Raw genomic sequence first — 237,223 nt, 5'->3', positions numbered from 1 at the left:
TAAAGAATCATAACAATAAAGCCAGCTGTCCCAGCATTCCGGAGGCTGAGACAGGAGGATCGCGGTTCATGGGCAGCCTCAGCAACTTAGTGAGGCCCTTTGCAACTCAGTGAGACCCTGTTTCAAAATAAAGAATAAAAGCCGGGCGTGGTGGTGCACACTTGTAATCCCCGCGCTTGGGAGGCAGAGACAGGAGGATCGCGCAGGTTCGAAGCCAGCCGCGCACGCTGGCTTAGGAGACCGTTTCCAAATAAAAAAATGTAAAAATAGGTCTGGGAGTGTAGCCCGGAGGTAGAAGGGCTTCCAGAAACCCCAGTACCACCAAAAAAATAAAAATAGAAAGAAAGAAAGAAAGAAAGAAAGAAAGAAAGAAAGAATAAAAAAATAGGGCAGAGGGTATAGCTCAGAGGTAGAATGCTTCTGGGTTCCATCCCCAGACCCACAAAATAAATAAATAAATAAATAAATAAATAAATAAATAAATAAATACATACATACATACATACATACATACATACATAAATAAATACATAAATAAATAAGTAAATGTAAAAGACCTTTGGGCTCCCTCTATTTTCTTGCTAATCACCCTTGGTGCAGGGAACTTTGCAGGGTCCCTTCCCTGGCTGAGTGCCTGCCTTCACCCAAGCTCTGGCTTTCTAGTACCAAAGTTATTTTTTTTTTTTTTTCAGGTCTGGGGATAGAACCCAGGGGCATTTGACCTCCGAGCTACACCCCTTGCCCTATTTTTTCTTTATTTTGAAACCAAGTCTCACTGAGTTGCAGAGGGCCTCACTATGTAGCTGAGGCTGTCCGTGAACCGCAATCCTCCAGGTCTCAGCCTACAGAATGCTGGGATTACAAGCGTGCGCCACCACGCCCAGCCCAAAGTTATTCTCAAATACATTTGAACCCATTTCCCAATACCGGCACAACAGTGAACATGCCTAACCTTCAGTGACCTCTGGCAACATCTAAGTCCTGGATTGACACTTCTTTTTTTATTGGTACTGGGGATTGAATGCAGGGACATTCTATTCGATCCCTAAGCTACATCCCCAGCTTGACTTCATTTCATTTATTTTTTTATTTGTTTGTTTATTTGTTTATTTTTGTGATACTGGGAATTGAACTCAGGGACATTCTATCTCCAAGCGACATCTCCAGCCTGATTATTATTATTATTATTATTATTATTATTATTATTATTTTGGGTCTGGGGATGGAACCCAGGGGCATTCGACCGCCGAGCTACACCCCCTGCCCTATTTTTTATTCTTTATTTTGAAACCGGGTCTCACTGAGTTGAGTAGGGCCTCACTAAGTAGCTGAGGCTGTCCGCGAACCGCGATCCTCCGATCTCAGCCTCCCGAATGCTGGGATTATAAGCGTGCGCCACCGCGCCCGGCTTCCCAGCCTGATTTTTTATTTCTTTATTTATTTTTCCGGTACTGGAGATGGAACCCAGGGGCATTCTACGTCTGAGTTACAACACCCAGCCCTATTTTTTATTCTTTATTTTGAAACAGGGTCTCACTAAGTTGCAAAGGGCCTTAGTAAGTAGTTGAGGCTGTATTTGAACCGTGATCCTCCTGTCTCAGCCTCCCGAATGCTGGGGTTACAAGGATGTGCCACCATGCCTGGCTTTGATTTTTCATCCCTTTTTTTTTTTTTTTTCCCCCACTACTGGGGATGGAACTCAGGGGCATTCTACCTCTGAATGACACCCCCAGCCCTATTTTTTATTTTTTTTTATTTTGAAACAGGGTCTCACTGAATTGCAAAGGGCCTCACTAAGTAGCTGAGGCTGGCTGTGAACCGCAACCCTCCTGTCTCAGCCTCCCGAATGCTGGCATTACAAGCATGCGCCACCAAACTCGGCTTGGTTTTTTTTTTTTATCATTAATTTACTTATTTTTGCAATACTGGGGATGGAACCCGGGGGCATTCTACCTCCGATTTACACTCCCAGCCCTATTTTTATTCTTTTATTTTGAAACAGGGTCTCATTGAATTGCATAGAGTCTGAATAGTAGCTAAGGCTGTCCTCAAACTGGGACCCTCCTGTCTCAGCCTCCCAAATGCTGGTATTACAAGTGTGAGCCACCACACACAGTTCTTTTTTTTTTTTTTTTTTTTTTTAGTACTAACTGGGGATGGAACTCAGGAGCATTCAACCTCCAAGCTACACCCCTGCCCTGTTTTTTAGTCTTTATTTTGAAACAGGGTCTCACTAAGTTGCGGAGGACCTCACTAAGTAGCCAAGGCTGGCCATACACCTGAAATCCTCCTGTCTCGGCCTCCCAAGTACTGGGATGACAAGTGTGTGCCACAAAGCCCGGTTCTATTTTATTTATTTTATTTTATTTTTTATGTTTTTCAGTACTGAGAATTGAACCCAAGGGTATTCTACCTCCAATCTACACTCCCCAGCCTTATGTTTTTATTCTTTATTTTGAAACAGGGCCTTGCTAAATTATGGAGGGCCTAAGTAGCTGAGGCTGGCCCTGAACCTGTAATCCTTCTGTCTCAGCCTCTCAAGTACTGGGATTACAGGAGTGTGCCACCATGCCTGGCTCCAATTTTAGTGTTTATTTCACAACAAGGTTTCACTAAGTAGTGAAGGCTGGCCTGGCCTCAAACCTGCAGTCTTCCTGTCTCAGCCTCCCAAGTACTGGGATTATAAGCATGTGCCACTATTCCTGGCTCTGATTTCAGTGTTTTTTTGTTTTGTTTTGTTTTTGTTTTTTGCAGGGTCTCAGTAAATTGCTCAGATAAGCCTCAGGCTCAAACCTGTTTCAGCCCCCTAAGTACAGGGATTACAGGCTTGCTTCACATCCAGCCTGAATTGACACTTTTTTTTTTTTTTGGTGGTACTGGGGGTGGAACCTAGGGACTTTCTACCTCCGGGCTACACTCCCAGACCTATTTTATATTTATTTGGAAACAGGGTCTCACTAAGTTGCTGAGAACCTCACTAAGTAGCTGAGACTGGCTTTGAACCTGTGCGATCCTCTTGTCTCAACTTCCCAAGCAGGAGGATTACAAGCATGCGCCACCACGCCTGGCTTGGATTGACACTTTAAAAAAAATTATTTATTGCTGGGCATGGTGGCACATGTCTGTAATCCCAGTATTTGGGAGGCTGAGAAAAGAGGATCACAGATTTGAGGCCAACCTCACCAACTTAGTGAGACTCAGCAACCTAGAGAGACTTTTTTATTTTATTTTATTTTTTGCGGTACTGGAGATGAAACCCAGGGTCTCACTGAATTGCAGAGGGCCTCACTAAGTAGCTCAAGCTGTCTTCAAACCACAATCTTCCTGTCTCTGCCTCCCAAATGCTGGGATTACAAGAGTGTGCCATCATGCCCAGCTTGAGAGAAAGTTTAAATATAAAACATATGCCGGGCATGGTGGCGCACGCTTGTAATCCCCGCGCTTGGGAGGCGGAGACAAGAGGATCGCGCAGGTTCAAAGCCAGCGGTGCTGGCTTAAGAGACCCTGTTTCCAAATAAAAAAAAGTATAAATAGGTCTGGGAGCGTAGCCCGAAGGTAGAAGGGTTTCCAGGAACCCCAGCATCACCATAAATAAATAAATAAATAAATAATAAATAAATAGGCGTAGTGGCGCATGCTTGTAATCCCAGCATTTGGGGGGCTGAGACAGGAAGATCATGGTTCAAAGACAGCCTCAGCTACTTAGTGAGGCTCTCAGCTACTTAGTGAGGCTCTCAACAACTTAGTAAAACTTAGTTTCAAAATAAAATATAAAATAGGTCTGGGGGTATAGCTCAGAAGTAGAAGGCCTCTGGGTTCCATCTCCAGTATCACACACACACAAAAAAAAGGCTGAGGATGTAGCTTAAAGGTCTAATACTCTTCAGTTCAATCTCCCCCTAAAAAAAAAAAAAAAAAAAAAAAAAAAAAAAATTCCCTCAGCTCCAGAGGCCAGGAGCTTTACTCCATCCCGAGGTCATACCTGGAGAGTGTTTGCCTTTGCCGGGGGTGTTGGCACACATACCTGTAATCCCAGTACATGGGGGTCTGAGACAGGAGGATTCCAAGTTTCTGAGGACAGCCTCAGCTACTTAGTGATGCCCTCTGCAACTTAGTAAGACCCTTTTCCAAATAAAAAATAGGCTGGGCATGGTTGCACACTCTTGTAATCCTAGTATTTGGGAGGCTGAGACAGGAGGATCTCAGGTTCAAAGCCAACCTCAGCTACTCAGTGAGAGTCGCATCAATTTAGCAAGACCCTGTTTCTAAAGAATAATAAAATTAGGATCCAGGTGTGGTGACACACGCTTGTAATCCCTGTGCTTGGGAGGTGACGACAGAAGGATCACGTAGGTTCGAAGCCACCCTCTCTAGTTTAAGAGATTCTGTTTCCAAATAAAAATATAAAATAGGTCTGGGAGTGTAGCCTGGAGAAGGGTTCCATCCCCAGAACCACCAAAAAACAAACAAACAAACAAACAAAAAACAATAATAAAATAGGGTTGGGTGTATGTAGCTTGGAGGTAGAATGCACCAGGGGTTCAATCTCTAGCAACACACACACACACAAACACACACACGTGCTGGAATTGTGGCTCAGAAGTAGAATGCTCATTCCCAGTATTGTGCCAGTATTGGAAAATTGCTTTGGTATTAATTTCCTAAATGTACAAAGTAGTCAGGGCCTGGGTGCTGCGCAGGCCCCCGGGCAGGGAGGGGGCGGCAGCTGTTACGATGCAGAGCTCCCCTCTAGGTCTTTGCCCTTTGTTCTAATGATTAACCTATAGTAAAAGCCTCAGAGTCAGTGGAAGCCTTTAGCCCTAAAAAAATATGGAGGCATCAGCGCCTCTGTCTCCCTCCTCTCCTCTGTGGCCTGGCTAGGTGTAGGAAAGGTAAGCTCCGTGTGCGGCTTCGAAGCTCCCATAGTTGATGAGCAACCAATACTGCCCGATACGATAGAGGCGAAGGCCAGGCAGAGCCTTGACCCCGCACTCAGTAAGTGCGCTGTCCAGAGACAAAGAGGACCACCTGCCTAAGGAATAAGTTACCAGCCCACTGCCTTGGGAACGCTGATAAGAGACCAATACAAAAGCTACTAAAAGGCTGGGGACTGAAGGGGGGTCAGAGTTCCATTTGCAGGCTCTCCAGCATGCCTGCCAGCACGTTTCTTTTTCCTTCTCTTCTCTCTTTCCTACTGATTTTGTAATAAAAATTTGTTAAAGCTGCACCAAGATGCCAATTAGTTTTAATTTTTATATTCAACAAACTTTAGTTGAATAATAATAATAATAAAAAAAGAGCCATGGGCACCATTTTTTTTTTTTATTGTTGGTACTGGGGGTGGAACCCAGAGGCTTTCTTCCTCCGGGCTATACTCCCAGACCTTTTTTATGTTTTATTTGGAAACAGGGTCTCACTAAGTTGCTGAGAGCCTCACTAAGTAGCTGAGGCTGGCTTCGAACCTGTGCGATCCTCCTGTCTCAGCCTCCCAAGCGTGGGGATTACAAGCGTGCGCCACCACGCCTGGCTGACGGGCACCATTTAAACCGTAACAGTACCGCAGAATAAAATTAAATAAACAGGGCTGGGCGTGGTGGCACATGCCTGTGATCCCTGTACTTGGGAGGTTGAGAGAAGAGGATCACAGAATGGAGGCCAGACTCAGAAACTTAGTGCTGGGGTCCAGCCTCGGCCAGACCAGTGTCCTGAAGGAGGCGTAGGGTCGGCGAAATTGAAGAATGAGAGACATCATGCTTAGTGGCAGGGGGAAGACATCTCTGCCTATGCCCTAGAATATACTTTATTTATACATGAATCTGACAAATTACAGCAAGCCACCTCATACGTATTTTGTTTTTTCATTTAGTTTTTTCAAAACCATATTACAGGGGAGTGGTGAATTGGCCGGGGCCACCCTCCCCCCTCATGCCATTTTGGCATGGGGCTGTAACTATTTTCTATATTTCTATTTTCTTTTTTTTTTTTTTTGGTGGTACTGGGGGTGGAACCCAGAGGCTTTCTACTTCCGGGCTATACTCCCAGACCTTTTTTTCTATTTTATTTGGAAGCAGGGTCTCGCTAAGTTGCTGAGAGCCTCACTAAGTAGCTGAGGCTGGCTTCGAACCCGTGCGATCCTCCTGTCTCAGCCTCCCAAGCGCAGGGATTATAAGCGTGCGCCACCACGCCCGGCTACTGTATTTCTATTTTCTGTATTTGTATCTTTTTAATAAACTTCTTTAAATCTTAAAAAAAAAAAACCCCATTACATCGCACGTACATTGTTTTTCATCTAGTTTTTCATTAACCTGAATTCTACATGCAGGCACACCTCAAAGCCACCTGTTTTTTTCTGTTTTTGTTTTTTATTAATTTATAATGAGTTGACCTATAAAACGTATTATTACTCTACATCACACATAATAAACATTAACTGAACTTATCCTATCCTCTATCTTAACTACTAAATATTAGACTTACTATATCTACTTCTAAAATTAACTGCTAATTTTATCTGCTATTTTGGCCACTAGGTATATTATAACTTATTCTGACCCAACCACCAAACCCCCACTGAATTTATTCTACTTCTTTAACATACAATGCCTACACCTAATTTTTTTTAAGTTTTTCTTTTTTTTAAATTTATTATTAGCCGGGCGTGGTGGCGCATGCTTGTAATCCCCGCACTTGGGAGGCAGAGACAGGAGGATTGTGCAGGTTCGAAGCCAGCTGCGCGCGCTGGCTTAGGAGACCCTGTTTCCAAAAAAAAACAAACCTAAAAATAGGTCTGGGAGTGTAGCCCAGAGGTAGAAGGGCTTCCAGGAATCCCAGTGCCACCAAAAAAAATAAATTAATTAATTAAAAAATAAATTTATAAGCCGGGCATGGTGGCGCACGCTTGTTATCCCTGCGCTTGGGAGGCCGAGATAGGAGGATCACACAGGTTCGAAGCCAGCCTCAGCTACTTAATGAGGTTCTCAGCAACTTAGTGAGACCCTGTTTCCAAATAAAATATAAAATAGGTCTGGGAGTATAACCCGGAGGTAGAAAGCCTCTGGGTTCCACCCCCAGTACCACCAAAAAAATAAATAAATAAATTTATTATTATTATTAATTATTATTATTATTATTGGTACTGGGGTTCCTGGAAGCCCTTCTACCTCCGGGCTCCACTCCCAGACCTATTTTATACTTTTTTATTTAGAAACAGGGTCTCTTAAGCCAGCAAGTTTGGCTCCGAACCAGCGTGATCCTCCTGTCTCTGCCTCCCAAGCGCGGGGATTAACAAGCGTGTGCCACTACGCCGGGCTATTTTCTTTCTTTTTTTTTGGTGGTACTGGGGTTCCTGGAAGCTCTTCTACCTCCGGGCTACACTCCCAGACCTATTTTATATTTTTATTTGGAAACAGGGTCTCTTAAGCCAGCAAGGCTGGCTCCGAAACAACGTGACCCTCCCTTCTCTGCCTCCCAAGCGTGGGGATTACAAGCGTGCGCCACCATGCCCGGTTTACACCTAATTTTTAAAAATAATATCTATTAAGTTGTTTACCAAGAAAACTCTTTTGTGCTTTAGTGAGCAGGCACCAAGGAGGTCCCTGCCTGCCCAGCCCTCTGTAGGAATGGCAGAGTCCTGACATCACACCATTTTCCAGTAATATTAACTCTGTGCTTTCCAATCATCATACGCTCCTGTATAGGAAAGTGGGGGATTGGTTGGAGGTGGAAAAGTATTCTGATTTGCATTAACTCCTGAGGGGGATACCACAGTCAACCCCCTAACTTATAAGCAACATAAGGAGGGCCTTGGACAGTAGGTATAATTTGCCTAAAGTTAACTTTTTCCTTTCATGGCTAAAACCTTAAGTGAGTTAGGTGTTGTAAGCAGAGGAGCAAAGAGCTCTTTTCTATGTAGCTTCTTCAAAGTTCTCCCATAGTCATATTCTTTTTTTCTTTTTTGTGGTACTGGGGATAGATTCCAGGGGCTTTCTACCCCTGGGCTACACTCCCGGCCCTTTTTTTTTTTTTTTTTTTTTTTTTGGTTGTACTAGGGATGGAACCCAGGGGCCCTCTACCTCTGGGCTACACTCCCAGACCTATTTTATATTTTATTTGGAAACAGGGTCTCTTAAACCAGCTGAGGCTGGCTTTGAACCTGCGCGATCCTCCTGTCTCAGCCTCCCAGGTACTGAGATTACAAGCGTGTGCCACCACGGCCGGCATGTCAAATTCTTTTTAGTGCTATATTCAGCACAAATCTTAGGGAATTTTCCAGTCATACTCCTATCAATTTTCAGATTATTACAAAGCAGCAATCCTAGAGCCGGGCGTGATGGCGCATGCTTGTAATCCCAGTGAAACGGGGTTTCTTGAGAAGAAACTCAGCGTTTCCTTACAGGATTCTTGTCTGAGGTGAGTGAAGAATGACACCCGCAGACGGCAGGAAGGGAGTAAAAGGTTTATTGGAAGCAGCAGGGAATAGGGAAAAGTGGCTGAACACCCCTAAGGGCTATCAGGGCTCTGGTGTCCAGCAGCTGCCTTCAGGGTAATACTTGAGGGTGGCCCAAGCCAAATGCCTTCAGTTGCAAGCTGCTTTCTCCCAGAGCCCACGCGATCTGCCAGAAAAGAAGTGCAGGTCACCCTTAGGGACCCTGGTCAGCCTTGGTGTCCAGTGGAGACTTTCAGGTCACTACCCGAGTGTAGCCTGGGCCAAGTGCCTTCAATTGCATCCCACTTTCTCTCAAAGCTAATGTGACCTGCGAGAGAGAGAGAGAGAGAGAGAGAGAGAGAGAGAGAGAGAGAAAAGCTTCCCAACGGGGAGGGGGTTCCCAGAGTGGGTAACCATCCTGGTGATTGGTCTAGGGGTTTATGTATATCTGCATGTCTTCTACTACTTGGAGTCAGTTCTTAAAATTTGCATAGGGTATTTGCATGTCCTTTGAGGGGTCTCCTTTCAGTCGAGGTGTCAGACTTGCTCCAGGGATGTCTCCTGGGTTTGTTGATTAGTAAATGGATGGTTTTGTGAAGCTTTGGTCATTCTTATCTCTGAACCTTGGAAGAGCTGGTCTCTTTTATGAGCTTTGGAAGTTAATTAGTATTCCTCGCCCCTCAGAAAATTAAGCTTTTCTACTGAGGCCTCTTCCCTACCTGCCTACTTTTCTTCTACCTCCTCACCAGCATTCGGGAGGCTGAGACCAGAGGATTGTGGTTCACGAACAGCCTCAGCTATTAGTGAGGCCCTTTGTAACTCAGTGAGACCCTGTTTCAAAATAAAGAATAAAAAATAGGGCTGAGGGTACAGCTTGGAGGTAGAATGCCTCTGGGTTTCATCTCTCATACTACAAAATGCATACATACATACATACATACATACATACATACATACATACATAAAAGGCTGAGCTGGGCGTGGTGGCCCATGCTTATGACCCCAGCATTTGGAAGGCTGAGACAGGAGGATCAGAGAGTGTAGCCCAGCTGGGAGGCAGAATGCCCCTGGGTTCCATTGCATGTATAAATTATCTTTTAAAAAGTGTTTGTAAGCCGGGCGTGGTGGCGCACGCTTGTAATCCCAGCATTCGGGAGGCTGAGACCTGGAGGATCGCGGTTCGCGGACAGCCTCAGCTACTTAGTGAGGCCCTCTGCAACTCACTGAGACCCGGTTTCAAACTAAAGAATAAAAAATAGGGCATGGGGTGTAGCTTGGAGGTCAAATGCCCCTGGGTTCCATCCCCAGACCCGCAAAAAAAAAAAAAAAAAAAGTGTGTGTAAGCCGGGCATGGTGGCACACGCTTATAATCCCAGCATTTGGGAGGCTGAGACAGGAGGATAGCATGTTTAGGCCAGCTTTAGCATCTTAGTGAGGCCCTTTGCAACTCAGTGAGACTGTCTTAAATAACAAAGGATAAAAAATAGGCTGGGGGTGTAGCTCAGAGTTAAAATGCCTCTGGATTCCATCCCTAGTACCAGCAAAAAAAAAAAAAAAAAGCATAGGCTATGAAAAGAAAAGCACCAGCCTTGGCAACTTAGTGGGACCCTGTTTCTAAAGAATAAAAATATAGGGCTGGGGTGTGTAACTTATAGGTAGAATGACCCTGGGTTCAGTCCCCAGTACTGAAAAAAAAAAAAGGAAAAGAAAAGAAGAGTCGAGGCTCTGTGGTCTGTGGGAGGCCAGTGCTGGGTCCATGGGTGGAGGGTCCTGGGGGCCTGATGCAGTAGAGGGTGCTCCTGGCCCCCAAAGTTCCATGGGTGGGGCTGTTGGTCTCTGAGGATCCATGGCCGGGATTTCTCCTCATCTGCTTGGCATTAACCTCTATCCAGTCTTTCAACATTCTTGGGGCAGTTTTCACAAGCCCTCAGGCTGGGCAGCTGTGAGCCCAGGAGAAAACAGAGGCCCAGGGAGGGGCTGTGGGCAATGCCCCCGAGTCCTCAGGGCCTGGGAAGAACTGAGACTGCCAAGCCCGCGAGGCGACGGGGAGGAGGGGACCCCAGGGGAACAATCTCTGCTCTGTCCACTTGTTTCCCACGGACTCAAGCCAAACCAAACCACTGCCCAGGCCAGCTCTGCTTCCAACCAATCCGCCTACCATTCCAGGCTCCTCCTTTCTTTCTCAGACCCCCACTCCCCTCAAGACACCAGAGTCCAGGCTCCCATGCTCCTTCTCCTCAAGAACTCAGCAATCTGGACTCTGGACTTCTCCCTAAGACTCAGGAGTCCAGACCCCGAAAGTCTCCTACTCAGGACCTGGAAGTTCAGGTCCCCAGGCCCCTGGGGTCCTTGGTACTTGAAATGGCAGTCCTAGTGGCTTTCTGGTGCCCCCTAGTGGAGGGCAGAGCAGGCCTGTCCTGTGATTCACTTAAAAGAATGACAATTTATTTGGCCCCTTAGTAGACAGGAGCAAGGCTCCCAGAGACCCTGGCTCTGAAGGGCCCTGCATACTGTCACTGTCAAGCCCAGAGCTTCTCAGCTCCAACAGCTTGGGGCCTGCAGTGCACGGCTTGGAGGACACATTATGGCACTATTATTATTTATTTATTTTGCAGTACTGGGGATGGAACCCAGGGGCATGCTACCTCCAAGTAACACCCCCAGCCCTATTATTTATTTATTTATTTGTTTTATTTTTTAACATTCTAAGTAACTCTTTTTTATTATTTTATGTGTGTGTGTATGTGTGTGTGTGTGTGCGTGTATGTGTGTTACTGGGGTTCCTGGGAGCCCTTCTACCTCCAGGCTACACTCCCAGACCTATTTTTTATATTTTTATTTGGAAACAGGGTCTCTTAAGCCAGTGCAGCTGGCTTTGAACCTGTGAGATCCTCCTGTCTCCGCCTCCCAAGCTCGGGGATTATAAGCGTGCACCACCACGCCTGGCTAAGTAAGTCTTTTTAATTTTTTTTTTTTTTTTTTTTTTTTTTTTGTACTAGGGATGGAACCCATGGGCATTCTACCTCCTAGCTATACCCCCAGCCCTATTTTTTATTCTTTATTTTGAAACAGGGTCTCACTAAGTTGCAAAGGGTCTCACTAAGTAGCTGAGGCTGCCCTTCAACCGAGATCCTTCTGATTCAGCCTCCCGAATGCTGGAATTACAAGAGTGTGCCACCATGCCTGGCTCATTTATTTTTAATTTTTTTATTGGTGCATTTTTTTCATGCATCTTGTTTTTTTAAGTACTGGGGACGTAACCCAGGGGCATTTTACCTCCAAGCTACACCCTCAGCCCGATTCTTTATTCTTTATTTTGAAACCAGGTCTCACCAAGTTGCAAGAGGCCTCACTAAGTACCTGGGCTTGGCTGCGAACCATGATCCTCTGGTCTCAGCCTCCCAAATACTGGGATTACAAGCATGCGCCACCATGCCCAGCTTTTTCATACATCTTAATGAGATGCAAGATAGTGGAGAGGTACATGCACATATCACCCATTTAGCCCTTTCGCAGTTCCCACCTCATTACCTCCCTTTCCTTCCTTCTCATGTTTGGCCTAGTACATTGATATGTTTGTTAATTTTTTATGTTCGTTTGTTTTTTGCAGTACCATGGATGGATTCCAGGGACATTCTACCTCCGAGCTACACCACCACCACCAGCCCTATTTTTATTCTTAATTTTGAAACAGGGTCTCACTGAGTTGCAAAGGGCCTAAGTAGCTGAGGCTGTCCTTGAACCACAGTATTCCTGTCTCAGCCTTCCCCAAGCTGGAATTACAAGTATGTGCTGCCATACTCGGCTCATTAAATATTTCTTCTTTTTTTTTTTTTTTTTTTTTGTGGTACTGGGGGTGGAACCTAGAGGCTTTCTACTCCCAGACCTATTTTATATTTTATTTGGAATCGGGGTAAGTTGCTGAGAGCCTCACTAAGTAGCAGAGGCTGGCTTCGAACCTGTGTGATCCTCCTGTCTCAGCCTTCCAAGCGCAGGGATTATAAACATGCCCCACCACGCCTGGCACATTTTTAAATTATTTATATTATTATTATTATTATTATTATTATTATTATTAATGTGTATGTGTGTGTTACTGGAGATGGAACCGTTCTACCTCTGGGGTACACCCCCAGACCTATTTTTTATATTTTATTTGGAAAAAGGGTCTCTTAAACCAGCAAGGCTGGCTTCGAACCTGCGCGATCCTCCTGTCTCTGCCTCCCAAACCTGAAGATTACAAGCGTGGGCCACCAGGCCCGGCTTTATTCTTTACTTTGAAACAGGTCTCACTGAGTTGCAAAGGGCTTCACTAAGTAGCTGAGGCTGTCCGCAAACCATGATCCTTCTGTCTCATCCTCCCAATGTTGAGATATGTGTGTGCCACACTTGAAAAAGGCTCTAACCTTTTTCTTGTTTTAAGTGTTTATTTATTTGTTTATTTATTTTACAAGGTCTTAACAGGCTCCTGCAGTGTTACTTAAAAAATACAGCATTGAACCGGGCGGGCTGTGGCGTCCCTTGTAATCCCAGCGCTTGGGAGGCAGAGACAGGAGGATCGCCCAGTATTTGGGAGGCTGAGAACGAAGGATTGCAGTTCGTGGACAGCTTCAGCTCTTTAGTGAGGCCCTCCGCAACTAAATGAGACCCGGTTTCAAAATAAAGAATAAAACCTAGGGCAGGGGCTGTAGCTCAGAGGTTGAATGCCCCTGGGTTCCATCTCCAGACCCGCAAAAAGAAAAAAAAAAAAAAAAAAAAAAAACAGCATTCATTGCCGAGCATGGTGGCACATGCTTATAATCCCAGTGGTTGGGTGGCTGAGACAGGAGGATTGCACAGGTTTGAAGCCAGCCTCAGCTACTTAGTGAGGCTCTCAGCAACTTAGTGAGACCCTGTTTCCAAATAAAGTATAAAATAGGTCTAGGAGTTTAGCCCGGAGGAAGAAAGCCTTTGGGTTCCACCCCCAGTACCACCAAAAGAAAAAATTTTTTGAAACAGATCTCACTAAATTGAAATGGGCTTTGCTAAGTAGCTGCAATTTAGTGAGACCCTGTTTCAAAATAAAGAATAAAAATAGCGTTGGGGGTGTAGCCTGGAGGTAGAATGCTTCTGTGTTCCATCCCCAGTACCGCAAAATAAACAAATAAAAATAAAAAATAAAAGCCGGGCCTGGTGGCTTACACTTGGGAGGCTGAGACCAGAGGATCGTGGTTTTTGGACAACCTCAGCTACTTGGTGAGGCCCTTTGTAACTCAGTGAGACCGTTTCAAAATAAAGAATAAGAAATATGGCTGAGGCTGTAGCTCGGGGTCCGATTGCCCTGGTTCAATCCCCAGTACCGCAAAATAATAAACAAAACCAAAAAAAGCTTGTGAAGAGGCTGCCGGGGTCCCATTCCTAGGTGCGGCGGCATGAGAATCCCTAGTCTTTAACGTTTTATTTTTCCTGCGGTATTGGGGATTAGAACCCAGGACCTAGCACATGCTAGGGAAGCACGCTACTACAGATCTACATTCCAGCCTGGAGCGGTAACAGTGAGGGCACATAGACCATCATCTCAGCGGGTTCGGTAGAGGACTGGGTACTATAAAGAAGAGGCGCCGGAAGGCGAGGACACCGACCCACCCGCCTTCCGCGCCGCCCGAGCTCGGGGCCGAGGCGCCTTTAAGGCAGGAGGGGCGTGGCTTGAGCGGAGGCGTACGGTGGCCGGAAGAGCTCAAAAAACTGCCATGGAAAGACTCGAAGAATCGGCGGGCCGAAGCGGGCTGGTTTGGAGGCTCGTATAACTGGAAAAGGAGGGTTAAGTCGAGGGGGCGGAATGAATGGACCAGAGAAGGAAGTGTTCCTGAAAAGTGACAGCTCGCCGGCCGCGGGGGCGGGGGCGAGGCGAGGACGACGGCGGGCGGGACCCGCTCCCGGAAGCGGCCCTCCGGAAGGCGTGGCTCAGCGCCCTGGCCGGATACGGTGGCCCGCTGGGGCGGGCGAAGCGTGAAGTCTCGCGCGATCGCGCTGGCGCTGGCGCGGCCGGGGACGGGGCGGGGCTGGCGGCGGGGGCGGGGACCCGGAGCGGGAAGATGGCGGCGGCGCAGGAGGCGGACGGGGCCGGCAGCGCCGTGGTGGCGGCCGGGGGAGGCGGCTCCGGTCAGGTACAGAGGCCGAGAGGGGTCCGAGGGGACTCTTCCCCAGCTGGTGGGGGGGCTCCCACGGGGCGTGCTCCGTCCCCTTTGGCGGAATCTGGTGCATTGGGGGCTCCTTGCCCAGAGGGACCTTGACTATCGGGCCCAGGCGGGGCCGGGCGCCCCGGAGGCCAGACAGTGGTGGGAACCCGGTCCTGTGGCGCGCCGGGTCCTCTGCACGCCGGTGCTGGGCAGCTCGCAAGCACATCGCTCGGTCTGGGAGGCAGTGGCGCGACGGGGCGCAGACCCGCACCCAGGCGTCCTGGGTTCTCCACTCGCGGTTCCAGGCTCCCAGATCATTCCTAGAGTGTCTGGAATCCAGGGTCTCGCTGTTAGAGCCAGTGAGGTGGACAATGGTTGTTGGGAGTTTTCTAGCCCGGGGGATGATTCTGGATAAGGGCACGAGCTGAGCCTGACAGACCCATTTTACAGACGGGAAATCCGAGTAGTAAGTAGACTATAGCATTTGCAGAAGGTCAACCAGGTTAAGTTTGGCTTCCCTTCCGTGTAGAAGCTAGACCTACGGTGATCAGGACTGGGATGGGTGTGCTTTTAGCATAAGCCGGTCCTGTGGGGGAATTGGTCCAATTGCAGGTGACTTCGGACCCATTGCTGTCTAAACTAAACTGAGACTGCAGAGCATACCAGGTCAGGCAGCCACGATCCAGGCATCTGGGAATGGATGGAGTGACAGCAAGGTGCTGTCGACCCACCCACTGGGATGTCGCTGACGTGGGAGGCAGCTCAGGGGAGAGGGAGTGCAGCAGGTTGGGATGGGGAGAATGAAGCTCTCTGCATGACCTTGGGCAAGTTCCTTTCTCTTTTGGGGCCTTCATTTCTCCAGTGGTTAACAGTATTGAACAGGAAGGCTAGCCCTGTGATGAGCCACAACCATGGTTCCAGCCGTGTCCCTCCTGCAGGGGAGTGGGAGAGGAGACTGCCATGTAAATAAAGAGAATCTTGAATGACTAGGGTGGTGACCAGAGTCTGGGGCAAGACCTGGGGGAGCCCAAAGGAATGGCAAATAATATTTGGGCGGCACCAGGAGAAAATTAATGCCCGTCTTAACTGGACTGACTCTTTTCAGCATTTACAACCCGGGCTTGACCTGTGGACAGCTCATAAAATGTTCAGTTTTGCTGGAATGAAAATACATGCCCGGTGTTCAGGGGCTACCCAGTTTTTTCCAAAGTAGGACTTTCCTCCTCTTAAGTTTCTGTTGATTATTGGGTGGAGGGTGACCCCAGAGACCAGGGCCCTGAGCTTCCAGACACCCGAATCTTCTTTTATCCCATCTCTGCTTAAAACCTTTTCTGTAGCCATCCCTTTGCTTTCAGGACAAAGCACATTGCTTTTTGTTTTGTCTTGTTTTTTAGCAGATCAAGGCCTTGCGTGACTTTTCTCTTTAGGATTTCTCAAGCCCAGCATTGATGTTGTAGTTTGGCAGTTCTTTGTTGTGGGGATGTCCTGTGCACCTGAAGATGTTTAGCAGCATCCCCAGCCTCTCCACACTAGATGTTGGTGGTATATACACACCCCTCCCTGATTGTGACAGTTGAGCATGTCTCCTGATGTTGCTCAGTCCCCTCGGGGAGGGCGGACTCACCCCTGCTTGAGAAACACTGGACTAGAGAAGGGTCAACCCCGGCACCTCTTTTATTTCAAGAGCACATGCCTCTGCTTTCTTAACACCTTTGTCCTTGTTTCTCCCTGTTTACCCGAGTGATCTTTATTAGTCCTGCAGATCTCAGATGTCTCCTACCCCAGAAAGCCCTTTCTGATCCTTTGAGGCTGGGGCAGGTGCCCCCTTTGGGCTGCCCACTCTGTATGGTCACTGTCTGGGGACAGGTGTGCATTTGTCTCCTCCGCTGGACCAGGAGCCCGGAGAGGAGAGGTAGGACTGTCTTGTTCACCACGTGTCCTAGCACTGCTCATCTCAGGGCCAACACAGAAGTTTGTGGGATGCATGGGTCTTGAGCCAGAGGCTGCCGGAGGTGAAATTTCCTTATGCCTTTGGTAAATCCAAACAATCTGAGGATATGCTGCAAAGCCCAGCCTCCTCCGGTCCTGTTCAGCCCCTAGCCACAGCTGCTTCCTGGGTACATTATGGATGTTCCTGGAGATCTTGTGTGATACTAGACCTGAGTTCCAAGAGCAGGAGCTGTGTCTCAGTCACTGCCGTGTCCACAGCCCCTGCCACCCTCCCCCAACCCAGAGGCATAGAGCACACAGGCCCTTGCCAATCCCATGCCACAGCCGCCTGCCCCTCTTTTAGCCAGAACTCACAGAGCCCACAGCTCTGCCATTCATTTCTTTAGTTGATGTGGATTTAGTCGGTACTACATGCTGGGGATACAGCTGTGGACAGAACAGAGGCCCTGCCCTCTTGGAACTCAAGTTCCAGTTGAGGGTGGGAAGGAGGGAAATACAGACAGGGACACACAGTAACAAGATAAATAAGGAAAATATACAGGACCTCAAATGCGAGTAAATGCCACGTACAGAAAGGAAGCTAGGCTGGGGATAGGGAGTGTGTGTGGGGTGGATAGAAGGGCTGGAACTTAAAAAGGGGGGTCTGCGAAGGCTTCTCTGAGGCTGAGGGCGGGGAAGCCTCTGGTAAAAGAAACAGGGAGTGTGAAGAAGGCCTTGGGGCACTAGATGCCGGGTGTGGTCGAGAATGGCTGAGTCCTTGTGTCTGCAGGGGTGAGAGAGGGGAGGGTAGTAATCCAGCCAGGCTGGTGAGGGTGGTTAGGACTTTGCCTTTCCCCTGAGGGAGAGGGGAGTCACCAGGGGCTTTATCTAGGTATAACCTAGGTACTGTGACACTCATCAGTCATCAGTGTAGAGCGCAGTGGCCTCTAGTTAGGTGCCCACTGAAGCCAAGGCCACATGTGGCCTGAGAATACAGCTATTCCTTGGTATCCCAGAGGGACTGGTTCCAGGACTCCCCTCCTGGATACTAAAATTTTTTCTTTTTTGTAGTACTGGGGATTAAACTCAGGCATTCTACTTTTGAGCTATTCCCTCAGCCCTGTTTTTTATTTATTTATTTTTGGGTGTGGTATTGGGGATTGAAATGAGGGGCATTCTACCTTCAAGCTATACCCCCAGCCCTATATATATATATATATTTTTATTATTTATCTTGAAACATGGTCTCACGTTGCAAAGGGCCTCACTAAGTAGCTAAGGCTGTCCGCGAACATTGATCTTCCTGTCTCAGCCTCCTGAATGCTGGGATTACAAGTGTGCGCCACCATGCCCGGCTCTATTTCTTGCTTTCTTTTTTTTTTTTTTTCAGTACTGGGGGTGGAACCCAGGGCCATTCAAGTTATACCCACAGCCCTATTTTTTATTCTTTAGTTTTGAAACATGGTCTCACTGACTTGCAAAGGGCCTCATTATGTAGTAGCTGAGGCTGTCTGTGAACTGAGATCCTCCTGTCTCAGTCTCCCAAATGCTGAGATTACAAGCGTGCACCACCATGCCTGGCTCCCTTCCTTATTTTGAAACAGTCTCACTAAATTTTGGAGGGCCTCACCAAGTAGCTAGCTGAGACTGGCTTCGAATCTGTGATCTTCCTGTCTCAGCCTCCCAACATCTGGGATTACAAACTGTGCCACCACACCCAGCTAAATTACTTTTGTTTTGTACTGGGGATTGAACCTTGGGGTATTCTTGTTTTTTCTTTTGGTATGGAGATGGACTCAAGGGCTTTATGCCTCCAGGCTACACTCCCAGACCTATTTTTTTTATTTTTTATTTTTATTATTTTTGCAGGTCTGGGGTTGGAACCCCATTTGACCTCCAAGCTACACCCCCTGCCCAATTTTTTATTCTTTATTTTGAAACCGGGTCTCACTGAGTTGCGGAGGGCCTCATTAAGTAGCTGAGGCTGTCTGCGAACCGCGATCCTCCGGTCTCAGCCTCCCGAATGCTGGTTTACAAGCGTGCACCACCATGCCCAGCATCCAGACCTATTTTATATTTTTATTTGAAAACAGGGTCTCATTGAGGTGCTGAGAGTCTCACTAAGTAGCTGAGGCTGGCTTCGAACCCATGCGATCCTCCTGTCTCAGCCTCTCAAGTACTGGGATTACACAAGTGTACTACCATGCCCGGCCTAACCCTGGGGCATTCTGCCTTCAAGCCACACCCCCCTCCCCTTTTTTATGCGGTACTGGGGATGAAACCCAGGGGCATTGTACCCTCAAACTATACCCCCAGCTCTATTTTTTTTTTTTTTTTGGTGGTACTGGGGATGGAACCCTTCTACCTCCAGGCTACACTCCCAGACCTATTATATATATATATATTTTTTTTTTTTTTTTAATTTGGAAACAGGGTCTCTTAAGCCAGCAAGCCTGGCGTCGAACCTGCGCGATCCTCCTGTTTCTGCCTCCCAAGTGCGGGGATTACAAGCAAGCATCACCACTCCTGGCAGCTCGATTTTTTTTTAACTTTTTTTTTTTTTTTTGGTGGTACTGGGTGTAGAACCCAGGGACTTTTCTACCTCTGAGCTATATTCCTAGACCTGTTTTATACTTTATTTGGAAACAGGGTCTCACTAAGTTGCTGAGAGCTTTACTAAGTACTTATATCCCCAGCCATATACATACATACATACATACATACATACATATATATATACATACATACATATATATATATATATATTTTTTTTTTTGCGGGTCTAGGGATATAACCCAGAGGCATTTGACCTTTGAGCTATACCCCCTGCCCTATTTTTTATTCTTTATTTTGAAACAGGGTCTCACTAAGTTGAGGAGGGCCTCACTAAATAGCTAAGGCTGTCCGTGAACCGTGATCCTCCAGTCTCAGCCTCCCGGATGCGGAGCTTACAAGCATGCGCCACCACGCACGGCTTATTCTTTATTTTTTGAAATAGGGTGTCACTGAGTTGCAAAGGGACCCACTAAGTAGCTGAGGCTGGCTTTGAACCTGTGAGATCCTCCTGTCTCAGACTCCCAAGCACTGGGATTATAAGTGTGCATCACCATGCCTGGCTCTAGCCCTATTTTTTTTTTTTTAATTTTGAAACAGGGTCTCACTGAGTTGTAAAGGGCCTCACTAAGTAGCTGAGGCTGTCTGCAAACCGTGATCCTCCATTCTCAGCCTCCTGAATGCTGGAATTACAAAAGTTCACCAACCCGCCTGGCTTGGCTCTTTTTATTTTGAAACAGGGTATCAGTTGCCCGGGCTGGTCTTGAACTTGTAATCCCTCCTGTTTCAGCTTCTCAAATACTGGTGATCCGGTTACATGGGACATACAGTAATTCACTTATGAAAACTGACTCCTGGGATTACCAGGCCCGACTCTGAATTACTTATAATATTATTGTCATTTTGTGGTACTGGGAATTGTATTTGCTTGCTTGCTTGAGATTGAACCCAGGGGCGTTCTGCCCTTGAGCTATACCTCAGCCCTATTTTATTTTGCAACAAGGTCTCACTAAATTGTGGAGGGCCTCACTGAATTGGACAAGGTTGACTGCGAACCTGTGATTCTCCTGCCTCAGCCTCCAAGGTACTGAGATTAAAAGTGATTCCAAGCATGCTTCCTCATGCTGGGCTGGTACTGGGGAGTGAACCCAGAGACATTCTACCTCAGTATTGTACCCTTAGCCCTTTTTATGTTTGTTTATTTATTTAGTGGTCCTGAAGATTGAACCTATGGGGATTCTATCTTCAAGTTATACTCCCAGCTCTATTTTTTTTTTTTTTTTTTTGAAACAAGGTCTCACTAAGTTACATGGCCTCACCAAGCTGCAGAGGCTGGCTTTGAACCTCTGATCTTCCTGTCTCAGCCTCCCAAGGACTGGGATTACAGGCGTGTGCCACGATACATGACTACCTTTAGCCATTTTTTTTTTTTTTTTTCTCGGTACTGGGGATGGAACCCAGGAGCATTCTATCTCGGAGCTATACCCCTAGACAAGATTTTTGTTGTTGTTGTTGTTCTTTATTTTGAAACAGGGTCTCACTGAGTTTCAGAGGACTTCACTAAGTAGCTGAGGCCGTCCATGAACCGTGATCCTCCTGTCTCAGCTTCCCAAATGCTGGGATTTCAAGTGTCTGCCACCATGCCTGGCCTTAGCCTTTTTTTTTTTTTTTTAATCTTTTATTTTGGAACAGAGTCTCACTAGGTTTCTGAGTCTAGCTACTTACTGAAGCTGTCTTCAAACCTGTGATCCTCTGTTTCTTTCCTAAGTATTTGGATTACAGGCATGTGCTGCCATGCCCAGCTCTCAGCCCTCTTTATTTTGAAACAAGATCTCATTAAATTGCCCAGGATAGCCTCTAACTTGTGGTCCTCCTGCCTCAGCCTCCCATGTACTGGGATTACAGGTGTGCCCCACTGTACCAAGCCATATAATTAATAATATAATTAAGTACTATGTAAATAATTGTTATAGTGTAGAGTTTAGAGAATAGTGACAAGAAACAGACTGTACCTGTTTGGTAGAGGTGCCCATCTTTTTCCTGGTTATTTCTTATTCATCGCAGATTGAATGTTTGACTGTGGAACCCACAGATATTGAGGGCTGAATGTACTTTCATCCTCTTCAAAAGTTCCCTATGGAAGCCGGGCATGGTGGTGCACACTTGTAATCCCAGTTCTTGGGAGGCTGAGACAGGAGGATCACGGTTCAGAGCCAGCCTCAGCTACATAGTGATGCTCTCGGCAACTTAGTGAGACCCTGTTTCCAAATAAAATATGAGAGGTCTGGGCGGGTAGTCCGGAGGTAGAAGGCCCCTGGGTTTCATCCCCAGCACCACACACACACAAAAAGTTCCCTGTGGAGCCAGGTGTGGTGGCCCACGCTTGTAATCCCAGCATTTGGGAGGCTGAAATAGAAGGATCCCGGTACAAGGACAGCCTCAGTGAGACCCTTTGCAACTCAGTGAGACCTTGTTTCAAAATAAAGAATAAAAAATAGGAGCCCGGGGTGGTGGCCCATGCTTGTATTGTATTCCCAGTGCTTGGGAGGCTGAGACAGGATCAAACCTTGAAGCCAGCCTCAGCTGCTTTATGAGGCTCTCAGCCACGTAGTGAGACCCTATTTCACTAAGTGAATATACTTTATGTATACATAAAGTATAAAATAGGTCTGGGACTGTAGCCCATAGCCCAGAGGTAGAAAACCCCCTGGGTTCCACCCTCAGTACCATAAAAAAAAAAAAATAGGGCTGGGGGTGTAGCTCAGAGGTAGAATGCCCCTGGGTTCCATCCCCAGTACTGCAAAAAAAAAAAAGAAAAAATAATTACTTTTTATGGTACTAGGGATGGAACCCAGGGGCATTCTACCTTCAAGTTACACCCTCAGCCTTATTATTATTACTATTATTATTTTTTTTTGGTGGTACTGGGGGTGGAACCCAGAGGCTTTCTACCTCCAGGCTATACTCCCAGACCTATTTTATATTTTATTTGGAAGCAGGGTCTCACTAGGTTGCTGAGAGCCTCACTAAGTAGCTGGGGCTGGCTTCAAACCTGTGCGATCCTCCTGTCTCAGCCTCCCAAGCGTGGGGATTACAAGCGTATGCCACCATGCCCGGCTTCAGCCTTATTTTTTTATTCTTTATTTTGAAACAGGGTCTCACTGAGTTGCAAAGGGCCTTACTAAGTAGCTGAGGCTGTCCTCGAACTGTGATCCTCCTGTCTCAGCCTCCCAAATGCTGGGATTACAAGCGTGAGCCACCACACACCACTTATTATTATTATTATTATTATTATTATTATTATTATTATTATGTGTGGTACTAGGGATGGAACCCAGGGGCATTTTACCTCTGAGCTATACTCCCAACCCTATTTTATTTTTATTTTGAAGCAGGGTCTCACTAAGTTGATAAGAGTCTCGCTGAGGCTGGCCTCCAACATGCAACTTAGCCTTCCAAGTGCTGGTATTACAGGTGTGTGTCACTGTGCCTGGCTAAAAAAGTAGACAACATCCAGCCTTTTGTGTCTGGCTTCTTTTGTTTGATATTTGAGGTTCATGTGGTTCGGCAGTTATTTCTTTTTATTGCGGATCAGTATTCCTTTGATGCATGACAGTTTATTCATTCATTCATGAAGGAATTTTGAGTTGTTTGTAGTTTCTGGCTATTAAAAAATAATGCCAAGCCGGGCGTGGTGGCGCACGCTTGTAATCCCCGCGCTTGGGAGACAGAGACAGGAGGATCGCGCAGGTTCGAAGCCAGCCGCGCGCGCTGGTTTAGGAGACCCTGTTTCCAAATAAAAATGTAAAAATAGGTCTGGGAGTGTAGCCCGGAGGTAGAAGGGCTTCCAGGAACCCCAGTACCACCAAAAAAAAAAAAAAAAAAAAAAATGCCAAGCTGGCCGGGCGTGGTGGTGCATGCTTGTAATCCCTGCGCTTGGGAGGCTGAGACAGGAGGATCGCATGGGTTCGAAGCCAGCCTCAGCTACTCAGTGAGGTTTCCAGCAACTTAGTGAGACCCTGTTTCCAAATAAAATAAAGTAAAATAAAATAAAGGTCTGGGAATATAGCCCGGAGGTAGAAAGCCTCTGGGTTCCACCCCCAGTACCACCAAAAAAATAATGCCAAGCCGGGCGTGGTGGCGCACGCTTGTAATCCCCGCGCTTGGGAGGTGGAGACAGGAGGATCCCGCTGGTTTGGAGCCAGCCTCCCTGGCTTAAGAGACCCTGTTTCCAAATAAATATAAAATAGGTCTGGGAGTGTAGCCTGGAGATAGAAGGGATTCCAGGAACCCCAGTACCCCCCCAAAAAAATGACATTATGGGCATTTGTGTGCAAGCTTTTGTGCAAATGTATGTTTTCATGTCTCTTGGACGGCTGCCCAGGACTGAGTTTGCAGGTTTATGTAGTAGACACAGGTTTAGCTGGGAACTGCCATGTTTTCCAAAGATACTGTACCACTTTACATTCTTCTTTCTCCGTGTCCTGATGGCACCTGTGATTGTCTTATTATGGTCATCCTACTGGGCTTGAAGTGGCATCTCATTGTGGTTCAATTTGTCTGCTTGTGGGAGGGTTCCCAGCCAAATTGTCCATCACTGTGGGTAATTCAAGAGACCTGGGGCTGGGGGTGGAGGCACATATCTATAGTCCCAGTACTTGGGAGGCTGAGATGGGTGTATGGCAGGTTCAAAACCAACCTCAGCAATTTACTGAGACTCTCAGCAACCTAATGAGACCTTGTTTCCAAACAGAATATAAAGCCGGGGTGGCACACGCTTCTAAACCCAGTACTTGGGAGGCTGAGAGAGGAGGATCTGGGTTCATGGCCAGGTTCAGCTACTTAGTGAGGCTCTTTGCAACTCGGTGTGACCCTGTTTCAAAATAAAGAAAAAAAAAATAGGGCTGAGGGTGTAGCTTGGAGGTAGAATGCCCCTGGGCTCCATCCTCAGACCTGCCCCCCCCCAAAAAAAAATCGGGCTGGGGTTGTAGTTCTGAGATAGAATAGAATGCCCTGGGTTCAATCCCTAGCACCACCACCAACACACACACACGTACACACACACACACACACACACACACACACACACACGGGTAGGGGTACAGCTCAGGTAGAATGTGGCTCTGGGTTCAATGCCCAGTATCTCACACGCGCACAAAGAGACCTTTGAGTCAGCCAGGTATGGGTTCAAGTCCTTCCCTGATCCCTGAGTGTTTCTCACCCTGAATCAGCTCAGACCTGCTGAAGAGCCTGAGTCCAGCCCCCAGTCTTCTGAGAATGTGGCCAGCCTTGAGGAGGAGGCCCTGTACCTACCTGGCCTTGCTAGAACCCCCTTCCTTGGACCCCCACCCCCACCCAGCGGCTCCCTGTGTTCCAGCTCCAGAGTCTCACGAATGTTGAAAGCAGCCCTCAGAGAGGCCTCCCTGACCACCTCCTTACCCTGGCCCCTGCTCCTTACCCCAGTGGCTGTCGCTTCCCCTGCCTTTTCCATTTGCCATTCTTAATTATCCTGTTTACTGTTCAGTGGGTGTGTTTCCTTTTAAACCCCAAGCTGGGCAGGAGGGGCCCCAAGCTGTTTGGCCACCATCCATCCCACCAGCTGCACAGAGCCCGGAGCACAGTAGGTATGCAAGAAACAGTTTTTTCAACTGGTGAAGGAAAGCTTTTCTGTCTGATTTGCACCAGTATTTTCAGAGCCTGGTTCTCAGGTCAGAGACACGAGGTGATATGCCCAGGGTGTGGGACCAAGCACTGTGGGACCAGGTTCATAGCTAAGTCTCTGTGGCTCAGAGTTACCACTTTTTTTTTTGGTATTGGAAATTGAACCTAGGGGCATTCTACCTCCAAGCTATGCCTCCCAGACGTGCGTGTGTGTGTGTGTGTGTGTGTGTGTGTGTGTGCGCGCGCACGCGCATGCGTGTAATTCTTTTTTGGTGGTACTGGGATTTGAACCCAGAGGCATTCTACTTCCAAGCTAACCCCCAAATCATTTTTTTTTTTTCCTTTGCAGTACTGGGGATAGAACCCAGGGACATTCTATCTCTGAGCTACACCCCCAGTCCTATTTTTTACTATTTTTTATTCTTTATTTTTGAAACCAGGTCTCCACTGAGTTGCAAAGGGCCTCACTAAGTAGCTGGGGCTGTCTGCAAACCACGATCCTCAGGTCTCAGCCTCCCAAATGCTGGGATTACAAGAGTGCGCCACCACACCTGACTCTCAGACTGATTTTATTTCTTATTTGGAAAAATGGTCTTCTTAGGTTGCTGAGCCTCCCTAGATTGCTGAGGTTGTCCTCAAACCTGCGATCCTCCTGTCTTAGCCTCCCAAGTACTAGGATTACAGGTGTGTGCCACCATGCCCGGCTTTGTTTTTTGGGGGGAGACAGTTTCTCAGTAGGTTACTGAGAGTATCACTACTTGCTGAGGCGGTCCTGGAACCTGCAGTCTTCCTGGGATTATGGGTGTGTTCCAGCATGCCTGGTGAGCTCCTACCTTTGACCTTTTTGCTCTCCTGAGCTTTGGAAAATGACAGGAAAGAGCTCTTGCTGGTGATGGGGACAGGAGGTAACACGTGTTACATTTAACAGTACTGACTTCAGCTCCATAGCAGCTTTATCTGGTAGCAGAGTTGGCACCCCTATTACTTGGACATTTGCTGTCTGGTGGGTGAAGTGGACAGAGAAGACATTGAAAAGGAGTGGGCCCAGGCTGTGCCAGGAAGGGATCTGGTGGTCTAGTGGCCTGGCATCTTGGGCAGGCCCCCCAGGGAGCAGGGTGGGGCCGAGTGTGGGGTTGCTGCATGCCACGCCCCACTGTGCTGGGCATCGCTCCTGTGCTGTGTTGCCCATTGCAGCTCCGCTCCTGCCTCTTGAACGGCTGTGGTGGTGAGGGGTGGCATGGAGAATGAGGACTGGACTGGGAGGCCAGCAGGGTGCAAGGAGGGCTTGGCAGGATTTCCCACTCAGGCTTCCCACACCTGAGCCTCAGAGCTTTGCTGACACTGAACCAGCTAACCACCTTCCCTTCCCTTCCCTTCCCTTCCCCTCCTTTCCCCCTCCCTCTTTCTTTCTTTCTTTCTTTCTTTCTTTCTTTCTTTCTTTCTTTCTTTCTTTCTTTCTTTCTTCTTTCGTGTGTATTTTACTAGAGATTGAGCCCAAAGGTATTCTACCTCCAAGCTACACCCCCACCCTATTTTTATATATATATATATTTTTTTATGGTACTGAGGATGATACCCAGGGGCCTTCTACCTCTGGGTTATACTCCCAGACATATTTTACATTTTTATTTAAAAACAGTCTTATTAAATTGCTGAGAGCCTCACTAAGCTTCTGAGGCTGGCTCTGAACCTGGGATCCTCCTGTCTCAGCCTCCCGAGTACTGGGATTAAAATGTGTGCCACCATACCCAGCCTTTTTTTTTTGGTGGTGGTACTGGGGTTGGAACCCTTCTACCTCCAGGCTACACTCCCAGACCTATTTTTATATTTTATTTGGAAACAGGCTCTCTTAAGCCAGTGAGGCTGGTTTCGAACCTGCGCGATTCTCCTGTCTCCGCCTCCCAAGGGAGGGGGATTACAAGTGTGCGCCACCACGCCCAGCTACCCAGCCTTTTATTTTTATTTTGAAACAGGGTCTCACTAGGTTGATGAGAGTCTGACTGCTTGCTGAGGCTATCCTCAAATCTGTGATCCTCCTGTTTTAGCCTCCCAAGTATTAGGATTACAGGTCACCAAGATTATTAATTAATTTTTATTAGATTATTAATTTTTTTGTGTGTGTATGGTGCTAGCGACCGACTGGAGGGCTTTCTATCTCCAAGCCACATTTCCAGCCCTATTTTAGATTTTTACTTTGCTTATTTTTTTTTCAGGTGTTTTTTTTTTTTTTTTTTTTTTGAACCAGGGATTGAACTCAGAGCACTGGACCTGCAAAGCAGGTGCTTTATCACTGAACTATATCCTAGCCCCCTTTTTTATTTTTTTAATTTATTTTATTTATATATTTTCTTGGTGGTACTGGGGGTGGAACCCAGAGGCTTTTCTACCTCCAGGCTGTACTCCCAGACCTATTTTGTACTTTATTTGGAAACAGAGACTTACTAAGTTACTGAGCGCCTCACTAAGTAGCTGAGGCTGACTTCGAACCTGTGCAATTCTCCTGTCTCAGACTCCCAAGCGCTGGGATTACAAGTGTGCACCACCACACCCGGCTTTTATTTTTTATTAGTTAATTTATTTTTGTGGCCTGGAGGTGGAACTTAGGGGCTTTTCTACCTCTGGGTTATACTCCCGGATCTATTTTTATACTTTATTAGGAAACAAGGTCTCACTAAGTTGCTGAAAGCCTCACTAAGTAGCTGAGGCTGGCTTCAACTTGTGTGATCCTTCTGTCTCAGCCTCCTAAGCGCTGGGATTACAAGTGTGTGTCACCACGCCTGGCTTTTTTTTTTTTTTTTTTTAAACAGTGTCTTAGCCAGGTGTAGTGATGTATGCTTTTCTCAGCCTCCTAAACCCTGGGATTACAGGTGTGCGCCACCATGCCTGGCTTGCTCCTTCCTTCCTTCCTTCCTTCCTTCCTTCCTTCCTTCCTTCCTTCCTGCACTGGGGATGGAACTGAGTGCTATTGTACTTCCAAGCTATACTCCTAGCCCTGTTTTTCAGTCTTTTTTGAAACAGGGTCTCACTGAGTTGTGAAGGGCTTCACTAAATTAGCTGAGGCTGTCCGCAAAACGTGATCCTCGGGTCTCAGCCTCCCGAATGCCGGGATTACAAGCAATACTGGCTGAGCCCCTGTTTCTGAGTGGAGGGTCCTCAAGGGCCTTTCTTGCCTCTGTCCTCCTGCTGCTGAGATCGTCTTTCCTGGGTGACCCAGACACGTGGCTTACCCTCTCTGAGCCTGTGTTTGCTTTGTTGCTGTGTGAAGCTGTTCGGAGTTCTGGCCTTAGGTTGTGTATATGTGTGTGCATATTACCACCCCCCCCACCCCCCCATGGGGCTCATTGTGGCGAAGCTCCTATTCTGGTTGTGTTTTCCGACGTCTGTCTCACCTTCTGGACCAACAGCCCCTGGAGTGTGGGGCTGGGCACGTGAGAGTCCTCAGGACCTGTTTACCCAGGGAAGGACCTTTCAGATAAGCGTTAGCCTTGCAGCGTCTGGCACCTGCTACAGGACTGATCCTTTCTGTTGTGTGGCATAGCCACCTCCTTTCATCCCGGCTCCAGTCCTCAGCCAGTAATGGGGAGTAATGGGCAGTCCTCAGCTTCAGACAGACTGTCTCTCACCTGCTGTGTCTGCACCTGCTGTACCCTCCCTCCCGCCCCAGCTTGCTGTGTTTGAGGCCTGAGCTCCCCATCCCCAGGCTGTTCCCTCTGGGCTCCGGCATCCCAGCTCTACCCACTCTGTTCAGAAACGGATCTGCCTTCCCCTGGATTATAGGGCCTCCTGAGGACAGCGCAGGACTGTCTGAGTCACCACTGTGTCCCCAGCACAGAGGATGCCCTCGCCAAGTGCTTTCCTCTTGAAAAAAACAAACCCACCAGCCTTCCTAGGTGCTTTTGTTCCTTTACTCTCCAGCTGTGGGTGGAGGCCCCTGTGTGCTCAGCCTGTTTGGATTGTGGTGTGTGGTGGTGCTAAGAATAGCTCCAAAATCTCGGGTCCCATTCTCCCTCCTCATCCTGGTCTTTATGCCCATAGGTGACCAGCAATGGCAGCATTGGGAGGGACCCACCGGCGGAGACCCAGCCCCAGAACCCACCACCCCAACCAGCACCTAATGGCTGGCAGGTCATCAAAGGCGTGCTGTTCAGGTGAGTAGATGGGCTGTTTTGTTCACTGAAAATTTTTAAATAAAAACAGCATAAGCGTCAGGCACTGTGACAGACACTTGTAATCTCAGTGACTCGGGAGGCCGAGACAGGAGGATTGCAGATTCAAAGCCAGCCTAGGCAATTTAGGAAGGCCCTGTCCCAAATAAAATTTTAGCCTGGCATGGTGGTACACATTTGAAATCCCAGTACTTGGAGGCTGAGACAGGAGAATTGTAGGTTCACGGCCAGCCTCAGCTACTTAGTGAGGCCCTCCTCAACTTGGTGAGACTCTGTCTCAAAATAAAGAATAAAAAATAGGGCTGGGTGTGTAGCTTGGAGGTCGAATGCCCCTGGGTTCAATCGTCAGTACCACAAAAATAATAAAGTTTAAGCCACACACGGTGGCACATGTTTGTAATCCTAGTACAAAAACGAAGTAAGTATATATAAAAAGTAGAAGTTATAAATGGGTGGGGACCCTCTGCAATTTAGTGAGATTTTGTTTCAAAATAGAGAATAAAAAATAGGGTTAGGTGTGTAGCTTGGAGGTCGAATGCCCCTGGGTTCAATCTCCGATACTGCAAAAAGAAGGGTAGGGCGTTCAAGCATGGTGGCACCTGTGATCTCAGTGCTTGGGAGAGTGACAGATGGCAAATTCAAGGACAGCTTCAGCAAGTACGGAGATAGTCGTGAATCCAATGGGACCCTGTTTCAAAATAAAAATAAAATGGGCTAGGGGTGTAGAATGCCCTTGGGTTCAATGATCAGTACCACAAAAAAAATGTTAAAGATTGAGGGTGGGGCGGGGTGGACATGGTGGTACATGCCTATAATCCCACTACTTGGGAAGCTGAGACAGGACGATAGCAGGTTTGAGGCCAGGCTCAGCAGTTTATCAAGACACTTAGTAAGTTTTCAGGATCCTCTTTCTTTCTTTCTTTCTTTCTTTCTTTCTTTCTTTCTTTCTTTCTTTCTTTCTTTCTTTCTTTATGGTACTAGAGATTGAACCCAGAGGCTTCCAGCCTCTGAACTACCTGTCAGCCCTATTTCACTTTTTATTTTGAAACAGGGAATCACTCAATTGCATCCATCCATCCATCTATCTATCTATCTATCTATCTATCTATCTATCCATCCATCCATCCATCCATCCATCTATCTATCTATCTATCTATCTATCTATATTTGTGTGTGTGTGGTACTGGGGGTGGAACCCAGGGGCTTTTTTCTACCTCCGGGCTATACTCCCAGACCTATTTTATATTTTATTTGGAAACAGGGTCTCACTAAGTTGCTGAGAGCCTCACTAAGTAGCTGAGGCTGGCTTCGAACCTGTGCGATCCTCCTGTCTCAGCCTCCCAAGCGCGGGGATTACAAGCGTGCACCACCATGCCCGGCTACTTTTTTTTTTTTTTAAACAGGTCTGTGGATGGAACCCAGAGGTATTCAACCTCTGAGCTATACCCCCTGCCCTATTTTTAATTCTTTATTTTGAAACTGGTCTCACTGATTTGCAGAGGGCCTCACTAAGTAGCTGAGGCTGTCTGTGAACCATGATCCTCTGGTCTCAACTCCCACCCCCCAGTGCTGGAATTACAAGCATGCACCACCACGCCTGGCTTATTTTTGTTATTTGGAAACAGGGTCTTGCTAGGTTGATGAGAATCTTACCACATGCTGAGGCTGTCCTCGAACCTGCAATCTTTTTGTCTCAAGTACTGGGATTACAGGTATGCACCACCATGCCTGGCATCCCTTTTTATTTTTCATTTTAAAACAGGGCTTCATTAAGCTGTGGATGGCCTCACTAAATTGCTGAAGCTGTCTAGAATCTTCCGTCCTTCTGTCTCCGTCTCAAAGGACTGGGATTACAGGCATGCCCCACCATGCTAGGCTGGAAACGTACTCTTTATTCTGCAAAAACACAACTCCTGCAGAAAAACGGGGCATCTGTTACTGAAGAGAAAACAAGGGTGGTTTTGTGGGTGCAATAACCTATCTAGGTCATTAGATAAATCTGATAATTTGCTTTATTTGATTTTCCTCTAAGCTTGTAAATCATGCCTGCTTACTGTACAAAATAAAGCAATTTAAACAATGGGAAGAATATAAAGAAAACAGTACAGGAAGAAAGTGGGCGTGGTGGTGCACATTCATAATTCCAGTACTTGGGGCATTGAGACAGGTGGATCTCAGGTTCAAAGACATCCTCAGCAAGTAGTGAGACTCATCAATACCCTGTCTCAAAAGAAACTTAAAAAATAGGGCCAGGGATATAGCACAAAGATAGAATGCTCCAAATTCAATCCCCAGTACCGATAAAATCGGTCTGGGGAGTGTAGCTCGGAGGTTAGACTGTCTCTGGATTCAATTTCCAGTACCAAAGATAACAAAAAAACCAGTATTGGGCTGGAAGTGTAGCTCAGAGGTAGAACACTTATTAAAATCTGAGAATGAGCTGGACGTGGTGGCGCATGTTTGTAATCCCATCATTTGGGAGGCTGAGACAGGAGGATCCGGGTTCATGGACAGTCAGCTGCTTAGTGAGGCCCTCTGCAACTCAGTGAGACCCTCCCTATTTCAAAATAAAGAAAAAATAGGGCTGGGGTTGTAGCTTGGAGGTAGAATGCCCCTGAATTCCATCCCCAGTACTGGGGGAGGGGCGGGGGGAGTCAGAGAACGCCAGCCAGGTGTGGTGCACATTTGTAATCCCAGTACTTGGAAGGCTAAGACAGGAGGATCATGGTTCCTGGACAGCCTCAGCTACTTAGTGAGGCCCTTTGCATCTTATCAAGACTTTGTTTCAAAATAAAGAGAATAAAAAAATAGAGCTGGGGCTGTAGCTTGGAGGTAGAATGTCTCTGGGTTCTATTACCAGTACCAAAAGAAAGAAAAAAGTAGGGCGTGGTGATGCACCCCTGTAATCCTAGCATTTGGGAGGTGAGGTGAGAGGATCACAACTTGGAAGTCAGCCTAAAATAGGGCTGGGATATAGCCTGGAGGTGGAAAACCCTTGGATTCCACCCTTAGTACTACCAAAAAAAAAAATAATAATAATAATAAAAAAGTGCTGGGGGGCTGGCCATGATGTACGTGCCTGTAATCCACATACTTGGGAGCCTGAGTCTGGAGAATCATAGTTTGAGGCTATCCTCAGCAACTTAGTGAGACCCTGTTTCAAAATAAAAAGGGGCTATAGCTTAGGTAAAGAACGCCCCTAGGTTTAGTCCCCAGTACAAAAACAATAAAACAAACAAAAAAAACTGGGGGCTGATGGTGTAGTTCAGAGGTAGAATATGCCTAGGTTCAATCCCTAGTATCAAAAATAAATATATTGGTGTGGTGGCACACATTTGTAATCCCAGCATTTGGGAGGCTGAGACAGGAGGATTGTGGTTCATGGATAGCCTCAGCTGCTTAGCGAGGCCCTCTGCAACTCAGTGTGACCCTGTTTCAAAAAACAAGAATAAAAAATAGGGCTGGGAGTGTGGCTTGGAAGTAGAATGTCCCTGAGTTTCATTCCCAGTACCCCCCCACACACACACACAATAAATATATATATGGCTAGGGGTATATCCCAGTGGTAGAGGGCTGTTAGGTTGTTTTCCCAGTACCACAAAAATAAAACGACAGAGTGTTTGTATATAGCTTACTCAGATCTGCCTGTTTATTTTAAATTATTACGTGTAGATTAGTTACTTAATATGATGCAAGTGCTATGTAAGTAGGTGTTGCACTGTATTGTATAGGGAATAATGTCAAAAAAGTTTGGACAGCTGGGCGTGGTGGCGCACTCTTGCAATCCCAGCATTTGGGAGGCTGAGACTAGAGGATCCCGGTTTGCAGCCAGCCTCAGCTACTTAGTGAGGTGCTTTGCAACTCGGTGAAAGCCTGTTTCAAAATAAAGAATAAAAAGTAGGGTTGGGGGTATAGCTCAGAGGTAGAGTGTCCCTGGGTTCCATCCCCAGTATAGTTTGTCCAGCCAGGCATGGTGGTACAGGTCTGTCATCCTAGTACTGGGGAGGCCGCAACAGAAGGATCGACATTCAGGACCAGCCTCAGCAACATAGCAAGACTCTTAGAAACCTAGCAAGACCATGTTTCAAAACAGCAAAACAAGACAAAAAAAGAAATAGAAAAAGGACTATAGGTATAGCTTGGAGGTAGAATATCTCTGGGTTTAATCCCCAGTTACACACAATTTGTGCATGTTCAGTACAGATGTAGTTTTTGTGTATATATGTGGGTGGTACTGAGGGTGGAACCCAGGGGCTTTTCTACCTCCAGACTATACTCCCAGACCTATTTTATATTTTATTTGGAAACAGGGTCCCTTAAGCCAGCTGAGGCTATCTTCGAACCTATGTGATTCTTCTGTCTCAGCCTCCCAAGCACAGGGATTACAAGCGTGCGCCACCTCGCCCGGCTTTATACCACCTCGCCCGGCTTTATACTTTATTTAGAAACAGGGTCTCACTAAGTTGCTGAGAGCCTCATTGAGTGGCTGAGGCTGGCTTCAAACCTTTGCGATCCTCCTGTCTCAGCCTCCCAAGCACTGGGATTACAAGTACAAGCCACTTGCCTGGCTTGTAGTTTTTATTTTATATTTTTTATTTCAAAATTTTTCAGCCAGGCGTGGTGGTGCATGCTTGTAATCCCCGTGCTCGGAGGTAGAAGGGTTTCCAGGAACCCCAGTACCATCCAAAAAAAAAAAATTTTTTTTTTCAATGTGTGTTTGGTTTACTTCACAGAAGCAGAATGTGCAAAGCCAGGTGTGGTGGCACATGTTTATAATCCCAGTACTTGGGAGGCTGGGACTAGAGGATCCAGGTTTGTGGCCAGCCTCAGCTGCTTAGTAAGGCATTCTATAACTTAGTGAGACCTTGTTTCAAAAATAAAGAATAAAGCCGGTGTGGTGGCACACTTGTAATCCCTGCACTTGGGAGGATGAGACAGGAGAATCACATAGGTTTGAAGCCAGCCTCAGCTACTTACTGAGGCTCTCAGCAACTTAGTGAGACCCTGTTTCAAAAAAAAAAAAAAAATAGGTCTGGGTGGATAGCCTGGAGGTAGAAAGCCCCTGGGTTCCATCCCCAGTACCACTAAATAAATAAAATAAAATAAAGAATAAACTGTGGGTGATGGCGCACACTTGTAATCCTAGCATTTGGGAGGCTGAGACTGAAGGATCACGGTTTGCAGACAGCCTCAGTTACTTAGTGAGGCCCTTTGCAACTTAGTGAGACCCTATTTCAAAATAAAGAATAAAAATAGGGCTGACATGTAGTTTGGAGGTAGAATGCCTCCAACCCCAATACCGCCAAAAAAAAAAATTTTTTTTCTAAGATTCAGTCTCCAGTGTACACACACACACACACACACACAGAGTGAAGGGGAGAGGGAGCGTGTGGTTAAAAAAAAAAACCTTCCACTGGGCGTGGTGGCGTACCCTTGTATCCCCGCGCTTGGGAGGCGGAGACAGGAGGATCGCGCAGGTTCGAAGCCAGCCGCGCTGGCTTAAGAGACCCTGTTTCCAAATAAAAGATATAAAATAGGTCTGGGAGTGTAGCCCGAAGGTAGAAGGGCTTCCAGGAACCCCAGTACCACCAAAAAACAAACAAACAAACAAACCTTCCTGCTAGGTATCATACAGGACATTGAGAAGCCACACAGGAAAGAAGTCCCCAAACCTGGGCAACATTTCAGTTATGTGTGCCCCAACCATCTTAGCTATGGAGCCCCTGTCTCCGTCTCCCAAAGGTCTCATAATGATGTAGTATTTTTTTTTTCTTTTTTGGGGGGTGGTACTGGGGAATGAGCCCAGGGGCATTAAACCTCTGAGCTACATCTCCAGCCCTTTTTATTACCACGACTGCTACTACTACTACTACTACTACTACTACTACTATTATTATTATTATTAATTTTGTGGTACTGGAGATGGAACCAGAGCCATTCTACCTCCAAGCTACAGTACCCCAGCCCTATTTTCTTTTCTTTTCTTTTATCTTTTTTTTTTTTTTTTTTTTTTGGTGGTACTGGGGTTCCTGGAAATCCTTCTACCTCTGGGTTATACTCCCAGACTTATTTTATATATATATATATATATATATATATATATATATATATATATATATATATATATACTTTTTTTTTTTTTTTTTTTAAACAGGGTCTCTTAAGCCAGCATGGCTGGCTTCGAACCTGCGCGATCCTCCCGTCTCCTCCTCCCAAGTGCGGGGATGACAAGTGCGCGCCACCACGCCTGGCCTATTTTCTATTTTTTATTTTGAAACAGTCTCACTAAGTTGCTAAAGGTCTTCCTGAGTAGCTGAGGCTAGCCTCGAACCTATGATCCTCCTGTCTCAGCCCTCCCAAGTTAGAATTTTCTTGTATGTTACTTTTTTTGTGTGGTACTGGGGAGGGAATCAGCATTCTAACTCTGAGCCACACCCTCAGCCCTATTTTTTAATTTATTTTGAAACAAGGTCTCATTAAGTTGTGGAGGACCTCACTAAGTGGCTGAGGCTGGCTGCGAACCTGCCGTCCTCCTGTCTTGGCCTCCCAAGTACTGGGATTACAAGCCTGTGCTACCTTGCCCAGCTACTTATTTTTGCTTTTCATGCTCCAAGCAGCTCTGCATACAGATTATTTTTGTCTTTCCCTTCATGTTTACATAAGAAATTTTCTATTTTACACACTGTTCTCTTTTTTTTTTCATTAACAATATATCTGAAAAATCTTTCTGCATCAGTACATAAGGGAGCTTCCTTCAGAGAGAGTTAATAAAGCCTCAGTGTGGATTCATTTCCTCCTTTAGAACGAGCTGGCACCAAATATCAGTTGAGGCGGGTGCTCACAGACCTTCTCGTCTGCAGTCGTCCTGTCTTTGTTTGATGATGTCGGGGATTGAAGCCCAGGCCTCACACATGCTAGGCAAGCTTTCCGCCACTGAGCTACACCAACAGCCCTTTATTTTGAGCCAGGTTCTCAGTTGCCTGGCTGGCTTCAAACTCGTAATCAGTCCTCCTGCCTCAGCCTCCCCAGTAGCTGGGATTATAGGTCTATGCCTCAATGCCAGGTGCATGTAGATATTTTGAAGGGACTTTATTTAGTCTACCAGTAATAATGAATTAAAATTTTTCTCTTTGCTGGGTATGGTGGTGCATACCTATAATTTCCAAATATTGAGGGGGCCGAAGCAGGAGGATTGAAAGTTGAGGCCAGCTTGGGCAACCTAGCGAGACCCTACCTCAAAATGAAATTTTTTTTAAGAGAGGAAACTGGAGGTCAGTGGTAGAGCATGTGGCTCACATGTTCTAGGCCCTGAGTTCTCTCCTTAGCACCACACACACAAAAAACAAAGACATGCAGCCAAGTGGGGTGGTGCAGCCTTTACTATCCCAGTTCTTGGGAGGCTGAGACAGGAGGGTCGCAGCTTTGCGGCCACTCTCGGCAACTTCATGAGGTCTTTTGCATTTATTTATTTATTGTGTTTTATTTGTTTATTTATTTATTTGCGAGTCTGGGGGTGGAACCCAGGGGCATTCGACCTCCAAGCTACACCCCCTGCTCTATTTTTTATTTTGAAACAGGGTCTCACTAAGTTGCAGAAGGCCTCACTGAGTAGCTGAGGCTGTCCGCAAACCGCAATGCTCTGGTCTCAACCTCCCGAATGCTGGGATTACTAGGATTACAAGCCTGCACCACCATGCCCAGCTGGCCCTTTGCAATTTAGTGAGACCTGTTTCAAAGTTTTAAATAAGCTGGGCATGTTTGTAATCCTCGCGCTTGGGAGGCGGAGACAGGAGGATCACGCAGGTTCAAAGTCAGCCTTGCTGGCTTAAGAGACCCTGTTTCCAAATTTAAAAAAATATATAAAATAGGTCTGGGAGTATAACCCAGAGGTAGAAGGGTTTCCAGGAACCCCAGTACCACCAAAAAAAAAAAAAAAAAAAAAAAAAAAAATTAAAATTAAAAATAAGAACCGGGCTTATTGGCTCACATTTATAATCTGAGTACTTGGGAGGCTGAGACAGGAGAATCCACAGGTTTAAGTAGCTTCAAGATAAAAATAAAAGAAGTCTGGAGGTGTAGCTCAGAGATAGAATGCTCCTGGTTTCAATCCCCAGTACCACAAAAAATAAAATAAAATAAAGCAGGTCTGGGGGTGTAGCTCAGAGGTTGAATGCCTCTGGTTTCAATCCCTAGTACCATAAAAAAATAGGGCTGGGAGTGTAGCTCAAAGGTAGAATGCCACTGGGCTTAATCTTCAGTACCATACACAAAAAAAAAGATTAAATATTTTCAATTGATTCTGATACGGTAAATAAAAGGACTTATTTTGGGGGGAAGGAGGATTTATTATCTGTTTCATTTGCTTACTCAAGTAAATTGAAAAGCTCTAGGGAGGGTACATCCCCTGTGAGCGCCCTTGCAAGGATGAAGGGCAGTGTCCTTGAGCCTCCAGAAAGTTCCCACATGTGCCCCAGAGGACAGAGGATCTGGAACCCTGAAAAGGGCTGGTCTAGTTGCCCTTGTTTCACATGCTGGGACCTGCAAGCCCAGAGGGGCGAGGACCCGCAGCCCACTCACTAAGCAGAGCAGAGTGGTGTGGGTGTCCCTTGGAGTATTTACTAAAATGGGAGCCTCTCGTGAAGGAAGGTGGCAGGGTCCCCAGAGAGTAGGGGTTCCAGACCTTTGACAGCCGCCGCATCAGGGACTTCTTAGGCAGCAGGTGGCTCAGCTGGGTTGCAGCCCCTGAGACCCGGGACCCCAGGGTAGGAGGCTTCTGCAGGCAGAGGCCTGTCCCTGTGCCTCATCCTGCCCCAATGAGGCTCGCCAGGAGGCACCTACCTATGCTAGCATTCACTTGTAGTACTTTTCCATTCCAAAGTTTTCTCAATCTCTCTCTCTCTCTTTCTTCCCCTCCCCGCCTCTCTCATAGCATGCGTGCTAGGGATTGAGCCCAGAGGGGGCATTCAACATCCCCAGCCTTTATTTTATTGTAGTACTGGGGATTGAATCCAAGGGCATTCTGCCTCCAAGCTATGTCCCTAGCCCTATTTTATTTTGAAACTAGGTCTTGCTAGGTTGCTAAAAGTCTCATTACTTCCTGAGGCTGTCCTTGAACCTGCTATCCTCCTGTCCCAGCCTCCCACATACTGAGATTACAAGCAGATACCACCATGCCTGCTTCTTTTTTTTTTTTTTTTTGTGTGTGGCACTGGGAATGGAACCCAGGGGCATTTGACCTCCGAGCTACACCCCCTGCCCTATTTTTTATCTTTATTTTGAAACAGGGTCTCACTAAGTTACAGGGGGTAGCTGAGGCTGTCCGTATAGCAATCCTCCTGTCTTAACCTCCCAAATGCTGGGATTACAAGTATGTGTCACCACGCCGGCTTAATTATTTTGAAACAGAGATTCACTAAGTGTCAGAGAGCCTCACTAAGCAACTGAGGCTGGCCACAAACTCATGATCCTCCTGTCTCAGCTTCCCATATACCAGGATTTCAAGCGTGCTCTCTTTTTTATTTTTATTTTATTTTTTGGTGGTACTGGGGGTGGAACCCAGAGGCTTTCTACCTCCGGGCTATACTCCCAGACCTTTTTTATATTTTATTTGGAAACAGGGTCTCACTAAGTTGCTGAGAGCCTCACTAAGTAGCTGAGGCTGGCTTCGACCTATGTGATCCTGTCTCAGCCTCCCAAGCGTGCACCACCACACCCAGCTTATTCTTTATTTTGAAACAGGGTCTCACTAAGTTGCGGAGGGCCTCACTAAGTAGCTGAGGCTAGCCACAAACCTGTGATTCTTCTGTCTCAGCCTCCCAAATGCTGGGACTACAAGTGTGCGCCACCTCGCCTGGCGTCCCAGATATATATATATATATATATATTTTTTTTTTTTTTTTTTTTTGGTGATACTTGGGTTCCTGGAAACCCGTCTACCTCCAGGCTACACTCCTAGACCTATTTTTTAATTTTGGAAACAGGGTCTCTTAAGCCAGCGCGGCTGACTTCGAACCTGCGCAATCCTCCTGTCTCCACCTCCCAAGTGCGGAGATTACAAGTGTGCGCCACTATGCCCGACCCAGCTATTTATATTTTGAAATAGGGTCTGACTAGGTTGATGAGAGTCTCACTACTTGCTGAGGCTGTCCTTGAACCTGAGATCCTCCTTTCTCAGCCTCCCAAGTACTGGGATTACAGGTCTGTGCCACTATGCCTGGCTCTTGCTGGGTGTGGTGGCGCACACTTGTAATACTAGTATTTGGGAGGCTGAGACAGGAGGCGCTCAGGTTCATGGCCAGCCTCACCTACTTGTTGAGTCCCTGCACAACTTAGACCCTGTCTCAAAATAAAGAATAAATAATATGGTCGGGCTGTAACTCGGAGGTAGAACACCCCTAGGTTCAATCCCCAGTACCACAAAAAATAAAGAAAGAAAGAGAGCCTTGCTTAGCTGCAGATGGCCTCACTAAGTTGCTATAGCTGGCCTTGAACTTGTGATCTTCCTGTCTCAACCTCCCAATACTAGGATTACAGGAGTGCACCACAATGCCTAGCTCTTTTTCAGTTATCTTTTTTTATTTTTATTTTTATTTTTTTGGTGGTACTGGGGGTGGAACCCAGGGGCTTTTTTCTACCTCCGGGCTATACTCCCAGACCTATTTTATATTTTATTTGGAAACAGGGTCTCACTAAGTTGCTGAGAGCCTCATTTAAGTAGCTGAGGCTGGCTTTAAACCCGTGCGATCCTCCTGTCTCAACCTCCCAAGCACTGGGATTACAAGCGTGCGCCACCACGCCCAGCTTCAGTTATCTTTTATTAGAATGGGTCTGAATAACCTAGCTCACTGTCTTTAAAAGTAGAACTAACCCAGCTGGGCAAGACGGCACATATCTGTAGTCCCAGTACTTGAGAGGTTGCGATAGGAAGATCTCAGGTTCAAAGCCAGCCACAGCAATTTATCAAGCCCTGTTTCAAAATTATTAAAATCTAGGGCTAGGTGTGAAGCTTGGAGGAAGAAGGCTTCAGATTCAACCCCTAGTATCACAACTGAAATAAAAAAAATAAGCCAGGCGTGGTGGTGCACGTTTGTAATCCCAGCATTCTGGATGCTGATCCTGGTTCATGGACAGCCTCAGCCACTTAGTGAGGCCCTCTGCAACTTGGTGAGACCCTGTTTCAAAATAAAGAATAAAAAAATGGGCAGGGGGTGTAGCTCAGAGGTCGAATGTCCCTAGGTTCCATCCCCAGACTCCCCAAAATATAAAAATTAAAAAATTAAAAATAAATCTAAGAAAGGACTAACCCATCCCTCATTACTGGCTTCTCTAGTTGATTTCAAGTTTGAAATTGTTGCTCTTCCTAAGGTTTTGCACCTCTGAAATGCTGGGCCTCCACGTTCTTAGGATCCTCTCACTTGTCGTCCCCAGGGTTTAGCTGTTAGGTTTCCCAAATCTGAGCTTCTGGGTGTTTAAGCCCTTGTGGGACCAGTACAGTGCCAGGCCTACACTGGTGACTTGGGTCTCTCTCCCAAGTCATTGGGGCCCTCATCATCTCAGTGGCCCTGTGACTGCCTGCTCAGGTCAGGCCCTGGGTGGGGGTACAAGTGAGAGGAGGTCGGGCAGCTGAGCAGAGGAAAGGAAAGGCCGAGCTTCACTCCTGTGCCGCTTCCCCCCTCAGGATCTTCATCATCTGGGCCATCAGCAGCTGGTTCCGCCGAGGGCCGGCCCCTCAGGACCACACGGGCCCCGGGGGAGCCCCACGTGTCGCCAGCCGCAACCTGTTCCCCAAAGACACTTTAATGGTAACCACCGTGTGGAAGGGCGACTTGGGGGGTGCGAGGAGGGATGGGTGTTAAAGACAGTTGGGACAGAGCGGGCCTCTGGCCACTGGCCACTCTGCACACAGGTGTGAGCTGAGGAACCCTGGTGAAATCCAAGCTGCCTGAATCACCCCTTGAGGAAACAGTGACCTCCTTGAGTTTTTGGAGCTGGCCTCTTTGGCGAAGAGGGACAGCAAAGGCTTCCTGTGGTTAATTAAAAACTATCCTAAGAGCCGGCGTGGTGGTGCAGGCTTGTAATCCCAGTACTTGGGAGACGAGACGGGAGGATCGTACAGCCAGCCTCAGCAACTTAGCATCTGCAACTTAGTGAGACCCTGTTTTAAAAGCAAAGAATGAAACCGGGCTGAGCGTGTGCCTCAGCAGTAGAATGCCCTGGAGCCAGGCGTGGTGGTGTGGTGGTGCACGCCTGAAATCCCAGGACTTGGGAGGCAAAGCCAGGAGAATCACAGGTTTGAGGACAGCTTCAGCAAAGCCCGAGACTCATCAGTGGGACCCTGTATCAAAAGAAAACTAAAATAGGGCTAGGTGTGTAGCTCAGAGTTAGACTGCCCCTGGGTTTGAGCCCTAGCATCACATGCTACACACACACACACACACACACACACACACGTATATTCAGCCTTTGTAGGGGGAGAGGGGAGAAGGGTGAGTGGGCGCGCCGGGAGAAGGGTGAGTGGGCGCGCCGTGGTTCTGGAGCCTCCAGCCACTCAGTCCCCTTGGCTCACCTCTCCCAGCTTTGTCTACTCGACTGTCCCTGATGCGGTGTATCGCAGGATTCTCTCTGGAGAGCACCCCGTTTTGCTTGCCTCGTGGCTCTGGAGTGGACGGGGGCCTGAGAAAGGAGGGCATTCTCCACAACCACCTCCCCTCCTAGGTCACCAGCTCTCCGCTGTGCTTCACCCACGAGCTGCAGGGTCCGACCAGGGTCCAGCAGTGGCGGGAAGTGGCGGGAGGAGAGGCGGGCGGGGAGGCTGCTCCCTTCTGCCCTGCGCTGCCGAAGGCCTGGCCAGCTCTTGGTGTGCTTTGCTCATGGACTGTCAGGGCTCGCTCAGGACTGGCTCGGAGGTGGTTTGAGAAAAGAGAAAGCTTTTCCTCCGCTGCTGCTCCTCCTTCCACCCACCTCCCTCCCCAAATAAGAATTGTTGCTTTGGGTGTGCAAACCTTCAGCCCTGAGCTCCACGCCCCTTCACTCCCTACAGAACCTGCACGTGTACATCTCGGAGCACGAGCACTTTACGGACTTCAACGCCACATCGGCACTCTTCTGGGAGCAGCACGACCTCGTGTACGGCGACTGGACCAGCGGCGAGAACTCTGATGGCTGCTACGAGCACTTTGCGGAGCTTGACATCCCGCAGGTAGCAGAGCTGCTGGACTCGCGCTGTGGGCCTTTCCTTCAGGCTGCTCCTGGGCCTGGGCATGTGGCGTTCAGTGTTACGAATTGGGAGAATATGGTTTGGGGAAACTGGTCCCGGGAACCCCTGTTTGGGTCCCGGACACACTTTCCCCCCAACCCATAACAAAACCCGAAATGACCAAAACCAGAAAATTACCGCGTGTTCTTGTCCTAAGCTAAGAATAAATATGCATAGCTTGGACAGTTGTTGAAGATACAAAGAAGTTTATTAGAAAGATAGAAACACAGAAAATAGAAATACAGCCCCATGCCAAAATGGCATGGGGGGGTGACTCGAAATGAATACACCAAAGGGATTACACGTGGACCGGACTTTTTATACCCATGACCTCCATATTGTTTACATAATTCTGATGTAGTGAATGTCCCTGTAAGGTACCTCCCCCAGCAAGGTGTGGCAAGGTGTCTTCTTTCATGAAGGGCAAGGTCAAACCCTGCTCCATCCTCCCTAAATCATCTTGTAGATCTGTCTTTAGATAAAGGCCTAGTTCTCCTCTCCTATTGACTGGTTAATTGCTTTTAGCTAGGTTAATTTACATTGGAATAGTTGCCTGCTTTTAGGCAGAAACCAAGTCCTTGCACAGATTTGCCCTTCACCCAATTTTTGAAATATATTAATAATAAGCTTTCTCAAATCTTCCTAGGCCATTCCAATACTGTTACATTCAGGACCCAGGCTTAGCCCTGTCCACTGCTCACATGGCCCAGACCACAGGCAGGTCCCCGAGTTCTCTGGGCTTTCTCTCTCCCTTCTGAAGAAGGAGATAGGGGTGAAATTGGCTTGGGATCCTCCCAGCTTCCTCCAGGAGGTGTAGTCCCAGGCTTTAAACCATCATAGAAGTGATAATCTTCCTTAATGGTTTGAAGTCACCAATTTCTCAGGCAGTCAGGTTTCAAAATAATGTTAATGAGCCTGGTAGGGTGGCGCACACCTATAGTCCCAGTGCTTGGGCTAAGATATGAGGATCGCCAGTTTGAGGCCAGCCTTAGTAATGTAGTAAGACTCTCATCAACCTAGTGAGACCCAGTTTCAAAATAAAAAAATAAAACCAAGCATGATGGTGCACACTTGTAATATTTGCAGGAGGCTGGAACAGGAGGATCAGGGTTCACAGACAGCCTCAACTACTTAGTGAAGCCCTTTGCAACTCAGTGAGACCCTGTTTCAAAATAAAGAATAAAAAATAGGGCTGAAAGCCGGGCGTGGTGGCGCACGCTTGTAATCCCCGCACTTGGGAGGCTGAGACAGGAGGATCACGCGGGTTCGAAGCCAGCCGCGCGCACTGGCTTAGGAGACCCTGTTTCCAAATGAAAAAATGTAAAAATAGGTCTGGGAGTGTAGCCCGGAGGTAGAAGGGCTTCCAGGAACCCCAGTACCACCAAAAAAAAAAAAAAAAAAATAGGGCTGAGGGTATAGCTCGGAGGAGAATGCCCCTGGATTCCATCTCCAGTACTGAATAAAAAGATAAAGAAAATGGAGAGCCAGCTGGGCGTGCTGCTGGCGCACGCTTGTAATCCCCCCTCCCCGCTTGGGAGGCGGAGACAGGAGGATCGCTCAGGTTCGAAGCCAGCCGCGCTGGCGTAAAAGACTCTGTTTTCAAATAAAAATATAAAAAATAGGTCTGGGAGCGTAGCTCCGGAGGTTAGAAGGGCTTCCAGGAACCCCGGTACCACAAAAGAAAAGAAAAGAAATGGAGAGCCAGGGATGGTGGCGCACGCTTGTAATCCCAGCATTCGGGAGGCTGTGACCGGAGGATCTCAGTTTGCAGACAGCCTCAGCTACTGAGTGAGGCCCTTTGCAAGTCAGCGAGACCTGTTTCAAAATAAAGAATAAAAGAATAGGACTGGGGGTGTAACTCAGAGGTAGAATGCCCCTGGGGTTCCATCCCGACTACCGAGGAAAAGGAACTGGTTGTGGTTATGGCTTAAAGATAGAATGCCCTTGGGTTCAACCCCCACTACCAAAAAAAAGAAAAAAGAAAGAAATGTAGCTAGGTGTGGTGCTGCATGTCTGTTCTCCCACTATTTGGGAGGTTGAGACAGATGATTGCAGGTTGGAGGCCAGCTTAGCAACTTAGCAAGACCCTCAGGAATTAGTGAAGCCCTTTTTCAAAATTTAAAATGGCAGGGGATGAAGCTCAGAAGTGGAGTGCCCTTGGGTTCAATCCCTAGTACCACACACACACACACACACACACACACACACACACACACACACAAAGTTTTTTCTGATGTTGATGGAGCACGTACTCTGCAGATCACCAAGCTTGGCTGGTCGGTGGGAATCTCCTCACAGCCCATTAAATAGGAACTATCATTATCTTCATTTAACAGATAGAGAGACCAAGGTATAGTGAGGCACGGTGACTTTCCCAGGGTCATACAGCTAGTGGGGAATTCAAACTCAAGCACTCTGGCTCCGATTCTCTGGCCCTAGATTCAGATTTCACCTCTTTCAGGAAGCCTTCCTGGCACCCATGTTTAGGAGAGCACCCTCCCTGGGCCTTCACAGCTGGCTGGACTTCTCTACCCTGCCCTGTCTGCTCTGGGTCTTCACAGACTGGGGACAGACTTTTCTTCCTCATGGGACTAAGCCCTGTGAGGGGAAGCCTGGGGCCATTTCAGCGACTTCTTCCCGTCGTTGCCTAACAGGGGCTGGTTACAGAATTAATAAGTGCTGGCGAGTGGGAGGGACCTCTCTTTGGTGCCTTCCTGGCCGAGCCCGCATTCCTTTTCCCAGCAGGCCTCCTTGGCCTGCCTGTGTTCTGTCTCTCTGTGGCTGAAAGGCTGTGGACTTAGTCTTTTGTAGGCTGATGGGAGCCGGCCAGCCCAGCAGTGGAGCTGCTCCGAGGACTTGGGTCTCAGCCCCTTCAAAGCTTCAGAGTCGGGTCAGGGATGGACGTAAAGGGCAGGACATGTTGTGGCCAGCGAATCTAAGCCCTGCTCAAAAATCAGACACAGAGCCCACGTCTGGCCCATGCCTTCCACCCAGCTCCGTGGCACCTTGCCTCCCCCACAAAGCCTCAGTGCCCTCACCTGTGCCACTGAGATAAGTCCCCCATGAGAAAGGCTGGGCAAGAGGGAGCTGCCAAGGGTTGGGTAGGACACAGCAGAGGCCGGCAGAGCGTGGGACCGAGGGATCCACTGATGCCCCATAGTCTGTAGCCCTTGCTGTGAGCTCCTCTGCAAGGTGGGTTGCACATGGCCCCCCAGCACACAGGCCTGACCCGCGCAGTGCGACTGTTGGCTGGATTAGAGATGCTATACGACGGCCTGTGTTGGGCACTGTTTCAGGTCATGTTTATGGGCCTTCTCTTGTCCAATGAACAGAGGGGTGCAGGGGCTGTTAGTGGAGGGGACAGAGCCCTCACTGTGCCTGTGGGCTCTGTGCTGATTGCTCTGGATGCTCCTTTCTGCAGTACTGCCCTCTGGTCAAGTTGGTGCTGTAGTGACCTGCATCCTGCAGTGGACACTGAGGCCCAGAGATGAAGCCTGAGCTCATGCATCCATAGAGGGCTCTGATTAGAGCCAGGATTGAATCTGAGTTCCAACTCTGTGTGTGTGTGTGTGTGTGTGTGTGTGTGTGTGTGTGTGTGTGTGTCTGGTGCTAGGGATGAAACCCAAGGCCTCATTACTGCTAAGCTAGTGCTCTGCCACTCATGTACGTGATTGACACCCCTAGCCTTTAGTGTTTGGCTCCTAGCCGCTCAGCCACACTCCCCGCCCTGAGCCCTCAGCTGGAGGGTTAGGGGCAAGGAAGCTGCTGGGGGTAGGTGACGCATGGGTCTTCAGTATTCCCTTCTCCCCGATGGCCTGCCTGCCCACCTGCCTGTCTCTTGCAGAGTGTCCAGCAGAATGGCTCCATCTATATCCACGTCTACTTCACCAAGAGTGGCTTCCACCCAGACCCCCGGCAAAAGGCCCTGTACCGCCGGCTCGCCACGGTCCACATGTCCCGAAGTAAGTAGTCACGCCCTGCAGCCAGCAGCCAGCAGCCTGGGATTCTAGGGCTCCCGGGCTGGAGTGGTGGGAAGCAAATCCTTGGTCTGGAAAGGTAGGGAGTAACCTCATGCTCAGGGGCATCGGAGTTGGCAAAAGTGGCTCAGGCCAGGGGCATGGTGGTGCATACCTGTGATCCTAGTACCTTGGGAGGCTAAGATAGGAGATTGCAGGTTTGAGGTCAGCCTCGGCAACTTAATGAGGCCTTTAGGAACTCAGTGCAACCCTGTTTCAAAATTTAATAGAGCTGGGCATGGTGGGGCACACTTGTAATCCCAGAATTCGGGAGGCTGAGATCAGAGGATCCAGGTTCTCGGACAGCCTCAGCTACTATTAAGTGAAGCTCAGCCCTTTGCAACTCAGTGAGACCCTGGTTCAAAATAAAGAATAAAACATAGGGCTGGGCGTGGTGACTCATGCTTGTAATCCCCACACTTGGGAGGCTGAGATAGGAGGATCGCACAGCCTTGCTGGAGGTTCGAAGTCAGCCTTGCTGGCTTAAGAGACCCTGTTTCCAAATAAAAATTTTAAAAAAAGGTCTGGGAGTATAGCCCTGAGGTAGGGTTTCCAGGAACCCTAGTTCCACCAAAAAACAAAACAAAACAAAAAAAAAAAATAGAGCTGGGGGGTATAGCTCAGAGGTAGAATGTCCCTGGGTTCCATCTCCAATACCACCAAAAAAAATTAATAATAATAGAAAGGAAGGGGGAGGGAGAGAGAGGGAGTTGGGTATGTAGCTCAGAGGTAGAATGATCCTGGGTTCAATTCCCAGCACCAGAGGGGGAAAAAAAAATAAACTGGCCTGAACCCTACCTGTCCTGTGTGAACTCTGTGACACTAGGCAGGTGGACCTGAGAGGAATGGAATAGAAAGAGCAGAAGAAGCCAGGTGTGGTGGCGCATGCTTGTAATCCCAGCATTTTGGAGGCAGAGACTGGAGGATCGCGGTTCCTGGACAGTCTCAGCTACTTAGCGAGGCCCTTTGCAACTCAGTGAGACCCTGTTTCAAAAAATTAAAAGACTAATGCCAAGCATGTTGGCTCATACTTGTAATCCCAGCATTTGGGAGGCTGAGACAGGAGGATCGCATAGGTTTGCAGCCACCCTCAGCTACTTAGTGAGGCCCTTTGCAACTCAGTGAGACCCTGTTTCAAAATAAAGAATAAAAAATAGGGCTGGGGATGTAGCTCAGAGGTAGAATGCCTCTGGGTTCTGTTCCTGGTACGAATAAATAAATAAATAAAAAGCTGGGCGTGGTGGCTCAAGCTTGTAATCCCCGCGCTTGGGAGGCTAGGACAGGAGGATCGCACAGAAAGCCAGCCTCAGCTACTGAGTGAGGCTCTCAGCAACTTAGTGAGACCCTGTTTCCAAATATAAAATAGGTCTGGGAGTATAACTTGGAGAGTAGGAATCCTCTGGGTTCCACCCCCAGTACCACCAAAAATAAATAAATAAATAAGCTAATAAAAATAGGACTGGGGGTATAGCTTGGAGGTAGAATGCCCCTAGGTTCCATCCCTAGTGTCACATTAAAAGAGAGAGAGAGAGAGAAAGAGAGAGACAGACAGGCAGGCAGACAGACAGACAGCGCGCGCAAGCAGGTAATCCTAGTACTTGGGAGGCTGAGGCTAAAGGATTTCAGGTTCGAAGCCAGCCATAGCGACTTAGTGAGGAAATGAGAGCTTGTTTCCAAATAAATAATAAAATAGGGCTGAGATTGTAGAATGTCCCTGGGTTCAATCCCCATCATTGGAAGGAGGGGACAGAGGGAGGGAGGGGAGAAAGGAACTTCTGAAGGGAGAGTGTGCACCTTGTCTGATTGTACAGGGCCTGATGGAGTACAGAAGTAGGTGCTCAGGACCCTTTGTGAGGTGGCAGGTGGGACATAGGGAAGCTGGGAGGCCGTGGAGATCAGGGCTGTGGCCTTTTTTGTGTGTGGTACTGGGGCTTGAACCCAGGGACGTTTTACCTCTGAGCAACACTCCCAGACCTCTTTTTTATTTTTATTTTTTTTACCATTTTATTATTATTTTTCTTTTTTATTTATTTATTTTTTTTCAGTACTGGGGATGGAACCCAGGGGCATTCTACCTCCAGACCTACTCCCCTAGCCCTATTTCATTCTTTATTTTGAAACAGGGTGTCAATAAGTTGTGGAGAACCTAAGTAGCTGAGGCTGGCTGCCAACCTGCGATCCTCCGGTCTCAGCCTCCCAAATGCTGGGATTACAAGCGTGCGCCACCAGCCCCGGCGCCTACCATGAACTTTGTGAACGCCCCCTAGCTTTTATTTTATTGAGAACTTCTGCTTGGGCTTGCTTACATCCATTTGGCAGGTTTGGGGTGGCAGTTGCTGGTGTTATTGTATTCATATGTATTGGGTCTTTCCTGTTCCCTTTGGTATAAAAATGGCTAAAGGAGCCGGGAATGGTGGCACACACTTGTAATCCTAGTACTTGGGAGGCTGAGATGGGAGGATCATAGGCTCAAGGCCAGCCTCAGCAACCTAGTGAGACCCTTAGCAACCCAGCAGGTCCTGTTTAAAAATTAAAAAAATAAGCCAGGCATGGTGGCATACGCTTGTAATCCCAGCATTTGGGAGGCTGAGTGAGACAGGAGGATTGCGCAGGTTTAAACCCAGTTTCAGCTACTTAGTGAGGCCCTTTGCAACTCAGTGAGACCCTGTTTCAAAATAAAGAATAAAAAATAGGACTGGGGGTGTCGCTTGGAGGTAGAGTGCCCCTGGGTTCCATCCCCAGTACCGCAAAAAAAAAAAAATAAAATAAGATGGAGCTGGACGTGGTGGTGCACGCTTCTAATCCGGCTGAGACAGGAGGATCTCAGGTTTGTGGCCAGCCTTAGCTACTTAGTGAGACCTTCCACAACTTAGTGAGACTCTATATCAAAATAAAGAATAAAAAAATAGGGCTGGGGGTGTAGCTCAGAGGTAGGATGCCCCCCTGAGTTCCATTTCCAGTACTGCAAAAAAAAAAAAAAGGGTTGAAGTTACAGCTTAGAGATAGAATGCCCTGGGTTCAATACCCATTATCATAGAAGAATTAAATAACTAAATGAAGCTGAGCGTAGTGGCACACACCTGTAATCCTATGCCCCTGGGTTCAATACCAGTATCACAGAAAAATTAATAAATTAAGCTGGGCTTGGTGGCACGTGCTTATAATCCCAGCATTCAGGAGGATTGCGGTTCGCGGACAGCCTCAGCTACTTACTTAGCGAGGCCCTCCGCAACTTCTTGAGACCCTGTTTCAAAATAAAGAGTAAAGGCCGGGCGTGGTGGTGCACCCTTGTAATCCCCGCGCTTGGGAGGCGGAAACAGGAGGATCGTGCAGGTTCGAAGCCAGCCGCGCTGGCGTAAGAGACCCTGTTTCAAAAATATAAAATAGGTCTGGGAGTGTAGCCCGGAGGTAGAAGGGCTTCCAGGAACCCCAGTACCACCAAAAAAAAAAAAAATAAATAAATAAATAAATAAATAAATAGTAAAAAAAAATAGGGCAGGGGGTGTAGTTCGGAAGTCGAATGCCCCTGGGTTCCATCTCCAGACCGCAAAATAAATAAATAAATAAATAAATAAATAATCTGAATGTGGTGGCACACATCTATAATCCTAGTACTTGGGAAGCTGACAAAAGATTAACAGGTTTGAGCATAGCCTCACCAAGACACACTTGTAATCCCATTTACTTGGGAGGCTGAGACAGGAGAATCGAGGTTTATGGACAGCCTCAGCTACTTAGACCCTGTTTCAAAATAATGAGTAAAAAATAGGGCTGGGGGTGTAGCTCGGAGGTAGAATGCCCCTGGGTTTAATCCCTAGTACCTGAAAAAGAGGGAGGGAGGAGGAGCAAACTTGGGTGTGGCTCGGGGAGAATGGCCCTGGGTTCAATCCCTAGTACCACACACACACACACAAAAAGATTGAGTGATAGCCATTATTTTATCATCTGCATCGGATGGAATGAAAGTTGGTGAGCCCGTGTCAGCCCTCAGAGCTGATGTGGAAAAGTGCCCTGGAGTTTGTGAGGCGCATTCTAGGTAAGCGTGCTTGTGAGCATGCTCTGTGGGACATGCCACTGACTGGCATCCTGGAGAGAGAGTTGGGAAGAGGTAGCCTGAGGGGCTGCGACTTACAGGCCTGTCCCCGCAGAGGTGTCCTTGCAGGTGGATGTCAGGGGTCCGGGTTAAGTTGCCTTATGTCTCAAGGGTGCCCTGGCCGTGGCCCAGGAGGGTCCTGTTTCCCTTCATCTGACAGCCGCCTGGTGGTCCTGTGGCGCTGTCTGAAGCCAGTGTCTGCTGTGGCTTCACTTTGGTGAGTGTGAGCTGTTGCTGCGGCTGTCCTGCTCATGCTAGTGTGGTCTTCGAAGCAGGCCATGCGCCCAGAAGACCTGCAGAGCCAGATCACCAGGCCTCTCCCCAGCCTCGGGGCCAGCATTGCTATGCGCAGGGGCATGGGGAGGCGTAGGATTAGCCACGAGGGGTGAAGAACGAGAGGGCATAATCACAGAAGTCCCCTTTGGCTGGCTGTCATGGTACTAGGGGTAGAACCTAGAGCATTCTACCTCTAAGCTACACCACCAGACCTATTTTATTTTTCTGAAATAGGATCTTGGTAGGCTGATGAGAGTCTCACTACTTCTTGAAGCTGTCTCAAACTTGTGATTCCAAGTACTGGGATTCTAGGAGTGCACCAGCATACCTAGCTCCACTGTAGCCTTTTTCATTATTTATTTGTTTGCTTGTTTGTTTGTTTATTTATTTATTTGTGATACTGGGATTGAACCCAGGGACATTCTACCTCTTGAGCTCTGCCACCAGCCTTTTTTTTTTTTTTTTTTTTTTTTTTTTTTTTTTTTTGGCGGTACCAGGGATTGAAGCCAGGGGCATTCTACCAAGTTATACCCCCAGCCCTACTTTATTTTATATTTATTTATTTATTTATTTATTTATTTATTTATTTATGTGGGGGGGGGTACTGGGGGTGGAACCCAGGGGCTTTCTACCTCCAGGCTACACTCCCAGACCTGTTTTATATTTTACTTGGAAACAGGGTCTCAGTAAGTTGCTGAAAGCCTCACTAAGTAGCTAAGGCTGGCTTCAACCTGTGTGATCCTCCTGTCTCAGCCTCCCAAGTACTGGGATTACAAGCATATGCTACCACGCCCGGCTTATTCTTTATTTTAAAACGGGGTCTCACTAAGAGCTTTGGCTGGCTTCCAGCCTTCAATCTCCTGTCTCAGCCTCCCAGGTACTGTGATTACATGATGTATGCCCATCACACCTGATTTATTTTTTGTTTTTGAAATAGGATCTTGTGCTGGGCACGGTGGCGCACACTTGTAATCTCAGTAATTGGGAGGTTGAGACAGGAAGATTGCAGGTTCATAGCTAGCCTCAGCTACTTAGTGAGGCCCTCTGCAACTCAATGAGACCCTGTTTCAAAATAAAGGACCAAAAAAAAAAAAAAAAAAGGGCTGGGAGCTGGGCGTGGTGGTGCACACTTGTAATCCCCACGCTTGGGGGGGGCGAGACAGGAGGATCACACAGGTTCGAAGCCAGCCTCGCTGGCTTAGGAGACACTGTTTCCAAGTAAAAAAAATATAAAAACATAGGTCTGGGAGTGTAGCTTAGAGATAGATGGGTTACCATCCCCCCCCCCAAGAAAAAATAGGGCTGGGGGTATAGCTCAGATGGAGAATGTCCCTGGATTCAATGCCCAGTACCATTAGGTGGGTAGGTAGGTAGATAGATAGGATGATAGGCTGAGAATGTAGCTCAGTGATAGAGCACCCCAGAGTTCAATCCTCAGTAACAAGAAGAAATAAAAATAAAGGAGAAAGGAGAGCATTCTGCTGAGGCCAGGTGTCACAGTCCAGAGCAGCGGCACTGTGTAGGGAGATGCGTGTGTGCGTGTGTGTGCGTGTGTGTGTGTGTGTGTGTGTGTGTGGTACTGGGATGAAATACAGGGGCATTCTACCTGTGAGCTACATCCCAGCCCTATTTTTTAGTCTTTATTTCAAAACAGGGTCTCACTGAGTTGCAAAGGGCCTCACTAAATAGCTGAGGCCGTCTGCGACCCACCATCCTCTTGTCTCAGCCTCCCGAATGCTGGAGTTACAAGTGTGTGCCACCACGCCCGGCCTAAGGGAGATACAATATGAGCCAGAGAGGCCATTTACAGTTCCCACCAGGAACAGAATCCGCAGTGTAAGTACGAGGGGCAAACGAAGCCCACAAATTCCCATCGATGACAGTGTTACTGAGCTCAACAACTTGTCATTTCAGCATGGAAGGAATTCCTACCCCCACCCCTTTTTGGTGGTACTGGTGATGGAACCCAGGGGCATTCTACCTCTGAGCTACACCCCCAGCCCTATTTTTTATTCTTTATTTGGAAACAGGGTCTCTCTGAGTTGCAAAGGACCTCACTAAGTAGCTGAGGCTGGCTGTGAACCCAGGTCCTCCTGTCTTAGCCTCCCAAATTTTGGGATTACAAATGTGCACCACCCCGTCTGGCTCCTTTTTTTTTTTTTTTTCTTCACATTTCCAGCTCCACGGTACATGCTATACTCATACCACACTTAAGTTGTACCGGCCACATTTTCAGTGCTCATTGGAAGCTTTATCTTTGAATGAAAGGTGATCCTGGCTAACTACTGGAGCCAGGCCCATCTCCTACTGTAACGCTGTCTCCAGCTGGCCATGGCCCCAGCCTGTGTCTCCTCCACCCCAGCGCTGCCTCCTTTCAGAGCACCAGCTCCTGCCTACCCGTGACCACCTCTCCCAAACGAGGCACAGCAGTGAATCTTGTCTTCCTAGAGTTTATTCTCCAGGATACCCCCCTGCCAGTATGTACTGCTCCCCGAGACATGGGGACTAGTTGTCAGATGAAAAAATTTTTTGAGATGTAGTCTTATGTTCCTTCTTCCATGTGTGTGTGTGTATGTGTGGTGGTGGGGTTCTGAGGATTGAACCCAGCGGTGCTTTACCACTGAGTTAGATCCTCACGCCTGTTATATTTTTTGAGTTGGGGTCTCACTACGTTGCCCGGGTTGGACTTGAACTTACGATCATCTTGCCTCAGCCTCCCGAGTGGCTGTGATTACAGGCAAGCACTGCTAGGCATGGCTGGGTTCCCTAGTTACCCAGGCTGGTCTTGAACCCCTGGGTTCAAGCAGTTCTCCTTCCCCAGCCCTCTGAGTAGCTGGGACTACAAATATATGCGCCAGGCCTGCTTCAAAAGAGTTTATAATGAGAGGACCGAAGGATGATGTCCGTGTTGGGAAGAGCAGTAGGCCCTGGCCTTGAAGTGGTGGCTTTTGTCCCTTTTCTCCAGAGGGTGAATGAGGCCCGGGGAAGTGACCTAACGCGCCAGCATGCCTTAGCGTTCATGAGACAGAGCCAGAATCTGATCCTGGCGCCCCAAAGTGGCCAGTGCTCTCTGCCATCTCCCGTCCCTCCCAGCACCAGGGAGGGGTGGAGGGCCACAGAAGGGGCAGGCACAGCCCAGGCGGGGTGGAGTTGGGGCGACGGGATCCACGCAGTCGCATCCCACCCCAGCTGTGTCCCGGGCAGGGCCTGGGGGGCTGTGGCCAGCCTGGCCTTCATAAGAGGAAGTGAGGCCAACCTTGGCTGGGGATTTTCAGCCCCAAACTGTTTTTCCTGTTGGTTTCTCATGATGGAGGGTCCACAGCCTGTGTAGGGATGTGTCAGGGTTCAAGACAGACTCCACCTTGCCACACAGGGTTGGTAGCCTGCAGGGTTCCGGAAACATGAATAACAGGAGCACTGTGTAGAAGGGAGCCAGCCATGAGGAAAGCAGGGGACATGTTCCTGGGAGACTGAGCACCCTGTCTGAAGGCCCGGGGCAGTGGATTCCAGGGGCAAGGAGAGTGTGGTGGGGAGGATGAGGGGTGGTCAGTGCAGGTGCCACCATCAGAGTCTTTTGGTTATAGATCATGGTTGGCTGCCCTGTGGAGAGATCGTGGGGATAGAGCGGTCTCTGTAGAAGGCAGCCACAGGCATCCAGGAGGGAGACCCGTGGCTGACCTGAGGCCCTGGAGCTAGGAGGATGGTTGGATGTGTGGTGTTCGCAGAGGGGTGTCCCCAGCTGGGCTGATGGACCAGGCAGAGAGATTCTGGAGAAGGCGCACTCAGCTGGGGGAGGAGGGGATGCCCCTGAAAAGGTGGGGATACAGTTGGCTGAGATTGAGGAGGTGATGGGTCATCAGCAGGGAGGCCAGGGAGCGGCTGCGGGTGGGCAGGTGTGGCATGTGGACATGCAGGTGCCCACAGGCTCACATCGCCCCTTCCCCCCTGGCCCTCAGTGATCAACAAATACAAGCGCAGGCGATTTCAGAAAACCAAGAACCTGCTGACAGGAGAGACCGAAGCCGACCCGGAAATGATCAAGGTAAGTGTGAGTGGGCCGTCGGGGCTGCGGGAGCTGCGGGGCCACTGGGAGTGCAGCTGCCAGGCCGGCGGGCCCACGTTTCTTGGGCTTCGTCGCACTGCTCGCCTGCCTGAGCCTCAGTGTCCTCCACAGGGAAGGGGGTCAGCGGAGCCCAGGGGGCTCCAGGCAAGGCCACCACAGCCAGTTTGCACTCAGGAGGTGGGTCCTGCCACCAGTCCACTTTGCAGATGGGGACGCGTGCTGCCAGCCTCACGGCCGGGGTGTGGTGACGCAGTAGTCGGTGTCCAAACAGGTGGCACTGAACTGAGGAGGACACAGGAACATGGCTCTCACAGGAGTGGCGGGATGCCGGGCCCGTCGGCTGAGCTGGGGCCGGGGGCTTTCCCTGGAGAGCACAGAGCCTTCCTGGTGGCCCCTGTGAGGGGGGACACTGCGGCGAGTGTGTGGAGGCTGCTGCCTCGAGGCTGGGCTCTGCAGTCTGGCCCGGCCCGGCCCTGCCTCTGCTAGCCTGGCTCCTCTGCTCTTGGGTTAGAGGGGCATGGTCGTGGAGTCCAAAGGCTGGCACTCGGCCAGCCAGGACAAGCCCTCATCCAGGGGCTGCGGTGCTTGTTCAGCAACAATTGTCGTGGACCCTCGAGAGGAAGTGAGCAGGGCCAGTGGGGCACCTCTGCCGGCCTCCGAGGCCCACCACCCACCCCGTCTCCCCACCTCTAGAGGGCTGAGGACTACGGACCCGTGGAGGTGATCTCCCACTGGCACCCCAACATCACCATCAACATCGTGGATGACCACACGCCGTGGGTGAAGGGCAGCGTGCCCCCTCCCTTGGACCAGTGTAAGCCCCAGTCTGGCTGCGTTTGCAGAGGCCTCCCGTGGGGAGGGTGCGCTAGGCCCTCGGTCTCCACTCCTCCTGAGCTCCCCATCCTGCCTGCCTTCTCTCGCCTCCCACACCCACTACACTGGTGATCCCAGAACTATCTTCCACTTGCCAGAACCAGTTTATAGACAGGTCTCATCCATTGTACAAGTTGTTTTCAAAAACTTCATTAGAAGCCAGGCGTGGTGGCACACACTTGTAATCCAATTACTTAGAGGCTGAAACAGGAGGATAGCAGGTTCGAGGCCAGCCTCAGCTACTTAATGAGGCCCTCTGCAACTTAGAACTTATTTCACAATAAATAATAAAAAATAGGGTTGGGGATATAGCTCAAGGTATAATGCCCTTAGGTTCAGTCCCCAGTGCCAAAAAAAAAAAAAAAAAAAAAATTGCTTCAGAGTTGGGCATGGTGGATCACCTGCCTGTGATCCCTACTTGAGAGGCTGAGAGGAAGATCACAGGTTAGATGCCTCCTGCAGCAACTTAGTGATACACTGTTTAGATTTTTTTTCCGGGTCTGGGGGTGGAACCCAGGGGCATTCGACCTCTGAGCTACACCCCCTGCCCTATTTTTTATTCTTTATTTTGAAACCGGGTCTCACTGAGTTGCAGAGGTCCTCATTAAGTAGCTGAGGCTGTCCGCGAACCGCGATCCTCTGGTCTCAGCCTCCCGAAAGCTGGGATTACAAGCGTGCACCACCACGCCCGGCTGTTTCAAAATTTTAAAATAAAATAGGGCAGGGAGTAAGGTAGAACACCCCAGGGTCAGCCCCCAGTACCAAAAAAAAAAAAAAAAAGGAAAAAAAAACCACCTGAAACAGCTGTGAGCGTTTAAGCAGCTGGGGAAGTGTTGCTTCAAGATCCTGCATTCTAGCTCAGCATGGTGGCACACACCTATAATCTCAATATTCAGGAAGCTGAGACAGGGATCGCAAGTTGAGGACAGCCTTAGCTGAGTGGTGGGCCTCTCAGGAAGCTAGTGAGACCCTGTTTCAAAATAAAAAAATAAGCTGGGCGTGGTGGCGTACACTTGTAATCCCAGCATTTGGGAAGCTAAGATGGGAGGATCGCAGGTTCGCAGCCAGCCTCTGCTACTTAGGCCCTCTGCAACTTAGTGAGACCCTGTTTCAGAATAATGAATAAAAAGCCAAGCATGATGGTGCCTGCTTGTTAATTCCCACAGTTGGGATCCTCCAGCTGAGACAGGAGGATCATGGCTCACAGACGGCCTCAGCTACTTAGTAGGCCCTTTGCAACTCAGTGAGACCCTGCTTCAAAATAAAGAATAAAAAATAGGGCTGGAAGCCAGGCGTGGTGGCTCACACTCTAATCCTAGTACTTGAGAGGCTGAGACTGGAGGATCGCACAGGTTCGAAGCCGGCCTCAACTACTTAGGCTCTCGGAAACTTAGTGAGACCCTGTTTCCAAATAAAAATATAAAATAGGTCTGGAGTGTAGCCCGGAGGTAGAAAGCCCCTGGGTTTCATTCCCAGTAACACACACACACACACACACACAAGGTTGGGGGTATAGCTTGGAGCTGGGTTCCATCCTCAGTAGCGCCAAGAAAAAAATATATAACCCTGCATGCTGAGCCCCTGCTGCCTTCTAGTTGGGACCTGTTGCGCTTTCACTTAGTCCCATCCCCTGAGGCCAGGAGACAGGAAGCCCTGCAATGTCTTATGGCACCGCCTACAAATGGCCCCTGTCCTTCACGTCTGTCACGGGGGTCCTGGCCGGGCTGAGCGGTCCCTGCCATGTGCCTGTAGATGTGAAGTTTGATGCTGTGAGTGGTGACTACTACCCCATCATCTACTTCAACGACTACTGGAACCTGCAGAAGGACTACTACCCCATCAACGAGAGCCTGGCCAGCCTGCCGCTGCGCGTGTCCTTCTGCCCACTCTCGCTCTGGCGCTGGCAGCTCTACGCCGCGCAGAGCACCAAGTCGCCCTGGAACTTCCTGGGTGACGAGCTGTACGAGCAGTCGGACGAGGAGCAGGACTCGGTGAAGGTGAGCGCCAGCGCTGGCTCCTGCCTGGGCTGCCACGCCCCGGGGCAAGTTGGCCCCACAGCTGGGGACTCCGCCCAGGACCCCCTGCCCCTGGTTCTGTGACCACCTGGCCCCCTCCCCACAGTGGGCAAGAAGTGCCCCCCACACCCTGGCTGGCCCTGAGGGCTCTGTCTCCTGGCTTCCCTGTCCTTGTCACAGCCTTCTGTGTGGCCAGGCTGTCTGGGTTTGGACCTCCCTGCCCTGTCTCCCCTGCTTCATGTCTGCTCTCTCTGTGTCCTTAAGTACCTTCCCGTGTCTCCATCTTTCTGCCCAGGCTTTGTGTGCCTGGGGTGGTGGTTGCTGATGGGTTTCTGTTCCTCACTCCCGCTGTCCTTGCGTCTCCCCTCATTTCCCTCCCAGTCTCTGCTTCTTCCCCCATGTCTTGGCTTTACGTGTGACCATCCTCTGCCCTTCTCTGATGGGCTTTCCTGCCAGGCGTGTACTCTCCCTCTCTGGGAGTGCCCAGGGTGGGTCAGTGGGGGGTCCGCAGGGCTTGCCAGGGCTCCCAAGGACGGGGGCAGGGCAGGGCAGGGTGGTGCTGTGCTCACAGTCCTCCCCCACCAGGTCGCCCTCCTGGAAACCAACCCCTACCTGCTGGCGCTCACCATCATCGTGTCCATCGTCCACAGTGTCTTTGAGTTCCTGGCCTTCAAGAATGGTAGGTGTGGGCCTGGGGATAAAAGGGTACCTGGCAGGGACAGGGTCTGCCCTCCCTTCCTTCCTACCTCCCTTGCCTCACATCCCCTTCCCCGGGTCTCTCAGCCCTGCTCTCCAGAGGCCAGGTGCCCCCGGGTTATCACCCCAGGAGTCCCTACCTGCCAGGGGTAGAACCGAGGGAGGGACTGGACCTGCTGCTCAGGCAGGGTGGCACCACCAGGAAGCAGGGCTGGGGAACTCCAAGACCAAGAGCAGGGAAGCCCCAGAGCTGCTCCCGCACGCTGCTTGGCAGGCCCTGTTGGGGAGACCCCCAAGAATAAAGGCAAGAACCCTGTCCCCCAAGAGCCCCTAGGATCTGATGGCCCCTAGGATGCTGATGGCCAGCATTCTAGGGGGCCTGGCCACGTGCCAGGCACTGTTTTGGGTCCCTCACCAGTTAGCTCCCAGGGTCCTCAGCTGCAGTCCTATGGAGCCTGTCCTTGCCTTTTGGTTACAGCTGAGGAGACAGAGGCTCAGGGAGGTCGGGCCACTTGCCTATCATGGCACAGCTCCTCGGTGGCAGGAGTCCCGGCCTCGCATTCATCTTCTGTGTCTGTGGAGCACAGTAGGAGACCTAGTGTCCTGCTGCTCTTGAAAGTGGCAGGGCCAGTGAGCGGTGCTGTGTCTGTGTTGCTACCTGTGTCCAGAGCATACATCCAACTGGACAGTCCCTGTGTGGCCTCTCACGGGGACTGCTGGCTGTCATATGTGGAGCTTCACTGTACTGGTCTCCCTTTTGTCCAGCTGAGAAATGAGGCACAGAAGCTGGGCGTGGTGGCACACATTTGTAATCTCAGTACCAGGGAGGCCGAAACAGGAGGATCACAGGTTTGCAGCTAACCTTATCAATTCAGTGAGGTTCTCTGCAACTTGGTGAGACCCTGTTTCCAAGTAAATTAAATAAGGCTAGGGGTATAGCTCAGAGGTGGAGGGCCCCTGGATTCAATCTCCAGTACCACCCCCCTAAAAATAAGGAAGGAAGAAAGAAAGAAGGTGGTAATTCCAGTACTTGGGAGGCTGAGGCAGAAGGATTGCAGGTTCTCAGCCAGCAGCTTACTGAGACCTCTTGCAACTCAATGAGATCCTGCTTCAAAATAAGAGTAAGGGTGGGTGTGATGGCGCATGCTTGTAATCCCAGCACTTGGGAGGCTAAGACAGGAGGATCGTGGTTTGACGACAGCCTCAGCTGCTACTTAGTGAGGCCCTTTGCAACTCAGTGAGACCCTGTTTCAAATTAAAGAATAAGCCAGGCATGGTGGCACATGTTTGTAATCCCCATGCTTGGGAGGCAGAGACAGGAGGATCGCACAAGTTCAAAGCCAGCTGTGCTGGCTTAAGAGACCCTGTTTCCAAATAAAATTATAAAAAATAGGCCTGGGAGTGTAGCCCAGAGGTAGAAAGGCTTCCAGGAACCCCAGTACCACACACACAAAAAAGAATAAAAAATAGGGCTGTGGGTATAGCTTGGAGGTAGAATGCCCCTAGATTCCATCCCCAGTACTGCAAAAATAAATAAATAAAATAAAAGAGTAAGCCAAGCATGATAGCGCACGCTTGTAATCCCAGCATTTGGGAGGGTGAGACAGGAGGATTGCAGTTCGCAGACAGCCTCAGCTACTTAGTGAGGCCCTTTGTAACTCAGTGAGACCTGGTTTCAAAATAAAGAATAAAAAATAGGGCTGAGGGTATAGCTCGGAGGTAGAATGCCCCTGGGTTTCATCTCCAGTACTACCAGAAAAGGGGGGGGGAGACAGGCACATGGGTATGTAGACTCTTTCTGGAGGGTGCGGGCCCTGCTTTAACCCTGTACTGTGCTGCCTCCCTGATTTGAGGAGGGCCTCAGTGTGCCCGCCTCACCAGACTGTCCTTCCCTGGACAGAGGCGGGTTGGAGCAGGTGGGCCAGGTTTTCTGTCCTCATGCTCTGGGTATCAGCTGGCCCTGTGTGACCACCACCTGTGAGCTGGGACTTGCAGGTAGGCCTCCTGTGCCTACAGTTGTCACACGCTCAGCCTGACAAGTCTCAGAGGTGCCAGGGCAGACCAGGGATCACAGGGGTCTGATCTGGGTCCCACAGGTCTGTCCAGAAATCGTACTTGTCTGCCCCAAGATTGTCCACCAGCCAGCTCCTGTGAGGGAGCCGGAGAGGGTGATTCCGAAGCATGTGCTCCGGATGGGCCATGGTTTGGCGCAGGCCTGGTATCTGTCCAGGTTCTGCCTTGGGCTTTGTGACCACGGGAAAGCAGCTTCCCTGGTCGGCTCCTGGCACCCGTGCATGGTGAGCAGCTGTCTGTGGCAGTGTCACCCTCACCATCAGACCAGGAGCAGGTGGGCCAGGTTTTCCTGCATGTCTGGTGCTCCGGGGTTCACCCAGGAAAAACATTATGGGAGAAAGGATTTCACCCTCCCCCGAGGAAAGCTTCTTACCATCCAGGGCCCCCATTCCGCACACAGATATTCAGTTCTGGAACAGCCGGCAGTCCCTGGAGGGCCTGTCTGTGCGCTCCGTCTTCTTCGGCGTTTTCCAGTCTTTCGTGGTCCTTCTCTATATCCTGGACAATGAGACCAACTTCGTGGTCCAGGTCAGCGTCTTCATCGGGGTCCTCATCGACCTCTGGAAGATCACCAAGGTCATGGACGTCCGGGTAGGTGGGGCTGCCGTGCAGGAGCCCATGGGGAGAGTATTGTCCTGCCCCACCAGACCCTGGAGCTGGCCCCCGGGGGTTTCCCAGCGCCTGCCTGGCTCCCAGGACCAAGGGGATTTTCACACCAGGGGATTTTTGGGGTCACGTGTAGGGCAGGGGAACTGGGAGCAGTAGGGAAGGGCAAGGGACAGCTTTGGCTCGGGGGTCGCACGGCTGATGGTCTTCCTCCTCCTGTGCAGCTGGACCGGGAGCACCGGGTGGCAGGAATCTTCCCTTGCCCAACTTTCAAAGACAAGTCTACATACATCGAGTCCTCAACCAAAGTGTACGACGATGTGAGTGCCCCCATCACCCCAGGGAAGTGATCTCCAGGACCGCAACACTCCTAAGGAGCAGAGCCTGGGGCAGCTACCCATGCTTTAGGGCCTGTCACACCCTATGTCCCCCACCTGCCATCATCTTCTTCCTGGCCAAGTCCAGAGTTCCCAGGGCCACCTGGAAATTCCCCTGACCCAGCCTGCCAGACCAGGTGTGGGTGAGTGAGGGCGGGAGCAGGGGAGCAGCTGGGGCCTGCAGAGCGAGCCACAGCCCTGCCCCGTGACCCCACAGATGGCGTTCCGGTACCTGTCGTGGATCCTCTTCCCGCTCCTGGGCTGCTATGCTGTGTACAGCCTCCTGTACCTGGAGCACAAGGGCTGGTACTCCTGGGTGCTCAGCATGCTCTACGGCTTTCTGCTGACCTTTGGTGAGCAGCAGTGGTCAAGTAGGCCCAGCCCCGCCTCTCGAGCTCACCAGCCCTGTCCCCAACGCTGACACTCAGGGCGGGGTGGGGGGCGCGGGGGGATGCCTGGTCCTGTCTGGGATCAGGGAGAACTTTGAGAACACGAGCCGCACATTTCTGTTCTCATCCCCAGAGGAGTATTTTGTCTTTTGGGGAGCCCAGAGAACAAACAGCAGCCCGGAGATCATAGCAAGCTCTGAGGGCTAAGAAGGGCAGAATGTGGGTTGCACATTAGAAGGGTTAAGGGGGCCTCTCCAAGGAAAGGACTTTAAAGTGGGACCTGAGGGGTGTCAGGCAGAGGGCTGAGCGAGTGCGAAGGCCCTGAGGCAGGACATGCCTAGAGTGTTGGAGGTGGCCAGTGCCTGGGGCAGGGCGAGCAGGCGGGGACTGTGGGGCCCCGGGCGGGGTCGGGAGCCCCCTCCCGGTGCTCACGGTGCCCCTCGCCTCGCGCCAGGCTTCATCACTATGACACCTCAGCTCTTCATCAACTACAAGCTCAAGTCCGTGGCCCACCTGCCGTGGCGCATGCTCACCTACAAGGCCCTCAACACCTTCATCGACGACCTGTTTGCCTTCGTCATCAAGATGCCCGTCATGTACCGGATCGGCTGCCTGCGGGACGGTGAGGCCTGGTGTGAGGGAGGGGCTGCACCCACGTCTGGCAGGGCGCGGGGCAGCCCCGCTCACACTGCTGCCTCCCCTAGATGTGGTCTTCTTCATCTACCTCTACCAACGGTGGATCTACCGCGTCGACCCCACCCGCGTGAATGAGTTTGGCATGAGTGGAGAGGATGTGACTGCAGCTGCCCCCGCAGCCGCGGGGGCCCTCACGTCTGCGCCCCCCACAGCCACCGCCTCCAGGGAGGAGGCTCCCACGTCCCTGCCTGACAAGCCCACCCCAGGGGCCAGCTCCGCCAGCGAGCCCCAGGAAGTCCCTCCAAAGCCAGCAGAGGACAAGAAAAAGGATTAGCCGCTCCTGGTCCTCCTCGTCTGCTCGGTTCCTGGTGACCGCCACCCCTGCCTCCCTGGCCCCCCTTGCCTCCCCTCCCTGTCGCCCTCTCCCTGGACAGATTGAGCCTGGGCGGCAGGAGGTCCCCCTAGGGCCAAGGCCCCGTGTGCGATGTGGGGGCCGGGCAGGCCAGGGCTCGTTCATGGAGGTGCCGTCTGTTCGTCTGTTCTTGTGTGTTTCCAGCCATCTCACCCTGCCAGCCCAGCACCATTGGGAATCATGGTGAAGCCGATGTGGCGCTGCCGAGGGGTGGGCCAGGCGGGGGGAGGGGCCGGGGGCCCCTCTGTGGGTCACCTATGGTCATCCATCATCTTGTCCCTCGTCCCCCGGCCACCTCCTCCTCCCAGACCGCGCCACCCTTTAACACAGTCTGGATTTAATAAATTCATGTGGGTGTTTAACTTAAACTCGACCACTGCCCCCCCACGCCTTCCTCTGTCACTGCGTGGAACAGCAACACTGGGGATTGGTGCCCCCGGCTCTGGGAGGAAGACCTGCCAGGCACAGAGTGGTGGGAGAGTGACCCTGCAGCGAGGCACACCCTCTGGACCTCTCACTTCTACCTTCCCATCACCTCCTCATAGACCCCGCAGGCTGGCCACACTGATGGTGTGCCCACAGACGCCGCCTCTGGCACATGCCCGTGCCATCATATCCTGCCCCCATGGGCCAGGCAGGGTCAGGGCAGCGCTCCGGCCAGTCCTGTCTTGGGAGTGCAGATGCGACCACCTGGAGAGCCATGTCTCGCCTCGCAGGCTGCCAGCTAGCTCATCTCCCAGGCTGTGGCAGGGAACGGTAAATCCCTGAGAAGCGCTGGAGCACCCATTGGTTTGGGGGTATCATCAGGACCCAGCCCTTGTGCATTTCCAGTCCAGTCCCTGGAGGCTGGCTGGCACTCTTCCGCTTTAGAGATAAGATGACAGGCCTCTGGGCTCCTCTCTACTCTGTGGGGATGGGACCCATATTCTCAGATTTATTTTGGTGAAGGGCGGTCTCAATACAGGAGGCCCATGACTCAGAACCACCCCAGATCCTTCAGCACCACCAGCTGCCTTCCCTGCAGAGCCAGGCGGGGAATCCTCAAGGTGCCTGGGTGCTCATGGAGCCCCACATCTCTGTTCCCTGCCTGCTTTACATCATTCTGTGGCTCCCCAGTGCCCTTGGGGAAACCCCAGGTACCACACCATGGCTTCTCTGCTGGGCTCCTAGGAACTGAGGTGGGGTGACTCTTAGGGTACCGCGACTCATCGGCCCTATCACCTCTGGCTTTTCCTCACACAGCCCCACACCCAAGCCTTTGGCAAAGCCCATCAGCTGTACCCCACAATTGCTTGGGAGTCTCATCTTCATATACACTGAGAGCACCTGGAGCAGGCCCCTTACCCTCAGGACCCACCAGCTTCCCTCCTGGTCTGCCGCAGTCCTGTCCTGTTCTCCCTTCATCCAGCAGCTTAGATGCATTTGTGTCTGGTACTAGGGGGGTTGAACCAGGGGCATCCTACCTCTGAGCTGCACCCCTCCCCAGCCCTATTTTATTTTGACACAGGACCTCACTAAATTGTACAGGGCTTCACTCAGTTGTAGAGGCTGGCCTTGAACTTGTAATCCTCCTGTCTCCGCCTTCCAAATATTGGGATTACAGGTGTGGTGACCCTGACTTGGAGGTCACTTTTTCTGTTTTTTTAATTGGTGTGTGTGTGTGACGGGGGTTGAACCCAAGGGCATTCTACCTCCAATCTACACATCCAGACTGGTTTTATTTTTTATTCTGAAACAAGGTTGTGCTAAATTGCTGAGGCTGGTCTTGAACTTGTAAGTGGTGGTGCACGCTTGTAATCCCAGGAAGACAGGAAGATTGTAGATTTGCAACCAACCTTAACTACTTAGTGAGGTCCTCTGCAATTTAGTGAGACCCTGTTTCAAAATAGAGAATTAAAAAAAAAAAATAGGGCTGGGTTTTAGCTCAGAGGTAGAGTGCTCTGGGTTCAATCCTCACTACTGATTAAAAAAAAAAAACGGTGATTAAAAGCATGTGCTACCACTCCTACCCACCCTCCGCCACCCTATTCTATTTTCTGTTTTATTTGTGTACTGGGGATTGAACCCTGGGGCGTTCTACCTCCAAGCTGTACCATCAGCTCTGTTTCACTTTAATTTTGAAATGGTCTCGCTAGCTGAAAGTCTCACTACTTGCTGAGGCTGTCCTTGAACCTCCGATCCTTCTGTTTCAGCCTCCCAAATTCTAGGTTTACAGGCATGCCTCACTATCCCCATCCTATTTTTTATTTTGAAACGGTCTAAGTTGCTAAGAGCCTCACTATGTTTGTTTCTTCTTTCTCTCTCTTTCTTTCTTTCTTTCTTTCTTTCTTTCTTTCTTTCTTTCTTTCTTTCTTTCTTTCTTTCTTTCTTTCTTTCTTGTGGTACTGGGGTTCCTGGAAGCCCTTCTACCTCCGGGCTACACTCCCAGACCTATTTTTACATTTTTATTTGGAAACAGGGTCTCCTAAGCCAGCACGCGGCTGGCTTCGAACCTGTGCGATCCTCCTGTCTCTGCCTCCCAAGCGCAGGGATTACAAGCGTGCGCCACCATACCTGGCGCTTCACTATGTTTCTGAGGCTGTCGTCAGACCTGTGATCCTCCTGTCACAGCCACCCAAGTATTGAGATTACAGGTGTTTGCCACCACTTCCAGAGATCACACGCTTAACTGGTGAGAACTTGGTGGGCTTAACCCTTCGTCCCTCTTTTTTTGTTTTTGTTTTTTGTTGTTGTTTGTTTTTTGGTGGTACTGGGGTTCCTGGAAACCCTTCTGCTTCTGGGCTACACTCCCAGACCTATTTTTTTATACTTTTTAAATTTGGAAACAGGGTCTCTTTAGCCAACGCGGCTGGCTTCAAAACTGCGTGATCCTCCTGTCTCCGCCTCCCAAGCGCAGGGATTACAAGTGTGCGCCACCACACCCAGCCTCGTCCCTCTTAAGCCTGCCATGGTCTTACCTCTAGACCCTATATCTACTGTTCCCTGCCTAGAACACAGCCCAGGTTCACAGCAGCTTTTGCCTTATGCCCCAGGTACCCTCCAGTTACAGCTCTGGTGTCTCCTTCAGGGTGCCCTCTCTGATCCCCAAGTGCCTTGGGCTCTCAAGTAGTTCTGCCCACTCTCGTAGTGTGCAGACCATAGCCTGTGTGCCAAGTACAACCTACCTCTTGTTTTTGTATAGTGGTAAAAGTCTAAAGGCAAATGTACTGTAATTCTTTTGTGGTTTCTAGGGATAACAATTGGGTTTTCACACCACTGAGTGAGATGTCCCTCCCTCTAACCTTGTAATATCTTCATCTTCTTGCCTATCTGGTGAACAGAAAAATAATAAATTGTTTCACATGAAAGTTACATGAAGCTGGACATGGTGGCACGCACAGGTGTAATCCCAGCATTTGGGAGGCTGAGACGGGAGGATCGCATTTTGTGCCCAGCCTCATCTACTATAGTGAGGCCGTTTGCAACTCAGTGAGACCCTGTTTCAAAATAAAGAATAAAAAAATAGGGCTGGGGGTGTAGCTCGGATGTAGAATATCCCTGGGTTCCATCTCCAGTACCACACACACACACAAAAAAAGCTGGGTGTGGTGGTACACGCTTGTAATCTAGCATTTGGGAGGCTGAGACTCCAGAGGATCACGTTTTGCAGACAGCCTCAGCTACTTAGGCCCTTTGCAACTCAGTGAGACCTTGTTTCAACATAAAAAATAGGGCCAGGGATGTAGCTCGGAGGTAGAATGCCCCCTTCCTGGGTTCCACTCCCAGTACTGCAAAAAAAAAGGGGGCGATATGGGTGTGTAGCTCAGAGGTACAATGTCATTGAGTTCAATACCAAGTACCAAACAAAATAACCCTAAGGCCTAACATATTTGCTGTCTGCTCCATTGCAAGAAAATGTTTGGTTTATATTTTGTTCTATAGCACTTCTCCAGTTTTACCCTCCAAGACATCTGAAGGGTGGGAGGCCTGGAGAATCCCTGCTGTAAACTGCCATCTATGACCAGTGACCAGGTCTGAGTTGTGCTCCACTGCCCGCTGCAGGCTGCTGCACGCGGCATGTGTTCAATAAGTATATGTTGGCCAGGCGTGGTGGTGCATGCTTGTAATCCCAGCGGCCCTCTACAACTCAGTGAGACCCTTGTTTCAAAATAACGAATAAAAAATAGGGCAAGGGCCGAGCGTGGTGGCGCACGCTTGTAATCCCTGCACTTGGGAGGCTGAGACAGGAGGATCGCACAGGTTCGAACCCAGCCTCAGCTACTTAGTGAGGCTCTCAGCAACTTAGACCCTATTTCCAAATAATATATAAAATAGGTCTGGGAGTATAGCCCGGAGGTAGAAAGCCTCTGGGTTCCACCCCCAGTACCACCAAAAAGTAAAAAAATTAAAAAATAGGGCAGGGGGTGTAGCTCGGAGGTCAAATGCCCCTGGGTTCCATCCCCATACCCCCCATACACAAAAGTTTATGTTGTTTTTGTGGTGTTGGGAATTAAGCCCAAGGGCAATCTATCTCTGACCTATTCCTTCAGCCCTTTTTATTTTCTCCTCCTTTTTCCAATTATTATTATTATCATTATCATTATTATTATTTGTTTGCAGTACTGGGGATTGGACCCAGGGACATTCTACCTCTGACCTATACCCCCAGCCCTATTTTTATTCTTTATTTTGAAAAAAAGTCTCACTAAACAGCAAAAGACCTTATTAAGTAGCTGAGGGTAGCTGGGAACCTGCGATCCTCATATCACAGCTTCCCAAGTACTGGATTAAAAGTGTGCACTACCATTCCTGGATTATTTATTTTATTTTTTTGCGGGCCTGGGGATGGAACCCAGGGGCATTCCACCTCCAAGCTACACCCCCTGACCTATTTTTTTTTTTATTCTTTATTTTGAAACAGGGTCTCACTGAGTTGCGGAGGGCCTCACTAAGTAGCTGAGGCTGCCGGCAAACTGCGATCTTCAGTCTCAGCCTCCCAAATGCTGGGATTACAAGCGTGCGCCACCACGCCCGGCTTTTTTGTTTGTTTGTTTTGAAACAGGGTTTTCCTAGGTTGCTGAGAGTCTAAATAAGTTACTGAGACTGATCTCAAACCTATGATCCTAGTGTCTCAGCCTCCAAGTACTTGATTACAGGTATGCAAAACCAAGTTTGGCTTGCAACAATCTTAATTCTAGCACTCGGTTCTGGAGCTCCTGCCAGCTATGAGGCACCTGAGAGGCTCCAGGAAAGACTTTCCTTCCTGAGGTGGGCACACTGCTCCATACTGGCATGCTAGAGTAGGTATCTACACTTGCTTCCATTCCCAGACAGGTTACTAAGCCTTTGGGCTCAAAGTGGTCTGGGCTGTTTATAAGTAGTTTGGAGGGGATGTGCAAAGGAACAAAACCATAAATAAAATATCCAATAACTCAAAAGCCATTTATTGGGCAGAGCATGGTGGCACACACCTGTAATCTCAGCACTTGGGAGGCTGGGACAGGAGGATTGCAGGTTTGAGGACAGCTTCAGCAACTTAGCAAGACCATATTTCGACATAAAAAAATAAAAAGGGCTGGGGGTGTAGTTCGGAGATAGACTGGCCCTGGGTTCAACCCCAGTACCCAAACAAACAACACATTTATTGGACAACTGTTCTGCCTTGTTCTAGACATTAGGAATAAACGCAGCAAAACAAATCTACCTTCTAGCCGTTCGGCTTTAAACGTTCACTAAGTATCTTCTTCCCTAATTTGCAGTTGAAACCCTTCGGGTTTCATAAAGTTCATTATCGTCCGTGGTAGCTGTAGGACGCTGGCCACCTCCCACTCCCTTTCAGCCCGAAAAACAACAGGTTCAAGCCCTACTGAGAGAAGGAGGCCTCAGTTTCCCGGCGTGCTCAAGGGGTAGGGAGCGAGTGGCCTTATAGAAAGGCCTCAGTTGCCTTGGCCAGACCCACCAGCAGGACGGCGAGCCCAGCCCCTCCACAGCGCCCAGCCTCCCCTTCCCGGCCGGCCCCGCCTCCGCGGTCACGTGGGCGCGCGGGGGTTTTCCCGTTCCCCTGACGTGACGTCATGACGGGGTGCGGGCCAATGGGCACGCAGGCCGGCGGCGCCGGGGAATTCCGCCGCCCCGCCCCCGCCCGCCGCCCGCCCCGGCCCGGCCCGGCCTGGCGCCCCCCGCAACCCCGGGCGCCGCGCGTCTTGCCCGGCCTGCGGCCCCAGCCCCTGCGCCACTCGCCCGACCCGCGATCGTCCACCGGACTGCGCGGCGCGGCTACGCGGCCAGCCCGCGCGTGCTCCGGGCTGGGCCGGCCTCCGGGCTGTCCGTCCCCACCGGCCGGGCCATGCCTAGTCGACGCGTCGCTAGACCGCCCGCTGCACCAGACCTGGGTGCCTTGGGTAAGCGAGCCCGCGTTCAGAAGAGGGGACTGAGCAGGGCTGGAAGTGCGGGGTTTCTGGGGTCCCGGCGTCGTCGGGGATTCCTAAAGGAGTCTAGAGATTTCGCGGGACTGTGAGGGTTCAGGAGGCACTGTGTCTGAGTGAAGAAGGAGGCACAGCATAGTGACGGGTCCGGCCCAAGATACACGCGAGCCGTCCCGCTGTAGAGTGAGCAGGGGGCGGGGCCTGACGCTCGGGCAAAGAAGAGGGCGGGGCCTGACGCTCCGGCAAAGGGGCGGGGCTGACTGCCAGGGTTGAAAGGGCGGGGCCTAGCTCGGAGAAGGAGGAGCCGGAGCTGCTTCGGAGGGGAGGAGGGAGGGGCCGCGCGCGGAGAGGGCGAAAGGGAGAAGCCGGGCTCACGGAGGAGGCGCGGTTTGGCCATGAGTTGAAGAAGAGGAGGGGCCTAAACACAATTCAGGGAGGCGCAATTCAGGGAGGCGAAGGGGCAGGGCCTGACGATGGCAGTGAGGGGGCGGGGCCTAACTTCCAGAGGGGGGGAAAAGGGCGGAGCCTAGCTTGGAGAAGGAGGACCGAGAGCTGCTCTTTAGCTGATCTTGAGGGGGAAAGGGGGTGAGGCGGGCCTGGTAGAGGGAGAAAGGAGGACTCTGGCTCACATAGGGGCGGGGCCTGTCCATGAGGCGGGCTAGGGGCGGGGCCTAACGCAAAATAGGAAGCAAGGCCCGACTCTGATGAAAGGGGGGCGGGGCCTAGCTGGGGCCAAGAAAAAAGCAAGGGCCTGTTCTGAAAATGAATGGGGAGGGGTGGGGCTTGCCTCTGGAGAGAGAAGAGGTGGGCTTGGTACTGAAAAAATAAAAGGGTCAGAGCCCAGTCCAGTACTTGGGAAGTTGAGACTGAAGGATCACAAGTTAGAATCCAGCCTCAGCAATTTAGTGAGGCTCTCAGCAACTTCACGAGACTCTTTTTCCAAATAAAAAATAAAATAGGGCTAGGGGTGTGTCATGGAGTTAGCATGCCTTTGGATTCAATCCCCAGCAACACACACACACACACACACACACACACACACACACACACACAAATACACACGTCGGTCCTGACCTTGAGAGGCAGAAGAGGGTAGGGGCTTTCCTTACTGAGGCTGAGAAGGAGGTCCTCCAGGCCTGGCCTTAATGGAAGAGAAGCAGAGTATGATGGCACAGGCCTGTAATCCCAATACTTGGGAGACTGAGATAGGAGGATTGCAAGTTGGAGGCTAAACTCAGCAACTTCATGAGATCCTGTTTTAAAATAAAAAATAGAGCCGGGTGTGGTGGCGCATAATTGTAATCCCAGCATTTGGGAAGCTGAGACAGGAGGATTGTGTAGGCTGGAAGCCAGCCTCAGCTACTTAGTGAGGCCTTTGCAACTCAGTGAGACCCTGTTTCAAAATAAAGAATAAAAAATAGGGCAGGGGGGTGTAGCTCAGGGGTAGAATGTTCCTGGGTTCCATCTCCAGACCGGCAATAAATAAATAAATAATAGGGCTGGGGGTGTAGCTCGGAGGTAGAATACCCCTGAATTCTCTCCCCAGTACCCCCCAAAAAATAAATAAATAAAATAAATAAATAAATAAATAAATAAATAAATAATAAAATAGGGCTGGGGCCTTGTTTGGAGATGGAATGCCTCTGGGTTCAACCTCCAGTATAAAAAAAAGGGGGGGGGGAGTAGGGGACTCTTTGGTATGATGAATGGCTGGGTGAATGGCTGAAAGGAAAGGTCAGGACCTGTCAGGGAGGTAGAGAAATCAGTGTGGCTGACCCTGCAGCGGTGAGCCAGAGCCTGACCCAAAGGGACATGGCTAGGAGAGGACCTAGTGGGTTTGGGGAGATTGGTCCTCTTGCTGCCTATCACACCCTGAGATTACCTCCCTCTCACAGGGTCCCCTGACCTCTCTTCGATCTCACTGACCGTTTCCAGGACCACAGGTAAGCAGCCCTCCACTGTCCTTGGGGGTGGGGAGGCCCTTGTAGAGACATCCTTGAGGGGCAAGCCTCTTTCTGGGGAATTCTTGGAGGTCTCCTTCAGCTCTCCCTTGGGAGTAGGCTATGTCACTCCCCACCCTTGAGATGGCCCCCTAGGTGTCCCTACTTCCTGGACCTACATCAGGAAACTGACAGGTCAAAGTAACCACCGACTCATGGTCTAAGAGGACCCTCCCCCTGTAGAGATTCGCCATGGTGTAGCAGAGGGGAGAGATTGCCATCTTTGGCTTTGAAGCTAGATTTTATATTCTGGTGCCGCTGCCCCCTCACCTGTGAATGTCTGCAAGTCACTTACCCAGTCTGGGGACTGAAGATTCAAGTGAGTTGAGACAGGTGAACTGGCAAAGCGCCACCTGGTGCGCTGTAAGGGCTCAGTAAGTGTTAACGGTTGGAGTTGTCATAGCAATGATGGTAATCCTAATGACTATGAGGCAGTCTGTCATAGTGGTTCCTAACTGTGTGCATCAGAATCGCCCAGAGCGCACATTAAACAGATTGTGAGGTTTAATAATATACTGCTTCTGATCCAGTGGGTCTGGGCTGGGGTCTGAGAGATTGCCTTTTTAGCAAGCTCTTAAGAGACCTACTGGCCTATGAGGTCCCTCATCCTATGCTATCCAGACATCAGTGCTGCCCAAGGAGATACAGAGCCCGACCCAAATTTGACATCTTTTCCTTCACAGACATGCTGGGATTTGAAGGGCAGGAATAGAGTCCTCTCATTGTGGTTATTCAGCACCCCCAGTTGACCAGGTCTGAGCCTGTATGGAAGTAGAATCTTGGAATGGATGTCAGAAATGCTCAGATGGAGCCGGGCGCGGTGGCGCATGCTTGTAATCCCATCATTTAGGAGGCTGAGACAGAAGGATCGCGGTTCGAGAACAGCCTCAGATACTTAGTGAAGTCCTTTGAAACACAGTGAGACCCTATTTCAAAATAAAGAATAAAAAATAGGACTGGGAAGCCGGGCGTGGTGGTGCACGCTTGTAATCCCAGCATTTGGGAGGCTGAGACAGGAAGAAACAGTTCGTAGCCAGCCTCAGCTACTTAGTGAGGCCCTGTGCAACTCAGTGAGACCCTGTTTCAAAAATAAATAGCCGGGCGTGGTGGCGCACGCTTGTAATCCCCGCGCTTGGGAGGTGGAGACAGGAGGATCGTGCAGGTTCAAAGCTAGCCACTCTGGCTTACGAGACCCTCTTTCCAAATTAAAAGTTTAAAATAGGTTTGGGAGTGTAGCCTGGAGGTAGAAGGGCTTCCAGGAACCCCAGTACCACAAAAAAAAAAAAAAAAAAAAAAAAAAAACACCACCATCTTGAGCCGGGCGTGGTGGCGCACGCTTGTAATCCCAGCATTCAGGAGGCTGAGACTGGAGGATCGCGGTTCGCAGACAGCCTCAGCTACCTAGTAAGGCCCTCTGCAACTCAGTGAGACCCGGTTTCAAAAATAAAGAATAAAAAATAGGGCAGGGGGTGTAGCTTGGAGGTCGAATGCCCCTGGGTTCCATCCCCAGACCCGCAAAAAAAAAAAAAAAAAAAAAAAAAAAAGAATAAAAATCGGGCTAGGGTGTAGCTCAGAGGTAGAATGTCCCTGGGTTCCATCTCCAGTCCAAGAAAAAAAAAAAAAAAAAAAAAAAGCTCAGATGGGCCTGGTGTGGTACATGCCTGTATCCCAGTAGTTGGGAGGCTAAAACAGGAGGATTGCAGGTTCATAGCAAGCCTCAGCAACTTCTGGGGCCCTCTGCAAGTTAGTGAGACCCTGTTTCAAAATAAATTAAAGAGTTAAACATGCTTGTAATCCCAGTATTTGGGAGGCTGAGGCAGGAGGATCACAGTTCACAGGCAGCCTCAGCTACTTAGTGAGGCCCTTTGCAACTCAGTGAGACGCTATTTCAAAATAAAGAATAAAAGAGCCAGGCATGGTGGCATACGCTTGTAATCCCAGAATTCGGGAGGCTGAAACAGGAAAATCTTAGTTCACAGGCAGCCTCAGCTACTTAGTGAGGCCCTTTGCAAATCAGTGAGACCCTGTTTTAAAATAAAGAATAATGCTGGGCGTGGTAACGCTTGTAATCCTAGGATTGGGGAGGCTGAGACAGGAGAATTGTGGTTCACAGACAGCCTCAGCTACTTAGCAAGGCCCTTTGCAACTCAGTGAAACCCTGTTCCAAGAATAAAAAGACTAGCAGCCGGGCATGGTGGCGCACGCTTGTAATCCCAGCACTTGGGAGGCTGAGACCGGAGGATCGTGGTTCACGGACAGCCTCAGCTGCTTAGTGAGTCCCTCTGCAACTTAGTGAGACCCGGTTTCAAAATAAAGAATAAAAAATAGGGCAGGGGGTGTAACCCGGAGGTCGAATGCCCCTGGGTTCCATCCCCAGACCTGCAAAAAAAAAAACAAAGAATAAAAAGACTTGCCGGGCGTGGTGGCGCACGCTTGTAATCCCTGCGCTTGGGAGGCAGAGACAGGAGGATCGCGCAGGTTCGAAGCCAGTCGCGTGCGCTGGCTTAGGAGACCGTTTCCAAATAAAAATGTAAAAATAGGTCTGGGAGTGTAGCCCAGAGGTAGAAGGGCTTCCAGGAACCCCAGTACCACAAAAAAAAAAAAAAAGAATAAAAAGACTAAGCCGGGTGTGGTGGCACATGCTTGTAATCACCACGCTTGGGAGGCTGAGACAGGAGATCACACAGGTTCAAAGCCAGCCTCAGCTACTTAGTGAGGCTCTCAGCAACTTAGTGAGACCCTGTTTCCAAATAAAATGTAAAATAGGTCTGGGAGTATAGACCAGAGGTAGAAAGCCTCTCGGTTCCACCCCCAGTAATACCAAAATAATAATAATAATTAATAATAATAATAAATAATAATAATAATAAAAGGCTGGGGGCGTAGCTTAGAGGTAGAATGTCCCTGGGTTCCATCCCTAGTACTGCAAATAAATAAATAAATAAATAAATAAGAATAAAAAATTAAAAAAATAAAATAGGGCTGAGGATGTAGCTCAGGTGTAGAATGCTCCTGACTTCAAGCCCCAGTACGACACACACACACACACACACACACACACACACACACACACACACCTCAGATGGCCATAGACAAGGTGGTGCAGCTTCCTCAACAGGCCTGAGAATATGCGGAGGAGTGAAAATGGGGGGATGTCATCAGAGACAGATACAGGCCAAGTGCTGGTTCTGGTTCTGGGCAAGAACAAGACCAAGACTTGTGTGGCCCGAATCTTGGGCTTCAGATGAGAGTAACTCCTGATGTCACCTATTCAATAAATATTAACTGAGCCCCTGGCCCTGTGCTGAGGACACCAGTGACTGGGACAGCCCCAGCCCTGCCTCGTAGGGTTCCCTACCTAAATGAGGAGGCGGACATAAGACGTAAGAACAATAAGTAAATGTGCGATTATAAAATGTAACAAGGACCATGAAGGATCTTGGGGTCAATGATATTTAATAGTAGGGTGGGGATAGAGAACTAGGGAGAAAAGTGATTTGACGAGATAGGCCTGGGGATACAGTGAGTATTGGAGGGACAAGATCCCCACTCCTCCGTGCTCACGGTCTATAGGAGTCAGGTGTGAATCATTTTACTGAGAGAACATGTCAAGTCTTTTTTTTTTTTTGGTGGCACTGGGGTGCCTGGAAGCCCTTCTACCTCTGGGCTACACTCCCAGACCTGCAGGATCCTCCTGTCTCCGCCTCCCAAGCGCGGGATTACAAGCGTGCACCACCACGCCCAGCTCAAGTCTGTGTGTGTGTGTGTGTGTGTGTGTGTGTGTGTGTGTGTGTGTGTGTGTTACTAGGAATAGAACCCAGGGGCATTCTACCTCTGAGCTACACCCCCAGCCCTCTTTTTTATTCTTTATTTGAAACAGGGTCTCACTTAGTTGCTGACAACCTCACTATGACAACCTCACTAAGTAGCTGAGGCTGGCTGCAATCCTCCTGTCTCAGCCTCCTAAGTACTGGCATTATAAGCGTGCACCACCACGCCCAGCTAGAACATGTCAAGTCTTTTATTTATAAATTAATTAATTAATTAATTTATTTATTTATTTTTTCAGTACTGGGGATGGAACCCAGGGGCATTCTACCTCTGAGCTACACTCAAAGCCCCATTTTTTATTCTTTATTTTGAAACAGGGTCTCACTGAGTTGCAAAAGGCCTCACTGTAAGTAGTAGCTGAGGCTGTCCTTGAACTGTGATCCTCCTGTCTCAGCCTCTGGAATGCTGGGATTACAAGTGTGTGCCACCACGCCTGGCAACATGTTAAGTCTTAATCAGTGCCATGAAAATTAGAAAACAAACGCACTTAATTCTAAGTGATAGAGGGGAAAATCTGGGGGCTATCTTGGATAAAGTGGCCCAGAGAGACCTGACTAGGAAGTAACTTTTGTATGTGTGTGTGTGTGTGTGTGTGTGTGTGTGTGTGTGGCACCGGGAATTGAACCCAGGGGCATTCTACCTCTGAGATACATGCCCAGCCCTATTTTACAAGGGTGTACCACCAAGTCTGGCTAGGAGGAGACATTTGAGTAGACCTATGAAGAAGCAGGTGAAGGGAGCCATGCAAAGAACTGGAGAAGAGGATTCAGACAGAGAACAACATGTGCAAAGGCCCTGAGTTAGCAAATACATCGCTGGTTTTCTGCTCCCATGTGACCCGTCCTGACTGGCTGAAGAGTGGCAGGTCTGTATGGGAGGTCTGCGTGTTATTTGAGCAGAGCCTCGAATATGGAGAGGAAGCCGCCAACATTTCTTGCCTGGAAAAGAACATTGGATAATATAAGCCAAGATTTATGGAGGGAATAGAGTGGTCAGATCCTGTGTTAAAGGTCTAGGTCAGGGCCAGGCGTGGTGGCCTACGCTTGTCATCCCAGCATCTTGAAGGCTGAGACCGGAGGATCGCGGTTCGCGGACAGCTTCAGCTACTTGGTGAGGCCCTCTGCAACTCAGTGAGACGCTGTTTCAAAATAAAGAATAAGCCGGGCGTGGTGGTGCATACTTGTAATCCCAGCATTCAGGAGGCTAAGACAGGATCGCATAGGTTCAAAAACAGCCTCAGCTACTTAGTGAGACCCTGTTTCCAAATAAAGTAAAAATAGGTCTGGGAGTATAACCCGGAAGTAGAAAAGCCCCTGGGTTCCACCCTCAGTACCACTAAATACATACATACATACATACATACATACATACATACATACATAAATATAATAAAAAATAAAGAATAAAAACTAGGGCTGGGGCTGTAGCTTGGAGGTAGAATACCCCTGGGTTCCATCCCCAGTACCACTAGATAAATAAATAAATAAATAAATAAACAAACAAACAAACAAACATAATAAGACTAAAAAAATAGGGCTGGGGGTGTAGGTAGGAGGTAAAATGACCCTGGTTTCCATCCCCAGTACCACACACACACACAAAAATTCTAGATCGGGCATGATCATGCACTTTTATAATCCCAGTACTTCGGGAGGCTGAGACAAGAGGATCACAGGTTTGCAGGCAGCCTCAACAATGTAGTGAGGCTTTCCTTTTTTCAAAGTAAAAAATAATACAGAGCTGGGATCTAACTCAGAGGTAGAATGAATGCCCATGGGTTTAACCACTATCACCAAAACAAAACAAATCAAAACACAGTTTACCTCTCTGGGCATAGTGGTGCATGCTTATAATCCTAGCATTTGAGCCGGGCATGGGGGCACATGCTTGTAATCCCCGCGCTTGGGAGGCTGAGACAGGAGGCTCACGCAGGTTCGAAGCCAGCCTCAGCTACTTAGTGAGGCTCTCAGCAACTTAGTGAGACCCTGTTTCCAAATAAAGTATAAAAAATAGGTCTGGAAGTATAGTCTGGAGGTAGAAAGCCTCTGGGTTCCACCCCCAGTACCACTAAAGAAAAAAACAGAAAGAAAAATAGTCCTAGCATTTGGGAGGCGGAGACAGGAGGATCGTGATTTGAGGACAACCTGAGCTCCTTAGTGAGGCCCTTTGCAACTCAGTGAATAAAATGCCCCTGGGTTCCATCCCCAGTGCCACAGAACAAACAAACAAACAAAATTTACCTGTGTGATCCTGAATCCCCATGTTAAGCCCTGAGGGGGTACTCAATACTCATTTTGTAGAGGAGGTGCAGAAAGGTTAAGTGATATAAGAAAGGCCTCACAGCCAGAGAGTGACACTAGGAGTCAAACCAATTCTTTATGACTCTACACCCCATGCACCAAAATATGTCTTCTAGCTCAACGCAGTAGCTCATGCCTGTAATTCCAGTACTTGGGAGGCTGAGACAGAAAGATCCAAGTTCAAGTTGAAGACCAATCTCAGAAACTTAGTGGACTGATGTTTCAAAATAAATATAAAGCTGGGCATGGTGGTGCATGCTTGTAATTCAGCAGTTGGGAGGCTGAGACCTGGAGGATCACGGTTCGCGGACAGCCTCAGCCACTTAATGAGATCCTGTTTCAAAACAAAAAACTAAAAAGGCTGGAAGTAACCGGGCGTGGTGGCACACGCTTGTGATCCCAGCATTCGGCAGGCTGAGACCTGGAGGATCGCAGTTCGCGGACAGCCTCTGCTACTTAGTGAGGCCCTCTGCAACTCAGTGAGACCCGGTTTCAAAATAAAGAATAAAAAATAGGGCAGGGGGTGTAGCTCAGAGGTCAAATGCCCCTGGGTTCCATCCCCAGACCCGCAAAAAAAAAAAAAAAAATAGCTGGGCGTGGTGGCGCGCGCTTGGGAGGCTAAGATAGGCGGATCACGCAGGTTCGAAGCCAGCCGTGCTGGTTTAAGAAACCCTGTTTCCAAAAATAAAAAAGTATAAAATGGGTCTGGAGCCAGGTGTGGTGGCGCACACTTATAATCCCAGTATTCGGGAGGCTGAGACCAGAGGATCATGGTTCGTGGACAGCCTCAGCTACTTAGTAAGGCCCTCTGCAACTCAGTGAGACCTGGTTTCAAAATAAAGAATAAAAAAAGCTGGGAGTGGTGGCGCACGCTTGTATTCCCAGCATTTGGGAGGCTGAGACAGGAAGGTCGGGGTTCGTGGACAGCCTCAGCTACTTAGTGAGGCCCTTCACAACTCAGTGAGACCCTGTTTCAAAATAAAGAAAAAAAAAATTGTGTAGGGGGTGTAGCTCGGAGGTCAAATGCCTCTGGGTTCAAGCCCCAGACCCGCAAAAAAAATAAAAATAAAAAATAGGGCAGGGGTATAGCTCAGAGGTCGAATGCTCCTGGGTTCCATCCCCAAACCTACCAAAAAAAAAAAAAAAAATAGGTCTTGGAGTGTAGTCCGGAGGTAGAAGGGCTTCCAGGAACCCAGTACCACCAAAAAATTAAAAATTAAAGAAAGGAAGGAAGAAAGAAAGAAAGAATAAAAAGCCGGGCTAGGTGGAGCATGCTTGTAATCCCAGTGCTTGGAGGCTGAGACAAGAGGATCTCGCAGGTTTGAAGCCAGCCTCAGCTGGCTTAAGAGACCCTGTTTCCAAATAAAATATAAAATAGATCTGGGAGTATAGCCCAGAGGTAGAAGGCCCTTGGTTCTATCCCCAATACAAGAAGGAAAGAAAGAATAAAGAAAGAAAGAAAGAAAGAAAGAAAGAAAGAAAGAAAGAAAGAAAGAAAGAAAGAAAGAAGAAGAAAGAGAGAGAGAAAGAAAGAGAGAAAGAAAGGAAGGCAGGCCGGGCATGGTGACGCACGCTTGTAATCCCTACACTTGGGAGGCTGAGACAGGAGGATCACACAAGTTTGAAGCCAGCCTCAGCGGCTTAGTGAGACCCTGTTTCCGAATAAAATATAAAATAGGGAGTGTACCCCGGAGGTAGAAAGCCTCTGGGTTCCACCCAGAGTACCACCAAAAAAAAAAAAGGAATTAAGAAAAAAAAGGCTGGGGGTGCAGCTTGGAGGTAAAATGCCATTGGGTTCAATCCGTAGTACCAAGAAAAAGAAAAAAAAAAGCCCAACAAGGTAGGCATTATGGTGCTCATTTTCTAGATGTAGAAACCAAGGTTAATGGGCTCAAGGCCACACAACTAGCAAGTAGCAGAGGCAGAATTCGAACAGAAGCTGTGATTCCAAGCTCTGGCCATTGCCCACCCAGGTCTCAGTCTCCCCCTAAAGCCTGGGAGCAAAATCTAACTTGTCCCTGGGTCTCCAGGTCCATTCAGCACAGATGTCTAAGAAGGATTTTCCAAGTTGGAATGACTTGAGGTTGGCCTTGTCAATGACCTCGAGCAGGTCTCTTTGTCTCTCCCAGGCTCAGTATCCCCATCCTCCGAGTGGGGACCTTGGTGCCCTACAGACTTCACAGATTGTGTGAGATAAAGGGTACAGGAAAACAGCCTTCCAAGGGCAAAGTTCTGGCTGTCAGGTGCCACTCCCTCAGCGTGGAGGAGGAGGAGGAGCCTAGATCTGGCAGCGGGGCAGGTTCCCAGTCAGGAGCCTGTGTGGCAACCCTGGGCGGGGCATCAGGCTGGCTTGCCTTCCCCTGCTGTATGACTTCACTGCTCAGTTCCCTCTGGGCTTCCCCTTGACTTTTCTCTGCAATGCCAGAAGGTTGGTTTCAATTTCTCCATGGCCCCTTCCAGGGCTGAGTTTCCTGGAGAGGGGACAGGGGTTTCCCTAAGGACCCAACATTACTGCTACTCCTCCCAGTGGCAGGGGCGAATCTGGCATTGCTGGTGGGCACTGCAGGGGCCTGGGCTGCTGGAACACAGAGCAGAAAGTTACTTGGATTCAGAAGATCTGCCTGAGCGGAGCGTGGTGGCGCACACTTGTAATCCCAGCATTCAGGAGGCTGAAACAGGAGGATTGTGGTTCACGGACAGCCTCGCTACTTAGTGAGGCCCTTTGCAACTCAGTGAGACCCTGTTTCGAAATAAAGGATAAAAAAATATGGATAGGGGTGTCGCTCAGAGGTAGAATGCCCCTGGGTTCCATCTCCAGTACTGCCAAAAAAAAAAAAAAAGAAGATCTGTCTGCTGCAATCTTCAGAAAGCAGCCAGTGATCTTGGAGGGCCAGGGGTAGATTTTCAGGTGGAAAACCCTAGGGTTTGTCCCTTGTGCAGGACCCTCTGCTTTGCTATGGATTCCCAACAGCACTTCAAAATCCTTGGTCTAGATGTGTGTGTGTGTGTGTGTGTGTGTGTGTGTGTGTGTGTGTGTGTGTGTTTTGGGGGGGGGCGTTTGGCTTAGTTTGAGGATACCCTGAGGCTGGGTGCCTAACATTAGGGGCTGAGGGGAGGTAACCCAGAAGAGGAAGGTAGAGATTGGGGTTTGGTATCCCAGGGGGCCGTCCTAAAGTTTCCCGGGGTGAAGAAAAGGGACAGTGATGGGAATCTGTCTTGAAAGATGACAAGTCCTGACCACTTTCTGAACTTCACCTTTCTCTTTCTCTTCCTCCCACAGATGAACTGGGTGAGTATCAGGGGACAGGTATGTGGGGACACCCAGGGTCCAGCTGCTCACACAGGGTCCAGGCCTTCCTTGCTGCATGGGGAGCAGTTACAGTGTGACTCCCAGGACTGTTGGGGAATTGGAACAAATTCACGTTCCCAAAGCCATGAGCAGGCTGGGTACAGTGGTGCACGCCTGTAATCCCAGTACTTTGGAGGCTGGGACAGGAGGATCTCAGGCTGGAGGCCAGACTCAGTAACTAAGAAAGACCCTGTTTGAAAATAAAAACTAGGTGGAGTGGCACACACCTGGAATCCCAGTACTTGGGAGACTGAGACTGGTTCAGAGACAGCCTGAGCAATTTACAAAGCCCTCAGCAACTCAGCGAGAACTTGTTTCAAAAAACAAAAAATAAGCCGGGCGTGGTGGCGCACGCTTGTAGTCCCAGCATTTGGGAGGCTGAGACCGGAGGATCGCGGTTCGCAGACAGCCTCAGCTACTTAGTGAGGCCCTCTGCAACTCAGTGAGACCCGGTTTCAAAATAAAGAATAAAAAAATAGGGCAGGGGGTGGAGCTTAGAGGTCAAATGCCCCTGGGTTCCACCCCCAGACCCTCAAAAAAAACAAAAAAAAAAGACAAAAAATAATGTCGGGCGTGGTGACACACGGTTGTAATCCCCACACTTGGGAGGTGGAGACAGGAGGATCGTGCAGGTTTGAAGCCTCGTTCACTTAAGAGACCCTGTTTCCAAATAAAAATATAAAAATAGGCCTGGGAGTGTAGCCCGGAGGTAGAAGGGTTCCATTCCTAGTACCACCCAATAAATAAATAAATAAATAAAAATTTAAAAGCTGGGCGTGGTGGTGCTTGGGAGGCAGTCCTAGGAGGATTGCGCAGGTTCGAAGCCAGCCTCGCTGGCTTAAGAGACCCTATTTCCAAATAAAAATATTAAAAATAGGTGTCTGGGAGTGTAGCCTTGAGGTAGAAGGGTTTCTTAGAACCCCAGTACCACCAAAAAATAAAAATAAAATAAAATAATAAAAGCCAGGCGTGGTGGCACATGTTTGTAATCCCAGCATTCCGGAGGCTGAGACCAGAGGATCATGGTTCGCAGACAGCCTCAGCTACTTAGTGAGGCCCTCTGAAACTCAGTGAGACCCTGTTTCAAAATGAAAGAATAAAAAAATAGGGCAGGGGGTGTAGCTCAGAGGTCAAATGCCCCTGGGTTCCATCCCCAGACCTGCAGAAAAATAATTAATTAAAAAAATAAAAAATTAAAGAGCTGGGATATCGCTTGGAGATAGAAAGCTCCTGGGTTCAATCCCTAGTACCAAAGACAACAACAACAAAAACCCCATTCAGCAAGTTAGTGGCCTTCAGTGTTACTATGTCTGTGGTTGACATTCATTCCTTCAGTGGATGTCAGAGAGCCCTCCTGTGCAGCAGGCTCTGTTCTAGGTACCAGCCACAAACCAACGTCCCTGCCTGCCTGGATCTGACAGTTGAGCAGGGGACTCAAGGCCAATGAATGAATGAACAAAATAATGATCAATAAATTACGGCTGTGAAGGAAACAAGAAGAGGGACAAATGGCCTGGGGAGGCATAGTAGACTGGGCCTTTCCTAAGAGGTCACATTTGGATGGAGACCTGAAGGATGAGCAGAAGAGCCTGAACAGGTGGATGGGGGAAGCAGGGATCAGGCAGTGGGAGGAAGGAGTACAAGGCCCTGAAGGGGGCCAGGATAGTTGGGCGCAAGACATGGAAGGAGCTGGAGCTGTTTTTCTGAGATGGGGTCTGGGGAAGCTTTAGCGAGGAGAGTGAGGACTTTGACTCTTGGAGAGATGGGAGCCATACTGGCTTCTGAGCAGAGAAGGGGCGGGCCCATAGTTAACAGAGTCCCTCTAGCTGTGGGGGACAGGTGCAGGGGCAAGGGCAGGAACGGGAGCAGTGAGCTTGCGACTCCATGTCCAGATGGGAGAGGAAGGGGGGTATTGGTGGGCAGAAGTGGGGGTGGGGAGAGTACAGGGGAAATAAGTATATTTTAATAGAAACATAATCAAAGGTACAGTGCCCCTGGGTTCAGTCCCCAGTACGAGAGAAAGGGAGAGAGGGAGAGAGGAATGGAGAGAGAAAGAGAGAATGAAAAGAAGAAGATGATGATGATTGGTGTGGTAGTCAGCCAGCCTTAGCTACTTAGTAAGGCACTCTGCAACTTAGTGAGACCCTGTTTCAGAATAAAGAATAAAAAAAAAAAAAATAGGGCAGCCGGGCGTGGTGGCGCATGTTTGTAATCCCAGCATTTGGGAGGCTGAGTCAGGAGGATCCAGGATCGCGGCCAGCCTCAGCTACTTAGTGAGGTCCTTTGCAACTCAGTAAGACCCTGTTTCCAAATAAAGAATAAAAAATAAGGCTGGGAGTGTAGTTCAGAGGTAGAAAGCTTCTGGGCTCCACCCCCAGTACTGCAAAAAAAAAAAAAAATAGGGCTGGGGGTGTATCTCAGAGGTAGACCGCCCCTGGGTTCAATCCCCAGTACTGCAAAGATAAATAATTTGCCAGGCGTGCACGCTTGTAATCCCCACGCTTGGGAGGCGGAGACAGGAGGATTGCGCAGGTTTGAAGCCAGCTGCGCTGGCTTAGAGACCCTGTTTCAAAATATAAAATAGGTCTGGGAGTGTAGCCCAGAAGTAGAAGGGCTTCCAGGAACCCCAGTACCACCAAAAATGAATAAATAAATAAGTAATAAATAAATAAATAGGGCTGGGAGTGTAGCTGGGAGGTAAAATGCCCCTGGGTTCAATCCCCAGTACCATAAAATTAAATAAATAAATAAATAAATAAATAAATAAATAGTGGAGGACCCAGTCATGGTGGCGACACGCACTTGTATTCCCAGTATTGGAAGACTGAGACAGGAGGATCACAGGTTTGTGGCCAGCCTCAGCTACTTAAGCCCTCTGCACTTAGTGAGATCCTGTTTCAAATAAAAGAACAAAAACTGGGGTGGGAGATGATCAGAGGTAGAATGCCCCTGGGTTCAGCTCCTACTACTGCAAAAAAAAAAAAAAAGGTTGGAGGTATAGTTTGGAGGTGGAATACCCCCAGATTCAATCTCCAGTAATATTTCAAAAAAAAAAAAAAAAGCAGCCTAAAGATAAAAATAGGACATGAATTAGATTTGCAGATATGGCGACTGCATCACAGTGGCTATTTTAGTGTGACAAGAGGCAGGGGGGTACCTGTGGTTTGGCCTTTACATTTATCCAGGTGAGAGTTGGTGCAGCAGGTAAATTCTGGAGCGTCCAGGGATGGGTGGAGGAAAAAGGAATCAGGCCGATCCCCTGACTTCTGGCTTCAGCAAGGGGCAAAGGGCGATGCTGGGCTGTTTGCAAATGAAAGAAAGCAAGAGGGCAGGGCTTTGCCTGGCACGACGCCCCAACGCCCCTAATACTAGTAGTTGGGAAGCTGAGACCGGCGAATTGCAGCACACTTCGCGAGACCCTGTTTCAAATAAGAAATCAAACGGGCTGGGGGTGTAGAGTGCCTTTGGCTTCAATCCCCGGTACCGTACTAGCAGTGGACGGGAGCGTAGGCGCGGGGGGCCGCCTGGCGCGGGAGCCAGCCTCAGCACCGCTGTCTGCTTCTCCCGCAGAGATCATCGACGAGTACATCAAGGAGAACGGCTTCGGCCTGGAGGGGGCGCCGCCCGGCCCGGGCGAGGGGCCGCCGCGCCTGGTGTCCCGCGGGGCCGCCGCGCTGAGCACCGTCACGCTGGGCCCCGCCGCGCCGCCGCCCTGGGGCTGCCCGCCCGCCCGGCCGCACCTGGTCATCACCGAGCAGCCCAAGCAGCGCGGCATGCGCTTCCGCTACGAGTGCGAGGGCCGCTCGGCCGGCAGCATCCTGGGCGAGAGCAGCACCGAGGCCAGCAAGACGCTGCCCGCCATCGAGGTGGGCCGGGCGCTGGGCCGGGCCCTCCTGACCTCGCTGGCCACTGTCCGCCCGAATCCACCCTCCCGACCTCGCTGGCCACTGTCCGCCCGAATCCACCCTCCCAAAGACGCAAAAGGGCATCCCAAGAGAGGCTTTAGGGAGCCGGGCGCGGTGGCCTGCCATCCCAGGGACTGGGAGGCTGAGGCAGGAAGACCCGCAGGTTTGAAGTGAGCCCAGGCAATTTAGGGAGACGGCCAGCTACCTGAGCGAGACCCTAATTCCCAATAAGAAAATTGTAACTTGAAGGTAGAATGCCTCTGGGTTCAATCCCTTAGTACAAAAAAAAAAAAAAAAAAAAAGGATTTAGCGGGGCCGACTGGTGCACTGCTGTAATGCCAGGACGTGAGAGGTGAGAGGCTGAGATGGGAGGTTAGTAGGTAGGTTCAAGGCCAGTCTCAGCTTAGCAAGGCCTTGCTTCAAAAGTGTGGCTCAAAGCCCAGTACTGGGAGGCTGAGACAGGAGGATCCCGTAGTTTCGAAGCCAGCCTCAGCTACTTAGTGAGGCTCTCAGCAAGTGAGACCCTGTTTCTAAATAAAATATAAAATAGGTTTAGGAGTGTAACCCAGAGGTAGAAGGTCCCTGGCTTCCATCCCCAGAACCACACACACAAAAAAGTCTAGAAGTAGAATGACCCTGGGTCCAATCCCTATTAGGTAAGAAGGTAGGCCTTCTTCTTGGTAATCTGGCAGTATTTATCAAAACTGCCCAGCTGGGCCGGGCATAGTGGTTCACGCTTTAATCCCAGCATTGGAGAGGCTGAGACTGAAACAGGGTCTCCCTAGACCTTAATTAATGAGAGATTTACTACTTGCTGAGACTCAAACCTGGTATCCTCCTATCCCAGCCTCCCAAGTACTGAGATGTACTGAGATTATAGGGGGTGTGCACCACCACACCCAGCTGGTGTGTGTGTGTGTGTGTGTGTGTGTGTGTGTTACTGGGGATGGAACCCAGGGGCATTCTACCTTCTAGCTATACCCCCCCAACCCTATTTTTCTTCTTCTTTTTTTTTTCTGGTACTTGGGATGGAACCCAGGGGCATTCTTCCTCTGAGCTATACCTCCAGCCCTATTTTTTATTTCTTATTTTGAAACAGGGTCTTAATGAGTTGCAAAGGGCCTCACTACGTAGTTGAGGCTGTCTGTGAACCTTGATCCTTCTGTCTCAGCCTCCCAAATGCTGGGATTACAAGCGTGTGTCACCACACCCAGATTTTTTATCTTTTATTCTTTATTTTGAAACAAAGTCTAAGTTGTGGAGGGCTTCACTAAGTAGCTGAGGCTGTTTTCAAACCTACGATCCTCCTGTCTCATCCTCCCAAATGTTGGGATTACAAGCGTGTGCCACCACGCCTGGTTTGTAAAGTACTATTTCTTTAAAATGGAGCTATGTTTTTTATTTCCTTAAGTCTGGAGATGAAACCCAGGGGCATTCTACCTCTGAGCTGCACCCCCTGCCCTTTATACTTTATTTTGAAACCAGGTCTCAATGAGTTGCAGAGAGCCTCACTAAGTAGCTGAGGCTGTCCGTGAACCAAGATCCTCCCGTCTCAGCCTCCCGAATGCTGGGATTACAAGTGTGCACCACCACGCTAGGCTCTAAAATGGAGCTATGTTGAGCTGGGTGTGGTGGCACATGCTTGTAATCTTCTTGTAATCCCAGCATTTGGGAGGCTGAGACAGGAAGATTGTGGTTCAGGGACAGCCTCAGCTACTTAGTGAGGCCCTTTGCAACTCAGTGAGACCCCATTTTAAAATAAAGAATAAGCTAGTCATGGGGGGCACAGCTTGTAATCCCAGCACATGGGAAGCTGAGAAAGGAGGATCACGCAGGTTTGAAGCCAGCCTCAGACACTTAGTGAGGCTCTCAGTAACTTAGTGAGACCCTGTTTCCAAATAAAATATAAAATATAAAATAGGTTGAGGCTGTAGCCGGTAGGTAGAAGGCCCTTAGGTTCTATCCCCAGTACAACAACAACAAAGCAAAGAAAGAAAGAAAGAAAAAGAAAGAAAGAAAGAAAGAAAGAAAGAAAGAAAGAAAGAAAGAAAGAAAGGGCTGGCTATGTAGCTTGGAGGTAGAATGCCTCTGGGTTCCATCCCCAGTACATAAAGAAAATTAATAATAATAATAAATAATAAAATGAAGCTATTTTCTGGGCTCTGGTCATTGTTTTTGTAGTCTGGGGATTGAATTCAGGGGCATTCTACCTCCAAGCTACACACCCAGAACTATTTTTGGGGGTGTTTGGGTATGGAACCCAGGAGCATTCGACCTCTGAGTTACACCCCCTGCCCTACTTTTTATTTTTTATTTTGAAACGGGATCTCACTAAGTTGCAGAGGGCCTCACTTAGTAGCTGAGGCTGTCCATGAACTGTGATCCTCCAGTCTCAGCCTTCCAAATGCTGGGATTACAAGCCTGCACCACCACGCCCGGCTCTAGTTCTGGTAATTTTAGAAGGTTTTATTACCTGAGTATGGTGGCATACCTGTAATCCTAGTACTTGGGAGGCTGAGACAGAAGGATCGTAGGTTTTAGAACAGCCTCATTGAGTAGGAGACTCTCATCAACCTAGCGAGACCCTGTTTTAAAATAAAAATAAAACAGATGGTGGCGCACGCTTGTAATCCCAGCATTCAGGAGGCTGAGACGGGAGGATCACAGTTCGCGGACATCCTCACTACTTAGTGAGGCCCTCTGTAACTCAGTGAGACCCCGTTTCAAAATAAAGAATAAAAAATAGGGCAGGGGGTGTAGTTCAGAGGTCAAATGCTCCTGGGTTCTATCCCCAGACCCACAAAATAAATAAATAAATAAATAAATAAATAAATAAATAAATAAATTTAATTAAATAGGCTAGGGGTCTAGCTTGGATGTAGAATGCCCCTGGGTCCAATCTTCAGTATCAACCCCCAGTTTTACTACTGTGACTGTCTGGCAGCGGGTTCAGAAGCTTTGTAGGGCATGGATGTTTGTGTGGGTGGAACTGTGTACGGAGCATCTGATCTTACCTCCTACCTGCTACCAATGTGGGTTCCCATCACATTGTCAATCAGTCACCCTCAGTATCCAATTCAGCCATGAGAGGGCAGCACTGCCCCATTGAGACCTTTGGTTAATCGCATTTTATAGAGTTGGCTTCAGAGGAACTTTGATGCCAGCAGGGCTCAGCTGGTGACCCAGAGGAGCTAAATAGCTGGCTGAGCCAGCTACTGTCTAAAGAGGCTGGGTTCTGTTCTCCCCTGCCTGTGGCTACTGAGCAAGAATTCTAGCTAGAGCCGGGCGTGGTGGCACACGCTTGTAATCCCAGCATTTGGGAGGCTGAGACAGGAGGATTGCAGTTGGGGACAGCCTCAGTTACTTAGTGAGGTTCTTTGCAATGCATTGAGACTCTGTTTCAAAAAATAAAGAATAGCCGGGCATGGTGGCGCACGCTTGTAATCCCCACGCTTGGGAGGCGGAGACAAGAGGATCGCACAGGTTCGAAAGCAGCCACGCTGGTTTAAGAGAACCTGTTTCCAAATAAAAAGTATAAAATAGATCTGGGAGTGTAGCCCAGAGATAGAAGAGCTTCCAGAAACTCCAGTACCACACACACAAAAAAAATTAATAAAATAAAAAATAGGGCTGCGGGTATAGCTCGGAGGTAGAATGTCCCTGGGTTCCATCCCCAGTACCGCAAAAGAAAAAAAAAAATTCTAACTAGAGTAATGACAGTATTTTTTTTTTCTTTGCCATGCTGAATATTAAAACCTGGGCTTCCTGCGTGCCAGGCAAGGGTTCTACCACCTAGCTGCACTCCCAGCCCTCTTTATTTACTTATTTATTTATTCATTCATTCATTTTAGTACTGGGGACTGAATCTATGAGCACTTTACCTCTGACCCACACCCTCTACCTTTTTTGTGTGTGTGGTACTAGGGATTGAACCTAGGGGCATCCTACCTCTCAGCTTCACCCCTATTTCGATTTTTTATTCGTGTGTGTGTGTGTGTGTGTGTGTGTGTGTGTGTTACTGGGGATGGAACCCAGGGGCATTCTACCTCTGAGCAACACCCCCAGCCCTATTTTTTATTCTTTATTTTGAAACAGGGTCTCACTGAGTTGCAAAGGGCCTCACTAAGTAGTAGATGAGGCTGTCTGCGAACTGCAATCCTCCTGTCTCAGCCTCCCAAATGCTGGGATTACAAGCATGCACTACCATGCCAGGCGCAATTTTTTATTTTTTATTTATATATATTTTTTGTGGTACTGGGGTGGAACCTAGGGGCTTTTCTGCCTCCGGGCTATACTCCCAGACCTATTTTATATTTTATTTGGAAACAGGGTCTCACTAAGTTGTTGAGAGCTTCACTAAGTAGCTGAGGCTGTCCATGAACCACGATCTTCAGGTCTCAGCCTCCCGAATGCTGGGATTGCAAGTGTGCGCCACCATGCCTGGCTTTAGTTCTTTATTTTGAAACAGGGTCTCACTAAGTTGCAGAGGGCCTCACAGGTTGCTGAGGCTGGCCATGAACCTGCTGTCCTCCTGCCTCAGCCTCCTAAGTACTGGGATTACAAGCATGTGCCACTACGACTGGCTTTTTTTTTTCTTTTTAACAGGTTTTACTAGGTAAGTTGCTGAGGATTTCCCTAAATTCCTGAGGCTGGCCTCAAATCTTTTATCCTCCTGCCTCAACCTGCCAAGTACTGAGATTACAGGTGTGAGTCACCATGCCAGGCTTATCCCAAGCATGTTTTTTAGCCCAGTGGCATTCTACTCCCGTGCTACACCCCAGCTTTTTTTGTTTATATGTGTGTGTGTGTGTGTGTGTGTATAATTATATATAAAATGTCTTTTGCAGTACTGGGGATGGAACCCAGGGGCATTCTATCTCCGAGCTACACCCCTAGCCCTACTTTTTATTTTATTATTATTTTTGTGTGTGGGGGGTGTCTGGGGATGAAACCCAGGGGCATTTGATCTCTGAGCTACACCCCCCTGCCCTATTTTTTATTCTTTATATTAAAACTGGGTCTCATTGAGTTGCAGAGGGCCTCACTAAAAATAACAGGCTGTCTGTGAACCGCGATCCTCCGGTCTCAGCCTCCTGAATGCTGGGATTACAAGCGTGTGCCACCACACCCGGCTCTATTTTTTATTTTGAAACAGAGTCTCACTAAGTTGCAGAGGGCCTCACTAAGTAGCTGAGGCTGGCTGTGAACTTGCAATCTTCCTGTCTCGGCCTCCCAAGTGCTGGGATTACAAGCGTGAGCTACCATGCCCGGCTATATATGTCTTTTTATTTTTAATTTGTATACTTCATTGGTACATTATAGTCTCACATCACTATGTAGTTCATCATTATAGTGACACACATGCACATAGCACTTGTTTTTGAAACAGGGACTTACTAGGTTGTAATTACTTGGAGACTGTGTGCATCCATTGTGTATGTGTGTGTGGGTACTAGGGATAAACCCAGGGATGTTCTACCTCTGAGCTACAACCCCAGCCCTTTGCATTTTTTGTTTTGAAAAAGGTTCTTAGCCGGGTGTGGTGGCACATGCTTGTAATCTTAGCATTTGGGAGGCTGAGTCAGGAGGAAACAGCCTCAGCTACTTAGTGAGGCCCTTTGCAACTCAGTGAGACTCTGTTTCAAAACAAAGACCAAAAAATAGGGCTGGGAGTGTCACTTAGTGGTAGAATGCCCTTGGGTTCCATCCCCAGTACCAAAGAAAGAAAGGAAGGAGGGAAGGGAGGGAGGGAGGAAGGAAGAAAGAAAGAAAGAAGGAAAGAAAGAGAGGTTCTTGCTAGGTAACTGCAAGTCTCACTAACTTACTGAGGCTGGTCTTAGACCTGTGATCCTCCTATCTCAGCCTCCCAAGTACTGGGATAACAGGTGTGTATTATCATACCTGGCTTACATCTAATTGTGTGTGTGTGTGGGGTGGTAGTGGGGATACAACCCAGGGGCATTCTATTTCTGAGCTACACCCCCAGTCCTATTATACTTTTATTTAGAGACAGGGTCTCTCTAGTTTGTTGAAAGTCTTGGTAAATTATCAAGGCTGGCCTGGAACTTGTGATCCTCCTGTCTCAGCCTCCCAAGTACTGGGATTACAAGCATGTGCCACCATGCTGGGCACATCCAATGTTTTAAAGGTTTGCGTGTCCAAAGAAAACACAACTGCTGGGCATGGTGGCACACACTTGTAATCCCAGCATTTGGGAGGCTGCGACAGGAGGATCACAGTTTGCAGACAGCCTCAGTGAGGCCCTTTGCAACTCAGTGAGACCCTGTTTCAAAATAAAGAATAAAAAATAGGGCTGGGGATGTAGCTCAGAGGTAGAATGCCCCTGGGTTCCATCCCCAGCACCACCAAAAAAACAACAAAAACAAACCCACAACTGTGAGGAATTCCTTCCTCCACCAGAGCCACCTCTTGGCTTCGGACAGGAGAGGCATCTTCAGCAAACACCCTGCCTTAGCCCTGGTGGGGAGCTCTTGAGGGAGGTCCCAGGGAGTTAAATGGGCTCAGGAGTTCGCAATGGTCCCCCAAAGAGCATGTGTCTTCCTGCAGCTCCGGGACTGTGGCGGGCTGCGGGAGGTGGAGGTGACTGCGTGCCTGGTGTGGAAGGACTGGCCCCACCGAGTGCACCCACACAGCCTCGTGGGGAAGGACTGCTCAGACGGCATCTGCAGGGTGCGGCTGCGGCCTCACGCCAGCCCCCGGCACAGGTACTGACCAGACCCTCAGACCCTCATTCCCTGGGCTGAAGAGCAGCCAGGAGAACCACACGGTGTGCAGCCCAGCCGGGACCTCCCTGTGCTGCTTCTCCTAGATCCCTCGGGGAGACCGAGGCCTGGGCCAGCAGAGGGCCTCCCTGAGCCCCGCTCCTGCCCTGCTGAAGGTCAGAGGAGCAAACTGAGGCTCAGAGAGGTTAAGGGGCACGGATGGTCCATGGCAGAGCTGGGATTTGACTCCAGACCTGGCTTAACTGCAAGGCCTGTTTCTCTCTGTCTCTGTCTCTGTCTCTCTTTCTCTCTCTCTCTGTTTCTTTTGGTACTGGGGCTTGGACCCAGGTACATTCTACCTCCAACTACACACCCACTCCCCATCCCTCAGCCATCTTTTATATGTATCCCAGCCATCTTTTATATGTATTTTATTTATTTTATTTTTTTTTTTTTGGTGGTACTGGGGGTGGAACCCAGAGCCTTTTCTACCTCCAGGCTATACTCCCAGACCTTTTTTCTATTTTATTTGGAAACAGGGTCTCACTAAGTTTCTGAGAGCCTCACTAAGTAGCTGAGGCTGGCTTTGAACCTGTGTGATCCTCCTGTCTCAGCCTCCCAAGCACGGGGATTACAAGCGTGCGCCACCACGCTCGGCTCTTTTATATGTATTTATTTAGGTACTGGGGATTGAAGCTAGGAGCATTCTACCTCCCTAATTGTGTGTGTGTGTGTGTGTGTGTGTGTGTGTGTGTGTGTGTGTGTGTGTTGTGTGTGTATGTGGTACTGGCGATGGAACCCAGGGGCATTCTGCCTTTGAGCTCTACCCCATCCCTATTTTTTATTCTTTATTTTGAAACAGGGTTGCACTAAGTTGTGGAGGGCCGCAAGTTGCTGAGGCTGGCTGAGAACCTGTAATCCTCCTGTCTCAGGCTCCCAAGTACTAGAATTACAGGCATGTGCGACCATCCCCAGCGTAATTTTTTTATTCTTTATATTGAACCAAAGATTCACTAAGTTGCAGAGGACCTCACTAAGTAGCCAAGGTAAGTAGCCAAGGCTGCCCGAAAAAACTGTGATCCTTCTGTCTCAGCCTCGCAAGTACTATGATTACAAGCATGTACCACCACATGCGGCTATTTTTTTTTCTTTTTTTGTGTGTGTGCTGAGGACTTAATCCAGGGGCATTCTATACTCCAAGCTATACCCTAGCTTGATTTTTTTTTGTGTGTGTGTGTGTGGTACTAGGGATGGAACCCAGGGGACTTCTACCTTCTAGCTATACCCCCAGCTCAACTTTTTTATTCTTTATTTTGAAATGGTCTCACTGAGTTGCAAAGGGCCTCACTAAGTAGCTGAGGCTAACCACAAACCCGGATCCTCTTGTCTTAGCCTCCCAAATGCTGGGATTACAAGCTTGAGCCACCACGCCTGCCTCCAGCCTAATTTTTATTATTTATTTATTTATTTATTTATTTATTTATTTATTTTCAGCACCAGGGATGGAACCCAGGGATTTTGTGACCTCCGACTACACCCCCAGCCATTTTTTTTAACTTTTTTTTTTTTGGTACTCAGGGTGGAACCCAGGGGCTTTTTACCTCCAGGCTACCCTCCCAGACCTATTTTTTATATTTTATTTAGAAACAGGGTCTCAGCTGGGCGTGGTGGCACACGCTTATAATCCCCGCACTTGGGAGGCTGAGACAGGAGGATCGCACGGGTTTGAAGCCAGCCTCAGCTACTTAGTAAGGCGCTCAGCAACTTAGTGAGACCCTGTTTCCAAATAAAATATAAAAAAGGTCTGGGAGTATAGCCCGGAGGTAGAAAGCCTCTAGGTTCCACCCCCAGTACCACCAAAAAAAAAAAAAAAAAATAGAAACAGGGTCTCACTAAGTTGCTGAGAGCCTAAGTAGCTGAGGCTGGCTTCAAATCTGTGCAATCCTGTCTCAGCCTCACAAGCGCTGGCATTACAAGCATGTGCCACCATGCCTGGCCATATATATATATATATTTATTGTGGGTCTGGGGATGGAACCCAGGGAGGGGCATTTGACCTTCGAGCTACACCTGCTGCCCTATTTTTTTTTTTTTTTTTTTTTTTTTTGCGGGTCTGGAGGTGGAACCCAGGGGCATTTGACCTCCGAGCTACACCCCCTACCCCATTTTTTAATTCTTTTTTCTTTTTTTTTTTTTTTTGGTGGTACTAGGGATGGAACCCAGAGGCCTTCTACCTCCAGGCTACACTCCCAGACCTATTTTATATTTTATTTGGAGACAGGGTCTCTTAAACCAGCTGAGGCTGGTTTCGAACCTGCAAGATGCTCCTGTCTCACTCAGCCTCCCAAGCACGGGGATTACAAGCGTGCGCCACCACGCCCGGCCTATAATCCCAGTACTTTGGAGGCTGAGACATGAGAATCAAAAGTTGGGAGGATGCCAGGCGTGGTGGCACACGCTTGTAATCCCCGTGCTTGGGAGGCTGAGACAGGAGGATCACACAGGTTCGAAGCCAGCCTCAGCTACTGAGTGAGGCTCTCAGCAACTTAGTGAGACCCTATCTCCAAATAAAGTATAAAATAGGTCTGGGAGTATAGCTCGGAGGTAGAAAGCCCCTGGGTTCAACCCTCATTACCACCAAAAAAAAAAAAAAAAAGTTGGAGGACAAGCCAGGTGTAGTGGCAGCATGTTTGAAATCCTAGTACTTGGGAGGATGAAACAGGAGGGTGGCAGGTCAGGAGGATGGCCAGCCTCAGCTATTATTGAGGACCTCAGCTATTTAGTGGGACCCTGTTTCAAAATAAAGAATAAAAAAAAAAATACGAATGGGCGTGTAGCTCAGAGATAGACTGTCCCTGGATTCAATCCCCAGTACTGCAGGGGGAAAAAAAAAAAGATAAAAGAAAGTTGGAGGACAGCCTCAGCAAGGAGCAAAAGTCTGAGCAACCTAGTGAGGGTCTGGTTCCAAACAAAAAATAAAATAGGGGTAGAGGTGTGGCTCAGAGGTAGAATTCCACTGAGTTCCATCCCTAGTACAACAAATAAATAAAAATAAAGATTTGCAGTTTTATCACAAATGAGGTTAGCCGGTGTTTTCCCATGGTGAAAATCTGGCAGGTTCCTAGGTCTTCTCAAATCTGCTCAGTATCTCTGACCCTTCCTAAAACGGGGCCCCTGGACTTCGGATGCCCCATCCCTGAGCCTGTGGCCCATGGCGGTGTCCAGGTCCGCTGTGGCCCCTCATGAGTGTTCTTGCCCCCAGCTTCAACAACCTGGGCATCCAGTGTGTGAGGAAGAAGGAGATCGAGGCCGCCATCGAGCGCAAGATTCAGCTGGGCATCGACCCCTACAATGGTGAGCCCTGCCCAGCATGACTCTCCGTTCTGCCCACCTTCACCCGTCTCTTCTCCATCCCTGCCATCTCCCCCGTCCCTCTCTCTCCCCCATCCCCCATTCCTGCCCTCAGCTTTCCCATGTCCCCTGCCACAGCCGGCTCCCTGAAGAACCACCAGGAGGTGGACATGAATGTCGTGAGGATCTGCTTCCAGGCCTCCTATCGGGACCAGCAGGGACAGATACACCGCATGGACCCTGTGCTCTCCGAGCCTGTCTATGACAAGAGTGAGTTGAGGGTGTGGTGTCCATTGGGATTGTCCTTGGCTGCAGGTATCAGAAAGCTCCCCCAACAGTGGCATGGGCAAAGAGGGGGGTTACTGTTAGGTTATTTACTATTATTTTGTTACTGTGGATTGAACCCAGGGGCATTTTACCTTTGAGCAATACTCCCAGCCCTATTTTGTTTTACTTTTTTTGTGTGGTACTGGGGTTCCTGGAAACCTTTCTACCTCCGGGCTACACTCCCAGACTTATTTTTTATATTTTTATTTGGAAACAGGGTCCCCTAAGCCAGCGAGGCTGGCTTCGAACCAGCGCAATCCTCCTGTCTCCACCTCCCAACCGCAGGGATTACAAGTGTGCGCCACCATGGCTGGCTTTATTTATTTTGTGGTGCTGAGGATGGAACCCAGGGGCATTCTACCTCCGAGCTATTATTTTTTATTCTGTTTTGTTTTTGTTTTTGCGGTACTGGGAGTGGAACCCAGGGGCTTTTTAACCTCTGAGCTACACTACCAGACCTATTTTTTATTCTTTATTTTGAAACAGGGTCTCACTGAGTTGCAAAGAGCCTCACTAAGTAGCTGAGGCTGTCCGCAAACTGTGATCCTCTGGTCTTTGCCTCCAAAATGCTGGGATTACAAGCATATGCCATCATGCCTGGCTATTCTTTATTTTTTGAAACAAGGTCTCACTGAGTTGCAAAGGACCTCACTAAGTAGTGGAGGCTGTACTCGAACCATGATCTTCCTGTCTCAGCCTCCCAAATGCTAGGATTACAAGCATGCACCACCATGCCTGGCTTTATTTTTATTTTACATATTTTTTGTGGCACTGGGGATGGAACCCAGGGGCATTCTACCTCTGAGGCACACTCCCAGACTTCTTTCTTTCTCTCTCTCTTTCTTTCTTTCTTTCTTTCTTTCTTTCTTTCTTTCTCTCTCTCTCTCTCTCTCTCTCTCTCTCTCTCTCTCTCTTTCTTTCTTTCTTTCTTCCTCTTTTTCTCTCTTTCTCTTTCTTTCTTTTCGAACTGGAGATAGAACCCAGGGGCTTTCTCCGGGCTAAAGTCCCAGACCTCTATTTTTAATATTTTATTTGGAAACAGGGTCTCACTAAGTTGCTGAGAGCCTCACTAAGTAGCTGAGGCTGGCTTTGAACCTGTGCAATCCTCCTGTCTCAGCCTCCGAAATACTGGAATTACAAGCATGCGCCACCATGCCCACTCTATTTTTTAATTCTTTATTTTGAACAAGGTCTCAATAAGTCGTAGAGGGCCTCACTAAGTAGCGGAGGCTAACAGTGAACCTGCGATCCTCCTGTTTCAACCTCTGAAGTATTATGATTACAAGGGTGTGCCACCATTCCGGCTTATTTTTTCATTTTGAAACAGGGTCTCACTAAGTTGTAGAGGGCCTTAATAAGAGGTTAAGGCTAGCGGCAAACCTGTGATCTTACTGTCTCAGCCTCCTAGGTACTCAGATTACAGAAGTGTGCCACCAAGCTCAGCTCACCTGGGTTTGCTCTTCTTTGACCAATCAGCTGTGGCCGGAGGGAGGTGATGCTTTGATTCGCCAGATCTGGAGCAAATGAGCTAGGGAAAAGGGCTCTGTCGTACGCAGTCCCCATGACTGAGATGGTAGGTGGACCCTCAAAGGAAAATTTAGGGGGGCTATTAACAGAAGAAAATCCAGGACAGCTGGATGGGCAAAACAATCCAGAAGATTTCAGGCCATAGCTGGGAGGCTGAGACAGGAGGAACGTAGGTTAGAAGCTAGCCTCAGCAACATACTGAGACCCTCAGCAACTTAATAAGACCCTCTTTCAAATAAAAAAAAATAATAAAGCCGGGTGTGGTGGCACACGCTTGTAATTCCCGCTCTTGGGGGGCTGAGACAGGAGGATCGTGCAGGTTCGAAGCCAGCCTCAGCTGGCTTAAGTGATCCTGTTTCCAAATAAAATATAAAATAGGTCTGAGAGTGTAGCCTGGAGGTAGAAGGTCCTTGGGTTCCATCTCCAGTACCACCAAAAATAAATAAATAAATAAATAAATAAATAAATAAATAAATAAAATTCTTTTTTCTACCCCTTGTGGATGGAACCCAGGGGCATTCTACCTTTGAGCTACACAGCCAGCCCTATTTTTTGTTCTTTATTTTTTTGAAACAGGGTCTCACTGAGTTGCAAAGGGCCTCACTAAGTAGTAGATGAGGCTGTCTGTGAACTGCGGGATTACAAGTGTGTGCCACTACTCCCAGCTCAAATAAAAAATTTTAATACCATTTTTTTTTTTTGTGGTACTGGGGTTCCTGGAAGCCCTTCTACCTCCGGGTTACACTCCCAGACCTATTTTTATACTTTTTATTTGGAAACAGGGTCTCTTAAGCCAGCACGGCTGGCTTCGAACCTGCGTGATCCTCCTGTCTCTGCCTCCCAAGCGCAGGGATTACAAGCGTGCACCACCACGCCCAGCTAAATAAAAATATTGTAAAAAGGGCTTAAGGTATAGCTTGGAGATAGCATGCCTCTGGGTTCAATTCCCAATACCAAAAAAAAGTTTAAGGCCCATGAACCGGTCTGTGACCCCTAACCTCAGTCAGCTCTCCCTGCTGAGAGCTGAGGTATGAGGCCTCTCATCTGGACAGGTGCTGAGCAGACCTCAGCGTGAAGCACTCCTCATTGCCCCTTCCTTTCACCCCTCCCATCTGAATGTCCTTCACCTGAGACGCGGGTTCAAGGATAGAGGGGGTGCTCTCTCTCCTCCATTTCCTACTTTTCCACGGCCACCAGGGTTTGATGATTTTATTGCTTTTTTTCTTATATGCCTTTTTCTCTTCTTCCCAGAGTCCACAAACACCTCAGAGCTGCGGATCTGCCGAATCAACAAGGAGAGCGGGCCATGCACGGGTGGCGAAGAGCTCTACTTGCTGTGTGACAAGGTGCAGAAAGGTGAGGGCCTGGGCAGCCGGGAAGCCAGGGGCTTAGGAGGGCACAGGGTAGAGAAGGTGCTGTTAACCAGGCCAGTGACTGGGAGGGTCCAGAACATGGGCCTTGGAGTCAGACAGACCCAGCTGATGGGTTCATCTGGCTGCTTGCCCTTATGCAAAGATGGAAGTTTGTCACTGGCCCCTGCTGTGTGCAGGGCCACACTGCATCTCTGCACATCTCAGCTCACTGGCAGTGATGCTGGTAGTAGAACTGAATTAATGCATCAGGAGGGGCTATCAGTGGTAGCGTGCTTACCTAGTATGCACCAGGCCCTGGGTTCCGTTCCTAACACCTCAAGGGGTGGGGGAACCATGTTTATAGAATTGGTCCTGGGCTGGCTTCTGGGAACATGGACTGGGGGGTTCCACACTATTCCCAAATCGACAAGATGACCCATTGTGCTTACATGGGACAAGCAACATGGTTTGTGCTAAACACTTGCTTTCCTTCTGGGGGTCTGGAATTTTGGTACTTGCAAGGCAGAAGGTGCCCATTTGAACAGTTTCAGAGAACAACCTTAGAGGTTCTGGGCACCCAGTGACACATGCCTTTAATTCCAGTACCTGGGAGGATGAGACAGGAAGATCACAGGTTTGAGTCAGCCTTATCTACTTAATGAGACCCTCAGCAACTCAGCAAGGCTCTTTCCTTTCCTTTCCTTTCCTTTCCTTTCCTTTCCTTTCCTTTCCTTTCCTTTCCTTTCCTTTCCCTTCCCTTCCCTTCCCTTCCCCTCCCCTCCCCTCCCCTCCCCTCCCCTCCCCCCCCCTCTTCTTTCTTCCTTGGTACTAGAGATTGAATCCAGAGGCTTTCTACCTCCAAGCTATACACGCTAGCCTGATTTTATTTCTTATTTGGAAACAGGGTCACACTAGGTTGCTGAGCACCTCGCCAAGTTGCTGAGGCTGTCTTTGAACCGCCGATCCTCTTGTCTCAGCCTTCCAAGTACTAGGATTACAAGTATATGCCAGTCAGGCGTGGTGGTGCATGCTTGTAATCCCAGCATCTGGGAGGCTGAGACAGGAGGATCCAGGTTAGCGGACAGCCTCAGCTACTTAGTGAGACCCTTTGCAACTCAGTGAGACCCGGTTTCAAAATAAAGAATAAAAAATAGGGCAGGAGGTGTAGCTCGGAGGTCAAATGCCCCTGGGTTCCACCCCCAGACCCACAAAAAAACAAAAACAAAAACAAAAACAAAAACAAGTATATGCCACCATGCCCAGTACAAGACAAAATAAAAAATAAAAGCCGGGCGTGGTGGCTTGTAATTCTAGTACTTGGAAGGCTGAAACAGGAAGATTGTGGGTTCACAGCCAGCCTCAGCAACTTGGCAAGGCGCTCAGCAACCCAGTGAGACTCTGTTTCAAAACAGAAATTAAGAAGGGCTCAGGGGCCAGGTGTGGTGCACATACCTGTTATCCTAGTACTTAGGAGGCTGGGACAGGAGTATTATAGGTTCAAGGAAAGCTTCAGTAAGTAATGAGATTCATCAACCTAGTGAGACCCTGTTTCAAAATGGGGTTATAGCTCAGAGGTAGAATGCCCCCAGGTTCAATCCCCTAGTACCACACAAAAAAAGAAGGGCTGGGGATATAATTGAATGTAGTATACCCCTGGGTTCAATCCCCAGTACCACATATAAAAATTATGGTGACGCATGCTTGTAATCCCCGCGCTTGGGAGGCGGAGACAGGAGGATTGCGCAGGTTCGAAGCCAGCCGCACTGGCATAAGAGACCCTGTTTCAAAAATATAAAATAGGTCTGGGAGTGTAACCCAGAGGTAGAAGGGCTTCCAGGAACCCCAGTACCACACACACACACACACACAAAAGTATGTACATAGCTGGGGATGGTGGTGAATGCTTGTAAACCCAGTACTTGGGAGGCTGACAGGAAGATCACAGGTTTGAAGCCAGCCTTAGCAACTTAGTGAGGCCTGTTTCCAAATGAAAAATAAAATAGGCCCAGGGATGTATCCCAGAGGTAGAATGCCCCTGGATTCAATTCTCAGTACCACAAAAATATTATATATAATATATAAAATATGTATGATAGATACAATAAGAATAGGTATAAATAAATTTAATAATAAACATAAACAATAGGAAGCCGGGTGTGGTGGCGCATGTTTGTAATCCCAGCATTTGAGAGGCTGAGACAGGAGGTTCTTGGTTCACAGACAGCCTCAGCTACTTAGTGAGGCCCTTTGCAAATCATTGAGACCTTATTTCAAAATAAAGAATAAAAGCTGGGCATGGTGGCATACACTTGTAATCCCAGAGTTTGGGAGGCTGAGACAGGAAGTTCGCATAGGTTCGAAGCCAGCCTCAGCTACTTAGTGAGGCTCTCAGCAACTTAGTGAGACCCTGTTTCAAAATAAAGTATAAAATAGGTCTGGGAGTATAGCCCGGAGGTAGAAAAGCCCCTGGGTTCCACCCTCAGTACCACACACACAAAAACAAGAATAAGAAATAGGGCTGGAGATGTAGCTCAGAGGTAGAATGCTCCTGAGTTCCATCCCCAGTGCCACAATAAACAAACAAACAAACAAACAAACAAATAAATAAATGGAATATATAATAAAAAAAAGCTGGGGATGTAGCTCAGTAGTGTGTGTGTGTGTGTGTGTGTGTGTGTGTGTGTGTGCGCGCATGCGTGTGTGTGTGTGGAATTGGGGATGGAACCCAGAAGCATTCTACCTCCAAGCTAATACCCCTAGCCCTATTTTTCAGTCTTCATTATGCAGCAGGGTCTCTCTGAGTTGCGGAGGGCCTCACTAAGTAGTAGCTAAAGCTGCCCGCGAACCAGGATCCTCCTGTTGCAGCCTCCCAAATGCTGGGATTATAAGCATGCGCCACCATGACCGGTTTATGTAGCTCAGTTTTATTATTTTTATTTTTATTTTTTGCGGTACTGGGGGTGGAACCCAGGGGCTTTCTACCTCCGGGATATACTCCCAGACCTATTTTATATTTTATTTGGAAACAGGCTCTCACTAAGTTGCTGAGAGCCTCACAAAGTAGCTGAGGCTGGCTTCGAACCTGCGCGATCCTCCTGTATCAGCCTCCTAAGTGCGAGGATTACAAGCGTGCGCCACCATGTCTGGCTTGTAGCTCAGGGTTTTTTTTTAACATAATTTTTTTATTTGGAACCAGGGTGTCTTAAGCCAAGGCTGGCTTCAAACCTGTGCCTCTGCCTCCCAAGCGCAGTGATTACAAGTGTGCGCCACCACGCCCGGCATAGCTGAGTTTTAAAGCATCCCCCACACTGCATTCAATCTGCAGTACTTCGGGGCATGTGAGTAAACAACAGAAGATTCTAGTGTGTACTGCCTTGCTTAAGCTATGATGTTCTGGAGGCCAGGCATATTAAATGCTTTTTTATTTTTTGCGGTTCTGGGGGTGGAACCGAGGGACTTTCTACCTCCAGGCTACACTCCCAGACCTATTTTATATTTTATTTGGAAACAGAGTCTCAGTAAGTTGCTGAGAGCCTCACTAAGTATCTGAGGCTGGCTTTGAACCGGCACTATCCTCCTGTTTCAGCCTTCCAAGTACTGGGATTACAAGCCTGTGCCATCACTCCCAGCTATTAAGTGCATATATGTGTGTGTGTGTGTGTGTGTGTGTGTGTGTGTGTGTGTGTGTGTGTGTGTTACTGAGGATGGAACCCAGGGGCATTCTACCTCTGAGCTACATCTCCAGCATTATTTATTCTTTATTTTGAAACAGGGTCTCACTGAGTTGCAAAGGGCCTCACTAAAGTACCTGAGGTTGTCCACGAACTGCAATCTTCCTGTTTTAGTCTCCCAAATGCTGGGATTACAAGCATCAGCCACCACACCCGGGTTTAAGTGCATTTTTTACTTATGGTCCCCATCATAATCCAAGGAGCATCTGTATATAAAAATTTACAAGCCAGGTATGGTGGTGTACAACTGTAATCTCAGTATTTGGGATTGAGACAGGAGGATTGCAAATTCTAAGCCAGTTGCAGCAATTTAGTGAGGCCCAGAGCAACTGAGTAAGGCTCTCAGAACCTTAGTGAGACACTGTATCCAAGTAAAAAATAAAAGCTGGGCATGGTGGCCCACACTTGTAATCCCAGCATTTGGGAGGCTGAGACAGGAGCCTGACTGTGATTCGCAGACAGCCTCAGATGCTTAGTGAGGCCCTTTGCAACTCAGTGAGACCCTGTTTCAAAAATAAAAAGACTTAAGCCGGGCGTGGTGGTACACGTTTGTAATTCCCGTGCTTGGGAGTGGAGACAGGAGGATCGTGCAGGTTCGAAACCAGCCTCTCTGGTTTAAGAGACGCTGTTTCCAAATAAAATATAAAATAGGAGCCGGGTGTGGTGGCACAAGCTTGTAATCCCAGCATTTGGGAGGCTGAGATAGGAGGATCCAGGTTCGCGGACAGCCTCAGCTACTTAGGCCCTTTGCAACTCAGTGTGACCCTGTTTCAAAATAAAGAATAAAAAATAGGGCAGGGGGTGTAGCTTGGAGGTCGAATGTCCCCTGGGTTCCATCCCGAGACTCGCAAAAAAAAAAAAAAAAAAAAAAAAAAAATAGCCATGGGAGTGTAGCCCGGAGGTAGAAGGATTACATCCCCAGTACCACCAAACACATAAAAAAAAAAAATAAATAAATAAATAAAAATAAAAATAAAAAGGTTTGTGCTGGGTGTGGTGGAACACCCTTGTAATCCCAGCATTCGGGAGGCTGAGACCAGAGGATTGTTGTTTGCAGATAGCCTCAGCTACTTGGTGATGCCCTCTACAACTTAATGAGACCCTATTCCAAAATAAAGAATAAAAAAATCGGGCAAGGGTATAGCTCAGAGGTCAAATGCCCCTGGGTTCCATCCCCAGACCTGCAAAAATTAAATAAATTAATTAATTAAATTAAAAAATAAAAAGACTTTAAAAAATAGGGTTGGGGGTGTAGCTTGGAGGTACAGTGCCCCTGGGTTCCATCCCCAGTACTGCAAAAAAAAAAAAAAAAAAAAAAGCTGGGCGTGGTGGCTCATGCTTATAATCCCAGCATTTGGGAGGCTGAAACAGGAGATGGTTCACAGCCAGCCTCAGCTACTCCGTGACAACTTTTTTCAAAATAAAGAATAAAAAATAGGGCTGGGGGTGTAGCCTGGAAGTAGAATGCCTCTGGGTTCCATCCCCAGTACCACAATAAATAAATTATATATATATATATATATATATATATATATATATATATATATATATATATTGGTGGTACTGGGGTTCCTGGAAGCCCTTCTACCTCCGGGCTACACTCCCAGACCTATTTTTACATTTTTATTTGGAAACAGGGTCTCCTAAGCCAGCGCGCGCAACTGGCTTTGAACCTGCGCGATCCTCGTCTCTGCCTCCCAAGCGCGGGGATTACAAGCGTGCACCACCACGCCCGGGCATAAATAAATAATTTTTTTTTTTTTTTTGGTGGTACTGGGGGTGAAACCCAGAGGTTTTCTACCTCTGGGCTATGCTCCCAGACCAATTTTATATTTTATTTGGAAACAGGGTCTCACTAAATTGCTGAGAGCCTCACTAAGTAGCTGAGGCTGGCTTCTAACCCATGCGATCCTCCTTCTAACCTGTGCGATTCTCCTGTCTCAGCCTCCCAAGCGCGGGGATTACAAGCATGCGCCACCACGCTGGGCTAAAATAAATAATTTTATTTTTGGTGGCACTGGCGGTGGAATCCAGAGGCTTTCTACCTCTGGGCTATACTCCCAGACCTATTTTCTATTTTATTAGAAACAGGGGTCTCACTAAGTTGCTGAGAGCCTCACTAAGTAGCTGAGGCTGGCTTCTAACCTGTGCGATCCTCCTGTCTCAGCCTCCCAAGCGCAGGGATTACAAGCGTGCGCCACCACGCCCGGCTTTAAAATAAATAATTTAAAAAATAAAAAATAATTTAAAAAAGGGGGCTGAGGATGTAGTCAGCTTCCAAGATGATGAGTTTTATTTTAGGAATATTAGGGTTGATGGGCGGGGGTGAGTTGGGACCCAGATGTTCCAGCTCTGCAGATGTCCCGTTCTCCCAGCAGAAGACATATCAGTGGTGTTCAGCACAGCCTCCTGGGAGGGCCGGGCTGACTTCTCCCAGGCTGATGTGCACCGCCAGATTGCCATTGTGTTCAAGACGCCCCCCTACGAGGACCTGGAGATAGTGGAGCCCGTGACAGTCAACGTGTTCCTGCAGCGGCTCACCGACGGGGTCTGCAGTGAGCCGATGCCCTTCACGTACCTGCCTCGGGATCATGGTAACCAGGGCAAGCCGGTGTGGCCCCTTGCCCCAGAGCCTGGCTCTTGGCCTTGCTTGGGTGATGCAGGCCCGGGAGAGGCAAAAGAAGCCACACAGAGCTGCTGTTAGACTGGAGTTCAAATCTCCGCCTGCTGCTTTCTGGCACTATGACCTTGGCTTCCCAGAGTCTCAGCCTCCTCCTGTGCAAAACAGACCTGGACCTCTCCTGCCACTGGGGAGTGTCTTATTCATTCATCCCCTCAGTATGTCTGATCAGGTCTGGCCCTGTGCTGTCTAGTGCTGGGGATACCACAGTGGCCAAGACAGCTCCTAGCCTACCCTTGTGAGACTCACAGCCCTGGGGTGGGAATAGCCTGTTTCCCCACAGTGAAGATCCAGGTGAGGAGGACCACAGTGGAGTTGTTCACGGGACTTGATTGGGTCAGGGAAGGGTTCCTGGAGGAGGGGGCAGTTGAGTGAGGACGGAGGATGGCCGAGCTGGTTCTCCAGGGCCTGGGTGGGAGTGAGAGACAGTGTTTTAAGCATTGGAAACAGTGAGTAAAAAGGTACTGAGATCGTGAGACGCTGTTTCCAAATAAAATATAAAAGAGATCTGGGAATATAGCCTGGAGGTAGAAAGCCTCTGGGTTACACCCTCAGTACCACCAAAAAAAAAAAAAAAGTACTGGCGGCATAGCTTGGAGGTAGAATGCCCTTGAGTTCAATCTCTAGTACCAAAATAACAAATGAATAAATAAAAAAAGGACTGGGGGTATAGCTCAGAGGTAGAATGTCCCTAGATTCAATTCCTAGTACTGGGGGGGGGGGAGAAAAAAAGAAACAGCTCAACCACCTCCCAAGTGGTCTTTATGATTGTTAATTTTTTACTATTATTGATGGGTTTCTTTTTCTATACCCCTGATATCTCCTGAACAGACAGCTATGGCGTGGACAAGAAACGGAAGCGGGGGATGCCTGATGTTCTTGGGGAGCTGAACAGTTCTGGTGTGTCCTTATGCCTTTTCCCAGGTCCCTATGAATGGATGCTGACCCCACTGCCCTGCCCCGCCCCAGATCAGGGCTGTTGGGGATCAGGAGTCCTTCCTTATCTCTGACCTTTCTTACCTCAGATCCCCATGGCATTGAGAGCAAAAGGCGGAAGAAGAAGCCTGCCTTCCTGGACCACTTCTTGCCCAGCCACAGCTCAGGTGGGTCCTGGCTTCCTGCAAGCTCCTGCCCTCTGGGATGGGCTGAGGATAAGCTGCAGCCCTGCTTTTCTAGCAGCTTCTCCAAGGCCAGTGATTCATTGCATTGTCAGCAATGTCAAGTGGAAAGAATAAGAGCTCTGGAGACAGAATTGGAGGCTGTAATCTCTGCTGGGCCGTTCATTACCTTTGCCATGTTGCTCTACCTCTCTAAGCCTCAGGGAGCACATACCTACCACTTCTCTTTTTTTTTTTTTTTTTTTTTTTTTTTTTGTGGAGTTGGGGGGTGGAATCCAGAGGCTTTCTACCTCCGGGCTATACTCCCAGACCTTTTTTCTATTTTATTTGGAAACAGGGTCTCACTAAGTTGCCGAAAGCCTCACCAAGTAGCTGAGGCTGGCTTTGAACCTGTGCGATCCTCCTGTCTCAGCCTCCCAAGTGCGGGGATTACAAGTGGGCACCACCATGCCCGGCCTTTTATATTTTATTTGTTTGTTTGGTTTTTTTGGTGGTACTAGGGGTAGAACCCAGAGGCTTTCTATCTCCGGGCTATACTCCCAAACCTTTTTTCTATTTTATTTGGAAACAGGGTCTAACTAAGTTGCTGAAAGCCTCACTAAATAGCTGAGGCTGGCTTCAAACCTGTGCGATCCTCCTGTCTCAGCCTCCCAAGCACGGGGATTACAAGTGGGCGCCACCATGCCCGGCCTTTTATATTTTATGTTTTTTGGGTTTTTTTTGGTGGTACTAGGGGTAGAACCCAGAGGCTTTCTATCTCCGGGCTATACTCCCAGACCAATTTTCTATTTTATTTGGAAACAGGGTCTCACTAAGTTGCTGAGAGCCTCACTAAGTAGCTGAGGCTGGCTTTGAACCTGTGTGATCCTCCTGTCTCAGCCTCCCAAGCGCGGGGATTACAAAGGAGCACCAGGCTCCAAAGCCCGACTTTATTTATTTATTTATTTATTTATTTATTTATTTATTTTTGAGGGTTTGGGGATGGAACCCAGGGGCATTCAACCTCCGAGCTAAACCCCCTGCCCTATTTTTTATTCTTTTTATTTTTATTTTTTTTTCCGGGTTTGGGGATAGAGCCCAGGGGCATTCGACCTCTGAGCTACACACCCTGCCCCATTTTTTTTTTTTATCCTTTTTTTTTTTTTGAAACCAGGTCTCACTGAGTTGTGGAGGGCCTCACTAAGTAGCTGAGGCTGTCTGCGAACCAATATCCTCTGGGTCTCGGCCTCTCGGATGCTGGGATTACAAGCATGCGCCACCACGCCTGGCTCTATTTTTATTCTTTATTTTGAAACCGGGTCTAAGTTGCAGGGGGCCTAAGTAGCTGAAGCTGTCTGCGAACCGGGATCTTCTGGTCTCAGACTCCTGAATGCTGGGATTACAAGCATGTGTCACCATGTCTGGCTAAAGCCCTACTTTCTTTTCTTTCTTTTTTTTTTTTTTTTTTGCGGTACCAGGGATGGAACTCAGAGGCATTGTACTTTGAGCTACACCCCCAACCCAATTTTTTTAAGTTTTATTTTATGAAACAAGGTCTCACTGAGTTGTGAAGGGCCTCAATAAGTGCTGGGATTACAAGCATGCACCAAAACGCCTGGCCCTATATTCTTTATTTTCAAACAGGATCTCACTAAGTGGTGAAGGGACTCACTAAAATAGCTGAGGCTGGCTGCAAACCTGTGATCCTGTCTCAGCCTCCCAAGTACTGGGATTACAAGCGTGGGCCACTATGCCTGGCTTAAATGTATTTTTTTTTAAACACTGTCTGGTAGTTCTCTGTAAGTGCCTACTCAATTAGTACAATTACCCTTCCAGGCATTCTGCCCATTTTATAGGTGAAAAAACCCTGAGGCCCAGAGAGGTGAAGTCTCTTGCCTGAGATCATAGTGTGTGGTAAACTAGTAGTGGAGCAGGGGAATTGAACGAATGTAGCATGGAGTGGGGTCTCTGAGGTAGCACCTGGCCAAAAGTTGGCCCTAAAACCAGCTGTCCTTCTCATCCTGCTAGGTCCGTTTCTCCCGCCCTCAGCCCTGTTGCCGGATGCAGACTTCTTCCCTGGTACCGTGTCCCTGCCGGGCCTGGAGCCCCCGGGCGGGCCTGACCTTCTGGAGGACGACTTTCCCTACGACCCCATGGCCCCCACGTTCTTCACCATGCTGGACCTGCTGCCCCCTGCGCCGCCTCTCGTCAGCGCTGTCGCAGGCGGCGGGGGTGGAGGGGCCGCGGTCGGGGAGGCCCCTGGCTCCGAACCGCTGACACTGGACTCGTACTCGGTCTCGGGCCCCGGGGACGGAGGCACCGCCAGCCTCGTGGGCAGCAACATGTTTCCCAACCAGTACCGCGAGGCAGCCTTCGGAGGTGGCCTCCTGTCCCCGGGGCCTGAAGCCACGTAGCCCCGCGGCCCCGAAGCTGGGAGGGCAGCGGAGGGGCCGTGGGAACCGGGCGAGCGGGGTTCAGCACCGCAGCCCCTGGGGCCTCCCCAAGTCAGTGTCCCGCCCTCCTCACCCTTCTGAATCGGACAAACTCATCGCTGGCGGAGAGCGCGGCAGCGCGGGTCTCCCCTCGGGCCCAATTTACTAATGAACAAACGGGGTCGGGAGAGGAACAGGGGCGCCTTTCTGGACGAGCCCTACACGACCCGCCCCTGCTCCGACCGGATTCCGCAAAGATTGTACATAGGGGGTGAGGGGCCCGATCCGCGGCCTCCTCCCCCAGACCCGCGGGTAGGTGGGTTGTTCCGAGACTACCCAATAAAGACGACTTTTGAGCCTCGTGGGGGTCTCGTCTCTGGGGCTGGGCCGGGGAACGCCCAGTCCCCTCGCAGAGCCCTCCTCCGCGCTAGGCCACGCCCACCGGGCCCGCCCTCGCCGGCGGAAGTACGTCACGACGCCCGCCCCCTCCGCCGCGCGGCCCCTCATTTCCGCTTCCGGTGCAGGCCGCGCGGGCGCAGGAGTGGGAGGCGGCGACCAGCCGGTGAGTGCAGGCGACGGGTCCCGGCCTTCTGGTTTCCGGACGGCCTCTGTCCCTCTTCGCCCTTGTCTCGGGCTCTCCGGGTGCCGCCGTGGGCCTCGGCCGGGCCCTGGCCGCCAGGGCCCCGCGCCCGCACCCGCTTTGTCCTGAGGGGCCTCAGGCCGCGCCCCTGCCGGGCTGTGGGCCCCACTCGCGGTGTCCGCCTCGGCCCGGGTCAGCGCCACAAGCTCTGCCCAGACCTCGAGCTCCGCCCCGGCCCACGAATGCTGACCCTCACCTCAGCCCATCCGCTCCGGTTGCCCTCTCCGCCTCTCGCCGTCGTCTCCTTTTTACCTGGATACTTTCCCGCTTTCAGATCCTTTCTTTGCGCCTCAGCCCCACTCTGGCCTCTCCATGACACCAACGCCCCTAAGATTTCTTTTTCTCAGGCATCGTCTTCCACCCACGCCCTTCACCTGCCCTCGGCCCCCCACCTCCATACCATATTCGTGCTCTTTAAACTTCGCCCTTCCTCTCCTGCCTTCGTCCCTACCCCTCTTGCTACCCGCCCCCCACGGACTGCTCCTCCTGGGAGCCTTTTCGACACTTCCTGGGAGCTTCAGCCCTAGCTGTTCAGGGTTGGCTTAAAACACTGTCCTTCCGTTCCAAACCTTTCATCCTGACTCCTGCGTGTAGAATCTAGGACACTCCCTTTCCAGGGATGCTTCCTCCAGAATCACTTAAGGATTTTTCACGGTGCTCAAGCTCCTGGATCCGTTTTGCAGCCTCATTTCTCCTCCCCTAAAACTGAGAGGCATGATATTTAGGATAATCAGTGCCATCAACTTGATAGATTTTGACCATGTGGTTTTTACAGCTCATCTGACACTCCTGATCCCCTCATCCTTCAGGTTGAGGCCCCAGGCTTGGCCTCACCAAGATGTGGCACGAGGCTCGGAAACATGAGCGCAAGCTTCGAGGCATGATGGTTGACTACAAGAAGAGGGCCGAGCGGCGTCGGGAGTACTATGAAAAGATTGTGAGTGACTGGTCTTTATGTCTGGGGTTAGGGATCACCACAGGGTGGGGCACTGGTCATCCAGGTAAAATTTGGGTTTAAGAAGTATGAGACTCTGTTTCAAATTAAAAAAAAAAAATAGGAGTGGGAGTGTGACTCAAAAGCAGAACTCCCCTTGGTTCAGTCCCCAGTACCACACACACACACAAAGCACAAAACTGACTCGGTTCCTCCCTTTCTCAGAAATCCTTGTTGGCTCCTTAGTGCCTTTGGGAGAAAGCCCAGGCTCCTCACTATAGCCTTCAAAGTAAAACCCAGGGCCCCAGACATGGTAGTCAAGAGCTCTATTTTGAACTGTACCCCCAACTCCCAAGGTCTGGCTTTTGGTCCTCCTTCAGATTTACCACTCCATTCTGCTTTTGTTTCTCTGTTCGGGTCATCCTGGCCTCCTTCCTCTTCCTCCATTGACGTGGGCACTCTTATCATCATAGGACCTTTTCATGATCTCTTCAGGGAAGTCTTGTTAGGTGTCCTCTATGAATGCATGATAGGTTGCTGTTCTCCATTGTGGAATGTAACAGACTGAAGATAGAAATATATGAAAAATTTTTCTGGGTATGCACACACACAAACTGTATGTGGGTCACATTTGTATCACAGGTTTGGGCTCAACCAATATGGTTTAAAAGAACAGATGAAGAAAGCAGCATTAATGATAGTAGCAGCTCTTAGCTCTTAATTGGTCCTTCTCTGGCACTAGGATGTGCGAGAGGGATTTAGATGTGTGTGGATCTTCTTTTTATTATTATTATTACCATTTTGAGTGTGTGTGTGTGTGTGTGTGTGTGTGTGTGTGTGTGTGTGTGTGGAGAGAGAGAGAGAGAGAGAGAGAGAGAGAGAGAGAGAGAGAGAGAGAGAGACAGGGGCTTCAGAGAGGAAAAACAGCTTCCTCAAAGATTTACCCCCAACCTGTATTGAACTCTCCAACTGCCTTCACTGATCCTCCAGTCTACAAATTGCCCACCATCCCTACCCCTCTCCTGGAAGTTTCTGAAGTAGCCCCTCCAGGCTCACCCCATGAGCCAACTTCTATTTATTAGTGAGTGAGTGAGTGAGTGAGTGAGTGAGTGAGTGAGTGTGTGTGTGTGTGTGTGTGGTGTTGGGGATTGAACCCAGGAGCATTCTACCTCAGAGCTACACCCCCAGCCCTATTGTTTTTCTTTCTCTCTTTTTCTCCTCTCTCTTTCTTTCTTCCCTTTTTGTGGTACTGGGAATGGAATCCAGGGGCATTCTACCTCCGAGCTATACCCCTAGCCCTATTGCTTATTCTGTATTTTGAAACAGGGTCTCACTAAGTTGCTGAGGGCCTCACTAAGTAGCTGAGGCTGGCCATGAACCGGGATCCTCCTGTCTCGGCCTCCCAAATGCTGGGATTACAAGCATGCACCACCATGCCTGGCTTTATTCTTTATTTTGACACAAGGTCTCGCTAAGTTGCAGAGAGCCTCATTAAGTAGCTGAGGGTGTCTGCGAACCTGGATCCCCCTGTCTCAGCCTCCCAAGTTTTGGGATTACAAAGTGTGCTACCATGCCTGGGTTATTATTACCATTTTATTGGTACTGGGGATTGAACCTAGGGACATTTTACCTCTGATCTACTTCTCCTGTTTTATTTTTTATTTTGAAACAGGGTCTTAGTAGAATACCTTAAACATAATTGAGCTGGCAGGGCCTGGGTTTCTAGTGGTCATAGTTAAGGCCCCATTGGTGGGTCAGGAACACAGTGAGCACTCAGGCATGAAAAGCTGTCATTTATGAAAGGTAGGTACATGGTGTGCCAGACCCTGTACCCATGATTTTGATGCATTCTTAGTTTTTTCATCATGCCTGGGCAGGGTGGGTAGTTTTATCATATTGCCCAGAGAGGTAAGTAGTAGTTCTGCTCAGGACCTTTTTTTTTGTTTGTTTTTTTGTTTTTTCCTTGTGGTGGTGCTAAGGATTGAACCCATGGGCATTCTACCTCTGAGCTACAACCTACAAAATAAAAAAAAAAAAATTTTTTTTTTAAAATTTTTATTTTGAAGCAGTCTCACTAAGTTGCTGAGGTTGGCTTTGAACCTGTGAACCTCCTGTCTCAGCCTTCCAAGGACTGGGATTACAGGTGTGTGCTGCTCTTTCTGTCTTATTCTTCTCTCTCTTTTTTTTTTTTTTTTTTTTTTTTTTTTGGTGGTACTGGGGATGGAACCCGAGGGTCTTCTACCTTTGAGCGACACCTCTAGCCCTAGTCTTTATTCTTTATTTTGAAACAGGGTCTCACTGAGTTGCAAAGGACCTCACTAAGTGGCTGAGGCTGGCTGTGAACCGTGATCCTCCTGTCTCACCCTCCCAAATGCTGGGATTACAATCGTGCGCCACCACGCCTGGCTCTTACTTCTGTTTTATTCTGCTGTGCACACTTCTCACTCTTGTCTTAGGGTCAAAAAGGGCTGCTCAGGCTTTGGCCATCATATCTTCATTCTATCTAGTAGAGGGGAAGGAGAGAGGTAAATGGGGCAAAGAAGCTCATGCCAATTAAGAAAATTACTATATTTTTTTCCCATGATAGTTTGCTCATATCCCACTGACCAGAAATTAGTCCTGTGGTCATGTACAACTGCAAGGAAACTAAAAGGTGTAGACTGACCAAATATATGAGATGACCAGATACATGAGGAAATTTATTACTGAAGAAGTTGGGGGAATGGAGATTGGTTGCCAGTTAGTGGAGGGCAAGAGCCGCTCCCTCTTAGGCTTGTAAGAGCTTGAGCGTGTCGACCACTGGACCACTGGGTGTGTGTCTGCCTGTAGAGTAACTGTTAATTCTTTGTGATTGACATCACTGCATAGAGCTGTAGTTGGGATGCAGGCTAACAGGTGGCATAGAGGAAAGAAGACTTGGCAGGCCTAGAACTTCAAGCCCCCCCACTCCCTCTTTTTTTTTAGCAGAGAGCCTTCTGAGCTTTATTTTCCCCTCAGGATGGTGGAGATGACCAGCCACTCACATTGGACGACAGGAAGAGCTTTAAAACAAGTGTCTATGGGATGCTTTGTGGTGCAGGCCAGTACAAGCAGCCAGTGTCCCGGAATGGGAACGTGATTGGCATTCTGATATGTGCTAACAAACTGTGAGAGAAGGCTGGGAAGTCCTGGTGGCCGCTTTGAGGAGGGGACAGGGCTGTTCTCAGGCCCCTAATCTTACTATGGCTGTGGGGCCATGTGTTGAAGCAGCTGTGGTAGACTGATGGCTGAGGGGGTGTCTGGACTCAGTTGGGTTGCTGTTCCTGACTCGTCCTTGGTGCCTGCTCTCTGTTTTCAGTCCCTAGCTCACTCAGGTTCTGTCATTGCTCCTGTCCTTCTCAGCTTTTATTTTATTTATTTATTTATTTATTTTTGTGGTACTGGATGTTGAACCCAGGGGCATTCTATGTCCAAGCTACACTTGCAGCCCTTTTTATTTAATTTAATTTATTTATTTATTTTTGGTGGTACTGGGGTTCCTGGAAACCCTTCTACCTCTGGGCTACACTCCCAGACCTATTTTATACTTTTTTAAATTTGGGAACAGGGTCTCTTAAGATAGCGAAGGAACCTGTGAGATCCTCCTGTCTCCGCCTCACAAGCGGGGGGGGGGGGGATTACAAGCGTGCACCACCACGCCTGGCCCAGTCCTACTTTTTTTTTTTTTTTTTTTTGGTAGTACTGGGGGTGGAACCCAGAGGCTTTCTACCTCCGGGCTATACTCCCAGACCTTCTTTCTTATATTTTATTTGGAGACAGGGTCTCACTAAGTTGCTGAGAGCCTCACTAAGTAGCTGAGGCTGGCTTCAAACCCCTGCGATCCTCCTGTCTCAGCCTCCCAAGTGTGGGGATTACAAGCATGTGCCACCACGCCCGGCTCCAGCCCCACTTTTTATTCTTTACTTTGAAACAGGGTCTCACTAAATTGTGGAGTGCCAGCCGGGCGTGGTGGCACATGCTTGTAATCCCCGCATTTGGGAGGCTGAGGCCGGAGGATCGTGGTTCACGGACTGCCTCAGCTACTTAGACCCTCCGCAACTTAGTGAGACCCTGTTACAAAATAAAGAATAAAAAACAGGGCAGGAGGTCAAATGCCCTTGGATTCCATCCCCAGATACACACACACACACACATAAATAGTGGAATGCCTTACAAAGCTGAGTGAGAGGCTGGCTTTGAACTTATAATCCTCCTGTCTCAGCCTCTTAAGTACTGGCATTATAAGTGTGTGCCTCCATGCCTAGCTAATGCGCAGGTTTTAATTTTTTTTTTTTTTTTTTATTTTGGTGCTGAGAGCTGGGCGTGGTAGTGCATGCTTGTAAATCCCAGTACTTGGGAGGCTGAGACAGGAGGATCACAGGTTTGAAGTCAGCCTCTCAGCTACTTAGTAATGCACTCTGCAACTTAGTGAGACCCTGTTTCCAAGTAAAATATAAAATAGGTCTGGAGGTTTAGCTCAGAGGTAGAAGGCCCCTGGTTCTATATCCAGTACCACACAAAAAAAAAGAAAGAAAGAAAGAAAGAAAGAAAGAAAGAAAGAAAGAAAGAAAGAAAGAAAGAAGGAAGGAAAAGCTGAGAAGGACAGGAGCAGTGACAGAACCCGAGTGAGCTAGGGACTGAAAACAGCAGGCACCAAGGACAAGTCAGGAACAGCAACCCAACTGAGTCCAGACACCCCCTCAGCCATCAGTCTACCACAGCTGCTTCAACTATAGCTCTGGGGATTGAACCCAGGGGCATTTTACTTCTGAGCTAGACCCCTAGCCTATTTTTTATAGCCTATTATTTATTCTTTAAATTGAAACAGGGTCTCAGTTTTAGAGGGCCTTGCTAAGTTGCTGAGCCTGCAACCCTTCTGTCACAGTCTCCCAAGTCCCAAGTACTGGAACTACATGCGTGTGACACTGTGCCATGCTCTATTTTTTATTTTATTTTATTTTTTTGGTGGTACTGGGGTTCCTGGAAACCCTTCTACCTCTGGGCTACACTCCCAGATGTGTTTTATATTTTTATTTAGAAACAGGGTCTCTTAAGCCAGCAGGGCTGGCTTAGAACCTGCACGATCCTCCTGTTTCAGCCTCCCAAGCGGGGGGATTACAAGAGTGTGCCACCAAGCCTGGCTATTTTTTGTTTTGAAACAGGGTCTCACTAAGTTGCTGAGACTGACCTTGAACCTGCAATCCTTTCTCTAGCATCACAGAAAAGCAGAAAGAATCCTTAACCAAAAAAAGAAAGATTAGGTTTTGAGTTGTTTGCTTGTTTGTTTATTTACTTATTTATTTTTACGGTATTGGGAACGGAACCCAGAGGCATTCTACCTCCAAGACCCCAGCCCTATTTTTTATTTATTTATTTATTTATTTATTTATTTATTTATTTATTTATTTTTTGGTGGTACTGGGGGTGGAACCTAGGGGCTTTTCTACCTCCGGGCCATACTCCCAGACCTATTTTATACTCTATTTGGAAACAGGGTCTCACTAAGAGTTGCTGAGAGCCTCACTAAGTAGCTGAGGCTGGCTTCTAACCTGTGTGATACTCCTGTTTCAGCCTCCCAAGTGGGGGGATTACAAGCATGCGTCACCACACCTGGCTCTTTATTTTGAAATAGGGTCTCACTGAGTTGCAAAGGGCCTAAGTAGCCTAGGCTGTCCATGGACTGTGATTGTCCTCTCTCAGCCTCCCAGAATGCTGGGATTACAAGTATGCGCCACCATGCTTCGCTGGATTTCTTTTTTTGGGGCAGGAGATGGGGATAGAACTTAGGGTCTCACTCATGCTAAGCATGTGTTCTACCACTGAGCTATACCTCAGCCTGGATTTTGGATCTTGGAAGAGATATTTGTGTACCCATGTTTATTGTGGCATTATTTACAGTAGTCAAGAGGTAGAAGCAACCTAAACATCTATGATAGATGAATGGATAAGGAAATTGTGATGAATGTACATATAACAGAATATTATTCATCTCTTTTGTTTTGTTTTTTGTGGTTCTAGGGGTTAAAACCAGGAACACTCTGCCTCTGCGTTACACCCTCAGCCATATATTGTATTTTCTTTTTTTTTTGGTGGTGGTACTGGGGGTGAAAACCAGAGGCTTCTACCTCTGGGCTATACTTCCAGGCCTATTATTTTTTATATTTTATTTGGAAACAGGGGCTCACTAAGTTGCTGAGAGACTCACTAAGTAGCTGAGGCTGGCTTCGAACCTGTGTGATCCTCCTATCTCAGCCTCCCAAGCGCAGGGATTACAAGTATGCGCCACCATGCCTGGCTGCCATATTTTCTATTTTGAAACAGGGTCTCACAGATTTGCAGAGGGCATTGCCAAGTTGCTGAGGTTGGGTATGAACCTGTGATCCTCCTGTCTCAGCCTCCAACTACTGGGATTACAGGTGTCTGCCATCATGCTTGGCTTATTATTCATCTTTATAAAAGAAAATCCTTTTAAAAGAAATTTCCTAATTCATGAGTTACCCTTGATCATTATGCTCAGTGAAATAAGACAGTTGAAAAAAACCAGTACTTTATGATTCCACTTATATGAGGTATGCAAAGTAGTCAAATACTTAGAAACAGAAAATAGAGTGGTTGTTGCCGGAGACTGGGGGAAGGAAAAAAGGGGAGTTGTTTAGTTCGTACAAGATTTTCAGTTTTGCAAGATGAGAAAGTTCTAGAGATCTGCATAATTAAAACATGTGTATATAATGTACTTTCTACTTTAAAAAGCTATGGGTTTGCCAGGCGTGGTGACGCACGCTTGTAATCCCTGTGCTTGGGAGGCGTAGACAGGAGGATCGCGCTGGTTTGAAGCCAGCTGCGCTGGCTTAAAAGACCCTGTTTCCAAATAAAAATATAAAATAGGTCTGGGAGTGAAGCCTGGAGGGTAAAAGGGTTTCCAGGAACCCTAGTACCACCAAAAATAAAAATAATAAAAAGCTCTGGGTTTGGGGTTGTGGTTCATTGGTAGAATGCTTGCCTAGCATGCATGAGGTCTTGGATTCTATTCCCCAGCACTGCCAAGAGAAAAAAGGGGGGTAGAATTTGTGTTCTGTGCTTTTTACTATAAAAACAAAATTATTCTAAAAATTGAAAAAGTAAATGAAAATTAGACTATTTTGGAGTCAGGCCCATGTAGATTAAAATTCAAGTTCTGCTCATTGTTGGTGTGATCGCAAGTCAGTGGGCCTCACTGCTCTGAACCTGATTCCTGGAACATGGGAGAAGAATAGTATACATCTTTTCATGGTTGGGAAGCTCGAGCATGAAAATATACAAATGGCACTTAGTTCAGCACTTGACTTTTAGTGTGGCTTATGACTTTTCCAGCGTTTCCCAGCAGAACTAGGCCCTGAACTCTGGGCTTTTAATCCCAGTTTATGCTTTTCACTTCTTTGAAAGAGAACATCTGTTGAGTCATGGCTGTGGGAACTGGGCCTGTGGGTTGGCGCAGCTTGAGGAATACGTTGGGCTTTCCACCTCAGACCTCCCCAGGCCTGAGGACAGTTGAAGAAGGCATGTGAAGCGCAGGGCAAGTGGTTAGATTTTTTTTTTTTTTTTTTTTTGCGGTACTGGGGATGGAACCAGGGACATTCTACCTCCAATCTACACCCCTAGCCCTATGTTTTAGTCTTTTTAGTTTTTGAAATAAGGTCTTATTGAATTGCAAAGGGCCTTACTAAGTAGCTGAGACTGTTTATGAATTGCAATCCTCTGTCTAAATCTCTCAAATGCTGGGATTACAAGCGTGTGCCACCACGCCCGGCTGAGTGGTTAGATGCTAGTTGTGCCACCAGGCTGGACCTGGTGGCCTGGCCATGTTCCTTCTCAGTTACTTTGGGTGTGATAGGAAGAGGATGACAGTCTAGCACCTGACACAAAGGGAGTGCAGAGCTGGAGTTAGTATGAGCTGTGGTCCTCAGGGTGCCCTCCCTCCCTCTTAAGTTGTGAAGGGCCTTGCAAAGTAGCAGGATGCACCAGCTCTGTTCTGGGTAAAGGCTGGGTGAGAGAGGGGGACAGTAAGAAAGGGAGTATCTTGGAAACTAGGAGCAGACTTTTCCTCCTAAGGAGTAGTGAGGTTTTCTCCTCTGCTAGTGCAGATTCACTCCCTTTCCTCATTCAGTATGCCTGGCCCCGGGGACATAGCAGTGAACAAAACATCTGTGCCTCCTGGGAGGCATGTTCTGGTGTGGGAGGCAGGCTGAGAATGGAGCTAAGGTATAACAGCAGGTGGGAAGGTGCTCTGCAAAAACATGGTAGGGCTGAGGAGGTAGAGCGAATTAAGGGAGCATGAGGGGGCTAGTTTTTTGTGGTACTAGGGATGGAACCCAGGGGCACTCTACCTCTTAAGCCACGCTCCCAGCCCTATTTTATTTTTTATTTGGAAACGGTCTCACCAAGTTGCAAAGGGCCTCACTAAGTTACTGAGGCCGGCTGTGAACTTGTGGTCTTCCTATCTCAGCCTCCCAAATACTGACATTACAAGTGCGTGTCACCACATCCAGCTGTGGGGAAGCTATTTAGATAGTGTCCTCTGGAAGGCTGTAGAGGGAAATCTGGAATAAATGAGGGAGCTGCAGATGCAGAGTAGGTGGAGCACAGGGCGTACCTGGGGTGACTGAGGAATGTCAGGAGGCTGACGTGCTTGAAGCAGAGTGGCGAAGCCAGAGTGGGATGGGTCAGAGAAAACTAGGGCTCTGGGCAGAGGAGGAACGTGGCCTGATAGGTTTTAGCAGGATCCTCTGGCTGTGAGGTTGTGGAGAGAATGGAGTACAGAGAGCAAGAGTGGTAGGCCATTCATGGTGGTGCACCCCTGTAATACCAGTACTTGTGAGGCTGACATGGGAGGATTGTGGTTTAAGGCCAGCCTCAGAAGGCAGGGGTGGCCGCAGAATTCAGGGAAGAGGATGCTCACCCTTGTGGGTGCAGGTGAGAGGATGTGCTGGCCTAGGGGCAGAAGGTTGGATTCTGCATGTATATGTCTCCAGGAGCTTGCTCAGGATTGATTGATTGATTTTTGGTACTGGAATAAAATCTAGGGCATTGCATATACTGGACAAGTGTCCTGCCACTGAGCTACATCCCCTTGGTTAGGAGCACATCAGCCCCTCCAGTGACTTACAGGTTTCTCTGACATGTTGCCCTGGTAGAACTGAGAAAGGGCCTGGCCTTGAGGAAATTTAGTAGTGGGAGCTATTGCTGCTAGATTTTCTCCTTTTCATGACAACTAAAAAAAAAATTTTTTTTTTGGTGGTACTGGGTTCCTGGAAACCCTTCTACCTCTGGGGTACACTCACAGACCTATTTTATATATTATTTTTATTTGAAAACAGGGTCTCAAGCCAGCAAGGCTGGCTTCAAACCTGTATGATCCTCCTGTCTCCGCCTCCCAAGCGCGGGGATTACAAGCATACGCCACCACACCCAGCTAAAAAAATTTTTTTAACTGGTGCTGAGGCATTCTACCTTTGAGCTACACCCTACCCTTTTTTATTTTTACTTTGGAAATAGTTTACAAAGTTGCAGAGAGCCTTGCTAAATTGCTGAGCCTGGATTCCAACCTGCAATCAGCCTGCCTTAGCCTCCAGAATACTGGGATTATAGATGTGTGCCACTATGCCTGGCATCATGGCAGTCTTGTGATGACTTGGAAATGTGATTTCCACACCAGGGCTCAGACCTGAAGAGACATTTTCTTCCATCTCCTTCCCTATCTTGGTGCCTTTTTCTTTTTCTTTTTCTCTTTTTTTTTTTTTCCCTTCTAACTCTGAATCACACCCCCCCCCCCCAGCTCTTTTTATTGTTTTTTGTGGTACTGGGGATTGAACCCGGGGCATTCCACCTCTGAGCTATAGCCTCAGCCCTATTTTTTATTCTTTTTTTGTGTGTGTGTGGTTAAAAAAAAAAAAAAAAAAACTGGTGGTTTGACCCAGGAACATTCCAAGCTACATCCAATTTACACCCCCAGTAATTAATATTATTATTAATAATTTTTATTCTTTATTTTGAAACAGGGTCTCACTGACTTGCGAAGGACCTTGCTAAGTAGCTGAGGCTAGCTGCGAACTGCAATCTTCCAGTCTCAGCCTCCTGTATGCTGGGATTACAAGCATGTGCCACCACACCCAGCTTCCTAGCCAATTATTATTTTTGGTGTGGGTGTGGGTGTGGGTATGGAACCCAGGGGCATTCGACCTCTGAGCTACACTCCCTGCTCTATTTTTTATTCTTTATTTTGAAACAGGATCTCATTAAGTTGCAGAGGGCCTCACTAAGTAGCTGAGTCTGTCTGTGAACTGCTATCCTCCAGTCTCAGCCTCCCGAATGCTGGCCCAAGCCTGATTTTTTATACTTTTTTTTTTTTTTTTTTTCAGTACTAGAGATGGAACCCAGGGGCATTCTACCTCTGAGCTACATCCTCAGTCCTATTTTTTATTCTTTATTTTGAAAAAAGATCTCACTGAGTTGCAAAGGGCCTCACTAGGTAGCTGAGGCTGTCTGTGAGCTAAGATTCTCCTGTCTCAGCCTCCTAAAATGCTGGGATTAGCCAGGTGTGGTGGCGCACGCTTGTAATTCCTGCGCTTGGGAGGCAGAGACAAGAGGATTGCACTGGTTCAAAGCCAGCTTTGCTGGCTTAAAAGACCCTGTTTCCAAATTAAAAAAATATAAAATAGGTCTGGGAGTGTAGCTCAGAGGTAGAAGGGTTTCCAGGAACTCCAGTACCACCCCCCCCAAAAAAAAAAATGCTGGGATTACAAGCATGTACCAGCATGCCTGGCTTTTATACTTTATTTTATTTTTGTGGTTCTGGAGATGGAACCCAGGGACATTCTACCTCCAAGCTACACCCCAAGACCTATTTTTTATTCTTTATTTTGAAACAGGGTCTCACTGACTTGCAAAGGGCCTCACTAAATAGCTGAGGCTGTCCTTGAACTGCAATCCTCCTGTCGCTGCCTCCCAATACTGGGATTACAAGGGTGCGCCACCATACATGGCTCCTATTTTTTATTCTTTATTTTGAAACAGGGTTTCACTAAAGTTGCAGAGGGCCTCACTAAATAGCTGATGTTGGCTGTGAACCTATGATCCTCTAGTCTTAGCCTCCCAAATACTGGGGTTACAAGTGTGCACCACCACACCTAGCTTTTTTTTTTTTTTTTGTGTGTGTGTGTGTGTGTGTGTGTGTGTGTGTGTGTGTGTGTGGTACTGGGGATGGAACCCAGGGGCCTTCTATCTCCGGGCTACACTCCCAGACCTATTTTATATTTTATTTGGAAACAGGGTCTTTTAAGCCAGTTGAGGCTGGCTTCTAACCCAAGCAATCCTCCTGTCTCAGCCTCCCAAGCGCGGGGATTACAAGTGTGAGCTACCACGCCTGGCTTATTTTTTGTTTTGAAAGGTTTCACTAGGTTGTTGAGAGTCTTGCTCTGTTGTTGAGGCTGTCCTCAGACCTGCTTTTCTCTTGTCTTAGCTTCCCAAGTGCTAAGATTACAGGTATGTACCACCATACCTGGCGCGTTCTTTTTTTTTTTTATAGTAATGGAGATTGAACCTCAGGGGCATTTTATCTTTGTGAACTGCTATCTCCACCCCTTTTTTTCTTTTATTTTGTAGTACTGGGGATTGAACCCAGGGGTTTCTACCTCCGAGCTATACCCCCAGTCCTAATTTTTATTCTTTATTCTGAAACAGGGTCTCACTGAGTTGCAAAGGGCCTCAGTAGCTGAGGCTATCCGTGAACCACTTTCCTCTTGTCTCAACCTCCCAAATGCTGGGGTTACAAGTGTGTGCCACCATGCTTGGCTTATCTTTTAATTTGAAACAAGGTCTCACTAAGTTGTGGAAGGACTTAATAAGTTGCTATGGCTGGTCTCAAACCCTGCAATTCTCCTGTCTCAGCCTCCCAAAGAATTGGGATTATAGGTATATGCCACCACCCAGCTCCTGTTTAACTTTTTTTTTTTTTTTTTTTTTTTTTTTGCGGGTCTGGGGATGGAACCCAGGGGCATTCGAGCTCTGAGGTACACCCCCTGCCTTATTTTTTATTCTTTATTTTGAAACCGGGTCTCACTAAGTTGCAGAGGGCCTCACTAAGTAGCTGAGGCTGTCCGAGAACCCTGATCCTTCGGTCCCAGCCTCCCAAATGCTGGGATTACAAGTGTGTGCCACCATGCCCGGCTCTGCTTAACTTTTTGAGAGACTGAATTTCTTCACTTTCTTGTTAGTACTTGGTATTGTCTATCTTTTGGATTTCAGCCATTCTAGTGCATGTGTAGTGCTTTCTATGGTTTTGATTGGTCTTTCTCTGGTGACCTAGGACATTGGTCATCTTTTCCTGTGTTCTTGCAGTCTTGGTGTCCTAGAGGCTGGTCCCAGCTGAAATGCTCACACTTGGCTCTAAACAGATGGCCCTAGGGGTGTGGGGAGGTGGTGAGTTGTGGATAATATTTTAGACAGGGAAGTTTTGGTACTGGCTGTTTAGAAGGCTTGTCCAGAGCTCAGAGCCCCTTGCCACCACCTGGGGAGGAAACAGTTCTCCTTCTCTAGAGATTAGGTGCAGGTTGGCCCATCTTTTAGGTGTAGCCTGCTTGACATTAGAAGCCAGCTTACTGCTAAGCTTGCTGGGGAGGAGGGATTGGAGCTCATTAGATGGTGACTTCTATCCTGTCGACCCCTGCAGAAAAAGGACCCAGCCCAGTTCCTGCAGGTACATGGCCGAGCCTGCAAGGTGCATCTGGATTCTGCAGTTGCCCTGGCCGCCGAGAGCCCTGTCAACATGTAAGACTGCTATGGGGTCAGGGGTGTATATGTGACTGGAATTGGGCATCAGAGGGGACAAGGAGGTGATGTGAAGTCCAGAAGAGACTCTGGGATATGGACAGACCTTTGGGGACTCAGAGGCAGGGAAGATTGAACCTTCATGTGAAGGTGATAGTCACAGAGGATACATAGAGCAAGCAGGGTTGGGGTGGAAGCCTCCAGGCAGACTTAAAGGGGTGTGGATAAGATTGGGCCAGAGATCCAGAGGAGGCAGGAGGGTAGATTGCCAGAAGGAATATTTTAAGATGACTGGGGCTCCCCAAGTGGTCCTTAGTACCTTCATTATTGCTTGCTTCTGAGAAGTGGAGATCTAATCTCCGCAGGAGCAAATAGTAGCCTGTTGAAGGTCCCAGAGCCTGACTAGATTCAGGAGGTTTTACAGCCTATGGAACTAATTGCTGGGGAGTAAAGATGAATGCTTCAGTATGGATGTCAGAGGGTGTTGAGGACCAGTTTCCAAGCTTGAGGTGGCAGGGAGCAGGTGCTTTGTGTCCGGGGCAGTGGGTTCCTGAGCTCCTTGCTTCCTGCTCCTGCCCTCCCCACTTCAGGATGCCCTGGCAGGGAGACACCAACAACATGATCGACCGCTTTGATGTTCGTGCCCACCTGGACCACATACCTGACTACACCCCCCCATTGCTCACCACTATGTAAGCTGCCCTCCCAAGGGGTTGCCCATGGGCCCAGCAGCCTGTCACCTTCCTAGGAAGGAAGTGTGCAGGCAAGGAGGGGCCTCGTTCCTCTTCCTGTTGACTTGGAGTAGGGTCCATTTCTCTCTCTGATCTCAAGATCTTGACCTCCCCAAGCTCCCCGGAACAGGAGTCAGACGAGCGGAAATGTAACTACGAGCGCTACCGAGGCCTGGTGCAGAACGACTTTGCTGGCAGTGAGTGATAGGGCAGGGAGTGGGAGTGGGGGTTCCTGGAGACTGGAAGACCTAGACAGGTTTGGGAAGAAAAGTTTTATTCATGTACTTTCTACAAAAATGGTCTTGGGTTCTGGTCTCAGCTCTGTTATGGACTTGCTCTACCATGTAGGTTTTCTCCCTCTGGGCCTTTATCTCTGGAATTAGCGCAGGGGGTACTGTCTTTTTTTCTTTTTTTTTGCAGTACTAGTGATTGAATCCAGGGGCATTCGACCTCCGAGCTATACCCCAAGCCCTATTTCCTATTCTGTATTTTGAAACAGAGTCTCACTGAATTGCAAAGGACCTCAATAAGTAGCTGAAGCTGGTGTTGCAAACCTGTGATCCTCCTGTCTCAGCCTCCCAAGTATTGGAATTACAAGCTTGTGCCACCATGCCCAGCTAGGGGAAGCCATCTGAATTGGATGTTTCTGCCAAAGTCACCCCCACATCCCTTACATTCTGGTTCTAAAGTCTTTTTAAAGTTTTTTTTCTTTTTTCTTCCTTCCTTGCTTGCATGAGTAAGGTTGTCCAGAAGAGGAAATTTCTTGTTTTATTTTATTTTTTGTGGTACTGGAGATTGGAACCAGGAAGGAGCCTTCTACCTCTGAGCTATACCACCAGTATAGTTTTACTTTGAAACGGGGTTTTACCAGATTGATGAGAGCCTCACTACTTGCTGAGGCTGTCCTTGAACCTGTAATCTTGTCTTAGTCTCCCAAGTACTGAGATTAAAGTCTCTGTCACTACACACAGCTCAGGTTTTTTTTTTTTTTTTTTTTTGGTACTAGGGATTAAACCCAGGGATATTGTACTTCCAAGCTACACCCCAGCCCTATTTTTATTATTTATTTATTTATGTATTGGGGATGGAAATCAGGGGCTTTTACCTTTGGGTTATACTCCCAGACCTATTTTATATTTTATTTGGAAATAGGGTCTCACTAAGTTGCTGAGAACCTCACTAAGTAGCTGAGCCTGGCTTTGAACCTGCGTAATCCTCCTGTCTCAGCCTCCCAAGTACCAGGATTAAAAGCAACATACTTGGCTTATTACTTACTTTTTTTTTTTTCTGGTACTGGGGATGAAACCCAGGGGCATTCTACCTCAGAGCTATACCCCCAACCCTATTATTGATTCTTTATTTTGAAACAAGGTCTCACTGAGTTGCAAAGGTCCTCACTAAGTAGCTGAGACTATCCACAAACTGAGTTCCTCCTCTCAGCCTCCCAAAAGCTGGGATTACATTACAAACATGCACCACCATGCCCACCTTATTATTTACTTTTTTTTTTTTTTTTCAGTACTGAGAATGGAACCCAGGGGCATTCTACCTCTGAGCTACACCCTCAGCCCTATTTTTTATTCTTTATTTTGAAACAGGGTCTCACTGAGTTGCTAAGGACCTCACTAAGTATCTGAGGCTGTCCATGAACCGCAGTCCTCCTGTTCAGCCTCCCAAATGCTGGGATTACAAGCGTGTGCCATCACGTTCCTATTATTTACTGTGTGTGTGTGTGTGTGTGTGTGTGTGTGTGTGTGTGTGTGTGTGTGTGTGTGTTTACTTGGAAACAGGGTCTCACTAAGTTACTGAGAGCCTCTCTAAGTAGCTGAGGCTGGCTTCGAACCCGCGCGATCTTCCTGTTTTAGCCTCCAAAGTACTGGGATTACAAGCATGTGCCACCACGCCTGGTTGTGTGTGTGTTTTGAAAGAAATCTTACTGATAAAATAGTAATGATTATTTTCCAATAAATATTTGAGTTAAAATTATTTACTTATTTATTTTTTTGTGCATCTGGGCATGGACCCCAGGGGTATTCAACCTCTGAGCTACACCCCCTGCCCTATTTTTTTTTTTTTTTTCTTTATTTTGAAACCTGGTCTCACGGAGTTGCAGAGGGCCTCACTTTGTAGCTGAGGCTGTCCGCGAACCGCGATCCTCCAGTCTCAGCCTCCCGAATGCTGGGATTACAAGCGTGAGCCACCACACCTGGTGTGAAAAATAATTTTTACCCCAAACTGAGGTATAAAGTTATTTACTTTTGGAACAGGGTCTCACTAAGTTGTGGAGGAGCCTTGCTAAGTAACCGAGGCTGGCTACAAACCTGCCATTGTCCTGTCTCAGTCTCCAAGTACTGGGATTACAAGTGTGTGCCACCATTTCTGGCATAAATTTTTTGTTTTAAATGAATTTTTATACAGCATTTTACAGTTTGTCAAGCATTCATGTATGTCTAGAATTCCCCAGACCAGCCTTACTGCCATTATTCTTTCACAAATGAGAAGACAGAGGTCAAGGAGACAGCTTCTGCTCACTCTGAACTTCCTGGGGAGGTGACTGCTGTGCACTTGTGCTTTTTTGTCCATATTATCCTGTTGCAACTGCATAGTCACATAACAGGGTGAGGGTAATGCTCTACAAACAGGATATAGAGGCCAGAGGTGTCCCACACATACCACCCACCCAGCACCTCTGACCACTGCTGTGTTCACTGCTCTTTCCCCATAGAGAGCCCAGCTCACCTCCCACAGAGGACTGGAGGGTGCCTTCTGGTTTCCCTGCCATTAGGAAAGGACAAAGCCCTCTGCTGGGTTGTTTGTGCAGCAGCCACTTACCTGGTGTGCCTCAGCTTCCTCCTGAAGAAGGGTGATGATGATGGTTATATCCTAGAGAGCCCTTTTGAAGGTTTGAGGATATAATTATAAAGCCCCAGCTGCAAGCCTGAAAGTTAGTGCTCCATATGAGATCTCTAGTCCCTGATTTCTTACTTTTTTTTTTTTTTTTTAATGTCTGTGTGGTATTGGGTATGGAACCCAGGGGAATTCACACCTCCATCCCTATTTTATGTTTTGTTTTTAATTTTGTGGTACTGGGGATTGACCCTAGGGGTAATCTACCTTTGAGCTATACCCCTAGCCCTATTTTTGGTTCTTTTTTTTTTTTTTTTTTGGTGGTACTAGGCGTGGAACCCAGAGGCTTTCTACCTCTGGACTATACTCCCAGACCTTTTTTATATTTTATTTGGAAACAGGATCTCACTAAGTAGCTGAGGCTGGCTTCAAGCCCGTGCGATCCTCCTGTCTCAGCCTCCCAAGCGCGGGGATTACAAGCGTGTGCCACCACGCCTGGCTTCTATTTTTGGTTCTTTATTTTGAAACAGGGTGTCACTGAGTTGCAAAGGGCATCACTAAGTAGCTGAGGCTGGCCGTGAACCCAAATCCTCCTGTCTCAGCCTCAAATCCTGGGATTACAAGTGTGCGCCACCATGCGTAACTTATGTTTTTTATTTTGAACAGGATCTCTTAGGTTGATGAGAGTCTTGTTACTTGCTGAGGCTTTCCTTCAACCTGTGATATCTTCCTGTCTCAGCCTCCCAAGTGCTGGGATTATGAGCGTGTACCATCACACTTGGCTTACTAAGACATTTTTGCATGTCTAAAATAAGTTGCAAAGATGGGCATGTTGGCGCACGCTTGTAATCCCAGCATTCAGAAGGCTGAGACAGAGATTGCAGTTCGCGGGGACAGCCTCAGCTTAGTGAGACCCTCTGCAACTTAGACCCTGTTTCAAAATAAAGAATATAAAATAGACTGGGGGTGGTGACACACGCTTGTAATCCCCGCACTTGGGAGGCGGAGACAGGATTGCACAGGTTTGAAGCCAGCCTCACTGGCTTGAGACCCTGTTTCCAAATAAAAAAGTATAAAAATAGGTCTGGGAGTGTAGCCCGGAGGTAGAAGGGTGTCCAGGAACCCCAGTACCACCAAAAAAAAAAAAAAAGAAGAATATAAAATAGGGCATGGGGTGTAGCTCAGAGGTCGAATGCCCCTGGGTTCTATCCCCAGACCTGCAAAAAATAAAAATAAAAAAAAAATAAGTTGCAGCGAGGTGTGTTTCTCTTAGCTCTACCTTGCTCTGCATTTATTAATTTACGCCCACAAATGATGATGGGGCACCTCCGGTGTGGCCGGTGCTATTGTGAGGTCAGGGGCTGAGTGGGTATGAGGGAGCAGTCCAATAGCCAGAGAAGTGATAGTAGGGACAGACAAGGGAACAGATGGTGCACTGTTCTCTAAGAAAAACAGGGCAGGGTTTAGCTGTGGCTGGGTCGGTGAAAGGTAGAGGTGCTCCCTGGTGGGGCAAGGGTAGGCTCGTCGCTCCAAGCTGAGCTCAGGGTGTGCAGAGCCCCTTGAGGGGCAGCAAAGGCTATGTGGCCAGGGAAGAATGAATCTTGGAACTCAGGGGAGGCAGGTCAGCAGGGCCTCTTCTGGGCCATGTAAACTGGGCAGGAGTTCAGAGGTGTGCTAGAGCCAGGCAGGGCCTTCACACCTGCCCCCCACACACACACACCTAGCCCAGCCAGCTGAGGTCACTGAAAAGCTGAAGCCTACAGAGGGAAGGAAGGACTCACCCAGGGACCGTGGTGAGTCAGGACAGGCATCTCACTGCAGGGATGATCAGAGAAGGCGCTGGTATATTGTCGAGGTCTCTGAGAAGAGTGTTAGGAGTGAAGGAGTGCCCAAATCATCCTAGACCGCACTTGATTTAAACTGAGCCACAGAGAGGTACCCACTGGTGGGACTTGTGGGGTCCAAGTTACATCTCACAGTAGGGTGGTTGATATTTGGAAGGTCCAGCTGGAGGCTTTCAAAACAGTGATAATGGTAGCAGTGCTCGAGTACCAGTACTTGTTTCTCTGTTTGTTTGTTTGGTGGTACTGGGGATTGAACCCAGGGGCATTCTACCTCTGAGCTATACCCCCCAGTCCTAATTTTTTATTCTTTCTTTTTTTTTTTTCTTTGCAGTACTGGGGATTGAACCCAAGGGAAATTTACCTCTGAGCTATACTCCTAGCCCTATTTTTTATCCTTTGTTTTATGTTTTTTATTTTTTATTTTTATTTATTTATGTTTTGATTTTTTGTTTTTTTGTTTTTTTTTTTGGTGGTACTGGGGTTCCTGGAAGCCCTTTTACCTCTGGGCTACACTCCCAGACCTATTTTTACGTTTTTTTATTTGGAAACAGGGTCTCCTAAGCCAGGGCACCACAGCTGGCTTCGAATCTGTGCGATCCTCCTGTCTCTGCCTCCCAAGCGCGTGGATTACAAGCGTGCGCCACCACGCCCGGCCTTATCCTTTGTTTTATTTTTAAAAATTATTTATTTATTTATTTATTTATTTATTTATTTATTTATTTATTGGTGGTACTGGGGGTGGGTGGAACCCTTCTACCTCCGGGCTACATTCCCAGACCTATTTTATATTTTTATCTGGAAACAGGGTCTCTTAATCAGTGAGGCTGGCTTCTAACCTGCGCAATCCTCCTGTCTCCGCCTCCCAAGCATGGGGATTATAACCACGCCCAGCTTATCCTTTGTTTTAAAACAGGGTCTCACTAAGTCACCCAGGCTGTCCACAAACCTTTAATCTTCCTTTCTCAGCCTCCCAAGTACTGGGATCACAAGTATGCACCACCATGCTAGTGGTCCCATTTTCCAAGAAATGAAATAGGCATAGAAGGGTTAAGTTACTTAATCAAGGTTTCACAGTGACTTAAGTGAATAGCCAGGGCTGTACTGAAAGTTGTGATCATCTGGAATTGGTGGCTTTGCCCCTTGGGTTACTGCCACCCTCTTGTCCCCCTGGAATTGCCAGTGTTCCTAGCCTACCCTCACCGCATACTTCTTGCTTTCTTCAGTCTCAGAGGAGCAGTGCCTGTACCAGATCTACATTGATGAGTTGTACGGAGGCCTCCAGAGACCCAGTGAGGATGAGAAGAAGAAGTGAGTCGGGGTCGGGGAGCGAGGAGGGCTCCGAGTCCCACCAGGGCTCAGCCTCTTCCATCCTGCCCACCACAGTCTCCACAGCTGAGGATGGTGTTTGGCACATAGGAGGCACTCACTCAGTAATATTCAGAAGAGGAAGTGGTGGCTGCGGGCAGGGGTTTATTCACAGCTCTCCCTTGTATTTTCAGCTGTAGAGTGGGGGAGAGGCCCTGGGCAGAGCAACCCTGGTTTGAGTCCTAGCACTGAGGCCAGAGGTGGATGTCCCCTCCAAGCCTTGGTGTGCTCCTCTGTAAACTGGGAACTAAGAGGGGTACAGGAGATCAGGCTGTAACATGTGTCATGGAGTCTGCTGTGTAGTGTAGTCAGCAATAGTTGATGTCACTTGGAGAGGGCTGTCAGTTGTTGGAAGCTTGACCTGGTTCTACCCTTAGTCACTCCTTCTCTCCTGCGCCAGAGGCTCTGATGGCGTTCCTAAGCACTTGCCGCTTTCTCTACTCAAAGAATTTTCACGGGCTGCACTGGGCATTTCCAGGAGACTACATCCATGGCCCAGCTTCAGCCCTGCCCTCACTGAACACAGAGTATATATGGGGAGTTGGTCGTATTCCCCCAACAGTGGGCAGGCTGGCAAGCTCAGGAGGGTGGCTTCCTGGAAGAGGAGGCATTGGGTGGGATAGAGGAGTAGAGGCCCAGGCTGATGTGAGGGTGCCTTGAGAGGCCTGTGGCCCTCTTCTGCTGGCACCACCCTGGCTCATGGGCTTCCCCATCCCAGGCTGGCAGAGAAGAAGGCTTCCATTGGTTACACCTATGAGGACAGCACAGTGGCCGAGGTAGAGAAGGTTGCAGAGAAACCTGAGGAGGATGAGTCACCAGCTGAGGAGGAGAGCAACTCGGATGAAGATGAGGTCATCCCCGACATCGGTGGGGTCCCCTCTCTGCCCTCCCCATCCACAGTCCCTGGGCATCGTTTCTGTCTCGTCCCTTACCCTCCGTAGGGCTCCCTGTGCTTACAACCCCCCCACCCCCCCGGGTGCTCCAGTGTCCTGCCCCCATGCCTCTCTGTCTCACCATGTCTTCTGTTCCTGTCCTTCTCTGTATTCTCTACCCTCCTCTATTTTTCTTGCTTTCTATTTCTAGGGAACTGTTTTTGTGATTTTTCCCCACCTAGCTGTTGGTTCTGTCCTCTTCCACTTGAGCCAGCTTATCTGCCTCTCCCTCTTGTTTTTTCTCTTCTCTGGGAAATAGGCATTCGTCCTTTTACACTGCCACCCCTCCTCCCCCAGGCAGCTGTATGCCTGTCCCTTCAAGTCCCACTAGGTCATCTCCTGCCTGAATCCATTGAGACCATCTCCTGCCTGGCTTCCTCCCTCCCATCCTGGCTCACACTCTGACAGCCACCTTTTTATTTCTTCTTGGGTAGAATCATCTGTTTACACCCATCCTTTCCCTTCCATGTGTTCATTGCCCTCCCAGCTCCTGACTGCCTTCAACCCACACCCTGCCGCTGCCTACCTCTTCCTCCCTCAACCATCTGTCCATTCCTAGTCACTCCTGCTTCCCCTTATTCTTTCCATACTGCCCACTCATCCATCCTTCTCCTTGCCCCCCTCCCCACTGTGTTGTGCTGGCTTCTGGCCAAGCCCCAGGCCAGCCTGAGGGATGCTGAGCTAAGCCAGACCTTATCCAACACCCCCCCCCCCCTTCAGTGTAGCCACCTCCTGGGACATTGCCCCTTCTCCCTGTCCTTGGCCTTGGCTCCTGATAGCCTTTCTCTTGTTGCAGATGTGGAGGTGGATGTGGACGAACTGAACCAGGAGCAGGTGGCAGATCTTAACAAGCAGGCCACAACCTATGGCATGGCTGATGGGGACTTCGTCAGGTGAGGCCTGCCTACCAACACCTCGCCCTGCTCTGGGCCCACCAGTTTCTCTGTTCATACTTAGCAGCTTTCTTGCTCCTGAGCCTTTGGCCCTACTTTGTGAAGAAACTGAGGTGACACCCCAAGTTAGTCTGTCCTAGTCAGTGTGTATGGGCAGATCTGACCCTTGAAGTTTCCCCAGTTCCTTGGCCTGGCAGACAGTGCCCTCTGGTGGACCAGCTTCATCCACTGGGCCATTTCCTCCGCCATTGCAGCCTGAGTCTCTATCCTCTGCGACACCAGTGCTGAGCTCTTACTTACCTCCTGAGTAATAGCGGTGAGCCAGAAACTGAGTAAACCCACATCTAAACATGGTACCCTCTACGCAGAACCCTTTATAGCGCCTACTCCACTCAGGAGCAGCCAGTGTCCTCACCAGCAGCCACAAAGCTTTACCTATCTGGTCCTGTCCCCTCCCTGACCTCAGGTCCTCACACTCTGCGCATCACCCCTGCCCAGCTTCTGTGGCCACCTACTCTGCAGATACCCAAGGCCCAGTCTGACCTCAGGTCCACCCCATCTGTCGTTTACTCTGCCTGGCATCTGTGCGGCCCACTCCCCAGCTTTTTCTTCCCAGTCTCCCTACTAAAACTTAAATGTGCAGCCACTTCTGCCTGATTCTTGGCACTTACTGTACCCCTTTTGTGATATTTCCTATTATCCTTGGCACTGCATTTGAAGAGCTCTGCACTGTAGTATCATGGCTACTGTCTCTTCTCCCTTAGTATTGGAGGCATGAAAAAGGGCCTGGTTCTGTCCCTTCCTTTCTTCCTTCCTTCCTTTTCTTTCCTTTCCTTTCCTTTTCTCTTTTTCTCTCTCTCTCTCTGTGTGTGTGTGTGTGTGTGTGTGTGTGTGTGTGTGTGTGTGTGTCTGTCTGTCTGTCTATCTGTCTGTCTGTCTGTCTCTCTCTCTCTCTCTCTCTCTCTCTCACTGGGGTTTGAACCCAGGGGCATTCTATTTCTGAACTGTACCCCCAGCCCTATTTTATTTTTATTTTAAAACAGTTTTGCTTGGTTGATAGTCTCACTACTTGCTTAGACTGTCCTTGAACCTGCAATCCTCCTGTCTCAGCCTTCCAAGTACCAGGATTACAAGTGTGCGCCACCACACCTGGCTCCTTGCTTTCTTTGATGCCTTTGCCAGGGTCTAGTTTGCCCAGTGCCCTCCTTCACAGTGATTCTCACCCCCCTCTGCAGGATGCTTCGGAAAGACAAGGAGGAGGCAGAGGCCATCAAACACGCCAAAGCCCTTGAGGAGGAAAAAGCCATGTACTCGGTGAGGTCTGGGCCAGGGGGTAGGGTACAGGGTGTGTCTCAGGGAGGTATACCACTCACCAGCCTGCTCACCCTGCCCAGGGCCGTCGCTCCCGGCGCCAGCGGAGAGAGTTCCGAGAGAAGCGGCTGAGGGGTCGCAAGATCAGCCCACCCAGGTAGGGCTTGTCCATCCCCACTAGTGTAGCGGGCCCAGGGAAGGAAGGCTTACTAGGGGCAGACTTTGGGCTTGAGGAAGGAGTCCTTCCAGAGCATTAAATGGCCTGAAGTGGAATTGTACAGGTAGGAATGGCCTTGAGGGGCATGTGGACACTTAAACTCTATTTTGTTGGGTATGGGGCTTTTGCCACACTCCCCAGGAGCCAGCAGGGAGTTGATGGAAGGCTGCCAGCAGGGATGGCTGGAAGAAGTGAGGCCAGAGCTGGGGTACATGGGCCTGGTTCTGGACTCTGCCCCAGTGCTGCTGCTCTGCCACCTCTGTCAAAGTTTAGATAAGTTTAGAAAGTTCCCTCTCTGAGCCTGTTTCCTCCTTTGGAAAATTGTCACCATCACCTGCTGGGGTAGAGGCCTGGGCCAATCTTCACATGGAGGTCTTGGGGCAGATTTTGGTGAAGCAGTGGACAGGGGCACTGCCTCATAGACCTGGTGGTCCCTGGGCAAAGCCATACCTATGGCCATAGTTCTGTTAAAGGGAATGTTTGTAGGTTGCTGTAGGACTTGAGTAGCGAGTTGTGACTCAGGGTTTGGTGTGGAAAATATTGATTAGAGAGTAGCATTGGGTAGTAGATGCACCCACAGGCCTGGATTCGGATCCAAACTTGCTTTATTTATTTATTTATTTATTGCGGTACTGGGGATGGAACCCAGGGGCATTCTGTTTCTTCAGCTACAGCCCCAACCCCTATTTTTTATTTTTTATTTTAAAACAGGGTCTCACTGAGTTGCAAAGGGCCTCACTAAATAATAGCTAAGGCTGTCTGCGAACTGTGATCCTCCTGTCTTAGCCTCTCAAATACTGGGATTACAAGCATGAGGCACCACGCCTGGCTTCCTGGCCTTTTTTATGAGCTTTGTGACCAGGGGCAAGCAGCCTCTGTCCAGGCCTCAGCTGAGATGAGTATATGATCAGAATTGTTACAAAAGAGTCATTAAGCTAATTGTTAATGAAGTATGTAGTGTCAGGCATGTTGTAAACACTTAAGCTGTGCTGGGTCCCAGCATGGTGCATGCTTATAGTCCTAGTACTTAGGACGCTGAGATAGGAGGATCACAGGTTCTCTGCCAGCCTAAGCTACTTAGCCAGACTGTTTCAAAATAAAGGATAAAAAATAGGGCTGGGAGTGTATCTCGGGGGTAGAATGCCCCTGCGTTCAATCCCCAGTACTGGCAGGGGTAGGATGTGCCAGGCGTGGTGCATGCTTGTAATCCCAGTACTTGAGAGGTTGAGACAGGAGGATCACAAGTTTGCTGCCAGACTCAGCTACTTAGTGAGACCCTGTTTCAAAATAAAGGATGAGGCTGGGCGTGGTGGTGCACACTTTTAATCACCCCGCTTGGGAGGCTGAGACAGGAGGATCGCACAGGTTCAGAGCCAGCCTCAGCTACTTAGTGAGGCTCTCAGCAACTTAGTGAGACCCTGTTTACAAATAAAATAGAAAATAGGTCTGAGAGTATAGCCCAGAGGTAGAAAACCCCTGGGTTCCACCCCTATTACCATAAAAACAACAAACAAACAAATAAATAAATGATGAAAAATAGGGCTGGGAGTATATCTTGGGGTTAGAATGCCCCTGGGTTCAATCCCCAGTACGGGGGGTTGGATAAAGAAGGATGTACCAGCCATGGTACATGCTTGTAATCCCAGTACTTGTGAGGTTGAGACAAGAGAATCTTAGGTTTGAGGACAGCTTCAGCAGCTTAGTGAGACCCTTTTTCTTTTTTTTTTTTTTTTTTTCTTTCTTTTTGTGGTACTGGGGTTCCTGGAAGCCCTTCTACCTCCGGGCTACACTCCCAGACCTATTTTTACATTTTTTTTATATTTGGAAACAGGGTCTCCTAAGCCAGCGCGCGCGGCTGGCTTCGAACCTGCGCGATCCTCCTGTCTCTGTCTCCCAAGCGCGGGGATTACTAGCGTGCGCCACCACGCCCGTCTTGTGAGACCCTTTTTCAAAGTAAAAACTGAATTAGGGCCGGGCATGGTGGTACATGTTTGTAATCCCAGCATTTGGTAGGCTAAGACAGGAGGATCAATAACTGTTTGCAGACAGCCTCAGCTACATAATGAGGCCCTTTGTATTTGGTAAGGCCCTGATTTAAAATAAAGAATGAAAAATAGGGCTGGGGGTGTAGCTTAGAGGTAGAATGCCCCTGGGTTCCATCTCTAGTACCGCAAAAAGAAAAAAATGAATTAGGGTTGGGGGGGTAGCTCACATATAGAATACCCTTGGACTCAACCGTCATTATTTCCTCTCCCCCTAACACAAAAGATTAGGACTTGTTGGCTATTTTAGTTTTATCATCAATGGCATCATCATCAATAAGCCAGGAACAAGTTGAAGCCAGGGACAGGTGGGAGGAGGGGCCTGTTAGTCTAGGGTCAGGAAGTCGAGCAAGACCAGGACTGCTGAGGTCTGAGATGCTTAGTCAGGGAGGATCCGGGACACTGGGGGGAGGTGGGGCAGTGGGGCTCATTCTTTCAGCAAATCTATGTGAGGAGAGATGGAGGAGTCAGGATGAGGCTCATAACCCAGGCAGCAGCCCCCTCCAGTTGGAGATAAGGCCCAGATCTATGCCAGCTCAGATCACAGGCCCTCATTTGTTCCATCCCTTTCTTGTTTCCACAGCTATGCCCGCAGAGACAGCCCTACCTATGATCCCTATAAGCGGTAAGTTCCTGGGGCCCAAGGGAGAGGCAGCAATGATCCATCAGATGGATAGGCAGGGTGGTGGGAGCTCAACTGTTAGGCCACCCCCCAGTCACCGCTTGTATGACATCTTCTGGGGAGGGCAAACAGGGCAGGCAAGGACTCTATACACGGGGGTATTAGGGATGCCACATGTTTTTGTTAGGAAAATGGAATTAATACTGTGCTTTTTTTCTTTTGGGTGGGAGTACTGAAGGTTGAACCCAGAGGCATTCCACCTCTGACTATACTCCCAGCCATATTTTATTTTTATTTTTGAAACAGGGTCTCACTAGGTTGATGAGAGTCTCAAAACTTGCTGGGCTGTGTCTGAACCTGTGATCCACTGGTCTCAGCCTCTCAAGCACTGGGATTACAAGCATGTGTCACCACGACCAGCTTTATTTTTATTTTGAAACAGGATCTCACTAGGTTGATAAGAGTCTCACTCTTTGCTGAAGCTGTCCTCCAATCTGCAGTCCTCCTGTCTCAGCCTCCCAAGTACTGGGATTGCAAGCATGGGTCACCACACCTGGCTTATTTTATATTTTGAAACAGGGTCAAGCTGGGCATGGTGGCTCATGCTTGTAATCCCAGTACTTGGGAGGCTGAGACAGAAGGATCATAGGTTTGAAGCCAGCCTCAGCAACTTAGTGAGGCTCTCAGTAATTTAGTGAGACCCTGTTTCCAAATAAAAATATAAAATAGATTTGGGGGTATATCCCAGAGGTAGAAGGCCCCTTGGTTTCAATCTCAAGTACCACCAAAAAAAAAAAAAAAAAAGCCTTGCTAGATTGCTGAGGTTGGTCTCATTAAATTGCTGAGACTAGTCTCAAAATCTGTAATCCTCCCATCTCAGCCTTCCAAGTTTTAGGATTATAGGAGTGTGCCACCATGCCTGATGGTACCACAGTGATTTTAGAGTTTGTTCTTCTCCCTGATTAGGTAACTTTGAGGAGAGCTTTTCTGTGTTAAATAAAAAGATTTATTCATCTGCTGCTTTTCTTTTTTTTTTTTTTTTTAATGGAACTAGGGGTGGAACTCAGGCACATTCTACTTTTGACCTACATCTCAGCTCTTTTTAATTTTTTTATTTGGAAACAGGGTCTTACTGAGGCTTGCTAGGAACCTATGATCCTCCTGTCTCAACCTGTGCTACCATGCCCAGCTCATTTGATTTTTGCTATTTTGGTGGTGCTGGGAATAGAACCAAGGGCTTCCCAGTGTTCTAGACAGTCACTCTACCACTGAACTGTACCCCCAGCCCATTTTATTTGAAACAGGGTATTGCTTAATTGCCTGGGCAAATAATTGCCTTGGACTTAGAATCATCCTGCCTCAGCCTTACTGGTCACTGGGATTATAGGTGTGTACCACTTTGCCTGACCTCATCCCCTTTTTTGTGTATGGGGCACCAGAGATTGAACTCAGGGACATTCTCTCTCTGAGCTACACCCACAGCCCTATTTATTTATTTTTTTGGTGGTACTGGGGTTCCTGGAAGCCCTTCTACCTCCGGGCTACACTCCCAGACCTATTTTTTATATTTTTTTATTTGGAAACGGTCTCTTAAGCCAGCAAGGCTGGCTTCGAACCTGTGCGATCCTCCTGTCTCTGCCTCCCAAGCACGGGGATTACAAGCGTGCGCCACCACGCCCGGCTATTTTTTTATTTTGAAACAGGGTATCAAGCCGGGCGTGGTGGTGCATGCTTATAATCCTAGCATTTGGGAGGCTAAGACAGAAGAATTGCAGTTATGGACAGCCTTAGCTACTTAGGCCCTTTGCCGCATAGCAAGACCCTGTTTCAAAATAAAGAACAAAAAAAAGAGCCAGGCGTGGTGGCGCACGCTTGTAATCCCAGCATTTGGGAGGCTGAGACAGGAGGGTCCGGGTTCACAGGCAGCCTTAGCTACTTAGTGAGGCTCTTTGAAACTCCGTGAGACTCATTTCAAAATAAAGACTAAGTCGGGCGTGGTGGCGCACGCTTGTAATCCCTGTGCTTGGGAGGCTGAGACAGGAGGATCGCGCAGGCTTGAAGCCAGCCTCAGCTGGCTTAAGAGACCCTGTTTCCAAATAAAATATAAAATAGGTCTGGGAGTGTAGCCAGGAGGTAGAAGGCCCCTGGGTTCCACCCCCAGGACTACCAAAAAATAAGTAAAGATAAATAAATAAAGACTAAAAAATAGGGCTGGGGTGTAGCTTAAAGGTAGTGTCCCTGGGTTCCATCCCCAGTACCAAAAAAAAAAGAGAGGGGGATGTCCCTTCATTACTGCACATAGGTCTCAAATCTGTGATCCTCCCCCTTAGCCTCCCAAGTACTGAGATGTGGCCACTATGTCCATCTCACCCTTTTTTTTCCTTGGTACTAGGGAATAAACTCAAGCATTCTACCTCTGAGCTACATCCCATTCTTTTATATTTTGAAACAGGGTCTCACTACTGCTGAGGCTGTCCTTGAACCTGCGATCCTCCTATCTCTGTCTCAAGTACTAGAATTACAAGCATGTGCCACCCCACCTGGCCTTATTTATTTATTGTGGTACTGGGAATTCAGCCCAGGAGTATTCTACCTCTGAGCTATACCCTAGCCCTATTTTTTTTTTTTAAATAATGTCTGGTTAGATTGACGAGAGTCTCCTTACTTGCTGAGGCTGTCCTAGACCTGAGATCTCTGTCATCCTCCATGTCCTAGGATTACAGGTGTGAGTCACTATGCCCAACTCTGCTCTCCATTTCTTAGGAGTAGCATAAAGTCAGAAGTCTTCTCCCTCTAGTTCTGCAGAGGCAGGTGGTGGGTGGTCAGGTCCTGTGGACCTCCAGTAGCTGCCTCTGACTCCAGCTTTCTCACATTGCCCTATGTCGCAGTCATTTCCCTCGTTGTGCAGTGTCTCAGTTATTGCCAGACAGGCTGAAGAGGCATGAATCTCTGAGCAGTCTCCTCCTTGCGCTCCCTTTAGGTCACCCTCGGAGTCCAGCTCTGAGTCCCGCTCCCGTTCCCGCTCCCCGAGCCCAGGCCGCGAGGAGAAGATCACCTTTATCACCAGTTTTGGGGGCAGCGATGAGGAGGCAGCTGCAGCTGCCGCCGCTGCCGCTGCATCAGGGGCCGCCTCAGGGAAGCCCCCCGCACCCCCCCAGCCTGGCGGCCCCGCACCGGGACGCAATGCCAGCGCCCGGTCGGTAACGCTCATGCCGCCTGCCCTACACCCCAGCAGTCGTGGGGGGGACCCGGGGCAGAGGGGGGTCACATCCCTGGCTCATGCTGACTGGCCCCCCATGCCCCGCCTGCAGCCGCCGTGCCTCCTCCTCTTCTTCCTCCTCCTCTTCTGCCTCGAGGACCTCCAGCTCCCGCTCCAGCTCCCGTTCCAGCTCCCGTTCCCGCCGTGGCGGGGGCTACTACCGCTCCAGCCGCCATGCCCGCTCCCGCTCCCGGTCCTGGTCCCGTTCGCGATCCCGCTCCAGGCGCTACTCCCGGTCCCGCAGCCGCGGTCGGCGGCACTCAGGTGGGGGCTCCCGAGACGGACACCGATATTCACGCTCACCTGTACGGCGCAGCGGTTACGGGCCTCGGCGCAGAAGCAGGTGTGTGCTGCCGCATGTGCATGGGGGCCAGAGGGTGGGCTTGGGCCCCCATTGCAGGGAGGCCGGGCTCCCAGGGAGGGGACAGACAGGCCACTGCTTTGTTTTGAGGAATCTCTTGGTTTGAAGGGAAGGGATAGGTACTTAGTATATTCAGATAGTGCTGAGTGTGGGACAGTGAGACAGGGCAGTGAGAGCGAAAACGGCACCTCTTGTGCTTGAGTTCCTCTGTCCCAGGGAACGGAGATGGAGACTTCCAGGAAGGGACCTGGGAGTGCCTTGGGAGGAGGCAGGAAAACTAAGACTCCCTTTGTGGAGGAGACAAAGAGTTCTCCGCAGGAGGCACTGCAGACTTGTAGAAGAAATGTCAACTAGGGACCAGAGCATCCTTCAGTTCTTGGTCTCCTGGCTGAGTGGGATATAGACTACTCAGTGGGGGTAGTGCAGTACAGCTGCTTGGGTGTGGACTGGTGCTGCTGCCTGCTTCTGGGCCTCCTTCCTTCCATCTGTAGAGCAAAGACAGCATTAACCTCATCGAATCATATGGACGTGTAACAAGTAATCCACATAAAGTGCTTAGAGCAGGCCTGCTCCTGGGTGTGCACGGTTATTGTCATCAACAATACTACTTGTAGCATGGATCACAGTGCCAGTTATACTGGGGATTGAACCCAGGGGCATTCTACCTCCAAACTACACCCCAGGCCTATTTTATTCATTCATTCATTTGTAGTACTGGAGATGAAACCCAGGGGCATTCTACCTCTGAGCTACCTAGCCCTATTTTTTTATTCTCTATTTTGAAATAGGGTTGCACTGAGTTGCAAAGGGCCTCACTAAGTAGCTGAGGCTGTAGCGTGAACTGTGATCCTTCTGTTTCAGCCTCGCAAATGCTGGGATTACAAGCATGCGACATCACGCCCGGCAGACCTGGCTTATTCTTTTATTTTGAAACTCACTAGGTTGATGAGAATTTCACTACTTGCTGAGACTGTCCTCAAACCTTCAATCTTCTTGTCTCAGCCTCCCAAGTACTAGGATCACAGGCATGCACCACCATGCCCAGCTGCCTTTTTTATTATTCCATTAAATTACTGAGGCTGACCTCAACCTGATATCCTCTCCTCTTAGGCTCCCAAGTACTGGTATTATAGGCAGCCACCATAATGCCTGACTGAGACCCTGTCTTAAATAAATAAGAAGCTGGGCATTGGTGACACATGCTTGTAATCCCAGCTACCTGAGGATCATTGTGGTTCAAGGACAGCCTCAGCTAATTAGTGAGGCCCTTTGCAACTCAAACCCAGTTTCAAAATAAAAAATAAAAAACAGGGCTAGGAGTGTAGCTCGGAGGTAGAATGCCCCTAGGTTCCATCCCCAGTACTGAAAAATAAATAAAAAATAAAGGATTAAAGCCGGGCATGATGGCACATGCTTGTAATCCCAGCACTCGGGAGGCTGAGACAGGAGAATTACACAGGTTCAAAACCAGCCTTAGCTACTTACTGAGGCTCTTAGCAACTTAGAGCCTGCTTCCAAATAAAGTATAAAATAGGTCTGGGAGTATAGCTCCAAGGTATAAAAGCCCCTGGGTTTCACCCTCAGTACCACATACAAAAAGAGGATTAAAAAATAGGGCTGGGAGTGTAGCTCGGAGGTAGAATGCCCTGGGTTCCATCCCCAGTACTGAAAAATAAAATAGGGCCAGGGTGTAGCTCAGAGGTAAAATGCCCAAAAAATGAAAAGTACTGGGGTTGTAGCTTCGTGGTAGAGCACTCCTAGGTTCAACCTCCAATACTGAAAAAAGGAGAAAAAAGTTTCAAGACAGCCCAGGCAGAGTTGGCGAGTGGCCTAGATTTGACTTACATGTCATTCCATATAGTTGCACCCAGGGCAACAACAGGAGAAAGGCTGGGGAGGGAAGCAGGGCCGGCCCACGTGCCAGTGCCAGCCCAGGTGAGTCTTGTTCAGGAGTCCCACCAGTGTCCTGAGCTGGGAGAGGAGGGTGCTGCTCATCTCCAGGCTGGGACTTGTGGGTCTGTGCCAGGGACTGGTGGGATCCTCACTAGTGTTGAGACCCTGGACACTTTCCATGTGCCCCAAGCTGGACATGGCATGGAAGGGGCAGCCAGCTGGCCAAGCCCTGCCACCTTAAGGTCACCTCCCAGGAAGCCAGCAAATGGCATCCCTCCTAATGAGGAAGAGTAGCAGCTCAGGAACCACTGAGGGTGTGGGGAGCTGTCTTATGTTCAACGGCCCACCTTTTTCTAGAGACTGAGGGAGGTGCAGGAGCAGCTCAGGAATTCTGTGATGAGGTAGCAAGAGAGGAATGAAGAGTCGCATTGCAGGGGGACAGTGGATTCAGAGGCCAGGGGAGTGTGATGTCCCTGAAGCCTTGTGGCCCTCCTGCACTTCTTCACTCTAGGAGCCGCTCCCGTTCAGGGGACCGCTACAGACGGGGTGGCCGAGGTCCCAGGCACCACAGCAGCAGCCGCAGCCGTAGCAGTTGGTCCCTCAGCCCGTCCCGCAGCCGCAGCCTGACCCACAGCCGCAGCCACAGCCACAGCCAGAGCCGGAGTCACAGCCGGAGTCGTAGCCATAGCCAGAGTCACTCACCATCGCCCCCAAGGGAGAAGCTGACCCGGCCAGCAGCGTCCCCTGCTGTGGGCGAGAAGCTGAAAAAGTAAGTGGGGCAGCACTGGAGAGTGTGTTGCCGACCTCAGGTGGGACAGGAGCTCCACTGTGTTCTTTTTGAAGGGAACTTGGAGCTGGGCGTGGTGGCACACGTATGTAATCCTAGTACTTAGGAGGCTGAGACAGGAGAATTGCAGGTTCAAGGAGAGCCTCAGCAATTTACCGAGGCTCTCAGCAACTTAGACTCTTATTTCAAAATGAAAATGAAAATAGAAGCCACGCCGGGCGTGGTGGTGCATGCTTGTAATCCCAGCATTCGGGAGGCTGAGACCGGAGGATCGCAGTTCGCGGACAGCCTCAGCTACTTAGTGAGGCCCTCTGCAACTCAGTGAGACCCAGTTTCAAAATAAAGAATAAAAAATAGGGCAGGGGGTATATCTCGGAGGTCAAATGCCCCTGGGTTCCATCCCCAGACCCGCAAAAAAAAAAAAAAAAATTAAAATAGAAGCCAGACATGTTGGCACACACTTGTAATTCTGGTATTTGCAGGGCTGAGACAGGAGGATCACAGGTTCACAGCCAGCCTCCACAACTTAGTGAGACCCCTTTTCAAAATAAAGAATGAAAAATAGGGCTGGAGGTGTAGCTCGGAGGTTGAATGCCCCTGGGTTCAATCCCTAGTACCACACACACACAAAAAAGGGCTGAGGCTGTGGCTCAGAGGTAGAACACCCCTGGGTTCAGTACCCACTACCAAAAAAAGAAAAAAAAAATTACTGAAGGGAACTTGATTCTGCCCTGGAAGGCCTTGGCCCTGACCTGTGAGTGGATCCAAGATTCTGCCCTGGAAGGCCTTGGCCCTGACCTGTGAGTGGATCCAAGGGGGACCCAGCCCTGACATAGAGGTGTTATAAGGAGGACATAGCCTTATCCTAGAGGCCCTGCCTTGGATGTATAGGAGTGCTGAGGGGTCTGAGAGGGCCATGGCCCTTGGCTCCTTGATCTGGGGGCAGTGCTGAGGCTGTGGGGTCAAAAGTTAACTGCCATTTCCTCCTCCCACCAGGACCGAACCTGCCGCTGGTAAAGAGACAGGAGCTGCCAAAGTCAGTAAGAATTTGGAACTCGCCCGTCTAATTCCCGCCAGCAGCAGTGCCCAGAGCTGGGCCCGGTGGGCCTGCAGGGGGGCCCAGGGGAGGGGTGGGAGATCCAGCCCCAGGAATTGGAGGGGGAGAGGCCTGCCCTGTGAGAACTGTGTCCCCTCCCCAACTCATTGCACAGTGGGGCTCCAGCTTTCCCTAAGCCTCCCAGAGCCTTGAGGCAGGTGCTCGCAGCCTGCCTCCCCATATTCCCTTGCACATCCCAGGCTCCTGGCTTAGGTGGGTTGTGGAGCTCTGGGAAACCCACCCAGTCTCCTGTCTCTTCTCCCCCTTCCCCAGCCCAAGCTCACACCACAAGAGAAGTTGAAGCTGAGGATGCAGAAGGCACTGAACAGGCAATGTATGTCCTACCCTCTGTCCTGAAGTCCTCTTCTGTCAGTGGCAGCCTGTAGAAGACCCAGCTGGGAGGCCTTGCCCTTCCCTGGAGAGGCACTTTGGGGACCAGGGTGTGCATCTACTTTGCCAAGGACCCTACAATCTGGTTTCCTCTCTGAGCCCTGCTTGCTGGGTTTGGGAATCGGGTGTCTGATAGAACCCCCTCAGCCATACATTCTTTCTCCACAGTCAAGGCGGATAAGAAGGCAGCTCAGGAGAAGATGATACAGCAGGAGCACGAGCGGCAGGTCAGGGCGGGAGGGGATGGAGGTGGTGCTCTTGGTGGCACCGGCCTGGCAAGGACTCATGGCTTTCTTTACCTTAGGAGCGGGAAGACGAGCTGCGCGCCATGGCCCGCAAGATCCGGATGAAGTAAGGCCACTCCCCCACCCTAGTCTCCTGTGCTGTTGGCCAGGGCCCTATCCCACCTTTGTGGGTGGATGAAGGTCAGCCCTCCCTGCTGGCTGCAGGGCATGCTGGTCCTCTGCCTCCTCTCCTGAGGTCCGTTCCTGCCAGTTCTAAAACTCCTGCCTTGCTGTCCTCTTGGCCCACGGCAGGCTCTTCCCAGGCCCCTGCCTCACTCGCCCTGACCATCCTGTGCAGAGTGGCACCCCACCCTGCTGCAGTTGCTCCCCAGCTCTGGTCTTATTCACTCACTGTTATGGTAGACCATAAGCCCTGGTCTACCAGCTGTGTTCTCAGCACCTGATGTGCTTAGTAAGTGTTAAACGACTGGACTTTATCCAGTCTTGTGCCTGGCCCACTGCCGGGGATGGGGCTTTTCTCCTCTCCCTTTCTTCTCTTCTGTTGCAGTGTTGACTGGTGGTCAGGAGCTCTGAACTTAGGTCACTTAGACTTGGCTTTAATTCCATCTGTACCTCTCTTTGAACATGTGCCCCTAGCATGGGTACTCATCCTCTTGGAGCCTCATTTGGTACTTTAAAGTGGGACAGTCCTCGCTGGGCAGCCCAGGATTTGTATCCATAAGACCTCAGCTTACCCAGGGCCCGTGGGCAGAAGGGGGCTGTAGTGCTCTGTGTTGGCAAGGAGGGGAGTCAGGCAGGGCCATGTACCTGTGGGTTGTTTCTGGCTCCACCCCATTGTTGCTGTGGGTCTGGGAAGGCACCTCTCCCTTTCTGATCTGGGACTTCATCTGTGTGACAGACATAACAGAGCTCCTACCTCTGCAGGATCTGCTGTGACGCTTGCAGCCTGATGCCTGGCATGTGGGGAGGCCTGGTGCCTAGGGCTGCTGCTCTTCTGTTTTTGTCTATATTGTTTATTTATTGCATGCCCATTGTGTAGGGGGCTTCTGAGGATGTTTCATGCTACCATCAGAAAGTGGAGAAAGAGCCTGGCATATTGGCAAACACCTGTAATTCCAGCAACTTAGAAGGCTGAAGCAGGAGCATTGCAAGGCAAACCTAAGGGAGGATGCAGGCTTGAGGCCAGCCTGGACATCTTAGCAGTACCTTGTCTCCAAATTGAAAAGGACCAGGGCCGGGTGTGGTGGCGCACGCTTGTAATCCCAGCGCCTGGGAGACAGGAGGATCGTGCAGGTTCCAAGCCAGCCTTGCTGGCTTAAGAGACCGTTTCCAAGTTAAAAAAAAAAAAAATTATATATATATATATATTAGGTCTGAGAGTGTAGCCTGGAGGTAGAAGGGTTTCCAGAAACCCCAGTACCACAAAAAAAAAAAAAAAAAAAAGACCAGGGATGTTGAGCATCCCTGGGTTCAATCCCTAGCACCACCAAAACAAAAGTGGAGGAAGAGGGAAGAGTGATCAGGGACTTGGGGTGTCACTCTTGACTTTTTTTTTTTTTTTTTTTTTGTGGCACTGGGAATTGAACTTAGGGGCATTCTATCTCTGAGCTACACCCCAGCCCTATTTTATTTTTATTTGGAAATAGGGTCTTACTAGGATGATGAGTCTCACTACTTGCTGAGGCTGTCCTCAAACCTGTGATCCTCCTCTCAGTCTCCCAAGTAGTAGGATTCTAAGCATGCGCCACATGCCTGTCACTCTTGGCTTCTGATCCTGACTGTCCCCCATTACTGTTGGTTGGCCTTTGTCCTGTATGACCCTCAGTTTGCCCATCTGCTAGATGGAGGTAGAATTCTCATTCCCCCTCATAAGCTTATTGGGAGGATTTGGCATGATCAGGGCCCTGCACAGAGAGAGTACCCAGTAAAAGGTGTGTTGGGCTTGCCAGTCCTGGCTGCTGAGCGTGTGCACATCCTGAGGTGTGATGGGCATAGAGCTGTCCATCCTCCCTTAGGTTTGTCTGGCTAGATTTTCCTGGCAGGGTAGACAGGAATTCTAGTCCTGACTGTCCACTGGTGTGTTAGGTGGGACAGTAGTATGTACTCCTTGGCTTAGTGATGTACTTCACCCAGGTGTCATCAGTGTGTTCTGTGATTGCAGCAGGTGCTCATCCCTCTCCTGGTTGCCCCCCCTTTCCCCTGGCAGGGAGCGGGAACGCCGAGAGAAGGAGCGTGAAGAGTGGGAGCGCCAGTACAGCCGGCAGAGCCGCTCGCCCTCCCCCCGCTACAGTGAGTGCCCCACTCATCCATCAGGAGGCCAGTCTGCTCCTGTGGCCAGAGGGCTCTGGGACGCTAAAAGAATTAAAGTTCAGCTGGGCATGGGTTGCATGCCTATGATCCCAGTAGTTGGGATACTGAGATAGCAAAGATCACAGGTTTGCTGCCAGCCTTAGCATTATAGTGAAGACCCTGTTCCAAAGTGTGTGGGGGGCAGCCGTGGTGGCACACACTTGTAATCCCAGGCTGAGACAGGAGGATCACAGGTTCAAGGACAGCCTCAGCAAAGTAGTGAGATTCATATAACCTAGCCAGACCCTGTTTCCAAATAAAAATAAGGCTGGGGATGTATCTTAGAAGTAGAATGTCCCTGGGTTTAATCCTTAGTACCACACACACAAAAAAGGACCAAGGTATAGCTCAGTGACAGAGAGCCCCTGGGCTGTCTTCTGAAACACACTGGAAAAAACAACCTTAAGGACCCCAGTCCAGGCCAGTGAGGAGTCCTGGGCCTCCGGGCAGTGGCTTTGCCTTCATCTTCCTTTCCTTTTCAGGTCGAGAATACAGCTCTTCCCGAAGGTAAGGAAGCCATCCAGCTCCCTGGGTTGACTCTTCACTCCCTGGGAAATCTTCCTGCCTGGTCTTTGGTGGGAGGTCCCAGCCCTGATTCTTAGGGACCCCTATGCTAATCTGCAGCCTAGTCTAGGGATGTTGAAGTCTCAGTGGCCCCAGGAACGTAGGTGCCCCTGAGCACAGCAAAACTGTGGCTTGTCTCACCTTCACAGCCCCTCTCCTTCTCTTTGCAGGCGCTCGAGGTCCAGGTCCCGGAGCCCCCATTATCGACATTAGGCAGAAGAATGGGGGATAGGGTGGGGGGGGGTGCGGGACTCAAGCTGTGATGCTGCTGGTTTCTCTAGTGAATAAAAGCAAATGTTATTTAATGACCTTCGGCCTGTGTCTTATGTATGGAGGGTGGATAGCCCTCAACCCTCAGTGCCCACCAGCCAGCAGGATCAACTGGGAGGAACTTGGACACAAGAGCCTCATATCCGTGCGGCCTGTGTGGGAGGTCCTGCATGGCAACTCGCTGTTGATCAGAACTGCTGTGGGTCGCACAAAACCTGCCATGGCTCGGCGAAGCCTGCCTGCCTAGGAGGCTGGGATCCAGCAGAAGGGCCTGGGCCTGCCCACACGTGTGGACAAGGGTGCCCGCCCAGCACTCAGCATGTGGAGGATGGGCCAGGACTCTGTGCCCAAGGGCCTCTGGTGACAGGTCCAGGCCTCTCCCCACCCTCGCCTGGCCCCTGCCCTGGCCTCACCCACACCAAGAACCGGGAACACGGCTTTCTGTGCCAGTCTTGCTGTGCCCCAGGCACTGGGGGCTGGCCTCTCCCCCAAACCGGTCTGTCCAGCCGTCCACCCCAAGGAGGGAAGCCTCCTGCCCCACCTTAGACACCCCAAGAAAGCCAGAGTCCAGGCACATGGGTAAATAGGGAGGGTGATTTACTTGCAGAAAAGGACAGGACGGTCAACACAAGTGTTACAGGCGCAGAGGACAGGTAGTAAGGAGAGGTCTGTGTTCAGGCTAACTCGCCTGCTTCGGGGTGCTTCTGCCGCAGGTGCTTATCCAGGGTGGCACGTAAGCCAAAGGGCACACAGCAGTATGGGCACTCGAAGCGGGTACTGCCCGGCCCCAGGCCGTGCATGCGGCGGTGGCGGTTGAGCTTGCTGCTCTGGGCACAGGCGTAGGGACACTGGTCACAGGCGTAGGGCCGCTCACCAGTATGTGAGCGCCGGTGCACCGTCAGATTGCTGCTGTTAGTGAAGTGCTTCCCGCAGAACTCGCAGCTGCCCCCAGGCCCACGGCTCTTGCTGGCCAACTTTGGGGTCTTCTTGGGTGATGTCTTCTCGCTCTTTGCAGGGTCAGTTCTCTGTTCTCCAGTGCCAGCTCTCCACCCATCACTGCCTGGGCCCTCCTGAGCCCCACTGCCAGGAGCTCCAGGTTCCTGGACACCTGCTGTGGCAGCAGCTCCAGCCCCCTCTCCACTGCTACATGGAAGGGTGCTGGCTGGGGCAGCGGCATGGGCAGCTGGCTCTGGAGGTGCCGTGGAGGCCAGTTCCTGGTCAGCGTCAGCCATACAGGGGCTCTGGGGCATCTGCTGCCGGTGGGTCTTCTTGTGCCGGTTGAGCTTGCTGCTCTGAGCGCAGGCATAGGGACACTGGTCACAGGTGTAAGGCCGCTCACCTGTGTGTGAGCGGATGTGTACCTTGAGGTTGCTGAAGGAACTCAGGGTCTTCTTGCATACATGGCAGGTGGGGCTACGCCGGGTGAGGCCGCTCACCCGGGGACCCTTGGATTCGGCTGCTGGGCCCACTACTGCTGACACAGCTGCAGCCACCTCAGCTAGGCCCATCAGAGGGGCCTCTGGGGCCTCTGATTCCGTCTGGTAGATGGACAGTCCGTGATCCCACTGGGCATGACGCAGCAGCTTCCAGGCCCCTGTGAACTGCCTGCCACAGCGGAGGCAGCTCAGAGCCTTTAGCTCCTTAGGTTCTAGAGACAAGAGGAAGGGGCAGGATGTTAGTGCTGGTGGGCAGAATGGGTATATAGGTCAGAGTGGCCTCCTGGACACTGGGAAAGACTACACCAAGGCTGAGGATTCTGCCTAAGGACAGATGAAATGCCATGCCCTCAGGAAACTTCCTGAAACAAGGAACATCTCTGCAGTACAGAGGGCTCCTTTTCTGTGTTTGAAAATTTTAAAGAAAACTATGTTAAGTCAGAGTGAGGGATGGCTATATTTGGGGGGTAGGGCAGAAGTTCTTGCTTAAGAGGTAACTAGGGTCTGGAGGTAGAGCTCATTGGTAGAGCACTGCTTAGCATGTGTGAGGCCTTTGGTTGAGTTCCCCAGTACCAAAGGGAGAAAAAAAAAAGATGATCACACAAATTCAGCCAGTGTTTCCTATGTGTGAGGTGCTGTGCCAGGCCTCCGCTCACAACTGTCCTTCAGGACAGGAAACAGGCAGAGGCATCTCCCCAAGTTCACACAGCTTATAAGGATAGAGTTAGGGTTTTAGTCCAGAAACCTGGGGAGTGTGGAGAGTAGATAACAATGTTTTGTTTGTTTTTTATGGTACTGGGAATTTAACGCAGGGACATTCTACCTCTGAGCTACACCCTTGGTCCTATTTTTTATTCTTTATTTTGAAACAGTGCAAGTTGCAGAGGGCCTCACTAAGTAGCTGAGACTGGCTATGAACCTGAGATCCTCCTGTCTCAGCTTCCCAAGTACTAGGATTTCAAGTGTGCACCACCATGCCTGGCAATAGTGGTTTTTTAAGGACTTTGGTTTAATAGTAGTTATTGATTACTAGGTAAGTTCTTTTGAGCCAGGCCCTACACTTAGGGGGGTTCCTTGCTATGTTTTCCCCACCTTGCAGAAGACAGACCAAGACCTAGATAGAATACAAGATCTAGTAGCCAACCTATAAGGGGCTGGGGTAGAAGCCTTGGACTCAGTGGCGAGGCCCCAAATTTGATATTTTCTCTAGATCCCCTAGGTACCATTGGTTTCCACTATCCAGATAAACTTGCCTTTACTTATTTTTTTTTGCAGTACTGGGGATGGAACCCAGGGGCATTGTACCTCCAAGCCACACCACCAGCCCTATTTTTTTAGTCTTTTTATTTTGAAACAGAGTCTCACTGAGTTGCAAAGGGCCTAGCTAAGTAGCTGAGGCTGTCAGTGAACTGCTATCCTCTGGTCTCAGCCTCCCGAATGCTGGGATTACAAGTGTGCCACCTTGCCCAGCTTCCACTTGCTTTTAGATTTTTTTTTTTTTTTTTTTTTTGTGGGTCTGGGCATTTGACCTCCAAGCTACACCCCCTGCTCTATTTTTTATTCTTATTTTAAAACCGGATCTCACTGAGTTGCAGAGGGCCTCACTAAGTAGCTGAGGCTGTCCGCGAACCGCGATCCTCCTCCGGGAGGATCCTCCTGGTCTCAGCCTCCCAAATGCTGGGATTCCAAGCATGCACCACCACGCCCGGCTTGATCCTAGACAAAGTTGGAAGGGGTGGCCTTTCTGATGTAACACCAGACCAAGGTCAAGGTCAAAAGTACAGGCAGAGGCTGGGGAAGCTGACTTCAAACCTGGCATGAGTAAAAATCAGACTTTTCAGTTACCTTGGGCAAGACACATACTGTGCCTCAGTTTCCTCAGCTGCTAAAAGTATGAGATTCCTAGGGCCCCCTCCCTCCCAGGGTTGCTGTGACCTCAAATAGGGAACAGTCAAGAGCTTTGGTCCTCAACAAACATCAGCTGAGACTAGGATACCACAGAGATGCCCTCAATCCCAAGTCCAAGTATTACTGCAGTAAATTCACCAGTCCCACCTTAACCACCAGGCCACCTTCTGGGTTCCAAGCTAAAGCTCATTCAAGCACAGCCCGGCCCAGTCCTGCCCCCTTACACTAGCCGCCCCTGCAGGGTCCAGCCCTGAATATAATCCCATTTCATTAGTCTCATTAGAGAGCTTGAAATTCATAGATTTAGCTAAGTCCCGCTGCAAAACATTACTAAAAGCTGTCTGTGGGCCAAGCAACACATTGAGCATTTTAATTCACTCTTAAGAGAATGATCAAGCCGGGCGTGGTGGCGCACACTTGTAATCCCAGCATTTGGGAGGCTGAGACCGGAGAATCACGGTTCACAGACAGCCTCGGCTACTACTTAGGCCCACCGCAACTTAGTGAGACCCGGTTTCAAAATAAAGAATAAAAAATAGGCCAGGGGGTGTAGCTCGGAGGTCGAATGTCCCTGAGTTCCATCCCCAGACCCGCAAAAAAAAAAAAAAAAAAAAAAAAGAAGGATCCTAGGTGTCCGGTCACTAACTCACCAGGGGCTTCCCAGAATGCAAACCTGGGAGATTCCACCAAGGCGCCAAGCCAGAAGCCCCTTCCCCGGCTCTGAAAAACTGTCCCAGCAACTCAGCAGTGGTGGCGAGATAGGAGGCAACCCCCCACACACCTTCCATCTGGCTTCTGTCCCCCTCCCCCAGGCCACTGCTCTCCCTAGAGGACTCCCTACTGTCACTCTGGTCCAGCACCTGGCCAGTTATTTCTGTCCAAGGGGAAGAAGAAGTGAAACCGATTGGGGGTGCATACGACAAATCTCCAGGCCAGTGTTCAGGGGCTGGCCACACCCTGTGAGCCGCCCTCCTCCTCCTCCTCCGAGGCCCAGCCCCACCCCCTCCCCACCTCCTGTCCCTGCCCTACTACGGGCAGGCCCTGACCACGCCTAGGCTGCACCCAGAGGGGAGCTAGAAAGGGGAAGTAATGTTCAGTGCCCTGCCGGTCCAGCTCAGCCCCCTGGCCTGCAGGAAGCCCAGCCCTTGAACTTGAGAGGGGGGCTGCACCCGCCAACACACCTGAGCCCTGGGAGGGACTAGGGGCTCTGAGGAGCTGACAGCCCAGCTTCTTGTGGTCCATGAAGGCAGTGATGGCTTCCAACGGGAAGGTCTGCAGGCAGCGGCCGCAGGTCAACAGATCTGGGTGTTTGTCGGTCCAGGGCTGGCGGTCTGCAGGGAGGAAGCGGGTAGTGGTGAGCGTGGGGTGGGGCCGGGGTTAGGGCTGGGGGTTCCGAAGGAGAGGGGAAACCCAAAGGTCTGAAGGGGGCCTGGGGCCCGGGCCGGGCGCAGGGGCTGCGGCAGGCACAGGGGTTCCACCGGCGGGCCCCTGGCCCCGGGGCAGCGGCGCGACGCGGAGCTTACCGGGAGGGCTCAGGGTCAGCGGCGTCCACAGGGCCCACTGGCTCCGCGCGCCGAGGGCGCCGGGGGCGGACCTGGGGTCAGGGGAGTGCCGGGGTTCGTCCCCCAGCCGCTCCGGCGCCGGCACCTCCTTGGGGGAGAAGGGCCCAGGCTCCGGGGCCTGCAGGGGCCGCGCGTCTGGCTCGGGCTTCAAGTCGATGACGAGGTCCGGCATCTCCATCTCGTCGTCGGCGTTGGCTGCGGGCTCGGGGTCCACTCGGCGGGGCGCGCTGCCGGCCTTGCGGCGGGACATGAGTCGCGGGCCGGGCGCGCGGGCGGGCGGAGGACGCGCGGGCAGTGCGCGCTGGCGGAGAGGAGCTCAGGTGAGTGGCTGCCGCGACCCGCCGCGAACTTTTACACGTGCTGGCCAGGCTGTGGCTCCGCCCACCGGGGCGGGGCCTGGCGGGAGGGGACGGGGCGGCCCCGCAGGGGCCCCGGCGGCCGGCGAACTCCAGAGGCAGGCCCCGCCCTCCACCTTCGACTCAGTGACCGAACCCTATCACTACAAGTTCTCCCTAAAGGGGTTTAGAAACTGCTTCTCCTGATCCCATTTTAGGGCCCATGAGATTTGGGTCCAATCACCTCAACTGTCTGATGAAATGTATTACCTAAATAAATAAATAAAAAAGCATAGCATCTCTCGCGACCGTTTAATGGTTTTTTTGTTTTGCTACTGGGGATTGAACCCAGGGGCGTTCTTTCTCTGAGCTGCACTCTCAGCCCTTTTTATTTTGAAATTAGGTCTAACTAAATTGCTGGGGCTGGACTTGCACCCGTAGTCCTCTTGCCTCGGCCTCCACAATACTAGGATTACAGGTGTGCGTCACCACACCCTGCTTGGCAGCTGCTTACTGATCACCTACCGTGCCTGCACCTACTGTGCACCAGGCTGTAAGTACCGTGATCGCTAGGGTGAACAAAACACCCAACAATCCCACCCTCACAGTTTAAACTGCAGGGGCGACGCTGGACACATGGTAATGCGGAGACAGGGAGTGCCTTTCATCAGGCACATGTCATGGAACAAAATAACGCCAGGAAGAGGGACAGCAGTTGCTGAGCCAGGCATCAGTGTCTGCCCTAGGCCAGAGCAGGGCAGAGTTAAGACCCCAGGGAGTCAGCCAGGGCCTGATGTACTCAGCAAGGTGGCTAAATGTAGAGGTGGGGGATTGAATTCAGTGGGAAAATGGGGGTATGTGCAGAAAGGTCTTGGTCACTGTGAGGTCTTTGGGCTTTCTTGAGGCAGGAGCTATGGAAGGGTTTGGGGCAGAGCAGGTTTGTAATCATACACATCTTTCTTCCTAGACCTGGACTGGCTATTAAAAAAAAAAAAAATGGCCACCCAGCATAAGAGCCTGCATGCGGGACTCCCTCCACTTTCCACCTCTAGCAATTCAGTCTGCGCACCATTTGAAGTGGCATCAACACCCTGCCCCACCCTCAATCCTTTATGAGTTCTCTTTTCTTCCTGGCCCCAACCGCAGCACAGTAAAGAATTACTAGCTGACTGTCCCTCCCCCACACCCAAGGCACCTTCCCTGAGGTTAGGGCCAGGGTCTGTCCTCCTCCAGGTGTCCCTTCCCCGGCCCTGAGTGAATTCCAGATGCCGATCTCCTGGAGTTCCTTATATTGTTATTCAGGTCTCTGCTCAATTGTCCTCAGCAAAGCAGAGGGCCTCCCTGACCAGCCTATCTAAAGTAGCCCCACCCTGCTGAAGGCCTTGCAAATTACCTTCCATGACCTCCATCTGTCCCCAGTTCCCCCTTGGACCTCAGTTTCCCCATCTCTCAAAGGAATGAAGAGATATCAGAACTAGAGGGTTAACCTGAGGTGGCTTCAATGCTGCCTGTGACCACCCAATTTTAAGCTCTCCCCACTCTGCTACTCACTATCCCATTGCCCTTATTTGATTAATTGATTTGCAGCACTAAGGATTGAACCCACAGGAGCTCTGCCACTGAGCTATCCCTCTAGCCTATTTATTTATTTATTTATTTATTTATTTATTTATTTATTTATTTTGCAGTACTGGGCATGGGACCCAGGCGCATTCTACCTCCGAGCTACACCTCCAGCCCTATTTTTTATTCTTTATTTTGAAACAGGGTCTTCCTAAGTTGCAAAGAGCCTCACTAGGTAGCTGAGGCTGTCCCTAAACGGTGATCCTCCTGTCTCAGCCTCCCAAATGCTGGGATTCTAAGTGTGCACCACCATGCCCGACTTTATTTATTTATTTATTTATTTTATTTTAAGACAGCCTCTCCCTAAATTGCCCAACCTGGACTTCAATCTAAAAATCCTCCAGTCTTAGTCTCCCAAGTAGCTGGGATTCCAAGCTTGTGCCACCTCACCCGGCTTCCGTCTAGGTACCTGAGTTTCTTCAACGGATATTTTTTTTTGTAGAGCCCTGGTGGGCCAGGCTCTGGACCTTGGGATCTGGTGGAAAGCAGAGGCCCATAGAGTCCCTGCCCAAGTGCAGCCCGAAGGCAGAAAGCGAATTAAGCTACACCTAGGGCAGCAGGTTTCACTTTCCCCAGGCAGGGCCTCAGTTTTACCCTTCGTAAAATACCGCTGCAGGGAGGACTAGACTGGGGCCAGATGACCTCCCTCTTGCCCATCCCTGCTACTGCACTTTAAGCCTTTTTCCTGACCCGAGGCTGCTGAGAGGATAATCTCAAGGTTTCAGGCGAAGGAGCTGCCGGTCCCACTGGGGGTGATGGGTAGGCGCGTTGGTGGAGTGGGTGGGGACCGAAGACCCAGCTCTGCCCTGAGCTCGGCCTCCAGGAGGTCTTTGCTTCTCTGCGCCTCGGTTCCGTCCTCCGTAAAATGGGTACCTCGGACGCCCCCAAACGACAGGCGGCCGGCCCCGAGGCGCGGGCGGGGCGGCCGGCGGCCAGGCGGGTCGCGACCACGTGGGGCGGCGGCGGCGCGGGCGGAACCCCGGCTCGGCGGCTCGGCGCCCGCCCGGACCCCTGCGGCCGGGGCGCCGGCGGAAGCGGGGGCGCGGGCGCCGCGGACCTGGGTGAGTACGCGTGCGGCGCCGGCGTGCGGAGCGGGGGCCCGGCCGCCCAGAGCGGCGGGGAGAGGCAGGGCCGCGTGGGGGGCCGGGGCGGGCGGGATGCCCCCCCCCCCCGGGAAAGAGTAAAGACCGCGACGACCATTGCAGGCGCCGCCGCCGCGTCCCCGCCGGGCCGGGGCGGACTCTCGGCCCCCAGGCGGGAGGAGGGTCCAGCCCGAAAGGCCAGGGCGGGGTGCGAGGTGGACGCCCGGGGGCCGGGAGGACCCGTTTAGTATAAGAAAGGGAGAGTGCTGGGTGGCTAGGCGGAATTGAAAGCAGACTGACCGGTCCCCCGGGCGGAGGTGGGGAAGGGATCCTGAGCTGGAGTTACCTTCTAGGGTGGCCGCGTTTATTTACATGCAGAAGGGGCCATGCTCTGTGTGGACGGGTCTGTACTTTGCTTAAATAGGGCCGAGGCCTTGGCTGTTAACTTGTTAGCTCCTCGGTTTCCCTACCTTGGAGACGGGTAAAGGATTGTCTACTGTGCTGTTTCTCATTTTGCTTAAAGTGAGCCCTGAGGCCCCGAGGAGGGAGAGCCTGGACGGGTTCGTTCGTTCGTTCTTTCTTTTTCTTTTTTCTTTTTTTGTGGTACTGGGGGGGCTTTCTATGGGGGGGGGCTTTCTACCTCCCGGCTATCCTCCCAGACCTATTTTATATTTTATTTGGAAACAGGGTCTCACTAAGTTGCTGAGAGCCTCACTAAGTAGCTGAGGCTGGCTTCGAACCTGTGCCATCCTCCTTGTCTCAGCCTCCCAAGAGCAGGGATTACAAGCGTGCGCCACCACGCCCAGCGGAGACGGGTTATTTCTAACAGATTCAGTTTCCAAGTTGTGTGGGTGGGTGGGGGAGGGAGGGAGATGGGCTTGGGCATTTTCCCTGAAATCTTTGTCAGGAAATCCCTGAAATCCCTGACTTTGAAAGGACCGAAGGATTAAAGGCTGTAGGCCAGGTCACGGGGTAGAATGGATATTAGCTTTTGCCTTCTTGGACACACCCTGCCTGATTTTCTAAAACCAGTTTCTTATCAAGTCACACCTCGGCTCCAGAACCTTCAAGGGCTCCCCTGTGCTGGTGAAAGTGTCTGCTCTTCTGCATAGGGCAGTTTTGCTCACTACTTCCATTGTCAGAACAGCTACAATTGGCTCTCTTTTTTGGGGGGGGGGGTACTGGGGATTGAATTCAGACATTTCACCTCTGAGCTATACCTTATTTATTTGTTTATGTATGAACGTTTGTGTTTTTGTATGGTGCCTGGGGATTGAACCCACTGGCATTCTAACTCTGAGCTACACCCCCAGCCTATTTTATTTTAAAACAGGGTCTCTCTCACTAAGTTGCCGAGGTTGGTCTCAAACCTGCAGTCCTGTCTCAGCCTTTCATGTAGTGGGATTGCAAGCATTTGCCTCAACCCCAGCATCTCTAGGCTGTTCCCAGTAGTGATCTGACATCTCCCCGCTTCATTTCCACTTCCAAAAAGTAGGAGTTGCGTGGACAGGACCAAATCTCTATTGTGTTTTTTTTTTCCCCAGTGAAGAAAATAAGCCCCCCCCCCACTGGTTCCTTTCTTTCTTTCTTTCTTTCTTTCTTTCTTTCTTTCTTTCTTTCTTTCTTTCTTTCTATTTATGTGTATTACTGAATATTGAATTCAGGGACATTCTACCTCCAAGTGACACCCCCAGCCCTTATTTTATTTCTTATTTTGAGAGAGTTTTGTTAAGTTTCTGACAGGCTTGCTAAATTGCTTAGGCTGGCCTTGAACCTGCAATCGCCCTTTCTCAGCCTTCCGAGTACTAGGATACCACCACACCAGGCTCCTGGCTCCTTTTTTTTTTTTTTTTTTTTCGAGTCTGGGGATGGAACCCAGAGGCATTCTATCTCCAAGCTACACCCTCTGTCCTATTTTTTATTTTTTATTTTGAAACAGGGTCTCACTGAGTTGCAGAAGGCCTAATAGCTGAGGCTGTCTGCGAACCACAATCCTCCAGTCTCAGCCTCCCCAGTGCTGGGATTATAAGCGTGCGCCACCATGCCTGGATTTTTTTATTCTTTATTTTGAAACAGGGTCTCACTGAGTTGCCAAGGGCCTCACTAAGTAGCTGAGGTTGTCTCCAAACTGCAGTCCTCCTGTCTCAGCCTCCTGAATGCTGGAATTACAAGCATGCGCCACCATGCCCGGCTTTCCTTAATTTTTTATTTTTTTTTTATTCAGTACGATTATTTGGCCACTTGCATAATTCCATCAATCCTCCATCAGGTACTAACACTGAAGGCTAGTGTTTCTCTTAAAACCCTCAAATGTTAACCTAGGTTAGAGGAAGGCCCTGGGGGGTCTGGTGACTAAGTTGGAGTGACTGTGGTCAGATAAATTTTTATTTTATTTATTTATTTATTTTTGCGGTACTGGGAATGGAACCCAGGGACATTGTACCTCTGGAGCTATACTCCAGCCCTATTTTTTAGTCTGTCTTTTAATTAATTAATTAATTTATTTATTTATTTATTTTGCAGTACTGGGGATGGAACCCAGGGGCATTCTACCTCTGAGCCACACCCCTAGTCCTGTTTTTTTTTTTCCCGGGTCTGGGGATGGAACATAGGGACATTTGACCTTTGAGCTACACCCCTTGCCCTATTTTTTATTCTTTATTTTGAAACAGGGTCTCACTAAGTTGCAGAGGGCCTCACTAAGTAGCTGAGTCTGGCCACGAACCTTGATCCTCTGGTCTCAGCCTCTGGAATGCTGGGATTACAAGCATGCGCCACCACGCTGGGCTTCTATTTTTTATTCTTTACTTTGAAACAGAGTCTCACTGAGTTGCAAAAGGCCTCACTAAGTAGCTGAGGCTGTCCATGAACCGAGATCCTCCAGTCTCAGCCTCTCAAATGCTGGGATTACAAGTGTGTGGAACCACGCCCAGCTGGTAAAATAAAAATTTTAAAATATAGTCCTTAACCCCTTTCCCCTTGGTCTTCTGATCAGGCAGAAACACACCCTGGAGTATCTTCCACTGCTCTTTCTTTAGTCTCCAAATTGCCTCTAGTTCATCAGGGAGAAGGACTCACCCTTCAAACACACCCTAGCTGGGTGGGGGTGGGTACAGGTACCTGCGATTCCAGCCTGAGGATCCCAAGTCTGAGACCAGTCAGGGCAATTTAGCCAGACCCAGTCTCACAATCAAAAAATGAAGGGCTGGGAACGTAGCTCAGTGGTAGAACACTGGCCTGTCATGCAGGAGGCCCCAGTCCGACCCCATAGCATTGTAAATGTCAATAAATAGATAAATAAATACAGTACAATAAAATAAAAAGGGCTGAGGATATACTCAGTGATAGATGCCCCTGGCTTCAACCTCCAGTACCTGCCTCTCCTCAACGAATCAAATAACTGTTACTGGGTGGGTGAATTTTTTTGTTTTTGTGTGTATTACTGGGCATTAAAGCCAGAGGCCTTCTACCTAGGAACTACCCCCACCCCAGGCCTATTTTTTATTTATTTATTTATTTAGCGGGGGTGGGGGTGGAACCCAGGGGCATTCAACCTCCGAGTTACACCCCCTGCCCTATTTTTTATTTATTTTGAAACCGGGTCTCACTAAGTTGCAGAGGGCCCCACTAAGTAGCTGAGGCTGTCTGTGAACTGCAATCCTCCGGTCTCAGCCTCCCGAATGCTGGGATTACAAACTGGGATTACAAGCGTGCGCCACCACGCCCGGCTATTTTTATTTTGAAACAGAGTTCCTAGGTTGATGAGTCACTACTTGTTGAAGCTGTCCCTGAACCTGTGATCCTCCTGTCTCAACCTCCCAAGTCCTGGGATTACAAGTATTCACCACCATGCCCGGCTCTTTTTATTTTCCAAAAGGGTTTTGCTAAGTTACTGAATCTGGCCTCACACCTGCGGTCTCCCTATCTTAGGCTCCCAAATCCTGAGATTACAGGCATGTGCCACCATACTCAGCTTCAACAGTATATAATACTTGATACTGATAATAAATGACTATCACTGCTTTATATACTCACTATAATTTTATTGAACCCAGGGGCATTCTACTTCCAAGCTATATCCCCAATCCTATTTTACTTTTTTTTTTGAAACAAGAGTTTCAGTAAGTTGTGAAGGCTGCCTCAAACCTGCAATCCTCATGTCTCAGTCTTCTAAGTACTGGGATTTTATTTTATTCTTTTAAGTTAAAAAAAAATTTTTTTTGTGGTACTGGGGATGGAACCCAGGGGCATTCTACCTCTGAGCTATACCCCTATTTTTTTATTCTTTATTTTAAAACAGGGTCTCACTAAGTTGTGAAGGGCCTTTTTAAATTGCTGAGGCTGGCAGCAAACTTGTGATCTTCCTGTCTCAACCCTCAAGTACTGCCACCTTGCCTGGTTTATCATTATTTTAGCATGTACTACTTATTAAAACAAAGGCAGCCAACTGAGCATAGTGGTGCATGCCGATAATCCCAGTACCTGGGAGGCTGAGATGGACCATCTCAGGTTCCTGTCCAGCCTCAGCAATTTAGTAAGACCCTGTTTCAAAATAAAAAATTGAATCTGGGCATGATAGCTGTAATTTAAACTGTAATCCCAGTACTTGGGAGGCTGAGACAGAAGATCTTAGATTGGAGGACAGTCTCAGTAAATAGGGAGACTCTCATCAACCTAATGAGACCCTGTTTCAGAATAAAAATAAAAAATAGGGCTAGAGGTATAGCTTAGAGGTGGAATGCCCCCAGTTCAATCCCTAGTACCAGAACACACACACACACACAATTTTTTTTTTTGGGGGGTGGTACTGGGGATGGAACCCAGAGGCTTTCTACCTCCAGGCTACACTCCCAGACCTATTTTACATTTTATTTGGAAACAGGGTCTCACTAGGTTGCTGAGAGCCTCACTAAGTAGCTGAGGCTGGCTTCGAACCTGTGCGATCCTCCTGTCTCAGCCTCCCAAGCGTGGGGATTATAAGCGTGCGCCACCATGCCCGGCCACACACAAATTTTAAATAAAGAGTTGGAGGTATAGCTTAGAGGTAGAATGCCCCTGGATTCAACCCCCAGTACCAAAAAAAACACACACCCTGTCTTTAAGTGGAGCTCGAGTGTAAATGTGCATTGCAGGAGGAGATCGTGCTAGGAAGAAAAGATGTACAGATTTCCATACGGTGGCATGTGTCTCTCCTCCCAGTTACTCAGGAGGCTGAGGCAGGAAGAATGCCAAGCAGGATAGCCAGTCTTTTTTTTTTTTTATCACAGAGCTCATGAGGTTTGCTAATGGATTGGGTGTGGATGGGAAAGAAAGCGAGGAGCTGAGGAAGATCTTTCTGGGTCTCAGGGATGCCCTTTACCTGCGGCGATCAAATGATCACCACCCTCTTCACCCCACAACCCTAGGATGCCCCGTTTGTTTATGTATTTATTAATGGTTACAAGCATAACCCGGTGTCGTGTGTGTGTGTGTGTGTGTGTGTGTGTGTGTGTGTGTGTGGTGGGTGGGAGTGGAACTCAAGGCCTTGCACATGCCAGTCAGGTGCCCCACCGCTGAACCACATCCCCAGCCCAAGGTCTTTTTTTATGCTTTGTTACCACATGGAGGTTTACCAGTTCTTGGCTTAGTGAAAGAAAGGTTTCAGTCAAGCAACACAGAGTAAGCAAGCGCAACACATTTATTTAGAAAAACACAAGTGCACACCAGAGACAGTGGCTGTGGAGCTCGCTGTCCCAAGAGAAGCGGGGGGTGGCCTGGTGAGGTTTTATGGCCTACCTGGGATCCTCCCTCCTCCTGAACTTTTTTTTTTTTTTTTTTTTTTTTGGTACTGAGGATGGAATCTAGGGGTATTCTACCTCTGAGCTATACCCCCAGCCCTCTTTTTTATTCTTTATTCTGAAACAGGGTCCCGCTAAGTTGCAGAAGGCCTCCCTAAGTAGCTGAGGCTGTCCACGAACCTCCTGTCTCAGCCTCCCCAGTACTTGGGTTATAAGCATTCACCACCACACCTGGCTCTCCTGCATTACTCATTTCGGGTAGTTATATTCGTTTCCCTCCTAAGTATAGGACACCTCTGTCAATTTCACCATGTTGGACTTTCCCCCTGTATCACCTAAGTGAAGCCCACTGGAGGACGAAACCCGCGGTGCAGATGATAAAATGATCCCGAGGCCCATAGAGGGCGATGCTTGGTAATGTGCAGTGCTGCAGTCCCTCAGTGTCCGCTCCACTGCATCTGATTTTTTTTCAGGACTGACAGGAGTTGTCCCACCAAAAGAAGGTGGTCCCTGTGTGGTTGCTGAGTGGTGTAGTACCCAGTTGGGTGCCGGTTTTTTTTTTTTTTTTTAATTCTTTATTTTGAAACAGGGTCTCACTAAGTTGTGGAGGGCCTCACTAAGTAGCTGAGGCTGGGCGAGAACCTGCGATCCTCATCTCAGCCTCCCAAGTACTAGGATTATAAGAGGGCAACACCATACTCGGCTTTTTTTTTTTTTTTTTTTTTTTTTTTTTTTTGGTGTGGTACTGGTGGTAGAACCCAGGGGCTTTCTACCTCTGGGCTATACTCAGACCTATATTTTATTTGGAAACAGGGTCTCACTAAGTTGCTGAAAGCTTCACTAAGTAGCTGAGGCTGGCCCTGAACCTGCGATTCTCCTGTCTCAGCCTTCCAAGTACCGGGATTACAAGTGTGTACCACCATCCCCAATCTGAGACTCTTGATTGAGGCTAAGCAGCAAATGCAGTGGGGGAGGTGCCTCTACCCCTTCACTGGCACAGGACTAGGATTTGCTGAGCTGGTCCCTGGGCCAGGTGGCTGGAAAAGCAAGGTGACTGCCCTGAAGCTGACCAAGGGAAAGGAGATGCAGGCAGAGACGGGTGCAAGTGCCAGGGATCCTGAAGGGACTATCAGCTCTCCTGCTCCAGGAACACTGAGGAGGCCAGTGGGGCTGGTGGTACAGCTGTGTGGATCTGTGTGGCTGCTGGCTGGGGCTGGAGCCCACTGGGCCTAAGGGCTGTCGTGTTGGCTGAGCAAGACAGAAGCCTCTGGAAGGCTCTGAGCAGAGGAGGGATGAGTTGCCCCTGCCGTTAACAGGGTGTCCTCTTATGTGGCAGGCACAGACCGGAGGGGCTGAGGGTGGGATGTGGGGACCCAGTGAGGAGCTGACTACAGTGGTCCAGACAGGAAGTGACAGAGACCACACCAGGGTGGTGGCGATGACGGGTGAGAAGTGTTAGGGTGTGTATGAATATACTTTTCTAAGCTTTCACCTTTTTGTGTGCTACACTCCCAGACCTGTTATTCTTTATTTTGAGACAGGGTCTCACTGAGTTGCAAAGGGCCTCACTAGTTGGCTGAGGCTGGCTGCGAACCACAATCCTCCTGTCTCAGCCTCCCGAATACAGGGTTTACAAGTGTGTGCCACCACGGCCGACTATTTTTTTTTTTTAAACAGGGTCTCACTAAGTTTCAGAGGGCCTTGCTAAATTGCTGAGGCTGGTCATAAACCTGCAATCCTCCTGTCTCAGCCTCCAAAGTACTAGTAAGGGGGCTGAGTCTAGGTGTATGCACCATGCCCAGTTCTAAGCCTTTATCTTTTATGACCTTGATTATTTTTTCTGGAGTCCAGACTACTGGTGGTCGTGTGTGTGTGTGTGTGTGTGTGTGTGTGTGTGTGTGTGTGTGTGTTACTAGAGATTGAACCCAAGGATGTTCTATCTCTGAGCTACATCCCCAGCCCTATTTTATTCTTTAGCTTGAAAGAGGATCTCACTAGGTTGCTGAAGCTATGATTCTCCTGTCTTAGCCTCCCAGTTGCTGAGATTACAGGCATACACCACCATGCTTGGCTCCTGTGTGTGTGTGTGTGTGTGTGTGTGTGTGTGTGTGTGTGTGTGAGAGAGAGAGAGAGAGAGAGAGAGAGAGAGAGAAGGAATGAATATGTTTTGGGGAATACTACCAGATAAGTGGTGCCTGTCCTCAGTGTCTTATAGCTGGAGATAATGGATTCAGCCATTAAATTAAGGGATATCTATCACATTTATCCAGCACAGTTCCTGTGCTCACTGTCAGTCTCTCTCTCTTCTAGTACCCATGGTGCAGTCTACTTCCAAGCTACACACCCCGCCACACACCTTGTTTCATTTGTTATTTGGAAACAAGGTCTCACTAAGTTGCTGAGAGCCTAAGGTGCTGAGACTGTCCTCAAATTTGTGACCTTCCTGTCTCAGTCTCCAAGCACTGAGATTACAGGTTTAGGCCACCATGCCTGGCTACCGCTTTCTCTTTACAGAGAATAAGTATCTTGTGAGGAAGTGCTTTAATTTTTCTTTCAGTACTGGGGTTTGAACCCAAGGATATTCTACCTCTGAGGTACCCAGGCCCCCAACCTCCCCCCCCTTTTTTTTTGTGGGTCTGGGGATGGAACCCAGGGGCATTCTATCTCCGAGCTATACCCCCTGCTCTATTTTTAATTCTTTATTTTGAAACAGGTTCTCACTAAGTTGCAGAGAGCCTCACTAAGTAGCTGAGGCTGTCCACAAACCACAATCCTCCTGTCTCAGCCTCCTGAATGCGGGGATTACAAGTATGTGCCACCATGCCAGGCCCCAGCCCTTTTTATTTTTTTATTTTGAGACAGAGTCTTGCTAAATTGCCGAGGCTAACCTTGAACTCGCAACTCTCCTGCCTCAGTGTCTGGAGTAGCTAGTACTACAGGCATACGCAACTGTGCCGTGGAAAGAAGTATTTAAGATAATGTAGCTGTCCTATTCCTCATCAAACTTTAATGTAAAGCTAGGGGTGTAGTGGCATATGTTTATAATCCCAGTACTAGTTAGAACTGTTTCAAAAATTTAGAATAAAAAATAGGGCTGGGATGTAGCTCAGAGGTGGAATGCCCCTGGGTTCCATCCCCAGCACCACAAAAATAATAGTGACAAAAAACCCACTTAAATGCACAAACATTACATTCATTAGTGACACCATCATTCCTCTTAGGTGTGTTACTTGCCATTTTGTAGCAAGAAAGACCGCTCTTATCTTGCTGTTTATTTGTTCATTAATTTATAACCAGTATTGATTCTGGACTTCTGTTTCATTTTATTTTATTGTGGTACTGGGAATGAAACCCAGGGTCATTCTACTTCTGAGCTACATCCTCAGCCCTATTTTTTGTTTATTTATTTGTTTATTTTTGTGGTACTGGGGGTGGAACCCAGAGGCTTTCTACCTCCGGGCTATACTCCCAGACCTATTTTATACTTTATTTAGAAACAGGGTCTCACTAAGTTGCTGAGAGCCTCACTAAGTAGCTGAGGCTGGCTTCGAACCTGCGCGATCCTCCTGTCTCAGTCTCCCAAGCGCTGGGATTACAAGTGTGTGCTACCACATCTGGCCTTATTTTTTATTTCGAAACAGGGTCTGAGTTGCAAAGGATCTCACTAGCTGAGGCTGTCCATGAACCACGATCCTCCTTTCTTAGCCTCCCAAATACTGGGATTACAAGCATGTGCCACCACGCCTGGCTCTGGACTTCTAATTTTAATCAGTAGTTGAAGTCTGTGACTATTATTATTTTAATGTTCAAACTGTTCCAGATTTGGCCAGCAGGAGCCCTTTCCAACTAGCTCCTGAGTGAGTGGGAATCTTTTTGGAAGCAGATTTCCTGATGGATTGGGTAGGTGGTGTGGAAAAGAATGGCTAGAATTCATTATTTTGGCAGTTTTTTTTTTTTTTTTTTTTTTGTATGTGTGTGCTGGATGTTGAACCCAGGGGATTCTACCTTTGAGCTACACCCTCAGCCCTGTTTTATTTTTTATTTGGAAACAGGGTCTCACTAAGTTGCTGAGAGCCTCATTAAGTAGCGGAGGCTGGCAGCAAACCTGTAATCCTTTTGTCTCAGCCTCCAAAGTACAAGCGTGTACCACCACACCCAGCTGAGTTTTTTTTTCTTCTGTATGTGGTACTGGGGATGGTACTCATGGGCCTTCTATCTCTGGGCTACACCCTACACCTGTTTTATTTTTTATTTGAAAACAGGGTCTCCCTAAGTTGCTGAGACTGGCTGCGAACCTGTTACCCTCCTGTCACAGCCTACCAAGTATTACAAGTGTGCACTGCCACACTCAGTCACAATATTTCTTTCTTTCTTTTTTTTTTTTTGTGGTACTGGGGTTCCTGGAAGCCCTTCTATTTGTGGGCTACACTCCCAGACCTATTATATATATATTTTTTATTTGGAAACAGGGTCTCTTAGGCCAGTGTGCCTGGCTCCGAACCAGCGCAATCCTCTTGTCTCTGCCTCCCAAGCGCGGGGATTACAAGCGTGCGCCACCACGCCCAGCTCAGTAGCAATATTTATTGATCAGAATTGGAAGTTAAAAACCAAGGCATGGTGGCACACGGTTGTAATCCCAGTACTTGGGAGGCTGAGACATGAGCATAACAGGTTCACAGCCAGCCTTAGCTACTTAGTGAGGCCCTTCACAACTTAGCAAAGCCCTGTTTCAAAATAAAGAATAAAAAATAGGGCTGGTAGCTGGGTGTGGTGGTGCACGCTTGTAATCCTAGCATTTGGGAGGCTGAGACAGTAGGATCTGAGTTCATGACCAGCGTCAGCTACTTAGTTTGCAACTCAGGCCCTGTTTCAAAATAAAGAATAAAACTGGGTGTGGTGGTGCACGCTTGTAATCCCTGCACTTGGGAGGCAGAGACAGGAGGATCACATAGGTTCGAAGCCAGCCACGCTGGCTTAAGAGACCGTGTTTCCAAATAAAAATATAAAATAGGTCCGGGAGTGTAGCCTGGAGGTAGAAGGGTTTCCAGGAACCCCAGTACCAAAAAAAAAAAAAAAAAAAAAAAGAATAAAAAATAGGGCTGGGGGTGTAGCTTGAATGTAAAATGGCCCTGGGTTTTATCCCCAGTACTGCAAAAAAAAAAAAAAAAAAAAAAAGTAGGGTTGGAGTGTAGCTCAGATTCAAAGGTAGAATGCCCTTGGGTTCAGAGGTAGAATCCCCAGTACCTTAAAAAAAAAAATTGTAGAAAAAAAGAAGACAATAGTACTTGCCTTCGAGAGACATGTGACACGGTTTCTGGGCCAATCTAGGGGAATGTTGGTGGCAGGTCCCAGGAAGAAGGCAGCTGTGGGAGGAGTGGCACAGATTTGAGGGGGGTTAGCACTTTGGACTGGCTGAGTGAGATGTCTCCCTACTCCCTCCTCAAGCTCACTCCTGATTTAATGGTTTTCCTGCTTTCCTTCACTCAGCAGCCCACACAATGCAGACTCCGATGGCCATTCCTGTGCCTGTGCTCCGGCTCCCCCGGGGCCCTGATGGCCTGAGTCGTGGCTTTGCCCCTGATGCACGCAGGGTCCTCCTGAAGCCAGAGACTCCTGAAATCCAAGAGTGTTGCGTACTTCAAGGACCTTCAGAATCGCAGGAACAGCGGGCTCGAGCCGCACTTCGGGAGCGCTACCTGCGCAGCCTGCTGGCCATGGTGGGTCACCAGGTGAGCTTCACTTTGCATGAGGGTGTGCAGGTGGCCGCCCACTTTGGGGCCACTGACCTGGATGTGGCCAACTTCTACGTGTCGCAGCTGCAGACTCCCATCGGTGTGCAGGCAGAGGCGCTCCTTCGATGTAGTGACATTATTTCATATACCTTCAAGCCATGAAGACGTTACTGTGTTCACCACCCTTCGGCAGTAGACTTAACCACAGCATCCCGGGCCTTCAAATGTTTCTGGGTCATAGAGATCTGAGATTCTCTGCAGTTCTGAGCCATGCTCCACGTCAGCGAAACTCTGCAACCCCAGGAATTCTAGATCCCATGCAAGGAATATTCTACCTCATAGAGCTGTCAACTCTACAGAAATGTGGGCCTGATACCTGCTTCTGAAGACTGGGGCTTGAGGGTGGGGGACGAAGAAAGGCAAACTGCAAAGTGGGTAACTGTTTACTGAAGAGGCTTCTAAGTTCAGCCACCCTGAAGATACTCCCCAGTGCTCCCCTCCTCCCCCCAAAAAAAAATTTTCCCAGGAATATTTGAGTCCTGTTTTTCTTTATGTGCCCATGGGGGATGGAGTCATATTTAGGAGGTGGTTCAGTGGTCATCCAAGGGCTGGATCCAGTGGATAAAGGTGCAGGGGGTGTGCTGTCTACTGCCAAGGAATGGTTGGTGTCTCCTGCTTGGGAGATTAGGAGTTGATTTCATTTGGGGGTGGGGCTGGATAGGTCTTTAGAAGGCGGGGGACATGGCTGGTTTTGGGTCAATGGGGCACGGGCGCTCCACTGGCTGCCAGGCCTCTGGGTGGCGTGGCCTACGCAGGCAAGCAGTGGATTGATTTCCTTGTGCAGGGACCACAGGGGTGCTCCTGGAATCAAGTGCAGCTGTGCCACTGAGTCAAGCCTGAGAACAGGGGCTCTGTTGTTCAGCAAGAAGCTTGCCCTTCCTCCATTTGCTCCAGCTGGTAGTGTGACAGTTCATGTCACACACTTCACTTAGTCCCCGCTCACTAGAAATCTTTACGCAGATGGTGTTAAATGAGTTTCAGCTGGGTATGGTGGCACAGGTGGAGTTTTTTTTTGTTTTTGTTTTTTGTTGTTTGCAGTGGAACCCAGGGGCATTCTACCTCCTAGCTACACCCCCTGCCCTATTCTTTATTCTTTTATTTGAAACAGGGTCTTACTAAGTTGCGGAGGGCCTCACTAAGTAGCTGAGGCTGTCCATGATCCTCCTGTCTCAGTCTCCCGGATGCTGGGATTACAAGCATGCGCCACCACACCCGGCTTATTCTTTATTTTGAAACAGGGTCTCACTAAGTTGCAGAGGGCCTAAGTAGCTGAGGCTGTCTGGCTGTCTGCCAACTGCGGTCCTCCTGTCTCAGCCTCCTGAATGCTGGGATTACAAGCATGCACCACCACACCCAACTTGGCGCACGCTTTTAATCCCAGTACATGGGAGGCTGAGACAGGAGGATCACAGGTTCACAGGTTTGAGGACAGTCTCAGCAAGTAGTGGGGCTCTCAGTAACCTAGTAAGATCCTGTTTCCAAATAAAAATAAAATAGACCTGGGGATATACCTCCGAGGTAGAATGCCCCTGGGTTCAATCCCCAGCAGGGCCCCCCACACAAAAAAAATCCATCTAGACATGGTGGCACACACATTCCTTTAATCCCAGTACTTGGTAGGCTGAGAGGATTTCAGGTTTAAGGCCAGCCTCGGCAACTGCAGCTGAGTTGCTCAGCAAACTATTGAGACCTTGTTTCAAAACAAAAAAAGGGCCGGGGGGGGGTAGCTTGGAGGTAGAATGCCCCTGGGTTCAATCCCAGGACCACAAAAAAGAAGAAAAATGTAGTTTCCTCTCCCTTTTAGTTCCTTCAAGTTCTGAAAGTGAAGGCTTCCGTGAAATATAGAAGACATTTTGTTTTCAGCTGCAAAACTGCCCTTGCTAAGGGTGTTGAATGATGGAGCAAATTGATAACCCTAGCAGCCACAGTCCACGCACAGCGCTCGGTTGTCTAGGTAACGACATAGCTTGCTAAGTCCCAGCTGCCCTAGAATAGGCTCGGCCCCGCCTTCCTCAGGTTACCGGGTGGGCTGGGAGAACGCGTCGAAAGTGCAGAGGCGAATCCTGAGCTGTCGAGTTTCGGCCGGGGGCGTGGTGTGAGCGTGCGCAAGTTCGTGTCTGGCTTCGCGCTCTACCTTCATCTCTCGATGTTTGGGTCTGCAGATTCATCTCTCTGGAATTTCTCCCAGTTTTAAAAAAAAGGCAGGTTTTTTGCTAACTCCTCACGAACTCACTTTTTTTTTTTTTTTTGCGGGTCTGGGGATGGAACTCAGGGGCATTCTACCTCCGAGCTACACCCCCTGCCCTATTTTTTATTCTTTATTTTGAAACCGGGTCTCACTGAGTTGCAGAGGGCCTTACTACGTAGCTGAGGCTGTCTGCGAACCGCGATCCTCCGGTCTCAGCCTCCCGAATGCTGGGATTACAAGCGTGCGCCACCACGCCCGGCACGAACTCACATTTCTTTGAATACACTAATTTAAATTTTATGCAACGCTGACAAGCTACGGAGAGCATCTGATGACACTGTCTTGCACTGGAAGGACATCGGGGGCCGAGTCTTCGTCCCAGAAGATCTGTGAGCGTCTGTGAGTCACCTGTACGTACGCACCTATTCAGCACAGCCCACTGCCTTTCCGGTCAGTCTTTCCTTTCTGTCTCTTTACTCTCACCAGTTGGCCGAGTCCCGCCAGACAGATGTCTTGACTGATACCCAGGCTGTTTCTTCCCCCACCACCTGGGCTCGCGACGAAAGTGCGGGCGCCCGAACCCAGTTACCTGGCGGGCGGGGCGGGGCGGGGCGGGGCTCGGGTTCGCGCGTGCGCGCTGCGCTGGGAGCCGGCGTCCGCCCCGCCCCGCCCCCGTCCGCTGCAGTTCCAGCTCTGCAGATTCGCTGCTCACGTTTCTTTTGTCCACGGCTCTTTCTGCTCTTTGTTTCCCTCTTCTGCCGCCCGCAGGATAACTGCCCCTAGGGCTAGCTTAAGTTGACTTTTTGCCTTTCTGAGCACGCGGTGCGTGCGGGGGAGCCCCGGTCTGTAGTGAAAGTGCGACAGCGAACGAGCAGGCGCCCGCGGGGCTCGGCGGAGGCGCGCTCGGGCCGGCGGCGGCGACGACGACGGCGGCGAGCGCGGACGGAGGCGGCGCCTGAAGCGGCGGCGGAGCCCATGCCCCGGGACGGCGGGCGGGCCCGGAGAGACGAGTCCGGGGCCCGGGGCATGTCCCCGGGGCCCCCGTGAAGAGGCGGCGGTGGCGATGGAGATCCCGCCGCAGGAGGCGCCTCCCGGGCCCGGCGCGGACGCGGACGCAGAGGAGGCCCCAGCCGAGGCCGGCTCCCCGAGCCCCGCATCGTCCCCCGCCGACGGGCGCCTCAAGGCTGCGGCCAAACGAGTCACGTTCCCGTCGGACGAGGACATCGTGTCGGGAGCGGTGGAGCCCAAAGACCCCTGGAGACACGGTAGCTGTGGCGTGGGGCTGGGGGCGGGCTCTAGGGGGACCCGAGGGTCGGGAGGGGCCGGGGCCGGGCCCAGCACGGAGCTCGCTCTAGATAAATCGCACCTTCTGCTGGTTCAAGAAGACAGCGGTGGGCTTAGAGGGGAAGGCTGGTTATCGGTTTGGGGAGGTGGAAGGTATTATCAGGTTTCTCCCGCCGTCCTCCCTCCACTCTGAAGGTGATCGTGTTTTAGGATTCAAGAGTATGGCAGTCAAAGTTTGCTGGTTTGTGGGGTCGAGAGGGTGGCAGTCTGGGCTCATAGTAGTGGAGAAGACGGAGAGGGCCAGGGTTGGCTGGGAAGAGGCAGTTGGAGGAGTTTGATGACCCCACAGGGAGAATAAGGGGTTAAATTGACGGTCAGCAAGCCTCAAGGCAAAGGGTGGTCACTCCATTCACTTTCTTGGCCCAAGGCAGAAAGAGGAGTAAGCCTCACTGTGGCTGCAGAGGAGTGGGTAAATCCTGCGGTTGGGAAAAGGGAGTCAAAATAAGCTCTGTGCACTGGGGGTGTGCTCAGTGGTAGAGCACTTGCCTAACGTGCACCAAGCCTGGAGGGCCAATCCCCAGCACCACCACTCATGTACACACACACACACACACACACACACACACTCCCAGAAAAAGAACAGAGCAGGTGGTCAGTTTGCCAGTGGGTGAGTAGCAGAGGCCCTGTTAGAATTCCAAAGAAGAAAGCCCACTGCATCACTGTATGCCTCCACCCCCTCTCCCCAAAAAGAAAAGCAGAGGTTTGGCCCTAATTCAGGAGCAGAGGCACTTTGGGGCTTGGCCGTAAAGGATCTTCTTTCTTGGAAACCGGTTGGGGAATTCCATCAAGAATTGAAGTTGCTGGTCAGTAGAAGGTGAGAGCCTCAGAGAAGTCCAGTGGCTTGTGGGGGTTGGGAGAGGAGATTCTAGCCTCCCCCCCCCCTAAAGATTAAGCCAGTGTTGGAGGTAAAAGGACAGCTGGAGGGGTGTGTTGGACCCACAGGGCTGGGAAGGCAGAAAGTGGCCGGGAGATGGGCAGTGTGTTGAGCCCAGAGGCCTGTCAGTTCTGCTCAGGCTGAGCCTGGAAGAGCGCATTTAGATCAGCCGTGGTTCTGTAGAAGTTAGTCAGCTGGCCTCAGGAAAGGGGTGGCACTGTTGCCAGTCTGTGGGCATTGGAGGAGTCGGTGACTTTGATGTGAGGGTGGAAAACTCGGTCACGGGAAACTGATTACACAGGGAGCCTGCCATGAATGCCAGTTTGGCTAGTTATGGGCAAAGAGATGGACTCCAGACTCCAGGGCTAGGTGGACAGTTTGGGGGTTGAAGGGCCTGGGAAACTGAGGCTAGGAAGGAAGAGTCAGAATGGTCCTAATCGACAGCATGTTACCCAGTCCAGGGAGTTCAGAGTGGAAATGGAGAGGCCTGGAGGGGCAGAACAAGGTGCTTAAGACCAAAGGCTGTGGTCAAGTCCTGACCCTGTTTTGTGACTTTGGGGTGGTTACCTGACGCCTCTGAGCTTTGGTTTTTCCCATCTGTAAAGCGGGTGACAATACCTATGGCCCAGGGGGTAGGAGGATAAATGAAATCATGTATGAAAAGCAATTGGCCAAGATGAGGCTTCCTGAAGTTGCAGTGACCATTTTTGGTGTCACTCCCACCCTCAGTGCTGGGGACCAAACTCAGGGCCTCATGCATGCTATGCAAGCATGCCATTAGGGGCCAGGAAGAGAAGTTGGAGCAGGCTTGTGGGTGCACACTTGTAATCCCAGAACTTGGGAGGCTGAGACAGGAGGATCTGGGTTCTCAGCCAGCCTCTGACACTTAGTGAGGCCCTCTGCAACTTAGTGAGACACTGTTTTTAAAAAAAAAAAAAAGGATAAAAAATTGGGCTAATGGTGTAGCTTGGAGGTAGAATGCCCCTGTGTTCCATCCCCAACACCACACACACACACACACACACACACACACACACACACACACACACACACACAAATAGAAGTTGGCTCATGGGGTGAGCCTGGAGGGGCTACTTCAGAAACTTCCAGGAGAGGGGTAGGGATGGTAGGCGATTTGTAGACTGGAGGATCAGTGAAGGCAGTTGGAGAGTTCGATGCAGGTTGGGGGTAAATCTTTGAGGCAGCTGTTTTTCCTCTCTGAAGCGTGCCCCTCTCCCTCTCTCTCTCTCTCTCTCTCTCTCTCTCTCTCTCTCTCTCTCTGTGCAAATAGAGCTGGTAAGTGTGATGCTTAAACAGATCTCGTAAATTCCTGTCACAAGTAGCAGGTGTTATCCAGGCAGATTGGCATTTTGTTTTTGTTTACTTGTGCGCAGTCTTGGAGAGGCAGTGAGAGACTTTGAAGGTGGGGGGAGAACGCCCAAGAGAGGAGCAGTTGGGGCCTGGCCAGAGAGATTGTGAGAAGGGTTCCTCATTGCCTGCCCTGGGTAACGGCGGAGGGGGGGGGTGCCTTACAGGCTGGAGAGTCTCGTTTCCAGAGGTGCTCCTCTGGTGGCTCCTGAGGAGGGAGGTGCTGCAGATGGAGAGGGCAGATGACTGGCTGGAGGGGTTGGCTCGTGCTGGCTGGGGAGCAGGCCAGAGGAGTTGGCCAGCAGTGAAGGAGATGGGTGTTCTTGGGCCCGGGCAGGGGAGGGATCCTATGAGGTTGGTGAGATTAGATGGTGGAGAAACCAGAGGCCCTGTCAACACCGAGGAGCAGGTGATAACCTCTACCCATGGAGGACACTGGACTAGACCTGGGGCGGCGGGAGGAGGAGGGCTCACCAGGGTGTGGAGCTTGTGGTACAGAAAATTGGTATGTGTGTGGGGGAGCTGCAGGAAGGAGCTTGGAACAGGGTGGGGTTTTATTGGGTTGGTCTGTATGCCTGGTGTGGCACAGCGGGGAGTCACTGAGCTGTGGGCCTAGAGAGAAGAGTGGTGGGGTCATCCATTGGCTTGCTGGGTGACATGACCCCAGCCAAGGCCAAGGGTGACAGTCTGTCACCTAGAGGCCGTTCTGCTTTTCGGTGGAGATGGAGATGGAACTGTCACCTAGCTGAGAGATGCAGGACGCTCCCAGGGCAGGAAAAAGCGGCACTAGAGGAGCTGGGGCGAGCGTGGGGTTCCCTTTCAGCAGAGCCGTGTCCTGGGAGGACAGCTTCCGGCTGTGGTGGCAGAGGGCTGGGACATGGGTGGGGCCCCTCAGGCTTTGCTGGAGTCCTGTGTTGGGGGTTTCTCGAGGACAGGTGATCTAGGGGAGGGAAATTGTGAGGGAGGGTTTCGGGCCTCCAAGTCCTGGGGTCCTCAGTGCTCAGGGCCTGCCTGTTTTCCACAGTGACTATCTGATGTTGTAACCTATTTTCTACTTGATGGTCCTCCCAGCCATCCTGTCTTCTGTTCCCTCAGGACCTCTAGAGCCCACCGAGCAGTGTGTGATCAAGGAGCTGGGTGGCCTGGGAGGGGAGGCTCCCAGGTGGCCCTGGTGGCATGCACCCCGTGGCCTCTTGCTGGGCATTTGTCATTTCCTCATCTGTGAAATAGGGCCAGTGGTCTCTGCCCTGCTGACCACCCAGGGTGTCTGAGAGGACAGGACTGCCCTGTATGAGTGGAGAGCCAGAGCAGGTGTGTGGAGGGAGCAAGCCTAGTGAGGAGGCTGCTCCTGTACTCCCAGGCTGGGGCACGTGGGTGTCAGGGAGGCGCCGGGCCAGCTGTGCCCCACCACGAGAGGCAGACCCTGTGTCTGGCTTTCTGAGGGCCAGGAGCCCTTCCAGACAAGCTGTGAGAGCAGCCCGAGGCTCAGGGGCTCCCCATTTGCCGCTGAGCTCTGTGCAAGCTCCGAGACAGCTTGGGAGAGGAACTTGTGATCAGAGCACATGACACTACAGTCCCCGAGACGTCCCCCACCCCCCGCCCTGCCAGTGACTCATTTCTGGCTCCCTTGCCGGGGAGTCCTGGAGCATGGCAGGGCTGTCCCCCAGGACACTCTCCATGTTAGTGGTGGTGTCTGGAGAGTGAGGGGACCCAAACGTGGGACCATCTCTGCTGCCCTGGGCTCTGGGGGCTGGAGAGGGCAGTGGGACAATGGCCACAGTGTTCTTAAAAGGAGAGCCAGGGGTGGGAAGGTCGTACTGTTTGTTCTCATTGAAACCTGTGCTGCACACTTAGTCCTTGAAACTGGTCTGGCAGGTAGAAACGCGTTTGCCATGGCGGAAAGGCCTGAAGTTGTAAGTGCTGCGGCTTGGTGCAGGTGGCGGTGGTGCTAGGGGAGGGCTCAAGGGTGGCTTTGATTCCATCCGGCCAAGTGTTGCTTCTGCCGCTGGAGCGGCCATGCAGACTCCAGCACGAGCAGTGCAGCGTGTGACTCGGGACCTTGACTTGCTGTCTGTGAAGTGCAGCTGACGGTGGTGCACCCTACTGGGGTGATGGGGAAGAGCAGCGAGGTGCTCAGGCCTGAGCTGAGGGGGTGCTCAGCAGATACTGCCCACACCGGGCACCACTGCCCGCCCCCAGCCCCTTGGTTAGTTTCTGCTTCCGCCTCTGTGTACCCACGCTCATCTTTCTTCTCAGCCTCCCACTTCCCCTCAGGCCCGTTCCTCAGGAGCGTGCCACCTGTGGGAAAGGCCTCGCATTCACCTTGTCTCTCTGTTGCAAGCTGGTGACTGTGAGCGGGTTGCCCAACCTCTCTGAGCTAAAACTAAATCCGCATGTTGGCCCATGAGCAGAGGCAGTTGGGTCCCAGGATGCCAGGCAGGGTCCTGTGCACTGCTGACTCAGCCGCTCTCACTGGCCTTCGTCTCCTCTGTAGTGTGTCCGCCGCCCCACCCTCTGCCCCGGTCGCAGGTCTGTGGTGTGAGTGTCTGCGCTCCGCCACACTTGAGGCTGGCAGCTGCCAGTGCCTGCACACCCAGGCCGCCGCCTTGATGATCCCCCCTTCAAGAGCAAGGACTGTGTGCAGGTCGCCTCTGCGACCCCAGACTGGCCTACAGGGTGAATGTCAGAAGAAATGAGACTTTTTTTTCCCCTCAGATCCAATTCCTCACCTTTGGGAAAAATTTTTGGGAGTGGTTAATCTAGTGTGTATCTGAATGGGATTCTTCCTCATAGATCTGCAGACAGGAGCCCTGTCTTTGGGAGCCCCACATCAATACAGAGCCCCAGAAAGAACACAAAAACTGTGAGCATGCGTGTTTCTGGAAGCAAGATACCAACTCTCACGAGCCCTCATGGGCACTGGCTCCAGAGGGATTAAGAGTGGTGGTGCCACGTGCCTTGGGCTGGACCCACTGCCGCTAAAGCGTCTGTGGGAGCGGGGCTGGAATCTGGTTTTACAAAACTCTTGGGCTGTTCTGACAACCATCTTTGGCTGTCCTTGTGCTGGGGGGAGGCCTTACTCTGCTCAGCCGTTCGGCCGTCTGTCTCAGCGGCCCTCCACACCTCTGTTCAGGAGTGGCTGGACAAGCTGATAGGAGCGCGTTGAGGTGCCTGGGCACGCCGGTGGGGGTGCGGCCTGCTGCAGTGGAGCCTGAGCCTGGATCTAATTCCCGCTCTCGGGTGACCTCAGTCGTTACCAGTCCTTGCCCTCCTTTGGACTCAGGCACTGGTCTGAATGCCTTTGGAGTATTATTTCACTTCATCTTACAGCCGCCCCGTAGGTAGGTGCTGTTCATCCCAGTCTATAGACCAGGAAATGGAGGCGTGGAGAAGTGAAGCGACCTGCCTGAAGTCACAGAGCTGTTGGCAGGTGACCACGCTGGGGTGCAGCCCCGTCACTGGGGCCTGGGGCCTGGACTGTGGCCCTCTGTACTGGCTGAGGCAAGATGCATCTAGTTTAGCGTGCCCTATGGTTTTTCCTTTCTTGAGCCCATGACCCTTGGGAAATAGAGGTGACAGTTTTGGCCGTACAGAACTACGGGGCTAAGAAATAGATGGAGTAAAGGGCAAGGCCACGTGTGCATTCAACAAGGGACCAGTGTCAGAGTCCCGGGAGGGCTGTGCTGCTACTCTCTCCTGGCTGCTTATTCTCACCGTTGGCCCTGGGGACGTGTCCTTCCAGTACTGCAGTGTCTGGTATGTATCCTGCGTGAGCACTTGGTGTCCTGTGGCCAGTCACTCATCTATCCTGGCCATGCCAGGTGTTAGGGTCGGGTTGGAAGACAGGTCCAGTTCCTGCCTCCGTGGAGGTCACAGGGGAGTGAGGGAGCACAGAGTAAATAATGCTTTTTGTTTTTGCAATACTGGGAATTGAACCCAGGGAAATTCTATCTCCAGTCCACGCCCCTCATCCCTATTTTTTATTGGAAACAGGGTCTCATTAAGTTGCAGAGGGCCTCACTAAGTAGCTGAGGCTGGCTAGAACCTGTGATCCTTCAGTCTCAGCCTCCCAAGTACTGGGATTACAAGCATGTGCCACCACGACCTGCTCAGAGTAAATACTTTTGTGTGTGTGTATGTGGCACCGGGACTGAACCTAGATGCATTCTATCTCTGAGCTAAACCCCCAGCCCGTTTTTATTTATTTGGAAACAGGGTCTCGCTAAATTGCCAAGGGCCTCGCTAAGTTGCTGAGACTGGCTTCGAATCTGCGATTCTATGTCTCAGTCTCCCAAGTACTGGAATTACAAGCGTGCACCACCAGACCTAGCTCTCTCCCCCCCCCCCCAAAGTAAATACTTATCAAGCTAGATGAGGTAGTGCATGTCTGTAATCCCAGTAATTGGGATTACAGGAAGATCTCAGGTTCACTGCCAGTCTCAGCAACTCAGTGAAACTCTAATGAAAAGTAAAAAGGACTGGGGGTAAGGCAGGCATGGTGGCGCATGCTTGTAATCCCAGTACTTGGGAGGCTGAGACAGGAGGATCACGCAGGTTTGAAGCCAGCCTCAGCTACTTAGTGAGGCTCTCAGCAATTTAGTGAGACCCAGTTTTCAAATAAAACATAAAATAGATCTGGGGGTATAGTCTGAAGGTAGAAGGTCCCTGGGTTCCATCTCCAGTAACCCCCCCACACACACACAGGGCTGGGGGTATAGCTTGGAGGTAGAATGTTTCTGGGTTCAATCCCCAGTACCACACACACACACACACACACACACACACACACACACACACACAATCTCATAAAGCCAGGAGTCAGGGCCTCCAATTAGAGAGAGGTCAGGGGTGAGCGTGGATGGGAGGATACAGCAGTAGGAAAGGGCTGTCTGATAAAGAAGCCGCAGAAGTCAGGCAGGTGAGGAGCAGCTGGAGGTGTGTGTTGGTGTTGGCATTAGAGTCAGGGAGCAAGTGTGGTACTTACAAGCTTCCTCTTTTTTCTTTTCTTTCCTTTCCTTTTCTTTTCTTTCTTTTTCTTTTTTTTTTTTTTTTTTTTTTTGTGTGATACTGGGTATTGAGCCCAGGGACATTCTACTCTGAGCTATGCTCTCAACCCTGTTTTGTATTCTGTACTTTGAAATGGGGTCTCCCTAGGTTGATGAGTCTCACTACTTGCTGAGGCTGTCTTGTAACCTGTGGTCCTCCTGTCTCAGCTTCCCAAGTACTAGGATTACAAGCATGTGCCACCGTGCCTGGAAAGCTCCCTTCTTTCAAAAAATGAAAGTGAAGCCGGGCGTGGTGGCGCACGCTTGTAATCCCCGCACTTGGGAGGCTGAGACAGGAGGATCGCACAGGTTCGAAGCCAGCCTCAGCTACTTAGTGAGGCTTTCAGCAACTTAGTGAGACCCTGTTTCTAAATAAAATATAAAAAAAAAGGTCTGGGAGTATAGCCCAGAGGTAGAAAGCCTCTGGGTTCCACCCCTAGTACCACAAAAAAAAAAAAAAAAAAAGGCAGTGATAATTTTTCCTCCCTTTGCCCTGAGGGACAGCAAGCAGGGCTGGAGGACTGACTGGTACTCTAGAGCAGTCTGCCTTCAGTACCTCAGGCGGTGTGGCCTCTGCCAGATCCCTGACTTCCCTGTGCCACACTTTGCCCATTTTCAAAGCTGCCTTGGCAGATGAGACTCTCGTAAAGCTTTTAGACTCACTGGGGGGAAGAGCAAGCCAGCCTGGGCCTCGCAGCGTACGCACTTCACCTTGCTAAGCAAGTGCTGCTTCTGTTGGGTTGGCCCGTGACACCTCGAGAAGCTAGAGGAAGCCGCTGGGGTCCTAGCCAGAGAGTCGGAACAGTCCCCTCCGTGGGCTCCAGCCGTGAGGGAGGCGGGGCTCAGCTCGTGTGGGAGGGGCTTCCCAATCCCAGGAGGACAGGGAGAGATCCGTTTTGTTTCTCCATGTAAGGCAGGGCTCTGTGGCTTGGCTCACCTCTGTCCCCCTGCCTTCACGGTGCCTGGCTCCCCGCACTCACAGGGGATGGAGGTACACAGTGGGCGCTCAGAAGTTGTTCTTACCCCTCCCTTTCCTATGTGTAGCTGCACAGGAGCTGCTGCTTGGAGGTGGGGGTGGAGGCTTGGAAGTGCCTGCCGCCAGCTGTCTTCATGTGACTTGCCTAACACTTCTCTTCCCAGCAGAAGCCTGGGGTGGGAGCCTGCAAGCTGATGATTCCAGCTGGGAATGTACCCCTGGTTGGGTGGGTGGGCTACTCTTGCAAGCTGGTGCTTGGGACCACCAGGGTCAGATCTGGGTGGCACTCACACCACCGCCCTCTCAGCCCTAGAGGGTGCACCAGCTGCTCTTACCATGTTCTTAGAGCTGTCATGTTCCGTGCAGCTTCCCCTTTCGCCTCCAGAGCGTTTTCCATGGCGGCATGCGCTTGTAATCCCAGTACTTGGGAGGCTGAGACTGGAGTATTGTAGGTTCATGGCCAGACTCAGCAACTTAGTGAGACCTTGTTTCAAAATAATGAATTAAAAAAAAGGGCTGGGAATGTAGCTCAGAGGTAGAATGCCCCTGGGTTCCATCCCTAGTACCACAAAAAAAAAAAAAAAAAGAAAAAGGAAAAGAAAAAGAAAAAAAGAAGGGGCCCATAGGCTTTCACACTGGCCTTTCTGTGCAAGCAGTGTAGTAACCCAAGTCCTTCACTCACGTATGTCCCCACAACCCTTTGTACCACCAACTCACTGCCTAGTGGAGCAGGCTGGTCCCGGAACCACCTTCTTTTTTTTTTTTCTTTTTTTCCTGGTACTGGGGATGGAACCCAGGGGGCATTATACCTTCGAGCTACACCCCCAGCCCTAGTTTTTAGTCTTTTTTATTTTTGAAACAGAGTCTCACTGAGTTGTGAAGGGCCTCACTAAGTAGCTGAGGCTGGCCGCGAACCACGATCCTTGCCTCCTGAATGCTGGGATTACAAACTTGTGCTACCATGCCCAGGGAGGACCTCCTCCTCATCGCATTTGGGAGCCCGGGTTCTGGCAGCTGCTCTGCCTTTCTACTTTTTTAACAGGTGACCTGATCCCCTCCCCTCCAGTAATAGCTGAGTCACAGGTGTCAGGGTGGCTAGCTACCCAGCTGTGGTCACTGGCTCTTTTCTCCTTTTCCCTGTTCTGCAGTCCCTTCTGCCTGGGCTAGGATCCTTGCCTTCCTGCCCAGTTCCGCCCACACTCACCGGACAGTGCTTCTTTCCTGGGAGCTGCCTTTCGTGCTGGGCCTGGTCTCCGCCCACGGGATCTGCATGCTGAGCTTTTCTGGACTTCCTGTGTCAGCCTTGCCTCTGTGTCTCCCATTGGACTGGGAGCCCCAGGAGGGCAGGGTGGGTCTCTCTTGGTCCCTACTATGTCCCTAACACGGCTCTGGAACAGAGCAGTGCTGAGCAACTGTTGGGTAGGGTGGTCCAGCCCCAGACACAGGCCTTCCTGGATCCCTGCTTAGAGCTCCCAGTCGCTGAGCAGACTGGCCCTGTGTGGTCTTGGGGAAGACCCCCCCCCCCCCAGGCAGGGTAAGGAAGCCCCAGCCTCTGCTGGGTCCAGAGTCTGTGCTCACTGCACCCAGCCAAGAGGATGCAGGCAGAACAGGCCTCTCTGTTCTCAGGGTGGAGGCTTAACCCTATTGTATAGATGAAACCACAGACTGCTTACCTGAGGGTGGCCTGGCAGGTGGGGCATGAGCAGTCAGGCCCTGCCACACCACTCAGCCACCTCTAGCTTTGAGGGGTGGGACAGGGAAGAGGCCTGCCCCATGTGCACCTGCACACTACCCCTCTTGCCTCCTGTAGGGGGTGTTACTAGTAGAAAGGTAGGTCCTCTCTGTTGCTGAGTGACCTTTCCCTGCCCGAGCCTCCATTTTCTCCTGTCTTCCCTCCTGCACCTGGGACGAGGAGCGGTCCCCAGAAGCTGGAGGGGTGCTTACTAAGGAAGGGTGTCAGAACTTTGCGGTGCTCTTTGATTTTTCATGACCCTAAAAGAAAGGCATGCTTGGATACTCGGCTTTTTTGTTTTTTATTCTTTTTGTGGGTCTGGGGATGGAGCCCAGGGCCATTCAACCTCCGAGCTATACCCCCTGCCCTATTTTTTCATCTTTATTTTGAGTCAGGGTCTCACTGAGTTGCAGGGGGCCTCACTAAGTAGCTGAGGCTGTCCACAAACTGCTATCCTTCTGTCTCAGCCTCCGGAATGCTGGGATATCAAGCGTGCGCCACCATGCCGGGCTTCATCTTTTTTTTTAAGAAAAGAAAAAAAAGTCTAAAGAAGAAAATTATTTGTTAAGCTTGCCACCTGGGAGTTTTAAAAAATAGCTTTAAGATATGGTTCATATACACAACTCACCCATTTAAAGTGTACTGGTTTTCGGTATTTCATAGAGTTATATATCCATTATTACAATCAATTTTAGAAGATTTTGCCAGGTGTGGTGCACACTTGTAATCCCAGTACTTGGGAGACTGAGACAGAAGGATCATAGGATCGAGGACAGCCTCAGCAAGTACTGAGACTCATCAACCTAGTGAGACCCTGTTTCCAAATAAAAATAGGGCTGGGCTTATAGCTCAGAGGTAGAATGCTCCTGGGTTCAATCCCCAGGGCCACAGGGAAAGAAAAAAGTTTAGAAGATTTTAATTCCCTCTAGTCATGTACCCTTTAGTCTTCAGTCCCTATTCCCTCAACCCTCCACACCCCAACCTAGGTGACCCTATTCTGCTTTCTGTATTTTCTGGATATTTCACATAAATCATGTAATACATGCTCCTTGTGAACAGCTTCTTCCACACTGTCGAAATTCACCCCGGTTGTTGTACATATCAGAACTTCATTGCTAGCCGGGCGTGGTGGCGCATGCTTGTAATCCTAGTATTGGGAGGCCAAACAGGAGCACCGCGGGTTCGCAGCCAGCCTCAGCTACTTATTGAGGCCCTGTTTAAAAAATAAAGAATAAGCCGGGCGTAGTGGCGCACACTTGTAATCCCAGCATTCAGGAGGCTAAGACAGGAGGATTGTGGTTTGCAGACAGCCTCAGCTACTTAGTGAGGCCCTTTGAAACTCAGTGAGACCCTGTTTCAAAATAAAGAATAAAAAAATAGGGCTGGGGGGTGTAACTTGGAGTTAGAATGTCCCTGGGCTTCATCCCTAGTACTGCAAAAAATAAAATAAAATAATATAAAAAATAGGCTGGGATGTAGCTTGGAGGTAGACTGCCTCTGCAAACAAGCAAACAAACCCAAAAAGCAACAACAAACAACAAAAGAACCTCATTCCGTTTTATTGCCAAATGATGGATAGCCCGTTGTACAGACATAGACTACCTGTTCATTCACTGATGTCCATTTGCTTGATCCCACTTTTTTTTTTTCTTTTTTGATGGTACTGGGGTTCCTGGAAACCCTTCTACCTTTGGGCTACACTCCCAGACCTATTTTTATACTTTTTTATTTGGAAATAGGGTCTCCTAAGCCAGCACGGCTGGCTTCGAACCTACGCGATCCTTCCTGTCTTTGTCTCCCAAGCACGGGGATTACAAGGGTCCGCCACCACGCCCGGCCTTGATCCCACTTTTTGGAGATTATAAATAATGCTTTAGTGAAGCTGGGTTTGGCGGCGCATGCTTGTAATCCTCGCGCTTGGGAGGCAGAGACAATTCCAGTTCCCGGACAGCCCCAGCTACTTAGGCCCTCTGCAACTCAGTGAGACCCGGTTTCAAAACAAAGAATAAAAAATAGGGCAGGGGGTGTAGCTCGGAGGTTGAATGCCCCTGAGTTCCATCCCCAGCCCCCCCCCACAAAAATAATGATGATGATTATGATGGTGATGGTGGTGATGCTGCTGCAGTGAACATTGACAGACATGTTTTTGTATGGATGTGTGTTTACATCGCTCAGAGTGGAGTGTGAGTGAACAGGTGGCTGTGTCATTGTTTGCCAGACTGCCCCCGCCGTGCGGCCCCTGGCCTTGCCCTTGTGGTGCCTGAGGCTCCTTCCCGGGTCTGCACCAGCTCGTGTTCCTTGTTGACACTCCTGAGCGCGGCTCTGGGGCTGCGGAATGGCCTCTCCCCGTGGTTTTGATTTGCATGTCCCTGGTGGCTGATGATGTTGAGGATCTTTTCATGTGCTTATTGGACACTTGAGTATCTTTGAAGGAATGTCTTTCCGGAGCATTTGGCCATTTTTAAAATGTATTGTCTTTTTATTATTGAGTTATAAGAGTTCTATATATATCCTAGGTGTAAGACTCTTACCTGATCAGTGGTTTTTACTGTCAGGATTTTTTTTTTTTTTTATACTAGGGATTAAACACAGGGGCATTATACCTATGAGCTACACCCTAAGCCCTGTTTTATTTTTGAGATGGGGTCTGGCTAGGTTCTAGGTTATTTCATGTTGGCCTCGAGCCTATGCCCCCCGCATCTCCTCCTCCCCCCAAGAACTGGGATCACAGGTGTGCACCCTTATGCCCAGTGTCAGGGCTGTTTTCAGTGTGGAACGCTGGTGCATCTAGATCCTTCCTGTCTCTTCTCTGCCTAGATACACAGCAGGACGTATACAAACAACACTGGTAGGATGCTATAGATACGAGTGACTATTCTGCTGTTTTTTCTTCGCTTTTCCGTTTTTATTTTTATTTTTGGTACTAGGGATTGAACCCAGGTGTGTTCTGCATCTGAGCTTCACCCCTAGTCCTATTTAATGTTATGGTTTGGTTTGGTTTGGTACTGGGGATTGAACCCAGAGGCATTCTACCTCCAGGTTCTACCCCTGGCTCAACTTTATTTCTTATTTGGAAACAGGGTCTCACTGAGTACTGGAGGCTGTCTCAAACCTGCAATCCTCCTGTCTCAGCCTCTTTCCAGTACTGGGATAACAAGTGTGTGCCAGTATGCCTGGCTATTTTTTGTTTTTGAAACAGGGTATCTCTAGGTTGCTGAGAATCTCATTACATTGCTGAGGCTATCCTCAAACCTGCAATTCTAGCTCAGCCTTTCAAGTATTGGGACTACAGGTACGTACCACCACACCCAGCCTCTCATTTTGGCAAAAGCATGATTTAAAATAAAGTACATCATTAGCCAGGCATGGTGGTGCATGCTTAGTACTCGGGAAGCTGAGATGGGAGGATCACAGGTTCGAAGCCAGCCTCAACAATTTAGGGAGGCCCTCCACAACTTAATGAGACCTTGTTTCCAAATAAGAAATAAAGTTGGGCTGGGAGTTTAGCTCAGGTAAAAGGTCTCTGGGTTTAAATCCCAGTTCCACAATAAATAAATACATACATACATACATACATACATACATACATACATACATACAGTACACCATTGAGCTATTGTCATTTGTCCTAGCAAAGTATTTAGGTCCTTTCCAGTTTCAGTTGCATACACAATGCAGCGATGCTCATCTTTGTCTGTAGATCTTTTCTCTTCATCATGAACAAATTCTTAGAAGGTTATTTTACCAGGATAAAGGATAGGAGTATTTCTTTTTATTAATGGTACTGGAGATTGAACCCAGAGACATTCTACCTCTCAGCTACATCCCTCCCCCCCCACCTTTTTTTTTTTTTTTTTTTTTGGGTGGTACTGTGGGTTGGGCCCAGAGTATTTCTACCTCCAAGGTACACCTCCAGCTCTATTTTACTTTTATTTGTAAACGGGGTCTTGCTAGGTTGAGGAGTCCCACTAGTTGCAGAAGCTGTCCTTGAATTTATAATTCTCCTGTTTCAGCTTCCCAAGTTCTGGGATTACAAGCATGGGTCACCACGCCTAGCATCTAGCCCTATTATTTTATTTTATTTTGTATTTTGAAACACAGTCTCACTGTTTCTGAGGCTAGCCCCAAACCTGTGATTCTCCTATCTCAGCCTCCCAAATACTGGGATTGTAAGCGTATGCCACCATGCCGAGCTAAGGGTAGAAATATTTGAAGCCCAGATTGAGTTTATGCCTGGATTGTATGCCTTCAGGGGTAGTGTTCTATAGTTATGGTCACTGGTGAATCTTGAGATTATGGCTTCCGTTTTTTGTTTTTTTGTTTTTTAATAAATGAAGCCCGCCTGTAATCCTAGTACTTACTTGGAAGTCTGAGACAGGTTCAAGATCAGCCTCCACAACTTAGTGAAACTTAGCAACCTAGTGAGACCCTGGTGTTTTTTTTTTGTTGTTGTTGTTGTTGTTGTTTTGTGTTTTGTTTTTGTTTTTTGCAGGTCTGGAATGGAACCCAGGGGCATTCGACCTCTGAGCTACACCCCCTGCCCTATTTTTTATTCTTTATTTTTGAAACAGGGTCTCACTAAGTTACGGAGGGCCTAAGTAGCTGAGGCTGTCCACAAAGCGTGATCTCCCGGTCTCAGCCTCCCAAATGCTGGGATTACAAGTGTGCACCACCACACCTGGCTTTAGAGACCCTGTTTTTAAAACAAAAATAAGGGCTGGAGGTGTAGTTCAGAGGTAGAATGCCCTTGGAATCAATCCCCAGTGCCATAAAACTATTTTGCCTTTGGATGTCTTGATACTAAGATAGTGACTGGTTTTGGAAAGCATTCCTTTGACTACTGATTAACCTAGCAATTGTGAACACGTTGTATACTTTCCAGAGCTGCTGCTTTATGACTTTTGCCCTTTTGAGGGGGCCTTCATAAGGGCTCCCCTTTTGAAAAGAGGTGGGATTTTAGTCTCCAGGTATATTTTTCCTCATTTGTCATTTGCCAAGCTGGAAAGGTGGGGAAGAGGGTGCAAGATACTTATTAAAAAGAAGGACTTTTAGCAGAGGAGGCCACATAATATTGCCAGAGAGAGTGTGAGTTAGGAATAGCCTGGGCAAAGAGACAGCAGGATACAGAGGGGCCCCTGCAGACACCTCTGTGGCACTGGGTGCTGAGCTACCCGGGGAGCTGGCAGTGCCCTGCGTTTTGTAGGTGGAGAAACTGCTCCGCAGAGTCATTAATCACTCTGCAGTGGTGCTCCTTCACAGAAGGTGGCACAAGCCACGGCAGCCCTCATCTGGTCCCTGGACTACAGAGGCCGAGCTTGTCCCCTGGTACTCTGGTACGAGCCAGACTCCCACTCCCGCAGCCAGGCCACCACACTGCAAGCACCCCTCATGTGAGGGTCCTGTGTGCCCCGTGTCATTTCTCTCCAGTAGCTGCCTGGCTGGGCTTTGTAGGGTGCCACTCTGGCCCTGCTCATGCCTGCCCTCCACTGTAGGCTGCTGGGGCACGCATGTGCCATCTCTCGACTGCCTCCTCCCTCTGAGGAGATGGGCTTCCCTGACTTGTGTGTGGCTGCCCCATGTCTTTCCAGAGTATTGCTGTCTGCTGCCCCTCCCCTCCGGCGCACACGCTTGAAAGGGGCGGATTAATCACCTTGCTCAGTGCTGCCGTCCTGCCTCCATGGGGAGTGCCTGGCACAGAGTGGCCACTAGATAACTGTGTGAAGAAATGGGTGAATTTTCACTCTGGTGCCTCTTTCATATCTCAACTAAACTAAGTTTCTTTTCTCTTTCTTTCCCTCCCTTCCTTCCTTCCAGCATTGGGCATTGAGTTCAGGGGTGTTCTACATCCAACGCACATCCCCAGCCCTATTTTACTTTCATTTGGAAACAGGATCTTGCTAGGTTAATGTGTCTCACTAGTTGCAGAGGCTGTCCTTGTCCTGGAACCCTTCTCTCTCAGCCCCCCAAGTACTGCGATTACTAGCGTGTGTCACCATGCCCAGCTAGCCTTTATATTTTTTATTTTGAGACAGGATCTTCGCTAGGTTAATGTGTCTCACTAGTTGCAGAGGCTGTCCTTGTCCTGAAACCCTTCTCTCTCAGCCCCCCAAGTACTGCGATTACTAGCGTTTGTCACCATGCCCAGCTAGCCTTTATATTTTTTATTTTGAGACAGGATCTTCGCAGAGTTGCTCAGTCCTCCTGCCTCAGCCTTCAGAGGAGCCGGAGTTATAGGCACACACCACTACACACCCGGTCTTGGTGTCTTAAATATTCTTTCTATGGGCTTTTCCTAACTACTTCAAATCTGCATTTGTAGGCCATCTAAGATATGCTATTTTCCTTTAATATGCAGCCTTTATTTGTTGATTTGTTCCCCTTCCTATCGTAGTCCCCAATGGGTAGGGACCAGACCTTTTACATTAATTGCTGTCTCTCCAGCCCAGGTCATTCTGTAATGAATGAATAAAAACACCAAGCCGGGCATGGTGGCGCACGCTTGTAATCCCGGTACTTGGGAGGCTGAGACAGGAGGATCGTGCAGGTTCGAAACCAGCCTCAGCTACTTAGTGGGGTTCTCAGCAACTTAGTGAGACCCTGTTTCCCAATAAAATATAAAATAGGTCTGGGAGTATAACCTGGATGTAGAAAGCCTCTGCCCCCCTCCCCCCCAGTACCACCAAAAAAAACCATGTTGGTGAACACCTATAATTCCATCTGCTCCAGAGGCTGGGGCAGGAGAATACCAGTTCAACACCAGCCTGGGCAATTCAGCAAGCCTCTGTCTCAAAAAAGGCTTGGAAGCCAGGTGTGGTGGCACATGTTTGTAATCCCAGTACTTGAGAGGCTGAGATAGGAGGATCTTTGTTGCCCCTGACTGGAAGCCTGCCTGCTCCTGGGAAGTTGATTGTCTCCTGGTGGACACTAGGCTTTCCCAGCAGTTCACCTGTTCTGAGCCTGGCCCTGTCACCTATTTGGGACTTCAGGAAGTGCCAGTGCTAGGAAGCTTTGAGCCACAAGTGACTCAGCAAACCTTTTTTGAGCACCTCAGTGCCCCTGTCCTGTGCCAAGTCCTTCCCTGTTTGCTTCATTTGACCCTGAGAATGACCTTCAGTCCCCAGAGGAGCTATTGGGAGCTCTCCACCTCCAAGCCTTTGCATGCACTAGTCCCCTGGCCGGAGCACTTCTTCCCTCTAATTTTTTTTTTTTTTTTTTTTTTGGTGGTACTAGGGGTAGAAGGTGGTACTAGGTGGTACCAGGGGCTTTCTACCTCCAGGCTATACTCCCAAACCTATTTTTTGTATTTTATTTGGAAACAGAGTCTCACTAAGTAGCTGAGGCTGGCTTCGAACCTATGTGATCCTCCTGTCTCAGCCTCCCAAGTACTGGGATTACAAGCCTGCGCCACCACCTGGCATTCATTCCCGCTGCTTTTTAAATTATTACTGTTCAGTTCACTTCTTGGCATATGAAATAGAAATGTAACAAACACCTAAGCGGATGTGGAACATAATGATCTGTGAGCTTGTTTCCAAATTGAAGTATGAGATCACAGCCATCAATTCCCCTATATCCCTGGGTGGGTGGGCATATTGGCTCCAGAACCTTGTCATGATTGTCACACCTCATTTTTGTTTTTAAAGTTTTATCACCTCTGTGCGTGTACTACAAAATGGGGGGTTCCGTTTAGCTTCCTTCTGGTGTTAGGAACATGATGCTTTATTGTGCGTGGACTCCCGAGACTTGCCTTTTTTCTCTCTTTGTTGGTTTTTTTTTTCTGCTATTTGTTTATTTCTGGGTATTTAACCCAGGGGTCTTCTGGATCTCAATTACACCCCAACCCTATTTTATTTTTATTTTGAAACAGGTCTCATTACTGAGGCTGTTCTTGAATCTGAGGTCCTCCTGTCTCAGCCTCCCAAGTACTGGGCTCCAACCCTTTTTTATTTTTTTAATTTTTGTGTGGTACTATGGATGGAACCCAGGGGCATTCTACCTCCCAGCTGCACCCCCTGGTCTTACATTTTAGTCTTTTTACTTTTTGAGCCAGGGTCTCACAGTTGCGAAGGGTCTTGCTAAGTAGCTGAGGCTGTCCACCAAGTGTGATCCTCTGGTCTCCGTCTCCCTCTCCCGAATGCTGGGATTACAGGCATGCACCACCACGCCCGGCCCGGCCGTCTTTTTATTTTTTGAACCAGGGTCTCACTGAGTTGTGACGGGCTTTGCTAAGTAACTGGGGTTGTCTGCGAACCGTGATCCTTCCTCCAGTCGCTGCCTCCCGAATGCTGGGATTAAAGGCATGCACCACCACCCCCGGCTTCCAGCCCTTTTTAAAAATATTTTTTTGATTTTTTTTTTAAGGTACTGGGGATTGAACTACTTCTGAGCTACACCCTAACTCTTTTATTTTTTATTTATGTATTTATTTATTTATTTGGTGGTACTGGGGTTCCTGGAAGCCCTTCTACCTCTGGGCTACACTCCCAGACCTATTTTTTACATTTTTATTTTGGAAACAGGGTCTCCTAAGCCAGCGCGCGCGGCTGGCTTCGAACCTGCGCGATCCTCCTGTCTCTGCCTCCCAAGCGCAGGGATTACAAGCCGGCGCCACCACGCCCGGCTCTTTTATTTTGAAACAGGATTTTGCTAAGTTGCTGAGGCTGGCCTTGAACTGCCTCAGCCTCCCAAGTACTTGGGATTACTGCCACGCACCACTATGCCTGGCTCTTTTGTTGTTTTGTTTTTGAAATGGGCTCTTGATAAATTGCTGAGAGTCTCACTAATGCAGAGGCTGATTGTGAACCTGGGGTCCTCCTGTCTCAGCCTCCCAGTTACTGGGATAACAGGCATGCACCACCACACCTGGCCATTCTGGTATTTTGTCATATGACCTCACCAAAGACTGGGCATGGTGCTGCTGGTGGACATTCAGGCAGTTTTCAGTTTTCAGTACTGCTAACTCCTGTGGCAGTGCACCTTTATCTATTGCACATCACCAGGGCGTGAGCAAGAATGTCTCTAGGTTCTGGAGTTGAGGAGGGGAGTTACTGATTGCAGTTGATTCAAGTGTTAAGCTTTACTGGCGGGTGGCAGACTTTCTTAGTTCTCCCTTCTCTTACCTGGGTGAGTGCCTGCTCATTCTCCAAGGGTCTCTTTCCCACCTGTCTTTCTTTCAGCAGGGACTCAGAAGCAGCTGCCCTACCCCAGGTGCAGTTACGCTCTGGGATTGATGTGAATGAGACTCCTCGTCCCAGTTCTCCAGCGGCCAGTGGTGGTAATGGCACTTCCTCCAGGAAGAAGCCTTCCCTGACCCTCAGACCAGGGTTGTCTCGGACCCTGAAGACTGGTGGCTGCACAAACCCTTACCAAAGGTGGGCGATGCCAGAGTCATTACAGAGTTCCAGAGGGGTGGTTAGGGCAGCGTGGGGCTACCGTGAGCCTGTAGATTAGTAACAGCAGGACTTCTGATAGCCACATTGGCGGGCACCCACTTTGCCGGGCAGATGCTAAGCTCTGTGTGCATCTGCTCATTCTGTCTGCTGCCACGGGGTGAGTGGGTTCTTTGCCCCAATTCCCAGGAGAGGGAGGACCCTGCACCCCAGAGGGTGAGGTTCTGCTCACCTAGCTCATCAGTGGTAAATCTGGAATTCAGACCTGGACAGCCAGACACCAAGCCTGGCCCCTACCCAGAGCCCGCCTGGCTACACGGCACAGAAAGCTTTGCATCCCGTCTGTTTGACTCTTCTGGCAAAACTTTGAGACGGGGAAATGTGTCCGCTTTGCAGACGGGTAGACTGAGGCGGTCACTTGGCCCCTGGCCATAGCTCTGCTCTGCTCCTGAGGTGGCACCTCAGCCCCTGCGGGCATTGCTTTCTCCTGCCACTCCCCACTCTGCTGCTGCTTATTCATCCCCAAATTGTCACCTCTGTGCCCTCCCTTGCCCAGCCCTGAGTAAATATTTGTCTTAAGGGCAAAGAGAGGGTGTGCAGCCAGGGTCTCCTAGGCGGGGTGCAGGGACAGATGCCGGTGAGCCGGGCACGGCGGTGGCTTTGTTTACTCTCTACTCATCTGGCGCCTGGCCGAGCTGTCAGGCCCGGGGCTCTGATGATAGCAGCTCTTGTTTGCGGACCACCTGATGGTGCTCTCACTGGCTGCTTCCAGAAGTCTGTGTGTGTACCGTGAGTGCATATTGCTTGTGTCTCATGGGCTGTTTTCCATACGAGACTGAACCACGAGAAGTGAGCCAGTGCCTGTGACGTGGGGTCTCCTGAGCTACAGGGCCAGATCCACTTGGAGCTGCGAGGTAATGAAGTGCTCACTTGAAGAACCCAGGCCCTCTGCCGACCCCGGGGGTGTTGGAGGATGCAGGAACTGAGTGGCCCCTGCTGTGTGGCCGCACGCATTCCTCCTTCCTCTTTCTGACTTCAGACCTTTTGCTCCCACTAGGAGACCACAGGCCACAGAATCCTTGTGGCTGGACAGGACCCCTCAGGCCAGGTCTGCCCCAGGTAGCCTGTGCAGGCCTAGCCAAGGCTTGCCTCCATCCTGAGAAATGGAGCAGCAAGGGCCACCTCACTTTTGGGAGGGTGATGGCTTTTAGAGAAGGGGGCTGGGGCCCCGTAGACACTTCAGTCGCACAGCCAAGTACACAGTCTCACGCCGAAGGCCACACCTGCACGAGGTCAGTTTCCCATGTTGAGAAAAGGCATTCATGCCACAAGGCAGAAAGTTGCTAGCATCCTCAGATGCACACGTTGGTTTGGGACTCAGGAGGCCGCAGAAGAACCCTCCCCCGCCCCCTGCATAGAGTCCTGTGGTGGGCAGTCTTGGCGGTGGTGTTCTGCGGTGGCCCTAGTCTTCACTCAGCCCGCGGGGGTGGTGTTCTCATGGTGGTTCAGGTGCCCATTCAACCAGGATTGAGTCCTGTGCCCGTCCTGTGTGCGGTGCTCAGGACAGACCTGGCCTGCATCACGGACTCACTGTCCAAAAAGGGAGGCGTGAGAGGTTTGGGAGAAAATGGTAATGTCTGGGAGAGAGAATCAGGTGGCACGGCTGAGGCGATAGCAGCACACCAGGCTGTCGCAGGCCAGGCCTGCCTGGTGTGGAATGTTTTGGGCAGGTCTCCCTGAGCCTTGGACTCCCCCTGGGAGGTGGAGGAGGAGCAGCATCTGTCCCCCAACAGTGGCGGTAATCAGAGAGGGGGTCCAATGTGATGGCTAAGAGCAAGGACCGCTCTGGCTGGCGTCCGGGCTCAGGGACCCCAGGTAGGTGCCTTATTTCTCCAGGCTTTAGTTTCCTCCTTTGAATTATGAGGATAATTCCCACCTCTTAAGAGCTGTTGGAAAGAGTAAATAAAGAAAATATATGTAAGTGTTTGCATCTATTCATAGTTATAATAACTTATACCTGAAAGGGGCCTGTCACTGGGCATGGTGGCACATGCCTGTAATCCCAGTACCTGGGAGGCTGAGACAGGAGGATGCAGGTTTTCAGCCAACCTCAGCAATTATTGAGATCCTCAGCAACTTAGTAAGACCCTGTTTATAAATAAAAAAACAGAAATAGGGCTGGGGTGTTGGAGGTAGAATGCCTGTGGGTTCAGTCCCCAGCACCACACACACACACAAGTGTCGCCTGTCCCACAGCTAGGACTCTGGTGCTCGGTTTGGCGTAGGCTGTGCAGCTGGAGACCAGGAGTCAGTTTACTTCCTGTTTTCTGTAGAAGCACCCGTGGCCTCAGCCCATGCCCTTGTGAGCCCATGCCCTTGTGGGTGCTCTGTGTCAGTGGGGCTGTCTAGCACAATCTGCTCCTTGTTTCTGTCTCAAGACACGGAAGCCATGGGTGGCTTCTGACCACATGTGTTTTGTAATGGGATCTTCTGTTGGCCAAGCAACTTAGAAGGTCTGGATGAGGGGTGGGCGGGAGGCACCTGTCATCTGCAGCCTCTTAGCTTGGGCGAGTGCTCCCACCTCCCTGCCCGAGGCCCTGGCTCCCAGCTGTCTCGGGGCAGTGGCACTGGTCATCTGCTTTGCTCCCGGGAGGGGCAGAGAAGAGCAGCTCTTGTCACCCAGAAAGCTGCAGTTGTTGAGGCCCCTTGCCACATTAGTGAGCAGGCCTCCTTGCCAGGGAGTGGCTCTGGAGAGGAGGGAGGGTGAGCACTGCCTTCATTTCCTAGAGCAAGGCGGTGCATCCATTCACTCACAGGTGTTTGCTTGAGATATCACAGTAGCGTCCAGACTCAGCCCTTGCCGTAGGGCAGAGTGAACAGATCCTCACGGGTTGGGAGGCATCCTGTGAGGAGATGGGAGAGGTGGCACTGAGGGAGGTGGACGCTGCTTTAAAAAAGGTCGGGGAAACCGAGTGTGGTGGCACGCTCTTGTAATCTCAGGACTCAGTGCTCAGTAGACGGGATCACAGGTTCAACTTAGAAACTTAGTGAGGCTCTCAACAACTTAATGAGACTCTGTTTCAAGATAAAAAATAAAATAGGGCTGCGGTGTAGCTTGGAGGCCAAATGCCCCTGGCTTCAATCCCCAGTACCCCATACACACACACACACACACAAACACACACACACACACACACACACACACACACACACACACACACAGAGAGGAGTCAGGGAAGCCAGGTAAATTGATGAAGATGCCTGTAATCCCAGTATTTGGTAGGTTAAGACAGGAGAAACACACGTTTGCGGCTAGCCTTAGCAACTTAGTGATGCTTTCAGCAATTTAGGGAGACCCTGTCCAAATAAAAAATAAAACGGGCTGGGGATATAGCTTAGAGAATATGCCTCTGGGTTCAATCTCCAGTACAAAAAAAAAAAAAGAGAGAAAGAAAAAGAGAGAGTCAGGGAAGGCTTCTCAGAGGAGGTGACATTTGAGGTCCAGATGACAGGTCAGCCATGGGAGAGTGGTTGCAAGCCAGAAGGCAGGGTACACAGGGTGCGGGTAGGGCTGTGTTCCAGTGGAGAGTATGAGGTGCCTCAGCAAGGGTTGCAGGGAGGCCTCCTGGGTTGCCAGTCTCAGTTCAGGGCACAGTCTGTGGCAGAGCCTAATCTGTTCTGTGCCATAGTCGCTGTGAGCTGACTGTGTGCCCACCTCGTGTCTGAATGGCTGGAAGAAGGAGGAAGTGGGTTTCCCTTCAGAGGATGAGGCTCTTGGCTCCAACTGTTGGTGGGGAGCCTAGCTTGGAGATCATCTCAGCCTCCTTGTCCACACAGGGACAGTCTGGGGGCCACCTGGGCAAAGGCCCAGGGCATCTTGCAGGCCAGGCCACAAGAGGGAGGCCAAGGAGTTAGTCCTGGGCGCCTGGCAGGCATGTGGCTCTGGGAAAGTCAGTGCTCATCTTGATAGCATATCGTGAGCGAGCAGTCAGTGGCCAGACCCTGCTGGAGAAGGTGCCACGTCTGGAGCCCTGTGGTTTCCTCTATTCTCAAGTGTTCTGTGGCCCCAGGATCCCTCTGAGTTACTGAGCTGCTCCTGGGGTGGAGAGAGCCTGAACTATAGCCTGCTCTGACAGTCCTATTTTTTCCCCCTTAATTTAACTGTTGTTTTCTTTTTAAATGGACAGACATTGTCCAACCTTCAAAAGTAATGAGTCCAATGTACCTACTTTTCAGTGTCAGTAGTGACAGATATGTGGCCAGTAACTCTATTCCCCACACTGCCTCCATCCCCATTATTTTGCAGGAAATCCAAGCTATTTGTCTTAGTGTTTGTTGTTGTTGTTGTTGTTGTTGTTTGTTTGTTTACTCCTTAAGTTTTTAGGAGTTGCTTCTAAATGGTGGGACCATTCACTCCCAAGCCAGCTATCTTCTGTCATCTGCCCCAGGTGGAGGCCAGGCTCCCTTGTGACCTCACGCAGGCCGGTGGCTGGGCGGGGTGTTCAGAGCAGAGCCCAGCTCCACCCACCCTATCACCTGGCACCCCTCCTGCTAAGAGGCCGCCACCGCACCCCAGGATTGGCTCATTTAGGGACTGCGGGTATTCATTCCAGTTCCTGAGCTGCTTCGCCTACCACTCAGGCTCTCTCCTGCACCCACCCATCCTTCCTTCTTTACTTCCTTCCTTCCCTCTCTCCTTTTTCTTCCTTCCTGAGCCCAGGAACATTCTATCTCCAAGCTACACCCCTAGTCCTTTTTCTGTATTTTATTTTGAAACAGGGTCACAGTTAGGTTGCAGAAGGTCTAAGTTGCTTAGGCTCGCCATGAACCTGTGATCCTCCTGTCTTAGCCTCTCAAGTACTGGGATTACACACCTGACTGCCTATTTATTTATTTATTTATTTTGGTGGTACTAGGGGTGGAACCCAGCGGCTTTCTACCTCTGGGCTACACTCCCAGACCTATTTTTTATACTTTATTTGGAAACAGGGTCTCACTAAGTTGCTGAGAGCCTCACTAAGTAGCTGAGACTGGCTTGGAACCCGTGCAATCCTCCTGTCTCCGCCTCCCAAGCGCAGGGATTACAAGCGTGCGCCACCACGCCCGGCAGGCCTTTTTATTTAATGTTTCTTGGATATTGTTCCCCGTTGGCTCAGACAGTGTCTGCTCATTCTCTGAACTGTGGTCCCTTATTGGTTCTAGCTCTGTATTTGCAGATAGTACTGCAGTGAATAACCTTATGAGTATATGATTTTGCATTGGCAAATTTATCTGTGGAATGAATCTCCAGGAGTGGGATTGCTGGATCAGAGGATATGTGCATTTGTCCTTTGGACTGGTCTTGCTAAATTGCCCTCTAGAGGGTTGTGCCGGTTTTCACACCCAGGGGCCACATGTGGGTGAGCTGGCTTCCCCCAGTCTGACCAGCAGCCTGTGCTGCCCAGCTTTCCATTGTTGGCCTGTCTAGTAGGTAAAAACGGTATCTCTGTACTTTTTTTTTTTTTTTTTTTTTTTTTTTTGCTACCGGGGGTAAAACCCAGAGACATTCTACCTCCTAGCTATACCCCCAGCCCTGTTTTTTATTCTTTATTTTGAAACAGGATCTCACCAAGTTGCAGGGGGCCTTACTAAGTAGCTGCTGGCTGCAAACTTGTGATCCTTCTGCCTCAGCCTCCCAAATCCTGGGATTACAATCCTGGGCCACCATGCTCAGCTTGTACTTTTGTTTAACTCATATTTCTTATTATGAGAATCAAAGTGTTGAAGAATTCTGAAGCTCAGCCTCCTATTTTGGGAAATGGACTCAAAGAGATCCTCTTCACTGGCACACACTTGTAATCTCAGTACTTGGGAGGCTAAGACAGGAGGATTGCAGACTTGAAATCAGCCTCAGCACCTTCGCAAGACCCTGTTTCCAGAGCCGGGCGTGGTGGCGCACGCTTGTAATCCCCGCCCTTGGGAGGCTGAGACAGGAGGATCGCACAGCTTTGAAGCCAGCCTCAGCTGCTTAGTGAGGCTCTCAGCAGCTTAGTGAGGCCCTGTTTCTAAGTAAAATATAAAAAAAATAATAGGTCTGGGACTATATACTGGAGGTAGAAAAGCCCCTGGGTTCCACCCCCAGTACCACCCCCCCCCAAAAAAAAGACCCTGTTTCCAAATAAAATAGGTCTGGGGTATAGCCTAGAGGTAGAAGGCCCTTGGATACCACGGGGTGTGGGGGGGGGGGAAAGAAAGAAAGAAAGAAAGAAAGAAAGAAAGAAAGAAAGAAAGAAAGAAAGAAAGAGGAAGGAAGGAAAGAAAGAAAAGAAAAGAAAGGCCATCTCTTAGAAAATAAGAACATAAAGCTGCATGAGCATCTGTGGGTGGGGATTGAGCCAGCCCAGAGCTCTAGAATCCAGGATTTGAGGATAGCAGATGAGGATCAAACTCTGTTTCTTCTTCCAGCTGGAAACACATCTTTGGGCAGGCTATCTCTAATCTCTCAGCCTCATCTGGAAACTGGGGAGGCAGTGCCTGCTTCTCAGTGCTGTTAGGAGGCATACTGAGAACAGGTGTGTGAATCCCGCAGTGTGGGAGCAGGTGCAGAGTGACGGCTCTGCCTGCAGAGCATCATCGAAGGCCCCAAGCAGCGTTTGCTCCCTTCCCCAGCCTGCCCTGCTAAGTGCCACTGAGGCTTTTGGAAGAAGGGCAAATAGAGTTTGGAAATGCAATGATGGAGGGATGGGGTTACAAAGCACAGACCTAGAAGCCAGGCATGGTGGTGCGCACTTGTAATCCTAGTATTTGGGAGGCTGAGACAGGAGGATCACAGGTTTATGGCCAGCCTCAGCAATTTAGCAAGGCCCGCTCAACGTAGTGAGACCATTTCAAAATAAAGAATAAGTAATAGGACTGAGGGTGTATCTCAGAGGTAGAATGTATTCCCTGGATTCAATTCCCAGTTCCAGAAAGAAAAAGAAAAAAAAAAGAAGGAGAAGAAAGAAAGAAAGAAAGAAGAAGCATGCATAGGCCTGAGTAGTGTGGCTCCTCTCTGGGATGAGGGACATTTCCTGTGGGGCCTCTGACCCCCCCAACAAGGCAGTGCAGGTGTCAGCCATGGTTCTTGATTGTAGGCTCAGAAATAGATTCCTGCAGGAAAAAAAAAGAAGGAGAAGAAAGAAAGAAAGAAGAAGCATGCATAGGCCTGAGTAGTGTGGCTCCTCTCTGGGATGAGGGACATTCCCTGTGGGGCCTCTGACCCCCCCAACAAGGCAGTGCAGGTGTCAGCCATGGTTCTTGATTGTAGGCTCAGAAATAGATTCCTGCAGGACTCGTAAAAAAAAATACACAGGGAGATCAGCAGGTGAGGGATGGCTGGGCCCTAGATAGACCTGAGTGGGATACTGGATTCAAGAGTGGGGAATCCTTCTGGTACAGGAAGGAGGGTAGAATCTGGAAGAACCTCCCCCCAGAAAACTGACCAGTGCCACTATGAACACCGACACCACGTCTCAGGGCTCTCCCGCAAGGAACAAGTTGTTTGTAGGTAGCTGTGTATAGCATGTGACCACCGTCCAGAGGTGAAGAGGTCCGGTGCTTCCTGGGCTCAAGGGGCCTCTGGATGCTCACGGTTCGCCAAGGGAGGCTTCCACAGACACCATCTGTGGCTGCTCCAGGCCTGGACTTGCATGTCAGCCTGCTAGGTCTCCTTCTGGAAAGGTGCTGCCATGAGAGATGCTGCCTGGTTTGGGGAAGCCACTGAGTTGAGTCTTGTATGGCACCCGCAGACCCCCAGGCTTTGATTCTGTGACCAGAGCAGCATGGGTAAGGGCTGAGAGGTAGAAATGAGGGTAGTCTGCGTGTGGGCAGTGCAGTCATCTGGCTTTGCAGAGTTGCAGGCCCACGGGGCGGCATGTCCACAGTGCTGACCAGGCCTCTGTGCCTGGGGCTCCCGTGGGAGCGTTATGGATGCCCCTCTTCCTCTCCATTTCAGACTTGAGGTCTCGTGTTGCCCTGTCTTCCTGTTTCCCCACCTGAGCCACGGGAGATGGGTGGCATTGTAGGAGCACAGGAAGGAACCGTGTACGAGCTCAGCTCTTAGAAGAGCCCGGCATACGGTGCACGCCTGGAATCCCAGTGCTTGGGAATCTGAAACAGGAGATCACAGATTCGAAGCCATTCTCAGCAACTTAGCAAGACCCTGTCTCAAAAATAAATAAATAAATAAATAAATAGGGATAGGAGTATAACTCAGAGGTACAACACCCCTGGGTTCACCAGTACCCAAAAGGAGATGCTTAGAAGGCATTTGCCCAGGCCTCTGGGCTCAGCGAGTGGGCAGCCCCTGCATACCCTCACGGCCTGAGGGCAGCCACCTGGCCTGGGAGGAGCAGAGCCTGCCCTTTGGACTCCACAGCCTCTCTCAGCCCCACCTAGTGCTCATTTGTTCTGTCAACTGATATTTATTGGGCACTTACTGTGCTACTGTAAAGATCCTTCTGAGGATACTTGAGTGAACAAAAGTCAAAGTTCTCCCTTTGTTATAGTGGCGCAGGTAGCAAGTAACAGCAAAGAGAGGACTTCTGCTTTTGTGCACTGAAGTATTTTTACATTAGGTCATGAGAAGTGCCACACAGAGATTGTAGCAAGGCGCGGGGCTGCCCTGGACAGAGGGATTGTTTAACATAGGCTGGTCAGGGAAGGCCTTTGAGGTGGCTTTGAAGGGGAGAGCTACAGGCCAGGAGGGAGGGAGTGGCCTGGGTGGAGAGATAGAAGGTGGAACAGGCTGCTGTTGCCCTTGCAAAGGCTGACACTGGTAGGATTAGGATCTCGACTACTGTAGCAGCCCCTACTCCATGTCCCTGACCACACACTTGTCCTGTTCACAAGCTTTGCTTGCCTCTGGATGAGCCAGGCCTAGCCCCCTCCAGCCTCCTTGCTTACCTCTCTCCTCCCATGCAGCCTCCTGCTCTGCCTCACTCTGAGCGCTCTCTGCCTGGAACGCCTCTCCCTGCTTTGCCCCTCTTACCCTTCCCAAATGAGACTGTCCCAGATTCCGTTCCCGCAGCAGGTCCCACCCTCCATCCCAGCCTTGATTCTGTCCAGCAACTGCTGTGTTCATCTCCATGAATGCAGGAGGCTCTGGGACCAGGCTAGCACATGGGTGATGTGTGGGTGCTTGCCCGGGGAATCTGCAGGAGTGGGTAGGACTGTCCCAGTGTGCTTTCACCCCAGGCTGGGCCATGCGCCCACCCCTCCTGCCCAGCACGGGCACCATGCCTCTGGGGCCGAGTCTCCCAGCAGGCTTCAGGAGGAAACCCAAGAGGGCTGCTCTGCTGAGGTCCAAGACTGGGGCTGTAGATCCTGGAAGCCCAGCAGGGGAAGACAAACACCTCAGGCAGCCTCTATCTAATGGTAGAAAAGCCTGAGCTTCTAGGCCTCCGCCACCCATCTGTCTAGCCTGGAGCTAGGGCCTCAGCACCATTGTGGAACAGGAACAGCCCTGGGTTTGATCCTCTCTTCCATCCTCATGCCATGTGGCCACCGTAGATGATGGGGCATCGCAGATACCTTTCTGTACAGTGCAGGGGTGGGGTGGGGGTTCCATTCTGCAGGATTATGACACAGAAGTGTAGTAGTAGCAGTGTGTCAGTGCCCTGTAGGGCAGGGAGCAGCTCGTGCCAGTTCTGTGCAGGCAGCTATGGAGCAGGGTCACAGAATAAATGGTTCTTGACCAGACAGCCTTCTTGCCTCCTCAGCTGCCTTGTTCAGTGGGTTTAGGAGCCATGCCTTTAGTACCTTCCTAAACCCACGGCAGACTAGGGTGTGCCTGCCCACCTCAGGGCCTAGCTCAGCGGCCACAGGTAAGCCCCTTTCTCTGTCCACTCACTCAACCTGCCAGCACCCTCTCTGTGCCTGGCCACATGCTGGTCAGTGTTGGATAGTGTGGCCACAGACCACCTGTGCAGTCTTCCCTGAGCCCACCCTCCAGTAAGAGAGACACACTGGTCTCCAGACAGTGAGCTTGGAGTAGACAGGGCCAGATAGGAGATAGAGAGGACTTCCTGGAGGAGGAAACACCCAGCTGAGAGTCAAGGAGGAAGAAATGAAAGGGAGTCAGGCGTGGTGGCGCACGCTTGCAATCCTTGTACTTGGGAGGCTGAGACAAGAGGATCACGGTTCACGGCCAACCTCATCTACTTAGTGAGGCCCTCCACAATTTAGTGAGACCCTGTTTCTTTCAAAATAAAGAATACTTAGCTGGACATGGTGGCGCATGCTTATAATCCCAGCATTTGGAAGGCTGAAACAGGAGGATTGCAGTTCGCCAACAGCCAGTGAGGCCCTTTGCAACTCAGTGAAACCCTCTTTCAAAATAAAGAATAAAAAATAGGGCTAAGGGTGTAGGGTGTAGATAGAATGCCCCAGGGTTCAATCCCCAGTACTGCAAAAAACAAATTACATATATGAATGGGGGAAGAATGTAAGGTGTCAGACAGTGCTGGGGATCTAGGGAAGAGGAGAGTTTGAGGTGCAGCTGGAGCCACATGCTTAGTAGGAGAGGTCCAGATTCCTTGACAACGCTTAAAAGGGGCTCTGAGACCAGGCTCCACCTGACCGCTGTGTCTTCACTCAGTCCAGAGCATGTCCCACACCTCTGGGCTGCCACAGGGCCCTCTACACACTTCTCCATCCACAGACAGGACCCCTCGAGGGCAGGGGCCAGGGCAGAGCGAATTTTACCTCCCAGGGACAGCACATAGCTAGGCATGCAGTGCACTCTGGGAAAAGTTAGAGAATGCGCAGTTGGATGGCACCTGAGAGGCATCCTTAGCCACCCCAGCAGAAGATAGTGCCAGCACTGGGCCTGTCACTGGCTGAGCAGGTTCCGCGGACCGCTTTCTCCAGCCGGTCTCCGCTCCTGTGGCTGTGGGAGAGGGACTGTCTACTCCCAGAACCTTGAGGAGGACAGCAGGGAATGGGGTGACTGGATGGCCTGCCCGGGTCCTGGGATGAGGGAGTTGAGGTGACCAGGCGGTTATGCCAGGAGGAGACAGGAGACACGGCCACTGTGCCTCAGGCCCATTTGGTCCTTTCACATATGGCATGTTTACTCCAGGGACAGGTGTATACCTGACGGGATTCTCTGCCTGTGGAGCTGCAAGTTGACAGGCTTCTGGCAGGTGGCTGGGCTCCCCTTCCTAGCTCTGTAAAGCTGGGGTCCTAGGCCACCAGAGAAAATGCCATCCCCAGTGGGCCCAGCCATTCACCTGCTGGAAGACTCTGGCCACTTGCTTTCTTGCCTGGGCCTCAGCTTCTTCTTCTGCCAAGTGGGGTGGCGATCATGCCCCTGGGTGAGGTGGAGTGGGCATGGTGGGGCACAGGTTGGCGTTAGCAGCTGTCGCAGGCTGTTGCTGGGCTCCCTGGGTGCCAGGCACAGTGCTGAGCCTCTGAAGAGGTGCTGCTCAGGCATGAGGAGGCCCGCCCCAGAGGGGATCAGCAGTGGACCCCTGGCTCCATTTTGGTGACAGTAACTTACTGTGGTGAACAGGAGCTCAGACCCAGCCCCTAGGTGTGGCTCTGCTGCACTCTTACTCCACCTGTCTGGCCTGAGAATCCTGGAAAATACCATGATGACTGTTTACTTTTCTTCTTGAAATTACATTATTAATTCTTGTCTTCATTCTCTGTACAAAAGCACATCTCTGTCCAGTGGGCCTCTGCGCACTCCTTTACCATGTGTCCCAGCATCTCATCATTCGGCCCTCCATCTTACAGTCACCCTGGTTTGAAGCCAGATGTGCCCCACTTACACCCTGCCTCAGCCCTGTCCTAATGGGTGCAAGTTCTGTTCACTCTCTGCTCGAGTTCCTCAGCCAGCGGCCCTCAAGAGCCTGGCCTCAGCAGTTTGCAAGAGTCTCAGCAACTTAGTGAGACCCTCTTCCTAATTTAAGATTTCTTAAAAAAGTATTAGAGGGGCCAGGCATGGTAGCCCACACCTGTAATCTCAGTACTTGGGAGGCTGAGACAGGAGGATCACAAATTTGTGGCCAGCCCCCACAACTTTGTGAGACCTCCCAGATGTAGAAGGCCCCTGAGTTTCATCCCCAGTAACACACACACACACACACAACACACACACACACACACACACATGCCTGGGGGCTCAGGGCATGGCAGCACACACCTATAATTCCAAGACTTGGGAGGCTGAAACAGAAAGATTGCAAGTTCAGAGCTAGCTTCAGCAACTTAGTGAGATCCTGTTTCCAAATAAAAAATAAAATGGGGTAGGGGTATGCTCAGAGATAGAATGCATCTGTGTTTAATTCCCAGCCTCACAAAAAATAATAATAAAATAATATATATATATATATATATATATATATATATATATATATATATATATATATATATATATATATTGGCAGAAGCCCTTCTACCTCCGGGCTACACTCCCAGACCTATTTTTACATTTTTATTTGGAAACAGGGTCTCCTAAGCCAGCGCACGCGGCTGGCTTCGAACCTGCGCGATCCTCCTGTCTCTGCCTCCCAAGCGTGGGGATTACAAGCGTGCGCCACCACTCCTGGCCTAAAAAAAATTTTTAAGGTCTAGGAGCCAGGCGTAGTGGCGCATGCTTGTAATCCCAGCATTTGGGAGGCTGAGACAAGAGGATCTAGGTTCACGGACAGCATACTTAGTGAGACCCTTTGCAACTCAGTGAGACCGTTTCAAAATAAAGAATAAAAAATAGGGCTGGGGGTGTAGATCAGAGGTAGAATGACCCTGGGTTCCATCCCAGTACCAAAAAAAAAAAAAAAAAGCGGGGGGTCTAGGGATGTGTGTGGCTCAGAGGTAGAATGTCCCTGGATTCAGTCCCCAGTTAAAACCCAACGCCAGGGGCTGGGAATGTGCTCAGTGGTAGAGTACTTACCTAGCATGCATAGATCCTAGGTTTGATCCCCAGCATCATTGTTTTTGTTTATAAAAACAAAAATGAAAAGCTGGACATGGTGGCACACACTTGTAATCCCAATACAAAGGAATTTAGTGAGATCCTGTTTTCAAATAAAATAGGTCTGGAGGTGTAGCCCAGAGGTAGAAGGCCCCTAAGTTTGATCGCCAGTACCATACATACATACCAACCAAAAAAAAAAAACCCGGGGGAGCTGGGCATGGCGGCACATGCCCCTAATCCCAGTACTTGGGAGGCAGGTTTGTGGCCAGTCTCAGCAATTTAGAGAGGCCCTCTGTAACTTAGTGAGACCCTGTTTCAAAATAAAGGATAAAAAATAGGGCTAGGAGCCAGGCATGGTGGTGCACGCGTGTACAGCATTTGGGAGCCTGAGACAGGAAGATCGCGGTTCATGGCCAGCCTCAGCTACTTAGGCCCTTTGCAACTCAATGAGACCCTGTTTCAAAATAAAGAATAAAATATAGAGCTGGGGGTGTCTCTCTGAGGTAGAATGTCCCTGGGTTCCATCCCTAGTAACACACACACACACACACACACACACACACACACACACACACACACACAGGCTGGGGTATAGCTCAGAGGTAGAATGCCCCTGGGTTCCACCCCAGTACCTAAAAGATAGATAGATAGACAGACAGACAGACAGACAGACAGGTAGATAGGTAGGTAGGTAGGATGGGCAGGCTAGGGATATAGCACGGAGGTAATAGGCCCCTGGGTTCAATCCCTAGTACTGCAAAAAAAAAAAAAAAAAAAGGTCAGACCTGGCTTTTCAGTTTTTGCCAGTTCCACCTCCCACCTCTGAGTCTGCTCTGGAGAACAATACAAAATGGAGCTCTCTTGGGATGGCCAGATGGTTTTGGTGGGTGCCAGTCAGGGGAGTCCAGCGATGCTGCAGCCCCAGCTTTCCCGCCTTGCCTCAGGCTGCAGCTAGCCGTCAAAACCCAGGATCAGGTAAGATTGCCACCATGCAGGACGGAAAGGCACTTAGAAGGAAAGCCTCACTTGTGCCCTCTGGTGTTCCAGTTATGCACCTGCCTATTGGGGCCAGTCGGCCCCTGTTGCTAGGTCTGCGGTAAACAACCCTAGAGCCTTATAGGTCTTGTCTCTGCTCTGCCCTCGGCCCCAGCAGGTCTCTTGAAGAGGGGGAGCAGAGGCCTCACCAGGGTCCCCTGGCTCTCCACTGTTTGGGGTAGCCTCTTGTGCCTGGATTACCTGGCGGGGGGTTGCTCCCTACGACTCTGCATCTGTGCCATTTGGTGCCTTTACAGGCTTGGCATCCTGATGAATGAAGGCCAGACCTGTGCCCAGTGGTTCTGCTAAGATGCTGAGGGTCTTGCTAAGTTGCTGACACTGACCTCAAACCCGCACTCATCCTGTCTCAGCCTCCTAATTACTGGGCTTACAGTCGTGAGCCACCAATACCAGGCGAGGTGCGGGTATTCTCAGCACGGTTGCCATCAGGTCGCCTGGGGGCTTGTGAAGACCTAGGTGGGACCTCCCAGCTTGGAGTCTGCTGTGTCTGGGCCTAGACCTCAGAGGTGTGCTTCACGTGGGCGACGCTGGGATGTGGGGAGGTTGTTCCTGCCAAGGCAGCAGGTCAGTTGGAGGGCAGGTGGAAACATTTTGCTTGCGTGGACACCCTCCCTTCCTCACGATGTGGTTTCCTGTGTGACTTCCACTAGATGACTGCCGATGTCCCCACCAGCACCAGACTGGCAGTGGTGGCCTGACTCACCACTGCCCCCGGTGTCCAGCCTGTCCTTGCGTCTCATAGCCACCACCACACCTGTGTGTGCACGTGAGACAGACTGCTCTCTGCCTGTCACCTGATGCCCAGCATCGGGTTTCTCTCTCTCCCGTCACGAGAGCCCCAGTAGAGAGAGACAGGCTGGGGGTGCCCTCTGCCTCTCCCTGAGAAGCCGGCAGTAGCTGCTGGGTGAGCTGCAGAGCCCCATGCCGAGGCCCTCTCCTGGAGCTCACCCTCACCCCCAAGGGCCAGAGCTCCGCACAGCCTGCCTCTGCCCGGCCCTCCCTCCTTTCCAGCCAGTCGAAGTAGTAGAAGAGCAGAGCCGTGCGTCTGCTTCAGAGCAAGACAGGCCTAGGTATGTAGTCCAGTCCTGCCACTTCCTGGCTCTGTGACTTGGATAGATATCTTGCCTTCCCTGACTTGTTTCCCCTTATAAAATGGGTGTAATTAGGCCAGTCTCAGAGGATATGAGAGCTGGCTAAATGAAGCCATGCATGGAAACTACTTAGCACTGCACCTTATAGAGTATGTTCACAAGACTGGAGGAGGCACCTCCACCATTGTCTTTTTCTCCAGCCACGTTTGCCTGCTGACTGAGAGCCAGCTCTATACTCTTGATACCAGCTGCTTCTCAGGGCCCTCTCCCTCTGAGACCCTACACATATTCCTTTCAAAGAGGGAAAGAGGTTGCTGGGATAATCTGTCACAGCCGTGGCAGGCCAAGGATGGGAGAGTGGCTCCATCACCTCTGCACATGGTCCTTCACACCGGTTGCCCCACACACACACACACACACACACACTCAAATGCATGCACACACACGTTGCCCTTCTCTCTGGCAACCACTTGAATTTCAGCCTTGGCTTCAGTCAGAATTTAGAACACTGGAATCAAGCGTGGTAGCACACTCCCATAATCCCAATACTTGGAAGGGTGAATCAGGAGGATCACAGGTTCAAGGACAGCCTGAGCAAGTAGTGAAACTCACTTCAAAAGTGAGACCCCAGCTAGCATGGTGGCACACACTTATAATCCCAGCATTCAGGAGGCCGAGACAGGAGGATAATGGTTCACAGACAGCCTCAGCTACTCAATGAGGCCCTTCGCAACTTAGTGAGACCCTGTTTCCAAATAATGAATAAAAAATTAGGGCTGAGGGTGTAGCTCAGAGGTAGAATGCCCCTGGGTTCCATTCTCAGTACTGCAAAGGGGAAAAAAAAAAAAAGGGCCCGTTTCAAAATAAAATAGAGCTGGGGGTATAGCTCAGAGGTAGGATGCCCCTGGGTTCAATCTCCATTACTAAAATAATAATAACTGTGAGAACCTTGGACTCTGAGCTGAGTGTATAAATCCGAAGGCTGCCCTGCATACACACTTGTGCACATGTATGTGTGCATACCTCGCATTTACTGCCTGCCAGCACGTGCTGGCCTCCCCATGTACGTGCTTGCTCACTGCCTGTCGTGAGACCCAGTGGGTAACGAGAGCCACCTTCGGGGTGGGGGAGACAGGACAGACAATCTCTTGGGCATGTGAGCCAAGCACTGTTCCACAGATGACCTGCGCTGGCCTCCAGGCTCCCCGGGGACTCTGAAGCTCGTGACATATTACAGGATCAGCGTTTTATTCACAGACAGCGTGAGTTAGGAGCTGGGATTCCACCGCCACCACACCCTTACGTCTGGCTTCAGAGCCCTAGGCCTCAGCTCTCCTCACCTTTTTTGGTGGTTCTAGGGATTGAACCGAGGGGCATTTTACCTCCAAGCTACACCCCCCAGCCCTGTATTATTTATTTATTTATTTATTTATTTATTTACTTATTTTTGGTGGTACTGGGCAACCCAGAGGCTTTCTACCTCTGGGCTATACTCCCAGACCTATTTTATATTTTATTTGGAAACAGGGTCTTACTAAGTTGCTGAGAGCCTCACCAAGTAGCTGAGACTGGCTTTGAACCTGTGTGATGCTCCTGTCTCAGCCTCCCAAGCACGGGGATTACAAGCGTGCACCACCACGCCGGGCTTACATTTTGTTTTGAAAGAGTTTTGCTAGGTTGTCGAGAGTTTCACTACATTGCTAAGGCAGGCCTCAAACCTGTGGTCTTCCTGTCTCAGCCTCCTAAAGGTACTGGGATTACAGGTGTGTGCCACCATGCCTGACTCACCTCTTAATTGAGATCCCATGTCTTGGGTGGGTACATACATAAGGTCCTAAAACCAGTCTGGGGGCAGCATGCCCGGGGAGGCAGCGAAGGCTCCAGCCTGTCATATCCCAAGCTCTGGTTGTACCCTTCCCTGCCGTGCTCTTGGCCCTTGGATCCTGGCCCTAGATTAGCCAAGGCTTAGGTGAGCCCTGGTGCTTCCTGCCCTGCACTGTGCTCCCAGCCCCACTCCTAGAGGCCAGTCAGCAGACTGCCTGGAGGGGGCTCCCAGAGATGACTCCAGCCCCTTCTCTTCCCCTCCTTCCTGCTCCTTGGAGGAGATAGCTATCAGGTTCACTCCGCCTCCCTCGACCCACTCTGTGAGTGAGGGGCTCATCCTGGCAGGGTGCTTAAGTGGATACACAGTGCTACCATCATGCTCCTGATCCTGGGAGCCTATCCCTTTAAGGCCATCCGTGACTGACTGCCGTGAGCCCTGGCCGGCAGAGGTGCGTGCCCACTTCTCTCCCTTCTTAAACGGGACCCTGGGAGTCACCTGGACAGCGACAGGCCTTTGTCTGGTGGTCAGAGCTGGCCCCACACACCCTGCGCGCTCCCTGAGTGTCCCCTTCGCTCTGAGTAGCCGTGGAGTAGCTCTGCCTGGGGTTGGGTGTGAAAGCCTCACAGAGCACCTCACACTTGCGTGCTTTGGAAAGCAGTTTGAGATCAGTGGTAAACTGCTCTAACCCAGTCCCTCCAGCTCCGCTTTCTTCCTTCCCAGCCGCCTCCTTAATTTTGGTGAAAAAATACTGGGAATGGAACCCAGATGTGTTTTTACCTCCAATCTACATCCCTAGCCCCTTACCTTTTATTTATTTTGAAATAGGGTCATGCTAATTTACTGAGGGTCCCACTAAGTTTCTGAGGCTGGCCTCAGACTTGCATTCCTCCTGTCTCAGCCTCCCAGTACTGGGATTACGGGCATGGGACACTGTGCCTGGCTTTAGCTGCTTATTTCTAACCCTGCCAGTTGACAGGCCACCGATGAGAGCGGTGTGAGCCATGTGGGTCTGGGGCTGAGTGGGGTCCAGGCTCTGCGGCCCCCAGCGTGAGCCTCCTTTGCTGCGTGGTTGGTTTAGCCACTCCCAGCCTCTTCCTGGGAGCTGTGGGGACCAGCCTGCACGGCTGTGGAGGCCTTGGAGTGGGATGGCTCAGAGTGGGGGCCTCAGGTGCTGTCTTGGGAGCTGCCTCCCTTCCCCCCAAAACAAGTCCTGTTTACAGGATCTCATCTTTGGTCATTTTGTCACCACCACAAGTGAACAGAAGTGTATCAGGTGTCCAGCAGGCAGCCCCAGCTGGTAGCTGCTTGCCTTTTGACCCTGGACAAACCTTGGAACCTCTGCCAGCCCCTCAACTGAAGGACTGAAATGCAAGTGAGAGCAGTGCTCGCTGCACAGAAGTACCCAGAGAACTGACATGTGCGTTCACAAAGGGAGCCCTTGGGAGACTGAGCCAGGAGGATCGCAGGTTCGAGGACGGCCTCAGCAACTTAGTAAGGCCAGTTCAAAAATGGAAAATAAAATAGTGTTTGGGCCGTAGCACAGAAGTAGAATGCCCCTAGGTTCAATCTCCAGTACCAAAACAAAAACAAAAAAACTCACACTTCAAAACACTAGGATTAAAGCTGGGCATGGTGGCGCATACTTGTAATCCCAGGCATTCTGGAGGCTGAGACCCGAGGATCGTGGTTCGCGGACAGCCTCAGCTACTGAGTGAGGCCCTCTGCAACTCAGAGACCCGGTCTCAAAATAAAGAATAAAAAATAGGGCAGGGGGTGTAACTCGGAGGTCGAATGCCTCTGGGTTCCATCCCCAGACCCACAAAAACAACAACAACAACAACAACAAAATAAAGAATTTTAAAAAATAGGGCAGGGGATGTAGCTCAGAGGTCAAATGCCCCTGGGCTCTAGCCCCAGTACTAGGATTAAAGCCGGGCGTGGTGGCGCACACTTGTAATCCCAGCATTTGGGAAGCTGAGACAGGAGGATCACTGTTTGCAGACTGCCTCAGTTACTTAGTAAGGCCCTTTGCAACTCAGTGAGACCCTATTTCAAAATAAAGAAGAAAAAGTAGGGCTGGGGGTGTACCTCAGAGGTAGAAGGCCCCTGGGTTCCATTCTCAGTACTGCAAAGAAACGAGGATTAGCCGGGTGTGATGGTGCATCCTTGTTCTCTCAGTCCTTGGGAGGCTGAAACAAGAGGCTCCCAGGTTCGAGGCCTGCCTCCACAACTCAGCAAGGCCCTCTGCAACTTAGGCCATTTCCAAATAAGAAATAAAATCAGGCTGGGGGCTTAGCTCAGAAGTAGAATGCCTCTGGATTCAGTCCAAAACAACACCAACAAGACCATGATTTAGGTCAGAACACGTGAACTTGCCAAAACCCAAGAGAACTGCCAGATTTTCTCCAACTCTGACTCTGCCTGTGCACCCACACAGACGCATTGATTGTCAAGAACTGCAGGCATTGTTACTGCTTCCATTTTGCAGGTGGAAACTAAGGTCCCGTGAAAAATAGATATGGTGGGTTGGTGAGTGGGTAGGCCAGGACCCAGGGCCACAGCTCCGGTCTTTCATTTCTAGTGCTTCCCTTTCTCCACCACTCATTCATGAAGCGTGCGTGCATGCGTGTTCATGAATGTGTGTGTACTAGGCATTCTACTTCTGAGCTACATCCCCAGCTCTGTTTTTGTTTTTATTTTTATTTTTATTTTTTTGGTACTGGGGTTCCTGGAAGCCCTTCTACCTCCGGGCTACACTCCCAGACCTATTTTATATTTTTATTTGGAAACAGGGTCTCTTAAGCCAGCGCGGCTGGGTTCGAACCAACGCGATCCTCCTGTCTCCGCCACCCAAGCGCGGGGATTACAAGCGTGCGCCACCACGCCCGGCAGCCCTGTTTTTATTTGTTTGTTTGTTTGTTTGTTTGTTTGTTTGTTTGTTTTGCAGGTCTGGGGATGGAACCCAGGGGCATTCAACCTCTGAGCTACACCTCCTACCCTATTTTTTATTCTTTATTTTGAAACCGTGTCTCACTGAGTTGCAGAGGGCCTCACTAAGTAGCTGAGACTGTCCGCGAACCGCAATCCTCCTGTCTCAGCCTCCCAAATGCTGGGATTACAAGCATGGGCCACCGCGCCTGGCTCCTGTTTTTATTTTGAAACGGTTTTTCTAGGTTGATAATAGCCTCACTACTTGCTGAAGCTGTTCTCAAACCCATGATCCTCCTGTCTCAACCTCCAAAGTACTGCGATTACAGGCATGCTTCACCGTGCCCAGCTCTAATTTATTTTCTTTATTTGTTATTTTTGTGGTACTGAGGATGGAACCCAGGGGCATTCTACGTCTGAGCTACACCACCATCCCTAATTTTTACTCTTTATTTTGAAACAGGGTCTCACTGAGTCACAAAGGGCCTCACTAAGTAGCTGAGGCTGTCCGCGAACCGCGATCCTCCAGTCTCAGCCTCCCGAATGCTGGGATTACAAGCGTGCGCCACCATGCTCAGCTTTGTTTTGTTTTTTAAACAGTGTCTTGCTAAGTTGCAGAGGACCTCACTAAGTTGCTGAGGCTAGCCACGAACCTTTGATCCTCTTGTCTCAGCCTCCCAAGAATTGGGATCACAAGCATGTGCCACCACGCTTAGTTACAGCTACTCCCAGCCCCCCTTTCAGGAAGCACCGGGGGTTGAGCCAGGGTCATCCACCTCTGAGCTACTTGCGCCACTACACCCCGCCTTTTTTTTTTTTTTCTTTTCTTATTTTGACTCAAGGTCTCACCAAGTCACCCAGGCTGACCTCAAAATTGTGATCCTCCTGCCTCATCCTCTCAAGTAGCTGTACCTGGCAACCTTGGGACCTTTTAATGAAGAAGGATCTTTCTAGATCCTCTGTTCTCATGCTTTTGTGTCCAGTAAATCCTGTGGAACTTTCTCAGAGTGGTGATTTTGTGTGTGTGTGTGTGTGTGTGTGTGTGTGTGTGTGTGTGTGTGTACGTGCGCACATGCTGGGAATGAAATCCAGGGGCTTTTCTACCTCCGGGCTATACTCCCAGACCTATTTTATATTTTATTTGGAAACAGGGTCTCACTAAGCTGCTGAGAGCCTCACTAAGTAGCTGAGGCTGGCTTCGAACCTGCATGATCCTCCTGTCTCAGCCTCCCAAGCATGGGGATTACAAGCGTGCGCCACCACGCCCGGCTCAGTGGTGGTCTTTAAAGACAAAATATCAAATTAATCAAATTACAAAGATAAAGTTAGCCAAACACTTTGAAACTGTAATATAGTATTTATGTTCTTCCTCTTAGGCAACCCTTAATGACTGCTGTTTTCTTTCTTTTTCTTCTTTTTTTTTTTTTTTTTTTTTTTTTGTGTGTGTGTGTGTGGTACTGAGGATGGAACCCAGGTACATTCTACCTCTGAGCTACATCCTCAGCTCTATTATTTATTCTTTATTTTGAAACAAGATCTCACTAAGTTGTAGAGGTCCTCACTAAGTAGCTGAGGCTATCTGCAAACCTATGATCCTCCTGTCTCAGCCTCCCAAATACTGGGATTACAAGCATGGGCCACTATGCCGGGCTTTATTTATTTATTTAATTATTTTTGGTGGTACTGGGAGTGGAACCCAGGGGCTTTTCTACCTCCAGGCTATACTCCCAGACCTATTTTTATACTTTATTTGGAAACAGGTCTCACTAAGTTGCTGAGAGCCTCACTAAGTAGCTGAGGCTGGTTTCGAATCTGTGCGATCCTCCTGTCTCCACCTCCTAAATGCTGGGATTACAAGCGTGCGCCACCACACCCAGCTTGCTTATTTAGTTATTTATTTATTTATTTATTTATTTATTTATTTATTGCAGTACTGGGGATGGAAGCCAGGGGCATTCTACTTCCAAGCTACATCCCCAGCCCTGTTTTTATTCTTTATTTTGAAACAGGGTCTCACTGAGTTGCAAAGGGCCTCACTTAGTAGCTAAGGCTATCTGTGAACTGCAGTCCTGACTCATCCTCCCAAATGTTGGAATTACAAGCCCGGTTGTTTTCTTTCTTTCTTCCTTCCTTTCTTCCTTCCTTCTTTTTTTTTTTTTTTTTTTTTTGGTACTGAGCCACACTTCATCTGAGCCACACTCCCCAACCCTCTTTTATTTTTTAGAGTGAAACAGGGTCTCACTAGGTTGCTAGAGTCTTGCTACATTGTTGAGGCTATCTTTAAACCTGTAATCTTCCTGTATCTGCCTCCCAAGCACTGGGATTATAAGTGTACACCACTACACCTTGCTGATGACCACTGTTTTCAAAGTGAGCATTCAGAATCTTCGGTGAGAACCAGGTGGGGGGCACGGAGACTGGAGGATCGCAGGTGCAGAGCTAGCCTCAGCAACTTAGGCTCTCAGCAACCTAGTGAGACCCTGTTTCCAAATAAGAAATAAAAATTGGGCTGGGTATGGCTTGGAGGTAGCACCTCAGGGTTCAACCCCCCAGTACCAAAATAATAATAACAAAAACAACCTTCAGTGGGCATGGTGGCACAAGCCTGTAGTCCTCGTGGGAGGCTGAGACGGAGGATCTTAGTTCGGGGCTAGCCTCAGCAACTTAGCACACCCCTGTTTCAAGATAAGTAAATTGACTAACTCAGCTGCCCCCTAGCTTCAGTGCCCAGTCCCCGCCCCCATGCATACACACAGTCTGCCATGACCTAGGTGACGTGGAAGTAGGCCTTTTTTTTTGACAGTAAAATAACAGGACCTGTTTAGTGCTATTTCTTTTCTATTTGACCCATGTTAATAAGAAGGAAATGGTTAGTTTTTAGTGAAAATAATGAGGTCTTTTTTCCCCCCTCAAGTTCATAGACCCTCCTACTGGTTAAGACCAAGGCTTGTATGGGCTTGGCTGGACCCCTCCCCTCCACTCCAGGCAGTTCCAGTACTGAGGGTGTCTTCCCAGGCTGGCAGGGCCAGCTTCCGGGCCCGAGCACGTGGGCCTGAGCGTGCCCCCTCCTTCTGCAGGCCAGGAGGCTGACACCTGCAGGTCCTCCCAGAGCCCCAAGACGAAATGAAGGTCCAGTCTGGGAGGCTGTCACTGACCCCTTTCGGCCCCCAGCACAGCAGCTCAGCACCCCGCCCTTGCCCTGGCACCGTGGCGAGAGTTCTTGGGCCAAATGTTAGATTCTGCCTTGAGCAGCAGTCTGGCCCCGAGGAAGCGGTGGCTTTCCTGCCTTGCGCCTTGATTTCCTCCCCTAGAAAATGGAGCAGTGCTCCAAGGAGGAGTGCTCCCCGCCTCAAGGCGTGGTTAGAGGGGGACACGTGGAGATGGCCACCGGAAGGACCAGACGGGCTGCCGGGAGCCTCTTCCTGACCTGACCCTGCCCACCCTGTCACCTCTGTGCCCGCTCTGCTCTGTTCTCCCTGCTCTCCTGGCCACCCTGGGCCAGTCCAGGCGCAGTCGCCAAAACTGAAAACAGTGTAGATGCCTGTCAGCCAGTGAGTGGATAAGCAAAACTCTGTGTCCCGTGTAATTACTGTTCAGCAGCACAAAGGAACGGAGACTCAGGACCATCGTGGTCAGTGAGAGCAGCCAGCCCAAAAGGCCACCACAGTGCCATTCCACGTGGACGAAGTACCCAGAGAGGCAAACCTGTGCCTATAGAAAGCCGGAAGCCCCGCCTGCCTTCTGCGCGGTGGCGGGCTGGGCTCCGCTGCCGCTGGGTTTGGGTGATTTTCCTTTGTGCGTTCTGCCAGCCGCCGTCTGTGACCCGGGGTCCAGGGCGGCCTGTCTCCTCCTGTGCTCCTGGAGCCTGGCTCAGGCCTGGCCCTTGGTGCCATGGGGGAATGTTTAACTGTGGCTGAGGTGGTTTTTTTGGGGGGAGGAGGTTCTGAGAGGCTCGTGGGATTGAACTTCGGGAGCTAGTGCTCATCTAGCAGTGTGACTGGTTGAAATTCTTCATTTCTGTTTCCTCAGTGGACATATATTCTTTGTCCAAAAAAAAAAAAAAAAAAAAGCCAGGCGTGGTGGTACACGCTTGTAAATGCCAATCCTGGTACTTGGGAGGCTGAGGCAGGAGGATCACAGGTTTGAGGCCAGCCTTAGCTACTTAGGCCCTCTGCAGCTTACTGAGACCCTGGTTCATAATAAAGAATTTTAAAAAATAGGGCTGGTGGTGTCGTTCGGAGGTAGAATGCCCCTGGGTTTCATCCCCGGTACAGCAACAAAAAGTTGAATACCTGCTCTGAGCCTGGCCCTGGGCTGAGCAGTGTTGGGGACATTGTGGTGACCAAGATAGCCCAGTCCTAGTAGGGGAGTCATCTGACGAGGAAGGAGCCATATGCTGTTCGCTGTGTGGTTTCTAGGAAGGTGGGGTGCTGGCTTGGTTAGGCCGCGGCGGCCTGTGAGAGGGCTCTGGCAGTGTGTTGGGTCGGGTGTGCGGCTCCCGGAGCAGGTGGAGTCATGGTTCCGCTCCTCTGCCTGCAGCCCAGAACGTGACTGTGGAGGAGGTGATCGGCGCCTACCGGCAGGCCTGCCAGAAACTCAACTGCAGGCAGGTGCCCAAGCTTCTCCGGCAGCTGCAGGTATGGAGGGTCGTGTTGGGGCGGGGCCTGGGGCGTTTCCTGTTGTAAAGTTAATCAGGCTCCTTGTAACTATTTAAGCGCCCCAGAATCATACCAAGTGAGAGTTCCAGTATCTCAGCCCCAAGACAAAGTCTGTCCCGCAGAGGAAAGTCATGTGCATTTCTCATAAGTTTGAATAACGAAAGTGATAAGTACTCTCTTTTATTTTTTACTTTTTCTTCTGGTACTGGGAATTGAACCCAAAGGAATTCTACTTCCGAGCTACAATTTTTTATTCTTTATCTTGAAACAGGGTCTCACTAAGTTGATGAGGGCCTCACCTTGCAGCTGAGGCTAGACCCAAACCTGCAGATTACAAGCGTGCACCACCATGCCCAACTTTTTTTTTTTTTTTTTTTTTTTTGGTGGTCCTGGGGTTCCTGGAAGCCCTTCTACCTCCAGGCTACACTCCCAGACCTATTTTTACATTTTTTAAATTTGGAAACAGGGTCTCCTAAGCCAGTGCGCGCGGCTGGCTTCAAACCTGCGTGAGCCTCCTGTCTCTGCCTCCCAAGCGTGGGGATTACAAGCGTGAGCCACCATGCCCGGCTTATATTCTCCTTTAAAAAAAAAATAAGCCGACATGGTGGCACACGCCTGTAATCCCAGCATTTGGGGGGCTGAGGCAGGAGGATCTGGGTTCATGGACAGCCTCAGCTAGTTAGTGAGACTCTTTGGAACTCAGTGAGACCCTGTTTTAAAATAAAGAATAAAAGAAATGGGGCTGGGGGTGTTGCTTGGAGGTAGAATGCCCCTGGATTCCATCCCCAGTACTGCAAAAGAAAAAATAAAATTCAGACAAAAGAGGCAGTATCTGCTTCTTATTTCTTGCCTGAGGCTTTCCCAGTCTTCCAGCCTGTTCTGCACGTTTGTAGAGGATGGTTACTGGTTCAGAGAGGCACAGACACCAAGGGAGCTGTGTGTGTGTGTACAGACGGAGCCTTACCACACCTGCAGTGTGTGTCCCTTAGGAGCCTGGCTGCATTGCTAAAACGCTGCCCGCTTTCTTCCTCTGGATGAGTCCTTCCAGTGGGTTTCGAGGATGCCTGTTCTAGGTTGTTGCTCCCTTACCAGCTCTGCTATGAGCAACTCTTGTGTCCTGCCCCTCTCTCCCTGGGTTAGGGGAGGTTTCAAGGGGATTCTAGAAGGGGCTACAGCCAGGTCCAGGGAAAGAAGGCCCCTCGTATGGCAGACCAAGCCTGCGCTTATTGGCTGAATGATGCTGCCCAGCCAGTCGTATTCACTCTGTCTGTGGGCTTCATCACTCCTTAGATGACATGCTCAAAGCCCAGAAAATAGGACCTATGTGGGTGGACCCAGCTGGGAGGGGCTGGGAAGACATGGAGCTGGTGCCTGTAGTCCCTTACTGCCTACCTCCTCAAGAGGCCTCTGGGTAGCCCGCCACCTGAGGCCCATCGTGTCCTTCACCTGGGGAAAAGCTGCAGCCAGACCCGCCTGGCCCTAGGGCGGGCTGTCCTCACTTGGGGGCGCAGAGCCAGTGCCTCTCGCCGAAGCCCTGTACCCGCTCCGGGTTCCAGCCTCGGCTGTGCTCTGGAGCCTTGACTGCCCTGCTCTTGGGCTGGCCAGCTTCTGTGGTGTCTGTCTCTTGACGGTTACCCTCCCTGCTTCCTTAGGAATTCAAGGACCTCGAGCACCGCATAGACTGCCTGGACCTGAAAGGTATGCCTTGGTGGGGCTGAGCGCCAGTGGGGCTTGTGGGCAAGGTCCAAGGCTGTGGGAGGGGGGTCTTCAGCACACACGTCTCAAACACACACAGGGGAGAAGCTTGACTACAAGACCTGTGAGGCCCTGGAAGAGGTCTTCAAGAGGCTGCAGTTCAAGGTCGTGGACCTGGAGCAGACGAGCCTGGATGAGGATGTGAGCAGTCCTGCCTCCTCCCAGACACATGGCTCCCTGGGCTCCCAGGCCCCTCTGAGGTTTGGGTGGGCAGGAGACCCCTGCTGAGAGGTGGGGCCAGAGCAGGGCGTGCGTGTGCGTGTGCGTGTGTGTGTGTGTGTGTGTGTGTGTGTGTGTGTGTCTCTCTCACTAGGATTAAACCCAGGGGCATTCTACCTCTGAGCCACACTTTCATTTTATTTCTTATTTTTGGAATAGGGTCTCACTAAGTTGTGAAGGGCCTTGATAAATTGCCAAGGCTGGCTGCAAACCTACGATCCTCCTGTCTCGGCCTTCCAGTCTCCTAGAACTGGGATTACAAGAATGTGCCACCATGTTCATCTTATGGCAGGGCTTCTTGAAGGACTAGAGGGAGCCGGGCGTGGTGGCACATGCCTATAATCCTAATACTTGGGAGGCTGAGACAGGAAGATCACAGGTTTAAAGCCTGACTCGGCAACTTAGCAAGACCCTGTTTCCAAGTAAAAATAAAATAGGACCAGGGGTGTAGCTTGGAGGCAGAATGCCCCTGAGTTCAATCCCCAGTACCTAAGACAAGCGGGAGATATGGATGTGACCAGAGAAGCTGGGGAGCTCCGTAAGGGGAGGTGTGTGACTGCCAAGAGCCTTTTCAGGAGTTTGTCCTGGAGATTACTGTTGCATGACTGAGAAATGTCTGGAAAGCTGCCTCCCTAGTCCCCAGGAACCTAGGGTCTGAAGGAAACAGCAGTCCAGAGGAAGGACCCTAGGGGGATAGTAGAGGTGTCCTGATCACACAGCACATCAGTGCTCAGTGGCAGAAAACAGTCTGGCTTCAGCAAAAAAAGGAAGGAGTGGGCTCACCTCGCTGTGGGCACAGCTGGATTTGGGAGCAGGTGCTGGGCTCAGCCCCTCCCTCCGGGGCTGGGCACTGTGTATCTGTTTCCTCGCTGAGTCTCACTCCCTGCCCAGAACACCTCTGGCAGACCCTGTGGCGGGGCCCACATGCCCCTGCTCCCACTGCTGCATGGGCTGAGCCCCTGGTCTCTGCCCCAGGGTGCCTCTGCCCTCTTCGACATGATCGAGTACTACGAGTCAGCCACCCACCTCAACATCTCCTTCAACAAGCACATCGGCACCCGGGGCTGGCAGGCTGCTGCTCACATGATGCGCAAGGTGGGTGTCTCCCGCCCGCCACCCCAGGGTAGAAGGTGGGCAGGCATTTCCCAGGGTACCCAGCCCTCAGGCCCTCGAGCTGTGGGCTGTTAGGGCTGCTGGGCCGGGCTTGTGGGCCAGTGGGAAACAGTGCAGAAGAGACTCAGGCCCCTTCCCACAAGGCAGGTGCCCACCGTGGGCGTAATTGCCAGCCCCGATTGACTCTCGTGCAGGAAGATGGGACCTGGAGAGGGTACGGACACCTCCAGGAGGCTCCCCAGCAGGACCCGGGCCGAGCTCTCCCTCTCAGCTAGGGCTCCCCAGCTGTAAACCAGGTGGCCACTGCGGCCTTGCTGCCCACCGAGACGTAGGTTAGCAGGACCCTCAAGCCAGAGAAGGCTGAATGCCAGGTCTGACCACCCCCAGACAAGCTGCCTACAGTACCTGGACGCCCGAAACACGCCCCTGCTGGACCACTCCGCGCCCTTTGTGGCCCGTGCCCTGCGCATCCGCAGCAGCCTGGCAGTGCTGCACCTGGAGAACGCCAGCCTGTCGGGGCGGCCCCTCATGCTGCTCGGTGAGCCCAGGCCGCGGGAGGCCAAGGGACCTGTGCCTGCTGCTGGGCTGGGGCCGTGGACTGGCTTCTGGGCGGGGCCCAGCCAGTCACCCTGCCCCCTGCTCCCCCAGCTACCGCCCTGAAGATGAACGTGAACCTGCGGGAGCTGTACTTGGCCGACAACAAGCTCAACGGCCTGCAGGACTCGGCCCAGCTGGGCAACCTGCTCAAGTTCAACTCCTCCCTGCAGATCCTGGACCTCCGCAACAACCACGTGCTGGACTCAGGTGCGTGCCGGCCACAGGACAGTCACCGCTGCCCGCCTGGGCCCGTGTGAGGGGAACACAGACCTGCGCTCGGCAGTGACAGCCCAGGCAGGCAGGGCTGGGCCGAGGGGGTGCCTGGCCCAGGGGGGTGACAGCTCTTCCTGGAGGTGAGGTGAAGAGATTGAACGAGTCCTTAACTGTCTGAGACACGCCCTCAGAGAAATGCTATTGGATAAAGGGTCCACTGGAGGCTGGGAGGCTGGTGCAGGGAGGAAGGGCCATGGGAGGGGGTCCTGGGCAAGGATCTGAATGCTGAGAACGGAGCCAGCCATTTTGGAAGCCTGCAAAAGGCAAAGGGAACAGCAAGTACAAAGGCCCTAAAGTGGGAGTGATATCTGGGGGAAGAGAAGACGGGGGTGCGGTCAGTAGGAGGAATTTTGTCTCCTCCTGCCTCACTGCTGAGCGAAGTCCCCTGGCTTCCTGTGAAGAAAGGCTTGGGGAGCAGAGAGGGACCGCAGGTCCAGTGCTCCCTCGTGTGTAGGCCCGACCTCACCAGGTGCTTGGGCTATTCTGACTCTGGGCTCAGAGCTGGGGTGAGGATAAATGAGGAAAATAACCCAGTGTGAGGTGGTGAGATGTGCTGGCTCCTAGGTTGGGCTGGGGGGTCGTCACCAGGTCCTGGGCAGGGGCTTGGGGGTGGGCTGAGGGGGGGCAACAAGGCCAGAGCCTGTGGGGTCAGGCAGCACGCTGACCTCAGGCTGCCCCTAGGTCTGGCCTACATCTGCGAGGGCCTCAAGGAGCAGGGGAACGGACTGGTGACCCTGGTGCTGTGGAACAACCAGCTTACGCACACTGGCATGGCCTTCTTGGGCATGACACTGGTGAGTCAGGCCAGGAGAGGCGAGGATGCATCTCCCTACCCCACCCCACCCCACCCCAGCGCCCAACACAGGCATCTCCTGGCTGACAGGGCTCTGGACTGCTCATCCTGCAAGGGCGGGAAGCATGCACCCCTCTGCATACCTGGGTTTTCTTTCAGCTTCTGGGCCTTGTTTCTCTAATTACATTTTGCATCCAACATAATAGACTATACAGTATAGTGCTTTGCACAAACTTAAAAATGTTTTGCCTAAAATGTTAATACTTCTACAAGCCTTCAGTAAGTTTTTAGTTCTTTGTTGTTGTTGTTGTTTGTTTTGTTTCTTTTGCGGTACTGGGGATGGAGCCCAGGGGCATTCTACCTCCAAGCTGCCCCCCAGCCCTGTTTTTATTCTTTATTTTGAAACAGGGTCTCACCGAGTTGCAAGGGCCTCGCTAGGTAGCTGAGGCTGGCCTTGAACCTGGATCCTTGTCTTAGCTCCTGTCTCAGCCTTCCAAATGCTGGGATTAGGAGTTTGCCCCACCACACTTGGCTAGTTTGTAGTTCTTTTGTTACATGATATTTAAGGCAAGCTCAAACCATGCTTGCCTATAATCACATATTTGGGAGGCTAAGACAGGAGGATCACAGTTTCAAGGACAGCCTCAACAGTATAGTGAGACTCTTAGCAACCTAGTGAGACCTTGCTTCAAAGCAAAAGACTAGAATGCACCAAAAAAATTTTTTTAAAATAAAAATAATAAAAAGAAGCCAGGCATGGTGGCGCACGCTTGTAATCCCTGCACGTGGGAGGCTGAGACAGGAGGATCCCACAAGTTCAAAGCCAGCCTCAGCTACTTAGTGAGGCTCTCAGCAACCTAGTGAGACCCTGTTTCCAGGGTCTCACTATAAAATAGGTCTGGGAATATAGCCCGGGGGTAGAAAGCCTCTGGGTTCTACCTCCAGTCCCGCCAAAAAATAAAAAATAAAAATAAATTAATAATAATAATAATAATAATAATAATAGCCGGGCGTGGTGGCGCATGCTTGTAATCCCCGCGCTTGGGAGGCGGAGACAGGAGGATCGTGCAGGTTCTAAGCCAGCTCAGGTTCTAAGACCTTGTTTCCAAAAATAAAATAGGTCTGAGATTGTAGCCTGGAGGTAGAAGGGTTTCCACGAACTCCAATGCCACCAAAAAAAATTAAAAATAAATAAAAAGGGCTAGGGGTGTACCTTGAAGATAGAATGCCCTTAGGTTCAATTCCCAGTATCACAAAGAAATAAAAAATAACATAGTGCTTGTGGTATAGCTCAGAGGTAGAATGCCCTTGGATTCAACCCCTAGTACCACAAAAATGAATAAATAGATAGATAGATAGCAAGCTAGCCGGGCGCGATGGTGCACACCTGTAATACCAGTGCTTGGGAGGCCAAGACAGGAGATCACAGGTTTGAAGCCAGCCTCAGCAACTTAGGTTCTCAGCAACTTAGTAAGACCGTGTTTCTAAGAAAGAAATAAAATTGGGCTAGGGGTGTAGTTTGGAGGGAGAATGCCTCTGGGTTCCATCCCCAGCACCACCAGAAAAAAAAAAAAAAAAATTTAAATGCTGAGCAGATGCAGAGACTGCCAGGGTGAACACCAGTGTGCCTAGCACCCAGAGTCTGTCATCCCCCGTGATGAAGGCTGTCCTGAGCCTTAAGACACTTGCAGGCAGGCCAGCCTCAGCCTGGGGCTGACAGGCCCAATGGGGGCAGGTTAGGGGTGGGGACTGGCTTGGAGGGTTGGAAGAAGACAGGGGCGGGCACTTTGGGGAGACTAAGCACATGAGTCTGCAGTCCTGCCATGCTGGTGTTCGGACAGGATGCGTGCATACTTGGGTCTTTCTCTGGCTTTTGTGGCTTGTTCTTCTGGGCCTTTCCTCCACTGATGGGTTCCCTTCGTCACCGCCACACCCCGTCCCCTGTAGCCACACACACAGAGCCTGGAGACGCTGAACCTGGGCCACAACCCCATCGGGAACGAGGGCGTGCGCAACCTTAAGAACGGACTTATCAGCAACCGCAGCGTGCTGCGCCTTGGCCTGGTCTCCACCAAGCTCACGTGTGAGGGTAGGGCGTGGGGCCCGGGGCAGCGGAGTGGGGCTGGCCGGGCTCAGGGGCGCCAGCCAGGCTTGGGGCCTGTGGCCAGCCCCTGCGGTCCCCCTCCCAGGCGCGGTGGCGGTGGCGGAGTTCGTCGCCGAGAGCCCCCGCCTCCTGAGACTGGACCTGCGGGAGAACGAGATCAAGACGGGCGGGCTCATGGCACTGTCGTTGGCCCTCAAGGTGAACCACTCACTGCTGCGCCTGGACCTTGACCGAGAGCCCAAGAAGGAGGCGGTGAGCGGGCTCTCCCCTGTGGCCCACGGGACCTGGGGGGAGGTGGCCGCAGGCGCGGGCGGGGGGTGGCCTGGACCGGAGCCCTAGCCAGCCCCACGCTGCAGGTGAAGAGCTTCATGGAGACGCAGAAGGCGCTGCTGGCCGAGATCCAGAGCGGCTGCGGGCGCAACCTGGAGCTGGCGCGGGAACAAGAGAAGGAGCAGCAGCTGCAGCCGTCAGCCTCCATGCCTGAGATCACTGTCACCGGGCCCCAGCCCCTCGAGGAGCCTGGGGACGCACCTGCCGCCGGGGCGCAGAACGGAGCCCCGAGCCCTGGGCCCAGCCCGGACTCAGACTCGGACTCAGCCTCTGACGGGGAGGAGGAGGACATGCCGAGGAAAGAGGCCAGCGGTGACCAGAGCCCCTCGGCCCCCTGCCCTGCCCTGGTGCCTCCCACGGACTCCTTGGGCCCCAGGGACAGGAGTCCCCCAAGCAGCCCTTCCTCCCCCACTGAGCAGCGCATTTCTGTGTCCAGCCCGGGCCGGGGCCACAAGGTGTTTGTGGTGACCCGGGTGGAGAGTCCACCTGAAAGGCCAGAGCCCCCTGTACCCCCTGCCCTCATCTCTCCACCCTCCTCGCCTCCGCCCTCCCCTGACTCCCCACCTGCCGCCCTGGTCCTCCTGCCGGCTGAGCCTGTTGGTACTCAGGACCCAGGGTCACCCGAGCCTCAGCCACAGCCGGAGCCTCCTCAGTCAGGGCCACCATTGCCCAACGGCCTGAAGCCTGAGTTTGCCCTCGCACTGCCCCCAGAGCCACCCCCGGGACCCGAGGTCAAGGGGGGCAGCTGCAGCCTGGAACATGGTAAGAGGGGCTCGGGGGCAGGGTGACTAGGGGCCCCAGGGTGCCGAGTGCACTCCCAGGCAAGAACCTGCCTGTTTGCAGGCCTCTGCTTCCCCTTTAAAACATCCCTGCAAAGAATGGGACAGGCGGGTTTGGTGCTTGGGGTCCTGGAGCTCTCCGGGGTTGGGGTTGTGTGGGACTGGGACGGGGGTCCCTCTCTGGCCTCGGGGATGCTGGGCGGTGTGCCATGGCCTGCCTGCCCAGCTGATGAGGCCGCCACCCACAGAGCTGCACTGCCCCCAGGACGAGAGGGCACTGGAGGAGCTGCTGCTGGAGGCCAGTCAGGAGGCCGCACAGGAGACACTGTGACACTGTAGGTGCTGAGGGCTGGGGAGCCAGGGAGGGCTGGGGCGCCCTGCTCTGACAGTCCCTCCCCTCTTCTGCTTCCCCAGTTCTTTTTTTCTGGTGGGTCTTCGATGAGCCAAGGCCAGAGCCGTGAGAATCCGCTCACTCTCGCCCCAGCCTTCTCGAGGCCCAGGATTCCAGGCCGGGCCTCCTGGGACCCTCCCACAGCAACACTACAAGCCGGGCCGGAGCTGCGGAAGCGGCTCCCACTCCGACTCATGCACTTCTATTTATATGTCTGCCACTCAAGACTCTGGGCTGGGGCAGATGGGAGGAGGAAGAAGAGGCCTCCGAGGACACCAGGCCACACAGCCACTCCTCCTGGAGGGCCTGCCCCAGGGAGGGCAGGAGTCAGGGTGGTGGTGGGCGGCCTCCCTTGGCCCTGACAGGACCAGGCAGGTAGCAAAGGCCTTGGCCCAGGTGGTGGGGATCGCTAGAGCACCCCAGGGGTGAGGGCCGGGCGGGTTGGGGCTGGGTGCAGAGGTCAGAGCTTTCTTTTTCTTAAGTGCAATAAACCTATCAGGGAGCTGGGGCAGCAGCAGCGGGCGTCCTGGGGGCCCTGCTGCCCGGGCCGCTTGAGGCTGAGTCCTGGGAGGCACTACAGCGGTGGGCGGTGGGCGAGGGCGGGTGGGCGACTCCTGTCGGTGCAGCTCTGTTCACACCTTTTCTAATAAACTGGGGCGGGTTCACCGTTTCCCCTCTGCTTTGTCTGGCCCTGTGTGCCCGCTGTTGCGGTGGGGTGGCCAGGGGCACAGCAGCTCCTGGCTCCGGAGACCTCTCAGAGGAGGGGAGGCCACACAGACCCTCTTTCTGTGTGTGGCCAGCCCACGTATCAGCCAGTTGGCGCTCATCTTTTCTTTCAGGGGAACCAGCTTTGAGTGTCATCAGGTCTAGGTCCTCCAAGTACTGAACAAGGTGCAGGATGTGGCCTGGTCACCTGTGGCTGAGAGCAGGTCCAGTCCAGGCCGTGGCTTCCACTGCCACCTCACACCTAGCTGACCTGATAGGAAGCAGGAGAACCCTGGTGGGAAAGGCCGAGGCCACCCACGCTCAGCTTGGCTTTGTGGAGGGAGGGGAAGGAGCGGAGCTCCCTGCAGAGCCCTGGTACCGCCCCTCCCCCACAAGCCCAGGATCACACACAAGCGCGTACAGCCTCGGCTTCTGTGCCAAGCATCTTATTTAAGCCATGGGTTTGTGCTGCTGTCACCTGCAGTTAAGTGTCCTCCCTGCTCCTTCATGCAGGCTGCTGGGAGACACCAGCACAGCCGGTGTGTCCCAGCCCCGAGTTCTGCTGTGGCCGTTGCGGGGGGGGGTGTGCAGCAGGAGGAGCCCCTCCAGATGCGGAGAAGCCACGGCCCTCTGCCTGGCCAGGGCTGCCGTCACTGCCCTTTGGGGGCTTGGCCCCCTGGCAGCGGTAGGGGACTTGCTCTCCTCCCCACCCGTGTTCAGTCCCAGGCCAGGTGCAGCTGTCTGCCCTCAGGGTGCCTGAGGGGCCAGGCCCTAGTCCCCTTCATTGCTTTCACTACCTTTAGCCTGAGGAGAGAAATTGGGTCTTTCTGTTATAGGTGGGATTGTGTCCCCCACAAAAAAAGATGGTAACATCCCAGCTCCCATTCACACAGGCCTTATTTGGAAATGTCTTTACCAAAATGATCATGTTCAAAATGAGTGTTTTTAGGATTGTCCCTAAACCAGTATTGACGGCTCTACTTAGGAGGCTGAGACAAGAGGATTACAAGTTTGAGGCCAGCCTTAGCAACTTAGTGAAACTCTCAGCACCCTTTTGAGACCCTGTTTCAAAATCTAAAATAGAAAAGGCTGAGGGTGTAGCTTGGAGGTAAAATGCCCCTGAGTTCAAGCCCCACTACCACACACCAAAAAGTTAAAAAATAAAAGTGGGGCTGGGGATGTAGCTTCAGTAGTAGAAGGCCCCTGAGTTCAAGCCCCAGTACCACAAAGGAAATGAAAATAGAAGAAAGAATAAATAGAAATAAAAAGAATTTGGATGCAGAAACAGCCAGCAAGGCTGAAGTGGTAGACCTGTGTGCCCGCCACGGCAGGCCCAGGGTGGTCAGGAAAAGGAAGGGGCGGTTCCCTGGCGCCATACATTGCCTGACTTGTCCTGCTTTAGTTACTGGGCTAGCCGCCAGGCCAGATCTTACGGAAGACCTCCATGCTTCAGGCACTCAGGGTCACACCTGGGGTTCAGGACAGCAGGCCGCCTCTGTCACAGGTGTCCCACGTCCTGTCCCGCAGGGGCTTTGTTGGCTGTGTCACCCTCTTGGGCACATGGCGTGAAGGCAAGCCGCCTAGCCCCCTGCCGTGGCGGGGCAGGGACACACCACACATCAGCACGTTGTCCCTTTTTTTGGTGACTTGGCCTTGACTTCCTTGCAGGTTCCACGCGTCACGGGAAATGTGAATCCTGTGGCACGCAAGCCGCTCTGATGTCCTGTTAAGAGTTTGTTTACAAAGTTCTCCAAACTCCATCACTGGCAGACACATGGCCGGGGTCTTAAGATAAAATGGAAGGGTAGAATGGGCAGGCTGGGCACCATGGCACAAGCCTATAATCCCAGCTACTCAGGAGGCTGAGACTGGAGGGTCGCAGGTCGGAGGCCAGCCTGGGATGTAGCGCAGTGTTGGAGTACCCCTGAGTTCAATCTCTAGCACCACCACCCCCCAAAAAACAAAATAGACAACAGTCTGGCCACTGCTGGGCTCCACATGATTGTAGCTCCAGCCATCCAGGCAGCGGCCTGCCTCACGGCACTTCACTCGGGACCTGCTTGCTTCAGACTGGCCTGCGCAAGCCAAAAGGAGGGGCAGCGCACTGGCCCCCTAACACCCATGGGGACGCCAGCCCTGCGGTGACCCCACTGCCCCTCCTGGCTTTGTCCTTGGGTGGGCTCCCCCACTGCTAGAGACCTCAAGGGTGGAGTCCAAGCCCTCTCTTTAACACCAGTGTGGCTGTTCTTGGGCTGACGTATCTGTCCCTGTCGCTCCTTGAAAGTCAGAGGCTCTGACCTGTGTCTACCCTGCAGTAATCACAGTGGCCTGGGGGGTCAGGACCAGGCTGGCCAGGCCTGGGCGATAAAAGAATGAGAAGCTGGCACCCCCACTTCCTGGGCCATGCGGCTTGAGGGTAGGCACCTACACAGTTCTTGGGTCCCCCAACCTCTGGTCCCTAGCTGTGTTCCCTGCTGGGGACACACACAGGACTGGACCAGGCCCTCCACCCCCCCCCCCGGGCCTCTGTGTCTGCCTGAGTGACATGCCCACCTTATGGGTTCTCTGCCCCACAGCTGACAGGGGCAGGTGACGGCAGCGCTACAGGGCCCTGCTGGCTTTGACTCACCCTCTAGGTTCCTCAGCTAGTCCTTGGTCCTCAACTCCTGTCACAGGAAAGCTGATCAATAGCCAGCCGTGGGTGGGCAGTGGCCTGACCCTGGGTGGCCCTGGAGTGACGCATGAGATGGGCAGCACCTCCTAGACAGTTACTTGTCCTGGGGAGGCAGTGTGGCCCACCCAGCTGGCCGAGGCCCAATTAACCCACTGTGCTGAGGGTGGAGCAGCCTGCTGAGGTCACCAGGCACACCGCCCGCGGAAATGCCAGCTCCTGCCCTGCCCACAGAGGGCAGGCTAGGGCATGGGGACAAAGACCTGGGATCCCTGAGGCCTGGCCACTCCCCTTTGTCTGACTCAACCTGGAACATCCGGCCTTCGCCCCCTCTGCCCCCGCAGGCCCGCCTGCCACTTGCAATGCCAGCTTTGGCTGCCAAGAGCAGCTCAGAGGCCTGGCTGCCCGAGGAGGAAGTGAGTTGGACAAGGCAGGCCCGGTCCTCAGCGCTCATGAGCTGGGGGTCCGGGCCACGGAGACCAATCCCGGCTTTCCACACTTTGGTTTATTGCACTTGAACCCTGAATTCCTCCCTGGCCGCCTGTAGGGTTCCGAGTTGCTGGCACCGTCCCCCACTCCTGGAGGGAGGCTGCCGCCAGTTGCCCTACCCGGCCTCTGGAGTCACTTGGGGATGTGGTCATCGCAGGTCGTTCAGTCCTGGGCTCAGGCCTGCCGGGCCCCCTACACGCTCATCAGGGCAGAGGGCGGAGTTCAGGACCACTGGGATTGGATCCCCGGGGGTTGCAGCCCTGCTCAGGCCACTGGCCTCGGCTTGCCCCCGTGGGCGCGCTCCCGGGGATGGTGGGCTTCACTGGCCGCACGGCCTGCCTGGGGCGGGGACACCCCCGGGGCGCTGTGGACTCCGTTCACGGCGGGGGGTGCGTCCCGGGCCGGCGACTTGGGCGGGCTGGGCGGCTTGAGCGCGCTGACGGCCCGGATGAGGCCCATGCGGCGGCGGATGGAGTGGTCCAGGTTGACCGTGCAGCGCAGCAGGCACTGCGCCTCGGCCACCGTGAAGGGGAAGTCGGCGCCCAGGAAGCGCTGAAAGAGCTCGGGGTCGCCGTCCAGGTCCAGCACGTTCTGCAGCGCCTTGGTCATGGTGTGCAGCTCGCGACAGTTGTCGCAGAACACGTCCCAGAGGCGGGCGCGGCCCTCGGGCGCACCCCCGGCCTGCTGCCGGTCCTCCAGGCACTGCAGCACCCAGCTGAGGCGGCAGGGCCACTGGTTGGCGAGCACGACCCACGCCACGGCCTGGCGGGGCGTGGGGCCCCCGCCGTCGGCCTGCTGCTGCTGCTGCTGCAGCAGGCGCACGGTGATGGGCACCGTGTTGACGATGCGCCGCATGGACACCACGTTGTCCGGCACGTACTCGTAGAGGCAGTCGCGCTCGTCGTGCAGGCAGAAGAGCGCCTCCTGGATGCTGCGCGCCGCCTCGGCGTCGATGCGGCCCTGCGCGCGCTCGCCGCCGGCCCGGGTCTCCACGGCCAGCAGCTGCGCGCCCTCGCCAGGGCCGGGGCCCGCGCCCTCCCCGGCCCGCGGCCGCAGCCGGCGCGCCAGCTCGCGGTACAGCAGGTCGTCGCGGCTCTGCACCGCGTCGTGCAGGAACTGCAGCTTGGTGCGGCGGCCCATGATGGGCACCGAGAAGGGCAGCGTGACCGTGCGGTTGAGGAAGAGGTAGCCGTTGTCGGCCGTGCCCTTCATGCTGCCCGCGCTCTCGAGGCACGCGGCCAGGATGCTGGGGTCCACCACCAGGATGAAGATGAAGGGCGCGTGGCTGTCGGACAGCAGCGTGTTCATGGCGTTCAGCACGCCCACCACGCGCTCGGGGTAGCAGGTGTCCAGCCCGGTGACCTCGAGCACCACGCGCAGCCGGCGCCGCTGGTAGATCTCCAGGAAGCACAGGAAGTCGGTGAGCAGCTCCACCTCCTTCTTCACCTCGCACATGAAGCCCAGCTGGCTGCCGAACTTCTCGCGCGACACCAGCCGCTCGATCTTCTTGCGCTGGCTCACGAACAGGTGCTTGCCCACCGAGTACACGGCCATGAGCAGCCCCGAGCCCGACAGCGTGGTGGCCGCGCCGCCGAACACCTTGAGCACGCTGCCGCCCGCGCCGCCGTGGCCCGGCGCGTGGCCGCCCAGCGACAGGTAGAGCAGCCCCACGCCCAGGCACAGCGCCGCCAGCAGCGCCAGCAGCGCCAGGCACACGCGGCGCCGGCAGTGCCACTCCCGCTGGCAGCAGCCGGGCGTCGTGGCCGGCTTGTTGCCCAGCACCGAGTACACGCTGAAGGGCAGCGCGCCGTAGTGGTGGCGGATGCCCTCGCACAGCGTGGTCACCAGGCCGGCCCACAGCTTGTCCGTGCCGGCGTACTGCCAGGCGCTGAAGCGGATGAAGAGGAACTGCACGTTCTTGCGCCGCAGGTGCACCTCGGTGATGATGGGCTGCAGGAACACCAGGTACCACAGCAGCCGCGGGAAGCCCCAGCCGCGCACGGGCCGCGGCCGCCACTGCACGTGCTGCAGCTCCTCGGTCTCGCGCTGCGCCGCCTCCTGCTGCATCAGCACTGCGGGGAGGGGGCGTGTGAGTGGCCGGCGGGAGGGGGGGGGCGGCCCTGCCGAGCTGGGGAGCAGCAGGCGCAGAGGGAGGAGGAGTCTAAGACAGTGGAGCCCTCGGGGGAAAAGGAAACAGGTACTAGGGCGAGCCAGCCTGGGTGAGAGGTGGAGGCGGCTCTGGGGCCTGAGAAGGCGCTAAGAGGAGGGCCTAGGGGCTCAGGCATGAATGACAGACCCTGGGGAAGAACCCCCGGCAGCACGGGACTCATTTTCCTGGTTTACTACACCTCCCGGAGCCTGGTGTGGTGGTGAACTGCTGTAATCCCTATCCTTTGGAGGCTGGGTGGGGATCACAGATCGGAGGCCAGCCTTGGCAAATAGAGAGAGACCTTGTTTCAAAATTTAAAAATAAGCCCGGCCAGGCGTGGTGGCTCACGCTTGTAATCCCAGCATTTGGGAGGCTGAGACAGGAGGATCGCGGTTCGTGGACAGCCTCAGCTACTTAGTGAGGCCCTTCGCAACTCAGTGAGACCCTGTTTCAAAATAAAGAATAAAAAATTGGGCAGGGGGTGTAGCTTGGAGGTCAAATGCCTCTGGGTTCCATCCCCAGACCTGCAAAAAATAAAAATAATTAAAAAAAAAATAAGCCGGGCATGGTGGCACATGCTTGCAATCCCAGTACCTGGGAGGCTGAGACAGGAGGATCCTGCAGATTAGAAGCCAGCCTCAGCTGCTTAGTGAGGATCTCAGCAACTTAATGAGACCATTTCCAATAAAATATAAAAGTAGGTCTGGGAGTATCGTCCAGAGATAGAAAGCCCCTGGGCCCCATCCCCAGCACCACAAAAAAAGGGGGGCTTGGGTGTAGCTCAGAGGTAGAATGCCCCTGGGTTCAATCCCCAGTACCAAAACCAAACAGCAACTGCACCTCCCGGGACAGGCCTCACATCGCCACCGCCTCCTCCAGGAAGCTCCCTGATTCCAGGCTGGGTCAGGGGCCCTCAACCTTTCCCACTGTGGGTCATCACTGTCTGCCATCTCGCTTGCTGGACTGTAAGTCCAAGGGCCCTGGTTAGCTTGGTCACCACAGTGTCCCCTGGTCACTGCAAAACTGCATCATGAGCCGGGCGTGGTGGCGCACGCTTGTAATCCCCGCGCTTGGGAGGCGGAGACAGGAGGATCGCACGGGTTCGAAGCCAGCCTCGGCTGGCTTAAGAGACCCTGTTTCCAAATAAAAATATAAAATAGGTCTGGGAGTGTAGCCCGGAGGTAGAAGGCCCCTACCCTGGTCTTTCCTTCTCCCAAGTCCCTACTGTGCCCCTGTGACAGCCGACCTGACCCTAAAGCCACCATTCAGGCCAAGGTCTGTGTTCCAGTAGACACGGATGGAGGCCCAGGCTGCTGGCCAGGTCTCCACTCCTTTCTTTCTTTATTTTCTTTTCGCGTGTGTGTGTGTGTGTGTGTGTAGAACTTTTTTTGTGTGTATGGTACTAGGGATTGAACCCAGAGGCATTCTACCTCTGAGCTATACCCCCAGCCCTATTTTTATTTGGAAACAGGGTCTCACTGAGTTGCAGAGCCTCACTAAGTAGCTGAGGCTGTCCGCGAACCGCGGTCCTCCGGTTCCAAGCTCCCAATGCTGGGATGACAAGCGTGCGCCACCACGCCCGGCTTTATTTTGCTTTTAAACCAGGGTCTTTCTAGGTTTCTGAGAGTCTCACTCTGTTGGGGAAGTTGGTCTCAAACCCATAATCCTCATATCTCTGCCAACCGAGTCCTGGGACTACTAATCTAGGAGTTTTAGTGAGGAGCCTGGGCTGCAAGGGAGCATGGAAGGGTCTAGCAGAGGGCCAGGACCTGTGTGTGTAATTTAGGAAGATCTCTAGGAGTAGATTTGTTGGGAAGGAGGAGGCAGGGAGGCAGCAGGGCAGGAGGCCAGGCAGGAGAGCAGGGCAGAGGCTGTAGGCAGGGGAGGATCTGGTTCCTGCTGAGTGGGCAGGTGCCCAGTGAGGGAAAGTTGGTCCTAGGGGCAGCGCGTCTTGGGGCAGCCTGGAGCTGGGCAGGGACCAGAGGCTCTATCCCGCCCCCCACCCCAACACACACAGATACTCACTGGTGATTTTGTCCAGCATCATGTGCAGGCGGCAGCCAAAGGGGGCATAGAAACCCACGGTCACCGGGACAGGCACATGGCAGAGTGTCTTGGCCAGGCAGCTGCAGTAGACGTCATCCTCTGTCAGGATGTCTGGGGGTCGGGGTGGAGAAACTGAGTCAGTAAGGCTGGCCGAGCACCACCCTCCCTCCTCCCTTCCCGCCTCTGCAGCACCGCCTTAGCCCCTCCCTGCACCAGCAGCTCCTCCCTGCCTACCCAAAGTGATTCAGGCCAAACCCTGCAGCAGAGGCCTCTGTGGTCACCTGCAGCCTCCGCCTGACCCTGGACCCACCAGGCTGAGGCCAGGAGGCTGGGCTCTCACCCCAGCCCCAGACTGGTGGCTTGTGGGAACCTGGCTGTCCTGGCCCTAGATCAGCAGGCCACCTGCAGCTCCGCTCCCCTGGGAGAATTCCATGGCCCTTTCTTAGGATGCTCAGATGCTAAGACACTTCATTCCACCCTCAGAAGTTCCCCATGCAATCACAGGTTCGAGGACAGCCTCAGCCAGTAGTGAGACTCTCATCAACCTGGTGAGACCTTGTTTCAAAATAAAAATAAAAATAGGGCTGGGGGTGTAGCTGAGAGGTAGACCGCCTCTGGGTTCAATCCCTAGTACCACACACACAAAAAGTTCCCCATGCAGGTCAGTCCCCACCTCTGAAAAGATGACGGTGCATACAGAGGCCAAAGGGTCTGGCCAGGCCCTTGGTCAATGCCGCTGCTGGAAACAGACATTTAGGACACGGACTTGTGGCCTTGTAGGGTCCAGGCACAATCACTACAGTTTCCCCTCCAGAGAAGGCACTCTGTGCCGGGCGTGATGGCGCACGCTTGTAATCCCCTCACTTGGGAGGCAGAGACAGGAGTATCGCGCAGGTTCGAAGCCAGCCGCGCTGGCGTAAGAGACCCTGTTTCCAAATTTTAAAAAAGTACAAAATAGGTCTGGGAGCATAGCCCAGAGGTAGAAGGGATTCCAGGAACCCAGTACCACAAAAAATAAAATAAAATAAAATAAAATAAAAAAAGAAGGCCCTCTGCTCCCCAACCCCAAGCCTTACTCTTTGAACCTGGAATTAGGGCACCTAAAAGGCAGAGCTCAACAAGGCAAGGGGCACACACCTGGAATCCCAGTACTTGGGAGTCTGAGACAGGAGGGGGTTGCAGGTGCAAGGACAGCCTCAGCAATGTAGTGAGACTCTTAGCAACCTAGTGAGATCGTTTCAAAATAAAAAGGACTAAGGGGTATAGCTCGGAGGTAGGATACCCCTGGGTTCAATCCCCAGTATCACATACACACAAAAAAAGCCAGGCGTGTAATCCCAGTACTTGGGAAGATCGCAGGTTCAAGGCCAGCCTCAGCAATTTACTGTTTCAAAACGCATAAAATTGGGCTGGGTGTGTAGCTCAGAGGTAGAATTCCCCTGGGTTCAATCCCCAGTACCAAAACAAAACAAGACAGTAGGGCCTAGTGTGGGTGGTCAGGCCAGCCTCACAGGACATGGTGGTATAAGTCATCTACTTTCAGAGAGTCGAGTGGGCTGCAGAAAATGGGCCAAGACTAGTAGTGGCAGAGCCAGAGGGTGGCAGGAAGACTCAAGAAGTCATCCGTAGCCAGGCGCGGTGATGCACACTTGTAATCCCAGCATTTGGGAGGCTGAGACAGGAGGATCACGGTTCAGGGACAGCCTCAGCTACTTAGTGAGGCCCTTTGCAACTCAGTGAGACCCTGTTTCAAAATAAAGAATAAAAAACAGGGCAGGGGGTGTGGCTCAGAGGTCGAATGCCCCTGGGTTCTATCCCCAGACCCACAAAAAAAAAAAAAAAAAAAAAAATAGGGCTAGGGGTGTAGCTCAGAGGTAGAATGCCCTTGGGTTCTATCCCTAGTACCACAAAAAAAAAAAAAAAAAAAAAAAAAAGGTCATCTGAGGTGTTGGCAATCCAGGGCGGACGAGTCCAGGCTCTGCCTAATCAATGGGTGACCTCACCTCACTAGGCCTCTATTGTCCTATGTGTGAGTTGGGCATCCTGCCCCGAGGCTCCAGTGAGACTTGTACCCAACCTACACCTGAGCCTTTCCTCTTCATCGCCTGCTCTACCTCCATCCCAGACCTCAAAACCACTGTGTCGCCACTTCTGATGCCACTGCCCTGGTCAAGCAGCCGGCGCCTCCCACCCATCTCTGCAGCAGCTGCCTGCTCTCAGCGCACCGCTTCTGCCCTCCCGCGGCAGCCCGTTGTCCCCTCCGGGGCCTGGGGACCCTCTGAAGCTGCCTGTGGCTCCTGCTTCCCTCACAGAGAAGCCACAGTGACGCTGGTCTCCAGCCTTGGCCTCGGCCGACCCTGCCACACGAGTTTTGCTCAGATGTGGCCTTGCTGAGACCTGGTCCTGGTGGCCTTGTTTTATCTGCAAACCCAAAGCCCCCTCTCCTCTCTCTGCTTTCTTGTCCCAAAGTTGCCTTCTGCCAGTGACACTTAATCTTGTTTTCAGGTGTTCAAAACCTAGTCCGACTGCCTGGCTGGCAGAGGGAGAAGGCAGCTGCTCTTTCCCTACCTCTTGCTGTAGCTCCAAACCTGACCCGTCTCCCCAACACCAGAGCTGGCCAACAAGCTGCCCCATGTCATGGGCCCCCATCCCTGCCCCATGTCCCCTGTGGCCTCCTGGGCCAGGGGAGAGAGGGCCCGGGAGAGAAAGCAGAGCCAGGGTGTGAGCAGAGGGAGCAGGAGAGAAGGGAGGCCCTTGCCACTTAGCCAGGACAGAGGCACCGCACACAGGCCTGGTCGGAAGCCACGCACCCTGACAGGTGAGGCAGAGGCAGCCACCTGAGACCCAGGGGCAGGCACGAGCGACCCTTATGACGGGAAGCACAGTGCGGGGTGAGGAGGGCAGGCCGGGCTGCTAGCCAGGGAGCAAGAGGCCCAGGCAAGAGGTGAGGCAGGGGTAGGGGACGGAGTGCCCCGAGAAGGCCTGACTGGGCACCAGAGCCGTAGGAGGTGAAGGAGCCGCAGGCTGCCGGGGCTGGCAGGGGCCGGGCATCTGTGGGCTCGCTGGGCTCCAGGACGGTGCCGGCTGCTGAGGGTGGGGCCGGGCGGCTGCTGGCCGTGGCGGGTGCTGTGGTGGCGGTGGGTACAGGGGGTGGCTGGGGGGCGCTGGCTGGTCCCAAAGGGTTAGTGGCGGTGGTTGGCCGCCCCCTCTGCACTCCATGAACTGGGTAAAGCCGCTGCCGCAGGGGGCTAGGAGGGAGGGGCTGCCGCTGCTGCTGCTGCTGCTGCAGAATTGGGGGCTGGGGGCCCTGGCACCAGCCGCCACCACCCCCCCGGTGACTGTGGTAGGCCTGCTGCCAGTGTGACTGGGGAGACGGCCGACAGAGCCCATGGGCTCGAGGGGCCGCTGGGTCCTGGCGCCACTGATGACAGCATCCTGGAAGGAAGGAATGGAAGGGGGGTGACTGGGCCCGGGCCCCAAACCCCAGGACGCTGGCGTGAACCAGCTCGTCTTCAGGGGGAGGCTGGGCCGGAGCGCTGGTGGCCTGACGAGGCAGGGTCCACGATCCCCATGCAGCAGGTTTTAGAGGACCTGATAACTGGGGTTTGTGCATCCTGCCACCCCAAATTCCTCATACTATAGATTCTGAGGCACAAGGGGTCCCCACAGTGAGGTTTTTGGGAGAGCTTCCCTGGCTGGCCCAGCAGAGGCCAGAGTGACTGGTGGTGGCCTGGAGAGGGGCTGGGCCTGGGACAGGGAAGGAAGGAGGGGTGGCCGTGTTCCTGGGCCGTATTCCAGGCTGGTAGGTAGGGGCTCACCAGGGAGGCCGGGCCTGGCCCCAGGGAGCAGAACCAGCCCTAATGGGAGGTGATGCCCCTCCCGACCCAAGCAGGAACACAGGTAGCCACCCTGGCAGCTGAAAACCGCCTTGAGTGGGGGCTCCACCACCCATCCTCCCTCCCACCACACTGCTCACCCCCAGGGGGGGGCTGGTCCTACAAGCCTGGAGATTGGGGTGGGCCTCCCCTGCTCCCATCCCTAGGAGGGGCTTCTGCCTTTGGCCCCCTTAACCCCTGCTCAGGTCCTCTCCTGCCGCCCCCAGCCCTACAACACGGAGGCCTCAATGGAGGCCCCAGCTACTAGGGAAACTGAGGCAGGAAGATCCTCTTAGCCTAGAGGTTTGAGACGGGAGCCTGGGCAGCATAGCTCAGCTCGGCTAAAAAATTACAAAAACATGCCTGGTGTAATGGCTCATACTTAATAATCCCAGTACTTAGGAGGCTGATACAGGAGGATTACAGGTTTGAGGACAGCCTCACCAAGTAGTGAGACTCAAACTAAGGAGATCCTGTTCCAAAATAAAAATAAAACATGGCTGGGTTTGTAGCTTGGAGGTAGAATGCCCTTAGGTTCAATCAATCCCTAGTACCAAAAACACAAAAAAACAAAAACAGCTGGGTATGGTGGTACATGCCTATAATCCCAGTACTTGGGAGGCTGAGATAAGAGGATCATAGATTCAGGTTTGAGGCCAGCCTCAACAATTTAGTAAAACCTTGTTTCAAAATAAAAATAAGAGCCGAACGTGGTGGTGCATGCTCATAATCCCAGGATTTGGGAGGCTAAGGACGGAGGATCGCTGTTCACGGACTGCCTCAGGCCCTTTGCAACTCAGTGAGACCCTGTTTCAAAATAAAGAATAAAAAATAGGGCAGGGGGTGTAGCTCGGAGGTTGAATGCCCCTGGGTTTCATCCCCACACCACCAAAAAAAAATAAAAAATAATAAGGCTGGCAGGCGTAGTGGCACACACTTGTAATCCCAGCATTTGGGAGGATAAGACAAGGATCACAGTTCACAGACAGCCTCAGCTACTTAGTAAGGCCCTTTGCAACTCAGTGAGACTCTGTTCCAAAATAAAGAATAAGCCAGGCATGGTGGCAGATGCTTATAATCCCAGCACTTGGGAGGCTGAGACAGGAGGAGCTGGGTTCACAGCCAGCCTCAGCTACTTAGGCCCTTTGCAAATCAGTGAGACACTGTTTCAAAAATAAAGAATAAAAAAGTAGGGCTTGGGGTGTATTCATTTCGAGTCACCCCCCCCCACGCCATTTTGGCATGGGGCTGTATTTCTATTTTCTGTATTTCTAGCTTTCTAATAAACTTCTTTAAATCTTCAAAAAAAAAAAAAAAAGTAGGGCTTGGGTGTAGCTCAGAGGTAGAATGCCCCTGGGTTCCATTTCCAGTACTGCAAAATAAATAAATAAATAAATAATAATAATAATAAAAGATAGGGCTGGGGGTGTAGCTTGGGAGTAGAACACCCCTGGGTTACATTCCCAGTACCACCACAAAAAAATTAAAAAAATAAGCCAGACAAGATGGCACACACCTGTAATCCTAGTGCTTTGGAGTCTGAGACAGTAGGATTGCAGGTTCATGGCCAATCTCAGCTAGTTAGTGAGGCCCTCTGCAACTCAGTGAGACCCTGTTTCAAAATAAGGAATAAGCCGGACATGGTGGCGCACGCTTGTAATCCCCGCGCTTGGGAGGCAGAGACAGGAAGATCGCGCAGGTTCGAAGCCAGCCGCGCTGGCTTAAGAGACCCTGTTTCCAAATAAAAATATAAAAAGATAGGTCTGGGAGTATACCCCGGAGGTAGAAGAGCTTCCAGAAACCTCAGTACCACCAAAATTAATAATAATAATAATAATAATAATAATAATAATAAAGAATAAAAATAGGGCTGGGGGTGTAGCTTGGAGGTAGAATGCCCCTGGGTTCAATTCCCAGCACTGAAAAAAAAGAGGGAGGAGCTGGGGTGTATCTTGGACATAGAATGCTCAATCCTTGGTAAAACAAAAACAAAAACAGCTGGGTATGGTCGTACACCTATAATCCCAGTATTTAGGAGGACAGGGATTAAGGTGAAACAGAAAGATCACAGGTTCAAGGACAGCCTCAACAACCTAGCAAGACCCAGTCTCAAAACCAAACAATGCCAGGTATGGGGGTGCACAGCTGTAATCCCAGTATTTAGGAGATTGAAACAGGAGGATCACGGGCTGGAAGACAGCTTCATTGAGGTGGTGAAGCTATCAGCAACCTAGTGAGACCATTCTCCAAATAAAAACATAAAAAGGGCTGGAGAGCTGGACGTGGTGGCCCATGCTTAGAATCCCAGTACTTGGGAGGCTGAGAAAGGAGGATTGACAGCCTCAGCTACTTGGTGAGGCCCTTCTCAATTTAATGAGACACTGTTTCAAAATAAAGAATTAAAAAATATGGCTGGAGGTGTAGCTCCAAGGTAAAGAATGCCCATGGGTTCAACCCCCAGCCCCTCAAAAATAATAAATAAATAAATAAATAAATAAATAAATAAATAAATAAATAGGCTAGGGGTATAGCTCAGAGATAGAATGCCTCTGGATTCAATCTTCAGTATCACAAAAAAAAATTTTTTAAAGGCTGGGATGTATCTCAGAGGTAGAATATTCCTGGGTTCCATCCCCAGTACCTCCAAAAATAAAAAGTACAAAAACAACAACACGGCTTTTCTCCCTCGGGTCTGCGGCTCTCCTGCTCAACCATCGGCAGAGCGCCCTCTGCTCCCCTGACTCCTCTCACTGCCTGCCACGGCCCCACCCCCCAAACCAAACCCTTACCTTTTTGGTGCCCCAACTCTGGATCCAAGAAGTATTGCTCAGTGGGGGTCCGGGCACTCTTGGTGAAGTGGACGCTGTAGTGCTTGTTCATGGCAGGCTGTGATATGGGGGCCTGCGCCTGGGCAGAGGGGGGACACCGCAGGCTCAGTGCCCGGGGTCAGGGTCCCCGCTGTGCCCCTGTGGACAGGCAAGAAGCCTGGTCCTGCGGTCAGGCCCCTGGGTCACCGGGCTGGGGGCAGAAGCAAAAGGTGGGCATGGCCAGGAGGGGTATGGAGGGAGCCGGGTGCTACCTCAGGGGGTGCTGGGCATACGTGGGCCTGGGAGATGGGGAGCCCATGTGGGGAACAAAGGAGGGGGGTGTGGGCGGCTGATGCCGCTTGAGTTGGCGAGTGGCCAAGACTTGGAGGGTGGCCAGTTTCAGAGCTGGGCACCCTTGGGGACTGGGAAAGGGGACAGGGGAGCGGCGATCTGGGCGAGCAATGAAATTGCAAGGGTCCAGTTTGGGGAAAGGCTCAGCAAACTCTGGCCAGGCGGGGTGTGCGGCTTTTTAAGTGTGAAGAGCCTGAATCAGAGGCAGGAAGGATGCCGGCAGGCGAGGCCAAGGGGCGGAGGGGCGGGGGTGCGAGGACGGGGGCAGGTGTGTGACCCTGCCGACCGTCTCCCCTGGCCCAGGAGGGTCCCAGAACATACCTGGCAGCGGCCTCACGGCCCCAGATCCTGCCCAAGCTGCCGGGCCAGCCCCGCCACCGTCCGCGCAGGCCCGACAGGAGCCCCGCGCCGCCCGCCCGCCTGCCCGACCGGTTTGCTGGCCTGTCCCCGCCCCACCTGGCAGCACCTGTCCTGGTGCTCTCTAGGACTGGGTGCTCCGCCGCCGCCACATCGTGTCCCAGGAGAGGGATGGAGACCGAGTCCACGGCGCTCCTCACACACGGTCCCGGGTCTGTCGCCGGTCTCTGGGCACACCTGCTGGGGACAGGAGGCTGCGACGAGGAGGAGGAAGAGTCCTGTGAGGAGCCACAAGCCGGTTCGGTTGCCAGTTCTTCCAGAGCCCAGCTGTGTGATCTCGGGGAAGTGACTTCACCCCTCTGAGCCTCGTCTTCCTCATTGCTGAGTGGGCCAGTCTGG

The 237,223-nt window shown here is 50.7% G+C and overlaps 7 protein-coding genes across 10 annotated transcripts; 5 read left to right on the top strand and 2 right to left on the bottom strand.

Annotated features, from left to right (window-relative positions):
* Window positions 1–14,415: 14,415 nt before the first annotated feature.
* CLPTM1 (CLPTM1 regulator of GABA type A receptor forward trafficking) lies at window positions 14,416–62,594 on the top strand (the record flags this gene model as incomplete). The annotated part of the gene is made up of 14 exons (XM_080703394.1): window positions 14,416–14,571; window positions 28,762–28,874; window positions 40,570–40,693; window positions 41,932–42,090; window positions 45,992–46,109; window positions 54,489–54,574; window positions 55,289–55,409; window positions 57,221–57,465; window positions 58,069–58,162; window positions 60,653–60,843; window positions 61,083–61,178; window positions 61,453–61,588; window positions 62,079–62,246; window positions 62,329–62,594. Exons 1-14 carry the CDS (start codon window positions 14,500–14,502, stop codon window positions 62,592–62,594), a joined length of 1,989 nt encoding a protein of 662 aa, XP_080559520.1. The 5' UTR covers window positions 14,416–14,499.
* Window positions 62,595–68,743: 6,149 nt separating this feature from the next.
* RELB (RELB proto-oncogene, NF-kB subunit) lies at window positions 68,744–107,662 on the top strand (the record flags this gene model as incomplete). 3 transcript variants are annotated; one of them, XM_080704175.1, is made up of 12 exons in its annotated part: window positions 68,998–69,052; window positions 70,972–71,019; window positions 80,488–80,514; window positions 84,103–84,422; window positions 91,029–91,186; window positions 94,446–94,537; window positions 94,673–94,804; window positions 97,640–97,744; window positions 103,850–104,065; window positions 104,983–105,051; window positions 105,177–105,254; window positions 107,277–107,662. In XM_080704175.1, 12 exons carry the CDS (start codon window positions 68,998–69,000, stop codon window positions 107,660–107,662), a joined length of 1,686 nt encoding a protein of 561 aa, XP_080560301.1. The 3 variants fall into 3 exon arrangements, with proteins under 3 accessions (XP_080560300.1, XP_080560301.1, XP_080560302.1); XM_080704174.1 differs by lacking the exon at window positions 80,488–80,514 and having other exon boundaries at window positions 68,744–69,052; XM_080704176.1 differs by lacking the exon at window positions 80,488–80,514 and having other exon boundaries at window positions 84,127–84,422.
* Window positions 107,663–109,158: 1,496 nt separating this feature from the next.
* Window positions 109,159–146,034, top strand: CLASRP (CLK4 associating serine/arginine rich protein; the record flags this gene model as incomplete). 2 transcript variants are annotated; one of them, XM_080702220.1, is made up of 20 exons in its annotated part: window positions 109,159–109,257; window positions 121,976–122,073; window positions 122,664–122,765; window positions 122,922–123,001; window positions 128,719–128,803; window positions 129,579–129,727; window positions 130,589–130,685; window positions 131,921–131,999; window positions 132,080–132,153; window positions 134,839–134,880; window positions 137,858–138,073; window positions 138,189–138,479; window positions 140,902–141,159; window positions 142,174–142,213; window positions 142,547–142,607; window positions 142,832–142,890; window positions 142,968–143,014; window positions 145,115–145,197; window positions 145,740–145,764; window positions 145,992–146,034. In XM_080702220.1, 20 exons carry the CDS (start codon window positions 109,159–109,161, stop codon window positions 146,032–146,034), a joined length of 2,028 nt encoding a protein of 675 aa, XP_080558346.1. The 2 variants fall into 2 exon arrangements, with proteins under 2 accessions (XP_080558346.1, XP_080558347.1); XM_080702221.1 differs by lacking the exon at window positions 122,664–122,765 and having other exon boundaries at window positions 121,976–122,002; window positions 122,935–123,001.
* Window positions 146,035–146,765: 731 nt separating this feature from the next.
* On the bottom strand, window positions 146,766–151,247 carry ZNF296 (zinc finger protein 296; the record flags this gene model as incomplete). The annotated part of the gene is made up of 3 exons (XM_080702763.1): window positions 146,766–147,739; window positions 150,617–150,766; window positions 150,959–151,247. The coding sequence occupies 3 exons, from the start codon at window positions 151,245–151,247 to the stop codon at window positions 146,766–146,768; spliced, it is 1,413 nt and encodes a 470-aa protein (XP_080558889.1).
* Window positions 151,248–165,312: 14,065 nt separating this feature from the next.
* GEMIN7 (gem nuclear organelle associated protein 7) lies at window positions 165,313–165,708 on the top strand (the record flags this gene model as incomplete). The annotated part of the gene is made up of 1 exon (XM_080704666.1): window positions 165,313–165,708. The coding sequence occupies one exon, from the start codon at window positions 165,313–165,315 to the stop codon at window positions 165,706–165,708; it is 396 nt and encodes a 131-aa protein (XP_080560792.1).
* Window positions 165,709–168,857: 3,149 nt separating this feature from the next.
* Window positions 168,858–221,314, top strand: PPP1R37 (protein phosphatase 1 regulatory subunit 37; the record flags this gene model as incomplete). The annotated part of the gene is made up of 12 exons (XM_080704419.1): window positions 168,858–169,059; window positions 212,902–212,999; window positions 214,673–214,718; window positions 214,816–214,916; window positions 215,970–216,089; window positions 216,495–216,645; window positions 216,756–216,911; window positions 217,659–217,771; window positions 219,718–219,859; window positions 219,960–220,126; window positions 220,231–220,966; window positions 221,232–221,314. 12 exons carry the CDS (start codon window positions 168,858–168,860, stop codon window positions 221,312–221,314), a joined length of 2,115 nt encoding a protein of 704 aa, XP_080560545.1.
* Window positions 221,315–225,503: 4,189 nt separating this feature from the next.
* NKPD1 (NTPase KAP family P-loop domain containing 1) lies at window positions 225,504–236,189 on the bottom strand (the record flags this gene model as incomplete). The annotated part of the gene is made up of 3 exons (XM_080702090.1): window positions 225,504–227,311; window positions 229,414–229,545; window positions 236,099–236,189. The coding sequence occupies 3 exons, from the start codon at window positions 236,187–236,189 to the stop codon at window positions 225,504–225,506; spliced, it is 2,031 nt and encodes a 676-aa protein (XP_080558216.1).
* Window positions 236,190–237,223: the final 1,034 nt, after the last annotated feature.

The sequence above is a fragment of the Muscardinus avellanarius genome (genome assembly GCF_963383645.1).
Source record: "Muscardinus avellanarius genome assembly, chromosome: 10".
Lineage (NCBI taxonomy): Eukaryota > Metazoa > Chordata > Mammalia > Rodentia > Gliridae > Muscardinus > Muscardinus avellanarius.
This window is presented reverse-complemented; position numbering and strand designations above follow the sequence as displayed.